The sequence below is a fragment of the Phlebotomus papatasi genome, chromosome 3 (assembly GCF_024763615.1).
Source record: "Phlebotomus papatasi isolate M1 chromosome 3, Ppap_2.1, whole genome shotgun sequence".
In the NCBI taxonomy this organism is placed as follows: domain Eukaryota; kingdom Metazoa; phylum Arthropoda; class Insecta; order Diptera; family Psychodidae; genus Phlebotomus; species Phlebotomus papatasi.
Genome location: NC_077224.1, coordinates 88,926,783 through 89,215,140, shown reverse-complemented (window position 1 = coordinate 89,215,140; position 288,358 = coordinate 88,926,783). Strand labels below are relative to the sequence as shown.

Below are 288,358 nucleotides of genomic sequence, written 5' to 3'. Positions count from 1 at the left end.
TCAAAGTGATTCAATTTGGTTGTAAAACCTCTAGAATGCATGAAATTTTCTTTTTGATTATGACCAGCCCAATTGAATGACCTTTCCCCCATGTATTATTCGTCAGAAAACAAAGGTATTTACACAAAAATATAGCTTATTTAGTGCTCTTCATGTGTGAACAACCAAAATTTCAGGAAAGGCTCTCATTTTTGAATCGCGATATGAAATAGTTGGGAGTGCAGAAACGTCTCATACCAAATAATGAGAGAGAGTGAGACAGCCTCTAAAAGCAAGTGAGACAAAGAAACGGGCTTCAATTTCGAAGCCCACTCGCCACCACCCTGTCTTCATGCGAAAAAGACTGGAATTGAAGTATCCAACACATTTTTGGAAAAAAAGTTAGACTTTAGTTAGGACCTTTTAAGGGTTTAAAAGTTACGCCATGGAAATTACTGAATAAAATTGATTTATTAGAGAGCAATATAGATTTTTTACTGAACTAAATTGATATTTGTGTTGACTATGTAAGCCCAGATGGGGCTCACCTAAATACAATACAAACTTATAGAGGGAAAATGGGGAACTGAGGTTTGCCACCCTTATTTCAACTTCCTGAGAGTGACTGTCCACGGCGACTGACCCAATCAACATTTTATTTCCAATTGGAAAGCTGCCCAAATTTCGTCGACATGCTGTCGACAGATTTTGGACAGATAATTTTCCAAAGCGATTGGAAAAATTTCTGTCCAATTTTTTTCCAATTGGACATAAAATGGACAAATTTTCGAAATTTTTCTTTCGAAATAATCTCGAAAGCATCTTTCGAAATTTTGTCGACAAAAATTGGACAAAATCCTTTTACCATCTTCATTGCATTCTTCTTCTTCTTCGCGTTTCTGTTCTCATTCCTCCGAGGAGTCTTCAGTACAGGCAGTTCGTTTGTAATTTTGCTTTACAAGAATAAAAAGGCGTTCAAACCCACCAGTATTTTCAAGTCATCTTAGAAAATATTTGAATACAAATGTGTTAAGTTTTCCGCATTCGAGTTTGGAGTAGATGGGCAAGTGAAAGATATCTTGCAAGCAGGTAAATTATATTTTTGTACTTCGTTTTTCTCTTTATTACTATAGTTTCTTTTCTATTATTCACATATTTTTTTTAGATTCTAAGCGTACAGAAGATAGCATATATTCAAAATGTTCTATCTTAGAATATGAGGAAGACCTCAGGGAGCCTGTCTCCGCGATATTCGAGCAATTGTGGGATTAGGAAAGTGATAAGTCCAATCCCAATAGTGCTGAGGGCTCCCTGTCTAGCCCTGTTGTTAATTCTGTGACAACACCTTGATATTCACAACCTTCTGAAGGATGCTCGGGCTCTATGTGAAAATCCCAAGGAAGTGAATGGGGTATAAATCTTGATCCACGGCAGTTCTAAAGTGATAAGATTGAGAGTATCTTGATTTCAATCTTGGAAGGCAATTCTCAGATCCAGAAAATCAGTCTCAGGGTCTTTCAAGACATTTCATTGGTGTAGTGGTCGGAAAATAAAAAAAAGTGAAAATAAAGAAATGTATTGCTAACAAAATCAAAAATTTTATTTACATTCTTGGACTATTGTGAGGTTAGGTATTAGTTTCTCAAATATGGTCCTACGTGTGGCAGTGGCCTAAACAGTAATTCTATACCTATTGCCAGTTATCAGAAACACCTCCGAAAAGACTACGGCCAGTTTTAACAACTCGCAATCATTTTTGAAGAAATTTAGTAGCTATTATTACAAATATCCTCACTGCACCGAGAAATTGACAAAAAGAAAAAGAGACAAATAGATACGCGTAATTAATTAATACGCTTAATAATATATTAGGGATTTATTACGCCTTGAGACTTATTAATAATATTTGAACAGTGCGATTGATGTATTATATCTCGCATTAATATTGCAATAATAAATGATTATGACATTACTAATAAATTACCAATGTTATTTTAATTTTTATTGGGGATAAAAAATTGTTAAATAGCTACGTTACATTTTTCTGTCATTGTTTTCGTTTAGACAGACAATCGCAATTACTACAATAATCATATGTTGTGAATTGGTACAGGATTTACCCTAGTCCCCGGCGAGTGGCCTTCAAAGTTGAAGCCAATGATTTACCTATTTACCTGTGAAAAGTAGAGTATTTACTAGAAACCCAATCTCAGTATTATCTCCAAATTCGTGGTACACACGTGGTAGAAATAACTACACTTTTTGGTTCTTCATAACTATTTTATTCAATTTTAAAAATTTATATTACTATAGATAAAAGTGGTCTTCGGAATATGGTCGAGTGGAAAGTAACTTAAGTGAAAAATTAGTTCCGTAGTGGTCATGCAGCACCCGGTAGTCTTCTTATTAATTGTGCGCTGACTATAAGGAAAATTCTTAGATGGCGCGAAATTCACATTCACCACCTAACATCATATTAATTCTATTACACGATAATTGTAGCAATATTTAACTAGTAATTATTAATTTATTATTATTTTAATAATTTATTGCACGTGACCGCCTTGACCCATTATAGAGAGTTGAGTGTTACATATTCTCGTAGGGTAAAAGGAACACCTATTGATACCCTACTCTGTACCACTTAAAACTCGAAATTTGGACGTTTATCCTTATCAAAAAACGTAGACTAGGTAAAAAAAAAAGTCATATTGTAGCACGGATGCTACAGGACCCACACCAGAACATGCTGGAGCACCCTTCATCGCAGCCTCCCGCAGATTGAGCCCCATTGCCCATTCCAAGAAGGCAACGAATCCAACGTCCTCCTCGCTTCACTGGTGAAGACCGACTGAGGAGCAGATTCGATTGTGCCTTCGGAATAACTCTCCGAGCACTCACAACTCCATCTAGCGGAATTATAGCGATGTCGTAACTTGAAGTTAGCCATTGTTATAGCACCCCTCAACGTCACAACCCAAACTGAACAGTGATTGGTACCGTTGGCTTAGAAGAGTCTTCAACAGGACGGGCTTTCTCCCTCCAACTCCTCCAGGCTCAACAGTCCTACTACAATATTATTTACATTTTATTAGAAACTTTAACTAACTTTCTATATTTTGACAAAAGTGTCAATAGGGGTTCCCTGTCGAAGAGATGTTCCTTCGACTTCTCACTTCATTCACTTCTTAATCAGCATTTTTCGTCCGCAAAATAAAAAAATGTGCAATTTTGCAATGATGCATTATGGGTTCACAGAGTTCACCTTAGTAATTAAGTGGGGTAAAAATGATTTTATATAAATAGGGTAAAATTTTGTTATATAAATCAGATTACGATAGAGATTTCTGAGTTTCACTTCTAGCAACACGAGAGTGCTTGTTCCAGAAAAATCGCATCATCCTTTTAGCCTAAGATTGGCGGCATCCTATTGTCTAACAATTACCATCGGTCGATTGGCTCCCTACGCTAGTGCCAGGAAACAAAGGCTTCTTTTCAAAAAGCTTTAAAACCTAGGGCAAGGTTTTGAGAATCTTTCTGTAGGAAAATTTCATTGAGAAATTTATCCCTAGAGACAATCATTTGTCGGACTGAAATGAAAATTTATTTCTAACCTTGGTTAACTCTCTCGAGGTACCCCGGGGATAGCCTACATAAGGGGGCATCACTGCCTTATGCTCGGTGGCGCGAAAGAACCGTTGCTAGAGGTCGTGAAAACAGACAAGAGTCAGTTCGAGGTTCGAACAGTGGAAAATTCCCTGGAAAGTTCTCACCAGAGCAAGTTCCTCTAGTGTCGGCTTTTCAGTTGTTTTAAAGCGCAATAATACGTTCATTTTTAACCGAAAGTTGAATTTTATAAATGATAATCGTTTGAAATTTCTGCTAATTGATTTAAATTGTAATAGATTATAGATAAAGCGAAACGAAGTTGTAAGTCCATAAACGTCCTGACATATACGTCCTCGGAATATTTGCGACATAGACAAAATGTGAACTTTTGTTCAGTTCGTAAATTCCATACTCGATAAAAAGGGTACCATCCATAAAAATTAAACGAAAACTCTAGGTCTGTAAACGTCCAGAACATTAGCGAGATTTAGCAAAATTTGGTTTGTTAGCCTGGAAATGTTTAGAAATCCAGAAAGATTATCCAAAACAGGAACTGCAAGTCCGTGAGCATTCAGAATACCAACGAAAAAGATCAAAACGGGGGCTGTGTAGTAGGGTGTTTCAACAAGGAAAAAACATTTTTGGCACTATTCTCAGGGTGTTGTATTTGATGAGACAAGAAAGTTTTTCTTCTACGACCATATGATCAGACGCTATTTAGAGGTGGCTGAACGACCCTCTCTGTAGTGTAAAATTCGGTAAAATCAGAAATTTGTTCTACAGAGAGGGTCGTTCAGCCACCTCTAAACAGCGTCTGATCATATGGTCGTAGAAGAAAAACTTTCTTGTCTCATCAAATACAGCACCGTGAGAATAGTGCCAAAAAAAATTTTTCCTAGTTGAAACGCCCTACTGTGTAGTCTGAACAATTCTTTAAAATGTCAGATAGATAGAGCCAAATGGAGTTTGTTGGCCGGAAAACAGCGAAAATACTCGCAAGTGAGAAAAAATCGTTGGTCTTTAAATTGTTTCGTAGCGATTTAACAAAACGTGATATGCTTAATTCTTCTTACGTGATCATCAGAACAAGAATGCTGTTTACATACTTAAATAAATTCAAAGAATTAAGTAGGACGAGTGGTAAAAATGGAAATAGTGCGAATAGTGGGAAAGGGGATCTTGCAAATGTAGTTTTGCAAAAAAATCTTTAGAATACTTACAAGATAAGGTAAAATGGTGAGTGACTGTAACTTTAAGTCCGTGAAAGTCAAAGACCTAGCCGTGTTAGGGCAAAATAGTGGTTATTAGTCGGAAAATGATCCATATCATTTTGTTTGCTTTGTATTGGGAATACGATAAGAAGAAGAATCTTCCCTAATTTTTTACCCTCTTATTCTTAAAGGGCGACTGAACTGGAAACAAATAGTGCATATTATCCCCGACTATGGCATGTTTTGTCTCATAAGCGCTTAGATTATGCATGATATAAGACAAAACGCGGAATTCTAATACGTAAATGTTCAGAATGCTTACAAGATAGGGCAAAATTTGGGCTCTTATCCTAAAATACACCTAAAATACTCCTTAGTGTAAAATATTAAAGAGACATCACGACGTCTTTTAAAAAATTTTGTTAAACGAAAATTTCAAATATACATTTTAGAATTATATTTTTGTGATTAAATAAATAATATAATAATTATAATAATATTTAATTAAAATATCTATGGTGAAAAATAGTTTTTTGTTGTTTTTCAAATACCACAATTAAAATTAATATTTTCTTATAATATAGTATTAAAAAAGGATTATGAACATGAACCTAAAAATATAAAATTATTAAATAATAACTTTTTCTTACATATTTTACACCAACCATACACGATTATTATACAGCGTAAAAAATACACATTTCGTATTTTTTCTATGAATGGCGTCATTTCATGTGAATAAAATTTAGAAGAAAATTCAAAATCTTTTTACCCGGTTTTTTCTTACTTGAAAATTCTATTTCACACTTTTTGTGACTCAACAAAAAATATAGAATTTTTTGAATATATTTGAAAAAATTTCAAAAATAATATGATTTTTTAAATTGATTTTCTTAGATAAATACTTTATTGTTCGTGAAAGGCGTGATGCTATATGATTCCTCACATAATTCTCTATCTGAAAAGCACTGCCGCACTTTCTATATAAATATAAAAATCATTGATTTCCTGCGTTAAGAAATCATAATTTCCATTCATTTTGGGAGATGGAATTATTCATCATTAGACGTGGTGCCAGAGATAAATATCCATTTTGTATGTGGAATATATTTTTCACAGCTGGCAACTCGCTGTGGAATTTATTTTGACTTTTGTGGACTGGACAACTATTGGAAAATATTTGGGGGAAAAATTTCGAAATATTGTCGACAGCGATGTCGACCGTATGTCGACAGATTATTCCCCATTCTCGACAATCTGCCCAGCGTGTGCCCAGTTTTCGCCCATTTCTTGACCTCGTTTTTCGACATTTTGTCCAATTTTTGACCAGAAATGTTTATTGGGGATGCTCACTCACTGAAGTACTGATGTTAATTGCCATAAGCAACAAGAGCACCATATAGCAACCTTCAGCACCCGCCTTGGGATGGTAGGGGTTGGGCGTGTTAAAGGAATAAGGAATTGGGATTGGTGGGTTGCAGCCGTCGACGAGGGTTGACATGTGTCGAATAGGCTGCACGCTCTACAACTATAATGAATTTCTTATAACTTCTCACTTCTTAGATCAAGGAAATTTAATAAAATCAAAAACTTAATCTCTTTTTTTCTCAAGATATTACGTATTTTGATACCAATCCTTAGTTTTCTAATCTAAATTCAATTTGTCATAAGGACTTTTAAGGAGTTTGTCTTTCACCACGTGATATTCAATCCAAAAAGAGCCGGACAGAAGTATGCAATTAATTTGAGAAAAGTTATAAAAAATTAAATAGAAAACTTAGATTATCTTTCATTTCAAAATGTTATGCAAGGGGTATTAATTTAAATAAATTAATTTTTTTAACAATCATGGACAATCTGTCCTCAGTACAATAAAAATACAAATGAAAAGCGAAATTCAAAAGAATAGTCCGTATGAAAGACAAGGAATACGTAACAGCCACAAATCTAAGGATTACCTCCCACTGAGCCAAATTGTATTTTTTTGCGCTCCCAGCACATTTTTTACATTAGAAAATTCCATTTAATCAAAATTCACATCCCCGTCATTCTCAAAAGTTTTGCGTAATGTCTTTTGCACTTAAAATTTAACTGGACTAAATTGAATTTGGAGTGACGTTAAGAAACGTCAGAAGACGTTTGAAAGCGAAAGAGATGAGAATTTTGATTTCTTCAATTTTTTTTAATGCAAAAGTGCCGGATACATTACCGATCAATACAGATTTTTATGTTTCTGGCATACCTTTTAGTTGGGTATATTTTCACGAAATCAAAATTTGCGTCTCATTCTTTCTTGAAAGATTTGCATAAGCCTATACCACTCTTTCGGCCTTAAAATTAGATGGAACATAGAAATTGTAATGATGTTTAAAACAATGTCCGACAGAGCGAATCTATGAATTTTTCCTGATCTAAAAGGTGTGCCAGAGCCAATACCGATATCCATTATCGATTTTTATCGCTTCGGCACACGTTTAGATCAGGAAAATTTCAGGAAGTCAAAATTTACTTCTCTTTCTTTCTTGAAACATGTGCATGAGTCTATCTGCCTTTTCCGGTTTAAAAATTGAATTGAACTAAATTTAATTTTGTGTGATGTTCAAAAGAAGAAGAAGAGTGAGAAGGAGTAGGATAGACAATGCAAAGCTTTTAAGAAAGAAAGGGATGTGAATTTTGATTTCATGATATTTTCCTGATCTAAAGGATGTGCCAAAGACATTACTGATCCATTGGAGCCTCTTTGTAAATGAAAATAATCAAAATGACTTTTTGACTAACTTAAAATAGATTCATAGTCAGCTGGGTTTCCTCTAGCGCGGTATTCCAGATTACACACAAAATCCATAGAGTGGTTGAAAATATTTCGTGCATTAGGGGAGTGGGTAGATGGGATTCGGGAGAATGGTAGCCACACAATCAAAAAGAGCCAAAAGCTTAAAGCATCACATGTCATTCGGGTTATATACATTGGTGAGTATGATGACCTACAGCCATTCATTAATCATGGTCAACGGAGCTTACCTCATTGTTTAATTGCATTTTAGAGGCCATGTGTATATGTACATATATGCAATGCAGCAATTCAACGCCACTGTAGTCATTATTTTGAGCACCACCTCAGTCTCTCTCTGCAATCCCTGTAATTTATTATTTTGCACATTAATTATTTTCCATATATAGATATTTTGATGGGAAAATATGATGTCTTTTGCACTGATGATACAGTGAAGATTTTACATTTGAACTCCCATTCCACCCTCACCAAATCTAATCAATTAATGGTGTGTTAAATTTCGCGTAATTGATTATTGCCAGTAGCCCATAGGTCGAGTGGTAGGTGAAATTATGTGATACCTGAGCTTTCGTACCAATAATTCCACCTCCTGCCCCCATCGCTCCGGGCCATAATTTTCGCTGGCTTATATGCAATTACACAAATTGATTTACACAGTGAAGAGAAAGGAAGAGAAAAAAACCGCTTGTCATATTGACAAAGTAGAATTTTTAGTACTGACAACAGGGAAAAATGACTAATGGTGCCCCATTACTGCCTTGTCGGTGATAAATTGTAGGCGCAATTTTGAAATTCCATTAATTTGATAACATTTTTCTCCAAATGGCATAATTTATTTTGGATATTTGACTCCCCCATTTCGTGCTTAAGAATTAACTGACTTCAATAAGACGGATATTCAACAATATTCTACACTGTTTGTTGTGATATTGATCTGAGCCATTTGCACGTTACATTTTAAGCAAAGAAAATTATAATTTAATTAGCAGATACACAAACCAGAGAATCAAGGAAAAAATAACAAGGAGTTCAAACAGTTTTCTGCCTATTTTCTTGTTATCTACGTATAAGTGAAATTAAACCTTTGCAGCTATTTCTTTTAAATCCTTAACAAAAATTGTGGTTTGCGCCTCCGCTGATAGTTTAAATTGTTTCCAAAGAAAAATGTTTCAAATTTTTAAAGAGCAGCGAAACATAGAAAAAACTCTTGGTAAATGTTAAAAAGAAATTCTAAAAGCTTTTAAAAGAAAATTGAGAAAACTTCGAATCATTTTACGATAGAAAATCTACCATATTTTCTGTTTTATCCAAGACACCCTCGGGAGATTATAACAGCTGAGAATGAGATTCTTTTAGAACAGGAATGTATAAGGTCTGCCTTGAGAGACACGATATGTTTCATCCTAGTGTGTTCTGTTACAGTGAATTCCGCTTTGACTAACATTTTCAAAGTGGCGCACTCTTCAGGCGCTTAAGAGCTTTTACAGGAATTTAAATAGAAAGTTCTCGGTGAGTTAAAAGACTCGTCAAAGCTTGTTTCTCTGAGGAAATAATTTTCTTTCCTTAGCAGTGCCCTAGCCTTGTCCAATTATGGCTATTGAGTCTCCATTTGGTATGTATCTCCGCTTATCATTTCCCCCTTGGGTGTCATGGGTCACAATCACAAATCTTCCATGTGGCAGCTTCCTATAGACGAAATCGCTAAGTTTAATGGCCCCATAAAATATCTTCTGAGATCAGAAGTTTATAGTGAATATTTCACGAATGTAGCAGCTCCATGTCCCATCCTGCCGTCAATTTTTCCACCCATCAAATTGCTGTTTTTATTCTTCCGAACTCCCAGAAGATTTTTCATCTCCAAACTCCCCCGTTCCTCCATGGAAGCAGCAACTGACAAACTTTAAAGCGTTCACTGGCAGTGTCTTGTGTGAAAGGTCCTAAAATTTTCCGTATGAATGTCACGTCAGAAACGTCTCCCTTTTGTACATTCTATGTGTGTTTTGTATTACACTCTGGCGTATGAGAATCTCAAAGTTGAGACAGACAGAAACAACAGGCAGGCAGTAGAGAAAAAAATTGAAGGGAAAAAATTGACTTGAGTATTTTTGCTTCCTGCTCTTTGGCGAGAGCTTTTCCCTCTCTCCTAATAAAGGTTTTCCAGTCTTCACTTTTCCTACCTCCCCTTTCCTCTTTCATTCCTTCTTTTTTTTCCCGTCTCCCCCGCACACCATTCCTACCCCTAGGTTAGGATTGAGAATTCAGGGTAGGATGAATGTGATGACATTCCCAATGCTGTGTCATTGTTGTTAATGTCTTTTCATCAGGACAACTTAAGAAAGGAGGAGTCAAAAGGAAAGAGCTTTCGGCGATTTCGTGATTAATATTTTTTTTCCTTTCTTCTCTCACGATTTCTCTCCATCCATATCTTCCGTTTTGCCCATCCTCATTTTCTCACACCAAAAGCTTTTGGGGATTTTTCTCACATTGCCATTTATCTCTCTCTCTCTCTCACACACGCTTTTCTTTGACCCCAAAAAACATCTTTCACCTAAATATTCTCTCTTTCCCCGAGTGTCACTGAGGTGGATGACACTTTTTGTGTTGTCCCCATAGCGCTACCTTCCAAGAAGTTCCGGCAACAAGGAACTTTCCGTGGACTATTTCTCATATTGTCGTAAAACTTTCCCGTGAAGTTTTCCAGTACAGCGAAGAGGTTGTGCACCTCTTCGCCAAATTTCTCTGTCGTTGCTTACCCTCATCGCCACAGTATACACCCATCCATGAGGTTTTAGATCTCGTCCACTACCTCCTACTATCTCCTTCGGGGACATCCATTTGAACGAACTATTTTCGCTCTCAATTCTTCCGGTGTTCGTCAGAAGAGTATTCCTCTTTCAAATTAAAAGAATCTGGTTTTTCTCCAAAGCTTTCAACGCTTGGTATGGGTCTTCTTCAGTGGGTCAATTTAGAAACTTTTAAGTATTTGAAAAACGTATAACGTCTTTATGCTATTTAAATACTTAAAAGTTTCTAAATTGACCCAGTGAAGAAGACCCATATCAAGGGTTGAAAGCTTTGGAGAAAACCAGATTCTTTTAATTTGAAAGAGGAATACCCTTCTGACGAACACCGGAAGAATTGAGAGCATAAAGTTCCCCGTCAGACTCCAAAAGAAAGAACTATTTTCGGTTTTGCAAATATCCGTTGGAGAATTGGTCTCTCAAAGGCCACTACATCCAGACAGGTAATGAAGGGCCTAGCTATGGTGGTCTGGTGTGTATTTTTATCTTGGAAGACTGCTCTCCATCAGAGGAACATGTGTTCCCTGCTGCTGGTCTCACATTAAACTCTACCCTGATGTCATTGTCCGTTGTCAATACCGTCCCGAAGTACCCGAAGTTCTTTACAACCTCAAAATACCATTGGTCAATAGTGGGATTTTACCGGACTCTTGGTGCTGTTTTGCTAGTTAAAGCAAGCCCAATCGTTCCTGCTGCTGCGGTTATTTCAACAACGTCTCCGGGACTGCAACATCTTGCTGCATATCCTGAGACTCTCATCGCATATTTGAGGTTGAGGTTGAACAGAGAACAAGGGACAGGCATTCCCCTGGCGTAAGCTTGAGTCAATACGGAATATTCCTGATCTCTTCCCAACCACATTCTTTGGCGGAACTTGCAACTCCTCCAAGGCTACCCACAGATCTCCCCGACCCCGCTTATTCGTGTCGTAACCCTGCCTCAAATGGATGAAGAGCTGTTCAACTGTTGATCTTCCAGGTCGGAAACAAGGATGGTACTCACCATTGACTTTCTCAGCGTTTGGTTGAAGTCTCTCCAAGATCACTCAAGACAGAACCTTGTACACGGTATCTAGAAGCGCGATACTTCTATATTTAGTGCAGTCCAACTGGTCCAACTGGTCACTTTTTATGTTAGGTTGAATAGAGCCCGACTGGTGCATTCCCTTCCCTGTTTGAGGGAAATTCAGCAAAGCCTTTTACTAGTAGTATAGTTCTGTTGCCCGCCGTGTGTGATATTGACTGACAGGAGACACTATCAGTCAGTCGATAACATGGCCTGAAAGCGTTTGGAAGGCGCCCAGAGCTAGGTCGCTTCCGGACAATTGGCCGCGATAAGCCTTGTTCTCCTTAAAGAATGTTTCAGGGCAGAAGCCCGGCTACAAAGGAAAGATTACTCTCAGTTATAGATGGCAAATTTCATGAAATTTCACTGCTCCATCTACAATAGGCGGAAAAAACGTGAAATTTCATGAAACTTGCCAGTACTTCTTTCCTTGTCGGAACCTCCTCCTCACGACTATCGGTTTCTTACTCCTGTCCTAATGTTTCACCGCCGGCGCAAGTCCTCTTTCCATCTCTTCACAATATCGTTTTTCTGCACTAAATGATTTTCTTGTTAGTCCTTGCATAGAGACACTTGTCGTAAGTAACCTTTACAGCAAATTCAATCCCACTTCTGAAATTGTAGTACATAATTTCAGAAGTGGGATCGCGAAGCACAGAACAACATTGTGTTCTGATCATTTAATTGCGTTTAATTATAACTTGGAACGATTGATCAAGTTTCCGTCCGAACAGTTGAGCCATCTTCTGTTTAGAGGCTTACTCCACTTTCTGAAGATTTTAAAATCCTGAATAACAATTAATTTAATTGGTTTTTCCAATTCCAATTAAAGAAGGCAAGCCATAATGCAAAAGCCCTAAGTCTGAAACCCATATTACGAGCACAAAGTTTTTCAGTGGAACGGATTTAATATAAAGGAGTAGAATTCCATGCTTTCGTTTTTACAAACATCCATCTATTTGACTTTCCATTTAGCCGAGACACACTTTGTAGGATTTCAACAGACGGAACATCATCAACTTTCCATGGGAATTCCTTCAGGCTTTCCCATGGAAATGACCTACGGGGGCATATCCACTAAGAACAGTGTTGGAGAACACAGGACAGGTAGAAAAAAAGCACAGGATGGAGAGATAAAAGTTTTTTAATTTGAAACAAGGTGAAACGCAAATGGTATAATAACGACGCGATTCCATAGCTTGACAAGGAACAAAAAAAAAAGCCGTGACGGGAGTTTGAGGGTAGAAATTCTTATATATAGTGTATCAAGAGGAAAAGACTCTGTTTTCTTTTCTTTTTTTTTATTCTCTCCTCCGAGCTCTAACCGCAGAGGAATTTTTCATATACATTTTTGTCATCCACAGAGAATGACGCTTTTCCTCCCTTTCTTTCCCCCAAAACGACCAAAGTATTATACTCAAAAAGTAGTTTTCTCGCAATTTGAATTAATTTTTCCCTGTTTTATTCTCAACCCCAACATTCTCTTTCAGCTCTTAACCCATGACACAATATAATGTTTTAAAGATTTTTTTTTGCTTGTGCTCCTTCTCCACCCCTAAAAGGACTTTCTGCTCTTTTCTTATCCCTTTTTGTGTGTCCTCTTGTTTTCCTTGGCTCGGTTTTTTCTGAGATAAGCTCATCCAACGCATCAGACGGATTTTAAAATGCAAAACAGGGAGAAATTCGATGCAAATCGGTGTACAAAAATTTTCTTCTCAACTCTCTTTATAGATACTACTTTTGAGATCCTCTTTCACATACAATATCTGTGATTCAACTTTTGATTTTTTCCCCAATAAAATAAGACATGGAACAGGGATGAAACTTTGTGTTTGCGGTGTAGATGAAATATTGTCTAAAATAAGGGCACAAAGTTTCTTCAGGTGAAATTTATTAACTTCTTTTAACCCTCGTATATTCTACCTGCTTCTGGAGAGATTACGCAAACTTCTAACCAAAGAAAATCTTTTTCTTAAATATTCTTCGAAAATACTTAATATTTTTCATGCTTAATTTTGTGTTACTCAACTTCATCTGAAATAATGGGTCACAAAAACAAAATAGATTGTTTTAGGGCGATCCCACTTCTGAAGTTTTGTACTAGAATTTCAGAAATAGTGTGGAACTTATTCAAAAGATGGCTCTGACTAACTAAGCTACTGAAGATACAAATGCCCTGATCATAATTGTTTCTTAAATAAATAACATAAACAAATAATGAAGCAATTTTTTAAGATCTTAAAGATTAATGGAAAGGATTGATTTAAAGAATCTAAACAATCATGCCATTAATCTAAATAGACTTTTCACCTTTAAGAACTCTTATAAAAAACGCATTAAAAATTACACATTGTTTAAAAATTGTATATGATTTATTAAAAAAAAAACTTTTAACACACTGAACTCAATGAAGAGGCTTTTTCTTACTCCCCATAAACCCCAATTATTCCCTAATTCTTGTTTCTCTTCTGAAAATTACAATATATTACAATTCTCGTAATTCATTCTGTTTCATTTATAAACTAATTTAAATACTCAGCGGGTTTTCTTATGTAATTAATTAAGAATTGTTCCTCAGCTCACATTGAAGGCGTCACATTTTGGAATTCAGAATGGCTCGAATGGCTTGTTTTAAGCACCGAATGTATAGCACAGATACTTTTTCAAAATGATCTAAAGGGGCTATTTAATTTAGCGATTTTTTTCCGAATCAGACTGTGATTGTATAATCTGTTTTTTTTTTCAACTTGTCTCCGTTCTAGCTGGAGCTTAAACGATAAAAGGTATCAAAAACGTGAGTTTTTGAGAAAGTAAAGGAGAAGAAACCAAAGTCATATCCGTGTTTCAATTATTGCGAAATCAATCTATTGCCCGAAAATCATCTGGTATCAACTTTCGATCTTCTGTTAATCAAATTCATGTTTTTTTTTGTAATAAATTTTTAATTTTCGGAAAAGTTTTTTGAGGTAGCCCAGTTGAAAATTTTATCTATACATCTATGCGAACTGCTCACAAATTACGTCAAAAATACTTTAGCATCATTTACCGTTTTTAGGTTCTCAACCGATTTGAACCGATTTGTATATCCCTCAAAAGATTGCCCAAAATACAGTGTCGGCCATAAGTTTGTTGACAAATCTATGTTCAAGAAACCAGGTGGAAGAAATTATAGAAAAAAAAACTTTTTAAAATTTTTGTTTTTGCTAATAAATTTCTTGTAATCCATAGATAATATTAATGTATTTAAAAAACAAACAGCTCATTTTCTTTCATATTAAAAATAATTGTTTTCCCAAAGTTGAGCATTTTTCATCGGCCAAAAGTTTCTTGACATATTTGGAAAACTTACTCAAACTGATTAAATACGTGTAACTATATTTTGAAAATCACTGTGAAAATCACAACAGTATGTGCATAAAACCGTCAAAATTTATGGCAATAAGTCACGATCACATTTGAAAAACGCTACTGGAAGACCCAGGATTTCGGCTCAAAGGGTTTATAATCACATTGTATCTTTCTCTGATAGTGACTTCATGATAGAAGCTCCAAAAGTTCAGAACAAGTCGGAATAACTCATCGTAACTTGAAGTTAGTCGCCGTTATAGCGCCTCTCAGAGTTACCACCCTAGCTGAACAGTGATTAGTACCGTTGGCTTAGAAGAGTTTTCGTCAGGACGGGCTGTCTCCCTCCAACTCCTACACAACAGTCCTACTACAATATCCAAAAATGTATATTCTATTTTCGTTTATGTTACGGAAAACAACGTTCAGGGTATGATACCTAAGTCATAAGTCCGATGATTCCGCAAAGTTGAGACATTTTCTGTAGACGGCAACTTCTCAATATGTCTCAAATTCATTTAGGAAAAACTCTTTACAATGTAGTGTACATAAGGTAAAGAAGACAATCTCCCTTAGCACTTGACATCAACTTTCCTCCCTGTCTTTGGAAATTGGTGTGGGAAAAAATAAAAGAGTAAAAAACACATAAATTCTTCCAGTGTAGAAGAAAAAGAACCTACCAAATACACACGTTTGATGACAAAATAAAACTCCCCAAAGGATCAGATAATACAAAAAAAAAGAACGTAGCAGAAAATGCCAAACGGTCTTTGGGAAATGCTGCAGAACATATAACAAGGCCCACGCTGTGGGGTGAAACTTTAAGCTGCCTCCCTCTTGAAAATTTTGTTTAGAGACAATTTTTCGCACATATACAATTTATAATAAAAAAAAAACGGAATATGATAAAATACGAGTGGAGAAAATTTTTGAACATCCTTGGGGGTTGATAGAGCGCTGCCTTACAGCATTCCTTTAGCGTTGTAAGAACTGTTTTTTTTTTCTTTCGAGGAGAATGTTGCTAACCCACGGAAAGAGCCATAAATTGCTCACTTTGGAAATTTAATTTACAAGTGTTAAAAAATTCAGCGAAATCCCACCCCGTGAGAAGAACAAATGTGGAAGAATTCAATTTCATTTGTTGACTTTGTATTATTCCACCGCGTTTATATTCCCTTTTTTCTCATCCCCATCCAGAAAAAACATCCCTTTCGTACACAATAACATTTTGGGGGGTGGTTGGTTGGGGCACTGACGAGGGGGTGGTTGGGTGAGAAATCCAATAAAGACGCTATATATGTCGAATAAGTAGGTAGAAATTTCACAAATGTAAATAAATGAATGTATTATATTCCAATTCCCCTTTCCCTTTAGTCCTCCTAAAATTTTGGCATATTGTAAAAGCAAAATGGAACAAAAGGATGAGGACAAATGCAAAAGTCGAAGTAGAAAGCATTCCATTATATATTTTGCTATGATTCCCTTTCTATTAAAACTTTTCTAATAAATGATAAGTTGGTAGCAAACATGTGCTTTCTGTTTGATTCATAGGAGACTTTTGCTTTTTGGAATATAGAGAAATATCTCCCTTGACTTGTTAGGAGCTTCTCAAACATCCATTGAATTCTCCCTATACTTGTTTCTATTTTGCAAAATAACAATACACGAATGTGCACCCCCCCTACTTCAACAAAAACTTTCTAAATCTCTCTTTGTCTCATATGTAATACATATTTTCATGATAAGGGGGCACGTAAAATACACATTTTGCAATACAAGCCATCAATTTATAACTTTGTCTCATCATACCTTGAGGATATTTCTCTAAATTTATAACATCTGGCTGATTATTTTTACTTTATATGAAATTATTTCGTTTTGGTTGGTTGGTTGCAGATTCATGCAAAACATTTAAACAATAAATAAACAAATTAGAACAAATTAAAACAAAAAACACTGCTCTGATAAAATTAAAAAAGTGTATTGCATTATTGCATTAAATATAAAATAAATAATTCATTAAAACACCACATTTCCCGTGCAATTGAGCCACTAAATTTAAAAATAATTGAATTTTATTAAAAAAATAAATTAAATTTTTTGTTTACTAAACTGACACAAAACTAAAAATAAAACAGACAAAAAACAAAGAAAATACAAAAATTTTTAATTAAATACTTTTCTCAGGTTCATTTGCGAAGGAAAAATATTCCTAGAAAATATGTGAGCAATTGAATGAGGTTCTATTTATTAAACACAGATGGTTTCTTTCAAAACATCTAATTAATTAAATTAATTAAATAATTTCTGTTTTTTGTCATTTAACTTCTGAAACTGTCAGATAGTTTATTCTAAAGTAGAATATTATATCCCTATCAAACATTTTTAATTCAAAAAGAAACAGACTCTTTTTGAACTATCCCACTTCTGAAATATTGTACTACAATTTCAGAAGTGGTATGGGACTTGCTCAAAATATCGTACTGTTTATCCTTTAACACTTTATTTGAACTCAAATAATACCCTGTTATAAGCAAAAACAGCTGTTTCTTCTTCGTTTGTTTGTTAAATCGTATCACCTAATGATAGCGCAGCTATATTTTTAGAAAAATTTTCAATCAATAAAGCACCCCATAGTTCTGTATTCATAAAGACGTCAGAATTTTATATTTAGGGACTCTGTATCCAAGAAATTGTTTGAACTAGATCAGATTGTATAATATACAGTGGCGGCCAAAATAATGGAATCACCTCCGCAAAGACCACTATTTTACCTTTAGCATTTTTGTTTATTCCAATTCGTTTAAATAATTTTGATATAGAAATGTTCGAATAATTACTTTACGTCAAATAAGTATTGTTTTGGCAGCTAGAGGTCTCTATTTTTCACAGAATAGATCAATAGTGAAATTAGGTTTTTAAAAAACACGATAGGACTACTTTTATTTAAACGAAAGAATGTGCTCTATAAATCGGATAAGTTTAAATAAAGCCATATTTAGAAGTTTTCCAATTTTATTGGCCGAACTGAATTTCACTATTGACGTATTTTGTGTAAAATAGAGACCTCCAGCGGCCAAAACAACCTTTAATCCACGATTTTAATAATTTGGACATTACTACTTCGGAATTATATCAACAAATTGCAAACTGATTCTATTATTTTGGCCGCTACTGTATATGTTCTAAAAAGGTCATGGTATCAGCTACAACATATTAAAATTTCAGATAAATCGGTTAAGTTTTAGGTTTTTACAGTTATTCAAAGTGACTGACAGAAATGTTAAATCAAGCTGGGGAATACGATGATTAGTGATAGATTTTTTATTAGGAATATTTATTTATTTTCAAACAGTTGACTATTTCTGTTTGTAATGGAATCTTAGTTATAATAAGCCGGTAGACTCAGACCTATATCAAGGGTAAGACGTGATCTAAAAATAAATAAATAACTGGTGTTTCGGGAACAATTACACGACGAAAATGAGAACAATCACACGGGGACAATAGGAACAGTTCCAGCAAGTTGTTGAAACAGAAATATAAAATTGTTAAGGAGATCAGGACTAATCTTTGCAGATTAGCAGAGAATAATAATTATTCTTCTTTGGTGTCCTGGTCATAATAATATTATTATAGGTTATGAAATAGTAGATAAACTCGCGGATATTGGTGCACATCAAGACTTTATCATATACTAGAGATTTAGACTAGTTTCCGACGGTTCTAAAACCCTAAATAGCAAGAAATTTTATTGGTTTTCAGAATCCAATAGGTCATTTAGTTTTGATCAGCTAATATTAAGTCAGAATTTTCCCAAATAACTTGACTGATAAGAAATTAGATAAGTTAAGCTACATAACAAGGCCTTAGATCTGAAGTCCGTATTACGGAAAGATTACTTCCAATATATTACAGGAGTAGAGCATACAGCACTTTGGAATAATGTAAAAGGCTGTAGTTTCGCGAACTCCAAAATAGATGGATTAGATTTAATTAGATCTGAATTCGTGTTAAATCTGTAGAGGAGAAACTTTAGGAAAATTATAGGAATTTACATAGGACACTGGGTAAATTCACATTTTTTAAAGTTGGGCGTGTTCATTACCTCAACTTGCATAGGTTATGGACAGCAATAGAACACGTTTCATGTTACTGTTCAGAATTCTCAAGGCAGAAAATTAAAATCTTTAAGAAAGAAGTGATGACAGATGACACTGGAGGAAGTAAAAAAAGAGCGAAAGCTCAGAATGTTTTGTAGTTCAGACAGTTTCTAAAAGAATTGGAGTAAGGTTTGTCGAGTAAACGCAAAGGGCTCAAATAGAGCCTAGAAGCCTGGATGTCCTGCAAGAATTTCATTTATTTCATTTCATTTATTTCAAATACTGCTTTTGAGCTAGAGCTCTTGAAAGCAAAAATTTAGACAGAATTATGCGTGTACAAAGACTTCAATGTTTGTGTGATAGCGGCCACCGCCGTCTTAGCGTTGGTAACCAACCTCCAGAGTAAAACGGTGGAAAACTCTTTCTCAGGTTCTATGACGGAATTACCGAAAAATTTGTTTTAATTGGGGTGCAAAATTTTAAAATATTTACAGGGTAAAGTGAAAAATAGCTTCACTTTCTATTAAACTCACTACCCCCTGTGCCAAACTCTTGGCGATTAAACGATTTAAAATTTTGTAAATTTGAAGTGTGAGGGAGATTTGTCCCAAAACCGTTAGATGGTGTAATCTCAGTCTATTCGCATCGGCTCTACTTTTTCTAAATTCAGCATGCAGCGCCATCATCAGGCTTAAAGTGACAAATTCCCTGTACACTACTCCGACCATTGCATCTCCCCCTTGAGCCATTCCTTTGCAGCGACATTAGAATTACCGTGTGACGCAAGAGGTACTTTAATAGCAATATTTTTCAAAAAAAGGAAAAAGAAAGAAAAATGCAAAAGGGTGACACTGAAATATCACCTAGCTGTTAGTGAATATCACATGAGATGTGAAAAACAGCTGGGGAAATGACTTTGAAACATTCTCTCATCTTCTGATGGATTACATCGTATTTAGAGAGGCTTTTTCTGCCACACTTTTGAGGATCTAGACATCATAAGTATAGGGGTGGTGGAATATAAAAGAAAGCATCAGTCAAGAACACACAATAAGGTACTAGAAAAGTGAATGAGGTGGTGAAAAAAAAGACGAGCTTTCGATCGCTTTCTCTTCAGTTGAGTAGCAATAATTTGGGGTTGGGTAGAAAATTCTTGGTGTATGGTATCTAACGATAAGACTTGCGTATGGAGGGCTGAAAATGGAATTATTTATCTCTCAACGGGGATGCTCTTTAATAATTTATAAGTTGTATGTATTCACTTGGTCGTCGCTCTAGGCCATCTCCACTCTTGGGTATTATGATTGTTTGATCTTTGGCCGCATGTAATTGTTTGATACAATTCCATATAACCATCTGTTGGAAGCAATTTCCACATTTATTGCCACATAGTGAAAGATGATGGGGGGAAAAATACTTCTTAAGTATGAAAAGATGAAAACGAGAGGACCTACAATATGAGCAGAAAAAATGAATGTGTTATTTTTGCTCATTTTTACTTTTTTACTCCTCGAACTCCATTGAGAACGCAATGTATATCGCTCATTTGGTATTACAGGGACGCATGTACATTTTCGTAATTTTACAGAAAGTTAATTAAAGGTAAATTTTAATAGTTCCTATCACTGAAAAGACCGCATCAAGAATTGTAGAAAATTAATGACCAAAAGCATTTTCTTCATAGTAAAATTTCTTTACCCCTAACTCGGAGATTGAATAAGATTTTCTCACTTACCTCGGGCCTGGTTGATCATCTGCCACTGCCACTGGAGTCTGCAAGAAAGAAAAGGAGCATTACCATTAAGTTTCCCGGAAAATCGATTCAAAATTATCAAAGGAATTCTCCAAGAGTTCACAATTATTTTTCAGGGATAAACAAAATCTTTTGGGACTTACCAGGCCTTCTCGCTCTGGTGGTTCTGGGGAATTCGCACCAACACCTCTTGATGATCCTGGATCTGCTCCTCCTTGATGGGGCTTAATTGAGATCTTCAAAAACACTTTTTATGCACTTTGTTCTACACTTTATTGAACCCCCTCCCGCCTACTTGACTTCCAGAGACCACAGAATACTACTCCCGGATTCTCTAAAAGACAAAGCGATGCGTGGAGGAAGTAACAGAGTTACACTCCAGGCCGCTCTTTGCCAGTTAGAGGCTCCACGAGTATTCTGTGGTCTCCGGGAGCGAAGCATCTTAAAGACAGAAAGGGGTTCAATAAAGTGTAGCATAAAGTGCATAAAAAGTGTCTAGGAGATCAGAGTTGAGCCCAATCAAAGGAGGAACAGAACCAGGAACACCGGGAGGTGTTGGTGAGAATTCTGGTTTGGTAAGAACTGTGGACTTTTGGAGAATTCTTTTGATAATTTTGGATCGATTTTCCAGGAAACTTAATGCTCTTCTCTCTTGCAGACTCCAGTGGCAGTAGCAGATGATCAACCATGCCCGAGGTAAGTGAGAAAAATCTTATTCAATCTTTCAGTCAGGGGAAAGTAGTATTTCTTATGAAGTAAATGCTTTTGGTCATTAATTTTCTTCATGTCCTGGTACGGTCTTTTCAAAACCATTTTCAGTTTTGTTTTCAAAATTGTTTGAAAATTGTTTTCTGACGGAGTTGAAGGAGTTGAACGATGTCCTTAAAGACAAACCAATTGAAATACCCTTATAAAAACTCTCATTGAGGCCCCAATTGCTTTTCAAAACTTCAGGTAGGGAGTTATACGTCGAAACAAAATATTTCGTACCGGTTTTGAGATTATGTGTCTCTGTATTTAGTTTTATTCCGTTTTCTAGAAAAAAAGACTAATTCACTGTTTAGCTAAATAATCTATTTAAACTTTCCTGGAATTAAAAGTTCAAGTATAATGCCTCCGGCACATCTTTTAGATCGCCAAATTTTCATGAAATCAAAATTCGCGTCCCTTTCTTTCTTAAGAGATTTGCATAAATCTATCCCACTCTTTCGGACTCAAAGTTGGACTGAACTAAATTTAACCCTTTAACGACGAAACACTTTTTACGGACCGAAAATCAATAATGAAAATTAAACCGATAAAAGAAACAATGAAACGTCTTACATCTGACTTTGGAAAATCCGACAGAGTCTGATTCGGTGCGTTTTTTACCTCTACGAGCGATGGGGACAAAAATAGCCCTAAAATTTAAATCAATTTTCTGACAATACCAATGAATAATAATTTTCAGTCTAATGAAAAATATTATGTAAAAATTTGGAAGTATAAAAAATAATCTTGATAATAATTAAAATAATTTTTGAAGATGGGAATTTAAAAATTCGTCATTTTTAAACTAAAATATTTACTATAGAGCAAATAGCTGGAGACATGCAAAAAATATCCTTCATTCCTTTAACCCTCTACTTTGCACTTACGTAGAAACATAAGAAGAAAATAACTTTAGGTAGTCAGGGAAAATTATTTTCTTTATGGGACACCGGTGTTCCAATCGTCCTTAAAGGGTTAATTTGGTATGATGTGCAAAAGAAGAAGAAGAAGAGTGCGAAAGAGTAGGATAGACATATGCAAAGCTTTTAAGAATGAAAGGGATGTGAATTTTGACTTTATGAAATTTTGCTCATCTAAAAAGTGTATCAGGTCCATTAGGCTTAATTACAATCAAACTCATTCGTACGAGCATTCTGCAAAATATGGGTCACCTTGCCATCCCTTTTTTTTTTTTAGGGAATTTGTGTTTGAAGCTCAAATAAATTTCTTCTGTGGGGAGTTTTGGAGATGATAGAAGTGTTCAATATTTTATGGGTATTTTATAGATTTTTAACGCGTCATCAAAATGCGTTTTCTCGCCCGTATATCCTCTGGGTGGTTGTTGTTGTTTTTTTGTCTCTTATAGGGGTAAAAGCATAGCAAGAGCATTTTTGCAGCAACTCTCGAGAATGGTGAAAATCATGAAACCATTTTTATATCGTCGCCTCGTAATGTGTGAAAAAACGATATATGAATTTGTGATGAGATTCACCATTGCCAGAGGGTTGCACAGGAAATATCTATGTAAACAGTCAATATATCGGTGGTGATAATAAAATTTCTCTCTTGTACGTAGAGAAACAATATCACATGGTTGGAGTGTTATACAGCCCAGGAAAAAAAATCCAATAATCGTGCGAATGACTTTCTCCCCCCGAGACATGATTAATCTCTTGAGGGGGGTGTTGGTGCAAATGGGATTTGTAGAAATTGTTGAAAAATGATGGGGAAATTTAAAGTGTGGAAGAGTATGAGGAAATTGTCATTTTCAAGATTTACCATTTATGATGTGGCATGTGAAAGTACATTTTCAACTTCAACACTCAACCACCATTCGCATCATTTTCTGTTGTAGGAGAATGTGGGGCTATTTCGAATACAAATTTCATTAATGGTTCCGACCACAATTTTTCGATCAGGAAAATTTCATTAAATCAAAAATTCACATCCTTCTCTTTCACGAAAGATTTGAATATGTCTGTCCCACTCTTTCATATTCTTCTTCTTTTTATTTTAAACATCATAACAATTTCGAATTTTGAGTGCGAAAGAACGGGATAGATATATGCAAAACGTTCCTGAAAGAAGGGGATGTGATATTTTGATTTAATAAAACTTTGCTGATCTAAAAGTTGTGTACACAAAAAAATCATAAAATTGTTTTTAATTCCTCTGGCATACCTTTTAGAACAGGAAAATTTCGTAAAATTAAAACTCACATCTTTTTCTATCTCAACCGTTTTCCATATGCCCATCTCATTCATTGCCACTCTAAATTAGATTGAACTAAATTAAATTTGATGTGATGATTAAAAGAAGAAGAAGAGTGCGAAAGAGTAGGATAGACTTATGCAAAACATTTGAGAAAGAAAACAATGTAATTTTCGATTTCATGAAATTTTTCCCACATAAAAAATTTACTGAAGCCATATTGGTTACGGCGCACCTTTTAATCAGGAAATTTGCACAAACTCAAGATTTACATACCTCTATTTCTTAAAAGCTTAGCAGTCGTCTATCCTACTCTTTCGCACTCTTCTTCTTCTTTTGAACATCACACCAAAGATACCAAATTAAATTTAGTTCAATCCAATTTTGAATCCACAAGAGTGGGATAGACTAATGCAAATCTTTTGGGAAAGAACACAGGTGAAATATTTTTCTCTGTGTAGAGTTTCAATTCATTTGATTTTCCCCTGAGCTGTATTTTAACACAAAAATGATTCAAATTTCTGTGCTTTACAATCGACTATTTTACCATGCAAAGTGATGGCATTGCAATAATAAAGTATTTTCAGCAAAATAATTGATAAATTCCTAGTGTCACAGCTTGTGATTCTTTGGTCATTTAATTATTGGAATATATTAAATTTTTATATGAATTAAAGGATATGTATTTTGTTAATTCTGCCATGTTATCCCGGAAATTGGATCGATTTTATAGCTATGGAATGTGATTGTCACAAGAATTCAATAGCGTTTGCACTAATGCAGAAATGCTTGTGAATTTCCATTTGGGTCTTACGAAAAGCTCGTAAGCCGTATAACCTACAAACAGGTTTGTAAAAGTTTGTACTTTTGTCACAAATATTGTTCGTAACATGATAAATTGAAGAGAAGGTTTTGTTCTTTTACAAAAAAATGTTCGTACATTTTTGTTTGATTGACAAAACTTTACAAACAAATGTCAAAATTTTGTAAAGATTTATCTGTGACTTTTCAAATATTTACTATCAAATGTTTGTAAAAGAAAAAACACTCTCGTCAAGTGATCATGATACGGACGAAGATTGTGATAAAATACAAACTTCTACAAACTTTGTGAGTTGTACGATATTACCAGCATTTCATTTCCCAGTGGGAATTCTCAAACATTTACAAACAATTTTTAAGAAATTTTTTTCTGTGCTTAGTAAATTTATATTCAATCTCTTTTTCACTTGATTGAAAAATACACATGACAAAGTAGCCTCAACATCCCCTAGCATTTTTCCTCCACATGAAAATGCTTCTTATCGCCTTTTTTTCGGTACAGTAGAGAGAGCACCCAGGAAAAATCTCTGGTGAATGTTTCACACATTTTTGCTGTCTTTTCCATCTCTTTACTTCTACAGTCACAAAGTTTTTTTTTTCATTTTTTTGTGTTCCTTTTGTTGTATTACCTCACTCAGGGCAAAACTGGTGTATTGAAAATTATGTGAAAATGTCTCACAAGTGTAACGAGGGCTAAATGACACTTTTCTGGCCTCAAAGATATAATTTTGAAATGGTTTCATGGAGATATGAAAGATCCAAGGATTATATAGGAAAAGCCACATCCGAGGCCAGGAGTTTCCGCATATTAGAAACTTCACGACTTTCTCATTGTGTGTCTTTTCATTAAATCATCTCACTGATTTAGTGGTTACTTTTTGTGTCTTATCTCTCGAGGACTTTTAATTAGCACACTCTCTTTGCAGCCACAAGGCACAGATGTGAATTACGAAAAACTGGAGAGCTTTCGTGGAGCTTTTCCGCTAATTTTGCTGACATTTTTGATTAATTGTGTGTCGTGGTTCTTAAGTTTTTCGCCACAACTGCACATAATCTAAATTACAGAGATAGAACTAATTTTGTCTACATGCAGTGAAACTTCAATAGGGTAAAGTGATACAAGTTGGACATAGTGTTACAAGTTGGACAATTCGCCGGTACAAGTTGGACATGGCTTTTTTCTTGATAAATACAGTACAAAATTTGTTTTTAAGCATAAGGAACCAAATTTTAAAACTAAAGCATTAAAAATATACAAATAAAAATGAAGTACTAAATTTATCAAGACGAAAAGCCCTGTCCAAAGTGTACCATTGTCCAACTTGTACCACTGTCCAACTTGTACCACTTTACCCTAATGTAAACTAATTAAAATTTTAAGAAAAGCAAGAAAAAACTTGCATTTTCATGGCTCAAGTACACCACCTTTTTTAGATCAGGAAAATTTTATGAAGTCGAAATGCCGAATCTCTTTCTTTCTCACACGCTTTGCGTATGTCTGTCTCATTCTTTTGCACTCTTCTTCTTCGTTTGAACATCACAACAAAGTCGTTTTAGTGCAATCTTTTCTTGCTCCTTGTATCCAAAGGTTAACATGTTTCCATCTCATTATCTATTCCAGTTTCCACTTTCTGCCACCATACGTCACTACTTTCGGCAAAATATGCCTTAAGTAATGACTTAATAAGTACTTTTTAAGGACTTATTTTATGCATTTTCACAAAGCTTTTTTAAGAGCATGGACAATGCCATTAATTAGGATAAGATGGGGTAATTTGGAATCATGTCTAATTTGGAACTTTGAGGTTTCCTAACTGTTTAAATCTGAGACAGTGAAAAAATCTAAAAATTCCAAATTAGACATGATCCCGAACTACCTCATCTTACCCTACAATACGTAAAGCCCAGTTTCTTTCAAAAATATCCGAAAAAATATCGTTTTCATTGTAGCTCCAGCTCAATATAGCCTGACCTACCCCCATGATTTTTTATAATCGATTCTTTACCGATTGAAACTGCTGCAGTTGGGTTGGAAAATTGAAGACCTTTCGAAAAAGTCCAAATTTAAACAAATCGGTTAGGAAAATTCCATAAAATATGTACAAAAATAAGAAAAAACCGTGCAGCTGTTTTCGATAAAACCCAGAAAACATTATTTTGTAGAGAAAGAAGATGGAAAAGAAAGGAAAAATGTCTGAAGATAATTATTAAAAGGGGTTTAAGGGGTCACCAGAGAAACCAGAAAGTTGATTTCTTTAACCGTTTAAGCACCAGGGTGACGAGTTTGAAAATAAATGGATTTTGCATTGTATTGCTCTTTCTTTAAGTTCGAGCTGTAAAGCATAAAATATTGCTTTATATGAACCATATTCAGCTGTAATTTGATAGATGCATGCTCCTTATGCCATTTGTTTGGAACAATGCATTGTTACGCGAAAATTCCTTTTTCAAGATGTTGAAAATGGTGCAAAAGACAAAGAACTGACGAGAAAATGCGCCCGTTTTGTTGCTCATGAAACAGAAGCTTAAAAAGAACTCAAAAGTCACTAAAAGGAACTACCGTCAATCACTTATCCTCGTGATATTTCATAAAAGAGCTCCTGAAGTAGCATATGTGCATCAATAGAGATAGAGGTGTATATCTATTCTTGTGCAGCTTTCAAATGTGTAAATATGATAAGAAATCCCCGTGAACTATCCATGGTAAGAGGCGTGTTATGTATATACACATGCATATAGCAATAATCCAGTGTGAAAGAGCAAAGAGCAACAACTGGGAGTTCGAGAGTCATATCCATATCATAGCAATTCCCCAAGCTTACGTTGGTACTAAGTTTGGTGAGTGATTTAATCAGTATTTCATAAATCACATCACGTTTTGAATGTATTAAGTTAAATAACCACTAATGCAATGGATTTTGAGACATTGCCAGACCCAACGTTCACTTACAAACTCGAGATGATTGCAAATGTTGAGAATTGTACTAAGAGCTTAAAGCTCTCTCTCAGAGGTGAGCACGTCACACTTTCAAACATATTCATGTGTTGCACTTCTATATGAATAATTGCCCCATTCTTCATCATCACCTCTAACCCCATACCTCCCCTAGGTTCCTGTACCCACAAATCCCCTTGAGGACGATAAGATGGTTACAGTATGTGAATGGCTAAGAAATCCTCAAGGATTTTCACTGCAACATGTTAATATGTGGACTTGGCAATCTTCTGGGAGAATCGTAAGAATAAATATCCAAACTCTTGGCTCAATGTGAACCGTGTAAAAGTACTAAAAGAAATCCCAACGTTTAATAGATAAAATCACAATGGGAGATTAATGGAATTACTCAAGGGGTTACATTCCATTTCTCATCTCTCTCAGCTTCTCACCAAGAATGTACCAAAGATCACCTCCTTCCTGGTCTACATCTAAGGTGATAATTTAATACGTATCAGCTAGGATACAAGAGGAAGGATAATCTGTTAGAAATTCAATCTCTTACAGTTTGTGCACAAAAGAGCAACAAATAAATTGCATTGAGTGGGACGAAAGGATGGATATTATTGCTCGACCTCGAAGAGACTAATTATGTGTACAGTGCCCAAGTAGCATTTGAGGGCACCATTACCGTCAGATGTCTATAGGTCCTGTAGGTACTCTGAGTGAGTGTCAAAAAATAATCTTCTGACGATTCTCCACTGAGAGAAATCCGAAGAAGTTAAAATAATATTCCGGAAATGTTTATTCTATCACTGAGAGAAAAAGGGGGTGCGATTAACTGTTGTTCCTCGTACCTTTAACACTTTTTAGGTATAAAAATATATCAACATTTTTTAATGTTAATTTTACACCTTTTTAAGTGTAAAATTAACATTAAAAAGGGTAACTTCAATCCATAATACACCTAAAAAGCATAATATTTACATCTATTTCGGATCAATAAGGGTAAAATTAACATTTCCGGAATGTTATTTTAACTTTTTGGGATTTTTCTCAGTGATCCTCTGCAGTATTGATCCGAAATCGGTGTAAATATTATGCTCTTTAGGTGTATTAGGTGTCAAAGTTACACTTTTTCATGTTAATTTTGCCCTTGAAAAGGTGTAAAATTAATATAAAAAATGTTGATATAGTTTTACACCTAAAAAGTGTTAAAGTTGTGAGGAAAAAAGTTTATCGCACCCTCGTTTTTTCTCAGTGTCAGGATGTCGGATAACTTACTTGCTTAGGTGGCTGCAACGTTCCTTTAAGAAACCGGACCTCTAGCACTGTGAAATTTCAGTTCCCTGAAAAAATACAGGGGTTCCTCATGAGTACTATGAAAAATGTATGAGTTCTCTGGGTTTCCTAGGAATTCCTTAAAAAATGTATGGATTTCTTAGAAATTTATAGGGAGGTTTTTAAGTAAATCATTTTACACACGAAAAACTCTAAAATTACCCATCGACGACTCAAAAATGACGACATAGCACTTTCCAGCGATTTCCGATGTTATTCAATATTATTAAACTTTTGACAAAAATGTCCTCTAAATATAAGTTATTTGTCGACTACTTACACTTATCATGCATCTTTTGAGTCAAAGTAATTCTTTGCTCATTGGGTACGGTTCTCCATTTCATGCCCTCAAATTATAAATTATAAATTATAGGTTAGAAGTTCAGCCTTTTGTGATCTCTTATAAATCGATTTTCTCTAAACATTTTCATGGCAAGCACCAATATAATTCAGAATTCCAATTCATGCATCTATAAGTTAAACAGTTTGAGGTCCCGACTTTGAATATTCGTGACCCATCCTACATTGAGCTTTCAAGTAACAAGAAAAGACACGAGCAGTCTGCGAATTTTCCATCGCCATTGTATTTTGCTTTTCCGTAAGAATTTTCTGTCATGATTTTCTCATTGAGCTCAACTCAAAATAACTAACAAATGGTCCACAATTCTTCGTCAATGTAGCAGACAACAGGAGCAAGAATGTGAGAAACAGATTGAAGTGAAACTTTCAATCCAACCCCAATTCCTTACACACCTCCCACATACAACACAATAACCAATTACTATATGACTTGGTTCTGTTGAGATAGAAGAGGATTACAGATTACATCATTGGCTCACTTCTCACCCAAAAGTCCCTCTCATCCCAAAATGCCCATCATCCTTGGGCATCCACTAGTGGATTATGATATGCTTGAGCTGAAAGAGTGAAGATTCCATTAATCCGAAAAGGCAAGAGTTGAGGATACACATTGTACATATATGTGGGCATGATTCAACGGGTAAGGTTCCTCAACTCGTCAAATACAGGAGGCACAAGGATTTTCAACATATATACATATAAAAGAATAAGGGTTAAGGATTTAATGATTCCATAAGCTTTTGTGCGGTTGTTTACTCAAGTAACATCCATTGGACTCTCCTCTCTAAAACTTTTATCTTAAGCTCTCCACCACCCTCCACATCAAACCATTAAGGACCACACCCTCTCATAACACCGCCATTTCGGCTCATCATGAATCGATTTGGTGTTTAAACTTTGCAAAGGAAAACAGAGGAAAAGGAGAATGAACATATAAATCGACTTTAAATTGATTGAATCAACCTCATGGAGTGATCAGTGAAAATTTTATGAGATGGGTGAATTTTCTCATTTACCACCACCCTTATATCGACAAGTGACTCCAAACAATCTTTCCCTTACACCAAGTTGTACACTCATAGAAATTAATTGGTAAATTTCACTTTACACCAAGTTTAATTGGAATTATCTTTAAGAAATGCTTAGTCCTTTACGTTAAGGATGAGGTACCATAGATGGAGGTGACTGCACTCTAGGGGTATATTTGTACCGTAGATGCGGGTGACTTTGTCCTCTGCGGGTGTTTTTGCCTCCTACTGTTCGTAAACCCTTCTTGAATTCTAAATTCTAAAGTTTAGAAACGGTTCTCACCGATCATACATGGTAGATCATATCGACTAAGACCGTGCTAGAATTCCGGAGAATAGTCACCCGCATCTACGGTGCCTCTGCTTTTCGTAATCTTTTCTTTGATTCTAGCATTCAAGGATTGTCTTCATCAATCTAATCTATTACGTCCGATCAGTGCTACAATCTAAGAAAAATTTAGAAAAAGCAGAGCTGCAAATACGAATGAATGAATGAATACGCCATACTTCCTCTAAATATTAGCAAGGCTACCAAGAGCATAAGCCACGCCTTTATAACTATTTCATTACATAAAAACAGATGCAGGATGTGAGTAGTAATTTGTGGCAAAAGTGGCACATATCTTATGGTTAAAGCATAGCCATAGGATATATGCCATTTTTGCTCTCCTGGGTTCCTAATTTTTCTGAGATCAAACACCTATTTTTGAACATAAGATTGACGTATTACTAGGTAACAGTTTAGAAACTTCAAGATATTGCTTTATATTTGAAGTAGGATAGGGCCTTTTACAAGCCTTTATAGACCTTACCTAAATAGAATTACAATATTATATAGGGAAGTGTCGACGCCACCCATTTTTTACTCCATGAGAGTGAACCGTCCACGGTGACTGGTGCTCAATCACTGAAGACAGAGGATAGTTACCTATCTAGGGGTTGTGCGTGTCAAAGGAATAAAGAATTGGGATTGCTGGGTTACAGCCGTCGTCTTGGGTTGACATATGTGTCTTATAAGCCATACGCCCTACAATATCCAAAATCATGAGAAACCTTAACACTCAACTAGTAGTAAAATGAAGTCATCATGACGTTATTTTTATCATAAGGGCATTGTCTCTATTTAGGTACTTGAACATCACACTTACTACCTAGGCAGAAACTTTAAAATTCTGAAACAAGTATTTTAATAAATCATATGCTAAGTTCACTAATAATAAAGAAAAATTATCAAAAAACGAAGTACTTGTGGTAGAAAAATAAAGAGTTAAACACAATTTCGAAAACTTACGGTTTGATGATCGTTTTATCTCGAGAGAATTTCGTAAGTCCTCTAAGTAGAACATTTGAAAAAACTGATGCTACCCAAGAAGCATTATCTTCTCTACATAGAAAAAAATATTTCGTAAAATTATTTATAAATGTTTGTACTTTTTCAGAAACATTGTCTTTTTACTAACACTTGTTCGTAAATGTTCGTAAGCACACAAAAAAAATTCGTGCAATTTTGTCATTTGTTCGTGTAAAGTTTTGTCAGACAAACAAAAATGTACGAACAAATGTTTGTAAAAGAACAAAATAGTATTCGCCAAGTTATCATGTTATAAACAATGTTTGTGAAAGAGTACAAACATTTACTAACCTTTTTGTAGGTTCTACGATTTATGAGCATTTCGTATGCCCCCAGTATAAATATACAAACATTTACGAACAATTTTGCAAAATATTTTCTTCGTGTATATTGTTTAGTACAAAGCACTAAGTAAGACATTACAGAACTAAAATTCTTTCGTAATTCTGGTTATAGTGCTCTTGGTTTCATCTCTGTGACTGTAAAAAATAAAATGACACACTTTTAATACTTTTAAATGTTTCTAGAGAAATTTTAATACTAAATTTCCCTTATAAGCCTTTCAAAGGTACATTAAAAGACTTATCAAAATGACTTGGTTCTATAAGGCATCTATTTGGCTTTTTGTGTATCTTGGTTAGTTCTGACGTAATTATATCAGGTAAAAATTACGTGAAAATTCAGTAAGGGACTGACTAGAGTTTAGAGCAACCCCAAGTAATTCTAATGACGTTACAAATATGTTTTCATTACCAATTTTGTACACAAGGATAAATTTTGCAATTCTGTCTTATTTTTATAATACCCCCATTTTCCTCAGTGCAATTCCTATACCCCACTCTTAGTACACAATTCCCGTGAAAATCATAAATTTCATCAATTTACAAATTTTTCCTCAAAGTAGAGCCTTATATAGACGACCAAAATGCGAAAGTTTCGTGCCTCATCGAAAAGCTCCAGAGGGAAAAGGGATGAAAATGCTGTATATATTGAAGTATTTTAAGGATGGTAAAGAAAAGCCGAGGATGGGGGTGGTGCCTCTGCAGAGAAGTGAACACACCCAACACTGAGGCATTCAATTCATATTTAAAGAGATTGTGGCCAGCAGGGGAAATGCGAAACATAATTTTGCACTTATAAATGAAACAAGAAAATACACTGTTATGGTGGTGCGTTCTAATTTTCATCACCTCACACCACCATCATCCACTCTATTTTCTCCCTAAAAATTTTCACCTACCGAGACATCTCTTCGCTCATTTGCAATTTTTCACGAGTGGGTGCGCTTCGTAAACCCAGACCATGGTATTTTTTATGTTTTGAAACTTTGCCTACAAAACCCTAATCCATTCTCCATATCCATGGAAAAGTCTCACAATTGGCAAATAAATTAATTAATTGAAAAGTATATGCGGACTACTCAAGATGAGCGTGATATTGTTTTCAATTTTGCATTTAACTAAGGAACAGTATGGGATTTTCTGAATAAAGTTCGTCGAAGAAGCAATTTAGGACCCGCCCTCTTCAAGATTGAAAAAGGAAATTTTTGTATTATTTTTAATGCATAATAAGACAATAATGTAGATCTTTTAGGACAAGTCATTTCTACAAATAGAATACTGGGTGGACCTACAAGTGATGTCATCCAAAATAAATAAGCCACGCCCATTTTATTAATTTATGTTAAATTATGGGATTATTCAAATCCATATTAATATTTTTCACTAAAACTTTAATTTTTATTACCTGTATTGCTTTACTCAATAGCGACAACACAAATTTTCAAAATGTTTAGATTACAATGTTCCATGTGAAAGCTTGTAAAATTACGCATCTTTTGGATGATTGCCATATACAACCTGTAAAGGAGTTTTCCACAATTTTGACTCCGGAGGTTGATCATCAATGCTAAGACGGCGGTGGCCGAAATTAAATAATAAAAATAATAAAAATTGCATGAAAGGACTAATAAATGAATTAAGCACTTGAAATATTTTAGACCACATTTTATTATTGCTAAATTCTATTTAAACCTTATTCTTTGAAAATAAAAAATTTAAATTAAATTAAGCCACGCCCATTCTGAAAAAACTCCCAATAAATTAAACTGCGTACCATTAAATGGTCTAATTTTTATCTGCTCGTAGAATTTTCAAAATATTAGCTAATGCAAAGCTTCTTGAAAAGATATCTATAAAATTTATTTTATTTCCTTTCTTAATACAATTCATTCTTCCTATTGGGGGCGTGGTCTATTTTTTACATAGTGAAATCTTTTGGAGCAATGCGAAGAATACATAGGCATTTTGTTGTTTCTATTAAATTATTCCGTCAAAATATTTTGATTTTAGGAAAAATTGAAAAACGTTCATTTGAAAAATAATAAATTCCGTAACCATAAAAAATTCATTATGCAAAAAGTATTTTATAAAAAAAACCCAAATTTTTCCTATGGGATAAAAAATCCTGAATTCATTTTCACAAAGTTCATCTCTGAAATGTAGCGTGAAAAAATTGATTCAGGATATTTGTATTAAATTTTACTGGATCCACGGAGCAGGGTGGACAAAGGATTTGTCAAAACACATGAATATTCTCGCTCACATCCCTGGCCCAGGAAGCGTGGGCATGTGAATTTTGAAATAAAATCCCTCTCTACACAAAAACTCATCAATAATGTTTCAACATAGTGTTCAAAAGATGAAAAGTGGAAGCGATTCTCTTTTCAATTGGTGTGAATGGATTTTCCATTGTGTGATGATGTTCTCGCATGCAGGAACACATCAAATGGAGGCAGGAGTATGAAATTCACAACTAATGGGCTGTTGCTGATTTGTGTTCAATTGTGAAAATTGCAAACCATCGTCACATCAAATCATTCATCATGGAAAAGTCTCGCCCCAGGGTAGGAGAGAATGATTTTGAGGTATACTTTTTCACAAGCATCACCCCAACTCTCCATCATCTGAATGAATGATGAAAATTTTCCACTCCTATTAACTGTGATTCCTTCATAATCACAGCTAGTGTGATCCCACTGGTCAGGAATTCATTTCTAAAATAATTAATATCCATAAAATAGGGCTTTTGAATACCCCTTTTTGCAACAACAGCGCCCCAAGCGGTATATTGCACCATTTCGAACTTTAAATGATCTAAACTAGGAAGACTATTTCTAATTCATTATACCTATTATTTAGAAAATTTTTACATGCAAACAATTGTAAAAAAAAACAAATACGAAGTTTCAGAAAATTAACTTATTTTCACTAGAAGTATTTTATACGAAAACCCAAGTAGCAAAATCGACTTTATTTTGACGGATATTCATGGTCATTTTAGTCACCCGTACGTCATGCTTTCAAAGCGTAAAATAACGTCAGCGTTATTAAGACGTTAACATTACAAAGCACTATATGACAAAACCAGGGAAAGAGTCATATGTGCAATTCTAAAGTTTTCATTACGATAATCTTACGTTAATTTTACTTTAATCACTGTCACAATCATCATTAGAAGCACACGTCTGTCGATCCTCCGCCACTTCAAAAAGATGTTCGGGTTCGATCCTAAGGCGCTCTAAACCAAGATCCGAATTTGACTCATCCACCTTGTTCTAGGTGTGCACCGAGGTCGAGGTCTCCTCACAGTGACTTTCATGGCTTTTCTAGGGAATATTTCTTGATGACCATACTAATGACCATACTATCTAAGTTGTGATCTGTCAACCCAATGAAGCAGCTCCTCGATTCTCTTAGCTCCTTACGAATGGCTACGTTCCTCACTCGATCCCGACGAGTGACTCTCTTAACTGCTTGGAGGTACCTGATCTCGGCAGCCTTTCTCATTGTTACACTTGAAATTTTTCACGTGATAGAATACACTGAGATAAATCCGAAAAAGTTAAAATAACATTCCGGAAATGTTAATTTTACCCTGCAGTATTGATCCGAAATCGATGTAGATATTATCCTTCTTAGGTGTATTGGGGGTTAAAGTTACCCTATTTTCATGTTGATTTTACCCTCAAAATGTGTAAAATTAACATTAAAAAATGTTGATATATTTTTACACCTAAAAAGTGTTAAAGATATGAGGAAAAAAGTTAATCGCACCCTCTTTTTTTCTCAGTGTAACTGTGCATTCGATTATCTGGATGCGCCATCTATCTCAATAGGAATGTATCTTCCATGTTCCCTGATAAGTAAGTACCTTTCATATGCCCGAAGATTGAGGTTCAATTTCCATTCAGTAGTGCTTTAAAATGTTCGACTGAAGAATATAATTGATTTAAGAAAAAGTTATCTAGGTTTCCGAAGATCGGAAGTGGACGGTCGACTCCTTTGAATAGCTAATTTGGGCTTTTCAAAGAGTTCAGGATTTTTTCAGCAAGCTGGATGGATACTTCCCAGTCTGGAAACAAATTGAGCATCGGCGTATCACTCAACCTACCACTATCAAAGTGAAAATGTATTTTTCTGACATTCAGTTGTTTGCACCGGGCGGGACTCGAACTCACAACTTTGAGAGTCGAGTCAGAGATCTCGTCCGCCCAAGACCAGCTGTCTTGCCTATTGCGCCACTGAAATCCCCACCGAATTTCCAGTGAAACAACCACAGCTTATCAGGAGCTTTTACTCCCAAACCCTGAACATGAAAAATCTTTGCCCATACTACAAATCATTTTCTACTTTATCGCAAAATTTTAATCGGACAACTTTCACCATGTTTATGTTTTTCTTCATCCTTTCTTGCCTCTTTACCCAGGAAAAGTCTCAGTCATTCGTGATCTTTCATTCTCTCACATTCTCCCTCTCTCTATCTTATTGTGCCAAAGTATCCATGAAGAAGGAAAAATCATCCCTGTGATTATCAGTACCTGGTATATTAATATTCTTCTTTTCTATTGAATTCAACAAACTGTAAGATGGGGTGCCCTGCCTTTTGATGATATAGCAAATTTATACTTCTCTGAATCAGCCCCCTATCACCCTCCTCTTTGGGGTATCTGTTTCACCCCCAAAAAAAGATAGAGACTGGGAATCCCCATCTTCAGACACTTCCACCCTCTCCTTTTATCTTCATTTGAATTTTACGATGGAGATGATTTTGAATGGAAGGAAATGCTTCTGCAAAAGACTTCACTGTCTTTTCCTTCAAAACAACCCCCCTCAGAAAAGACCACCCACACTTTAGCAGCCTACCCAAATGAAAATTGACAATTTATTGTGCTTGATCCTCTCGAAATTGCCGTGAGTGTGGGGTGGTTCTAAGGGAAAATTCCTTCCTGCCATGTTGATGAAAAGCTTTTAAATAATTAAAATAAACATGAATAAAATTGTTCACAATAGGAAAATATGACGGAGGAATTTTTGGTTGTGCGGAAGGCACAAGGACAAAGAGATAGGATGGTAAGAGACAAACACGGCGGAATAAAAAATTGTGGCATGAAGTTAAAAAAAAAAAAGAAAAGGCAGGGGGATGAAATATAAACTAATACACAATGGAGAACCTTCAGGTGCTTTTCATCCACCCCATGCTTTACGTCACCCACCCACCCCCGCCACCCTTCCTCCCCCCTTTTGTGTATCTCTTGTCATCAACATTTTTGCAATTACGTAAATGGAGAACTTAAAAATTTCACCCAGCACTTGCATTTTCATCAGAGAAAACTACACTCTGCAATAGAGAACTCCAAACTTGCCTTATATAAGAATATTTAAATATTTAAATTTGTCCACTACTAAAATTGATGACGTTACTTGACTCATATAGAAGCAGTTTAATTTTTTTTTAATATTCCTTCTTGGCATAATATTTCTCAAGTTCATTTTTTACCGTCAATGCCAATACTTGAATTCTAAATTAAAATTTTGGGGAATTCTGTAAGAATATGACAATGTCATATGACAAATTCAATTTTTTTATGTAGTAAGATCGGAAGAACTATTCAAAAATGCGATTAATTTCAATTAGTGAAAGCTTCATAAACCTAATTGCAAATGCCATTCGATGCTGAATGGCCTTTAATTGGCCGAATTATCACGAAAATTTGTCATATGACATTGTCATAGTATTATAGAATTCCCCTACAGAACTTTTGTAATTGTCTCAAAATAAAAATTGCAAGGGTACATCTCTCAGAGAGGTGAAAACACAAAAAAATTAAATTACATACTTAGTTTTATTCATTAAAGGTATTTAAACTTGAATTATTTATGGGCGTGACTTTTTTCTAAACATTATCAACAGCCCGAAAACCAAAATTGCAAAGATGCTCCACTTTAGAATAATTTACAATATCCCAAAACACCTAAAACTCTAAATTTGTAACTTTGATTTGTCATGAAAGAAGCATGACCTAAAATTAATGGGCGTGGTCAAGGGCGTGGCTTATTTAACATAACCAAAACTATAGCAACTGCCCAGTAATCAAGATTGTAAAGATAATTCACCCAAAGGTTCAGTATATAGCAAAACATTTAAAAATAAGTATTTTTACTTAAATTGCCCATAAAAACGACATGATCTAAAATTATTTATGGGCGTGGCCTATTTAATATTCCCTGTACTTTTGAAACCACCGGGACAAAAAAACAACAATGATGTCTCACTAAAGATTAGTTTAGTATGCTTTCAAATATTTTAATGTGAGTGTTTTTGAACAGACTTTTGTTCGCATGGTATGTATTTTCAAGTATATTTTGTGTTACCGCACAGAGAGGTGACAATAATACGGGCTTCAGACCTAAGGCTTAGCTATCTGGCTTAACTTCTCTAATTCCTTATCAGGTACGATTTTTTAGGAAATTGTTGTTTAGAATTGGATATTAAGGGCAAATGATCCATTAGATTTTGAAAAATCAATAAAACTTCTTGTTATTTAGATTTTTGAGACCTTCGGGAACTGGGCTAAACCTCCAGTCTGAAGCTGGCATAAGAAAATGTGATACCTAACTCTTGAACTTTACTTTATTGTCCCAGGCTTTGCGAAGCACAAGAACTCGTGACTTTGATTCATAAATTACTTAAACGATTCAAACGATTCACAAATTACTCAAAAGATCGCTCAAAACATTGATTTTCGGATAAAAAGTAATTATCGTTTATTTACCGGTTTAGTCGGTTCATTACTGATTCAGAACTGATTGAAACTGGTACAGACTTGTTAGAAAATCCAAGACTTTTCCAACAAGCTCAAATATGATACCAATCTGTTGAGAAATACGCTCTTTATAGCTTTTTAAACCTTTAAGTTTTCAAAACCGTAATTATAAGAATGATTCAATGGTATTTCCGATGCGTTTTCGAGCAATCCCAAAAAATATGGTTTTGAAGTGGAAGCGAAGGGTTAAGAGGAAAATTTGAAACATATTAATGATCCCAGGTTCGATATATGGAAGGTCCTCCGAAAGTCGCAAGTTGCTATCTCTAACCGTTTGGGCTTCAGACGTGTCAACGATAGTATCGACAAACAGCGTGACAGAGGGATTTTACATACTGCTCCCTCTGTGGAGTTCGAGCAATAAAAATGAAATTAATTCCGAAAATATTTATGTACAAAGTCGATAAATTGATGGTCAATCCCACTACTACGAAGTAACACCCACAAGGGAAGGGTTTCAGACTTCGCACACACTCTGACTTCGAACACTTTATAATTTTGATTATAAATGTTTATAAATATGTCACTTAAGACGAGCTATTATAATATATCGCCATAGATAGGACAAATTAATTAAGGGAATATGGAAAAATTTAGTGTTTGAAGCTAGAGTATGTGCGAACCCTGAAAGCCTGCCCCTGCTGGTTAAAACCGTTCCCTACTAAAGATATAAAATTCATTACATTCCCCCTCAGATTTCTTAAAAGTATCGGTAATTGCAAAAGATTTAGAAAATGTATTGATTTTCGCTCATTTCCATTCATTCTAATGGGGGCGTCCCTGCTGACACATTAAGAACTCATTAAGAACTTACTAAGTTCTTAGCACAATGACATAATTTTAAGTAGTTTTAAGTACATTCAACTACTTAAAAATATATGAAAATAAGACAAACGTCAGCAAAACTACTACTAAGTCCTTTGTAAAAGCCCTTAATTAAATAACTTGTAGTTTTTATAATATTTACATTATAAGTATTTTCACTAAGTACTTAATTAAGGACTTTTGACTAAGAACTTTTTAAATAGTTACGCTAATGCTCATAAAAAATATTTTTATGTTCTCATATTTAGAAAAATTCTGATATACTGATAGTCTGTCTATTTTTGGCAAGTCCAGAGACTGGATAGTTAAGGATATCAACGTATGGTTTTCGGTAACCCCAAGGGAATAAGTGACTCTCAGAGCAGACCATGAGCGACGATTGTCAAAGTATTGCCGTTTTGGAGTTAAAAATCGGTAGATCATCCCAATTTCCTCGAGATAGAGGCAGATTGTCATGGTATAGCAGGAAATCGACAGATCGGCACCCTTGGTAACCTCTTTGATTTAAACATACAACTACGGTACATGTATTTAATTGCAATCGAATTCAAAAGGCAACATTTCAGAAGAAAGTCACTAATTAAAGCAGTGTCTCAAACAAACTTTTCAGGACTGTTTTGTACAGAAACATTTACGCAGTGACTATGTATAAGTATATTACAGCAAGAAACCACAAAGTTGCTCACATATAATCTCCATCTTCGTGCATGTTTTAATTTTATTGCCGCACCCACTCCTCACATGGTGAGATGCAAATTTTCCCTTCTTGATTTACATTTGATTAAATATCCCCTCAAAAATTCAAACATTGTTCACAGGGGCACTCCTGCAGAAGGCAACAAGCATGAATTTTCTGGACGAGAGAAATTTTTGGAATGGGGGGTCATGGGGCAATTTTGCATTTTATCATGGAAAAGTGAGAAGAGAATCTACTGGTGGATGTTTGAGACATTTCCTACAAGGTAAATAGAATTATGTCAGGATGAAATCTACGAGAGGACACTCTCTTTTCTCTACCAAGTGTATTACGTGATGTTTGCCTCTGTTACACAAAATATGGATGAAAAACGTTGAAGATCGTCACGGAGAGAGGTCAAATATGGGGCTCATGACCATCCCAAGAGTGAGGTAAATTTCCAGAAAGGTCCACAACAAGATTCACCCACCCAATTCTGCTAATTTCATTTCACATTTCACACGCAATTGACTTTTCTTCTCTTCGTGCCCCTTCATTTTCCCACATAAAAGCCCTAACCCTATAAAAAATTTTCAGCATGAAATGAAATTATAAAGGATCTTCCATTTGAGGAACTGGAAATGGCTAAGGAAATTCGAGAGGAATTCTGTGGATAAAAACTGTCTAAGTGTTTTTATTGTGGGGACCCTATAATCATATTAAAGAGGAGAAGAAGAAAATAGATCAGGGAAAAATCCGATGGAATACCGAGGTAGATCTCTTCTCCATAAATGAAATCATAATCCAGAAAGGTTCAGTGTTTTCGTATATTTCCTGCTAACTTTGGGTTATGTGAATGTCAACCGATATTCTTCTTGAACTGCCATAAAAGAGCAGAATAAGTAGAAAAAAGAAACAAATAGGAAAGCTCCAACGGAATTCCTTGGAAATCTACAAGATTTTTTTTATCAATTTCTTGTTATTCATTTTTTTTCTTTAAAGTCCACCTACGCATTTTCATTAAATTTAAATCTGGGAAAATTTCATGGAAACCTCTTACATATTTTTATCAATCGGAGAATTATTTCCGCGGAATGATGCGGATTTTTTATAGATTTATTATTTCTAAGATAACTTCAAAAACCTTTGAAAAATAAACTTTATGAATTTAGTTTAAAAAAGCCAATTACAATGACATATCTAGGGGAAATTTCCTCAGACAATTCCATGGAATTGATAAGGATATTTCCGTCTCTGGAAATATCGCTTAGTCAAACGTCTCTATGCTTTTTCAAGCACAAAAGCTTCTTTAGGAACGAACTAAACTCGTGGAAATCCAGATGGACTTCCAAATATCTATACCGACTCGTTTCCGAAGAAGTTCCACTGAGACATTACGGATTTTAATTTTATAGGGAAATTTGAACTTTGAGGCAAATTGATTTTGGTCTAATTAACTGTCCAGGAAGGAAATGTCCAAACTTGATGCATCTGGCAGGGTGACAAACATTGTGATTATATGTTGATAACCTTTAAAAGAAAATTCCTATATCCACTCCATCACGACTTCCTTAATCAAACAGAAAGTTTTCAGGGAGATTGTAAAGTTTACGGAGGACTATTTCAAGCAGAGAACATTCCCCTATCAATATACAATGTGTCCTTTCACAAGAACGTGTCTATAGAAATAACTGTGATGACACTAAAAGTCCCTAACTTTATTTTACACTCCATGCCATTTCGCTCTAGTGTTTCGAACTAACGAATAAATTAAGAGAAACTTCATGCAACATTCACTCCTCCACCCTCATCACAGACTCTGCAATTTCCATCAGTGTCTCCAAAGAGCTTACCGAAGCTAAAATCCAATAACCCCAAACAATCTCCACAAGACACAACAATTTCCCAACAACTGCCAAATTTCCACCGACAAATCAATAGATAAATTTCAAACAACTGCACAGGATACTATCTGTACAAGTACATTTGGAAATTAATCTAATTTAGTGAATACAAAAAATTCCCGACACCATTTTACCAATTATCGTATCTGTCAACTACATTGGGCAACAAATTTAACGCATATTAACAGACTATGTTTGGGTCAAGCTCATTTTTATGCTAATTGAAATTCTGTCAATGGTTACAAACTGACCCGAGGCATCAAAGCTAATGATAAGGCTATAGATTGATCCTTTGTAGTTGGTAATTTAATGAAAGTTCGGCGTTAAAATAAATTTAAAAGCCAAAATTCAAGTTTAAAAAGCTTTAGAGTGAGAAAAAAATAAAAGAGAGTAAGGCAGTTTACGCATCCAAGACCTTCAGAAAATATAAAATTTTTGGATAATAAATATTATATAGATTATATTAAGAATATTTGATATTCTATCATATCAAATATTTTGAAATTACCCACTATCCCCTAAAAATATCGTTTACTAGGACTAAACATCGTTTACTCCTGAAGGCTAGAATCAACGCTAAGACGGCGATGGACGCATGGGAAGGGGAGTAAGAAGACAAAATGAAATGAAAACAAATTGAATTGAATTGAAATATCAACGAATAAATGTCTAAAATCTTCCCAAGATAAACTAAAGCAACTGTAAATAATCGATTTTATGAATCGAGATGATAATTTTAGGATTCATTTAACTATAACTATCGCCTGATAAAGTGTTCTATTTTCTGGTCATCTACGATTGAAACGTCCGATGCTTGATACGTCAAACAAATTTGTTAACCTATAAATCTATTATCTAGATAAATTATTAATAGCTATATAAGCATATTAATAAATAAATACATCCTCTTCAGCAAAGCTTTAAGAACGTATTTTATAATAATGAAAAATTAGGATTTATCGTCAAATACCATCTTAGCAAATTGACAACCGATTTCCAGAGCAAAACTATTAGCATGCTTCTTGACATGTTTTATGTCAAGTCTGTATGACCTGTACCGGACCCATAAGATCGATGGCAGATTATCTAGGAATATTTCTTGGATAAATTCCTGTTGAGGTATTTTATTTACCGGACAGCGAGATAAGAAAATTTATTTTCTGATCGTGATTTTAAACTTTCTCAGGGCACCCCCGGGGGCAGCCTACACCAGGGGGACATTACCGTGGCTAGACAGAGCCGTTACCAGAGGCCGTGATAACAGCTGAGAGTCAATCCGAACAGAAAACGAATTATCCAGAATTCCCAAAAATATTCTTATCAGAGCAAGGGAATAGTCTGGCAGCATTCGGACTAGTCTCCTCATCTTGTATTCGATTTTTCAACTAAACGAAGCCATAACAATTATGAAAAATAATTAGATAATTTCAATACCTTTCCATAATGTACAAATTTGTCCAAAACGAATAATTAGTACGGTCGATATAGAACATTGAGTGGGAAAAAACGAAAATGTCTACTAAAAAAGTAATTCGTATTACGGTTATTTCTAACCGAAAATTTTAAATAAAATTCAGACATCTTCTGTTTGAGAGCTGATAATGTTTATTGAACGAATTATGCGATTACTTTGACAGATGATATAGACGGGTAGCAAGATAAGCCATCTGGTGGGATTATTCTTCCCGAAAAAAATGTTATATCTTTTTAAAAGTCCAAAAATTAACTATGTACGTCGTTTTAAGAATTCCACGGGTTTTTTTTAATTTACTTAATATTTCATTTGGTTTATCTCATATCTTAGGGGAGACTGGGGCAGTAAATAAACATGGGGTAAGAGTAAGTACAGACTTTTATGTCTGCACTATTTCGGCTAATTCTTATCATCAGTATTATCATTATTTTATAAATTTTCTTTCATATTTTTGATAATTTCTTTTATATTTAGTTTCTTAATGAAACAGTGAATAATTCTACGGATTTGGAAGAAGTAAAAAAGAATTTCATCAGTCCAAAAACAAGCGTTTAAGTAGCACTCTTCGGAAAACGATCCAGTTACCGCACCTTAGAATATTATATCGTTATTTTTGCGAAAAAAAATCTCGTCTGATTTGGGCCATTTAAGGTAAGTTGTCTGAAACTATCAAAAAGTTTAAAATGCCATAACCGATTTTAACTGGTTTAGTTAGTAGAGTGTTCTATGAACCACAACTCAGACAAATCCAATTGAAATGGTAAGATATGCGTTCTATAGACTTGATCAGCCTTTGTAAATTTAATAAAACAAGTTTTCACAAAGGGTGCAATTGTGAAGCGTTGCTTAACTTTACTTCTAAAAAGTTTATTGCAAGAGGTGATGAAAAATAGACGCCTCGACAATAGCGATATATTCAACAAAGGTTCAACAGTGAGAAAAATGTTTATATCTCACACAGAATGGGAGACTCTACATAAAGTTCTTGCGAACATATTACTAGACCAAAAGCGGGGTAAAGGATGAAATAATGATTTGAGTAAGATTGTGACCGCCTTCTTTGGCATCTTCTTGTGGTCTTTGGCCTCTAGAGTTATTGATGCCAACTCCTCGAAAAACATTTCTGCTATATGCAATTTGCGGTTTATTCGTGGCTCTACCCACCAATTTTGGCTCAATCGGATTGGCGTCTCTCTGCCATGGCGGCAATTTTCCTTCCATCTCATATCGTCTGGGAAACCAAATTTATGTCGACAACTTCTTACTCTTGTTTCTCAAAATACAATAAATTGAGCTACATAGGGTAATTTTTATTGCTCGAACTTCACAGAAGGAGTAGGATATATAATCTTTCGATTTTGAGTGAATAACGAAATACTGACGGTTTGATATAGGACCTTGAGATCTTCTCGGAATGTCCATTGCTTCTTTAGGACTCTTATCTATCTCAAAACTGTATTCGCTTTGTTTTAAAGGATCTTCATTTCATACGTACTTTTCATTCTTATCTAAAAATGACCTTGTCATATTCGTCTTTACAGTTTTTCAAGGACAAAAATTAAAAAGATATTGGAAAGCTTATTTTTCAAACGATTGGTAAAACTGGAGATTCATTGTAAAGGTCTTTGAAAACTGAACCAATTGCAAAAACTCGCGTCAGCTTTAGAGGCCAAACGGTTAGTGATATAGACTTAGTATCTTAGGGGGACCCTCTGTAAGTCTACCGGAGGGCCATTCACATACTCCTCAGATTTCCCTTCACTGAGAGAAATCCGAAAAAGTTAAAATAACATTCCGGAAATGTTAATTTTATCCTGCATTATTGATCCGAAATCGGTGTAAATATTACCTTTTTTAGGTGTATTTGGGGAAAAAGTTACCCTTTCTCATGTTAATTTTACCCCTAAAAAGGCACAAAATTAACATTAAAAAACGTTGATATATTTTTACACCTAAAAATGTTAAAGTTACGAGGAAAAAAAGTTAATCGCACCCTCTTTTTTCTCACTGTTACACCTCCTCTATTCCTCCAAAACCATGTTTCATTGGCGGTATTTTTCATTTTTTGAATATGTTTTAAAGATTGTCCAAGAGAACATTTCGTCCTCAAACGAAAACATCATTGAATTATTCCTAATAACGATTTTTCAAGGTCACGGGTCAACCGAATGATATAATGTTTGGGATTTTTGGAAAGGTCTTGAAATTTATAACGATTCTGAACCGATTCAAATGGGCTATGATTCGGTTATAAACCAGCCATTAATCGGTAAACAATTTTTAATCCCAAAACCAAATCTGTTTCTTTTATGCTATTTTGCATGATCTTTTAAATGATTTTTGAGTCGATTCAAATCAGTTGAGAACCGGTAAACGCTAAATAATACGAAAGTACTTTTGAGGTGTATCATTCAAGTTAAGACACAAATTCAAGCATTTTGCAAAGCCTGAGACGCTTTTCCACCCCTTTTTCTCAAATGATCCATTCTCTCGAGCTTAAGGGTAGAAAAAGTGATGCAAAATGTATTTAAAATTCCTGGAATAGAGGGAAGCTTTATATATATACTAACATATACTTACGAAAATATTTATAAGTATTCTGAGCCAATGCATATATTTTTCAGTAGTTTATGGGGATGTTTTGTTTGTGGAAGGCAATATAAAATGCGAAGAAATGGATATGTAAGAGCAATATACGCTTTATCAGCTTCCAATTATCAGCATGAGAGTTTCTATGGTGTATTTACTTTTATCAGATGGGAAGTTATCACACATAGTATGGGTATATGCTATTTACAGTGGATGACATAAAAATAAGGCACCTACTTCAAGTGTTACAATGTTCCAATTAATTCATGATACACTTATCTTTCTTTCCATTTTTGTTTAAATATGAATATTAATTCTGCAGAAAATGTGGTAAATAACTAAAAAGCATAAAGAAAATTATTCAGTGTGACGTGAAGATGGCGTGACAATCTGCTGTCAAAGTCAATTGTTTATAAAATCGTTAGTCAAAACTTCATTAGCATTTTTTGAAAAATTCTAAACAAATAAATGACTACAAATCAAGACAAAGTAATGAAAGTTGTCAGAAATAATCACAATGCGACAATGTAGTTCTAGCAATGGGCGTCCTATTTTTCTAGCCTTAACTGTAGATACATTTGTATTTGTATATTATGTAATTCTTCGCTGGCTGCATAACAAATGGTTCAAAATTACATTTGTTACAATCCATCCTTACGTAAATCTCATTTTTCGTCCAGAGCATGTGTGAATAGCATGGATTTTTGGGGTAAATGCGGACCTTGCTATTATCTTGTTGTTTGCAACATAAAACAGCTAAAAGATGGTATCACATGAGTAATAGGATTTTTCTTCTCCTTGGCATTGCAAAATAAAATGGATGTTTTTGAGAAATAATTTGTTGGAATTAATTGCTGTGCTAAGTGTATGTTCGTTCAGTTCTGGCCTTGCCATGCAAGAGTTATTTATTTGACATATTTACACACAATAAAATGAAAGGAAATTTATTTATTTTATCAGCACTATTCCTGCGAAGATTATAAAAATTTGCTTCATGTAATTAGGTCATTTACTTTAAACTTGAGAAGAAGTTACGAGAGTAAGAGAATTAAGTGATAGAAAATTTGTTTTCAAAGTTTTTCTTGTGCTAGAAAATAAGTATTCTAAAGTACTACTTGATGATAACTAACTAAGTAACTAATATAAATACTGCTTCTTGACGAGATGAGTCATTCAGACAAACTTTTCCTTTTCACATTATAATTATTAAAATTTACCATATTAAATCTGAGATATACCGCAATAAAGAAGTGATCCTTGTGATAACACTAGGAATTTTTAATGTTAAGAGACGATGTGAATATTTCTAAAACCTTTCTAAAATATGTAAAATCGTGCCAATTGACATAAAAATGAAAAAACTGTCCTTTTTTTAAGGAAAAACTTAAATTCCAACATAAAATATAATAATTGACTGCATATTCTCGAAATGGACATAAAAGCATTTGTCTTTACAATACATAACATGCGAAGGAGGACGTAGAAAGATGATGGCTGAAAGTCAAAACTTTAAACCTTATATCTCAGAGATTTATCAACCGAACTTAATCAATGAACACTCAATCGAAAGGTCTCGAAAACTCCTACAAGATGACGATATAGAAAAGTTTAGAAGTCGACTGCAAGGGGCGCTGCAGGTCATCAAAGTTGTCAAATAATAAGAAAAGTGTTAAGTCTCGAAACTATTCAACTGATATTAATAATCTTATAATATGTATGTATGTTCTTTGAGATCTTATAAATTATTAGAATGGTTAGGTTAGAACGGTTAGACTGACGTAGAAAAGAATGGTCAATAAGCATTCCTTTGCATGCCAGATCATCTTTGATCGGCATCGCTAGATTCTACCAGACTGGATCAGGCCAAATTCGTTTCTATTTTTCCTTTCTTTCTTCTCTGTTATTATTTTCTGATTTTCTTTTTTTTTAAACCATGTAAGAGGAGCGTATCCTATTGGTATTGATTGAAATAAATAATAATAATAATAATAATAATAAGATGTAGATATAGAGCGCCCACATAGCTGGGGTAGGTGTAAAAAGCCGAGACAGCGACAACTGAGCGATAACCATTTTTTACACTTCGTGTCTCGGCTATGACCATTTTTTTGGTAATTATAGAGAAATTATGATTTTTCATTCCGAAAGCTCCTGACGCTCCGAACAATTTTATTCGCGTCAATTTGTATTAATGACCGTTTATTTTGAAATCATTAAACCGTCAAATTGAAGAGATAAGTACATCAAAAATCATTCATTGATGAAAATTCTTCTAGGAAGGGAATTATGTAACACTCTGGAAATGCCATATGATAAATTGGGTTCGAATCTCAGGAGAGCTTTTTTGAAAATGCGATTCTGTAGCCGTGACATTGCCATTTTAGCTCACGTGACATTGTCAGAAGTCATATATTTGAGATTTCTGGCAATTAAAATGACTATGAATGTTGTTAAACAAATCAACCAAGACATACTGTATTTGCATAATATCACTAAGTAAAGGCATTTCATTAACAAATCACGTGAATTGCATTTTCGAACTCACGTGTGACAATGCCACGAAAACTACAAAATTCCCGTACAGGAATGAAAAAATATCCGGAGTTTGCTATAAATTAAATCTTGGTAATGTCAAAATTGTGAAAGAATTTTTGTGATTCTAAAATTACCACTCTTATTGATTGTTATTATTTGGCAACAAATTAAACTAATATTTTCATAATTTATTAAACTATTTATATTTTTATTCCTTATTATCCCTAAATTAATATTTGCATTTTGACAGGTATTCATTAAAAAAAATATTCTTTTTTCTGTTAATGAGCTTTAAAATGTATTTTAAAACATTGAATGGTAATATGAAAATCTACAGGAGTCGAAAAAATGTCGCATAGAGATTTTTTAATAAATTGAGAAAATTTTTAAAATAAATAATAGTACTAATTTTCTATTTTATATATTTTTAAATAATTCACAATAGCTTTACTAATATTTATTAAATGATAATGCCCAGCGCACAACAAATTTTGTTAGTAAACATGTTTTCAAAATTTCCTATAAGAGTGAGGGAAATAACTAGATCTAGGTCTCACTCACACTCATTGTAATGTCAAAAACATGTTTACAAAACAAAAGTTATTGTGTGTTGGCCATAATATTAAAAGAAAGTAAATGAATAAGAACAAAAAATATATATATAAATTTGATGTTATATCCGGATTATTGTTTAAATTTCAAGGAAGCAGTCTGACATTTTACCTCAATTTTATATATGAAACTTCAATTTTAATTAATGCCGTAGGTTTATATCGACGTTAAGAGATACCATAAGATACTTTTTTGAAATTTACTTCACTAAAATTAAATTATTTAATTCACTCTCTTTTTTCTATATACACTGTTATAATACCCTTAAGTGTGTCCTGGCTAAAAAATGAAGGCTTCCTCTTTATTTCAAAACCTCTGGAAATTTCAGTTACATTTTAGACACTGAATATTCTCAGATAAAGTGAAAAAAAATCTCAAATATACCTATATTAAAAGGTTACCTCAAGAAGAATTTTAGAAATGAAAGTGTACAAGAGGAATTATGCTTTTTACCTGGACCTAAAACTTTATGTGGTTTTCTCTTAGATGACAAGTCCATTGAGAGTGGTTGCGATGGGTTGAAAAGTTCTATACCTTAACCACAGAATTGTGAAACATCCCCAATCTCCTCTACAATTGAATATAATTTCAATTTTCATTTGAATTGCAAACTGAAATCCCACGATTTTATTTTGCAAATCCGCTGCAGGAAGTAAAAAATCGTAAAATTTACTATTTTCAGCGGCTGGCAATTAGTGTTCCAATAACGCTTTTCCAGATTATCACACTTTTTGCTCATCTGGTCAGATATTATTAATTCTTCGTTCCACCCATATAACTTTGAAATTTAATCTAACGAGACTTTCGAACTTTTGGAAAAGCATAAAAAAAACTCATTTTGCTCTACCTCTTGTTATTTGCAAGATAGAAGAAATAATTCGCAATTCACGACTTTCAAACAATTTGCTTCGAAAAGCAATTTTGTAGATTTCCATCTACTAAAATATTCATATAGTCTCATGCCTTTGTCGTCTCAAAACCCTTTTGTCACTATTCTCTTCTTTTCTTCAATATCTTATCGAACTACAAATGTGATTTCGCTTTGTTTTATCAGAAATTCTCTAAAAGAAAGAACTATGTAATGTAAGAACATTTCACCCAACCCAACAAACATTACATTCCGTGCATTATGTACAAGAAAAAAATATACATATGTTTTTCCTTTGTATGAATATAATCAGTGACTTTTGCTAGAGAACTGTCTCTGAGATAGACAAAAGTCTCATTTATTAGATTTGTTCAGTATTTTATTGGACTGATTTAGTGGACAGCAATTTACTTTCTTCACTCCTATCCTCAAAATTCTCCTTTCATGCTACATTCTGACAGGAAAATTCTCTCTTCTCGAATACCAACTTCAAATAAGAAATACTTTCCGTATTCCAGATATTTAATTCCTAGAGATTTTTATAAGAGCGAAAAATAGCAATTTATAGCAAAAGCAACACAATTTATCTTTGAATTTCGGCAATATTACATAGTTTTCTATCCTCAGCAATTTCCAATTGTATACGCTTAAAAATATTTCACATTGATATTGAGTATGTGAGAGAAAAATTCCTGATTACTCAACATATTTCCCCTTTATCATCCCCATGTAATAATAGCAAATGCTGCTGGATTGTGGATCGCGTGTAATAATAAAAATTTTATAAATTTCTCTTGCTGTTAAACATTCATGCAACGAATTGAACACATTTTTGTGAGAGGCGGCAATGGTAAAAATTTTTGCAATAAAAATGATGATCCAGTCGGTTGAGGCCATTGAAATGGAGGGTTGGCGTTTTCAATGGCTATATATATTGTACATAAACGCAGCATACACCACATATCTCTATAGGGTGAGATATATGTAGTACAACCATACTAAATTTTAAAACATAGCACAATGCACCAGATTTCGAAATAAACGCTCAACCATAATATGAGCGCAATAATCAAACACTTTTGCATATGGATTGGGTTTAAAACGTTTCTGTGGTTTCAGTAAAATATTTTTATTAATATCTTGTTCATGTACTGAATTTTCATTAAGGGAGTTGTATTATCCTTCAGGGAGTTTACCTTTTTTCTTTTCAAACGAAGGTGTTCATGTTTAAGATATTTTTATAGATTTTTAACCGATTTTCAAATAATATAACTCATTAATTGATCTCGGAAAGAACTATCGTGCGTTCGCTGAACCTGGCATTGGAGAAAGCGATCCCTGACTCCAGTATATGCATGAGGGGTTCATTCTCAATAATTCCACGCAGTTCCTAGCCCATGCTAATGATACAGATATCATATGATGGAATCCCAGAGCTGTACGAGAGTCATTCATAGACAAAACAAAGTAAAAGTTTTCCTCGTCAGTAGCAACTCCGACTACATCTACGGAGAGTATCGGTCAAACAAGATTCCCGATAGTAGACTACAACTTTGAAGTTGTTAACTTCTTTGTCAACATTGCGTCAGCAATCATATCCGACAACAACATCTCAACAGAAGTTCGCAAATGGTTGCTAAAACCAACCGAGACTGTTTCGGTTTACCATGAGTTTCCCGGTCCAGAAGGTCAAACAAAGTTCCCGATGGGCGACTACAACTTTAAAGTTGTCAACTCCTTTATCTTCCCTGGGTCAACAATCACGGCCGACAACAACATCTCAACAGAAATCTGCGCACGGCTGCTGAAATCCAACAGAGCCTATTTTAGTCTTTCAAGAGTATCCCGGTCTGGAACCTTTCAAAAAAGAGATGGTATAAAGACTAGGCGACTACCGTGTAGGACTATGATCCTGCCAATCCTCATGTATTCGTCTGAAACGTGGGTCCTCAGCAAACAGAATTGCGAACTCGTAGCTGCGTTTGAGAGAAGATTCTACGATGGATTTTTGGTCCCGTATGTGAGTAGGGACGATTCCGGAGCCTAAACAACCACGAGGTGTACTACGCCTCAATAGGCTCTGGTGGGCTAGTCATCTGGTTCGTAAGGATGAGGACAACCCAGCCTGGAAAGTCTTCGAGGGAGGACTCTATTTGTCATATTTGTCGTCGGTTCATCCTCTGATGAACCGACGGCGTAAAACAGTACTCCAGCTCATTAGGGATGCGAAATTGGAGAACAGGGGCTCTTGATGGGCTTGAATGGCGACAGGTCCTGAGTCAGGGCAAGACCAGCTATTGGTTTTAGCGCCGGTTATGTTTGTATTTACTATCCGATTATTATTATTAATTGTATCGAGACACTTTATTTGGTATTACAATGTAATCAGTACAAGGTGCCTCGTGTTGGAAGAATCTGCTGATCGTAGATCGTCCAGGAACACCTTCCCCATAGTGAATGCTTCATCTGTGCTCGTGAAGGTTTTTGGGCAAAAGTGGTGCCTTTTACTACGTTTTATCACTGTGAAATTTGTCTCCAATCTTACAACGTTTGTTTTATAAATACGCATTTGATATAAAGTACGGATCTCATGATCGAAAATCGTCCTAGTTTTGTGAAATACTCGAACTAACGAGATATAACCTGGGTGCTGAGTCAGGCCAAGACTAATTTTCCTGTAGTTTTTAAAATAAGAGTGCGAAGAGTCACATTAATTGAAAAACATAGAGAAAAATAATCATTATTAAGCTTGGGATCCTACGAAGCATGGGCACATTCTCCAAAATTGATTAATTTGACCCATTTTAACATTGTATTTTTATAGCCAGTCCAATGCTTCAGTTTTTCGAAAAGATCCACGCGTGAAATCTATTAATAACATAGAAAAAATGAATAGTCCGAAGTATGAGTCATCCGAAGGTAGCGGATTTTTCCTTAGTTATTGCATAATTAATTTATTTCAGGAATTGCTCAAAAAATGGCACAAGATCGATGATTTTCAGGAGATTTAGCGACGCATATTCTCTGGATTTGAACTCCGGCTTTGCTAGTTAGGGCAGTCAGTGACCTACTATCTTCCAAAAAAAAAAATACAATTTTTTTAAAGTTAATCCTACAACTTATCAATACTGTTAGTAGAATACGTATAAGGATACCTCTCACGTTAATAAAGAATGTATAATTTTTCCATGATTTTGCATTAAATATTTTATGCATTTTTGAGATCGTTATTATGCTGAAGTCAAGTGATAGCGTATTCGCTCTATGATGCAAAAGAGTATCTTGTTAGAATCCCTTTTAAGTCATCAGGAATTTTTCTAGCGTTAAAGGTCTTCGGATTGCATCCAATGAACTTTCACTACACTTGATTCCACGGGAATGGGATTGACAGCCTCTCCCCCCTATAAGAAAGTTTAATAATTATGTCTAGAAATTCCCTTGTGTGAAGGCATAGTTCCTCTATGGAATGTTGTGCCAGCATTATTATTTCTCTTAAGTACGCATCGACGACACAGGGTAATGGGGGCTTAGCGTTAAGGCTTTAATAAAGACCCGACTGAGATGGAGAAATACATTGAATATGATTGAAAAATTGATATTACCGTAGGTGTGGTTGACCGGGGCCTCTGGGAGTAACTTTTCCTCTCTGGTCTTTGAAAGCTTTTCTTTAATTGTAGCACTTAAATATAGTCTTCACAGATCGGACATGGTAGATCGGATTGGTAAAGGCCATCCTTAAGTCGTGGAATTAAAGAAAAGCCTCCGAATAGCACGGGCGGTGTTGACCCTCATCTGCGATACGTTATTAATAATATATTCAGTGTTATCAAGTCCTATGACGCCAAAATTGTATTAGCGAAGTATAGTCCTATCCTCATGCATTAAAACGGCAACCAAAACATTCCATTTCCGATACGAGTGATTTACGCTTTACTAAGAAAATACAAATCTGCAAATGTGGAACAATTGTATCGTTTTTGTTGTTGCAATAATAGGGTTAATGGTGTATGATTTATCCACTTAATAGATTATGTCATGCATACCATGTATATTTAGTCTTTTAAATTTTAAACCTTTGTACGGTGGTTACAGTGCGGGTACTGTAGAACACATTTTCTTCCGATTGAAACTGCTAAAAGTCCTCCGTGTAACCATTGTGTGTACATGCATTTTATGACAATTGCCAAACTGCACATCCAAGTAGCAATAGTCAGAAAAGGACAGAGTTCCAAAACAAGGCGGAAGACACTCTCATAAGGGAACTTTTTGCTATATAGTCGAAAACCATCATGAGCCACAACAAACTCTTTTAACATTATAATGATATTCACTTCACAGAAAACTTTCAAATGAAATGCATACTCACTTTTGTATGCATGTTATGTTGATACACACAAGTTGTATTGTTTTATACAAACCAGACATACGAAACATCCAAATTGTTGCAATTAGTTTGGTCAGCATTACCATGATAATAATACTGAATGTTCTATAATATTTTGTCGCGTGGTACATCAATATAAGTTAACGTACCTGGAATACTATCAATGGTTTTCACTTTTCCTATTTCACCCAGAATGTTTTGTGGTGCTAGGAGTGGGTGGGGTTGTTTCATACGGATATTTTTTTAAAGCACATTTCCCTAACTTTGATGTTGGCTATTTGAATTCTGCATATTTTTCATAAAGATTCCCCAGAAAAGCTATGCAAGCCATTGTGAGGGGACCTCGACCTCGAGGCAGGCCTAGGACAAGGTGGCTGAATCAAATTCAGGATCTTTCATGAGAGCGCCTTGGGATCGAACTCGAACATCTTCCTGAAGTGGCGGAGGACCGACAGGCGTGGGCTGTTAATCTTGGTGTCATGGGCCCGCGACCCCAATAGGGAAAAGCGGTTGAAAATGAATGAATGAATATTTTTCATAAGACAATTTACAAGGTAGGGAGAAATGGGACAGCTTTGAGATTGGGCTTTTTTCTCTTATTCTGCAATGGAACTGGACTCCACAAACCAATTGCAAAGCCAAATTACATTACAATAAGACTCAATTCCATTTAAAAATTTGAGAAAAGAGACTAGCTTCAAAGCTGACCCAATTCAAAGGTACCTTACTTGCCCCTATTATATCAAGTATCAAACGTGCACAAAATTGTCCCACCCCTTACACATTTTTGTTCAAATAGAACCAAAAGGACTTTTCGGACAATAATTTTCACAGCAGCAAAATGATTTTTCTTTTATTTATTATATTTCTTTTATTTTATTATTTAACTTTATTGTTTGCAAAACTAATAGTAAGTGGGGGTCTTAGTGGCGCAATAGGCAAGACCGTTCGGTCTTGGGCGGATGAGATCTATGTCTCTACTCTCAAAGTTATGAGTTCTAGTCTCGCCCGGTGCAAGCAACTGAATATCTAGAAAAAAACATTTTCACTGTGATATAATAAAATTAAAATTCACCGCTTCTGCCCAAAAAACTCCAGTAACATGGAAGAAGTATTCACATTACGAGGAAGGCGTTCCTGAACGATCTACGTACGATCAGCAGATTCTTCCAATACGGAATATACGGCATTGCAACATTAATGAATTGTAACTATTACATCCCGATACGATTAATTGTTAAAATAATAGTAAGTTTTATCAACTGCCCAAATAACTTAAAATCAATCAAAATCGGATGAAATGAAACTTATGGATTTTTTTCAATTAGAGTCTACGTCTACAGCATATTTGGTTTTAGAACATTACTTTTGAATTAATATTTTTAAACTTAAACACAGTTTCTTCCAAGAAAATCTAATAAGACATACGAAAACGTTTTTGTACCTTCAATCAAATCCTTTAAAATCATCAAAATCTGTTCAGAAAAATATTTAGGAAGTACAGTGGGACCTCGATAGAGTCAACTAATTATTTCCATGCTTTTTGACTCCATTGGATTCGGTGACCCTATCGGAGTCCGCAAAAATCAATTAAAATGATAAATTTTAATGTAAAGAGATATCATATTATGTTTGTACTAAAAAATTGATAAATTTAACACGATAGTAGAATATTTTATTTAATTAACCCCTAAATTCTACAGCATCTGGTTCAAATGAGTCGTATATGCTTGTGCAAAATTTGGAGATTTAGAAATCATTTTACAGAATGTTTTTATTATTAGTATCTTAAGTCAAAATTACTATCCATGTGATAATATTGAGGTCCATTCACGATGTTAAGATAAGGAAATTGTAACTTACTTTATTTAAATTATAAGAAATTGATTTAAATATTGAATAAGAAGATTTATTATTTAGAAATTTGGAAACTTTAATTTTAACCTCCGAGCATGAATTTTTAATTTATTAGAATTAATTAGAATTTGAGTCTACGTTAAATGGGTTCGAAACATGAAACATTGAATAACAAAGCTCACTGTGCCTTGGAGATAAATTCCTCTACATATCCCGAGATTAGGTAGCTAAAACTCCGGAGTCCGTCTCTTGAAGCCTCTTTCCTGGAGATCACTTCCTTCCGATTATCTCGCCTTCCTTTTATTCCTCATAGGAAAACAAGTGAACGGTGTTTCCCCGAAGTATCCCCCTTAGGGGCTGCAGTCCTCCCACGAGGGCGATGACTCGTTCCCTCGGTGGATAACACAGTGGGGCCCGTCGGTGAAAGGGATAATTCGATGCCACGTTGAATTGATGTAACTTCTTGTAGTGAAGCTCTTGTCGTAGCTTGTGATATTCAACAGCCTTGAGTACACCATCTTGAAGAACTCCGGTCAAAACTTCCCTGACATCCTTCTCGAAGATGCCCCGATTCGTGAGCCCCCACAGGGGCCAACTCCTTCAGCACTTTTCACAGAAGCGCAATACTACACACGTGCGCACGGTTACTAGACTTATCACAAAAAGCCCCTCAGCAGAGGAAGAGTGGGCATTTATCCACTTTCCCCTCCCGAGATTTGCACAAATACCAACACACAAATACGGGACAATTCCCAAATTCCCCATCCCACAGAGTGACAATTTCGGGCGAATTTTACACTCAAAAAAACGCATGTTATAAAATGGTGTCTTAAAGATTTCTTTTTTTTTCACTTCTTTTAGAAGAGCTCCGGTAGATATTTAGCTCTTGAAAATTCTTATGCTATTAGAATTTATTTTAAACTTTTATTGTATGAAAGAAGAGATTGATAGTTGTTCTTTTCGTTATGGCATAACTATGGCTTTAAACTTCACAAAAAGAGCAATAAAAACAATTTTTCTCATTTTCTTCTTGTTCTGAAAAATGGGCGCTAAATGGTTATAGATATCTACTTGGAGTCTTGAGATGACCCCCTAATAAGTCAACCTGGGGATTATTATTATGACCCCCATGTCCTGCCTACTCCTCCCGTTTCAGCGCCAAAATCTTTATTTTTGTGATTACAGGAAAACACGTCATACGGGATCATAGGACTTAATCAAAAAATCTTAAGACAAAAGAGAATAGACAAGAGAACTTTCAATCAGTCAAAATGCTTAAAATCACGAAAAAAAATATTTTGTCGAAATTTGATTACACGGTTAATATAAGAATTTTTCATAATATTGGTTTTCTTGTGTTAAAAACGTTACATTGATACACCAAAACATTGATTTTAATTTTGAAAAGTCATACAATATTATTAGTTCAATAATAATGGAAAAGTTGACTCTATCAGAGTCCGTAGAGTAAAAAAAAACAGGTGTTGACTCTATTGGAGATTGACTATATCTGGGGTTGACTCTATCGAGGTCCCACTGTATTTCTAAAGTGTATTGTTTTCCTAAATTATTTATAATCAAGATACTGATAAAACTATTTGTCGTTTTTAGTAAATATTGCATTAAAATGAATTGTAATTTTTCGAAAAACGTTTCTTTGGGCCATAATCTTTCTAAATGGGTAGTAAATCGACTGCTCGAACTTGTAAATTTGTTGCAGCATGAAGTAGCACAACATATGGTTTAGCTCATGGTCTGCTCATGGACTGCTTATTTACAATCTTTACAATGAATCTCTTATTCGTAGCTAACTTTGGCAGATCTTACACGAATCTTGCCCAGGTCGTTCAGTGATCCGCCAATTACTGACCCTTAGTAGTATGAGCAAAGCCCCGGGAACCTCTAAAAATATCCAAAAAAATAAAAAGCGGAAAAACTGGGGCATCTTATCGGTCGCAAGGCTCCCAGGGTCGACTTATGGGGCGGGGTCTCGCTAAGATCCCAAATCTCTATCTCTCACCGCTTGGTCTGAAGAGGTTGAAATACAGTTTTCGAGTTCTGTAAAGGGGAGAATTTCCTTTTTTTATTTTAAGCAATCAAAAACAGAAGAGTATTACACTGATTATACAAAATACTTGATTGCCGAGTAATGAAAAGTTTAACAAGTCAAGGAAAAGCCATGGAACAATTCCAGTGAATATAATATGGCCAACGGCTTTAATAAATCATCATTCTTGTACGTTATTCATTTGAGTAAAATTCTTGAGCTTATCACAGCTTGTTCAACTGTCTTTAAATTACAATATTCCTTGATATCTTAATTAATTAATTTTTTTCAAAATCTCCTAAATGAGCGATTGAAAGTAGAAGTGCGTAAAAAGTTTTGTAAATTTTCCTTCTAGACATCTAGTCACTTTTCAATTTTATAAAAAAAACAGTAATCTCTTGAGAATAAAGTTTGACTGAGTTAGCAATCTCTTCTGTCAAGACTGCTTTACTCTCAATTTCTGGTTTGAGGTGTAAATGTATATCACACAGAAGAATGAAATTCAAATATTGCCTTCAATATTCTTATCAAATACGATCAATCTCGGTGTGGCGCCAAAAGAAAAGTCGCTTTTGGGGTTTGGGGGATGGAAAAGCGTGTAACAAAGTGCGAAGTGTAGAAGAAAGCAGAAAAAAAAAGGAATTCTACTTGTTGCTAAATCACTCACATAGCACACAGTTCAAACTTTCTGAATATTTTATCCGCGTGAAGGGACAAGAAAAGTGTCAGGTTGGTAAGTGAAGAAGACATGAGTTATATTTTAAAGAAGTAGCTAGAAGAAAACACAAATTTCTTTAAAAATGTCATGAGGACTGTGTTTTTTTCCTGAGAAAATAACCGTTTTCATTATAAGTTGATGGTATGTTGCTCCAAGGCATTCAGGATTGGGTTAACCTATCACTTTATGCGTGAATTAATTTGGCAAATAGAAAAACGTCACATAACTTCTGTGTCTTCACAGTCTTCGCACATCTTACTTCCCATATCAACCTTTGAATTGTACACTATAGGGGGAAACAAACTAAGAACACGACAAAATTGTAACACAATTGAAACTTTTGGAAAATTGCATTGCAACTTCTGTAATAAAATTATCTATTTGTGCAGTGTTGCTTATTGCAGGAGCATAGCGGGTAGAACAACTGCTAATTCAAGCGACGTAAAGCCGTTGAATGGTTTCTGGAAATTGTATTGCCTGGCTAAATGATCAAATCTCTGGCTATGAAACGCAGAGTTTCCGAGCTCGATTCCTAAGTAAATAAATAAATCTCTCAGTAGGATTAATATAAAATAATAATGAGCTTAGCGAGTTTCTCTAATACTTCTAGTAAATTCAATGAAAATATAAAAAAAGTAATGGAATTAAACATTTATAGAATATAATTTATCTGTAGAAAATGAAAAATAAATATTTATTTCAGAGAAAAATTTAAATGAAATGGAGTTTCATATAATCGAGAATAGTACAATACTATCATACATGTTAGAATAGTCTTTTCAGTTTGTTCGGCTCCATCTGACTACAATTATTATAGGACTGAAAAAAACTAGAAATCTTTCCAATTATATTGTAATTCAGAAATCCTTATTTATGTAATTTTTTAAATTCATATTTTCTTTTAATTAAAAAAATCATATAATTCTCCCTGATTATTGACTATTTCATAGAGCATTCTCACTTTTCCCGGTGAAATTCTCATAGAATACCTTCAGAAACCTCTTTGTGGCATGTATTACAAATTGATAGGATTCTAATATTGTTTTCCAGCGACATGAGATTAAATTCCCTTTCAATCAATTGTTCCTGGAACCTACTCGTAGTTTCCCTTAAACCATAATAACTTAGCTGCATACTGCCCTGTTCCATATCACTTATGACCATGTCACATATAAGATTAATATTAAGAACTTTCTGAGCTGCGAGAATAGCAAAAAAGGATAGCAATTATTTTATCTTGCCTTTCTGTTGCATTTCTCTACTACGTATAAATTTGGTAGCAATACAATCGCTCGAAAACTGACCGAATAATAGTTGACATGCATGGAAAATTGCTCGAATTACCTGTTATACGATTCACCGCGGTGTTACATATAAGATTAAGAGTAAGAAAAAACGGAAATAGAGGTGTATAGTATGCAAAATTTCAAATGGAAAAATACGTGTGTTAGAAAGAGTGCACTCTGATAAATATGTGATTCGTAAGATAAGGTGCCCTCAGTCGACCGGTTCCTCGACTCGATCGGTAGAGTTATTTATTCAGTTTCAAATTTTTTTGAATGCATTTATTCAATTTCATGCAAATTGGCCATCAAACATTCAAAAATTGACCTACCACCGGTCGAGTTGAGGAACCGGTCGGGTGAGGGCAATTTACCGTATATGTTTTCAGAATAACTCGTAAAACACTCACAACTCCATCTAGCGGAACTATTGCGATATCGTAACTTGAGGTTAGCCGTCATTATAGCACCCCTAAAAGTGACCACGCCAGCTGAACAGTGAGTGATATCGTTGGATTGGAAGAGTCTTTGTGTAAGGACGGTCTTTATCCTACAACTCCTCTAGGCTCAAAAGTTCTACTACACAGTAGCCATTTTGAAGTGTCGTCTTTCTAGATATGCCAAACCTGATGTCACTTCAGTACAGAGTCTTACATAAAAAAATGTGGGGTTAGAAACCGCCCTTGTGAATATCTACCTCAGTTTCTCCTAGGGATAAGCCTATAATTTTAAGACCGTTTAATTAGACGAAACATGATTAATAGTCACTCAGTTCCCTATTCAATTCAGCAATAGTATCGGGATATTTGTTATTTGAAAATGGTTCTTTTCTTAAATATTCAAATTATAAAAATCTCGAATTTTTATACAAGTTATGTAACGGATTATACGACCAATGATTCCGGATTTTCTTCTTTATTACTCGATGAGGTCGGTTGTGAATTCGGCGGCATCCGCAGATGAAAAAAAAGTAAATTTCTTCTTATTATTCTTATTATTATTAATGTGCTAAGTCCAGTGTAGAGCACCTAGTATCCATCACCTATATGCGGATAATTCTTTCGTGATACCTGAATTTTTAGAATATTATAATTCAGCAATATGGTTTTAATCACAAATTAACCTGTAATACCAACTATATCGTGCAATACACGATTTTCCATCCCAAACACTTCCCACTTTTCGAATGAGAATTTTATCTTATTTATACTCCTCAAGTTGAATTATGGTTTATGCCCTGAGTGTCGGCCATTAGATTCCCTAGTCTGAAGCTGAAGACCGCTTTAAACCTTTAAGAACGAGTGCGACATCGGTGTCCTAAAAACAAAAAAATCTTTTTCTGACTATAGAACGTTATTTTTTCCTCCAAATAGTCAGAAAAAATTATTTTCGTTTTTGGGATACCGGTGTTCCATTCGTACTTAAAGGGTTAATAAAAATTAAAACTTAAAGAACAACTTCAAGTACAAAAATTCCTTTTGGTGAGTGTCGATATTCGTTAATTCAATCCTAGAAATCAAACATACAACTTCCTAGAGCTTTCAATTTTGACAGCTATCGGGTCTTCTCAGTTGGTTTTTGTTAATTTTTTTATTTTAAATTAAAAAGTAAAACTGATTATTTAATAGGCTTGATACTTATCTGGTTTTACTGAAACTGTAGGACTAGGCTATTGGAAGATTAGTGGTGATTCTTTTGAATCGCACCTAATCATACCTACTTTAATCTTTTAGTAGATAATTAATTATAAAACGCTCTAAGCTATGTCTCGGTTAATGCATATATATAGGCCCTTATAGTGTTTGCAGTGCAGTATAACTATATCAGTTTATCTATGCTGCAGTCTTTTAACATCATTCTGTTGTAAAATACTATTCTGAAACGCTGTCTGTTTCGCTTATGTGATACTGTTGACTCACTGTTGGCCCATCATCCCTTGCGCATATGGTGCAGCAAGATTGAAGAGTTTTGATGTAACGTCCATTTTTGGTTAATTTGAAGGAGGATACAGCATTATTTTGAGGAAAATATTTTTTTTTATCAAATGACTTTTTCTACGAGTATCTTATTCGATATAATGTGCGTATAATTATGGGGGTGGGAGGTGACTGGGTGAAATTTGCTGTGTACTGATGATACTTATTGAGTGGATTTTCTCATTGATAACATGCACCCTCCTAATTTTCACCTCAATAGGCTTTCTCCCTTGGCGTGTAATTAAAAATGAGAGTATGAGGACGATGGGAAGCGTCTTGGGCTGTTGTTAATTTCCTCTGACAGTGCTCTATGTTGAAGGGGTGAGGGCGAAGGTTGATGCTCCATCGTTGGGCTGCTGGTGTGCGGTTGCACTTGGAAGATGGGAATGGGTCCTCAGAATAGTTAAAAAGGATGGTGCGCAGCCTCCCATTAGGAGCAGGCGCACTAATACCCACGACAAGTAGATCGAAGGGATATCGGTAGAAGTTCGGACGTGAATCCTATCATATAAATTTGCGCGACAATTGAGTGCGCGAGTTAGTTTATCGCATGTCCTTCGCCTGGAAGGATATCATAGGCGCGTTCTCGGGTGTGTTGGTCACTATTACACTATTTATCCCTCAATGATATTACCAATCTTCACAGAAGTTTTCCGAAAGTTTTCCCAATAATGAAATCCATTTTGTTTTCTCACAACATTGTTCCAACGCGAGTTGATGTGCTTGATAACCGTCTGAGAAGAAATTCACTAAATTCCGAGCATCAACATTGTTGCGTATACTGTGAAAATCACGGCATCTTTTCAAAACTGAATGGTCTCATATAATTTGAACTATTCGCAATGAGATCTTTCTGATTGCTCCATTGCAGGAGATAAAAATTCAAGGAACTTTGTGATTGTATTTGGTAAATGTGCTGAAAGAGGTGATTTCTTGAATTTCAATCAAAAAAATAAAACTTTAAATCCAAAAGTGTTTCCCACAAATTGAAAATAAACTTCCAAAAATATTCAGTAAATTTTTAAATTATTTGGAAAAAAAATATTGTTACATTTCATGAGCTATGGAGCTATGCTCAGAAAGACGTAACAGATTGTCGTAGAACCCGCAATTGTGGGGTAGTCACGTGAAAACGTTTGACGAAAGCCAGCTTCTTGAGAAAGGCAAAAATTAATAAAGAAAACTTACACATTTAAAGGACTTTAAGCGTGAAATTTAGTTTGTGCTTCATAAACTAAAGTGGTTTGTGAAAAGCAGTGAAATCCTTAAAAGTAATCTGAAGATTAATGTTTGGAGTGTATTATGTGGATGGTTAATTCAACGGAAACTAGAATTATCTAGCCATGGCGCACCGCAACAAGTCAAGGTACATCTCTAAATATTCCAACAATATTTTCCAACAAATGTGGTTGATACACACACCAGATTAACATCTAACTTATTCAAATTAAACCCAAATTATTGACTAGGCAATTAGAAACAGAAACAGAATGGGATTTCATAAATTTTTAATGGATTAATAAAGAAAAGTTTTATAATAATAAATAACGATGTGTCATCTTATCACACCGCTTTAATTCAAGTAGGGAATATTACACTCTTGGACTGATCAGAACTTTTGTGTAATTTTTCTTATTATTGCTTGCATGTTAATTAAGCGAAAATTCCGAAGCTTAATTTGTTTACATGATAAGCATATTAGAAGAATGACAGTGCTGTCTCATTAGAATTCAGAACTGTCAAAATCAAATTCTAAACATTTAGATAAAATTGACAGCAAATCAACGCGTCATTCATGCAGTAAATAAATAAAATTCCGAGAACTTCAACACGATCTCTAAGATTAAGGACGTTTTCTTTATAACTTATTTTGACATTTATTTGACAGAAACGAAGTTGACAAAATCCGCGAATTTCGGAATTCTAAACTAAGAAATATCTGAACTACAGTCGATTAAACTCACAGTGATACTCAGAAAATGTTAAAGTATTTGTCATTTTCAGTGTCAATTATCCGGACATCGGATCGTTGTGTATACATTTAATCGTAAAATCAAAGGGACAGATAATCCTAACCGGCTTATGTAGGTGAGATTCTTAACGTGAGCTAACTCGGAGTGCATGCAAATTCGATTTGATGCTGAAGTAGGGAGACGCCATTCAGTTATCTTGAACCAAATTCGTGAAATTATACAAGTTTTGTATTTGAACCAAAATGTCAAGGATTTGGATGAACTGACAGAAAAGTGTTATATGGGTGAAATGTAGACCAGAATGTTCTCTATAATTTTGCCGTAGAACTTGAACTCATCGATTACTCAGAAGCCAAGATAAGCGAGGTTTTTTGTTTCTTAACTCGTTTTTTCATATAGAGTGCCCCAAGTAGTCATTTGTTGAGCTTCAACTATTTCAAAGAATTGTTGTATTTTGTGGGACTTTCCATTTAAACCCCTATTTTAAGTGTCTTGGTGGAGCAGAGGCAGTCAAATTGGCATCTGAGTGATTTCAAAGCGTTATTATGGGAAAAATCAATTTTTTCACACTTAAACGGCAAAATCGGAGTGATAGCGTAGTCTGATCGGAAAATGATGTATGGACGAAATGTAGAGACAAATGTCCTCTACAATTATGTTGAAGTAATCATCAAAATCGGTTCAGCGACAGTCGAGATAATTGAGGTTATGTGATATTGAAATTGGTTTTTCGACTGTGGCGCCCCTGGTGTTGGTCCCACGAAGTTCAAACATTCTAGAAAGTTGTAGCATTTGGTGAGATCTTTCGTTTAAGCCCTCATTCATCAAAATCGGTCAAATAGAACCGGAGATATGATTTTTTGAATTTCGTGAACTTTGACCCCTCATATCTCCGGTTCTATTGAAACCACAGCGCGCATACGCACCATTTTGGAAACGTCCTAGACTGGACTACAACATACTACAATTTCATTAACTTGCACAATGCCGTTTTTGAGAAAAGTGACTTTGAATTTCGATGAATTTTGACGCTATCACAGCGCCACCTGTGGTGACTTTTTGAACTTCCATCTGAAAGTGCTCATCGAGACGAAACCAAAAAGGTAAAATTTAGGTCGCTATGTTAATTAGAACCGGAGATAGAGGCCGGTCAATGTTCGAACTTTGACCCCTTATAGCTCGGGTCAGGGGTTATGGATCGACTTAAGGTTTTTTTTGTTTGATAGGTATAATCAACGGCTACAACATACTAAATTTTCAGCCCGATGCACAATGGAATTTTTGAGTTATTTAACTTTTAAGATTTAAAAATTTTCTTTTTAAAAAAAGCGCCCCTAGCGGTGGTTTTATGAACTTGCGATGTTAGAAGGGGAAGTGGCATTTCACGAGAGCTTTCCAAAAAGCCCTCACTTTTTAAATTCTGACAATTAGAACCGGAGTTATGGCCATTTTAAGAAATTTTTTTTGGACCCTTATAGCTCGGGTCAGGGGGGTCGGGGGACCTTAAGTTTGGTATTGATGGAAAGCTCTAAGGCCCAGCTATAACATACTAAAATTTGAGTCCGCTGAATGCCATAGGGGCGGAGCTATTGAGAAAACAAAAAAAGGGGGGTCTTCAAAATGGCGGAAGGAGGGGTGGGGGGTGGGGGGTCTATGCACCAAGTTGCAATTTTCACCCGATATATAACCTTTGCCGAAAACCGCAAGTCGATATCTTTTTTAGTTTAGGAGCTATTAAGCTCCAAAGAGCGGCCGGCCGGCCGGCCGGCCGGCCGGGAACGTAAATTAGCCACATATATATTCGTGATCAGGAAGTGCTGAAACACATTTTGGCCAAATTTGAGGTCGATCGGACGACATGAAATTTTGTTAGGATTATAGTAGGTGAGATTGTTAAGAATCTCACCTAATAAAGTCTTCAAACTTCAACAAAATTTTAAAAATTTCAAAAACAAAGATAGATAGATTGAATAAAAATCTCCAATATTTTTCACTTTAATTTTACATATATTAGGGGAGTCTGAGGCAAATTAGTCAGCAAATTATTTTTTTTTCATTACGTATAGTTCAGAAAAAAGAATTTAGTGTCGGGTTTATAAATATTTTGAAGAATACGAAGGGAGGTATTTACCTCGATAAAATTTTGATTTCCTCAATATTACTTGTAAGGCAAACTAAATACAACATCCCAATATCTAATACCATGCGTGACTAATTTTGCCCCAGTCTCCCTTACAGAATCCCTTGCAGAATCATCGAAAAGAACAATAGCCCACCAAAGATTTCTTAATCGGGCAATTTTTCAAGAATTTATAACAAGGAATGTTAAAAAAATAATAATAAAAAATATTTAAATATTAATCTTATTTTACAAAATAATAATTCCCCTTGAAAGAAGCAAGCCTTTTAACAAGCCTTTTGATGACAAGCCTTTTTATGCACCTTTAAAAGGTGCAACACGAATTTCGCGTTGAAATCCCTGTCGAAGCTGTCAAGCCTCTTAAGGGGTTACGTAGGTCTGATAGACTTAAAAAAAAACATATTTCCTTGACATCTTTTTTCAAAACAATGAAAAACAAATTAATTCAGGCTCTTAAGCATATAAAAAAGGTTCAAAATGTTAATGTTTTAAAATTTTAAAAACTCAGCTCTTGGTACCTCATTTTTGAAGACAGTTTTTTTTTAATAAAAAAAATACTTTTTTATGGGCAATATTTCTCAGAGTATATTCATCTGACGTCGAAAACCTAATTATTTCCTGTTAGTTGGTTGGTTAAAATCGTACTTAAACGGTAGATTCGTTTTTAAATTTTGATCACAACTTTACAAGACAAAAACGTGGTGCAAAATACTCCAAAAAATGTTTTTTTTTTGTATAAAATTTTGCCAAAAATCCAGATTTTATTTTTTCTAAATATACCGTTCAAGTGCGAATTTAACTCATCAACTAACAGGAAATTATTTAGCTTTTCGATATCTGAAATGACTAAGAAATCCAGTCCACCGAAAAGTAAGATTTTTCAAAAATAGAAAATCAGGCTCCAACGGCTGAATTTTTAAGATTTTTAAATGAAAAATTCATAAAATACAGTTTAAATGCTGTAGTTTTATATGCTTAGAAAATTGAGTTATAATAAAAATTTATTACGATAAAAACATTAGAGAAAATAGAGTGTTTTACAATCTTTTTGATCTACGTAACCCCTTAAGAATTGCACCATATTAGTTTTAGTAGTCTTAGTTACGGAACCAAGAGCACTATAAACCTGTTATAGGAATGCCGGTTCTATAACGTCTGCCTTAGAGAATTCTACAAGAAAATTTTTTAGAAAAAAATTGCTCATTGGATAATTTCCAAAATTTCTGTATTATAGTGCAGAATATTGTTCAGAACAGCTGAACAAAAAATTCCATGTCCATTTCCCGACGTACTTTTCCTCTGAAAAATACTCTTATCAGAAAATATCAATCGGAAGAAACAAAAATGACGGGAAATGGGATTAATATTGCCAAAAAAATCTCTGCTATGTAGGGGAAAGTACTCTCCCTTCGAATAATGCGAATTTTCTTTGATTTCTCTTAAGTGACGTGAACATTTCTTTCAAATATTTGTTAATTTACAATCAATTATTGATAATTATGTGTAAGTCACTTAGAAAAAATTAAAAAAAAATCACATTATTCGAAAGCATGAACGTTCGAAGGGACAGTACCTTCCCCTACTTGGGGCATTACGTCTTCAGAAGAGACTTTTCCTCCTAAAAGTACATTTAAAAATTAGACAGTAAAAAGATTACAAATATAATTGTTGATTTGCTTTTGTATAGCAATTATATTGTTGCAAAGTTACGCACATGTGTAATTTATGGAAATGTGTATTCTAAAAATGTGTAAAAAAATTTAGAATGTAATGCTAAACTATGTAATCAGAATGCAAAATTTAACATGTATTTAGACTTTGTGTCGAAATTACACAAAACGTGTTGTAGTACACAGATATTACACATTGTGCAAATTTACTACGAAAATCATGGCAAAAGAGTCAACATTTTTTGACTGTGTTAGAAAAATTTTAAAATTGTTTTCTAATTGATCATTTTAATGCACATTTTTTTATTTTACTTTTCCAAAATTTGTCTGTTTTTATTTTATCAACAAAATAATTCCAATTTTTAATTTTTTTTACATTAAATAAAATTTTCAAGCATTTCAAATAAAATGTTGAATACCCCTTGTGATAAATATATATAATTTTAAATGATTGTCCAACTTTTCTTTTTTTTATCGCACGTTACAAAAATATCACGATGTAGCCCTACTTCCATATAGCATATTGGTAGGTCTTTTTTGTTTTTACTTTTTCTTCTTGTCCTTTTTTCTGATGATGTAGAACATTTTCTGGATGGCAAATTGTGTGCGAACTGTGAACGTTAAGTTGTGTGTACCCTACCGTTGCGAGTGTAATTAATCAAAATTAGGAATTCAGTCAGTGCGCGCCTATGTCTGCCAGCGACATTTTTCCACCATTTTTCTTAATGAAAAATAGCAAGGGGAAATTAATTTAGTAAAATGGAAACTTCTCACCCATCCCAAAAACCTTCACAAATTTCTAATTTCTCTTGTTTTTCTTGGCCTTTCCATCCATTATTATTACAAATTTTTGGTTTCATGTGTGAACAAAAACACGAAATGAGATTTATTCATCAACTGATTTTCAGTCATTATTGTTTTCTGTAGTGTAGACTACATGTCAATGTACAACATGTCTGTCAATTAGTGTCTATATTTAGAGTTGTAGTTAAATTTTGGTACATTATTCATTTGGTACATTTGCTACCATTAAATTAGTACATTATTCATGTTGAATAATGCTCAATAATTTAATTTAATTTAATTCACAAATTAAAAACATGTGTGCAGAAAGTTTCAAAAAAAAACTATAAATACAGGATTAATAAAAGAGAAAAGTAAAAAAAAATATAAATTTATTGAAGTCCAATTAAATGCTGATAAAATTTACAAAGTATAAGCACAAAATATCAATTGCAAACGCTTTGTTAATAAACAGTTTTAAAATTGGCTAGCAACCTTTCAAGCCTATTTGATCCTGCTTATGATTTAACTAGAATTGATCATCCCTACCTTTCTCCTACGCGGTAAAAAAATGATTTCCATTGAATATGTAAATTAATGCGTAATTAAATTAGCGATGCACATTTATGTAATGATTTTTCTACTGAAACTCAAAAATATTATTATTATTCATTAACATAAACATAACTTTATAAATGTTTAGGGGAAACTGGGGTACTACCAAACACGGGGTAGCACCAAACACTAATTTTTATTTCTTAACTACTTGGACTATCTCAACCATTTCTTCAGTAGACAAGCATCCCTATAGTGCCAATAAATTCCTATAGGTCTTGTCCTTAGAAGTCGAATATCTGATTAAAAAATCGCAATGTTTGATACTACCCTCTGTTTGGTGGTGCCCCAGTGTCCCCTATGCAAATATTCCAAAAACTTCCAGTTTTTCTACGAAACGTTAGAAGGGACTATTCTTATAAATAGTCTCAAGTAAAACAAATTGCACATTATGAATCGTTAGGAGCCTGATTCTGGTTCTTTCGGGACTTGATCACATGACTTTGTCATATAAATAAATCATTTACTCTCAAGATATTTTTGTGTATTAATTTGAATATTTTCACATTGAAATATCACAAAATTCTTGCAATTTTGTGAAAAAATACATCTCTTATAATTTTTCTAAAATTGTATGTAGGATAAGTCTGCCAAATTTCGGCATAGTTGCATATAAGCACCGAAGTCCTAAGTTCGAAATGCAATATTTTTAATACATACTGAAATTTCTTGTTACTTCGTTTTCGGGAGTGTTGTATGGAACCTTAAAAACTAGTTTAACATTTTTATTTTCTTTAAATCGGTTCCTAAAATATTGGAAAATTATAAAAATATGGACATTACTTTGGGTATTATTCCGGCCACTTTGAGTGTAATACCGGCCACCTTGATTGTGACCACCTTTTGTGAAGCAACCGATAGAAAATTTCAAAACGTCATACGGAACGAGTATAAATATATTTACTTTAATACATTTATATGAACCACAAGACCTGCGATCTTCCGTGTAATTTGTCCTAAAGACCTGAAGAGTTTACATTGGCATCCCAAATTTACACGCAGGTCCCCGTAGTAGTTTGCCCTTCATGAACTCTTTCAAGACCTATTCCAGATCGTTTTTTTTTTTCATAGAAGCGATGCTTTTTTCCATGGGCATTGTAAAACTCAGACATTGAAAAAAATGAATAAGAAATTTAGGAAAGTAAAAGATGTTGCCGGAATATGCACTATTATATTACCGGAGAGACGCTCGCGAACTATCCACTTTTTTACGCGGAATGATTCACTATTAACTTAAACAGAAAGAACTTAAACAGAAAGAAACCCTTTGCAATTCACCACAAATCACAAGACTGCTAGAAACAAAAGCAAGCTGTCGCATTTTTCGAAAGACTCTTTACAAACTGAGTTTCTACAACACAATTTAAATTCAAATTATACCTAAAATTTAACGATTTTTGTGTTAATACATCCTAAAATGAATAAATATTTAAAAGCAAAATAAATTAATTGACTATTCAAAGATTAAATCCATAATTGTAATTCATTTAATTGCTTGGTCGAAATTACACTCAAAGTGGTCGAAATTTGGCACACTTACCCTAGGTGTAGAAATAGAATTACAAGAGCACATTTAGAAATTAAATAAGTAGGATTAGCGAGTGAACTGTAAGTGAAAGACACGTTGATCAGCGCCAATCTACCACTACGATTGGTTTATCGGCGCCGATCAGTCATCATCCTGATCGGCTCATTGGCGTCGGTCATTTACAATTTCAGTTTAAAAACAATTTACCCAATTTACACTGAAAATTTTATAAGTCACAAAACCAATAAAAATAACTTTCTCAGTGCTTGCATTTTTCTGTCAAAACATCAAATGACTTTCTCAATTTGTCACAATCGGTGTTTTCAGCAAAACCCTTTTGCTTTCAACTCCGCTGAATTTGTCATATGACATTGTAATTTTACAAAGTCACGCAAACCAAAATCCACCCGTTCACAGGTAGAGCTTACACTTTATCTTGCAGGAAACAATTTACTTTTTAGCTGTGATTCTTTTATAAACATTACAACTTTATTATTTATTTTACTATTCCGAGTAACAGTGATAAGATTTCTTATATGATATGTATTCATAATTTGACATTGAATTTCCCTTACCGAAAAGTTTTCGTAATGCTCGTGAAACTGACTGTTGAGAGGTACATAGGGTACATACATCGTCGCTTATATCACCCGCTGCTGTATTTGCATTTTAACAGCTTTTCCGGGGATTATTCTCAAAGGTGAGCCCTGAATAATTTATGAATATCAAGAGGAGCACTAATAATTTGACGGTTTGTGGATGTGAAACACCCAAAATGTTTCCTTTTATGGGGAAGGTTCAATTAACACGATATTTGCTGATGAAAGCGACAATATATATTGAATTACATAATCCTCCGCCAGTCAATGAAATATCCGTATAATAAAAAAGCATAAAATCATCATTAATAGCACAGTGAATGACGAAGGAGATAGAAAATGATTTAAATCCTGTGAATGAGTCATCAACAAGTGGAATAAGATGATTTTGTTGTTGCCTTAATAATGAAGAATGGTTCGTGATTGAATTTATTCCAGTGGCCTCATATCATGAGAAAACACAAACTGGCATAATGATAGATTTGCATTGCAAAATAATACAAATTTCCCAATTTTCTTAGGAGCCAGAAGGATAGGTGTTTTGATAATAATTCAAAGGGTGCTCCTGAAGTTAGAACATGGTAAGAGTGATAACACATTTGTCGGTCGAATGGCCAATGAGATCGTGAGCTTTTGCTCTGTCTCACACTTTTCGTCAACCTCTGTCATAGGGTTGTGTCCTCTCCCGATATTATTCATGGGAAATGAGCCTCGAGAGGCTATGAGAAAATGCTATATATGTAATTTATGGAATAAGTAATCACCACCCTCTTCTATGCTGTGTACACCCGCTGTTTGAGCTTTTGGGTTCAGTTATATACAGTTTGATTTAAAATTTAATGGACACGGAAAATTGCTTACAATTATGTAAATATCCTTTGAGAGAGAGAGACTCTGTCATGAAGTAATGTGAGGTGGCGAAAGCTTCGTGGGAAATTAGGACATAGCTGATTGTGTTAGCAATCGTCAGAGATGCATCTTAGCATATACCCTACATGGTGCATAAATTTTCGTATACACAGTAAAAAAACTGCAGCTATTATAATGTGTAATTTTTGTGTAAGTTGCATTGTGACTTGTATACTTGCTCATGCAGTTAATGTTGTTGATAATATAAAGGGAATGAATCTTCAATTGTGAATATTTGGATAGTAATTACAAAGTGGACGCTCGACAAGTTATTGTACAAATACTATTTTGACAACATTGCAAGTATAATATAAATGTTTATGTACACAATACCCTTCTTTTAACATTCATGTTCACTTATTTGAACTTTTCTGCAAGAATTACTTCGTGGAAATAAAATAATTGTGGGCCTTACAATACTTACAATTATTTTATAAAGTTTAACAATTGTTTTGTAGATCAAAATTGCAACAGATTTATTGAACCAATTGAATCACTTATAATATTACCCTAAATAGGTTAGGAGTAATGCAATTGATTTTCTCATTGAAATTAATTATCGGTTATGAATCGGTTGATTACCTGTTCATAACCGATGGGAACCGGTTCAGGCTTATCAGGAATTCCAAAACCTTTCCAACGATCCAAAACAAAATACCATTCCGATGAAACATATGGTCTTTAGAACCTTTTTTAACTTTGACTTTGAAAAACCTTCTCTAAAATCTAATCTAAAGGTAATCTCTAAAATTGATAACAATTTTTGGTAAACAGTTTTGTGAGAAGAGCGACCTTAATGCCCATAGACGAAATTCAACTATGTAAAAAAATTGTCGTATTTTGTGAGACCTTTATTTTAAACCTTAAAATCACTTTTCTGATTAAGACAAAAATTAGTTTACATTTGAGTACAAAATGATGTATGAATGTAATATATAATATTAATGTTTTCTGCAATTATGGCCAAGTAATCATCAAAATCGGTTAAGCGAGAGAGGTATGTGATATGGGACTTAGCTTTTCGGATGTAGCGTCTCTTTTAGAAGTCCTAGGGAGTTCAAATGTGTAATATAATCTTTTATTAAACCTTTCACTTTATCGTTCAGTCATCAAATTCGGTTAAAGAACCGATCGTACCGTATCTCCAGTTCTCTGAAAACCACAGAGAACACCCACTACTTTTTTGAAAAAATAAACCTAGTCTACAACACTTTCAAATTTGATATTATTGCTCAACACGGATTTTGACAAAAATAAGTTTGAATTTTAACGTTTAATTTTTAGTAACGTTAAAAAACAACAATTTTTAAGAATATTATCTTAGTACCGTAGGTGCAGGTGACTTTGTCCTCCCCGGCTGACTATGCCCCAGAATGTTTGTAAGCTTTTGTTTAATTTTAGAACTTAAGAATGGTCTTTACCGATCCAATCTACCATGTCTGATCAGTGAGGACTGTTCTTAAACATAAGAATTAAAGACAAGTTTACGAACACTATGGGGCAAAGTCACTCGCATCTACAGTATCAGACTAATGTGAACTAATCATCGCTGCGATCACAAGTTTTGCTAGAAATTTAGCAAAATTAAGCTAAAATTTAAACTTCTTCAGTTGAATTTATATCGCCCCTTAGAAATCACAAGGGGCTAAATAATTATTTTTTCGATTTTGATATTTAGATGCATTTTTCATATATGAGACTAGATTTAGATATCTTTTTGAAAATTTTACTCGTTTTTGATTGCTTGTGTAGTTTGTTTGAACGTTTGAAGTAAAAGGCGTCTAACCACTAGGATCAAGTTAAAAAATATGATTTTTAAAGAAAATCTCTCCTATTATTGTAGGAAGAAACCTAATTTTAAAAAAGCATATTTTTACAAATATTACCTTTAGTAGTGTGTTGACGTCATAAAGGATCATAAAATTAATTTATCGTTTATATTTTTGGGGAGCAGGAAACTAACTTAACTAGGTTGATCCTTTGTCATTCTTATTCCAGAACGATTTGCCCGTCACTTAGAATTAAAACTTATTTTGAAAGATAAAAATATGAAAGATTCGAAGCTTATAGGACTCAGATGAATGGAAAATATTGTTACAAAATTGAATCTTTCATGCTGTCCCTAGGTAAATGTCTAAAAATTAGTTGAGTAGAAGCAATATGATTTAGATTTTAGTGATCTCTAAAGTTTATTGTGTGAAAATGGATCAGGAAAAATTCAGAAAGTCAAAATTCACATCCCTTTCTTTCCTAAAAACATTGAATATGTCTATCCTACTCTTTCACACTCTTCTTCTCCTTGTTCTCTTGAACGTCACCCCAAATTAAATTTAGTTCAGTTCAATTTCGAGAGCGAATTTTGCAAGATCTAAAAGGTGTGTCTGAGCGAAAAGATTACAATATGCCCTTGATTGTACAATTTTTGATGTATTACAAATTTTAAAATATAAGTCAATTAGAATACTCTGCGTGTGGGAGATATAAAACAGTCGCACTTATTATTCAATAGCATATCTCCCTTAATTCTCTGGGATTACACATTTGAATAATTATTTAAAGATTATTTATTTATTTTTTATTTTAATTGTTTTCTTCATAAAATAAAAATTCACATCCCTTTCTTTCACACACGTTTTGCACATATCTATCTCATTCCTTCGCACTCTAAATTCGATTAAGCTAAATTTAATTTGGTGTGATGTTCAAAAGAAGAAGAAGAAGAATGCGAAAGAATGAGATAGACAGACATTTGCAAAGATTGCTAGAAAGAAAGGGATTCGAATTTCGACATCATGAAATTTTCCTGATCTAAAAGGTGTGCCGGAACCATTAGACCTGAAAATCAACCCATTATTTTTACTGTGATCCTTTGCCAAGGGTAAAGATGAAATAAATATGTATTTACTTCGTTTACTTCATAGAAATTGATTTAATCACAAGTTTCTTTTTGCTTCTCTAAAATAAATAGCAATAGCGAAAAAGTATCAGCTGTCATGTACAAACATTTCACTACTTTTTCACTCTTTCTGTGCTTCATCATCGTTTCTGGGGGAGGAGAAAAAGCTTCCCTTATGAGATGCCCTTTCGAATATATTTTTCATCGTACCACAAAAATTTAAGGTGTCGCACTGCATAAAATGTACATATAATATACTTTTGAAGAAATCGAGTGTGTCTTCTGTGGCACCTTTTTTCACTCTATATACCATTTCACCTTTTTTTTATGAACATTTCCTGGATGGTGTAAAAAAAAAAACGAAGAAAAACAGAAGTGTATATTTTATCAATAAAATATGAAGGTATCGATTTTGACTCTTATTCTACTTTTCTTTTCGCTTTTTTCCAGCATGGATTACGTCGGCTTGGGTTGCTGTGCGCTGGCTGTGACACTTTACCTCAACACTTTGGATGCCGGATTCGTCTATGATGACAGGTAATACAAGTCATACAATTCTCTTAGATATACATAATCTATTTCTAAAATCTCTAGACTTTAGGTTAACTTAGGAAAATCTACTTTTTAAACATTGAATTTAGGGGACTTTTCTTCAGCAAAATGTGACCATTTTTGAAACTTTTTAATAATATTTGAAACAAATTCTTTTCTAAACGTGAAATCATTTTGACAGCTGTCTTTCGATTTTAAGTTTCGAAAGTAATGTTTTTGACGGGTATTTGAAAACCCATAAAAACACTAAAATATCAAATTATGAAAATAAAAAAAAATAGATTTAAAATATTTATATTTGAAATAAACAAATATTTAACAAAGAAAATATTTTATTATGTGACTATTTAAAACCACTAACCCTAGTATAATAATAATTGCATAACAGGTTAGAAGAGTGTTTACTTTGAATAAAGTAGTATACGTTATTTTGGGAAATGTAAATGCGGTTAATGTAAAATTGGCGTTGGCAGAGCTAATATGAAAGAGAAAATGCTTTTTAGTGACATTTTCATTTAAAATTTATTCGTCGAGAGATAATATGGAATTAATGAAATGTGCACCGAGAGCACCATATAAAATATTGTCATTTCTCCCCCGTGTGTACTACCACATTGTACATTTATTGTTATTTTCCCATTTCCTACCACATACACCTCCAAGCGAACACCCTCATGTTTGTTTTTCCTTTTTTTCTGAAATTCAATGATAAAAATTTATCCATAACTCCGATTTTACCCAAAAAAAGCATTACAGTAATATCCGAAAAGCCACATTTCAATCATAAGGGTCAGAAATTATGATTCCGTCATTCGATAACATAGGGGTTTAACTGTAGCCATAAAGATAGCATTAAAATGTCTCACGTTGTTTATTTTAAAGGGAAAATGATAAAAAAAGAAAAAGAAAAATAACGATAGTATGGGAGGGTAGGAAAGTTCATGAATGTTTTTTGAAAAGCGACATTCTTACCGATCTTAAAAGAGTTTGAAAAATTCGAAGATCCATTTGAAAAGCTAAAAAAAAGACACATTGGTGGTTGCGTTCAGTAATAACCTTTCGAAGAAAAAAAGCCACTCCAAAGCCAGGCCAAACCTGTTCAAAAAACTATCGGAAACCTAAAGTGCAAGTTATTATTATTTTTTTATTTATTTATTATCATCTCTCTATTTCTTTTTTGTTCATTTACCCGCCGCTTTAGAGTTGATTGCGAGCTTATTAGTGTGATATTTTATAAATTTTACCCACCTAGTTCGAAAATTGAGTATGATAATTCGAAATTGAATTTGAATTTTTCGACCATCAACGACATTTTGTGCAAATAGAGTTGTATTTACCTTTTATCCAAGACACTATTGGAGAATCAAACTATACTTGTGTTTGCACCCATTAGAGGGAACGATTTTGTTTAAGCCGAAAGACGGCGCAACGTAATTACAATAAAAATAATGCCAATAGAATAACTGTCGAAGAATAAGTATTACGCAATAGGGAGATGACCTCCTTTCGGGTACGTCAGGGATGCTGATCCTTTAAGAGATCAAACAACAATGTTTTTTCGCCAAAGCTTTCGACGCTACAGTGCGCCTTCTTCAGTGGCTAAAAAATAATTATCATATTATATTTCCATCAGTTTCTGACTAATCCGTCTCTAAACTTAAGTCTGATTACTCCGGATTACTAACGGATTACTCCGCGGAAAACTGATGGGAAATTACTCAAATCATTATTTTGATTATAATTACGTTAAGCCGTATCTGCTTAAATCGTAAGTGTGTCTAGGGTTTTAACGTTCATTGAATTTAAATTCTTTACAGTAATACATTACAAACTTTCTTGGCTTAGACAGAGTAACTATCCAAGACAACTACTTGGCAACCAGAATGCAAATCAAGAAAGAAAATAAATCCAATTTTAACAATTTCAGCGGGATGTCAGATTTTCCGTCCGCTATTTTGAGTAAAAACTTTGCTTGAGAGTCATGCACAATAAGTTGTATTATTTGCTGAGGTTCTTAACAAAGTCATTTACTTCAATCCTAACTAAATTTCATGTCCTCAGATCGGGCCCAAACTTTTCCAAAATGTGTTTCGCCACTTCCTGATCACGAATACACAGTGGCGACCAAAATAATAGAATCAGCTCTGCAATGACCCCTATTTTACCTTTAGCATTTTTGTTTATTCCAATTAGTTGAAATAATTTTGATATAGAAATTTTCAAAAAATTACCTTACGTCAAATAAGTACACACGGCTCTTCTTTATCCGGCACTTCATTATCCGGGTGACAGCTGCCAAACGCTGGCGGTTGATGTATTCAAAACGATTTTTTACGAAGCATGCAGTTTGTCCAGAGTGAATTAATGTGTTATATTCATTTTATCAAAGTTTTTGACACACAATCGTGCTACAAAATGAAACATAAACATACCACAAAGAAAATTCTGTTGTTTTTCGACAGAAAACAAATTCCTACAACAGAAAATATAAAAAAACGTTGACCAGATTCAAAAAAACCAAAATGTCATTTTGTCCCCACGTCAGCCGGATAACGAAGAGTCGAGTGTATTGTTTTGGCCGCTAGAGGTCTCTATTTTTCACAGAATACATCAATAGTGAAATTTGGTTTGAACAACACGATAGGACCACTTTCATTTAAATTAAAGAATCCAGTCAATAAATCGAATAAGTTTAAGTAAGCCATTTTTAGAAACCATAAGTGACAGTTTTCCAATTTTTTCAGCCGAACTGAATTTCACCATTGACGTATTCTGTGTAAAATAGAAGAATCTAGCGGCGAAAACAACCCTTATTCTACGATTTTAATAATTTGAAGATATCTGCTTCAGAATTATATCAACAAATTGGGAAAAAATATAAAAGTTAAAAAAATATAAGCTTTGCAAAGTGATTCTATTATGTTGGCCGCCAGTGTATAACTGGCTAAGTAACGTTCCCGGCTGGCTGGGCGATCTTTGGAGCCTAGCTTTCGAACTGAGGAAAATATAGAAGAAAAGGCTATCGGGAGAAAATTGGTAATTTGACCCCACCTCTCCTTTAACCATTTCGGGTACCCCCTTTTTCGTTCTGTTATTAACTTCACTCCTGTGGCATGGATCGGGATTAAATTTTGTTATGTTATAGCTCGGCCTTAGAGCTTTCGATCAATATCGAACTTAAGGTCTCCTCATCCGAGTTAGAATAATCCGACCTAAAATTTTCTTAAAATGGCCCTAATCAAAATTTTAAATAGACCCTCAAATATTAATTATTTTCTGACTACAAAAAACAGCACTTTCAAGAGTTGTAGTTCAATTGACTCACCCTGTATATTCACAGGATCTGCGTGTCATTAAAGACATGTGGTGAATCTATTCTTTCAACCCTCTAACTTTCGTGCAATATCCACCGTCGGTATGCCATGTTGCGTCTAAAAATTTTAAACATATTGAACAGAATTTAAATTGTAGGGTGAAGTTGTCTGAGCTGAAAATTCGTCACACCCGGCGTTCCTTTCACATAAATTTCATCCATTTAATGTCTCCATTCATGCAAATATATTTTATTGTATGAAAAAGAGAAATATACAAATTTTAATAGCACTACATTAAGCTCTAATCTATTGCACTTAGTTTTGTATGAACACCCTCTGAATACTATGTCACCCCGAGGATCAACTTGAATGTCATAAAAGGATTTTACAATTTTTTAAAATGAAATATTTTAGAAGTTAAATCTTTTTTTACCAATTGTTGTAGATTACTTTAGCGTTGACTAAATAAATTGAATATTGAATGTAATTTTTGCTCGAAATATTGTAAATTCTTTAAGTTATTGAACAATATAAAATTCTTTTATATATGCTCATTTAAAAAATTTATATGTATTCTATGGAAATTTTTAAGCTTGCACGGTAAAATAGATATTGACTCTTTGGGGAGGGTGGGGCAGTTTGAGGGATGCATGATTTTGGAATATGAAATTTTGGGATAATAAATTATTCTTCATAAAATGTATGCAGTCCATAAATATGTTGCTAAAAACTTTAGCAGCCCTAAACTGCCCACAGTACAAAAATCTTTCACAAAATTACATATAATAATAATTGCATTTATGATAAAAATGTATCGCTAAAATTTAGTGATTTAAAAAAAAGTTAAATATGCTTTGAAAGTCTCTCAACATCAAGTATTGTACATAATGAGGGTTGATATGTGCCACGAATAACTAGCCTTATCACGTATTTTAATAATAACATTTATTTCATTTTTACTATATACATTGTACGTGTTCTAACATTAACATGTGCCTGAAATTGAAGTTGTGATAAAGATATAGCAGAGAACTTCTGTTTCTTTTCATAATTATCATAGAGTAATAAACACCTCGGTTACGTGAAAAAAATGTATAAGTCACTTTTTCACAATGGTAGTCGCATGTTAAGTCTAAAAACTTATTTTAAATAATGTATATTGCTTCAAAATAAAAAAAAAATTCATATTTAGAGGATTATTATCCTTAATAAAGTCTTTAGAATTCCTCTATGTATCCTTCAATAAAGTACAGTCAGATTAAAATTCACTGGTATTTGCAAGAGTTCTTTAAATTAGGATATGACCAAACAAACCCAATCGTTGCCTGATAACTTTTATGCGAGTGAATATAAATATTAGGATTACCAAGTATTGTTATCTAACTGAACTACCAAGAGTACATTTTATAGATATTGCATAATATATTTACATATATATATAATATATGTTTCCAATTTAATTACCATTTTCTGTTTAATAATTTTCAAGAACACCTGCTACCTATTCGATCAATATTAATTTATGTCTCATTTCCTCGCGTTTAAATAACTTCATCTTATTTTCTTATTGGCTGATTAAATGTCCCACCCTGTAATGCTATGATTTAAATTTCATATTTTATGGCTGCAATTTGGAATTACCTCCTGTCAAGTAGGAAGTGGAAGTACCTCCTGTGGGGTTTTCCCAAGAGGAAAGACATTCAAAGGTTTGCTTTGAAAGCCAAAGAAGAGGCATCCCTACTTATCGTTTCAACCGCATAGTGGCTAAATTATTCCTAATTCGAATTTCGAAGTTTTTCAAATGTCAGAATGTGTCAAATGGTGTCAAACTTCGCTTTTTTGTTGTAAAAAACAAAGCACAATTAAACTATTTACATCGCTGCATTAGATTCAATCTAATGCTGCGATGTAAATGGCCTCAATGGGTGCAAAACACAAGTAAAGTTTGATTCTTCAATAGTGTCTTGGCTAAAAGGTAAATGGAACCCTATTTGCACAAAAAGTCGTTGATGTTCGAAGGATTCAAACTTAGTTTCGAATTTTCATACTAAATTTTCGCACAAGGTGTAGAAAATTTATTAAGCATTACACTAAAAAGCTTATAAAAAAGACACTCAGTGATTATGGAGTAATTAAATAATACGACATAAAGTAGTATGCGTAGCAAGGGCCAGATATTAGTCGAAAATTCGTATACACCATTTCTAGCACCTCCGAAATTTGTATGGAAAACGTAAAAGCATTCCAAACTTTTGAAAGTGCTGTAGGTGATTTCCAGCACTTCCTGCACTTCCAAGAACTTCCAAGCACGTCCAATTTAGTCCTGCAGGACATTCCGCTACATGATTATCAGCACTTTTCCTAGTATTAAATGCAAAGCGAAATCATTTAATTTTTGAGACTTCCACTTCCGCAGTACTTCAATATTAGTGTATAGAAATTCCAAGGTAATACCTCCCTAAGCGTCGTTGTTTTATGTTTTTCCGGATAACAAAGTGAAGACTTACACGTTTTAACACTTGAGCGCTTCGAAATTCGAACGGGATGTACTTCTGTGATCTTGCAGAATTGTCAAGAAGTAAGATTTCTTTGGATTTTCGAATAGATCTTCGAATTTTTCAAACTCTACTTGTGAATGGTAAAAATGACTCTCATAATAATCCTTCCTCAGTATAACACCCTTCATTTGACAGCTTCTTTAGTGTAACATTTCGCAAGATCTCTCAACTTAATCCGAAAATTTAGTTCGAAAGTTTAAAATTTAATTTGAATTTTTCGAATATCAATGACATTTTGATTCAGTCCACAAATACTGACTTTTTTAAATTGAAATAACGCCAAGGACGGTTGAACTCAAAGTGTTTCTTGTAGGGGTTAGGTGAAGAAAATGAAGTTCTTCAAATCGGTCTGTGATTATAAACTATTCCTTTTTTGTTGCTTTTAGAATATTACCGTATAAAATGAAAAATAAATATGAAAGAGAATGGAGATTTATGAGAAAATCGAGCACTAGGTTCAGTGTGGGAAGGTAAACAGTTGTAGATTGAAAAAAAAAACCAAAAGAAAATACAGCAGAAACACGAAACGAGAAAAAGGATGTACTCCTATTTGTATACTCGAAAGACCTACGGCTAAAGTCGAGAAAGGTTTTAACGTAAGTGATCAAAATATAATTAGCCTAAATTACTCTCAGTTTCCCACTAAGGCGTCTCTTGGCTTAAGCCGTAAGTCTGTCTAGGGCATTACGGCTTAAGCCGAGATACGCTTAGCGTAATTACAATCAAAACAGTATTATTAATCGTATCGAGACACTTTATTTACTATTACAATTTAATCATTCCAATGTGCCCCGTGTTGAAAGAATCTGCTGATCGTAGATCGCCCAGAAACACCTTCCCCGTACTGAATGCTTTTTCTGTGCCCCTGAAGATTTTTGGGCAGAGGCGGTGCGTTTTATTACGTTTTATCACGGTGAAAAATCTCTTTTCTCGACATTCAGTTTCTTACACTGGGCGGGACTCGAACTCACAGCTGTGAGAGTCGAGTCACAGATCTCGCCGCCCAAGAGCGAACAGTCTTGCCTATTGCGCCATTGAGATCCCCCATCAAAATAGTGATTAAATTACATTCCTATAAATTTCCCACTAAATCGTCTCTCGACTTGAACCGTAATGCCCTAGATACGGCTTAGTGGGAAACTGATGGAAATTTAATCTAATAATTATTTGCATTATAATTACGTTAAGCCGTCTCTCGGCTTAGGCTATTACGGGTTTCAGACCTAAGGCTTAGCCATAAGGCTTAACTTTTCTAGATTATTATCAGTCGAAAATTTTTGGGAAATTTTGACTTTGAAATTGAACTATTAAAGGGAATTAATTTATTTGAATTAGAAGAACAAATTAAACTGATTGCTATTTAGGTTTTTGAGACCTTCGGAAACTAGGCTAAACCTCTAGTCTGAAGACGGTCTATACGTCTGTCCAGCACAATGCATAATCTTACGTGAATGTCGCTAATTGTTTTGAAAATGACGTTGGAATACATATAAGGATTTGGAAATACAACCCAACCGTTCGAATTTCAGGAACTAGACTATCTTTGCATTTTAGCAGAGACACTTTAAGAGAACCAAACTTTGAATTAAGCCCAATCTATGAAAGCACTTATTGAAAGCAAATTTAAAATATTTAAACAATGAAATCTGAAATATAAAAATACTTTCGAACTCTAATTTTCACTTTTGCGCTGTTGTTTTTTAAACCCAATCCGAATTAAAACTAAATTAAATGACTATATACTTACTGATATATCTTTGAGTTGGAGCAGCAAATATTATTTCAGCATGAAACAAAAAAGAATTTTTGTAGCCATTGAACCGATAAATGGTTTATGTCTCTGATAAGTGTTTAGCAGTTTCTCTGGTCAATAATATTTAGCGACTAATCGTTGAAATTTCATTCGAGACGAACTTTGCAGACATTATTACTTATTAAAAACCCAACTTTCCTCTAATTCTGATTTAAAATTCATTACAATGGGGTGACATTACTAAATAATTGAACAGAAAAAATTAACTCACATTTGACCCTTGCCGTATAAAGCTTCAGCTTTGAAGAAATTAGTATTTCTTGTCACAAAGCTCTCTTTCTGTTGGGACTTCTTTTTTTCTTCGAGTTGAGATCTTTGTAAAAAATATTGAGCTTTCAATATTCAATCCACGTTTCATGTTTCTGTTATCCTCTTGGTTCAAATTCTCATGGGCTTTTGCAAGAGAAATTCTCTTTAACAATGTTTTTTGCAGGAAACATTCAAGCAAAGCTACACTATGCTTATGAAAAACTTATCCTGAAAAATAAATTATAAACCAAAATATTGAGTTTTATGCTTTATTTGCGAAATATTAATTTTTCATAGTGTGAAATATTTGTCAGATTCCTATCATATTCTCTGATTGAGATTTTTTGGTTTCCACATTGGACATTTTGGAATTAAAAAATCTTTTTTTATTCCTCAATAAGAAATAATTTTAAATTTTTATAATGCAAACAAATTTCAGGGTAAATTTTGGGTGAAAACTTATCGTATAATAATAATATTGCAAATTGTACGTACAGTTAAAGAATCTTGATAGACAGGTGGATTAATGGTCGAATGATTTTCTACAACTTTTTGTTGAGGAACTTCTTTTGCACATCCAAAGTTCTTTTTTTTCTTATCGATTATACGGATATTTCTTCATTTACCTTGTTATAAATATTTTAAGTTTTACCGCAATTCAACTCTCTTCTTCAAAGTTTTGGAATTATTAGTTAAAAACACGCTTGAGAAGTCTTTCTGTATAACTTTTGATTTTGATCGGATGATATCAAGGCCTTGAAAATGATTGAAATATAATTTAATTTACTATTTACAGAGAGTTAGTCAGGTGTAATTCACATTTCACAAAGAATAAACTTTAAATGCGACCTTTCTATATCAGTTTACAATGGATTCTTTTCATTCTTCCTGTGAGTGTCCATGATATTAATACTAATTTTAAAAGATTTTAACTGAAAGAAACAGAAACTTTTGAAAAATACCAGTAATATGCTAAAAATTCTGTTGAAACTTAATCACTTTTTTTTGCAAGAGAAGACTTTTTTCAAACTACATACACTACATTATGTTAATGACCATATCAATCAATTATTATGAATGTGATACGATGAGAAAATGCATTTCGCTGAAGGATATTATATTCTGAAGTGAATGCAGTGAAAAAGGGACTTGGAAAAACATGATTGATGTTCTCTCCCACATTTCTATTCCAATGGAAAATTCTTTCGAAAATTTTCACTGAGTTTTCCTTTCTATATAATATCGATAATAGCAATTATGATTGAATAATTTTGTCGATGACTGCAATTTTAACTCAACACAGAAAGAAATTTATTAAACTTTTCATAAAATTTTGCTTTAAGCTCTCTGTATATGATGTGAATTTCGTCCTTATTTAAAGGAAAACCAGACAATGGGAATAATGTGACTACAGACCAGAGGCAATATGAGAATACTGCATAGTAAAAGGTTCATTGAGGGTATTAATGATGATAAATGGATATATGTAAGACTTTTCTTTCTCTCTAAATCTGTGTCCATCTCCTGGCGTCTTTTGCTTTCAATGGGTGTCCGAGGATATTGAATAGAGCAATTACATCAACTCACTCTCTTCCGTATTGTAATGGATTTAGAGGAATTGAATCTTCGTCACAAGATCGACAATCCCATTAAAATTTCCAATACCTAACGATCTCGTTGCGAATACAAGGGAATGCCGCAGAGCTATAGTGAATAGGAGAGAGTCAGGAATGAGAGAAGGTATAGGATTTATATATTGGGATAGAAACTCAATTGCAGTTCATCTTGAAGGGTGAACAATCTTCTATCTCGTACACCCTCTCTATTCTCATTTTCTGTCACATCGACCCATGCTCAACTTAGGCATCTGCTCCTGACATTTTCGCTGCAAGCTTCCCCTTAAATAATCTTCTTAATGGTATATTGTACCATAATACAAAAACGCCCTGACCTCAATCTTCTCAGTGCATTTGACACTGCAACAGATAATTTACAGCAATATTTCTTGATATTTCATATAGATTATCCTTCTTACAATTACATATCGACAGCTAATTCATAAAAAAATATATATTTGAGCGACTTTGAAGGGCTTTACTCCAAGAGACTTAATACGTTACTTCTGGCACTGAGAACCATATAAACTTCCGTAATATTTATGAGGATTCATTTAAATAATGAAGCAGTATTTTTTGAAAATACCAACTGAGGAAATACAAGAATTTTCTAAGCTCTGAAATGCTGTTATAAGAATCTATAATACTTTATACCTTATAATCTCAAAATCATATAATTCTCATCATAACTCTGTGTCAATGCTTAAAGGCACCCCATTTGAAAGGTATCCTACTTACCCCTATCATGCGTACAATTGAACCAGTAGTTCAATATATAGAACTTATTAAATAAAACCGATTCAGTATTTCAAGATCAAGAAAAGCTTTGAGGGAAAGGGAAACTTTTTGCAGCTTAAAGGCGTCTACACATTGGGAGCACTTTTCGTCAAAAATTGCGTTTTTGACAGAAATTTGACGTTTCCCCCTACACCGCTGCAGAGAATTTCCTTCAAAAAAGCAATTTTTGACAAAAAATTCTGCCAATGTGTAGAGGCTATAATACAGAAAATCAAGTCCAAGTTTCATGTTCTTAAACTGAATTCCACACAAGCCAAATCAATTAAACCACTATGTCAAAAAAGTCTTTTATTAGGGTCTTTATCCCATTCGACAAAATTCTTGGGAATCCTTGGATTTTCCTCTGCATGAAAATGAAAATTTAGTGGCAATATTTATAAAGCTGCCCCGGTTTGCTTAGCTAGGTAGAAAGTTTGTCCACCTACGTACGACTCATTCTCAAAATTAATTAAATTAAGCTAATTCAAAACCTGCTCCAAATGGAAATTTTTCGCTATTCCAATTGGAAACGTCACTGTTTTCATGATAAATTCAGTACTAAATTACTATTATTCATATATTTTCTATACCACAGTTTCATTATTTAGTTAATTTTGCTCCAAATAAAGCGAAAATTCATTCCATCCATTCGTCGCGGTTTCACTTACATTGTTTGTCTTCAATTAGAAACATTCCTTTGTCTCCATTTGGATTAATTTGTTTCCAATAGAAGCATTTTGCACTTATGTGTTTTTCTTGTATTTAAGAAGTTTTCCAATTATATTTAAAGAATTTTCACTAAACTGCAACATTCTAGAAGAGTCAAGGAGAAAATTTATGTAATTCTCTTTAGAAAAAATGTGAACTTAATGTGTTGAATCTTCTGTCAAAGTTAAAGCGTCTTGAATTAGGACATTTACCCTAAACCTAAACACAACACCCGGATACAACAATTTTAACATCAGTATTCATATTCAGATGTAATATTTATCTAATTGTTTTTGTTTGTAGGGGGTATCATTCGTTTAAAAACACATTTTATGCAGTTTTTTGAGTGATATTTTTTGTGACAATTGGAAAACCATTTTTTGTGGACGATGCAGACGATCAATTAGGTGTGAGTATAAGAGAATCATACCTATTATATTCATCGGATTTTCTTAACTACCTGCAATCAGTCTTACAGAATCTGCTCATTCAGTAATAACCCTCCTGTAAACGTGACCCAAAACAGTCTAAAATCTTCATAGTCTGTGGTCAATAATTTTGACTAACACTTTTCCAAAGCTGCAAAAGTTCGTCTCTCCCGAACTGCCAAGGTAGTAGACTTTTTGAATTTTGAACGAAAACACAATACAGCCCTATTCGAGCAAAAAATTTTTACGATAACTATTAACCCTGATAAACCCTCTATAATTTTTACTAGTTACTTTTTCCAAAAGACACTTTGAAGTGTGAAAAAAATACCATAAAATATTGCGCAAAAAAATTACATAGTAAGGTCTATTTTTTAATTTCTCTTCTTTAAGGAAAAAGGTCTAGGCTCTCAATTGTTTTAGGAAATATCAAGCAATTAGAATATATGGATATTGATTGAACTTCGAAAGCTTAAATTTGTCTAAAAAACGTTCTTCCATAAAAAAATATGACAGTTTTGGTAAAGCTTTCATTCAGAACTTTGGAAAAAATCTTAACTAACTGCAATGCAAAGCTTTTTAATAACAATAAGAAATGCTAGAGTAGCAATTTTAAAAATGGCCTTATGAGATCGTTAGGGGGAAGTGGGGCACCTTTGAAATTAGGATTTTTCACCTATTTTTAAATAAAATTGAGCCTTATTGTGATATAATTTAGCTGCACAAACAGATTGAGAATCTAAAATATATCCCGCTTGATCTCAATTTTATTTAAAAATAGGTGAAAAATCCCAATTTCAAAGGTGCTCCACTTCCCCCTATAAGAAATTTTTAGCTTAACGATATACTTCAGGGGAGACAAATTATAATTTAGAACGAATTGAGAGAAACAAGGACGCGGCGTCTCCACAAGTGTGATAGATAGCACTCCTGATAAGAGAAAACAATTGTTTGGCTAATTCGTGTTATACAAGAAATAAATTAAACAAATAACGAACGAACAAATACTCGATAAGTTTTTTTTTAATAACCATTCCCGTTTCGCTACTCTCTGAAAGCGCAAGAAATAAATTCAGTCCGCCACCCTCAACAGACTTGATCTGAAGTGTTTCAGGTTGTGAAGTGTTGCGAGGAGCTTTTTCAATGGTTGAAAGATAAAAAGTGTCAGCCGCGTGTGACTCTGACCAGGTGCTTTGGCTTATCACGGCAAACAGCGAAATCTCTCCAGCGAAGTTTTCCATTCACCATCTGTATACAAGAGAAGCAGTTAAAACGTATGTAAGCACATTCATTGGGTGGATATCTTCAATAAATTCCCACACTTTTGCCATCCTCGCCGACACCCTTACACAGGAATTTCCTTCCGATTGAACTCCTCTCAACGGTGAAACAGTCTCCCTGGCGCAAAATCGTTCTTTAAATCAGCAATTATACCATTTGCAATGATTTTAACACTGTAGAGAGAAACATTTGCTGATTCAAGCGACGAAATCCCATCGATTTCGTGGCTCGTATCTCCCATAGTTATATATAACATGTATTCGAATTTTCGGGGGAATGTGTTGCATGAAATAAGAGTACCTATTCTCCTCTGAAAATCTCACTCTTCTGCAATTTCCCGCAGAGTTCAAGTTTTCCAATTATATTGTACGATGAGAAACGCGCGCGCGGAAACATGAAATTCGAAACGTGAGCCAGGGATGGAGGACACCACATGGACTTTCTCAGATAATTCTACAATTGGTGTAATATGAGAAAAGCATTCTCTCATCTTATGAAGTCAAATTACTGTTCTCATAGCAATATTTCACCATATTTTACATATAACGCAATATTTTAGATTAAATTGACATGTCTTGCTGATATAATTATAATATATCCTGTAGAGGAATTCTGTAACATTATGATAATGTCATATGACAAATTCTCGTAGTAAATTCAGGAACAGGACATCATTAAAGTCTAGTGAGAATTGAGAATCGAATGACTATTGGAAAAGCTCTATAGAGCTCATTGTAATTAATATGAATCGAATTTTCAATTAGTTCCATTAGTTCCTTCGCATTTACCACATAAAATAATTTTGAATTTGTCATATGACATTGTCATACTGTTACAGAATTTCTCTACCTGGTAATATAAGGGCGGTTGCACATCCCAATCTAGCGTTTTGATGTTGTCCTAGTACTAGGCCATAATGTGCAATAGCATGGATTGTTACCGTATTACAATATCACTCATAATATGTTTTTGTCTCATTTCGCTCATTTTTAAAATAATTCAGGGTCCAAATTGATCAATTGTGGTTCTTAACGATGGCCATTGACAGTTTCACTTGATCATACCAAACGCTGAACGCTTTCTTCTTCCCGAAGCGATTTAGCCATTCTACCGATTGTGATACTTCCGTTGAATGAGAGTTGCGACACCGACGTTTCCTGTTTGTAATACTCGGACTATATCCATTTCTCATCATCTGTGCCAATTCGAAGCTGGAAACTCTAAATGCAAAACACTTTTGCATTTTTGTCCTTCATTCAGTCAATTCCTGTAGTAGCACCCATTTTACTTCCTTTCGGTTTTTCTATTCTTCGTAAATGCTTAGAAATACATTTCTGAGTCACGTTTATTGCTTCAGAATAATAATTTGATCATCTTTATCTAGCGATGCATCTAGATCGGCGCCATCAATTGTTTTTTGGTCCTTTTGCCCTTTTGTGTCAAAATCGCAAATTCTGAAGCATTTAGACCAATTTTCACAGATGATTCTCTATGGTTTATGTTCCTTAGAGAATCTTAAGCAAAAGAAGTGCCCTATTTGAATTTTTTTATCTTAAAGATGGCCTTTACCGATGCAATCTACCATGTCTGATCTACCATGTCACGAACAGGATGGGGTAAGTCACCCTTATTTGCGGTATTTGGAAAACGAGTCACATCTGTTTACAACTATACATCACCACTATTAACACTAAACCTACCAAGACCCGGTCAAATTGACCGGTTTAAAATTAACACGTATTTAAATGGTACCTTTTCACTATCAAACTTTATCAATTTCTTAAAATATGCATGTATTATATTTTTCAGTGTTTAAATTTTAATTTTTTGCTCTTTTCCAACACAAATTTGTTGAGTATCCTACCCTACTATGGTTTGTCATTTGACCGAAAAACGACCAAAAACAGTCGGTAGGTTTAGTGTTAAGAGCCTTTTTATTGGAGGTTAATCGTATCGGAATACTTTATTACAATGTGATAACGTTATATTGCTGTTGTATTCCGTGATGGAAGAATTTGCTAAGTCCATGTGTTGACTGCCCAGGAACAACTTCCTCGTAGTAGGGATGCTTCTTCCATGATCCCGAGTTTTTTTTAGCAGAGGCGGTGCATTATACAGTGAAAATGCCATTTCCTGACATTCGGTTGCTTGCACCGGGCGGGACTCGAACTCACAACTTTCCGAGTTGAGTCAGAGATCTCGTCCGCCCAAGGCTCAACGGTCTTACCTTTTGCACCACTGAGATCCTCTTTTATTGGAGGTGAATTGGTAATTAATAAAACGATTGCTGATACAAACAACCATAAGTTTAAAATCCAAAACTCTAAAAATTATATACAGATAGGGGAAGGTACTCTCCGTTTGAACGTTCATGCCTTCGAATATTGTGAATTTTCTTTAAGTTTTCCTAAGAGACTTAAACATTTCTATTAAATATTAGTTAGCTTATTGTCAATTATTGATAATTATGTGACAATCATGTGGAAATCTCTTAGGAAAAGTAATAGAAATTCACATTATTCGAAGGCATGAAGGTTCGAAAGGAGAGTACTTTCCCCTAGATAGTTCTTTATTTTAGAGTTTGAGCGCTATAATTGGATCATTGCATTGGTGAAATTCAAATGATATGACATGGGGGAAAATGCCAATATCAAAATTAATGTCCTTCAATCGAACATTACATACAATTTTCTTTTCATCACGTACACTTTTACTGTTCCACCAAAACGCAATTAGAGTTACGCCCCAGAGGCATCCTATAATATATCCATATACGGCCCATGTCTAGACTCATACTCCATTTGCAGTATAGGAGAGAAGCTCAGAAAATAAGCCGAAGAAAAGATCCACAATTTGTGGCAACCCTCAATTTGCGCGACTACCAGATAGGGAAAGCTTTACTCAATATTCTGGTGAGGAGGAGGAAGTAGATAGGGCACCAGTTGGTGAGCATAAGGCTCCACTTCCGGACAGTTTCTCTCTCTCCATTGCTGTACGATATTGTGTTGTTTGGCACACATTTGAAATTTATTTGATGGACGTGACCGTGAAGCATCTTCAAGAAAGACTACTTTTCTTGACTTGTGCAGAGAATCAAAGATTTACGTGAAAAATATTTTCTTTTTCTCAATTTCTCCATTCACCAGACAAAAAGGAGCTTTTTCCCCCATGTAACATTTTCTTCTTATCTCAATAGATGAAGTAACTTCAACCTTTCAATAAAACATAAACGAAGAAAAAGGGGGATATTAGTTACAAATTTCTCTATTTATTATTGACTCATTTCTATAAATTTTCTCTTGCTTTTATTGGTTCTTAATATGAGCTTATATACTTGCATTTTTCCACAATTACTGGGAAAGAGGATAGAACTTGATACACGTTCTCTTTATTTTTTTTTATTTTGAACATTTTCAAATAGACTCTGAGTAGACTTTTACTTTAAAAGCTTTTTGATAACTGAAAAAACTGATATGAAAGCAAGAAACGACGATGTACTTCTGAGAGGAGACCGAATACCAGAAGTCGATATCTCTGACCGTTTGGCCTAATTGAGTTTGAGTAACACAGATAATTAAATACTTCAATTTTTCTGTTTTCTTTTGCACATTCCAAGATTTAAACGAAATTAAATTTCGAAAGGTCTCTTGTATTTCGCGTTCGCGAAAGTTTATAAAGTTTATACACTTTCCTTGCCATCCCTCCGTAAACCTTCGGTGACACTCAACTGCAAACTTCCAACCGTTTTTTTTCACAGTCGATAATCTCAATGGAATGAAGACGGAAAAGATGACGGGTGAAATTGATATTTTCTTTATTATGGATTAAATGAAAATCTCTTTTAATCCCCCTTCTAAAAGTTTATGTTATGTCCTTCTTCCTCCTTAGCTTCTTTTCCAATAAATATGGCTATATCATGTATTTGCCAATGAATGGTAATATATCAATAAGAAAACAATTGAAACATGACATAAAGATTTTTTTTTCCATAAAACTCATAACAAACTGAAGGTAAAACTTTTTATAATGATATTAGCACGATTGGTACAATGACTATTCTTCCTACAACAAAATATTGAAATACAGGTTGCGTGAAAATTTTCCCATGGAGTTTTGAAAGTTTAGTGAGATGAATTGGTTGTAAATTTATGTTTCAATTTATTTCATCTGTTGGTGTTGAAACCATACGCGATCAACTTTCTGCTACGGAATACAGAATAAATAGCTTAGTCAAACTCAATTTCAACTTTCCCCTCTTGAGCCTCCATCCTCATTTGGCATTCATCTAAAATTGCTATATTGATTAATTATAGCGTAGAAAATTCACCATGCTGTATTGTATAATATAACATTCAGTAACTTCCTGCATGTCAATCCCTTTCGCGAAATTCCCCACGAATACATATATATATATTATATTATCCATATAAGTATAAGTTTCGTGGATAATACCGCAAAGGGAAAAGGGTATAATTGTATCTAATATACTCGTATTTTGTGTTGTAATAATCAAATTGTCTGATGCTAATTAGCACAAAGGTAATTTGCTTATTAATTTAATTAAACATGATTGGGAGATGTTGAACTTTTAGAAGGTTATCAGACAATATTTGGATAGAGGAGTATTTGTTCCCATATACGATATCATTAAATACAATTGAATGATAAATTTAAATATTGGAAGGAGCAATAAATTATGTTGGATATATACATGAATGCTTTCCTCAGCCGATGTCATATGACCGCAACGAAATAATATATCACTATTTAATCACCTTTCAATGTTTGTTTTAGAAGTCATACTTTAAAGATTTTAAAGCAACCAAAATATTAACTTACAAGATAAATAAATTAGAAGATTTTCAATTAAATTCGTACTTTATACAAAAAAAAATAAATATAGGTTTTACTTAAAGAAAACCGTTAAATATCTTTGAAATCGGTGGCGGCCAAAATCCCGAAAGCCAAAATCCCGAAAGCCAAAATCCCGAACGCCAAAATCCCGAAAAGGCCAAAATCCCGAAAGCCAAAATCCCGAAAGCCAAAATCCCGAATTTTCAAAATCTTAAAAGGGATGAAATTATATGGAGGAAAATGTTTAGAATAATTTCCTAAGACACAGAAGATTTCCCTTTGCCTCCAGCAAGCGCGGATACAATCGTGGGAGTAGCTGTGACATTTTTAAGAATTCGGGATTTTGGCCAATTCGGGATTTTGGCTTTCGGGATTTTGGCGTTCGGGATTTTGGCTTTCGGGATTTTGGCTTTCGGGATTTTGACCGGGACCCCTTTGAAATACTGATAACAGTTCACTTTTGCGAACCAGTGAAACATTTTCTTCTCTCAGTAAGGCCTTATACGGCCTTCAGACCTAAGGCCTAGCTTCACTTCACTAATTTCTTATCAATCAATAACTTTTGGAAAATTATCACTTAAGATTGGACAACATAGGAAGGTGATCCATTAAATTTTGAAAAACCAATAAAATTGTTTGTTATTTTGAATTTTGAGACCATCGGAAACTGGACTAAACCTAAACTAAAACTGAACCAAAATTCATATAACTTGTTAACAGCGTTTTTGGTTACATCACTGAGATTACTACGACTACTAAACGTACTCTTAAAGGGCTTAATATCTTGTACACAAATTTTTACACAAAATTCTTATTAAATTCTTATTCAAACTAGTGAATTAGTGGCTCTCAAAATGAACCGTGAGCGGCGATCGGCAAAATTGTGCCGATCTGATGCTAAAGATCGACAAATCGGCACATTATTTTGTTAAGAAATCGAGAGATTGGCACAGTTTGGCCAATAATCGATAGATCGGCATGATAATTAGCAAAAATCGGTAGCAATACGATTTTAGCGAAGAATCGGCAGATTTAAATGTCAGTCGGTGTTACGAAGAATGGCGTTCGTTTAAACTCGTGCACTGAGAAAAAAAGAGGGTGCGATTAACTTTTTTCCTTAGAACTTTAACAATTTTAGGTGTAAAAATATATCAACATTTTTTAATGTTAAATTTATACTTTTTTAAAGGTAAAATTAACATGAAAAAGGGTAACTTTAACCCCTAATACACCTAAAAAGGGTAATATTTACACATATTTTGGATCAATACTGCAGGGTAAAATATACATTTCCGGAATGTTATTTTAACTTTTTCGGATTTCTCTCAGTGTGCAACAGTTTTCGAAATTCTACAAAATTTTGTGGAAATTCTGCAGAAATTCTTCCGAATCGGCACATGTGAGTGGCACAATTGTCTATCTAAGGGGTGAATAAGTGGCTCTTAGTATGAACCGTGTGCGGTTATCGGCAAAATTGTGCCAATTTGGAGGTAAAAATCAAAAGATTGGCACTATTATGCTCAGAAATCGTCATATAAGCACAATTTGGCCAGAAATCGACAGATCCGCATATTGAACATGCCATGTTCATTCACAAAAATCAGCAGATCTGCACGATTTAGCAAAGAATTCGTTTAAGTTTGTGTAACATTATAAAATTCCTACAGGTAATACCAATGAGTGAGGTAAATATTAACATACTGTATTGGAAACATTAATTTTGTAAACTTATTTGCGGCAGACCAGGATGAGATCGACAGATCGGCACTCGAGTGAACCGAGCGGCACAGTTATCTATTCCTTGGTTTTGACCATTGACAAACAATTGTCATTTGACGTTTGTTCGTTTGCAATCGTTGATTGCTCATTTCTGCTCTACTTGGTATATAACATACACACTGAGAAAAAAAGAGAGTGTGATTAACTTTTTAAAAATATATCAATATTTTTAATGTTAATTTTACACCTTTAAATGTGTAAAATTAACATGAAAAAGGGTAACTTTAACCTATAAATCTCCTGAAAAGCATAATATTAACAACGATTTCGGATGAATAATGCAGGGTAAAATTAACATTTCCGGAATGTTATTTTAACTTTTTCGGATTTCTCTCAGTGTACCAATGTACTGGGATATGGTAAACCAGATCGGCGAAAATGGCGAAAATCTATTAATAAGTCCTAGAATTAAAGGAAAGCTTACGAAGAGCAGAGTGCGAAGTCACGCGCAGCGATAATATCTGAAATATGTAGGACAATTCCTAAATAATTATTTCTCGTCCTAAAAATCTTTTTTTTCGAAAGTAATTCCTGTGTGAAACTATCCTACATTCCCCTAAATTTGATGATTCAAAGAATTTTTTTTTGAAGATGTGGAAAGATGGTAAAGAAAACTACAGATGTTATTGAAGATTACAAGAAAGACTTACGGTCCTCGAAGTTCCAATGTCAAAATCTTTTACTCTTTATTGGTAGATCAATCATTTCGTTTAGAAATTAAATAATTATTTTCTCTAGTGTTCAGATCTATTAAATATATAGCCCTCTACACAAAAAAAAGACTTGGGGAAATCCTACACAACTCTTGAGGTAATCCCCCAGCTCCTTATAAAATCTCGTGCCGGTAGCTCTTATCGTTTAGCCGGAAATGAGTATTTCTTGATTATGGGGAAAATGTCATGAAGGACTTCAAAAGATATGGACAATGAAAAGGAAATCTTATGAGTGAGTGTATCAATTAATTAGCAATGTCTTGTAGCTTTGAGTCCCAGGAGGTTTTCATGTTTACCTGTCGTCACCTGTCATGAGTACCTGTTGGGGTGCACTTGATGCAATATGCGTGAAATAATTGATGTGTCACACACCCATGCTACCTTTCCAACTTCTTTGAACGCCTGTCTCGTGTTATGTGGATGCGTCAGGTAGCAAGAAGATGTTGCATGATGTTGGGGAGTTAATTATGGGCTTGACGATGTGACGATGACATGTGTTTGTGACACATTATACCAGATATCCTCTATCTTCAGGGATTTTTCTCACACCGTTTTAATAAGCATAAAAAGAGGGAAAATAGTGAAGAAGTTGGGGACAATTTGATAAGTTCTGATGGGGCATGCATAGAATTATATACCGGTGATGTTATGTATTTCCTGAGCATAAAAAAAAATCTTAATATAACGAAGGAACATCCCTGTTTGGAATCATAATTTTATTTATAGAAAACAATGCTGCTATAGTGAGCTTTCAATCGATTCTAAGGGATGGTGTTTTGTCTTTGCAGGCGTGCCGTGCTGGGGAATCCAGACGTACTGACGTCGACTCCCTGGCGACAGATGCTGGACAATGATTTCTGGGGCACGCCACTAACGGACTCTGGCTCACACGGTTCCTTCAGGCCGCTGTGTGTCCTGAGTTTTCGCTTGAATCACCTGCTGGGAGGATTCAGGCCCTTTGGCTACCATCTGACTAACGTACTCTTGCACGCCGTAGCCACGGGCCTGGTTCTCAAATTGGCACGCCAGCTTTTGGCACCGGGATGGGGACCAGCAGTAACTGGTGCTCTCTTTGCTGCCCATCCCATTCACACTGAGGCTGTGGCGAGTGTAGTAGGTCGAGCAGATGTAGGTGCCTGCATCTTCTACCTTCTGAGCTTTCTCGCCTACATGCAGCATGTGGAATGGCGGGAAAAGAGTGATCACAGGCACTGGGCTGCCCTTGTTGGATCCTTCGCAGCAGCCAGCTTAGCAGTTCTTTGCAAAGAAACTGCGATAACAGCACTTGTTATCTGCGCTCTCTATGACATCCTCAAGGCACTATCAGGATTCCATGATAAGGTAAGATTTTCAATCTTTGTGATTGTTCAATCTTTAAATTATTGAAAGATTTCTGGGAATTAAACAATTTTTCGGAACACTAAAACTCTGTGCGGCCACCGCTAAATGCGCTAAAGTTGACAAGATAGTTTTTACAATTTCAAAAATTAATAGAATTACTTATGTCCTAGTTGTATTTATGAAATACGCTTTAATGCTTCAATTTGATGTTCCCCATGATTTTTCTCAAGTGAAAAACATCTCGATTGAAGTATACGTTTAAATTTAAATTCAAATTAAATTTAAAAAAAAATAGAAATATTTAAATAACAGAAAATAGAGGGAAACACTGACACCTCTATTGGTTTTCACATTTTTATTCTCTCCTTAAATTCCTTAAGTATTGAAGGAACTTTGATAAAGTATGAACATACTTGGTCATACTTGTTCCTACTTCCATAATTGTTTCCCAAATACTCATTGCAATGCCACAGACTGAGGATTCTGACTCTGACAATTGTGTATTCTGCAAAACTCTGCCAGGACTGTCTTTTTTTTGTTGTTGCTGAAAACGTATCATCGGGCTGAACTGAACTATTGACCTCTGTACCACGTACAGAAACTAATTTGCTTCATTTCCCATGACAAAATCCGCCATGGCGAAATGGGTGAGAGAGATGGTGCTGTGCAGAACACAAGCGAGCTACGTGCTTCCAATTTGTCTAGAAACTTACCCACTTCCATCCGAGCCCTGTTGAGTCCATTTAAGTGAGTCTCGGGAGGACAGGGGAGATACCATGATCTACTCCCACGTGTTTATTTCACTTCCCTCTGAAGTTTCACTTGTCTCCGAAATTGATCTCAAAATTGTATTCTCACTCTGCATTTTGGCTTTTTGCTTAATAATTTATTGCAAAATGTGTGTCATTCTCCTGAAAGTCATATCAATTTAGTTTTAACTGCAATAAGTTTGCAATTTAACTTTCCTCTATACCAAATTGCTTCATGTAACTTGCACATGAAATTGTGTAAAGGTGAAGACTCGAAAAAGGATGGAAAAGCATCCCAGCTTCGCAAAATGCTCGACTTTGAAACGGTCACAATAAGGTTAATGTATTAAATACAATTTTTCCTTCAATTCAGAAAAGTAGACAGGGTAAGCCTAGTGATAAGTCTCCTTTCGCTTATGATTTGTGTGATTATTAATTTATGCATAAGAATCCCCTAAAATTTCCTAAATGTTGAATCAGTCCATAAATGATGGCGCGGAATTTCTGAACCGTTTTGTATTGTCAAAATCCTTCAAATGTTTAGAAAAGGTTATCACATCCGTGTTCATAATACTTCCAAAATCTTCGAAATGTATAGAATTAGTTATCACAGCCTTTAAAAAGTTTAAGACAGTCTTCCAAAATTATCAAAACGTTTAGAATTCCTTTCTAAAATCTTGGAAGCGTTTCGAATTGGTTGTCTAAGCTTTGAAGTCTTCAAAACAGGCTATAACAATTTTCAGAACGTTTGAACTAATTTCCAAAGCCTTTAAAATGTTTAGAACAGACCTCAAAAATTTTCAAAGCGTTTAGAATTTGTTTTTAAATTCTTTGAAGCATTTCAAATTGGTTGCCCAGGCCTTAAAGTCTTTAATACAGGCTGCTACAATTTTCAGGACGTTTAAAACCTATTTTCAAAATCTTTGAAGTGTTTAGATCAGACTATCAAAATCTGCGAAGTGTTTAGAATCTGCCGTAAAAATTTTTAAGATATATAGAGCAAGCTGTCATAAGCTTTAAGCTTTTCGAAACTTTTATCAAAATATTAGAAAACCCTGGTATTGACTTCCAAAGCCCTCACAAGGTTTGGAACTGGTTGTTAAAATCTTTAAAATATTTAGAACATGCCTGAAAAGATTTCAAAGCGTTTAGAATTGGTTGTTAATATCTTAATTATTTTAATTAAGTTAATTATTTCGAATTGGTTTCTTAGGCTTTCAAGTATTTAAAACAAGCTGTAATAATTTTTGGGGCGTTTAGAAATGATTGTCAAAATATTTAAAGGGTTTATTATAGATTATCATAATCTACGAGGAGTTTAGAATATGTCGTTAAAATGTTTAAAAAATATAGAGTAAGCTGTCATATTTTAATATTAGAAGACCCTGGCATTAACTTCTAAAATTTTAGAAAAGTTTAGAACTGTTTGTCAAAATCCTTTGAGAGTATATAATCGGTTGTCAAAACCTTTGAACTGTTTAGAACAAACCCTAAAAAAATCCAAAACGTTTAGAATTGACTGTCAAAATCTTTGATGTATTTTAAATTGGTCGTCATGAAATCGAAGTCTTATGAACAGACTGTTATAAACTTCGGAACATTTAGAATTTATTTTTGCTATGTTTGAATAGTTTAAAATGGTAGTTAAAATTATTAAACTATGTTAAATAAACTGTAACTACATTCAAAGCGTCAAAACCTGCTGTCAAAACCTTTTATAATCTTTTATCAAAGTATTTGAAGGCGATAACATGGACTTTCAAAATCTAAATCTAAATTTAAATTTAAAAATCTAAATCTTTTGTGTTTAAGCAGGCTATGAAAATTTTCTAAACATTTAGTTGTTATTCTTAAAGTCTTTGAAATATATTAAATGTTGTTGAACCGTTTAAATCGTTAAGAATATGAATTTGATAGTTTGAAATTTCAAAGCTTGACAGCAATCTCTCCAGCCTGACACTATGTTCTCTTCTTCTTCTTCTTTCTTTTTATGTTTTTGGTTGTCGGACTCAATCAGGTCCATATAACCACTCACTGACACTATATCTTATAGGGATTGTTAAAACTGTCAAATTCTGAGCATTGTCCTGTCAACGTAGATTTCCAGGGAGTACCGAATTCGTACTCCTTAATGAATCTAAGCTCCCTCTGTTGATATAATTTTGCAGTAACTAACATTTGTTGCTTAAGAATTTCACGTAAAAACGACAAGATGTGCTCAAAGCAGTCTTTTCTATTCAATCCACTCGAAATGTCCATTATAAATTCACAAAAGAAAGCAAACAAATACTCCAACCCTCCCTTTCAAGTTGTTGTCTTGTTCTTTTTCAGGAGCTTTTTTTTTCAATATTTCCTAGTTTTTTTTAAAGGAATAAGATGAGAGAGGAGAAAAGGATCATCATTGGTGGATTTGATCAATTTAAAAGTTTTTGTTCAAAAGAAGGCATGGGGCGAAAGAGAGATCAAATAAAATTAGGCACAGAGACAGAAAGGCTCAAGCGGGATGGCAGACATTTCCCGGGGGCACAAAAGAAGAGGAATAGGCAAAGAGCTCCGACATGGGGCATTGTTAGAACTTTATTGGTATCCACGTGGAATGAGAATCATCAATGAGATGCCTTGAGCATCAATGAATATTTTCTTCTTTCTATCCTGGTTCACCCTCCTCTTTTGCTTTTCATTCGCGCTCATGGGCTTGTAAAAGGTGGATGAACGAAAAAGGAAAGATAATAATGACGAAAAAAAGGACGGAAGAACACAATATTGGATGTGCTCTCGATTCAATTTGTTTAAGGATAGAACACATTATCAAAGACGATAATGCTGTTGAAAACCAATAAACACGTTATCTGTTGCTAATTCCACAGAAAACAACTCCAATTCCATTTGTTAGGGTTGGAATTTAAGAATATGAGGGCGCCCTACATTTTCGCCTTTCGCATTACTAATTACATTATCCAAGTTCCATAGTAATAAAAACAGGTGCAAAAGTTGGAAACAGAAAATCCCATTTAGTTGTTTTTTCAAAATTATTAAATACGTCTTAAGGGTAGTTTAAGTAAAATTCTTGTAACACCTTGAATCTTTACTTTTCATTTGGATATTTTGCAGGCGTAGGTTATCTTATTGAAAAAATTGTAAGATTTGTAACTCCATTACTAAAATGAGATAGTGTAGAGAAATTGATTTACAAATTTGAAAGTTTCAAATTGAGAACAGTTCCCAGCGCCACCCACGGAGAAACACTAAAATACAGAAAGATTGAATAACTAAATAATGCAGAAGAAAAATTTAAAATTAATAGAACTTCGATACGAGGAATGAATATTATGATATTTTGAAGAGAATTTTCAATAATTTTTCTATGATATCTTAAACTTAAAAAATTAGTAGGAGAAACCTTTGCAGCTTCGTACAGAAAATGAAGTCAATATTTCAAGACTTCCTATCGAATGGTACACAAACCGAATCAATTCAAATATAAAAAATTACATAAAATATTATACATAAAAATTATAGTTTTGGGCCCGTTTTAGTTTTCTCTTCTAGAACGTAAGGAAATAGGTCTAGGCTCTCCAAGTTTTGCTCGTAGGGGTCTGTTTTTGTGGATAGTGGAAAATTTAAGATTAGAATCTTGAGAGCTCGGGAAAGTCGAACTTCTGCAGCTTTGAAAAAGTATTAGACAAAACTATTGATCATCGGCTTTTGGGAAATCACATTATTTTGGGTCACAATAACGCTGTGCAAACCGTTTTTTTTTTGTTTTCTCTTCTTGGATCTAGGAAAATAAATCTAGGCTCTCAATTTTTTCAGGTAATGTGAGCAGTTGGGAAAGCTATTAGAATATATGGCGATGGATCAGATTCATTTAGTAAAATGGGAAAAAAATCGACCTTTACTACTTTTACGAAGGTGCCAAATTACGAAGCTGCAAAACTTTCCCCTAGTACTTACTCAAATCGATGTGAAAATAGCGCTCTTTTTTAGTTTTTTGCTTCTATTTCTGTTGTGTTAACTCTTCTGAATTTTCTGAATTTCTAAATGTATTTTTTCAAAACTACAGACAAAATAAAACCACTTCCAATCGATTAAATTATTTTCAATTTGAAATTTAATTGGATTTATCCTAAGCCATTTTGGGCAATGTTTCCAGTGATTTATAAATCGGTTCATATCGTCTGGGAATCGGTAAATATTGAAAAGTAGAAACTGCTCTCTCTTGGAGTTCGAGCAGTTAAAAATGGCTCATTTACAACAAAAGAACTTTATGGTGTTAGACCAATAAAAATGAACTTGTTTTAGCATCTTACTGTTCGCAAGTATTTCTCTATGATCTAATTTTCCTTACGATGGTTCCTGTGACGACTATTTTGTAGCTTTAGAAGACGGTGTGGGTTGGGAAAAACAGATGAGACACCAACCAACAGAAAGAAAAGTCGATTGTACAGAAGAATTTGAACATTTTTTTAGTACATGGCTGTTCTCATGTGATTCTGCTTAATTGACATTTCTTGTGTTGGTTTCTGTCACGCCCGTTTCTCCCAATATATTCGTCGTATTCTGAAACTAAAAAAACGATCGTGAACCAACCTAAAGAAAAGTCGATTAAGCAGAATATATGAGCAGAGCCATGTACCCAAAAATGTTCAAAAGCTTTTGCTCAATCGACTTTTCTTTGTGTTGGTTCATGTCACGACTGTTTTCTCCTATACGTCGTATTCTGAAACCAAGAAACAGTCGTGACAGAAACCAACCCAAAGATAAGTCGATAATGCAGAAGTACATGAGAACAGTCATGTACTAAAGCATGTTCAGAAGAAAGAAGCTTTTCTTAGCTTCTTACCCGACGCTCAACGATTTCCCCTTTCATTTTTAATTGGAATGCCATCAATATTATTTTACACAAATAGGGTGAAAGAAACGTCTATTGACACTTTTAGAACTCGTGTCAGCACCTATTGACACCCTACTCTGTACCATTTGGGATATGAAATTTGAACATCTCTGTTTATAGTAAAATGTATATTACAGAAAAAACGTTATATTACTTATATTTTACTAGATACATTAAATAATTTTCAACATTTTGACAAAAGTGTCAATAAGGGGTTCCCTGTCGAACAGACGTTCCTCCGACCCTAATAAGAAATTTATTGTCATCCAATTTAATGTCATCCAATGCGAATCCAATTTGCGGGTTCGAGCATTTAGCGAAGTCTAGAGTTGCTTTTCCACCTCTTCTTTTATATTTAGCATACACTTTTTTTGGAAGTATGCATTATCTTTCATTTTTTATTCCTCTCCAAATGATACTTGATGTTTTATAAATGGGCCTTGAAAGAATATCAGAGAAAAATCATAACATGTAAAAGTGGTTCTCGATATGCATGAATAAAATTTCATTAAAAATCGAAATTCCATTAACAAAGCATTGGTTTGAGGAAGATGTCAAAAATATCCAAAATGTATACTATATAGGTTAGAATATGTTCGCAATACAGGTGAAGAGGGAAAATCAAATCATGAAGCTCCTTTATATATATAAAAAAAACCCTCCATGTACTTTTTCAATGAATGGTTGAGTGGGTTTTAAAAATTTACTCCCACTTTGTTCCCCCAGCGTGCCTGTGTCCCTGAGTAATAAACTTTGATGGTAGAATGTGGCATCGAGAGCTTAACTGGAACACATTTATGGAGCACCACAGAGTTATATATATATATGAATATATATGTAGGTATATTGGAATGAGGAGCATCATCATGATTATAATGGTTCCTCTTCGTGGTCGTGACTGACTCACAAAGTGCTTCTTCTCATGATGTTGTATTTGCTATAAAATTTGCCCTTTGATCTCTTGTTCACCCCATCTCTCAGTGCTATCCTTTTTTTTGCCCAACGCCCAACAAGTCTTAGAGAAGAAGAGGTGAATTCTAGCGAAATGGGAGTCATGTTTTGTTGCAAAGAGCAAAAACAGAAACATCAAATATAATTGGTTTCCCTGAACAACGTTCAACACATGTTGAATTGTGTGAGCCCTCACCTAGTTGCATCTCACAACCCAACCATTATTGCCCCTTTTGGGTTGGGGTGCAATAATGTGGCTTATCCTGAAAATCGTAATATCGCTCTAATGCACATGTAGGACTACTTTACTAATTGACAATTTTCAATTGCTTCTTATTAGTGGTTAAAACGATATGAAAGAGTGCAGAGCACAAAGGGCTTTTAGGTTAAGCCTCTTAATTTTTTGTCTGATGACTGGATCACAGGGAATCCTCTCCAAAGTTCCATTGCCAAAGCATCCTTTCAACTTTTAATTGGACCAAAAGGACGAAATGAAGACAACTTTTAGTATATGACCCATAATTTAGCACTTTATTTCTGTCGAATAAACAAATAAAATCAGTGAGGCACTGAGCACACTAAAAAAGGGACGGCAAAGCGTTCCAAGCTTTGCAGAGTGCTCGAATTCGAGACTTAGATGCTATACCTCAAAAGTACTTTCTCGTAATTATACCGTTCACTAGTTTACAATCGATTTTAACCGATTTATAAATCACTCAAAATATTTTTCAAAATACACTTCTGCAGTAATTTATTTGTAGTTCGTGTTAAAAATAAGTTATTGGTTATAAATCGGTTCATTACCTGTTTAAAATCTATTAAAACCGATTCAGTTTTGTCAAAATTTCTAAGACCTTTCGAATGAGTCCAAACATGACCGCATTCGCTTAATATATGCGCCCTCTAGGGACTTTTTAACCTTTGATCTTGAAAAACTGTTGCTAGGAAGAGTTAACGGCATTTTAGCTAATGGCCAAATGTGTGCTTGGGTAATCTCTGAAACATATCCAAATATGAATAAAAATACACGACGCGTTTTCGAGCAATCACGGAAGGTCCCAAGTCGCTATCTCTTACCGTTTGGCCTCTAGCGGTGGCGACAACCGAATTTATGGATGGACGAACACTGGGAAAAAAAGAGGGTGCGATCAACTTTTTTTCCTCATAACTTTAACACTGTTTAAGTGTAAAAATATATCAATATTTTTTAATGTTAATTTTACACCTTTTTAAGGGTAAAATTAACATGAAAAAGTGTAACTTTAATACCCAATACACCTAAAAAGGGTAATATGTACACCGATTTTGGATCAATACTGCAGGGTAAAATGAACATTTCCGGAATGTTATTTTAACTTTTTCGTATTTCTCTCAGTAGATGGACAAATAGCGTGATGACATTTCTCAGCAATCGTCTGAAACGCGAAGATTTGTTGAAAAATATTCGAAAAATGTTCTCCGGGGTGTAGAAGGTGGGAATTTTGGGGGCCGAAAAATCAAGGGATTATATAATTCTGCTCTTATCGTGGAGTTCGAGAAGTAAAAAAGCTATAGAGCTAGTAATTCTCTGGCTGAGATGATTTAATTCATTGAATATCAATGAAATTGATACACTTTTTCTACACAGAAAGCAGTGTTCCGTAAAATTGTTCGTAAATGTTTGTTAATTCCTACTGAAGACTTACGAAATGCTAGTAAATCGTATAATCCACAAAAAAGTTTGTAAAAGTTTGTACATTTTTTACAAACATTGTAAGTTGAGCACCTAACGAACATTTTTCGTTCCTTAACAAACATTTGCTCGTACATTTTGGTTTGTCTAACAAAACTGTACAAACAAATGACAAAATCTTACAAACACGTATCTGTATGTTTACGAATAACCTTTACGACAAGTGTTTCTAAAACGTGCTCAACTTACGAACAATATTTGTGGAAAAAGTATAAACTTTTTAGTGGGTTATACGATTTACTTTGAAATTAGTTTTGCATATTTTTTTAAACTTACTTTTATTTTTTATTTTATTTAATTTAAATTTAAATGTAATTAATTAATTTCAATTTTGATCCTTCACAAAGACCCAGACAAAACGTGTTCTTTTCGAACCTCGTCTGGGGCTCTAAACTCCCCTCCACTGTTCTCAATGTACAGTTCAAAATGAAATTGATAAAAAAACCTTCAATCATTTGTAATGATGGGGGTTTTATCATGAGGGTTCCATAAATTTTCAGATCGAAGATCTTTCTGCAATAGCTTATACAACCTATGAAAGAGGATTTCCACCGTTTGCCTCTGGAGGTTGGTCACCAACACTAAGACGGGGGTGGACGCAATACTGTACATTGTAGATATTTCTGGAGAGTGAATTAATAAATAATAATAATAATAATAATATTTTATCTGTATTAATAAAATTCTTTCATAATTTACGTTTGAAGCTTGAGAGAGTTTCATAATGTTTTTTCTTCATTGAGAAATTTCTTTTCACATTTTCGGGTTTTTAAGTGATTAATCGATTAACAAATTTCTGATAATGGGTGCATTATTGGTTCTCAACCGATTGCATTGATTAAACTTTCGTAAAGACTTTCAAGACTTTTCCAATGAACCCAAAAGTGCCTCAAGCGGTTAAGAAATGACTTTTCTAGATCCTTTTTAACTTTTAACCTTGAGAAGTTATTAGAAAGAGTGATTCAAGGTCATTGTAACATCATTGCCTTCATCAGAAAATACACAATAATTTTCCATATAAAATACCAACTTGGGAAATTCCTATATCTGAGATTCTTTTCATACTTCAGACCTTTGAAAGTTTTAATGAGTCTTTCACAGCCACACAACAGGTCAAATCACTTTACAATGTGTCTCACGGGAACTTGGTAATTTCTAGAGTCATTGAGGCTATGATATGAGTTTTGGCAAGGAAAATTTCTCTACTAAATGTTAAGTTGTTTGAGAGGAGTATAAGGAACAAGACCCCATCCGTAACTTAGTGGTTTTGCTGCTCCCCAAAGATGAAATTTCTAGTAAATCCTGGCCCAAAAGTAATGAGGGTGAGAATCCTTTTCCAAGGCAAATAAATCAAAAGGGTGTTTCTTAGTTGCCACGGCAATGACCTCCATTGAAAATCTTAAGAGACTTTTACCATCATTTCACCCGGAATGTCTTTTCTCCCCCTTCAACCATTCCTCCTCCCGTGTGTCGTGTATCACCTCGTACAGCAAATAATAATAAACAAAAGCCACACCACCTAATTGCTCATCCCTTATCGCATTTGAGCCACACACCACGACTTTGAGACTCTATTATCCTCACTTTTGGTCCCAATGCAACTTTCTCTCGCAACCTCACGTGACATTCCCTCGAGAAAGATACTTGGAATACGCCTGATCCCCATTTCAGTTCCTCACAAAATGTAGTCTTCAGAAAGTTCCTGTATAGAAAAATATCATGAGAATTGTATGTAGGGTGTAGTCATTACCAATGGTCCCTTTGAGCATGTTTTTATTTAGCAGAGACCATTTTTAAACTTTTAGATGTGTTGCTTCAATGCAATAGAAATGTATCTACTTGAGTAACTTAAAAAAGCTGTATTTGGCAGTGTGGTAGGTGTTGAACTTCCTGTCTAAGTTCCATGATAAAAGAGACCACAACTATAGTTAAATTTGTAGATATGGCTTATTCAGAGAATGCCATAGAATTCTGATTAAATTTCTCTGAATAAATATTTCGGAAAAATCAAATTGCAATGACTTTAAATCTTCAGGTGGGCGTGGCCTAATATACTGGATACTCCTACTACTTAAGCTGAGAGTCGGCTTAACGTAATTACAGTCAAAATCGTCAAAATAATGATTAAACTACATTTCCATCAGTTCCCTACTAAACCATCTCTTGACTTAAGCTGTAAGACCCTATAAACTCTTCTGACTTAAGCCGAGAGACAGCTAAACGTAATTATAATCAAAATAATGATTTGATTAAGGTCCCATCAGTTTCCCACTAACTAAACCGTGCTTTAGCTTAAACTGAGATACGGGTAGGTTTGAAACTAATGGAAGTGTACTCTGATCATTATTTTGATCATAATTACTTTAAGCCGTCTCTCAGCTTAAGTCGTAAGTGTGTCTAGAACATAAGTCTGTCTAGAGCATAACGATTTTGGGAGTAATTTACAAACTTCTATCCGCTCCTGGAGTTCCTAGGTTCAGAAAAATACCAGAATTCTTTTTGAAGGCTTTTATTTAGCTTTACTAGGGGAAAGCGCGCTACCTTCGGATGATTCATACTTCGCACGAATCAGTTTTTTCAATCTGTTTTAAAATAATTTGGCCCATTATAATATTATATTTTAATAGCTAGTGTAATGCCTCAAATTTTCAGAAAAAAAGCCTGGGGTGAAATCCTTAATGAACATAGAGAAAAAATTGGATTATCAGAAGCTTGGGTCGTCCGAAGATAGCGCGCTTTCCCCTATTACTTCAATTTTCGGAGACTGGATGGGACTCTTTAGGTATCTTGAATAAAGGGATTCACTCCCACAAGAAAACTATCGGACAAACCGGGACAGATCTCCAGCCAGTGTTGGCTTATAATTGCAATTGCATGTTTTGCTCGCAAGAATTATAACCAAAAAGCGAAAAATTGTTTTTTGAAGAAAATGGCATGTAAATTAGCAACAATATAATGGGTGGAGCTTAGCGTATATCACCTGGTGATAGGTATGCTGTCTCTTTTATTTTGCTGTGATTTTCAGTTCGATTTTCAAGGAATGACGATTGCATACCACCAAGAGAAAAATGGAGCGGTATTCGTAATTCTAAAAACTTACGTTTTACCGACGTAAATCTTACCTTAGGAAAATTTTGTATATCCTTTAATGAAAGCTTTCGAAAGACTGACGTTATCACACGTACTCCTTGATCAGTTCTTAGGTAATTATTTCAGGTAAAAATTGAGTAACATTGTGGTAAAATAGTGTCTATTTAGGCTGATTTTGCTACTTGGGATGTATATTCACGTAAACCCTGTTGCGAATATATTTATATGTCTAACAATACTAAAAATCCTTATTGATGTTGTGCTACATGACTTCTGCATTCACTCCCCTAATGGTTGATGAATTTTCCCTTTGAGGCTCAAGAGAAACTATGAGAGTTGGATGAAGTAGAAAATGATGTTTTAAGGACATTCATCACATGCTGAAAAATTTCCCCTTGCTGTTTTTAGGGTATTTAACTCACTTTTTTTTCCTTTTTGATGCGTATTCTTCCATTCTATCCTCTCTTTTTTTTACATTTTTCCACCTCGTTTGACGTGTGGTGAGCTTTTCACTCATAACTTCATAGCAAAAAGCACTCTCGTGACTTTTTTTTCTGCCCAACTCCTTCAACCAGGGGCCTTAGAACTTGCACAAGGGAAACATTCACAGCTCCCTAGATGGGCTGATAAATTAGCATTGTGGAGAAATGAGGGGGGATCAACAGAGTCGTGAATTTATTCACCTCGAGGTTACGAATCGCAAATGCGTACAAATAATGTGTGACCGCCGCGAGGGTAGATGGAATAAGTGGTGGAAGTAATTTGCATTGAATTGTGAATCATCTGGAAAATAGGGGATCGGAATTTTCAAAGGCAGACTATAAATTGTCATGATAGGGGAAAACGGGGAGTGTTGCAGACACAGTCAGTAAGCAGGGACCTTTAGGGCTCATTTATATACTTTTTTCTACTAACGAAATGGTTAGATTTTAAATCATTCGTATGGCTTTTCGAAATTCGGAGATAGGGTAACATAATCGATCTAAGTCTGACTGAGCCTTGTCTTTTTTCATTTTTTGCAGAATCGTATGCGTTCGCTTGTGATTCTTTTTGTCGTACTGGCCAGTATTTTTCATCTACGCCTTCGTCTTCCTACGCCCATGACGCAATTTTCAACGGCAGATAACCCCACGGCGAAAGTGGGATCATTCTGGACGCGCTTCCTCACTTTTAGCTACCTGCCTGTATTTAACTTTCATCTCCTTCTGCTGCCCACAACACTGAGTTTTGACTGGGGCATGGATGCAATTCCGCGTGTCACGAGTCTCCTGGATCCACGAGCCATTGTGACTGGAGGCTTCTACGTGATACTCAGTCATACAGTTTGGACCTGCACGAAGAGCCTTGTCAATCACGCTACCACGGCTGTTGCCCTTGCGACCTACAGACGGAAAGGTCGTACCCTGAGGAAGAAGGTTCTGCACACGAGCCTTGCAAAGACTGATTGCTTGTGTGCTGTTTGCAAACAGACTCTCAATGTGCGACATTCAAGTTCCTGTCGCGCCATCAACAACAACAACATTCCCGCCGTGCCATGTGCCTGTCGCCTGGACATTCATCCGGCACCTCAGGCCAATATTTCAGCTGCACCACCACGTCACAGCCTGGTGATCCTTTTGGCTGTGGCACTGCTGGTGCTGCCTTTCCTGCCCGCCACCAACATCCTCTTCTACGTTGGTTTTGTCGTGGCTGAACGAATACTCTACCTGCCCAGTGTTGGCATCTGCCTCCTGGCTGGGCTCTCTGCAGGCCACATCCTCGATGCTCCTGCACCTGTCGCAGCACCTACGACTGTTCCGCGAAAAAGGAGTGCGGCATCGCGTCTTCGTGGACAACAGAGACAACGAATGACTGTGACTGTGTTTATTTGTGTGGTCCTCAGTGTCTTTTGCTTAAGGACAGTAATCAGAAATTTTGACTGGCACGACGAAGAGAGTCTCTATCGGAGTGCAATTGATGTGATTCCACCAAAAGGTGAGTCTGCATTTTTTTCTCTTGAAAATTTTTCCACACTTTTTTTTGTATAAATGCGACAAATGGGGCTGTCAGTTGCAGAACTGAAATTTCCCAAGTTTTTTTCCGTGTTGAATGGGAAAAAGAAAAGGAAAGGATGATGACGTGTTAGCTAGGAAGCGAAAGTCTGAAATTCTTTCATTCGAATACTTATTTATTACGTCAGTTACGTGAACAATTTCACCTGTTATAACTAGAACAAACCCCTCAATTCTGAGAAAAGATTAAATACTTTTAACTAATTCAGATGAAGGATGTTTTACAGTGCAAAATATCAAGTTCGTGAAATTAGTGAAAAATTAAATTTTATTTAAAATTGATCAAAGTAACTGAAACTTTAGAATTACAATTTGAGAACAGTTGACAACGCCACTCGCGGAAGAAATTAGTGCCCTCATGCGAAGAAAAAGATTGTCATGTTCTTAGGTATTCGTCTGCTTTCGTTTTATTCGTAATAGTATCTGTTAAAAAAACGAGATGGAAAATGGATCACGAAAAGCATATCCACAGCAGCAAAAGCACGAAATTCTGTGTGAAAAATGTGATTTTCAAGTCGTTTTCCGAAAGTGTTCCAAGTTATTAATAAACCATTAACTAATCCAGAGGTGTTCTAAAACCATTTGAAACCGAACAAACGTCAAATGAAACTTGTACATCAATGGTCAAAACGCTACCTGAATAAACATATTTTGACGTTTATTCGGTTTAAACGGTTTTTGCACACCTCTGAACTAATACATTAATTTGAAAAATGAATTATTCAAAATTAATATTGTTGTTACGATAAATTCTCGCAGAATCTTCCCAAAGATGTCACATAAAACTCCCTAACGATAGTCAAAGGAAAAGGTAGCAAAAGAAAACGTTTGCACGTAAGATTAAAATTCATGCAAGTAACACTTACGATGACGATAACCATTCAAGCTCTAATGAGGCGAAGATAAACTTGGAAAGATGTTTGACATATAGGCTGTCCATAGAGGGCGTAGCCGGGATTTTAGTTAGGGAGTATACACTTGAAATTTTCTCAGTTTATATTCGATGAGCGTATTTTTGAAGTATTATTATCTCAATAATACGTTTTTTTAACGCAAATAACAAGAATGATCTCGAAAAATTGCAGAAAAACTAATTTTAATTCAATTTTTATATTTGATGTTATCGAAAGATTATAAAAATCCTATTTTGCAATTTTAAACTTTAAGAAAATCACTTAGGAAATGTTCTTGACAATAGTGAATACATTGTGTTCCTTAATTTATTTCTTCACCGATTTTAATGGTTTTAGCGAGCTTACACAAACCTTCAAAAACGTTCTCAGTGATTTAAAGAGCTTTTCTTGGATAAAATTACATTTCTAGTTTGAGAATAATATCCGAACGAAACGTTTCTCGATTAAAAATTCTTTGGATTTAATTTAAATAATCGACATAAATTCTATAGTCCGATTTTGATAATTTAAAGTGTTTTTCATTGACATTTAAACTTTTTAATTAGTTTTCCAAAAAGTTAAATATTAGTTTTTTCCTGGTTTAAGGAAAAAGAGATATCAAAAGTAGGTTGAATTTTAATTTGAAAACAATTTGTTTATAAAGACGAGAAAACTTCCGCCTAAAATTCCCTAAACATTTCTTAATGATGAGGTTTTTTTTTTTAGTAAAAATACCGATAGAGAAGAATAATATTTTGTGCGTTTTAAAGGATATTTGTTCTTCATTTATTTATTTAATTATTTATTTATATATTTCATTTATTTTTTTTATTTATAAATTCATGTCCCTATACGACTTCTTAAGTACAATAATGGACTGTGTAGTGTATCTTCGCGGTGTAGGTAAAAATGACAATAATGAAAAATTGGTATGCTGAGCTCTGATGACGCGAATACAGAAAAGTCTGTTTTAAAGATTTTGAAAATAATCTATCAATTAAAACCTAATCTTGACTAACCTTGCGGTTTTCGTAAGCTGAAAGCCTTCTAAAGACATCAAGAAGACTTGTCCTTTGAGAAAATGGTAGAAAATTAACCGATTTTAAATATATTGGGGCCAGATGAGGAAAGCTTAAGAGATTCCTTAAGAGCTCTACTAAAACATCATTGCAAACTTTATGATTCTATAAAAAAACACCATAAATCCTTTTGATCCAAATTGAATGATTCTGAGATTTTTGGAAGGGTCATAGGATTCAACAAAAGACCTTGGAAGCCAGTAAAGGTGTTTTTCTTCGGTAAAAAATGCCTTTAGGTGAGATAAACCTGAGAAAGAGTTTTCCTCCGTTTTCTCCCTGGAGGTTGGTCACTAACGCTAAGACGGCGGTGGCCGCTTTTACTCAAATATGAAATTCTTTAGGCTGTATATCTCTGCAATATGCTTTCCAGTTTCGTTTTTCTTTTCTTGATGAAGAAATTTTGAAACGCACCCCCTCTGTATTGTGTTACCGGTGGTGGTGAGATGAGATAAAATCTCCCACAGTTTTGGAACATCCCCCAAGATGGTCTCGACTATAATTGTACATCCGAGACACTTTCCAAGAAGGGAGATTTTGACTTTAAATGTCCTCGTTTAAATAGGCCTTTAATAGATATTTGTCCCAATTCGTAAATTCTAAAACTGTAGCAATGCAAAGACCTATAAATTACGACTAGCTTAAAGTATATTTCCCCAGAATGTGTTCATTTTCTTATTCACCGCACACTCCTACAATTCTCATTCAATGTGCATCAAAAGTGGCGCATAAATGTACATGTTTAATGATATTTTGAAGGGGTTGGTGCACGTGATTTTCATATATTGTAACCACAAAACATTGTAATGCTATATTTTTTGGATTACACGGTGTGGGAGACTTTTCCCACTATGGTTTTTAGATGTTGTGGTTTTCGGGGCGAACGAATCATTTGTAATGGGTTTTTTTTTGTGAAGGAGGATGGGCGTATACCTTTGGTACGAAAAATGAGTAGGGGGAAGATATAAAAACGTTTTGATGGGGAATAAAATGTGTTTTCTGTGTATCCTTTCTGCACAATTATTACATAAACTTAATGCCTCTCCCAGTTTATTTATGTTTCATACATTTTCAACGACAACGCGTAGAGCTTTTCGCATTTTACACTTTAATATGGGTAATATTTTTAAAATTACTTTAATTATGGACTAGTATTGATTTTCTAAGCTTCAAGTTTAATTGAAATTCTACAAAGGCTGGGGGTCGTTGCAAAACTTATAAATATGACGCAAAATCGATGGCCTATATTAAAAGCTTTGATCAATTAAAATGTCTACCTTTAATTCACCTTGATTGCCTCTTGGATTAAATTTCTTCAATAGTTCATTCGAAGACTAAATGCGATGCAATAAAAGCTTATTGAGATGCTTTCTGAGCACAGTATGGGGTAAATTCTATTGCGGACGTAAAAGAGAAAAGGGCACAGGGAAAAAAATGGTAAAGTCATTAGTGGAAGATTTCCTTCTATCGCGTGCATCTTATGGAGTTTCTTGTAACACTAATTTCCCTATTAAATACAATTAGGGTCGTCTCACGGTTTCCAAATCATCCACTCACTTTCCACCCGCTTTTCTTCATCACTTGTTTTGTGACCTTAATTTTCCCAAAAAAAAACCTTGACTTCCTTTATACACTAAAAAGACTAAAAATAAACAGGATTTATTACAAAATAACGAACTACTTGAAGAAGCTTTTCCCTTAAAAATCAAACAAGGATTTTTTCTTGATTGCTCTTTGTACACTGTGAAGGTGATTTTGTTTAGAAGAGGGGAAATGTGTCTCGGATGAAGTGAAAATATGGTGTATTGTACGAGATAAGTTGGTATCGTTTATGGCTGAATTCTTGATCGTAACTAATCGTCGAACTGGTTAAATAGTAACCAGTATCTGATTTTATCTAGGTATTTTCAATTTTTTGGGTACTATTCCTGCCACTTTGAATGGAATTTCGGCCGCCTTGTTTGTGATCACCTTGTGCAAAACAACGAAGAGAAAATTGCTAAACATCATACGGAATAAGTGCAATATTTAATTTAACACATTTATGAGACTTTCAAGCCCTGAGATCTTTCCTCTAATTTATCCTGAAGACCTGAATTGTTGACTTTAGCACCTGAAATTAACGAGCAGATTCCCAAATAACAAAATATATCGCTTCGATGAGCAAAATGCTCTGAAAAAGGCATTGGAAGAATTCCGGAAGGGCAAGGAACTATGAGAATGATGGTGGCTGGAATAAAAAAAATAATTATTTTAGTTGTTTGGCCGAAATTACACTCAAATTGGCCGAAATTGAAAGCTGGCCAAAATTTGCCACACTTATCCTATTTATTTAATCAATCTGACGTCATTTCTTCAGAAATTTTGTGATTCAATATATTGCGATAGACAGGCCAGACTCATTAAAGGAAGTTGAGAAAAAATCTAAAGTGTTCGAACGAAGAGTCTGTGCGAAGTCTGAAAGCCTTACGTTAAATTTTAATACCATGAATTTTAATGAATTTATAATGGTTTATAGTTAAACCCAAGACCTTTCCAACAAGCCTCACAAAAGTACAATACATCCCTAAAAATCCCTTAGTCAACTCTTCTGCATGCAAATGCCGAAGAAATGCAAAATAAGATAAGCAAGAAATGGTCTGGAATCTCGATAAGGAAAAAAGGGAAGTGGTAAGAAAAAAAATTCTTGATGATGTTTAATGACTTCTAATTACTTCACTTTCACCACAAATTTACCACCTTCATCCCTCAATGAGTGTTGAGAGGTGTATTCTTTTCTTAACGAACCAGGATGAGAAAAAAAAGCCTGATGAAATATTCAAATTTTCCACAAGTGACCGTTTTTGTTTGACTTCAGGCACCATCAAAAGTATTACATTTTTCATCTACTTTTTGTGTTATGTTTGTTAATTAGGACAAAGTAGAGGTGAGAGATTTTGTTTATTTTATAGATTTCACTCCAGTTCTTTGAAAAGTTCCCCATTGGAAATTTATAAGGGCAAATCCCCTTTTTTCTTGGTTAAAGATAAAGTTTGCTGTATTAGCAAATATTATTTGAAATAAAAAATAATATTAAGACTTTACTAAAATTCCAAGAAAAGAGCAATATATCGTTTATTAAATACTAGATGAATTTCGGTTTGAGAAAGTAAAGGAGAAGAAACCAAAGGTCATTTCTGTGTTTCAATTATCGCTTATTAAATATTGCAGAGGCACATCTCAGACCGTAGGATTACATTGACAGCTTTACAGAAAGAGCTTAGTGTTCTGTTCCCCTACATTATTCTTATCAATGTCCAGCTTTTTAAGCTTCTTCTTACAAAAGAAATTACTGAAGTTAGAATTACACCCCTGTAATAGTCAATGAGTGATAAATAATCCGTTTTTTTTATTGCCTTTAAAATTCAATTACATTAAGCCATAATGTGATCTAGAGCTTAAACGGTTTGAGATAGTGATTTTGGGTCTTTAAGGAACCCTCACATAAATTCACCCTGATGTCAGTGAAGGATACTATTGCATGAGCATAGAATTGCTACGTAACTTCATTACTTTAAATAATTAATGAGGAATTCGAGCAGTTCGAGAAGTATCTCACCAAAATATTTAGCAATTCTATCACTTTCCTTTTGTTTAGCAGAAATACTTAATATCTTTTATTTAAACGGAAAGGATGGATCTATCTGTTTGAAAATAAATATCAATTACATTGCCGCATCATATCACGCGGTTTTTTTTTTGTTACTTTATCCACATGGTACATATATTCACGTAATGAAACATGTGTGCATATTCCTGCAGTGTATTTTCTAGGAAAAAAAGAACAAAAAATGGAACGTCTGGTGACACGTGAAATTGGTGAAAATATATTGATTCTGATTCTGACATGTTACTGTAGAAAAAAGCTTTTTCTAGTTTCACTGATGGTGGTTTCCTCTGGATTTGTTTATTTTTAATTGAAAGTAACTAATTCAATTGTTCACTAAAATAACGTAACCGTCATATTGAATTTGTCCACAATGAATGTACCAAAATAAAGTTTTAATTAACACAGTGATATATTATTAATATTCCTGTGAAATTTTCATTGAGATTACATGTTGGGAGACTAAAGCTCATTTCAATTTTAACAATCACTCAATTCTCTTCAATATGTACAATATTTTTTGCTTTTGTTGTTTGTCGAAATCGATTTTAGGGGGAAGCGGGGCACCTCTTCAGTGGGGCAGCTTTGAAATTAGGCTTTTTTGTCATATTTTAAAATGGAATTAAGCCTTATCATGATGTAATTAAGCTTCGAAATTTTTTTGCTAAACTAAATTATATTATAATAAGGCCCAGTTTCATTGACAAATATGAGATAATTGCCCCATTTCAAAGCTGTTCCAATTCAAAAATGCCCCATTTCCCCCTACTCGCATTGTACTTTGTATGATTCGTATTATCATACAACGAAAGAATTGTTTATAATCTCATTAAAATATTTTGTCTTATATATAATATAGGCCAAACGATATGAGATATCTACATCGGGTCTCGAAGTAACACTGCATAAGTCTTTTCCAAAAGATGGTCAGAAATTATGAAAAGCAAAAGGGACGCTTAAAAAATGAAAATAAAACACATTTCTCAATTTTCAAAGAAAGAAAGCGTAATTTTAAGTTAATTATTTAGTGTTAAATTAAAAATTTCCCATTCTAAGTTTTGCTAAGGTTTATACAAGGATTATACGATTCACGAACATTTCGTAAGTCCCGAGTAGGAATTTTTACAAACATTTACGAACAATTTTACAAAACATTTTGTTTGTGTGTAGAAGAATCTCCTTTTGACGAACTTTTTTTTTTATTTGACAAAACTTTCCCTTTTTCAGAGTAGCTTAAACTCGTATTTTTGTCATAAAATAAATTGATTTTTAAATAATTATTCGCTGCTTTTTATCAATTAACTATAGCTAGCTGATATTTAATCTATAAAACGAATTATCCGCGACACGTTTGATTAAACCTGATTAATTGCTTGACTATCAAAGGAAAGGAGAGTGCATATTTGCAAAAACACCTATTTTATAAATTAATTCCTGTAAATAGTAAGAATTTAAATGTACCAGAAAAAACTTAATGGATCACTAATATACTAATTGGCATTTACAAAAGCACCAGTATTTTGGAATTGCAATGGAAGCATTGAAGAATTGGAGATTGAAAAATTAAACTACGACACTAGCTAATGGAAGCGACAAAGTGTCTTTATAGTTAACACAGTATCTTACGTGCATGGTAGTTTATTTAATTACTGACCAATATATCCATAAAGCAAGAGACATTTTTCGAAGATATGAGCTTTCAATGTGAAACTTGGGAAATACTAAAAGTATCCTTAACTCACACGATACGCATTTTGCTCTTGGGAAAAGGAGATGAGAAAAAGATGCCAGGACGATAAGTCGTATAAATACTACATATGTGAGTAAAACAAACAGACAGACCAGAGAAATGTTACCCTTTCCACCTTTTTTGCACTTTTACCATCCTATTCCACATTTAGTGAGTGTTGAAATGAGCTGAGATCTTGTGGGCTAGTAAGAGATATTGTATAGAGCATAAGTAGAGCCTGGAAATGGTGAATGTGCTTCTTGTTTATCGTATGAACACAAAAGGGGTGAATGTGCGGTCATAAGCGCGAAATCCGATTGGAGATCACCACATAGAATAGGACACAGAAGAGTTAGTTTAATGTATATGGGATTAGGAATAGCAAGATAAGAACTTCAAATGAGCTGCTTATTTGCAGCAATTTATCGCTGAATTTATTTATGTACGTATACTTTCATATCTATTTCAAAAACATTATATACGTAAGTACTGTAGACACCGTGCAAGAGAATGTCTGAAAACACTTGAAGAGGGATTAAATACAAGAATTTTGCCTGCTCATGTCATATAAAATTCACCCCCAATAGCAAAAAAGGACTCACCATATTTTATTTAAAGATAGATAAAATTCTGTAGGTGACATTTGGTCAGTCAGCTTTTGTTTTTTTTTTCTCTTAACCCCAAATAAAATGAATTTACTACAAGATGATTCGGTATTTTGTGCAGCTTTTGGACTTTTACGCTATCGTAAGACACATAAAGATTTATCAAAATAAATTTCACACAATAAAAGATGTCTTAAGCAGAGATGTCAGAAGCACTGTGAAAAAAGAAGAAATTTATTGTTCAACAATTTCCTACTAAACATATTACATGTTCCACGAGTTATAGGGTTAATTAACCTCTTAGCGACACTTATAAGAACAATATGCTTGATAATTAAAACACTGCTTTAGCTTTTCATTTTGAAAGTACCGTAGATGCATCTACTGGTATCTTGGGGTGTTTTTGCCCCTGTGCAGAAGCTTTTCTTTAATTCTTGCCCTTAAACATGGTCTTCACTGCTTGAACATGGTATATCGTATCGGTTAAGACCGAAATTTAGTAGGGGAAGGCTTTCAGGCTACGTGCACAATCCGCTTTCGAACATTTCGAATCTCACTTATTAAGAAATTATGTGACTTAGGGCTCGCGATTAAAGTAAAGTATGCCATTATTTAATTAGGGTCCGCCCCTCTTACATCGTTTGAAAAAGAAACATAGAAAAGAAAAGAAAATGCAAAATCAGAAAATTAGAAGAATCAAGAAAACAAAAACGAATTTAACCTGATCCAGACTGGTAGAATCTAGCGATGTCGATCAGAGATGATCTGACATGCGAAGGAAGTTGAACGAGATAACCCCGTCGACAATGATAGTTCGCGACAGCTGGCTCTCAGCATCAAGAGTCCTTGTACCCTAACCAAGGCTCAAGGAACAAGAAGTGAGGTCAAGAAACGCGTCCCTCTTGATAAAATCAGACGAAACAGTAAAGAAGCCGCTTTCTGACGGAGGAGTAGTGGTAGATCACAACCCACTAGAATATTGGGATTGTCAAGTGACATCCTAATTAGAGCCCTAGTAGTGCTGTGATTATTACGAAAACCTGATTGAATGTGAACAAGCAGTTCGTCAGAGCTCAAGTACTTAACAAAACCTCAAGTACTTTAGATAAAACGGAAAAGAGACTAGCAAAAAATCAAAGGAACCAAATGGGTTACCGCAAGTGGGCGTGACTTTGACACCCTCCTGTGCGTAAGCTTTTCATTATTTCTAGAACTTAAGAATGGTCTTCACCGATCCGATCTACCATGTCTGATCCGAAAAAACCATCCTTATACGGGCTTCAGACCTAAGGTTTAGCCATATGGCTTAAGGTAAAGTACCCTCTAGTCGGCCGGTTTCTCAATTAGGCCAGTTGAATTATTTAACCAATTTATTAACGTTTTATAGTCAACTTCTATGAAATTTTCACTGATTTACGTTATATATAATATAATACACCTTATAATGTTAAATCGGTAAGACCATATTATAACAAATCTAAGTAAATTGAATAAATAGTCGCACTGGCCGAGTTGAGAAACCGGCCAACTACAGAGTATTTTACCTTACCTGATATAATTTCTTATAAGTCAAGATATTTTGGAAAATTTAACTTAGAATTCAATTATTAAAGATAAATGACCTAATAGATTCTGAAAAAGCAATAAATTTGTTTACTTTTTCGGATTCTTCTGAGACCTTCAGGAACTGGACTAAACCTCTAAACTGAAGACCACTTTAAGTTCTAGAAATAAAGAACGGATTACAAACAAATCCTTTCCCTAGATCTGAAAGGCATACCGGAGTCGTTGGAATTTGAAAATTTTTTTCCAAATAAAGGTTAAATCCTAAACTTTCGGAATTTCTTCCAAAATTTGGTCTAGGTGAACTCCATTTAATTTTGAACAAGCCCCAAGATGTGGGAGAAAGCGCGCTACCCTCGTACGACTCAAGCTTCGCGCAATCCAATCTTATCTCTATGTTTCCAATGGATTTAAGCCATGATTGTTTCAGGACATTTGAAGCTTCGAACTAAAAAGATATTGAAAAGAAAGAATTGTTCGAAGCTTGAGTGGTCCGAAGGTAAAGCGCTGTCCCCTACTGATCAAGCCCTTAAAAATATGTTGCCATTACAAAATCAATTGCAAATTATGCCACTACAGAAGCATCCAGTTGTAAATTTATGCATACATGAAGGACAAAATGAGAACATTGTTAATCATTTCTACAAGGCATTATAAATGAAAAACAATAAATTCAGTCACGTCATTATAATTAACTAGTTGTGAAGGTGAGACGATAAATTAAAAAAAAAAATAAAGTTTGTGGAAAATTATCACGCGATTTTCATTTCCTTCACCACTTCTACACACTACTCCTACTATCTTCCGTATCCCAACCCTCCAGACATTCTAACCATACCTTCACGTCAGCTATGGAAAATACCTTTGTTGTAACTTCAATAGTAATATCTTTGAAAAACATAAACTTGCATATAATTTAGCACATTCCATCTTGAAAACTCTTGAAAAGTCGTTAAATGCGCCCATTGGCTCTCAACTTGAAGCCCAATTGAGTTGTTGAACTATTAAAAATTACCATTAAATGTACATAATTGCTTAATAAAATCGTGAGTGCAGAAATGTCTAATTTTGTTGAGGAGTAAAAAAAATTATGTTAGCAGCCAATTCATACACGTGACAGCAATAATGGAACAGGTGTGATAGTGATAAAAAGCACGTGAGAAAAGATGGAACATGAGAACATTCACTTGCCGGTTATTACAATTTGTTTATCACTCCCACAAATTATCCATGTACGGTCATCCATACCAAATTAAGTACATCATGTGGTATTATATATTAATCCTCTAACGACCATAAAGTCTCGTACGTTTTCCTTTTTTTGGGAAAAAGGTTTTTTTTCTTTTTTTCTAATTTTTCTTCTTGATGTACGTTTTCTTTTAAATCAATAAACGATATTTGAGGATATTCAATATCAAACAGAAATTAAACTCTCATTGTAGTACCTCAGTGAATATTAAATGACTTCGCATTTGGTGAACTGAATAAAACTATATTTTACTTTAAAAAAAAATGTAGAATATTTGTAATTTTTAGTGACTTATACTGTCCTGATCTAAATTCGATTCTCTACCTACGAAATCTTATCTATTTACTAAATTAACACAAAGCAAAGAAAAATATCAAAAACGTAAAGAAATCATCTTGTCCTTAGACCTCTTAATTAAATAGATATCTACCTTATGAAAATAAGATTTGCCGGTATTCATGTGAAAATTCTGAAGAAATTTTAATTTAAATAACTACACAAAAAAATTATTTTGTAAAATTGTTCATAAATGCTTGTAAATTCCTATTGGAGTCTTACGAAATGCTCGTAAATCGTATAACCTACGTCGTAAAAGTTTATATTTTTTCACAAATTTTGTTCATAACTTGAGCACTTGACAAACATTTTGTGTTCTCTCACAAACATTTGACCACACATTTTTGTTTATTTTGCAAAACATTACGAACAAAAGACGAAATTTTACGAACATTTTTTTTTAAATGTTTACAAACATTTACGAAAAAGTGTTTGTAAAAGTAGATGTGTTGTAAAAGTGATAATATTACGAATAATATTTGTGAAAAAGCACAAACTTTTACGAACTTGTTGGTGAGTTGTACGATTTACGAGCCTTTGTATGTCCCTATTAGGAAATCACAAACATTTACAACAATTTCACGAAATATTTTTTTGTGTATTGAAATAAATTTGTTATTTCGGCATTTTATAACAAAATAAGGTATAGATTGTTAATTTGGGGCCAGTTATTGTGAAAATAAGAACAAACATCAAAATTTTGTCAAAAATGCATTTTTTGACGAAAATTGCTCCCAATGTGTAGAGGCCTTTAAGCTACCTCATCCTCCCCTACATGAACCTATATAATATGGAAGTTTTCAATGAAATTTGTGTTAATTTCCCAGTTGTTTTGACACAACTCCATAATGACATTCGACAATAAGTGAGCGTTAGTGATGTAGTAATGCAAATGATAGTGACAACCTGTGGTGTGTATCAATTGAAATTAAATTGCCATAGACGTGTGTAAAATTACACCATTTAAATGCAAATTGCATTTTGCATGCTCCTCATAGATGGTGGCGACATTTCAATTAACATTTAAGCTTTGCCCCGATCTATTGTAGTACAAGCACAAATACCTTGAATGCCAAATGAAAAAATCTCGAAGGAATGAAAATTGGAATAAATTTAGGAAGTAGAATAAATGATTTTTCCAATATTTTTACACCATCTGCATCTTAAATATTTTGATTAAAACACCATTGTAGAGTTATTTGAGTTTATTTATTTCCGGTCTATAAGTGATATCTGTCAAGGACCTAAACTATTTGAGATAACAATTTGGAATAACTCTATATACGTAGAGCAAGAATATTTCTTTTTATTTACTAAATAATTGTACAAAATTGACCGCCATGGGAATGAGAAATAAAAGAGCTTTTCCATTATTTTACTTCGAGAGTAGGTAACCAGTGCTAAGATGGCGGTGGACACAAAATATATTTGCAATGTAAATTGTATTTTTATGCAACACGCGTCCCTTTCAAAGCAAGAATGACTCTCAATCTTAATAACGCTACAGCAGGAATTCGGATTAAACAAATTTAAGCTACTTTAAATATTCCAACTGTAAATTAAAATCGATTTTATAAACCAATTCACACTTCGATGTGACGCTTCTAATAAATTAACCCATCTATCATTTCTAATACATTCAGTTGATAAATTGAGAAAGAATAAATTGCTTTATTTTGATTAAATTTGTATTTAGATTAGTGGAATAAATTTAGCTTCATTCACCAATGGCAGATTCGTGCTACTGAGGGTGAGAAACGTGAGTTGCAATCTAAAAGTGTGCTTAATATCAATTTAAAATGAATTCACCTTCACGCCCTTTGCACAGCTGAAGAAAATGATTATTGAAGTGTGAGAGACACTCAGTTTTTCACTTGGTTGATTTTTTTCTTCAATCTTGAAAAAAAAATTGAAGAGAATTTTTAATAATTTGTCACAGAAGAATTCTTGAGTAAATCTCTTGAATTAATTGATTAATCAGCAACCTTCCTTAAATAATGTTTCTTCTTGAATTTCGCACCATTTTTCTCTTTCACCCGGATAAAACATTCAATAACGACTATGTGGGACGACAAAGAAATAAATTTTCACTAAGAGTTTTCTCCTTGAAGATATAAAAAAAAGAATTGGAAAACCTGCCATTTTCAACCAACTTAGTTGTATTTTTCTATTATAGAACACATTTGTTTATATTCCTTTTTAATAGCTTGTCCCAGTTCTCTTCTTCTTCGAACATCCTTTCTATGTGACGTTGAATACGTTTAAGGAATTTTTATTTAATCAATTTGTATACCCATCTCATATAAATTTATTCAATGAAATGCGGAAAAAAACTGGAAAGGATACCGAAGTGTATCAATGGGTAGATAAAATGAAAAGCTCAATAACTGAAAGGTATTTCTGTGATGATTCTTTGCTGTTCCAACATAGGAGAAGATGATAATAATAGACTCTAAATTTTTGGATAACTCACCACCAACCGGATATTAAATTTTGACATTTTGAAAAGAAATGTAACTTGTTCGATTTTTCCTCGAGACAAGCTTACGGCTTAAGCCCAGAGACGGCTTGGTGAGAAACTAATGGAAATGTAGTCTAATCATTGCCATCATCATTTTAAACCACTTGTCCCTATTTGGGCCGTAGGCCTAGGATAACCAGGTTAACAGCCCACGCCCGTCGATCTTCGGCCACTTCAGGATGATATTCGGGATCGATCCCAAGACGCTCCAAGGCAAGATCCTGAATTTGATTCAGCCACCTTGTCCTAGATCTGCCCCGAAGTCGAAGCCTCCTCACAATGGCTTGCGCCTAATCATTATTTTGATTATAATTTCGTTAAACCTTCTCTTGTATTAAGCCGTATGTGTGCGTAGCACAATAGACCGACTTCAGACTAGAGGTTTAGCCGAGTTTCCGGAGGTCTCAAAATCCTAAATAACAACCAATTTAATTTGTTCTTCAGATTTAAATAGATGAATTCCCCCGAATAGTCCATTTCTAAGGTAAAATTTTCCAAAAATGTTCGACTGATAAGAAATTAGAGAAGTTAAGCCTTAGGTCTGAACCCAAGCGCTTACAGATATTAACTTAAGGTGTTCGATGACCCCCCTCTTTTAAACATTCACTGGAAGTTTGTGTAATTTTGTATATCTTACTTGTGGGTCAAATCGGAATTAAATTGTAATTAAAAATACATAAAAAATATATAAACTATTAAAACTCCAAAAATGTTGTCATTTTTGGAGTTTCAGAGGAGTAGGGGAGACCGGGGTTGAATTAGCCAGCAAATTAAATTTTTCATTGCATATAATTCATAAAAAAATGTTTGAATCAGGCTGATAAATATTTCATTGAATAGAAACGAATGTATTTTCTTCAAATGAATAATGGTTTCCTCAATATTCCTTCTAATGCAAACTATAACATGCCACTGTATAATTTTATTCGTGCCTAATTCTGCCCTAATTTCCCCTAATGGTGCCTATACACTTGAAGAAATTTTCATCAAAAATTTACTTTTTAAAAGAAAATGACGTTTCTGCTAGCTTCTTTAAAGAAAATTGGACCTGTTGTGGACGCCTTAATACTTTAAACCAACTGTTCACAAAATGTAATTCTCAAACTTTTATGCGGAAAAGTTCAACCAAATTTAATAAGAATTCACGAAAATGTTCAGGAGTTTCATGTTTTTTTTTACATGGAATTCAACATTTTCGTAACAAAATTACCAACGAAGTTCTCCGGTAATTTTCACGATATCGGCCAAAATCTCGAACGTCAAAATCCTGAAAAGACAATATCCCGTACGACTCGAAATTTCTAAAAGCTAAAATCCTGAAAACCAAACCCAAAACCGAAATCTCGGAAAACCAGAATCTCGAATGGTAAAAATCCTGAAAGAAATGTAATCCTACGGAGGGTAATGAGTAGAATAATTTCACAAAACACTGAAAATTTCCCTTTGCCTCTAGAAAGCAGGGGCGCAATAGTGGGAGTATCTGCGACACTTTTGCGAATTCGGAATTTCCACCCATTTGGGATTCTGACATTCTGAATTTTGGCTTTCGGGATTTTGGGTTTTCGGGATTTCGTCAGGGATCTGAATACTACAAAAACCTTTAAAAAATCAATTTATTTATACATAATAAACCTATCGTAGAAAACATAATTGTTACCCATAATTCAAAACAGAAATAGAACTAAGGAAAATCTTATCTAAATCAACATGAAATCAAACGAGTAAAAATTTTGCATAATTTTCCACGAACCGAGAAAAGTGCAACAAAATGCATTTTTTACCCTCATTCGACCTATTTTTCTCACGTCGTTCAAGGACAAATGCAAATTAAATCTTTTCAAGGCAACAATTTAAATATTAATTGTGCTGAAATAAATGTCACAATCACTAATGGGTTAATAAAATATTTTTATTTACGAATTTCTGGGAAAAACACTAATAAATTATTTCAGTGAAAGTGTTTGAAGAACATGTTGTTATTATGTTTTTTTAGATTTTCATGGTCCTTCTATGATATCGTAATGTGAGGATCTCAATACCATTTTGAGGATTTTACAATTTATTGATTATTTCATAAATTAAATAGAGAATTTTATATACTTTTCGCATTTCTTTAAGCTGAAGGAGTTTGAACTTTTTTTAATTTTTGATTTCCTTTTTAATATAAATTATAAAAAAATAAGTAAAATTGCTTTATATTAATTTCAATTTAACTTTTAAACAGCTGGAGTTTAAAAATTCGTGTGACACCCGTGTAACTTTTTCGTGAGACCAGTCTTAGACAAATAGATCCAAACTATTTTCTAGATAATCCTCAGTTTGTAAGCATCAATAGAATATGCGCTTCTGTGTCGATCGAACTCAACGATTTCCACGATTTTATTGACATTTTTGATTACTGACTTACCAAAGCGTACCACATTTTTGTCGACTATTTAACCAGAACGGAATCGTTGACATCACCGATTTGCTGATCCGTAAACAGCGCAATTTTTTGACCTATTAATACCGAAGTACATATCAATTTTCTTTGCTTCTTTTCGATTTTGGGAAGTAGTAGCATGCAACTGACTTCATAAAACGCAAAACTGTCAACGAACTTTTTGAAGAGTGTTGTGACCTTCCAAACTCCCCAGTAGCGAAAAGATGTCTTACATAAGCCTTACATGATAGTGCATGTAAGCCTTACAAATCACTATCGCTTATGGAGGTTTAACATGGTATAACCACACTTTTGTCACTTACGTAAGCCTTACTTGTAAAGCATAGGAAAGCTATTGGATGTATTTTTATGGTTTTTAAGGATACCTTACATAAATACACAAGTAAAGCATTCGTAAGCAAATTCTGTAAAACTATAGTAATAAATACTTGTAAGCCATAAGAATTGCATTCATGTAAAGCATTTCAGAAGGCAAAAAATACTTAAGGTAAGCCCTAAAAAGGACCAACTTGTAAGCCATACGTTAAACTATCTTTTATGGATGTTTAACATTGTATAACTACTGTTTTGTCACCTAAGTAAGCCTTAAATTTAAGGCCGACGAATGCTTTTCATGAAAAGCATTCGTAGAAAAAGTTGAAGTGACTCTCATTAGAGAACTCACTTCAGAATATGATCACAAGTATCATATATTCATAATCATTCATCTTAATAGCAGGTTTTAGTTAAAAACAAAACCCCACTGATGAATAGAAATAAAATATTTCACCTGAACCTTTTGTATCAGAACTCCGGTGTAGCTCGCATGAATTATATCTTTAAAGTGAAAATTTCCAGTAAGCCATTCGTAAGGCATACTTATGTCTTACATGATAACGTATCCTTCATAGAACTTACATGATGATTAATATGCATACAATACATAATAAAAAGTAAAACTTTCATAATGATTTATTTGTAGAAGAAGAGAAAAACTTACACCATGTTGTATTTATGTCTTATATGACAGTATAAACCTTCATATACCTTATTTCTAAGTTTTATGATAGCAAAACATGGTAAAGTTTTAGAATAGTTTACGTGTTGATTAAAAGAAAGCTTTACATCTTACGTTACTTAAGCCTTACATGATGGTGTACCCTTTCAATTACCTTACTTGTTAATATTACGAAAGCAATACATAGTAAAGCTTTAATATGTATTGCATGTTAATTAAAAGAAAGCCTTACACTGTGACTTATTTATTCCTTACATGACAGTGTATACTTTCATATACCATACATGTTAGTTATTTTGAAAGTAATACATTTGTAAAGCTTTCACATGACTTAAATGTCGTTTAAAAGTAAGGCTTACACGGATCCTTACAAATCACTATCACTTACATGTAAGCTTTACTCTCGCTGCTGGGTCCGTTTAGTATGACCCGATGCGATCTATATATCGTGATATATGTATTGCTCACTAAAAAAATCTTGAGAAAAAGGATCAATACTTTTTATTTTACCTATGCCATAGATAGGTCAGATTCATTAAAAGAATATGAAAAGATATGAAGTGTTTGAAAACCCAGAGTGTGTGCAAAACCTGAAAGCTTTCCCCTATATTAATGGAAAAGTACACGTGGCTTTTTTATAAAAATGAAAGGAAGTTTTTAAATATGTTTCTCATTAGTAATTACACTCAACATAAATGATTTCTCCATTGTATGGCATAGCGAAATATTACATTCTTCTTCTTCTGTATACGTTCGAATGCATAATTAATGCTATAAAATGTATATATTCATATGTAGTATATGAAAGATGAAATTCAGTGTCATAACCAACTTCCTAGTCTCATCAATATTCAGTTATGACATTTCTCGATAATGATGATAATTTATACGGCATTAATTTCATGTGAGACTTTGGCACTATCAGTTGCAACTTTGTGCCATGCTCATGGGGGCAAAGAACACACAAGACCAAAGCAATGATTTTCCTCTCATAGTTATAGAATATAATTTTCGCATACCATTCAAAATTTCTCGTCTTTCTCTCCATTTTCCAGCTCTCGGTAATTTGGGAAGTGTCCTTAGTGCACAGGGAAGATATACGGAGGCCAAAGCTGCTCTTCAGGAAGCGCTCAAACATCGACCCAACATGGCTGATGTTCATTATAATTTGTAAGTACCTTTTGAAATTGACTTTTCATCTCTTCACCTCGTCTATCTTAATCTTTTGTCTCTAAATCATTCTGTCATTTCTGACCTCATCATTTCTCCATCTGTTATTGCTGGAATTCAAAGAGAGCAATAATCGATTATCTCACTTCATCGAATGCTATACCTCAATATCTCTTATAATGTACATTGAAAAGTTCAAGAGACATAAGGTGTACTATGCACAAGTACAGGCCTGACAGTTTATTAATTTACTAATTTTATAATTCACTTGACGTTTTATTAAATATTGAGTTTTGCGATTTGTTGACATATTTTATAAAAGGAGATTGATTTTTATTAATTATTAAAAAAAAATACAATTTCATAACGTCTATTGCAAACTAGCGAATATAGATCGAAATTCTGGAATTTTATTAACCAAGTACGTTTTTAGAATAGGGTTTAAATTTCAGATAAAGTAACGAAGTAGAAATAAAATGCTATCAGACTTTCCATATATTGTAATTGACAGAGAAATGATTGCGGTAACTAAGAGATTTTCATTAATCTGATATTTTAACAGCTCTAAATTTAATCATTTCCATGTCACATCACACTGAAAGAATTTAAATATAAATAGCATAGAATAATTTAATCTCAAAAACATAAAGTTTCTCTTCGTCTGCACTGGAAAAATGTTCACATAAAAAGGTGAATGATAATTAAATTTTTTCCTGAATTAAAAATAAAAGCTAGAATTGAAAAATAGCATATACTGTGCCATTCATTGTGGTACAAAAAAAAATTGTAAAACGAATGTGCATCTAAAATTAACTTTGATGCATTTCAAATTTGCAAGGCAATGAGAAGTTTTTTTTTAACAATACCCCATACACCTTAAAAATAGCATTTGGAAATAATTTTTTTGTGCACCATAGACCACGAAATATACATTGAAGAAATCAATGAAAATTTGTGACCACGAAATAATCCGGACTTATGCAGGCAAGTTGATTACGATTGGGCGCTTTACAGCTTCCCAGACTTGGTCCAAAAACAGAGATTTTCAGCGCGAGATAGGACGAATGAAATGTGCATTGATAATTCGAAAATGCATTTCGCTGAGCTTTCGGGTTGGCTATCATGGTCAGAATGCAAAAGGGATTAAAATGCAGCATCGAACATTTTTTTTAAACCTATTTCCTCCCTCTTCTCTGAATTTGTATGCGAAGCTCGCAAAATAAATTTTAAAACTTGGACAATTTATGTTTGTATTGAACGCCAAACTGAAAGAAAACCATAGAGGACCGTTTGAATTTTTAAAACTTTTTACCAATATTCGTATTGAAGGTTTGTTCAGTCCTTTAAAGTACATTTTTTCTGTTTCAAAAGCTCACCTTAAATTTAATTTTAGCTGTTCGGGGTGTTCATTTGGCTGTGATTTTTTTCAAGGGGTAACTCATTTCGGGAAACTCGTGCCACTGTGGTCAGGGAACCCAGAGAACTCATGCGGAACCCGAGGAACTCCGGGGAACCCACAGAGAACTCGGGGAACTAATACATTTTTTTCAAGGGCCTCACGGGAAACCCAGAGAGCCAATTCATTTTTGAGGAAACTCTCTGAAAATTCGGGAATCCCATACATTTTTCAAGGAACTCATGGGGAATCCATATATTTTTTCAAGGAACCGAGGAAACCCAAGAATTTTTTAACAAACCCTCAGAGCAGTCGAGAATTCCATACATATTCAGTGAACTCTCAGAGAACCCGGGGAACCCATGAACTTTTCAGGGAACTCTCCGGGAACCGGGGTAGCTATGAATTTTTCACGGAACTCTAAGGGACCCGGGAAAGCCGTACATTTTTGAAGGAACCCTCGAGGAAACCAGGGAAGGGAACCCATTTATTTTTCAGGGAACTCTCAAGGGATCCAGGAAACCCTTATATTCTTCAAGGAACTCCCGGGGGACTAAAGAAACACATGTATTTTTCAAGGAACTCACGATGTTCCCGTATATTATTTTTTTCCGGGAACCCGGGAATTCATACATTTTTCATGGAACTCTCTGGGAACCCGGGGAACTTAAATAATTTTTAGAGAATTCTCAGGGGAACCCGTGCATTTTTCAAGAAGTTCTCAGGGGACCCGGAGAATCCGTATATTTTTCAAGGAACTTCCGAAGGACCAGGGAAACCCTTGCATTTTTCAGGGAACTCACGTGGTACACGGGAAACCCATTCATTTTTCAAAGAACTCTCGGGGTACCCAAGGAGCTTATACAATTTTCAGGGAGTTCACAGGCAACTCATTCATTTTTCCGGGTACTCTTAGAAGACCCGGGGAACCCATATATTTTTCAGGGATCCCTCAGAGAATCCGGGGAACCTAGATATTTTTCAGGGACCTCACGTGAAACCCATATGTATTTTCAGGGAACCCGGGGAACTAATTTATTTTTTCACGGAACTTAAAGGGAAGTTAGGGAACTCACAGCGAACTAAGAGCACCCATATATTTTTCGGGAAATTAGAAACGCGAGCCACTCTAAGTGCTAATGAATAATCCCTTGGAATTTCTTGAAAACAAATTGCAGCCATCGCCGTCTTAATTCTTGTATGTGAATTCCGCGGAAATCATCAGAACATAAGTTTCCAGGAACAAAAAGAAAAAAATTTCATTTAAAAGAACAATAAAAACAGCAAAGTATCGAACCACAAGAAATGATTACATTACTAATTCCCTTGGCTCCAATTTGTTAAAAGATTAGCCATAAAGTGTGTATGTTAATGAAAATCATAAATATGCGGTCTTACTGATCTGACTTGTATTGTTTTCTAACATTCTACTAAACAAGCTTGAATATGTGGTAATATTAACATGTTTTATTCATGAATATTGCTAAATAAAACTCCTACAGGTGGAAACTATTAATATACATTCTCATTAAGAGAAATATTCTAATATCCTAACTTCTTGATTTATTAAATTTTGTTAGAGTTTCGCAGAAATTTAAGATGCATTTATTAAATGGGGAATGAATCAGAGAAGATTTTGAATAGAAAAGCATAAATTAATTTAATTTAATACATTCAGTTTCAATAAGTTTGCATCAGTGAAAGAAGTTTAACAAATTGCAGAGAAAAAGCTCATCAATTTCAAGTATACTAATTAATATCAGATCATACAAAATGTGATACTTTCAATACAACTTAACCTTTCAACCCACCTCTCACGTGCCGTGCTCTTAGCTTTTTATTGTGCTTAGTAGCTTTAAGAGTATTTGAGATTGTTAAGAGGCTGCGTGGATAAAAGTTTAAGGAAAAAGTCAGCAACTGAATTCAATTAGCATAACAGAGAAATATAACAAGTCCGATGACTGTCGATGTTTTCAGGGTGAATGAGTAAATTGCGTGATGTATTGAAAGCGAATAACTTCAGAATAATAAATACTTAGTATATATAGAATTTCTACTTTTCTCTCGAGTTTTTCGCATTTGTGATGCTTTAGCAAATCATGCGCGAATTTGATTTGGAAAAGTCATTTAAAATACGAGCAGAAGGTGTAAAAGCCATAATTTGGTAAAGATTTTCCGAAAAGCACTGGATGAAAATCCTAAGATGGGATGACTGGATGGAAAAGTTGATGAAAATTAAGAAAGTTACAGTGATTCGGTGTAATTATTATAAAAAAAAAGGTGAAAAACTCAATTAATGCTAAAAATGATTCAATTTTATTCTTATTTCATCCTTAAAACTTTTTCTCAGGACTTTCCAAGACATTTTACCTGTCAATCTCAAATGGAACAGGTGCTACATAATCCACCCACATTTTTTTCTGTCTAGATGTATTTTTCCAGAATTACGAACAAGGGGCAACCCAATGCGGCAAATACAGAATATTAATTTTGCAAATTTTCTCTCACAAAAAGTACTCTAAAATCGATACTTTTGGTTTCGAAAAAAATCCAAATGCCCATTGAATATTGAAACCATAGGGAATTACGGGAATTATTTAATTAATTCTCTGTCATTGCTTTAATGCCACTTATTCATTAATTTATCAATCACATTCAATGCTGATTTTGAAGGGATTGTGGTGTTTATTTTGTCCTCTTTGAAGTATTAACTGCAGGGTATTCTGGTATTTATTTGATACTATTAGTGGTATTGAACTCAGGGGACTGTGGTATTGCTTTTATCCCATAGTGGTATTGATGTTATCCATTCATGGCTTTGATTTTAGGAATATTTTGTATTTATTTTATACCATTAGTGGCATTGAACTCAGAAAAATACTGCGATATTGCTTCTTTCCCAATATGGTGTTAATTATACCCCATTACGACTTTGATTTTAGGGTATTCTGGTATTTATTTTATGCCATTAGTACACTGAGAAAAAACGGGGGTGCGATTAACTTCTTTTCCTCAGAACTTTAATACTTTTTAGGTGTAAAAATATATCAACATTTTTAATTTTAATTTTACACCTTTTTAAGGGTAAAATTAACATGAAAAAGGGTAACTTTAACCCCCAATACACCTGAAAAGGGTAATATTTACACCAATTTCGGATTAATATTGCAGGGTAAAATTAACATTTCCGAATACAGATACTTCAAATATGTGTAAATATTTTGAATACTTTTTTTGCAAAAACTCAATAGAACATCAATTTTTCTCAATGAGAAGCCCCTAGATATATATACCAAATATCAGCAAAATGTATATAATAAATAAATAAAAATAGGATAAGTTATCCACTATATATAAGATCAATAAAAATATATCTTCTCATTTTCGGCAAAAGTGTTTATTTATAAGATCCTTTCCCTAATTTTTCCATCAAAATATGTGAGTGGGTGAATGAACTCAATATTTTACTGGGCATTCTACTTATTTTTCACGCTATTTTCTCAATAAAATTTACGATAGACATATTATTTATGTCACGGATAATACGCAAAAAGAGAAAAATTTGCGTCAAACATAATTTCTGTTTTTGTCTTGCTTCCAAAACAAAAAAAAATCACATAGTTTCTTGTCTTTTCATTTATTAATTTGACACTTCAATGTGAGTATTTAGATAGATATCAAAAATGAAACCACTTGATAAATGCACAATTTTTAAATAAACTACATGACTATATGAAAATTGTCTAAGTGGAAATGGGTAAGAAACTCTTTAAAAAAAATTTAGAAATTATTATTTCTTTTAGGGAACATATATGTAGGGGAAAGCGCGCTACTTTCGGACGAGTTTAGCTGTGAGCAAGTCATTTTTTCAATATGTTTTTTATTGAATTTTACCCATTATAATATAATATTTTAATAGCTAATCTAATGCCTTAATTTTTTCTAATAGCCGTGTGTAAAATCAATTAGGAATGTAGAAAAAAATGAGTTGTCCGAAGCTACAGTCATCCGAAGGAAGCACACTTTCTTCTAATTAATTCCAGGATTGACTTCTCGGAAGATCTCTCGAGAACGTAAATCGCAATCTCTCACTGTTTATACGAGCTGCAGACCTAAAAGGCTTAGCCATATGGCTTTAATACTCCACTTCCTTATCAATTACAGTTTTTTGAAAAATTTAATTCAGGAAATTATTAAAGATAAATTACGTATTAAGTTCTCAAAACGAAATGAAATTATACGCTATTTAAAATTTTGAGACCTTCGGAAACTGGGCTAAACCTCTAGTCTCACGACCGCTTTAGGTTCTAAATTAAACAATTGATTGCAAGATAAACTTTGAGCAATTTTTAATTAAGTTTCCGTAGGTGAAATGGTATAGGAAAACTGGGGCAGTCGAAAAAATAGGGTAATAATATACACTGACACAGAGAAGAATCCTTATAGGGGAAAACACGTTACTTTCGGACGACTTAATCTTTGGACAACTTACTTTTACAATACGTTTTCAATGATTAATTCATCGAATTTTGGGAATATGGCTAATATTTGACGAAAAGCTGTACAAAAGTGAAAACAGAACACCAATTTCCCTGAATGGTCGCTTATATTGCTATATACATGCACACATAATAATGGCAAACGTACACATGAGTGGATGAAAGTGATTACTAACTTTTCACATTCAAGTAAACTCGTAAAAGTTGCAGAGAAGAAATTTGAGTGCAAAATTGTTTTGAACCCCAACATATTAATTAATTGAGTGATACATAAAAAGACAGAAGAAGATTGTTTGTGCCACAATTGCATGCAATATTTTCCATATGTTGCAAGTTTAGGTATTTGTAACTATGAGTGAGGAAAATTTTATTAACTTTGCCGCACATTTTCCATAACATCAACAGAGTCAGTCACATATATATACATAAAATTGTGAAAAGCATCTAACCACTAAACTGTCATATTCGCTTCCCTTCGCTTGTGAAATAAATTCGTGTGGCTTTTCCACGTGATTAGACCTCAAAAGAGTTGAATAGCAACATATGCTCTTTTCTTTTGATAGAGAATACTCGAGGAAATCTTCAGTCGAGAGTCTTCCACAGAATAAATATGCTGGATTTACTATTTTATATACCTATATTTTTTCTGCAAACATATTATATGCCAAAGTCTTCATGACTCATTGAAGATTCTCGGAAAATAGACAGAAGAAAAATTGAAAGATATCGTCCTATTTTATTCTACAAATTCTTTTTCCACTGAAATATTATGTTCCATTGAAAGATGCTCTATTCACGTCTGATATATCACGAAAGACTATAGCGGAAAGCTTTCAGGCATCGCACACACTCTGGCTTTGATCACTTAATATTTCGTCCATGTTCTTTTAATTAATCTAACCAATCTATGGCGATTTTAATAGCAACTAATAAGTTACATATGAATATGAAAAAATATGAAGTGTTCGAAGACAGAAAGTGTGCGAAGCCTTCAAGCATTTCCCTACGTTTTCCTAACAGTATACCCCAGTAGGGAAATTCTATAAAGAATGACAATGTCATGTGACAAATTTTCGTAGTAAATTTGAAAACAAGATATCGTTTAAGCTCAATGAGCTTCCAATAGCCATTGCTAGGAGCTCTATGGAGCTCTCGATAAGAGATATTCAATTTTAAAATTTGTCATATGACATTGTCATACTGTTACAAAATACCTCTACAGGTATTCAATAAGGGAATTCTTTAACAATCTGACAATGCCATATGACAAATTGTGTGCGAGTCTCAGAACGGCTTTTTCGAACATGTGATTCTGTAGTCATGACATTGTCATTTCTGCTCATGTGGCAGATGTCACATATTTGAGATCTCGGGGAATTCAAATTACAATATAATTTATTAACCAAAATGTCCCGTAAAGAAAAGTAATTTCGTTAAAAAAAAAAATAAATCGCATTTTCTAACTCATGTAATATGACAAAAAAGCTCGATTGACATTGTAAGGTTTTGAACCCAATCGAGACAATGCCACGAAAATTACAAAATTCCCCTATAGCTGTGACATATCACTGACTGGGAGAAATCCGAAAAAGTTAAAATAACATTCCCGAAATGTTTATTTTACCCTGCAGTATTGATCCAAAATAGGTGTAAATATTACCCTTTTTAGGTATATTAGGAGCTAAAGTTACCCATTTTCATGTTAATTTTACTCTTAGAAAGATCTAAAATTAACATAAAAATGCTGATATATTTTTACACCTAAAAAGTATTAAAGTTATGAGGAAAAAATGTTAATCGCACCCCCGTTTTTTCTCAATATAGAGCAAGCTTTATGTCATTTTATCGTTTTATCATGGTAACATAATCTGGTGCTCTTGTACCTCAAACTTTTGAAATAGAACCTGTTCTGCCCTTTAAAATGAAATAATGAATTACAATAGAAATTACCACAAAGTACAATGCAAAATAGTGTAGTAAAACTTACGATTTCCTTACGTAAATTTTCCCTTGGTTTACGTACGTCTTTCAAAACGAAATGTCGGAAGTATAGGTATTATTTACGTCAGAATGTAGGTAAAATTTAGAACCATTTTAAATCACTTTAGTCAAGCACGAATTGTGCCTTATTGACCTAATTTCTGTACCATATTAAATTGTTTTCTATTTGGGGAATTAAACATTCGAGATTATCATTTAATTTGTCTGAAATCTAAATATCGAAGAAAATGTTTCTGAGAAATTCAAACTCTCTAAAAGTTTAAATTGCTGACTATTGAACTTTATTAAAGTTTTCGTTTAAATCATATAAATGTTTCATATTAAAGATTTAGGATGTCATAATAAATCTTTTGAATAAATAAATTCTTCTTGAATTTTAATGAATAGGCAATTTTATATCAATAAATTATCACTGTCTTTAGTGAATGGAAATTATATTGCTCAATAAATAAAGCGAAATTGATCTTACAATATCAATTTTGAGTTATCAGTTGCAAACGCCAAAATACCGGAAGGGACAAAATCCAGAGTGCGCTAGTCGAAATCCGGATTTTTTGTCCATCCGAGAATTTTGCTATTTGAAATTTTGATCTATTCAAGATTCCGACCCTTTCAAGATTTTGGCTTTTGGAATTTTAATCAATTCGCCGACCTATTCGGGTTTGTAACATGCAGCATGAAGTTAGTTACGAGCGAAAGAGATCTCTGAAAATATGAATATCCGGTGTGTTGGCTGAGTATGAGTGTATTTGTCCCACCGCTCCAGGGGATATCTGAACCGATAGCAGAGGGATGAGTGGGGACAATCGGGGTAAAACTTGACTAGGTTAAGAAGTTTAGTGAATAATTTATGAGTGGACTGCTATCCCAACGGGACAAGAGGACAAGGGATTTTTAACAAAAAGAAGGCAAAGGTCTTGTAAACCGTTTACCGGACCATCCTATTACCCACGGAGGGAGATTGACCAAGACCGAGATCGGCGGAGAGAAACGATATCAACAACCAAGGATACCCTATTTCTGGAAATTACGATGGAACCCTTATCGATGGAAATAGTCAAGGAGACCATTTCGACATGAAATATCCCGGCTTTGCGACACGGAGAGAAACCAAAAACGTTCACGGAATTCCATATTTCCCGACACCCACTGTTTAGAATAAAGAAAGCCTCACCGGATAATCCTAGAACCTTAAGTACCCTATAAATGTTATAGGAAACTTGTCAATTGATTGAAGAATTCTTTTCTGGGAAGTTTCTTGGTCTTATTCAGGACGAATGGACAAAGTTTTTAAAGAAGATCCTTTGTAAGAATCGAGAGGTTGAGCTTGATAAAAAAGAAACTGGGTAAACCAATAAAGGTTTTGACTTTCCGGACTTTGACTCATTTGAGTTTTTACGTTTTTGTGATTTTCGTTTCTTGGAAATTTGGCGTTCGGGATTTTAACTGGCACTGGTATCTCCAATATAACCAGTTTTCAAAAGAGAACCGTGAGATCAAACACTTTACTAAGCTTTAACGCTTTGTTTCGCCGTATTTAATTATTCTTGTAGTTAAGGAAGCTTAGGAAGTGCCAGAAGTGCTGGAAGTGTCGTTCTGTATTTTGCGATATCATTTCCCCTCATTTTAAATAGTACCTAAGCAATATAGAAAATCATTTATAACTTATTGCGCCCTAAATAGGAATAAATTGGATTTTCCTTAATGGCAAATTTTACATTTAATTTTCTCTTCTACATTGAAACTTAGTGGTTTTACAAGGACATAACAAAACTTTGACGATAGTTCATCAATTTTAATCCTCTTTCAAACAGCTTTGAAAAGGATCTGAAGTATTGAATTGGAAATATAAGATCAATATCAGTATATTTCAAAGAGAATTCATTAATATTATTTAAAGTGGTTGATTTTGCCTGTGTGTGTATGTGCCTTGAATTATTAAATAGAGATAAAATTACCACATGAGGTTACCGTGATAAAAAGCAAACACATAATATTGCTGTGAGTTGGGAAAATTTTGAAACCATCAAGAGCAATTTAGTACATGAAATTTAATCCAGAATCTAAAACGATCTTCACCCCCCCTAAGCCCCCCCTTCAGTCTCTCTATTGCTGTTTCTCCTCGGAAAAGTCTGGCATAACTTTAATTCCACTTGATGGCCACAAAATAAATTCCGCCTCTGAGATATTTTGCTGAAGAAGTGAGTTGAGGGATTAGATTGTGGCTTTTTTGTAATATTCTGTCTCTCGTGTTCTTGCTATTCAGATTTTTGCGCGCCAAAATAATATTTATGTACAGAGAAATGTATGTGGTGAAATTCTCTGTAAGCCTTATGGCAAAAACGGACGACCCAATGTTGATACCAAAACGGAAACCACAAACATCAGAGATGTGCCTCCCCTTTAGTACAGGAAGGAGCGAGATGGAAGGTGTGACTGTGAATGAAGGGGATGAAGAGCTGAGGAAAATCTTTTGGGGATGGATGAGGATATATGTTGGAGAAGGGTAGAATTTTAGCTCTTCATAAAGTCATATTGTGTAGTAGGGTATCCCCCATATTGTATATATGTTATGTGTGTGTGCTTTTTTTTCTGTCAACCGAGGTATTATCCTATGAGAAGGATTTGCGATATTGCAGAAATTTTTATCAATCCTTTTGTCATTTCCTGCTACTCTCACAAACACTGCCATCGTCCACGACTGAGCTTTCATTATATATGTACATGGCCACCACCATCCTGAGGTTGATTTATTACAGAATTGGATTTCATTATGTTTTCTTCATATATTTTGTCACAAAATGGCTTACAATGTTAAGGTTATCTTTCATTTAGTTGGTTGGAGATTTGAGATTTGGATCCCAAGACTTATTCATTTCTCAAACAAAGCTCTGTAACACTGTTAAAAAAGACTTGCAAAAGTGGGCGTGGCTATTCTGATTTTCAACAGAATCTTAAAACTTATAAATTAATATACAAAATTAGAAAGTTAATATACTTAAAAGTAGCTTCAAAATATAATGATTTACTGCAATTATAAATTTTGTAACATTTCCAAAAAAATACAAAGTTATCGATCTTATGGAAGGCGTGGCTTATTTTTATAAAACATTACGGCCTTGTACACCTATCCCAATTAATATTGCAGCTAAGGATATGACATTAAATTTAATTTAATTTAAAATTCAAGACTAATAAAGCTTCCGAAAATGCTGTCAAAGTTTTCTTTATTAAAATTTCACAGAGGGCGTGGGTTATTTTTATAAAAGATCACGGCCTTCTACTCCTATCCCAATTAATTTGATATTGAGTTTCATTTAATTAAAAATGCAAAAATACTCAAACTTTCGAAAATGGTGTCAATGTTTTCTTTAATAAAATTCTACAGAGGGCGTAGCTTATTTATCTACAAAGCCATCTTATTATTGGATTCGAATAAATAATTTTGTGACAGTGACTATAATGTCTAGCGCACAATAACTTTTGTTTTGTAAATATGTTTTTTAACATTTCAATGAAAATGAATGAGATCGACTTTTAGTCATCTCTGTCACTCTCATAGGTAACTTTGAAAACATGTTTAGAAACAAAAGTTATTGTGCGTTGTGCATAACTTGCAGAATAATATTTTTCAATTCCAATAATTACTGGGAATATGAAGGTAGTTAAGGTGAATATTTCGTCCTTAGACATCTATGTTTGAAAAACATTTCGATATCGAATTTTTTAAGGTCAAAATGTATCCACTTTGGAGGGCTTATTGTTCAACCGATTTACTTAATTTGGATTTTTTTGAAAGATCTTGAAATTTCCAACCCGACTGTATAGGATTTAATCGGTCATGAGTCATTATAGTACCCGTAAATGATTCATCTTTCTTGGATTTATTTTTTTATTTGTTCGAAAGCTTGTTACTTATGCTAAAATATTATAAAATTTGCTTCTTGTATTATTTTAATATCTTATTATATAATAAAATATAATATGTATAAAATATAAATAAAATAATATAATATAAATATAATAATAAAATAAAATATATTTTATTTTAATATAATAAAATCTACTTTTACTCTTCTTAGTAGGGTGATATGAACCCAAAAACAATGCGAAAAGATAATACAGCGATAGCTCTTTCTCATGAGTTCGAGCACTTCGTAAAGTTGAGACGCTTTGTCATTTATTTTTTCATTGTTACAAGTATTTTTCAAAATTTATCTCTTTTATGATTGCTTGCCCAATTTATTTGAAGTAGAGGGATTCGAAATAGATTTATCATTCATATATCTGTGATACAAAGGACTAACTCAAGTAAGTTGATCCTTTGTTATTTTTAAGTAAGAACTTGGTGCGACCGATTTTGTGATTTATATCTTTATACTTTTGTGTCTTTATCATGGCTTTTTAAGCCACGTCCAGGGGGTAGAGAAATTTTAATTATGCTAATTGCTTATTGTCGAAGAGGCAACGCATCTTCTCAGTATAGTAAGGTGGGGTAACTGAATCGTTTTCAGAAGAGTACTACTTAAACGCTTGTTTTTGGACTGATGAAATTCTTTTTTATTTCTTCTAAATCCATAGCATTATTCACTGTTTCATTCAGAAACATAATATAAAAAAAATTATTAAAAATATTAAAGAAAATTTATAAAATACTGATAATACTGAAATAAGTCAGCATGCACTAACTGGGTCGCCTTTTCGCTAATTCACTTTTAATTAAATCTTTGGATTTAAAATACCTTTTCACAAGGAAAAAACAATAAATGTTTTCAATAAACCAGCTGTCATTAGCGAAAATATTACTGCTGAAAATTTTTAGTGAAGAATCCAGCTGGCACAAGGTTGAAATAAGTCGATTACACTCACTTATTTAATGGGTAAAAATATTATTTTTGCTTTTTCTCAAACTTGAATAGTTATATTATGTTACTGTAGTGCCTATATTATGAAAATAAAAATAAAAATATTATTTTAAGTGAATTAGTCATAAACGATCCAGATAGCGAAGCGCCCGGATTAGCACACTTGACTATAGTGCAAAAAATATCAATTAAAGTGTTTACTTTTTATTGGTCTTGTACGAGATGGAACTTAAAATTCTAATTTATGGACACAACTATTTCGTGGGTTCTAAATTTATTAAATTTCTCTGTAGCATGTACCCATAATAATATTATGAAATTAAAAAAAAAAAAACATTAATTCGATTTCTTTTAAAACCAGTTGCATGCAACTCATTAGGCACTAAATGAATATTCATTGAGGAAATCCTAATTATATAATATATTGTTTTCCTTTTATTATAAAGGGAATGAGTAAATAAAAATTAATCCTTACTGTGAAAGGACCATAATTGTGCTATTATATAAACAATTCTGTACAAAATAAAAGGAGAGACAGAAAAAGAATATAACAAAAAGGTGAGGCGTTTTTCCTTCAATCGTACAATAATCGTTACATATTTCAACGTAATATGGTCACGAATATTGACCCTTCCATCATTGTCAGTAATCGACTTCAACATATTTGTTGATTTCCTCACAATTTGCTCCTTTGCTTGAGCTCTTTCCAGTCACATAAAATCACATTTGCACTTCACGTAAATCCGCTCTAGATTTAGTGACATGAAGCATCAAAATGTACACCAAATGGCAAAAGAAAAACTTTGAATTTGCACATTGTTGTGACTTTAAGGAAATGTCACATTCACTTTCCTTCAACCAAATATTTTAGTGTAACTGGGTTATATACAAAACATATATTTCTCCTTTTTCTCTGTTAGTGTTCTAATAGAGATAAAACAAATTGCTTGGAAAATGTGCAAGTTCGAATCGCGTGACAAAATATATATGTTTTTTTTCTCTCTTCACAAAGAAATAAAATAAAATACATCAAATGTAAGGGATTTGAGCAGCAAAATGCTTCGATAGTGCTGCCACAGGGAGAATTTTCCTTGATATTATAAGAGTGTTTCTGATACTATAATAATTTTCAATCTCAAGTGTTAGACTATCACGCAAATATTCATTTATTGCCAATAGTTTTGTTCACACAAGCTGAACGCAATCTGATACCTAATATTCTTCAATGTTATTTTCTTATTAGAGTTCAAAAACAAAAGGTAAAGTTTCCAATTATAGTTCTTGTTGTAAATTTTCATCATATCACAAATTTCCGCTAAAGAATTTAAATTATAAATTTACTACATTATTAGTCCAAAAAAATTAAGGAAGTTTTTTGTGAAAAACTTACTTAGGGTAGACGGGGATATTATCGATCAGTTAAGGAAATGATAAACTTTAACAGACAAAAAATCATATTCGAATTTTTGAACTGAAAACTTGTTATAGTCAATCTTGCAGATGTCCTCTACAAGATTGACCACAATCTTGATATATTTACTTTGGAGTGGTATAGGAAAAACTTTCTCGAAGTGCATTTGCATGTAATATCGATCAGTCGATGCTTGTAATATCGATCAAGGAAAAAATGGGGTTTACACGTACCATCAGGGAATGTGAATATGTATTTTATATTTTCCGATAAAATAAAAAATAGATAATTGAAATACTTAGCTTTAATTTCTAAAGGGCACATTTTCGAATTCGATATTACAAGCATCGCTTGATCGATATTAGGAGCGTTTTGGTAATACCGCAGCGTCTACCTTAATTGATATACTGGGGATACGGTTGGCTTTGAACTTCTGGGGTGACGCTTCAGCTTTTTAAGCTTTTCTTTAATTGTGGCACTTAAGGATGATCTTCACTGATCGGATATAATTAAATAAATCGCATTTTACGGGTTAACATTGAAATCAGAACTAATGTTTTCTAACATGATTTCTTTGGAATATTTTAGCATAAGAGGAATTTAATGTGGAGTGTGAAAAGCTTATAAGTTTACTGCAAGAATATGTGCTTCTTCGACATTTCCACTTTGGAAAACTGAAAGTCGGTGTGTTAGTGAATTTTCATAGCAAGGGAAATTAGGTATGATGGAAGCTGCTTTTCTAAAATGCACGAGCAAACAAACGCATTCGAGTGCATTGTAGCGCAATAGTTAGGAGAATTTAGTTTTCACTGTTACATATTTTGCATAAATACACAAAATGTCGAATAATTTTGATTATGTATGGGCTTACTACTGCATATATAAATTTATTTATCGATTTACCATGCAGACGTATATTTTACGAATTTAGACTTGGTATTTTATAAATTTCAATCACTATCGTGCTAAATAATAATAAAATTGTACTACTTCTTTAAAAAAAATTACTAATGTAAAAGCAACAGTTGCGAAAATTTTAATAAATAATAAATAAAATAAATAAATATTTATCTCTGACGATTGATCATGGTCATCAAGTGGGAACGTCTTTACACTGAGAAAAAAAAACAGGGATGCGATTAACTTTTTCCCTCACAACTTTGACACTTTTTAAGTGTAAAAATATATCAACATTTTTAATGTTAATTTTACACCTTTTTAAGGGTAAAATTGACATGAAAAAGGGTGACTTTAACCCCTAATACACATAAAAAGCATAATATTTTAACCGAATTCGGATCAGTACTGCAGGATAAAATTAACATTTCCGGAATGTTATTTTAACTTTTTCGGATTTCTCTCACTCAGTGTAATACTCTGTCAGTGAAATGACTCAAATTTAACTAGAGTAACCGTGAGTCAAACGGTGTAAGTGTAGTGTCGAAATGCCGACTTCATTGTGACAATTTATTATGATTTTCGATTTATTTTATGTATGTCGATTTCGTCGAAAGACCGTCATTTAGAGTCGCTTTCGTTACTGCATGGTAGAGTAAATCTTTGTCCCGTAAAATAACGAATATATTACTAACTCAATCTTGAGTAATGCTGTGACTAAAATTCGACGTGAATACGACTAATTCTTAAGGTTTCAATTAGGAGTGTTTTTTAAACAATTTCATGTACACCAAAAACCAGTAATTTTTGTTAAGTCAGAGTAATTTTTTGCTTCTTAGGTATGAATAAGTATGAACATTTGGAAAAATATCACAATGTTAAACGTTTATCAAGTTATTTGTATAATCATTTCAATCAATATTCGTTTTATGACAAATTCACAGACATTCACTAATCCCACCCATTATAACTTTTCATTGCAAATTAATTCTCAAGTTTTGTGTGGGTGGGTGTGGCATAAAATATAATTCGCAACATACTAACTATTCAGATTTGGGATGAGAATTAATTCTGAAGTAATTAAACTACGTTTCTTAGTGAAAAGTCTTTTAATATCCATCTAATGAGTAAAAGTTTTGAATTTTCACATGAGCTTATATGTATCATCATCTTAACATGAGAAATTGTGTGTGAAAGGGTTTTTGAAGGGAAGAAAATGAGGAATCTCTCGTAGTATATATTCTCTTTGATTACCGGCGAAACTTCTTCCTAAACCACTTCTATTAGAAATTACATTATTTATTCATGAAAGACTTTTTTTTCATACTTTTCTTGTAATACACAAAGAAAATTGATTTCTCAAGAGATTTTTCCTATTTGCCTCACTTCCCCAGCTGCAAGAAAAATTTCCTTCCATATGCTTATATGAATAAAATCCATTGGGGAAATAGTTTAAATTTTCACATAATTTCTAATGTAAAAATTTTCATGTTGGAGAAATTGTTTCATAAGCTACATACATTTTAATTTATTTGCTCAAAGGAATGGATTTGAAACATTATGTAGGCAGGATTTTTTTCAAACACATTTGAAACTATCTCTGCATCCCTTAAACTTTTTTTTCGTACCAATGTGCAATGTTTTTGCTCTCAACTGGAGTTTTTATAGACCATTATATTATTGTCATGAAACTTTTGAACCATCACTTTTCATTTATCTATACTCTGCCGTTCGTTTTTTTTTCTACCAAATTTTGCGCCTCTTGGTGTTTTCCCTCACAGAAATTTTATGATGCATAAGCATAAATGAGAAAGGCTATTAAAAAAGAAATTTGAGTATGAAAGATTCTCATACGAATTTTATGGGTGTTTGCTCTCTTCCGGACTGAAATACAAATGTAATGTATACTTTAGAATTTTTTGCACATTGATATAAAAAAGGTTTATTGTTTTTTTAATGCAAAAAGTAAATCTATTGAGGTGTAAATTTCCCTAAAATCAGAACCATGTAATGCAAAATTATACAACATTGATGAGAAAATAGTAAAAAGGTTTTTGGATTAACGTAAATTTTATTAAATTATTAATTATTTTTTATTAAATCATTTTCTAGAATGTTTTTACGTATTGAATTAATAAAAAATACCGTGGGGCACCTTTGAATTGGTGCAACTTTGAAATTTTGTTTATTCTCCTATTTTTAAATTGAAATTAAAAGAAAAAGCCTAATTTCAAAGCTGCCTTAATTCAAAGGTGCCCACTTTCCCCTAAAATAGAGAAAGTTTAAGAAGTCAAAACAACGGAACTTTGATACCACTAGACCTTTTCCTATGCTAATTTCCTGAAAAGGGTCATGGGTCAAATTAGTTCAATTAGTCTCACTTTAGTTTATTCTTTATACCCTGGATGCAATATAATCTAATTTTGCGATACCCTCCCGAAGTATAAGCTTAATTGTTAAAACTGAACTCTCAATCGATCACTCAGAAAAAAAAGTTGAAAAAATGACAAGGAAGTTATTGCAAGATAGCCTTTACTAGACGTTTTATTGATACATACCTTTTCAAGATTTTTATAGGCTCCCAGAAAACTGAAATAAATCCATCTGAAGAGTACGAAATATGATTCTCTACTTATCTTCTCCAAATTTTGCAGTGATTTTCTGTGAGTTTATAAAGCATTTTAATGTTCGAAATGAATTTTTCTAATTCAAAAATAACTCGACTGAAGTATAGCCCTTAAGAGTAAAATGGTGTAATTTGGAATCATTTTCAACTTAGAATTTTAAGATTTCTTCAATGTTATAGAAGTTCAATAGGAAGAAAAGACCTAAAGCTCTGCCATAATGGCTTAATATCTCTAATTTTTTATTAGTCAATATTTGTATTAGTCACCTCTGATATCTAACCTAGACTGCCCTTCTCAGAGCTGGAAGAGACAATTATACCGCCGCTGGCGATACATAATCCTCTCGTTCTGTAATAACCTTCCCGATTTGAGAGCTCTCTCCGGTTGAGGTTTTTCCTTTACCGATTCGAAGGTATATCAGAGAGAACTTACCTTAAACCCATAGTAAGTTCGGACGTTTAAACCGGCGAGTTACACAAAAGTGAGCAAGTTCATGAAATGTAGGGGAGACTTGGGCAAAATTCGTCAAAACAAATAATTCAATATTCACTATTTTCTAAAATTAAAGAAACTGATCCTTGAAATTTTTAATATAGATAGCCTTCATGAACTTTCTTAAACTTACAAAGTTTCAAGGGATTCGAGGATGGATTTTGTAAAATAAAAAATAACGAAATTTTGAACCCTATTTTTGGAATATTTGGCTTACAGAAAATATCAATACTGGTTAGTTCAATTTAAGCACATTTCTCGTTAAGATAGAGAAAAATTATCTTCGACAAAGTTATAGAGGAATAAATTTCTTATAAAAATATGTCTATTTGATATTTTTAACGTTTGCGAGAGTAAAACGTCACAAATTATCCGAAGACTGGCAAAATTTGCCCCAGAAATTTTGAGAATATCCACAAAATCGACTTTTAGAAAATGATTCGAAAATTACATTTCTTTCGAGATAGAGGAAAATAGTCTTATACAAAAAAATGTTTAAAGTTCTGTTATAAAACGTTTAAGTTTTCTCAGAGCTGGTGAAAGAATTAAATATACGTTTTGACAAGTTTTGCCCCAGTCTCCCCTACATTTATTTTAATGAAATTGCAATTCAAACGTTCTGACATTCTGAAATTCCACAACACACAAAAATTCACTTTTCACAGCAAACGTTAGCACACTGTTGTTGACATTGTTCACGATTGAAGTGTCAAGAGTATCGAAATTTGAAATGACAGAACAATGAGCGCTAAAGCGGTGTGTATAGGAACTTGTACTTTAGGCTCTCGGTAGATTTTCGAATAAGTTTGGCTTGGCTCGTCTGGAGTGGATTTGTCTCTTTGAAAGGTTATTACTGAACGGAGCCAATAACGCTCATTTACAGTTCCACAAAACATCGAATTTTGATATCGGATCGCAAACTGATATAAAAATTCGCCTAGATTCATATTTTAAATTTAGTAACCGAAAACGACCATAATAAAATGTTTAGACTAAATTCTAATCACTTTACCACTAACAATTATTAAGCTGTCCCTTGGCTTAAGTCGTAATGCTTTAGACAGACTTACGGCTGTCTAGGCCATAACGGCTTAAGCCAAGAGACGGCTTAGTGGGAAACTGATGGGAATGTAGTCTAACCACTATTTTGATTACAGTAACGTTAAGCTGTCTCGCGACTTAAGCCGTAGGTCTGTCCAGGATATTAGTCTCAAAATACTCTCTTCATCTTAAATCACAAGAATTTAAACTGGTAATGAAGTGGTTTAAATTATTCATCTTAAAGGATTATAAAACCTATTTTAACCTGTTTGCCGTCTATATGAAACTTTTATTCATATTTTTAGATGAAGCTTAAATAAAGCTTTATTCCTAATGCTATTTTAATCCCGAGCAATAAGCCTTACAAGAAAAATCTTTACTGTGACAAACTGAATAAGGTTAAAGCCCCTGAAAAAAATATAAACGTTTCCTGATTTTTCAACGAAAAACCAATCTTATTCTGTTGGAGAAATTGCTTATGCTGGCTGTTCTTAGAGATGTAAAAGATGATACTGCCATGCCTTGCAATAAATCACGAATATTTCGCAAATTTTATTGTTGAATCTTTAATAATATCTTTTTATGGTGGACATTGAGTACCGGGGTATTGAGGCATTATTTTGTGAGTACAAAAACGAAGAATAACCAACAATATATTCTTTGTAATATCTTTTATTTGATTTTTGGTTGTTCACTTTCTCCAACTTTATTCTTCGTTTTCTCTGTTGTTATATTTGGGGGGTGAAAGACGATAGTGTTTTTGGGGATTTTCTATTCACTTTATCGTCATTATTGTTCTTAGATAGGATGAGTCACAATCCATAGGAAAAAGGAAAAAAAAAAGCTCAGTGATGACATCTTTATCGTGTCCGACAAATAAACAATAGTCTCTTAGTCAACCGAACATTTGGGAGAAAGTTGGCAGATAGTGCAAACTCCCTGGAAAATCCTCACTATCACCTCATACGGAATTGAAAGAAAATTCTGCCGCATTTCCTGACAATCTCTCTCCCTATCCCAAGGAATTTTCTTCCATTTTTTTTTTGTGTCCTCTATACCACACAATGCTGATAGCATTTCACACATTCATTTATGTAGTTCACAAAAGGAATGAAATGTGCTACTTTGAGATGGTGAAAGGGTGTGGAAAAATGTGAAAGCTGGATGAATGATTGGAACACATGTTCTTATGGAAGATAGAACGATGATGTGTCTGCGTGCTTTTGATTCCGGGAGCAATTTCCCAGGGAACTTGTGAAGAATGGTGGTGGTGAAAATAACTGCACGACAGCGAAGAGGGAAACTCAATTGAAAAATTTATTGAATTTCCACGGAAAATTCTTGGTGAATTGTGTCGATCGAATGTTATATGTTCTCGTTTTTTTTTTATCAAACGTAACTCCAGAAGAGCACTTCCATTGAGGAAATATCCTTTCCCATGGAAGCACAAAAATTCACTTCATGCAAATTCACCCACTCTTTCACCAAGTAATGCATGTAGAAAAATATAATATGTGCAGAAGCATAAAGTCTGCATGGATAAATGCAATTGCTTGGAACGATTTGAGAGTTGATTTCTTAATACCGAATAATAAACGAATTTTATTGCAATCTGAATGCTGAAAATTCATTGGAATGTTCTTTAAAAGATAACGTACAAGTATTGGGTTTATTTCACTAAATGCATATTTGTTTTGTCTGCTTAGAAAAGTAAAAAGAATTTATGTAAGTAATATCCATCTTGGAGAACAAAAATAAAATGAAAGACATTACAGAGTTTTTTGAATTTCTTTTACCACATCAATTGAAACTAAAAGTAACTTAGACACTGAGAAGGGGCGACAGGTCGACAAAAATTCTGACAGAATTTCGCCGATATTGCGATAAAAAAAAATATTTTGCAAAATTTTTCGCGAAATGTTTGTGAATTTCTAGTGGTGACTTACAAAAATGCTTGTAAATTGTGTAAAACACAAAAAGTCCGTAAGCATGCTTTTAAAAGATGGTATTTTAAAAATGCACCCGACTGTGCTATTTTGTGCTCCAGAAAGTAGGCAATTGTCACTGAGAGAAAGCTCAGGGCGATATTTTATGCACCTAAGAGTAGGCAAAATGACACGGTGAGAAAACTCAGTGAGATATTTTTATTTCGAAAAAACAGTTTTGAATCAAAAGTACCCCCTATAAATGCCGCTTAAAAGTCCGTAATTGCTTCACAAAGACTGTTCGTAGCACGATCATTTCGCGAGCATTTTTCGCTCTTACAAATATTTGTTCATACATTTTTGTATGTCTGGCGAAACTTTACGAACAAATGACAAAATTTTACGAACTCTTTTTTTTTGTATGTTTACGAACATTTACGAAAAATCGTCGTGAAAAAACATGACATGCATGTAAAAATTCATGTACGAGCAATTTTACAAAATATTTTGTTCATTTGACATGCGTTACAGGGCAGATGACAGTTCAAATTTACCTCGACTGTCATTAACATTTTATAAAAAAAAATACCTCATTCTCAGTTAAAATTAATTAATTTTAAGAAATTAGTAAATAAAAGCAAGCAGAAGCTGAAAGATCAATTTGTGATCTATTTAGAGAGTAATTAAATTTTTGTTTAATAATGTTTGACTTCTCCATAAACGGAAAATTTAAAATTTTATCTATAAAATCTATCTATCTTTATCTATAAATTTTTTCATGTATCTATGAAAATTTTCTGTGTCACTCAAGTGTATTCGTGGGTTTTTTCGGTCCCGAAAATTTCTTTGAAAGCGAAACTCTTTATAATATCGAAAGAAATTTGTGTGTTCTTAATTGAATAAAATGGTGTTCTTAGAATTAAAAAGGAAAAAAGGGAAATCTTTGCCCTGAGCTCTGATTTTTTTTAGTACTCGGCTGTATTCATGTGCTTCTGCTTTATTAACTATGTTTTATGTTGGTTTCTCTCTCGACTATTTGATGGTTTTCGAACAGGATGAGCACTGAGGAAAACAGTCGTGTCAAAAATTAACACAAAGAATGGTCGATAATGTAGAAGCACATGAGAACGACCATGTACTAAAAAAATGTTCAATGCTTTGCTGCTTTCATTTTTCATTGGAATTGCACCATTGTATTCTTCTTTCTGTGGTCCTTAAAGGTGTAATGATGCCATTCCACATGTGTGCCTCATTTGCTTCTGCTTAATCGACTTTTTTATATGTTGTTCCTATCTCAACTATTCGATGTTCGATATTATGTACGACAATCAATCGATATTGCCGAACGATGCCTTGATTTGATGGACGACTACATCAAATGTCGATAAATCAAACAGAACTTAAGGGGGTTTCCCTAATTACAGGGTCAGAAAATCATCAATCAGGAAATTGTAAGCAGTTGAAAGGACATAACTTTTGGCGCCAATAGCAAATAGTAATGAAAGTGTTTTAGCTGTGTCTCCCGCCATCTTAACAAGAACCCCCAAAAACAACCCCGATAACCTTTTTTATGATAGATTTTCGTGCAATAAAAACATCTTCCCAACTGCAGATCTATAATTTTCAAATCAAAACAATCATATAATGACTTGTGGGAACTTTTGCTTTGATTTATGAATTTTCCAATACTTGAAATATAACAAAATTTATGAAGGTAAATAATTGAAGAACATTTGAACATTTGAAGCATTTATGCTTTGTGACTCTACCAGCCTATGAAATCCATCTAAATACATGCCTAAATATTATTTCACTGAATATTTGCTTTTTATAGTTTAGTGTCTGCAACTCACTGTGTTGATTAATGGAGTGGAAAGTTCCAAAGTGGTTAGGGAAAAGCTCACACAGATGAAAGTGTGAGCGATGAGCTTTTTGCTTTTGCATATACAACACAGCACTTGGATGAATAAATTTACCAATTCGTTACTATTACAGCACTTGTGATGACAAATAAATTAATTTGATATTGTTCTGTGTGATGTGTTATGTTGGCATTTCGTGTTTTCTCTACCGTATAATTTATGCGCAAATAGTATAACATTAGAATAAATTAAATGCTACATGAATTTTACGTTGTAACAATTGGATAATTTACACTCAAATATAGGTGATTTTGCACGCTTTCACTTTTTCCCTATTTCCATTTTTCATCTATTAATTGGCTGTATTATTGATGAAATTAGTTTCATTTCTGATATCAATTGATACATAGTACAATGTGATAAATGCAGTGAATGATCTATTCAAAACGTTTAATTAAGTAATAAAATCTAATTCTAATGGTTCTCTAACAAATTTAGGTTCGACAATCGTTTCGCTTTTCCTATTGTTGCTGCCTAACTAAAATACTTTGTGAAGAAACGAAATCCCAAAAAATTCTCAAACTCCATAGAGGTGTAACAAAAAAAATTATGCAATATGTGTTTCTTTTCACTATTCCATTTGACTTTCCTAGCAAAGTTCTATTTGCATTTTCACGCTGTTGTGCAAAATGTTCCTACTTTTCCATTCATAAATAAATAATGCCATTTTGCAAGTTTTCCTAATGGGACTTACTGTAGAGGATGTCTCAATTTGAAATATGAGCAATGTACAATTACTTTTGTTTTTTCAGCATGTTTTTCAAACTGCAAATCAGAGGAAAAAGGCCTCTACACACTAGAGAAAATTATGTCCATATTTGGCAATATTGAAAAAATACAAATTTTGACAATTTTTCCTACACAGACAAAAAAATATTTCAATATTTCAAATTAAAATATTGACAAAAGCTTTGTATAGTACGAAAAAAATAAGAAGTCTATTATTGCGAAAAGTTTGCATCAGCACAACATTTTGAGGTTATTTTTTTGAATAAGTGTACGTAATTATCATCATCATCATTATTTTTAACCGCTTATCCCTATTGGGGTCGAGGGCTGAGGACATCTAGGTTAGCAGAGCCCACGTTTGTCGATCCTCTGCCACTTCAGGAAGACGTTCAAGTTCGATCCCAAGTCGTAGTTTACAGTAGGAAAGAATGGGTCACCGGTGACCCAATACCAATAGTCCTTTCGACTAAGGACTTTCAGAAGATTGGTATTATCTTTTTGTCCAGTTTTCACATACGAAATGGGGCACCACCACCGCATTGATTTTTATTTGTAAACCATTTGAACTATGATGATCAGTTTTTCAATGGATAAGCATCCTTAGAGTGTCTATGAATTCATAAAATCACGTCCTCTAAAGTTTAATATCTAATTAGAAAATTGCAGTGTTCAGTGCTACTCCGCACGCCCCTGGCAAGTTGCCTGAAATTTGAAGCCACTTTCTCATATTTCGATTTAAATTTATATGGGATTTTTTTTTGCACTCGCGACCGTTACGCTAAATATCTAAAAAGTGTGAAGTTTTTCCGTATTATAAGATATCTTTCCGTATGGAGGGATAAATATACAAAATTTTTGTTTAAATACATTTTTTCCACGGAGCACTGTGAGCTGCGTCCGAGATCAGTTTAGGAAATTGGCTTCAAATAGCTCCATATAAAAAAATTAACTAGCCACATGCTTGCTACTCCGTGTTCACTGTCGCCTCAGGGATCTCCAAAGTCATTTTAATAACGTGCGAATAACGTATTTATTGCCTTATTTATGTAGAGGAAACTGAGGTACCGTCAAACACGGGGTGGCACCGAACACTTCGTTGTTTAATTAAATATTAGACTTCTGAAGACGAGACCAGTATGAAATCATAGATACTGTAAGGATGCTTATCCACTCAAGAAATGGCCGTCATAGTCCAAGTAGTTTAGTATTAAAGATCGCTGTTCGGTGATTCCCCAGTTTCCCCTATTACACTATAAAATTCTCCTATAAAGACTTTAAGACTTGTAGTGCTTTATAAGCTGATCAACATTCATCTGATAGAACTAGAAATTGTATCTCTTCAAATTTACGTACTTTGCCCTGCTATATCGTCAGTTCTATTGACGATGGAGCATAATAAATTTTGCCAATTACTCCAGTAGTCTAATGTTGTCCTTCACACCATTGAAGGTGTAATGAAGTGTAAGTAAAAAACTATGTTAATGAAGTTAAAATTCAAGAAGATGACTGTTGAAAGAGATAATGAAGAATTTATTCAAATCAAATAGTAGAAATTAAAATGCAAAAATCGCTTTGACTAAAGAGATTTTTCATTTTGGTTTCATGTCCTGGTGGAAAACTCCAGTATTGGGGACAAATTTTATTCACCATGGTTCGTTAAATGTCGCCTATTAGAGAGTGATGGGATGAAAAACGAAGAAAAAGCTAAGGGGATGAACAAGAAAAATGAGATGATGAAAAAAAAAACTGTTTTCAGTTGGGGGTGTGGGGGTATGAGAAAAATCACTTTCCGGTCTAAGGGAGAGAATTTATTGAGTAGAAATTGTCAAATTCGTCCTCCTTATTGCACAATTTTTTTCTAGTTCTTCCCCCTTACACCCCCTCAGTCGGTCTTTCAGGACGATTTGGAAAGCTTGTGTCGCAATTTTATCCTCTGGTCTTGATGAAAAATCGGTGGAAAAATCAAAATATTTTGCCGCATTTTCCACCCCGACTCACACTTTTGGTTCTCCACTGAAAAATTGGTTCTCTTTAGGAACGATAAAATTTCAATACACATTCAATACAATTTCAGTTTCGACAATATTTCTTATAGACTTTCTATATAGTCATATCTGATTTTGCTTTCAAACGCCTTCCCCTGTATTTTATTGTGTCAGACTTGAATATGAGCTTCTTAAATACCTTTCAAAAAGAAAGAACTACATTTGTCATCGCTGTTTTCATTCTTATCTTTTTTATAGGCAGAATTGCTTTTGTTATTGAATAAAAGTCTTTAACAGAAAGAAATAATAAAATAATTTTTTTAAAGGACACTTTTGGATATATACATTGTGCTTTTGTAATATCAAATACGTGGGGGATCCCACTTCTGAATTTGTAGGCCCTGTGGGGGTATTCTGTAACATTATGACAATGTCATATGACAAATTTAAAATGGTTTATGTGGTAGATTCGAAAAAACAATCGAAAACCAAATTCATATCAGTTACAAAGAGCTTTATAGAGCTCCTAACAATATTTTTTCGACCCTCATTGGACTTCAATATTGTCCTGCTCCCGAATTTATCCCGAAAATCAACTGAGATTTATCATATGACATTGACATAGCGTTACAGAATTTCCCTATTGAACAGGTTAACTAAAATATTCCTCAAAATTCTAAAGTTAAAATGGAATTATCTAGTTGCTACACATCTTGTAATGATCTTGACAAATTTTGATCAATGGAACCGTTTCTTGACTGGGTTAACATTTGTAGGATAGACCCCATGCACTGCACTTTATATTTTTATTCTTTTGCATGTGCAAAAACCACATAAATTTATACATAAATGATAATAAAAAAGCAATAAAAACGGGATTTTTTTTAGAATAAAAATATCGGGCTGAATTTATTTCGAAAAAATAATCTAATAAAACATCAACGCCGTCTATTTTCCGTTCGGATTAAAATAATAAAAGCTTTTTTTGTGAAAATGAAAAGTATGCTATTGTTTTATTATATATCTTTATATTGTGGCCGGATGTGGTTCTTCAAAGCCAATTTATTGAAACGTTGATGTATGCCATAAAATATTTGACACTGTTTTTTTCACTTTTATTGAAATTCTATAAATAGTTATATTTTCCATTTGGTTGAGATTCATTGAAGGATAATTAAAAAAAAATATATGTGTCTTTTATTATGGAAAAGTTTCGGACGTAAAAATTATGGGAAAGCAAATTAAAGAGAAAATATGAGTGGAATCAATTATTTTTCAATTTAATTTTCTTTTTTTAGTAATATATTTATATACCAAATGAAAAATATAGAATTAATTAGACCAAGCACGTAAAGAGTGCACCTGGGGCAAAAAGTAACAAATTGAAAATTTCAAAATTCAGTATTGTTGTAATGAGAAGTTCTTGCTGAACTTCTCCAAAGATGTCACCTAAAATGCCCTGGCTGGATGACAAAGACAGGGTTGGAAAATAAGCAATTTGCGCTTAAAAATAAAATTCAGGCGAGCAATCGTTATAACACTGAGTGATAAGGCAAACTTATAAATTATAATAATAAATTGAACGGGTACCGTTCGTACCTAGGGTAAGATGGGGTAATTTGGAATCATGTCTAATTTGGATCTTTAAGATTTCCTAACACTTATAAATGGCAAAAGGCAAAAACAACGAGAAAGTACTCTCGAATGTACAGTCCTGTACTTTCTCGTGGCTTTCTTTTCTCTTTGACCATCTGAAAGAGTGAGGAAATTTAAAAATTCCAAAATAGACATTATTCGAAATTATCCTATCTTACCCTAATCTCGCCTCATCAAACTCTATGAGGATGAGCTTATTGCCTTCGGCAATGCTACTACTGTCGACCTCATTTCCCAATTTTCCCTTCCCTAAATCTGTGGTTATTAGAGTATTTAGAAACGAAGCAATGGCTGATACTCCCAATCGCTCCAGGTATTACTTTCTCTGGCTTTGCAATGGGAAGATTGTGGTGCCCATTGATGACCAACCGGCTTCATCAATCTCGCCTCTTCATAGCCATGTTGGTCCAGCAATTGCAAACAGAATACCTCTTGGATTGCACTGGAACTTGGTCGGTGGATTTAGATTCTCTTCCCACAGAAACTGGTCATGTACAATTCGTTTACGTGGTTACGTACCTAGCGCTCCAATAACTCCCAGTCTGCCCTCTTGTCGTACTACCTCCCCCTCTTGCACAGGCCCCGATACAAGATTCAAACTTTATTTTATTTATTTCATTTAGTAGAGCCTATAATTAGACGAATAAAATGTCACAAATTGCCCCATGGCCCCATAGGAATGACTCAAAAAGCACGTTTCCCTTCAAGATAGAGGTAAATAGTCTTCCAAAAGTTTATTGAGCGGTAAATTTCCAATAAGAGTGTGCAAAATAAAAATTTTTCAAATCTATTCGGAGTTCTAAAGAAAAGGGTATTCGTTTTGTCACATTTTTCCCCAAAATACCCTTAAAATTTTAATTTTTTAATTCTTACTGCATAATGCAACAGAATTAATTTTGTTTAAAAACATGTTGATTGCAATTATTTATATTTGTACGAAAATGTATTAGAGGTATATTACTTTGAATCAATTGAACTGAAGACGTAATAGACTAAAGCCGAATTGTTGAAAACGAAAATTCCACAAACCGCTGGAAACATTGTAATTACTATTAATAAATGCTGTAACGTAAGACTTCTGTGTTCATTAGCATAACTTATGCTGTGGCGTCAGAGATTTATGGTATTTACAGGAAATTTGATTTCTGCAAATTACCACTTTAAAGCTCCCAGTGTACGTTTGTACATACAACGTAAGGTCTTTTATCAGTGAACTTGTATTACTGGAAGTTTTGAAACATTTTTTTAATAAAAAATATTGGGTCTAATTGGACTTATATTTCGAAGCAACGCGAATCATGCGACAAAAAAAAGGAAATTTCCAATAGATAGAAACCACACGCGTTCTTCCAATTCATTTTCACATCCTCGTGGCTAACTATCAAATTTCCAACACATTTTGACCTCCCATTCCCCCGGTGAAAATTTTCCAGGGAGTTTAGGGGGGTCGGCAGGATGGTAAAGAGCGTTCCGGGAAATTGTGCTTGGGTTGAAATAGCACATTTTCAAATACCACAACCCACCCACTTTTCGTGGAAAACACACCATCAATTCCCACATTGAACGACGATGTGTCGGTTTTCGGTCGATCGAGTGTGGGTGTGAGATGGAAATTCTGAATTTTCCCACTGGCAAACACCCTCAACTGAATCTTCCATCTATATCCCCTTGTGGAGAGGATGATATGAAGGAGGAAGGGAATCAACAGTGAAATAATTCACTAGATTCACTGCGGGAACATTGAATCTGGACACGGGCCAAATTACCATCATCCGTCATTTTATATATGCTGTAAAATAAAGACAAAATGATCCTAATAACATGCACCAGGGGATGAAGCACACTTCCGTACCATTATTTAACTGTGGATGATGATGCTTCTGATCCATCAAAATCCCTCTTCTATTTTTTTTTCCACCTATTCATCCTTCTTCACTTTCTGGCATGAAAAGTGAAAAATCGCTCATCTCATATAACTTGCTTGATAGTTTTAAAATGAGCCAAAAATATCCCTCTCTGAAGAGAACAGAAATTAATAGGGTCAATGCACCCATCACAGTTCCCTTATTGCCCCACAAAAATTCCTTAAAATAAAGCAATTTTTTTTAGAGAGCAAAACTGTTTGATACCATTCAAACATATTCAGGATTCCAAGGCCTTTCCAAAACACTTTAATTTGCCCAAATTGCTTAAGAAATATGCTCTGCAGAGCATTTTTAACATTTAGTTTTCACGTGATTTAATTCGAGCAGAAACTAATGAGGTCAATGCACTAATAACAGCTTCCTTAACTTCCCTTGGTACTTCATAAAAGAACGCTTTGAAGACTTTGAACACTTGGTGATTATGAGAAGTTAGGAAATTAGGTTAAAATTAAATTGTCATACAGCTGATTAGATTAGCTTGGCAATCTTGCTCTCTCTTTTTGACTGGCCTAGCCCCAATGAAATGTAAAACATATTGTAAAAGCGAAACATACAACTAGAGAAAGGACATTTCCACCGTTTAGTCCTGGACGTTGGAATCAACGCTAAGACTGCGGTGGACGCATGAGGAGTGAGAAAGGTCAAGAATGAGATGAAATAAATTCAAATTCAAAAATTCAATTATTTGAAATAAATTTGTACGTTTTAAAGCAAAACAGTTTGATGTTAATTCAAACTAGTCGGCGATTTCAAGACCATTTCAATGCACTCAAATTTGCCCAAATTGGTTCAGAAGTATTCTCTCCAGAGTCTTTTGAAGATTTAAAATTGAAAAAAAATTATTAGGAATGATTCAAATGCATCTTCGTATATCCTATCGGACACTTAAACCTAAAAAATGCACTTTTAACGTAATTTTGCAAAATTTTAGCTAAATTTGACTAATTTTTAGCCTTTGCTACAATAATATCAAAATCATTAATAAAAAAAAAACAAAAAAATATAATTTAGAAGTTTTAGGACTATTTTGAAAGAAAGAAAGTTTGTAATGGGGTTTTTGGAAAGTTATTCAAAGGATTGTTCTTCTATAAAAAAAATATATATAAATATAAAAAGAAAATTTGTTTCCTAAATTTAATAGGAAAAGGAAAAAACTGTTCATTTAATACTGTATTCTTACTATCCTGAAAAAAAAGATTTGTTAAACGAACAGATGAATCTAGTCAAAATTTTGTCAAAATGTTGTTATTTACTTAGTTGCAAAACTTTAAGCAATAGAAAAAAAACAATTAAATAAATTCAAGACTGTTGCATAGGGGGAAGTGAATTTGAATTGGGACGGTTTTGAAGTTGTGCATTTTTTAAATTGACCCTATTTGTAAATGTAATTGAGCCTTAGCACGGTGTAATTTAGCTTCACAATTGGTTTTTAACCTAAATTATACCACAATGAGGTCCACTTTCTTTTAAAAATTAATAAAAAAAACCCAATTTCAAATTTGCCCGAATTTAAAGGTGCCCCACTTCCCCTACAGAGAAATATATTTCGTAAAATTGTTCGACAATAATTTTGAGTACCCTTTGGACACTTACGAAATGTTCGTAAATGTTCATAACAAAATTTGTAAACGTTTGTACTTATTTCACAAACATTGACCGTAATATGATCTTTTGACAAGCATTTTTAAATACATTTTTACAGACATTTGCTCGTAAATGTTCGTAAATATTCAGAAACTTGTTTGTACAATTTTGTTACTTGTTCGTAAAGTTTTGCTAGACAAACAAAAATGCACGAACAAATGTTTGTAATAGAAAAGAAACGTCAAGTTTTCATGTCACAAACAATGCTTGTGAAAAAATACAAAATTTTACGAACTTTTCAGTGGGTTATGCGATTTAGGAACATTTCCTAAGTGTTCAAATATAAATCAAAAATATTTACGAAAAACTTTACGAAATATTTTTTCACTGCTCGAACTTGAAAAGAGTTCCGACTTGTTACTGATCTGGAGTTTAAACGGTAAAATATATGAACTACTGGTCTTGGGTGACCCCGAATAAAAAAAACTTAGTCTCCAAATGTTTTACTTCCTTTTTTTCCTCTTACATCCATCCATTCCTTCTAAAATCATGTTTTTCGGTTTTTCTCAAAGTCATCCCAAGTTTTTTCGAATATTTTCGGATATGTTTTAAATATAGTTCAGACCTACATTTCGTCCATACATACCTATGACCAGGGGAGTGACATTAGGTCTGAAAAATACGACTGATTTTAGTGCAAATTTTTCCCTGTTTTTGTACACACTTCACGAGATATCTCCAAAACTACGTAGGTTGCCAATTTGGGGTTTTCGGTTGCCAATTCAATATTAAATTGGCTATTATTTTGCATTTATATTTTTTGCTAATTCTTTCTACACTGACAGAAAACAGCTAATAAACCCAAAAGTTTTCTAAGCGCGTTAGATATATGGGAAACATAGGAAATGTCATGTCCCTGCCTATGACCGGAAAATTCGCCAGTGAAAGTCAAAGGCTTGGACTTTGGAAGGCAACACTTTTTAACCAATTTATTTAAGTTTGGTTGATTTTGTGAAGGAATTTAATCGTAAATAAACCGATATACACCCTAAAAAGCATGCAAAACCATAATTCCCAGATAGCTATATGTGCACTATCTCATATATTCGAGCATTCCCCAAAGCTGGGACGCTTTGCCATCTTTTTTTTTTTATTTGAAATCCAGGTAAATTGCTTATAAGACGTATTTTAATTATTAATGATGATAATTATTTGAGTGAATAATAAATCGGTTCCAATCGGTTGTGAAACCGGTAATGTACCGGGTATGAAACGATAACTGATTTTCCTCAGAAAATCTATTCCAGGAGTGTGCAAGAACCGTTGAAACCGAATAAACGTCAACATAAGTTTGTTCAGGTAGCGTTTTGACCATTGACGTACAAGGTTCATTTGACGTATGTTTGGTTTTAAACGGTTCTTGCACATCTCCGACATATTCTATTACTCTTAAGGCTATTTTGTGGGATCTTTTGAGTGATTTATGAATCAGCCCAAATCGGTTGAGAACCAGTAAACGGTAAATGATGCGAAAGAGTAGGGGAGACTGGGGCAAATTTGTCAAAACGAAAATTTCAATATTCACTATTTTCTAAAAACTAAAAGGGACTGAGGCTTAAAATTTTTATTATGGACAGTCTTCATGAACCTTCTTAAACTTACAGAGTTTCAAGGGATTCGAGGAAGAATTACGTGAAATAAAAAATAATGAAAATTTGAGCCCTATTTTTGGAATATTTGGCTTACAGAAAATATCAATACTGATTAGCTCAATTTAAGTACATTTCTCGTTAAAATAGAGAAAAATTATCTTCGACTAAATTGTAGAGGAATAAATTTCCTATAATAATATGCTCACTATAAAACGTTTAAGTTTTCTCAGAGCTCGTGAAATAATTGCGTTTTGACAAGTTTTACCCCAGTCTCCCCTACTTTTGAAGTATTGCATCTAAATTATGAGTTCGAGCACTTCGCAAAACCTGGGACGGTTTGCCATCCCTTTTTACTGACTGTAAATTTTATGTAATAGATATTTTAAAGCAATTTATAATGCCTAAATACATCTGGCACAGTTGGACGTTCTTAATCGCATTAAACTACTAAACTAAAACATAATCTTGGAACACCTTTGATTTCAGATCATTGTTGATTACTCTCATTCTGGCTTAGTTAATCTTCTTTAGTTATTCTTGAGAGATTAACCTGATTTTTTAAGTCAATTTTTAAACCATTTTCTCATTTTAAAATAATGGCAAACGGAATATTAATAGTGTGTTTGAACTCTAGCATCCAGTGAATATTTGTAAATTGCAAAGAAGAAAAAAATAATATAATAAATGAGAATGAAAATAAAATGTACAAAGGGAGTGAAACAGCAAAGTGGAAAAGGAAAGTAATAATAAAGAAACTAAGTATAAAATTTATTAGAAAGATACCAAACACAATTTCCATGTTTGAATGTTATTTAATTGAAAAAGTTTCTGCTTTGGTATAAGTAGTAAGAAAACTTAAATGCATCCCTTTGCATTTTCCCTCAGAAAAGTATATATATATAGCATTGGAAGAAAATCCCACAAGGAGATGTGTATGTGAGGTAATTTTGGAAGAAAGTATATATGTATATATAGTTAGTTGGGCAGAGAAGAGAGATAGATGAGAATGGACCAAAGAATTGCCATTAGTTTTGCTCCAGTTACATTTAATTAGTTTGTTCCTTCTTTGACTCCGAATTTTACATCAGTCCTCTATACCACTTTTCGATAATATCACACAAAATGGACTTGCGAGGGTGGGTAAAGTTAACAAATTTTCACATAAATTTGTTGGAAAGTTTGACCGGGGATATTCATTCTATGGTGTGTTTGAGGGTTGTTCTCTTTTTTTTTGTGTTTTTTTTTATCCTACTTCTTCCCCAAAACAGTGTGTGAAATTCATCCACAAATTGGACATTTGAGTGTCAAGCTCATCCCTTGGGGAGGACAACTGTCATGTATTTCATTCTTTTCCCATTCACTCACATGCCCATGAGCTTTTTCCCCGCATCAAATTGCGAAGGGAGGAAACTTTAATCCTCGAGCAGAAAAGCTTAAAGGACGTGGTATGTTGTGAGACTCAAAAATAATTTTGTTACTTGTGCCAAGAGTAAATGTCTCGCGTTATGTTTCATATTTTGTCGTGCTGTGAAGGAATAAGAGGGTATTTTCTCCCCACTTGGTAAGCTTCTTAACATGGTGGCAAAAGTTGACTGTACATAGCCATCAGGTTGAAGACCAATCAAGTCAGATTGAAGAAACTCTTCATGGATATATGTACGCATGTCCATGTAACATACTTTCTTATGTACAATTTTTTTTTATTATACTTTTCTTTACAGATCGGTTTAATATAAATCATCAAAAACGGAAAATATTAGTAATTTATACTCATATAGATGAGTGTTCTACAGTTCCTGTTTTACCCCACAATTTTCTTTTAAGGCTTCATTCATAGCGGTGCAATTTGTGGGGTAACCAAAATGAAAATGTGCACTACTTTCAAGCACTATGTTGGGGTTACGTAAAAGAGTATTATTCTCAAAAGTTTTATTTCTCGCAGAATAAATAATATTGTCCCATTTAATATTTTTATTTTATTTTAAAAAAGCTCCGGTGAAAAAATATCGTTATTCGATGTGTTCACAGCTAGAGTTTAATTTACAAAAAATCGTTAATGTTCGAAAAATTAAAACACAATTTCGAACTTCAATAAGAATCTTCAAAAAAGTTGCTCAATTTTACCATTAACAAACAGAGTTTGAGAAATTCCAAGATATATTTGAAAAGCCAAAAAGAGGCGTTTTTACTTCTTGATAATTCCGCAATGTGGCTGAGATACAACCTGTTCGAATTTCGAAATGCTCAAGTGTCAAAATGTGCAAATCTGCACTTCGTTGGAAGGAAAAACACAAAGAATCGACGTTTACTGCATAACATTATTTAACCACTTTATTTTTAGTGGGATGCTTCATAAATTTTACCCACCTTGTGTGAAAATTTGGTGTGAATATTCGAAACTAAGTTTGAATTCTTCGAACATCAACGACTTTTTGTGCAAATAGAGTTCAATTTGCCTTTTATCCAAGACACTACTACTTGTATTTATAAAAAAATGCTTATAAGGTCAAAGGAACACCTCTTCGACAGGGAACCCCTATTGACACTTTTGTCAAAATCTTGAAATTTATTTAATGTATCTAATAAAATGTAAGTAATATAACGTTTTCTCATTATTCTACGTTTTCTGATAAAGATAAATGTTAAAATTTTGTATTCCAAATTGTACAGAGTAAGGTGTCAATAGGTCCTGACACGAGTTCTTAAAGTCTCAATATGTGTTCCTTCCACCCTAAAGGGAATAAATAATTAGATAGGAACATTACGAACGTTGTTGTTTTGTTCTTTTTCCATAAAAAAGTGAAGACTGACGTGGACACTTCGAAATTCGAACACGAAACACTTCAACCACCACGCGGGCGAAACGGGAAGTACAAATGCCTTTTTTTGCTTCCGCAACAGATCTTTGAATGTCTTTTCTCTTGGGGAAACTCAATCACTAGGATACACGGTTATGTAAAAGACTAAAATGGTGTGCGTCTTGGCTTTACAGCAAAATTTTAGAATGTATTTGAGGTTGTGTGGGCTTGTTACCTGTCTTATCAAATAAGAAACCTTTTAGAAATCTCCCTGTCTTTTCCCTGACTGTGATATTAAGTACCTGGAATAGTATACGAAACGCCTTTGGAATTCTCCTGTTCAACAATGCCCACCTTCTCTGTGATATGCTGTATATCTGAGAGGAAGAATAAGGTTATGATCCGGTTTGAATCTATTTTCCCTATTCTCCTTTTATCCCTTCGAGAAACTTTAATCTCCAATGAATAAAACACTTGAGTTTTTTAACAATTATTTTATTATTACTTCGATAGCGGTTGAGATTAATTTAATATAAAAAGACTAATTTAAGAGCTAAGAAAAGGGACGCGTAAAACGCCTAAATCGATGACTTCAGGAGATCGGCAATTTGGGTGTTATTTGCATTTTTCCACAGAGAAAAGAGCGGCACATCTTTGAAAGTGGGGCACCTTTGAAATTGGGATTTTTCACCTTATTTTTAAATAAAATTGAGCCTTATCGTGATATAATTTAGCTACACAAACAGATTGAGAAGCTAAATTACATTATGATATGGCTCAATTCCACTTAAACATACGAGAAAAATCACAATTTCAAAGGTGACTTTCAAAGGTGTCCTACTTCCCCGTAAGGCTCATTTTTGTGGTGGGATATTGGTCATAAAAATATCAAGCATGATCTGAGGTCATTGCGAAGGGGGTTGGATCTCCTTCACATGATCCTGCGTGACAAAAACAGTATTATACGTTTCATCCCTAACTCAGTTGTCGGTTTGCCTAATTGTGTAATTTGCCATTCCAGCACTTGTTCCGGAGGGGAATTCTGTAACGCTCTGGCAATGCCACATGACAAATTTGGGTTCGAATCTTAGGAGAACTTTTTCGAAAATGCGATTCTGTAGCCATGACATTGCCATTTTAGCTCCGTGGCATTGTCAGAAGTCACATATTTGAGATTTCTGGCAATTCAATTCTGGCAATGAATTTTGTTAAATAAATAAACCAAGATGTACTGTATTTTCATAAAATCATCAAGTAAAGGTATTTCATTAAAAATACAATGAATTGCATTTTCGAAATCATATGATATGAGAAGAAAAGCTTGAATGGCATTGTCAAGTTTCGAACTCACGCGTGACAATGCCACGAAAATTACAGAATTCCCCTACTGGTCAGTCCTGCGATACAGCCAGATAAATTGTGATTTCATCACAGACACAAACCACCCGATGGAATTTTCAAAGACTCACTGTCGCTCAGTACATTTGGAATGCATTTTGAAACTACTCAAGTATGAATGAGGCCTTAATTTACCAAGTGAATGGACAAAAGACAATAATAGCTTGAGAAGTAAAAGCTCCGAATGGAAAATACTATCGTCTCTCAGCACACCATTCATTTATTCTTATATGTTATCAAGATGGAAGAAGGTAGAATGGTTGTGGAAGAATTCAAGTAGATGAACAAACCCCAAGAATATTTCCATTCTATTCTCACACCAATCCTCGCTCTCTATATCTCTTATTTCCCTTTTCCCACACATATATAAATAAACTATTTTCATTTAATTCTCGTTTCATGCTTCCGTTTGCTATTCATTTGCCACATTTCCATATTCACGCGGAATATCTTCCCTGCTCTATCTTGCCCAGAGTTCGGGCGCCTTTCTCCAAAACTGTGGGTGGGTTTGGTGTGAAAATATATATATATGAACATATATATAAATATATATATAGATGTATATATATATTTATATATATATATATATATATATATATATATATATATATATATATATATAGGGTTGTTGCTAGCAGAAGTGGGAAGACAACGTTCACCAACAGACAGACACTTAAATAAATTCCAAGACCAGTGTTTGTACTCTGTATTTTGATCTAATTAGAGATTAGAATAATTCCGGAAACTCAGAAATTTGTTGAAATTAGACACCACCACAGACAGGAAATTTCTAAGAAGGGTGTGTGCGTTTTGTTTTTCAGGCTTCAATGTAAAATAGGAAAACAAATCGTCCTATTAAATAGAGTTTCACAGTGGCATTTTGCTGGATAAATGGGATGAATGATAATGTTGGAATGAATAAAAAAAGAGTGTGAGATTTTCCAGAAGATAATTTTGGACACAGACACTGAACGTGAGCATGAAAGTGAATTTAATAGAATTAAGGGGAGATTTTGAAGAAGAAAACCTCCTTCCTCCCTCCCTCCCTCCCCCCATAAGAAGCAATATAAATGTTGTAATTTTCACTTTGGTCCCAGACAAATTTATTTACGATGACAATTTTCAATTATAAATTGGAATTTACTCAATTTGATGGTGAAATGTTTTCCTTCTTAATGGATTTCCACTTTCTGGTGTGTGTACGTACATATTATTATTTGGGAGCTTTCATCCAATAAAATCTGCATTGAAGGGAATTGTTACGAGTGCGACAAAAGCTATATCAATTATACAATTATTCTTAATCTCATTCCATTTCACTTTATCCTTATTAAATAAGTTCTTTTCCCTTCTATTGCGAAGAAGATATCAAATGCAGTGACACTTGCTTCCCCCAATTTATATTTACGACATTAATTTATTTTTTCCGAGGATTCACGTATATGAATCCTCCATCCATATCCATACAGTTTGCCTTCGAATAATTAATTCACATTGTAACTAGTTCTCATAGGGGAAAGTAAGGCACCTTTGAATTGAGGCACCTTTGAAATACAGCTCTTTTCGCTTATTTTTAAATAATAATAATAATAATAATAATAATATTTTATTACACTTAAGCATACACGACTGATACAAAGTTCATTAAGCAATAAGGCATTCATTATCTTGCGTCCGCCGCCGTCTTAGCGTTGATGACCAGCCTCCAAAACCAAACGGCGGAAATGAAACTGAGCCTTATCATGGTGCAATTAAACCTCAAATTTATTATTAAAATTTAGCTCAATTTACAAATACGACAAAAAGTGCTATTACGAAGGTGCCTCAATTCAAAGGTCCTCCTCGGAAAGCTTTTTCGTATTGTGTACTGAATTAGTTAAGATAGTAATAAACCTCAATCAGCTTATGGTTAAATTTTAGATCAAAAGATAAGATTAGATTCTGTAGAGAAGAAGACTGGACTGTAGGGAAAGTGACCTAAGGCCTGTCTTTGAATTCGACAAACTTTGAAGCATAAATTCTATTTTAGTAATCGAAATTAATAGAAAATAGTTTGTAGTAATAATTATAATTTGTAGCGATACCGGCCAAAATCCCGAAAAGACAAATGACTAAAGGGACAGAATCTAGAATGGGTCGAAGCCAAAATCCCAAACAGACAAGATACCGAAATCCATAATCTCGCATAAGCCAAAATCCCGAAAACCAAAATTCTGAAAAGCCAAATTCCAGAAAAGCCAGAATCCTAAAATCCAGAATCTCAAAAGCCAAAATACCGAAAACCGGAATCCCGTAAAGCCAATATCGCGAATGGTAAAAATCCGAAAAATCAGATAAAGATAACCAAAAACCCGAACATACAACATCCTGAAAGCCAAAATCCCGGAAGCTATAATCTCGAACGGGTCGAAATTCCAAAAACCAAAATTTCAAAAAGCCAAAATCACGAAACCCGAGATCCCAAAAAGCCAAAATCCCGAACGGATTGAAATCCCGAAAATCATAATTCTGAAAAATCAAAATCCAGAAGAATTAGAACTGAAAACACTAAAATCCCAAAAGCCAAAATCCTGTAAACCAAAATCCCGAAAATACAAGATTCCTGATGGGTCAAAATGCTGACCACGAAAACCCCGAATGGATCGAAACGAAATCCCGAAAAGTCTAGATCCTGAAACCCATAATCCGAAAAATCTAAATCCCATAAAGCCAAAATCCCGAATAGTCTAAATCTTGAAGGGGATGAAATTACATAAAGGATAATATGTAGAATGATATCTCCCAAAATACATAAAATTTTCTTCTGCATTAACATGCGTAGGTACAATCATAGGAGTGGCTATATCAATTTTAGTAATTTCGAATTTTGGCTTTCGGGATTTTGATCCGTACCCAGTTCATAGAACAAATTTCTTGTTTTAAAAATTCAAAGAAAAATTGAAGTTCTGAAAGATTGGCGCATTCCAGGCAGTACATTGCCCCTATAACTTATTTTCCAAACCTATTTGCCAAATGATTATGAATAAATATTAGAGATAACATAGTTTAGCTGGGTTTCTTTTAGTTATTGGTTATTTAAAAATAAGTATAAGAATTTCGAAATAGTCTTCTACATGTAGGGGGAAGTGTGACTACTTTGAGCTGCGGGGCTACATTGATATACGATTTTTTCGCATATTTCTAAAGAAACTGAAACTTACCATAAATTAATATATATTAACAATTTCATAATCTATCTAAATTACATTACGTTAAAGCCCAGTCGAATTGTTATAGGCATTATTCGATAATTTTTTGGTATGTTTTCGATTAAAAAGTTATACTGTTAATTATTAATGTCATGCCTAATGTTGAAATAAATCGAAACCACTGATACACAGGTAGGAAAAATTAATTTTAACGTAATAGATATACTTCGGTCGAGGTAAAATTTATTGCCTAGGAATGAAAATACGTAACAGAGAATTGTGAAATAGTATAATGCTGCTCTAAATTGTACCTTCTCGTACACTATATACAAAATATGAACGTTTTCGAACAAAATGTTTAAAATGAAATTTGTCAGTTGGCCTATTGATAAAAATATCAGTATTTTTTAATTCTGACGTAAAAAAAATTATATAAAGTCATAGTGGGATAAGCTTTATATATAAATCCAATGTAAAGATTTTATATGACTTTATAATTTAATCAATTCATAGGAAAGCACTCTAATTACAATCCTTGTTATCTTTCTATATTATTTTTGGATCAATTTAAAATTCACTGAAAATAATGAATTCACTTATAAATAATTAATGTGTGTTACATAAATGAAGAAAAATACAAAGTTCATGAAGAGGCTTGACAACGTAATATATTCATATCCGTATTAGTAACAGAAAAAAAATATAAATAGACGTTTTTAAAAAATTTTGAATAGTAATTTGTTTATGAACAAGCCCCCTGGGGTATTTAAAAAGAAATCACTTAAATAATAGGAATTGCTTAGGATTTAATGAAATTTATCGGTATCAAAAAAAAGTTAGCAGGACTTAATTGCCTATTAGCATTAAGAACAATTTCTAATTGCTTTCATTTTACATACTAAATTCTTCCTACAATTATATTGAACTGTTTTGAACACTTTATTGAGCAATATAAGTGGTTTATGAGCTATTAAATTTAAGGTTATTTTTTGAGAATTTATGCAATAATTAACAACTTCATATAGAAAAGAGTAATACGAAAGTTTTTTGTGAAACTTTATTCAATATGATGGGACTGTACGATAGAAAGCTTCAAGTTGGGAACAGTTGTCAGCGCCATTCGCGGGAGAAATCAGTGCCCTCTTGCGGAGTAAATATTAAGGATTTTTTACACACTTCGAAATATTCAAAGTTTTAGCTCACAAATTTTATAGGATTAAATATGCAATTAAATGTAAATTTATGTTCTAACTGCTCGAACTCCAAAAAAGAGGGCAGTTTCCACAAATTTTTAAAGGTACTTTTATTTATTTATTTATGTTTAATAACCAAACCCTTTTGTTGAACCTACAAAAAAAACATTAGCCCGGGTGAATTGATTTTTAATTTCTTCATTCTCTCACAGTCCTTCCTAACTTTTTGGAATACAATAATTACACTGACAAAAGAAATAGAGGAAAAAAGTGAAATCAAATTGTGGTTAAACTGCCAAAGGGAATGTGCATGAAATGGGTTGAAAAGAAGGGGTTTGATGGAAATAAGAGTACAGAACCCTTATGGTTAGGGAGCTTTCATCAATGTAAATATGTTGAGGCGAGTGAGATTTACGTACACATGCATATATAGCTCTAGAGTACTTTGGATGAGGGTTTTTAATTACATCAAAGCTTAATTATAAGGGTTGATGTGTGCTATATAGTTGCCGTAGAATACTGAAAAGAGATCAAGACATGGGAACCAAAGAGAAAAAAAGGGTGTAAAATTCTAGGAGGGGAAAAAAAGGCCGGAAAAGGACATTATACTGATTCCTAATGATAAATTATAATGACTACAAGTCTCACAGTCAAATTTGCATTAATTTTCTCCAATTTAATTTTAATGCAAAGTGCCAAATTGTAAGCCCAAAAAATTGACACCGACCTCGTGATGTTGAAAATAGAAAAAAAGAGGACAGTAAAAAAATTAGATTAGAGAACCGACATAATTTTCATGAGGAGCCTGTGAACAACACAACGTGATAGGAATGTTAAATTTTCATGTAAGAAAAAAAATATATATGCTAGCGGAAAAATGAGTAGAAACCTCTCTCCATTAAATATTCAGATATTCAATGAAGCAAAATTTCTTAGATGGATTTTCTCGAAAACTCTATTATTTTAACTAAATTATGATTAAAATTGATCAAGAGATTTTTTTTCTAACAAATTTCATAGGGATTCCGGAATATTCAGTGAACAAAAAATTTATTTCTTAAAAGTTCTTCAAAAAAATAGGAACGCGTATGTATTTAATTATTAGAAAATTCAGAGAAAGTCGATTTTTTCTCATTAATATTCTCAACAGATATCAGCCAACCCTCAATATTTTCAGCTTCCGTTATTGGAAATTTTATTCCCCATTCTTTTCATTTTGTCCTGAATGTACAGATATCTTATACTTAAAAATTGTTTTCATGCCTTTCTCTGTTTTTATGTTAATTTTGAATAAAAGTTTACAGATGTTTCACCTTTCTAACACTGAGAAAAAAACGGGGGTGCGATTAACTTTTTTTCCTCATAAATTTAACACTTTTTAGGTGTAAAAATATATCAAAATTTTTTAATGTTAATTTTACACCTTTTTTAAGGGCAAAATTAACATGAAAAAGGGTAACTTTAACCTCTAATACACCTAAAAAGCATAATATTTACACCGATTTCGGATCAATTCTGCAGGATAAAATTAACATTTCCGGAATGTTATTTTAACTTTTTCGGACTTCTCTCACCCTCAGTGAATGGACTCCGCACAGAGATCTTACATTTGACACATTGGGCAGCGCCTCTAGTGTCGGTTTTACAAATCAAAATAGTTCTTAGGAATTCTAGGTTATTTCAAGACAAAAAAAAAACTTTTACACAAAGTGATGTCAAATTGCTTTGGTATAATCTGAGCTAAGAGCACCTAAAATCCAAAAAAAAACATTTCCTAGATTAAGGGAATGCAGGGCAGTTCACATCGTGTTAACCTTCAAACGATACAAATTTTCTCTTTGATTGCAAAAAGCTAGTTCGCCATTTCTTAGCGATAAATAGAAGTAAAATCAACTCTAAAATATAGTTAATCGAAAATCACAACGAAAAAGAGTTAATTCAACATCGATTCGAGTAAATTTTACTCGATTATTTTTCTGAGTGTAGCAATGATTAATAAGCGCCAGTTTTTAAGACGTGAAGTTACATTTATTCAGAAACATAGGAAAGATTTAATCCAATTTAGTCATTACGAAGTTTAGGATCGTGCGAAGCATGAGCACATTCCCATAAGTGTATTTCACGGAAATTGTGTTAAATTTTTGAAAATATTGTCCACATTTACGTATTAACAAATGTTATCTGCCATATGACATATTTTCATAGGAAATTTATTCCTCTGTACCTTTGTAGAACAGTGTTTTCTCTATCTGAACGAGAAAATAACTTTTCGAGTTATTTTCCAAATGCTATTTTTGGCAAGAGAAAGCCATTTAACCATTATGAAAAGACGAAGAAGGCGAATTTGGTGAGAGAATTTGACGAAATCTACCGAAGAGTTACCGAGCAAATGTCTCTTAACCCTTTAAAGACGAGTAAGACACCGATATCCCAAAAACAAAAACATTTTTTTTTGACTATAGAAAATTATTTTGTTTTCTAAACAGTCTGAAAAATTAGTTTTTATTTTTGGGACACCAGTGTTTTATTCGTCCTTAAAAGGTTAAGTGCAGAATAAAAACAAAAATATAAAAATAATAGTAAGAAGTGTTTTGTGTTCCTTTTAATCCAGTAAAACACGACATAATTCTTATCATCATTTTTATTAGTGAGGCACCAGAATTTTTTTCATTTACTGTTACTTTTTGCCCCATTCCTTTTATTACTTTTTACCCCAAGCGATTATTTTTAATATAAGAATTTCTGGAGAAAAGAATCTTTAGAGAATACTAAAACGGATAGTGGCTTCGTATTCCAAGTATCCAAATAATTTAGGAACTATTTATCAGTGCATCAATTTTGGAAAATAAATAGATCAAAATTGATATCTGCAGTAATTAAATATTTCCAAAATAGGGTCAGAAATTTCAATATTTTTTTTTTTTAATTTTTTGGGAATTTAATTCCTTGTTCTTATTGAAATTTAGATGGTCTATGGAGGCTATCTATGGAAGAAAATGAAGCCGCTATCTTTTTTTATTTTGGAAGATATTTTGACATTTTCAATTTGTTGCTTTTTGCCCCTGTGTCCCCTATTAAATTGTTCCTCGTCGTATAATAATTTTAAGCTTAGTGTTAAAGATAAATCAAGCGACAACAAATTTTATTTGTTCTGTGAAAGAAGGCAACTATTTTGCTTTTTTAGTACCTGAAATTTAGTACAAATTAATCTCTATGTTCTCGATTTAACATTTAAACAACTCAGTCGAAAGAAAAACATGAAATGTTGATTTTCCACAAACCCTAAAACGTTTTACAATTTTCGTTTTAGTGATTGTGCAGAATTTACAGACAAAATGTGGTGCACTAAATTAATCCCTGTTTGTGCTAAAATTTATTTTCCCTTTAATATATTTGACTGTACTAAAATTTCGATATATCTCTCAATGTAATTGCTCCATTATGGCATTACCTTGATGAAAGGGTGAAAAATATGGCAAAATTATTGGTTTCTTTTTGGTGAAATAAAGTTTTTTTTGTGGAAAAGAAGACGAATAAAATGGTCTTTAGTTTACGATCGTGTCATAAAATAATTAATGTCAATTGCACGAATGTGTGGAAGGTTTTTGTAAATTGAATAGAAAGGCTTTTTATGACTCGATCGCTATTACAGATAAACACCATCATTTTGCTTTGTGTTCTATTGGGGTAGACACACAATAATAATTTAATATTATCGACTATATATTCCACCCTTTAAACTTAACTGAAGAAAAGATTTTCTAGATTTTCCTGTTTTTCTTTCTGATTTTAATTACTTTAAGTTGTTATTGTTGAAATTGTGATGACAATGGCTAAAAGTTTGAAGATTTGGATATTGAGAGTTACATGATATTGAATTTCAATTTGAAAATTAACTGTATGGATAATATAGATTTAACAGAAAATATGAAGATTCACAAGAAGGCAGGCATTCAAGAAACTTCAACACATAAATCTTCCATTGCATTCTGTTGAAGCATTGACTTTCATTAGCGCCATTAACTTTTCCCATCAAAAACTCAATGTGATTCACATTTTATTGCATTAAGAGCACTTATAGTATCTTCCCGCATTAAAGTTCTTATACTGGAGGTTTGGGTGTTGGAAATAGTGTAGGATTAAATTGCTGATAGAGTATGAGGAGAGCTCTATATCTCATGTACCCCGAAAATGTTTGGCTGTAATCCGAGTAAAAGACAGAAAAAGGCATGTGAGCAATTAAAGTTTCATTCATTCGTGCAAGATGTGCAACATCATGTGAATTTTCCATCATATATTCCTTCCATCAACTTAATAAGTATAAACTTTGATAAGATGATTAAAACGAAAAGCTTCTTCCATCTTTCAAATGTTTTCTACCTTTTCTACCCATTTTACGTGAACATTTAATGTGTTTGGGAAACTTTTGAGCGGCTTTTGCTGGATTTTGTAACTTTTTTTTCTCTTGAGTTGTAGTTGTCTCTTCCATCAGCAATTCTTCTATATGCAGATGGGGATAGCGATATATAGAAGCTGTCTGTTTTGCAGTTAAAGCCCATGGAGAGAGTAAATTTATCACTATCTTTTACTGCACAGAAAAAATATCTTGTTAAATTGTTTGTAAATGATTGTGAATTCCTACTGGAGACTTATTGAATGCTTATAAATTGCCTAACCTACAAAAAAGTTCGCAAAATTTTGTACATTTTTACAAATATTATTCGTAACATCGTCACTTGACGTTCATTTTCTATCCTTTTACAAACACTTGTTCGTAAAGTTTCGTAAACACACAAAAAATGTTCGTAAGATTTTATCATTTGTTCGTAAAGTTTGGTCAGACAAACAAAAATATTCGAATAAATGTTTGTAAGGTTTTGGTGTCTGAAAAAACTTCACGAACAAATGACAAAGTTTTACGAACTTCTTTTTGTGTGTTTACAAACATTTACGAACAAAGGTTTAGAAAAGGACAATAAATGCTCGTCAAATGATCATTTTACGAACAATGTTTGCGAAAAAGTAAAAACATTTACGAACTTTTTCGGGGTATATACGATTTACGAGTATTTTGTTACTCAGTAGAAACAAACATTTACGAAAAAAAAAATTTATAAAAGAACAACAAATGCTCGTTAATTGATCATTTTACAAACGAAGTTTACAAAAAGGTAAAAACATTTACGAACTTTTTGGTGGTTTATACGAATTACGAACATCTTGCAAGTCCCCGGTAGAAATTCACAAACATTTATAAGCAATTTAATAGATTTCTTTTGCTGTGTAGAAAATTAAAGTAGTACAATAAAATTGATAAAGTTTAGAGTCATGCCCCTGTAATATCGAATAATAAATTTTTACGATTTTAAGTCAAATATATTTTTGAATCCTATCCGTTTATTTATTATAGGCGATTAGACGTTGAAAAGACGCCAAACAGTTTCAGATACTGGCGTGCGGTCACCAGAAGACCCCCATTCCTTCCATAAGTCAACATTGGGTCCTTATACATTACTCTTATCGTTTTTCTACCTCTATCCTTCCTTGAGTGACCTTGAGTCATTCCTTTTTACAGTTGCTCAAGGTCAAAGACTGAACATTTCCTGTAGGGGAATTCTGTAACGATATGACAATGTCATATGACAAATTTTCGTGAGAAAATTTGGGAGTAGGACAACACTGAAGCCCAATGAGCATCGAATAGCCATTGCAAGAAGCTCTATGAAGCTATTAGTAAGTGATGTAAATCTGATTTTCAATTATTTTTCCGAATTTACGCACATAAAAATTCTTAAATTTGTCATGTGACATTGTCATATTGTTACAGAATTCCCCTTCTGGAGACGCATTTCTTAACCGATTTTAATACGTATAAAGTAACTTCAGAGGTGATTTACGAGCATAACTCCGTAGTCCATAAACGTTAAACCAATAAACAACATTACTAATTCAAAAGCTTGTTAGGAAACCAATTTTGTAGACCTAGACAGTCATGACATCTTTATTTATATATTATCCGATAAAAACCATGTGTGGAAACACAAATGATGTATAAATTTAATTGTTTGGATGAAAATGAAATATTAAAATGGACCACAGTGCAGTATTGAACAAAATAGGAATGTTTTGGAAGCTTCCTCTCGATTGAATGCTCACAAGATAATAGTCGTAAAAGTTAATGTGAAATTCTCATCCTGATTTCCATCTATTTACGTTCAATCTCCATCAGATTCCTTATTATAGTGTCCACACTGTGACGCATTTACGATTTATTGAATTACCCACAACCCCCACAACTATCTTCAATTATTGATTAATCCCATTGATGCGTATGTGATAATATTGTCTAGCTTATCCAAAACAATATTCTATTCAAAGTTTTTTTTATATGATATTCTCTATTTTGTTCTCTGAACTGATATTAAAGTATTTCTATAAGAATGAAAAAATACTTGAATGGAGTTCCAATGTATTTAAAAGTAAAAAAAGAAGAATCAGAAGTTCCTCTATTGTCTGCAGATCTTCATGTTTATCCATTATTTCTCAATAATATGATGTACACAATTAATTTTGTTTTGTAAATATTTTTACATCCTAACTACAATTTTTACTGCTCAGACTCCAAAAGAGAGGAGGTTTATAATCCACTTTTTTCAATTTATGACACGGCTAGAAGCCAAACGGTAAGAGATATCGACTTCTGATCTTCGACGACCCCCCCCCATAAGTCAACATTGTCTAGATCAGTCTTTTTTCTTCAACCTTTTCTACCTCTCCAAAACCATGTTTTTTTGTTTATTTAGAAAACAGCTCCTACGATTCTTTTCATTTTCAAATTATGTTTACAAAACAAAGTCATTGTGCGTTGGGCATAAGTCTTTTAGACACAAAACTTTTATCACACAACACTCCTGAGACAGGAATAAACACCTGAATAACAAAATTTAATTTTTCAAAAAAATACTCCGAGTATTTATCAAGCAAAACACTGCATAATTTTTGTTTAATTTTTGTCAGTATTGTTTTTTTTTCTAAATCACAGCATATTTCTCTACCGGAGGAGCTTTTCCTCCCAATGTTGACTACAAGATTATTGAGAAAACACGCGAAAATATCAACTAAGGGAAGTGCCCATGCTTTACACGGTCCCAAGCTTTACAATGACTAATTTTTTCCTATGTTTCTGAATAAATACGACTCTGCAATATATTTTAAAAACAAGTCACCTTCCTGTAGTTTTTAAAATATAGAAGAGCTTAGTCACATTTATTAAAAAGCATACGAACACTTTAGTCATTGTAAAGCTTGGGATTTGCGACTCAGGTATACCCAATGAGGTGAAGATTTTTATAGGGACACTGGAAGTCACTAAAAGAGCCCATTTTGGCGCGTCATATTTTAGTCATAGGATAGTAATCTCAGAGTTATTATGACGCCAAATGACCTTCGTAATAACCGTCATATTATTCCCCATTTTCCATCATTTGACGCTCTGATGACCGTCACAGGACCCGTTTTTTGAATCCAGAATACATACATCCAACGGTAATCTTATTCAAAATTGCTGTTTGCGTATAGAGATATGAAAGTGTACAGATCTCAGGGTCAGGTGTAAGACATTTAAATGCGAATAACGTTTTCATGACTTCAATGTCACGTTAGTAAAATTTAGGTTCTTAGATTCTAAAAAAAAAATTGGAGTCACTACACTAAGAAAAAAACGGGGGTGCGATTAACTTTTTTTCATAACTTTAACAATTTTTAGGTGTAAAAATATATCAACATTTTTTAATGTTAATTTTACACTTCTTTAGGGGTAAACTTAACATGAAAAAAGGGCAAATTTAACCCCTAATACACCTAAAACGCATAATATTTACACCGATTTCGGATCAATACTGCAAGGTAAAATAAACATTTCCGGAATGTTATTTTAACTTTTTCGGATTTCTCTCACTCAGTGTAGAAATAGATCCTTTAACATTTTATACAGTGACCAACAAGACGAACATATTATTCCGAACTTACCACTATATTACGCTATAATGACCACTAGAAGACTCGTATTGAGATTCAGGGTCAGAAAATATTTCTCTAAAAAGTTTCTTCTGCAATAAATGCAAAATGAGTCATAATCTACCCCATTTTCATGGTACAAGTGGCTGTAGTAATATTCAATTTCAATTTGTAAAATTGCGCAGCCCGTAACGATTATCTGTACATGCTAATTGGGTTTGATTTACGTTTATTTTTTTTTTAAGTGCTTCTGCAATAAAATGTATAATCAATCAGCGAGAAATAATTCATCGGAGAGTTTTACGGGTGAAGCAAAGTTTTCAGATAATCAAGTTGAACTTTATTGAGGTGGTTGAAAGTTTGAGTGAGTCACTTTGACTCTTTGGAAAATTTATATAGATTTTCAGTATGTGGTGGTTGTGGAAAAATCCTCCAGTCAATTAGACTTTTTTCCCACTGATCCCCCAACGATATTACGAAGGTGGATGACTGTCGCATGGAGTTGAACCTTTATATGTTTGTGATTGTGATATATAGAAGGATATATATTAAATTAGAGTGAGGTCATAAAGTTGAATTTTCTCTCTTTTATTTCACTCTCAGAATGACATTGAGTGTATTTTCTGGAAGAGAAAACTTGAGGTTTTCCCTTCTTTTTGGCCACTTTTGACGCAAAGGAAGCAAAAGTTGGAATTGATTTTCTACGGAAAACTGAGAGAGGCATAGGAGAAATTGTGAAGATGAAAAAGAATTTTTCTGCCAGTTGCAGTTTTCCACAAGTGCTCTCTTTTCCACTTGACTTGATACGACCGGCAAGGAAAAATTGAGACAATCAAGACAAGGAGATCGTTAAATTTTTACGACCAACCAATTATATGTAATTTGTAAGGAGGTTGATTGAATTTATACTTTCAGCGCATTATGAGAAATATATCTGGACAAAGTTGATTGCTAGTAAATTTTTCCAGACAACCCCTAAAAATAACATTGTTGGACGATGACCTCCTCCAGCTTTCGTACTACAACCAATTGAGAATTCTTTCGAAGGACAAATATTTATTTAACACACTGAAACTAATATTAAACGCTAAAACTTTCTCACCCAATTAATGTTGTTGCTCACTTTTCTGGGGTGTTACAGTATAAAGCATTTGAAGGAGAATGTGAGACGACAGAAAAACTTCTCTGGATATTTTATAGAAAACTTTTCCAACATTTATCGCAATTCATTTTATTACATTTAAGGGGCAATCCATTGCTGAGTTTTCTAACTCAATTTCAATCATGTCAAATCTTAGCAAGAATTACTTATTTCGGTAGAATAGAAAATCAAAGTTAAATGATAGATTTTAGTATCACTCATTCCCTTTAGGATCCATTGTGAAAATCCTATTTATCAAATTGAAGTACCTCATCATCTATTTTACATCAAAAGACCTCTCCCCAAAGCATCGGAGGGATATCGATTTTGGGAGACCTACAAAACCCTATTTAAGTTCTCTAAGCTTCTAAGGTTTTAAAATATCTACTACATATGAATTTCATCATAAGAATAAAACAAAAAATCTGATGACAAAATCAATATTTCTATACGAATCTCATAAGTATTAAAGTTCCTCAGAAAAAAGAGTAACAAAAAAGCTCTCAATAAATGTAAGATGAAAAATATCTTGTGATTTATCTTCTCGAGCATACATAGTGAAAACAGGAAAACCTGCTATGACGGGCGATGATTAAGATAAAATAGTAGCAATGGAAAATTCGCAGAGTGCTCGAAGTTATAATTGCCTTCTTTTCAAAATTCGATTCAGTATAGTATCCTGGAATTTTGTTAAATTGAGATGTTGTATTATTTTTTAAGTGATTTTAACAAAGATCTCAGTCGTTGAGCAATATTTTTTCATTTAAAAATCCTTATCGATTATAAAACGCTAAGACGGCGGTGGACGCTTGTTACTTCTCTTTTCTTTCGTATGCAACCACACTATGCTTTCAAGAGATTTCTGTCTCAAAAGTCAAAAATGAATAAATAAATAAAATAAATAAAACGAAATTTTAAGCCTGATTGTTTAAAAAACAAAATTAGGGAGTAGGGAGAGGTGGGGCTACTTTTATATACGGTTTTCTCATATATTATTAAAGGAAACTTGCCTTCAACGTAATGTAATTTAGTTCCACAAAACAATTGTGGAACTCAATAAAATAATTGTAAGGCCCAGATTCCTTTAGAAATATGCGAAAAAGTCGTATAATATTCTAGCCCCATAGCTCAAAATAGCCTCAACTTTCCCTATTTTAAATTTTGGAAGCGGATGGTGCGGTAATACAGAATAGACGTCATCGTTTTATAAATAATGCTCCTGATATTATTATAACCTTGCCGAAAACTCAAAGTCGGTATCATAAAAATATTTTTTTTATGTCAATAATACTATGTTGGTACACAAAAAGACCCACTTTAAAGCCGGAAAGATCATAATGGAACTATGCAATACACTTAGTTTAAGAGTAATTGATTCTATCGGAGTTTATGCAAGTTCAGGTTAACTTTCTTGGAGATTGACTTTATCGGGGTTTGACTCTATCGAGGTCCCACTGTACGTAACTTTAACACGAAACTTACCAAGACCGATCAAATTGACCAGTTTAAAACCGTTTAAAAATTAATACATATTTAAACGGTACAATATTGCTACCAAACTTTATGAATTTCTTAAAATACACATGTAATATATTTTTCAGTGTTTACATTTTAATTTTTTCCTCTTTTCCAAGAAAAACTTCTTGAGTATCTTACCTAATGCGGTCTATCATTTGACCAAACGGTCGGCAGGTTTAATGTTACTGAGGTTAAAGAGTTGTACAATATCTAACATCTTGATAAACAAATAAAATGTGACAAATTTCAGTGCTTTGTGGTGAATAGCCAATCTATTCTGACATGACTCAGCCTTAATGCTAAGTACTTAATTAAGGACTTTGTAAAGTTCTTAATTAAGGACTTTTAACTAATCATTTGTCAAGTCTAATTACCCTAATGGTTACACTACTTTTTATTACTTTCTAATAATTATTTTATTTTTATCAATACGTTATTTTAAGCACTGTTGAACCGGGCGCACGTAGACTCTGTTAGACCTGTTTGAGGAAGCTTTAATTGCTAGACAAACTTCAGAAATCTCTTTATAAAAATTCCAGATTTGTCTTGAACAAGAAAATAAATAAGATTTTGCATAGAACAAGCTTTTTGGGATAACGGACATCGTACGAACCCTTTTTGTGCAAAATTATCTGTTATAGTTATTATATTTAATCATAGAAATAATTCTTCAACATAATTCTGTTAACTTCGACACCTTTGAGACCAGAAAATCTCTAATTCTACATAACAACTAAATACCCAAACATCTTGGTATTGAATTATAGAGAAGTGGAATTGGATTTAATTGAATTTATATATATATATATATATATATATATATATATATAGTAGCCTTTCTATCAAACGTCCGTTGGTATTTTATACAGCGACAAGGTTAAATGCGTTTTCAAGCTAATTAAAATGAAGGTCTGTTTCAATCTTATAAATAATTTGGGATTGGTCTTTCTCATTGTGGGATTGGTTTTCCCAATGTGATATTGATTATTTGATCTAAAATCAGATAAATTCCACCAAAGAAAAACCAATTCCACAATGTATTGGATCAATCCCATAACGATTCTCTGAAGTCCAAGTCAAATAAGTCACTTGAAATTTTCTAATGTTCAAAATTTTTTAAAATTAACATAATGTGAATTGAAATAACTTATTTTATAACTCAATATTGCAAAATTTACTTGATTTTTCTAACAAAGAATCAATACCACAGTGGGAAAACCAATCCCACAAAGAATAAAACCAATACCAAACTGTGTTTAAAATTATACCACAATGTAATAAGTAGTAAAATAAATGGGACACTGTAAATACAAAATTAAATTCGATTAAATATTTCGCAGACCAAAATAACAATTTTACTAGCTTAATAAATAAATACCGCAACGAATATTCTCCAAAAAGTTTCTATATTAGCAATATTTTGTCGAAACATTACTGCCTCAGTGGGGGAGCCGAAATATGTATGTAATCCGAAAACAAAGGATTATTACATAGTTTTCTCTCTTTGAGTTGGAGCATTATAAATGTCCACTCGAGGAGAGGTTATTTTGGGGTGAATAAAACATTTACTCACCCATGTTTCACTAGTGATGATCATAACTTGACTCCATTTGTTGGCCCTTTCTCACTATTTTTTGCCTCAGTTTTTTTTCATGGAAGAATTATGATATGAAACAGCAATATTGTGACCATCTGGTAGAGTCAGGATGTCACTCTAGTTTCTTGTCTGGATCGGTGTTACATTGATAAATGTTATGAAATCAGAAAAAAACGTATATCCTGTATTTTGGCCATTTTTCTTCAGAATATTTACACAATTTCTTGTCTTCAATTTCTCTTAAATTGAAGTTTAGAATTTCTTTTTTCAGTAAGCTTGCAACTTTCACTTCGTCTCAACTGACACAAAAGCTTGCACACTCTTGAGTTGAAAAGCTTTTTCAACACCAAACCCTCCCTATAATGCAAAGGGTGGATGTGTTGTAAATGTTTTGCTTTGGATGTAAATTCAACACAAAAGGTTGGCGTGTCGAGTGGCAATATCCAATAATTCGTCGTTAAAATACACAAACTGAGGACGTTGGATGTATGGAATGGGTTAGAATTGATAAGGGGTGATGAGAGGGCTTGAAATGGGGTGAATGGGCGGAGGAATAAAGTCTAAATTGAAACTTATAATGCACCAAAGAGATAACAAACAGTTGACGGGCTTTCATTATATCTATCTCAGTGAACGTGTGTTTTATTGCTTCTCTTCTCCACCCATTTCTGTTGCATAAACTTTAACATTTAACCCTTCAAAAGCGGAGCTTTGTTGGTTGCAATGGTGAGAATTTAATGCAATATACACACACATAAACCATGTGATGAATGGTAAAATTTAATGAAATCAGTTACCTCATTGCTCAACTTATTCATGAGATTCTCCACAAAGTTAACTCTAAAGCGCTACGCACATAACTTTCATGCTTTAAATATTTATGGCAAATATCTTGAAAGAAAACCAATCCCACTGAAGGAAAACCAATACCACAATGGGTAAGATCAATCCCAAAACACCTTACAAAATCATGGTGACTATTGAAGAATTTATCTCGTCACCTCATTGCTTAAATAATTCATGTAAAGGGAACCCCTCTTCTGTGATTTGAAGATTTCTCTAGAATTATCAACAAATAATCGATGCCACTAAAGAAAAACCAATCCCACAATGTGTAAAATCAATCCCAAAACATCTTACAAAATTATGGACTACTAAAGCATTTGTCTCGCTACCTCATTGCTTACATAATATAAGCATAATATAAGCTATGCATAATAATTTGATACAAAATTCCCAACAAATAATAAATCCCATTACGAAAAACCAATCCCACTGTGTGTAAAATCAATCCCAAAACGTCTTTTGCAAAACTGTTTTAATGAAATAAAAATCAAAATTCATTTCGCCTTTAAAGTGTTTTTTTTTAATAGTTTTCTAATTTTTTTACTCATTCATAAAATTTTCCATTATGTTACCTCTGATGCCGTTCTACACAGAATCTTTATTAATGCGAATTTCGATGATACTTCACATGATTCATGATAATACTTGAGCAAAGAATCAATACTACAGTGGGAAAATCAATCCCACTGTGTGAAAATCAATCCTATTATTATTATTTATTACTTATATATTGAGGTGGTCCAAAAAACAGGCCCGGGAACTGCGACTAGTCAGTCTATGGTACCCACAGATCAATCCTAAAATAAGTAATGAAACTGCGCCTGAATGACATATATGTCAATAGAAATTTTCTAGCATCTAAATTATTTGTGTATCATTCTTTCAGTGGATTGAACCAGTTATCTCGTTACATAATTGCTTAAATAATTCATAAGAAAGTGCTATTCTCTTGCGATTTTAAAATTTATGTGAAATTCCCAATAAAAAATCAATCCCACTTAGGAAAAACCAATCCCAATATGAGAAAGATCAATCTTAAAATATTCTACAAGAGCCACGAATTTATAGTATAAGTCACTAGAAATGTTTTAACATCTAAAGTGTTTTTATATTAATTGTCAATGGATTGAATCAGTTGCCTCGTTCCCTCAGTGCTTAAGGAATCAATCCCACTAAGGAAAAACCAATCCCACTATGAGCAAGATAAATCCCCAAATATCTTTCACACATTTATCTTTATTTAATAAGAATCTAAGAGTTTTCTCGTATTTTTCTCATTGCTTCTTTTATTTATAAGATTTTCCGATAATATTCAATACCAACAATGAAAGAACCAATCCCACAATGAGTAAGATCAGTTTTAAAATATCATAAGAAAAACCACGCATTAATAGTATATGTCATTAGAAACGTTCCAGTTCCAACATCTAAAATGCTTTTATTTTGACTATTAATAGATGGAATCAGTTGCCTCGTTACCTCAGTGCTTAAAGAATCAATCCTACTAAGGAAAACTGATCCCACAATGTGTAAAAAAAAACAATCCAAAAACATTTTTCACATAGGAAAGATCCTGCATGTTTGAGAAACTTTTTTATGTATTGACTTTAAGCATTATTTCCTAAATTCGGCGCGAATGTGAAACGAGGGTATTGAATAAGGTAGTCTGGGATTTGGAAAGTGCAAAATTATGTTTTCTCAGGCCCGAGGAGAACAAATTTTAGTTAAATTTATATCAAAGAATCAATACCACATTGGGAAAACCAATCCCACAATGAGAAAACCAATCCCATATTATTTTTAAGACTAGAACAGACTTTAATTTTAATTAGTTTCAAAAGGCATTTAAGTGAAGGGCTAGTACGTATATCAATTCAATCCCACAATGTCTTTAAAGCCAATCCCAATACCAACATGTTTTGGTATTCAATTATCCTACAGGAATAGAGCTTTTTCTGTCCCAAAAATATTCGAATTAATAAAATTATGCTAAATTTCTATGACAAAATATACAAAAAGAAATAATTTTGCACAAAAAAAAGCTTCGTGCGATGTCCCTTATCCCCAAAAGCAAACTTAAATCCGAACACAATGAGGCATGGTTGTAAAATACTTATGCTAGCTTCGAATGCATATTTGGGAGGATGCGAAAAGCTCAGAAATGTGGACTTTCATTCAACAGAAGGGAGCTTGTGAAAGAGAAGAGAAAGCGGAATTTGAAGCGTTATAAAGTGCCTTTGAGCTTTGCCACATACATTTTACTCTATTCAAATGTGCATAATTTCAAACATTTTCCAAATTTTACATTATTCTCTATATTGTTACAGTGCAAATACATTATTGTTATTGATAAATTCTTTAACAATATCACAGGTGGAATAACATTGAGATTCTATGCTACATAAACTTTATAAACTGTTCCAAATTCTACCATTGAGCCTTTTGTTCATTTGAAAATTTATTTAAATTCTATATTTTCTTTTCTTTCAGAGGGGTTTTGCTTCAAAACCAGCAGGATTTTGAGGCTGCTGTAGAAAGTTACCAACGTGCAATTCACTTTCGACCATCTTTGGCTGGTGAGTTTTATTTGAAATTTTATCCATTATTTTACAAATAGGGGAGAGCCGGGGGTAATGTGGAAAGGAAGTCTTCTAGAAAAAAATTAAGCCATATTGAAAATGATCAATTTTGTAAATTTGGTGAAGTCTTAAGGCGTCTACACATTGACAGACAGTATTTGGCAAAAAAATTTCATTTTATTTTGAAGAATTAGATTGTAGGTCAAAACGTCAAAATTCGGTCAAAAAAGAATTTTTGACGAAAATTTGCTCCAAGTATATAACAACTCGATACTCTTCCATTCCTGATTACCGTGCTATATATAATGATTTAAGGCCTAAAGATGGCGCTGTATGATTAAGTTAGAAGTAGTATTGCCCGATGCAAATAAGTTTAAATATCGTCATCCAACGGTCAACCAGAGGAACTTACTCAAGCATCTAATTTAAAAATCCAGCAAATTGCACAGGATTGGAAAAAAATCAAATGTCTATATTAGCAAGCTGAGAAAAAAAACAATTGTGAAAGCTCCGAGGACATAGCTGTAATGTTCTTCCAAAAACAGCGATATAGGAAAGTTTTGCCATTAAAATGTTGGAGTAATTGGGTATGTTTTCATGTTAAACACCCTTCCATTCATAGCTATATAGCAATAGAAGAGTGAAAATGCAAATTGATTTTCCACCACATTTGTCACGACGAACAAATGAACAATGCGCCAACAAAGTGACTCTCTCATTCACTTTAACGATTGTCACAACCCGCACATGATTTTACAAAAAGACATCAATAGAGGAAAGAGAGGAGTCATTTCACATTATATAGATTGAAGCAATTAAATTTACGTTTATTTATTTTAAACGTCATTCAAACCCGCTTGCAGAGTTTTTCTAACCAACCCCGCCCTCTTGCCTTTGGCTTTTTGTTTAGATTCCGTACCAAAATGTTGAATTTGTCGTATTTTGATGGTTGGTTGTGTTGTGGGTGGTGTTTTCGAGGGTACGCTGCTGGGGTATTGTGGCGCGAGAGGGATGCCAGAACAACAACTAATTAACTTCTTTTCGGCAGCAACAACATCAACTATAAAATCAACGTCAAACCGCACATACACAGCTCTTTAATTGCATTTATTTAGTTGTGGCGTATGTTTCTCAATAATAATTGCCAGTATGCAATTATTTTCAAACATTTGCATGGAAAAATGATATTCATTTCACATAATTCATTGTTCTCCTTTTTAACAATAGGCCATTATTAATAACTCTCTCGATGGCATAATTAATTCGACGTAACCTCAATTTTTACACGAATAACAGGATTGAAAATGAATTAAAGAGATTGAACATTCTATTTAAATCCATATTACTATGGATTATTTTGCCTTTCATATAGCACAGGAAGTCAAGTATCACCGTTTTTGATAGGTTGGACTTCCGTGATGGCTTATGGTTGCTTATGGTTATTATGAACGAAAACATTTTGGATAGAGGGAGTGGATGTTCCAACAAGACCTAAGAGGTTCACAAAAATCGTGCGAAAAATAAAACCGAATGCCAATCCGTTCGATTCCGTTCGAAAAACAGTAGAATATTGATAAGCTCAAAACAGTCCTTCTTCGTGAATAGGTTCATAGTTCGTAAGCTCACATTCAAAAAGCGTATGGGAGACTAGGGCAGTAGCAAACATGAGGCAGTATGAAACACTGAGTCTATGCTACTTAGACTTGTCGACTAGTCAGACGAACACCCTGGCCCAAAGTGAAAACGCTCTCTTCTCCCTATACTATAATAAGCCCTATACTATACTATAATATACCCTATACTAAGTATATTAATTATACTAGACCCTATGCAAAATTTCAAGACAATTTTCTGAGTTTCGGAAATAATGCCTTAAAGTCAAAACGTAAAAATGTGTCTCAATCCTACCGGCTCTCCCCTATATCAAATCAAATTTACCTAAAAACCCGTTGGTAGTTCGAAAATTTAAACCGATGAGTTGCACATATATTATATAAGACAATAAACCATCTTGAAATTCCACAAAACTACACAATGTCCTTTTTCGCTAAACGTTTAGGCCCTTGTCGACATTGTTGACGATTAAAGTGTCAAGAATACCGAAAATTAGAAATGGAAAACAGACAGTGCTGAAGCGGCGAATATGTGAACTTGCATTTTGGATTTTCGATCGATTTTCGAATAGATTTGATTTTGCTTTGGAATGGATTTGTCTCTTTGAGAGATTATTACTAAATAGTCATATTAGTATTGATATGAGAACGGATTAGGAACGCTTTCAATCGTATGATAAATGCACTCTGTCAAACCGATAACCCTAACGGGTAAAGAATTTTATCCGTGGCCTTCATGGAATTAAAATATCGTACCTTTTCTTATTGATCTTTTGTTTCCTAATTGATGTCTTAATTCGGCAAAATACATCAGAATCCAATATCTGAATCCCTCTGGACGTAGTTAGGGGATGATATAGATTCGGGGTGGGTTATTAAAAGTTCCAAGGGTGGTTCGCAGAAGAAATCTCACAAATTCCAACGGTTTCAATCCTATGTAGAGTATTTTTTCCCTGTAGCAACAATTATGCACCTCGAAACCCTCAGGGTTGCAGGGGTAATTTACATGTCTCATCCGTGAGAAGAATCCGTTCTTCTTGACAAATCCCAAGAAGCCCAGGGTGGGGTGCCAAAAGGTAATGGTTAACACGGCTATTAAAATCTCCTGGAGCTTCCCTTTCCCTACTCACAGACTAGACGAACTCTACCTGAACCGTAGATGAACAATATCAACTCCTCTCCTGTATCTCAATTCCACAATCATGAAGTTCCTTTCTAGGCAAACACATACGCTTTGACCGCCTGAAGTATAGGCTTTAGTGTAAAAATTACACTCTGAGGAAGACCCAGAGGCATTTTCTGAAATTATAGATACTGAAGGAATCCGTGTCCATTGAAGTAATGGTACACAAAAGTCCGAGTGGTAGACATAAAAATCTGTGTATACAACCACTGCCCCAATTTCCCCTACAACGTTTTAAAGAGTTGGAGTTCAATTTGGTTCAATTCATGTGAAAATGATAAAGGAAATTGGAAAAATAAGACAAAATTGTAATAAACTATGAAAGAAGAATGTACATCGGATACACTGCACAATTTATTATTATGTAGGGGAAAGTGGGGCAGTATTGCTTATGCAGCTTGGATTTTAAAATCGATTTACACAAGTTAATGAGTGTCGTCGTCCTGCTTCTGAAAAAAAACTATAAATAGATGGGAAGTAGGGTAAGATGGGGTAATTTGGAATGTCTGTTTTGGAATTTAGATATTTTCTCACTGTTCCATATGGTCAGAGTGAAAAAGAAAACAACGAAGAAGTACAAGACATTACATTGGAGAGAACTTCTTCGTTGTTTCTTGCTTTTGCCATCTAAAACTATTAGGAAATCTCAAAGTTCAAAATTAGACATGATTACAAATTACCCCATCTTACCCTAACCTAAAATATCCCTGTTTTCGATCAATCATTTTGAATTAAATTTAACGTCCAATTTAACCACAGTCTCCCCTATATTTTATTTTATAAGAAAAACAACCACAAAGAAAAAGTTCATGGTGTCAGAGAAATTGTCTGGGATTGCGTTAGGACATGAACAGTATCTCAATGATGGGAATTGTTCAGGGTTGATATTTTAGGTATGGAATAACCATGGAAACCGTTGAGCAATACGCAGTAAATCATCACATTCATAATGCCATTTGAGCCCCATTTATTTTCTCCATTATGTCTTGATTACACTGCCACTACCATTGAGCCCATCTCCCCTTTCCGGACTTCCCTTCACTCCAAACCCTCAATCGTTCTCGCCCACTTCACTACCCTCTGCAGTGATTCTCTTGTTTCTCTCACAAATGCGAATGGGAGGTTAGTTGTGAAATTTATAATTGGACTTGAAATGAAATTCATACACAGAGAAAATTTTTCAAGTATCCAGATTCAATACCCATGGTATTAATTTTAATCCCACCATTTCAATACCAAAATTATCCCAAATTTTCTTGAAAATAGGTGCATATTGGGATTGATTTTAATTTCTAGAACAAAGTTAAGAAATATTGGGATTACTTTTAGGACATAATGGTATTAAATTTATGAAATTAATATTTTGAGGAGGAAATGGTATTGTTTCTATCTCAATTTAAGATTGAATTTTAGAATTCGTGGGATTAATTTAATCCCATTGCAGCATTGATTTTTGAAAGTCATTATTTATTAGGAAACAGTATTCATTCTATCCCATTCTGGTATTGATTCTATCCTATTTTAGTATTGATTCTATCCCATTTTGGTATTGATTCTATCCCACTCTGGGATTGATTCTATCCCATTTTGGGATTGATTCTATCCCACTCTGGGATTAATTCTATCCCATTTTGGGATTGATTCTATCCCACTCTGGGATTGATTCTATCCCATTCTGGGATTGATTCTATCCCATTCTGGGATTGAATCTATCCCATTTTGGGATTGATTCTATCCCACTCTGGGATTGATTCTATCCCATTCTGGGATTGATTCTATCCCATTCTGGGATTAATTCTATCCCATTCTGGGATTGATTCTATCCCATTTTGGGATTGATTCTATCCCATTCTGGGATTGATTCTATCCCACTCTGGGATTGATTCTATACCATTTTGGGATTGATTCTATTCCACTCTGGGATTGATTCTATCCCACTGTGGGATTAATTCTATCCCACTTTGGGATTGATTCTATCCCATTTTGGTATTGACTACCCCATTTTTGTATTTTGGTATGTACACTGTATCCACTCCATTCCTTTTGCACTAATAACCAGGCAAAAGACAGCATACACTCAGATTTCACTTTAAATACAGAACACTCGCACAAGACACGTCATTACCATCCTCCTTCCCAAACCGATTCCAAAAGGACTATAGGGTATTGATTTTATCCCACTGAGGTATATATTCTACGATACTATGGTATCAGTTTTATATTATTAAGGTATCATTCTCATTCCCGATGGGATAGAATCAATCCCAAAATGGGATAGAATCAATCCCAGAGTGGGATAGAATCAATCCCAGAATGGGATAGAATCAATCCCAAAATGGGATAGATTCAATCCCAGAGTGGGATAGAATTAATCCCAGGGTGGGATAGAATCAATCCCAGAGTGGGATAGAATCAATACCAAAATGGGATAGAATCAATCCCAAAGTAGGATAGATTTAATCCCAGAGTGGGATAGAATCAATCCCAGAGTGGGATAAAATCAATCCCAGAGTGGGATAGAATCAATCCCAGAGTGGGATAGATTCAATTCCAGAGTGGGATAGAATTAATCCCAGGGTGGGATAGAATCAATCCCAGAGTGGGATAGAATCAATCCCAGAGTGGGATAGAATCAATCCCAAAATGGGATAGAATCAATCCCAGAGTGGGATAGAATCAATCCCAAAATGGGATAGAATCAATCCCAGAGTGGGATAGAATCAATCCCAAAATGGGATAGAATCAATCCCAAAGTAGGATAGATTTAATCCCAGAGTGGGATAGAATCAATCCCAGAGTGGGATAAAATCAATCCCAGAGTGGGATAGAATCAATCCCAGAGTGGGATAGATTTAATCCCAGAGTGGGATAGAATTAATCCCAGGGTGGGATAGAATCAATACCAAAATGGGATAGAATCAATCCCAAAGTAGGATAGATTTAATCCCAGAGTGGGATAGAATCAATCCCAGAGTGGGATAAAATCAATTCCAGAGTGGGATAGAATCAATCCCAGAGTGGGATAGAATCAATCCCAGAGTGGGATAGAATTAATCCCAGAGTGGGATAGAATCAATCCCAAAATGGGATAGAATCAATCCCAGAGTGGGATAGAATTGATCCCAGAATGGGATAGAATCAATACCAAAATGGGATAGAATCAATCCCAGAGTGGGATAGAATCAATCCCAGAGTGGGATAGAATCAATCCCAGAGTGGGATAGAATCAATCCCAAAATGGGATAGAATCAATCCCAGAGTGGGATAGAATCAATCCCAAAATGGGATAGAATCAATCCCAGAGTGGGATAGAATCAATACCAAAATGGGATAGAATCAATCCCAAAATGGTATAGAATCAATCCCAAAATGGGATAGAATCAATCCCAGAGTGGTATAGAATCAATCCCACAGTGGGATAGAATCAATCCCACAGTGGGATAGAATCAATCCCAGAGTGGGATAGAATCAATCCCAGAGTGGGATAAAATCAATCCCAGAGTGGGATAGAATCAATCCCAAAATGGGATAGAATCAATCCCAGAGTGGGATAAAATCAATCCCAGAGTGGGATAGAATCAATCCCAAAATGGGATAGAATCAATCCCAGAGTGGGATAGAATCAATACTGGAGTACCCTAAAGTCAATACTGAAATTAAATGAAATTAATCCCACAATGGGATGAAATTAGAAACTCATTGTGCTGTAATAAAGGAAACTCAAGCAGTCCCGTGGCGCAACTGGCTAAGGCGTCGACTCTCAAGTGAAGATTTGCTGCAAAGTTGTGAGATCGAATCTCGGCCGATGCAAAAAAATGGATTCTTGGTTGGACTTTGCGAAAATCAATACTACATTGGAATGAAATTAATACCAAAATGGGATAAAATAATCAATACCGGAGTACTCTAAAATCAATACCAAAGGGGGATGAAAATCAATACGAAAAATAGGATGAAAATACCCTAAAATCAATACGAAAATTGGGATAAAAATATCCTGAAATCAATACGGAAAATGGGATAAAAACACCCTAAAATCAATACCAAGATGGGATAAAATTAATACCACAATACCCTAAAATCAATACTAACGAGGTATTGATTCCAAGGAATATTTTTTTTAATCAATACCTAAATACCCTAAAATCAATCCCAGAATGGGATAGAATCAATCCCAAAATGGGATAGAATCAATCCCAGAGTGGAATAGAATCAATCCCAGAGTGGGATAGAATCAATCCCAAAATGGGATAGAATCAATCCCAAAATGGGATAGAATCAATCCCAAAATGGGATAGAATCAATCCCAAAATGGGATAGAATCAATCCCAGAGTGGGATAGAATCAATACCAGAATGGGATAGAATCAATACCAAAATGGAATTAAAATCAATACCAGAATGGGATAGAATCAATCCCAGAGTAGGATAAAAATCAATACCAGAGTGGGATAGAATCAATACCAAAATGGGATAGAATCAATACCAGAATGGGATAGAATCAATACCAAAATGGGATAGAATCAATACTCATTGCGATTGAAATTTAATGATTTTATGGTATTAAATCAATGACAGAGATTTTCTTGAATTTAATCCCAAAATACCCTAGAATTTAATACCACGAGGTATTGGAGCCCTTTTAATACCAAAAGTATCCCAAAAAAGTATTGATTCTAGGGTATTTTTTTTCTCTGTGTAGTGATGCATTCTTTGGCTTCTCATTTGCTTCTGTTGTTGGCCTTAACTCCAATGCACATCACTGACGGGGGTTGGGTACCAAGGGGGTGAGATCAAAAGGGAAGTGCAAGATTGCAGATTTCTGCAGTTGGAATTTATTCTGACCATTTTCATTGGAAAGTTATTGTATCGTCGATTACAGTGGCAACACAAACAACACGGAAAATAGAGCACACCTCACTTGCATTTTGGGATTCATTGGTGTGTGGCATGATGTGTGGAAATTCTGAAGTTTTTATGCATATATGTCTGATACTTCAAACGATGTTTCGTAGAAAAGTCAAATATAAGCCTAGACTGACTTATTTCTAGAGAGATTTTAGATGATAGCCAACGGAAGAGCTCATGCAAAGTCCATTTTCATGCATTGTGGAATGTATTGATAAATTTGTGGAAAATGCAATTTCCTCATTGAAACAAAAAGATATTGAATTTGAATTAAAAAGGTGACATATTGATAAAATGTGAGTTCACTTCCTCATATAGAAAATCTTTTTAAAAAAACCTACCATTGGGGGTTACAGCGGTTAAATGAGTTCCACAGCCGCAGTGCTCTCACTGAAGTTAAACTAAGGTGTGGAACTTAATAAGCAAACGACAAGTTGACTCGCTCTCGCCCATCAAGTAGTTTAAGGGGATGGGTTGGACGGGTTGGGCAGTGTCTGTACCCAAATTTTTTTCTTGAAGTTGTTCCACATACTCTAAATTAATGCATTACATTAAATTGTAGAAGCCGGCTAGTCTATGAGCCACATCCTCCCTGAAGAAGGGAACTCCAGGAAGGGTGTGGTAGAGGAAAGTCAATCGGTATTTGATTGTCCTGGGCTCTTAGGAGTGAAATCACTTATTCCACAGCCGTGAGCAACGAAATTAAGTGATTTGTGGAGCTAAATTATATCATAATAGGGTCGAGTTTCATTTAAAAGCAGGAGAAAAGCCCAAATTGAAAGCTGCCCCAATTTAAAGGGACCCTATATCCCCCTGCCTAATTCTACCCCAGGCTAACTTTGCCCCGGTGTCCCCTATAGAGCATCCGCTGATCAGGGAAGTCACAGAGAACTACATCATTTTCTATATTCCACATTAGAATTCAAGTTCTAATAAAAATTTCAAGTTCTAAAAAAAAACTTATTAACTGTGGAACTTATTCAAGTACATAGTTCTTAGTTTTACAACTAGCATAAAGTGGGGTAATTTGAAACTATTTCCAATCTGGAATTCTGAGATTTCAACTTAAGCCGAGAGATGACTTAGTGGTAAATTATGCAAATGTAATTTAACCATTATTTCTAATATAAATACTAATCGGCTAATCCTCAGGTCTGTCAAGGCCCTTAGGATATCTAGGTTAGTAGCCCACGTCTGCCGATCTTCCGCCACTTCAGGAATGTGTTCAAGGTCAATCCCAAGGTGCTCTCAGGCAAGATCCTGAATTTGATTCAGCCATCTTATCCTAGCTCAAATGTTATAAATTACCCCATTTTGCCTTAGACCGTTCGTAATGGGTTCATAACCCTATAAACATAACCTATAAAGAAACTGATGCTCAATTATTGAACAAGTTCCACAGTCGAGACACACTGTCGCTAGAAAATAGTGTAGGTTTTTGATAATAAAGAAATCCAGTCACTATGGCAAGTGAGACGGTAGATCACTGATTGTTCCAGAATAAATTGACTCTCAAATCTCGTTTGATGACATATAAAGTGGACACATTTTGGCAAAGTTTTAGCCCAATCGGATGGCATTAAACTTCGTAAGGGTAACAGCTGATGAAGTGACTGAAAATCTCACCGATATATGCAGAGATCTAGCAGAGTAGGAGGATGCGTTCAATTGAAGAAGCGGAAAATGCCATCCAACTCGCCTCGAAAATGTCCATCCGCAATTCAGGACACGGGCAAAGTAGCAAAACCGCACAAAACAAATCCAAACGGCTTCGACCAATATACAATTCAGTCATTTGCATACCAAACATTAGCTTCGGTTGAGATCCTCACACGAGAGTGAGATGACAATGCTTTTGGTGGCTTTTTCACCGCTTGGAACAACGAAGGAGTGAGAAACAATTTCCATCCCTGACACATCACGTCACAAACTACACACCGTCCATCCTTTCTGACCATAGACAAGAGGGTTGACGTTGTGCTTTTGCCTTCATGAATGGCTACACATTATATTCATTTTCCACCACAAACTACCTGCAATTATCACGGATCTATGGTTGAAAATCGATTTCAATTGTATCCTAACCACAGACCCATCCTCAATTCCGCTGCATGAGTTTCATTTTTACTTCACTGCCGGAGGGTTATGCATAGGATCCTTATAAAAGTTTACAAACCAGGGATGAGCTAACATACAATCCGATGTAAATTTGATGTTGCCCCAGGAAAAAAATTAAAAGCAAACTGATTTAAAGGGAAATTTCATAATTAATGGAATGTATAATTTTTTTCTAAAAAAAAATAAATTTAACTGAGGTGGTTCAATTAACACATGAAACATACATCCAGTAAAAAATAGCTAATCATTCAATGGTTATTGAAATCACGCCAAATAGGGTAAGTGTGGCAAATTCCGGCCAGCTTGCAATTTCGACCACTTTTTTTGTTCCTCGAATTTCCATGAAATTTTAGATTTTACGTACTCTAGAGATTATACAATGCAAAGGAATAACAAAAAAAGTAGCTTCGACAAACGAGATGACGTGAAAAAGATATTGGAAGAATTCCCGAAAGGGAAGGAGCTATGAGAATGAAGGTGGCCGAAATAGGGCACCAAAGCTATGTCTATATTTTTATTCATTTTAAAATGTATTAAGAATGATTTTAGAGTAAATAAAGACGGTAAACTCTTTACAAGGTTCCAAGCAACACCCTTTCAGAAGAAAGAATAAAAAAAATCAATTTATATTCAAAAAAATTCATTTCAAACTTGAGACTTTGGCGCTTGCATGCAAATATGCCGAAATTTGGCACACTTACCCTAATTATTCTATAATGAAAACTTTGTAGGAAAACACAAAAGGGATATCTGTCTATTAGGGTAAATTAAGCTAATTCAAAACCTGCTCCAAATGGAAATTTTTCGCTACTCCAAATGGTAACGTCACTGTTTTCATGATAAATACAGTACTAAATTACTATATTTATATATTTTCTATACCACAGTTTCACTATTTAGTTCATTTTGCTCCAAATAAAGCGAAAATCCATTCATATTCACAAATTTTAATTTGTTAATTTCTCAGAAAAATTAGAAGTGTACTTTTTCACCATCGAATTTTTCATCGATCGACCATGTTTTCCAATAAAAAACGCAATAAGGTGCCTGATGTTTATTCGTTTTGTGTAACATTTATGTCATATTTCTGGATAATTTTAGTTAAATTCAGTACTAATCTCTATTTTTAACGGTATGTGAAGTTTTCAAATGAAATAATTACCTATTTAGTGAAAAAAATCGGTTTTTCTGAAGTATCTGCAAATGCTCCAATAGGAAACCCCGTAAATATGATTTTTTTTTGGAGAGATTTTCTTATTGTTTTAAATAGGAAAGGAGAAAAGATCAAGAATAAGAACAAAATCTGCACTCAAGAGCAACTTAGCAAGGTTTTGGAAGCCTGTCGTCGCGGTATCACTTACACTGTTTGTCTCCAATTAGAAACATTCCCTTGACTCCATTTGGCTTAATATGTTTCCAATAGAAGCATTTTACACTCGCGTATTTTTCTTGTATTTAAGAAGTTTTCAAATTATATTTAAAGAATTTTCACTAAACAGTAACATTCTAGAAGAGTCAAGGAGACAATTTATGTAATTCCCTTCAGAAAAAATATGAACCTAATGTGTTGAACCTTCTGTCAAAGTTAAAGCATCTGGAAATTATTTTGAATTAGGACATTTACTCTATATATGGCTACTATATGACCGCATACTTCTTATTAAAAACAAAATTTTGTGAAAAAGAAAAAAGATACAATAAAAATATGGAGTTTTGTGCCAAAAAGCAGCATTTTCGGGAAATGTTACGTTACCACTTTAACCTGAGAGAAAAAATAAAGTAAAGCACGTCATTTGGTCAAAAAGGTTACATAGATCGTCGGTTGTCTCAGCAACGATGCTAACTGCACCTGCTTTGTGTCTGCATTCGTTGCAAACGCTGCGCAGCAATGCGTTGCTTAGAACGAATGCTGACACAAAGCAAATGCAGTTAGCACAGTTGCTGAGCCAACCGACGAGATGTACAGCTAATATGTGCGATCGCAAATCACCCCCGACAATTCATTAAATGCTCCGAAAATGGTGATTTTGTCAAGAACCGAAAGACCAAAAACAATTAATGGTGGCGATCTGTAAGCGTTTTTGGATGAAGAATATAAAATTATCTTTTTGGAGAAGTGAACATAACTCGGTAAAAGATTTTCAAGCATTTGCATGGCATTGAAAAAACTAAAATGAAGGAGAATTAGTGACGCATAGGGGGAAGTGGGGCACCTTTAAAAGATGGGCACCTTTGAAATTGGGATTTTTCACCTATTTTAAAAAAAAATTGAGCCTTATTGTTATATAATTTAGTTGCACAAACAGATTGAGAATCTAAAATATATCCCGCTTGGTCTCAATTTTATTTAAAAATAGGTAAAAAATCCTCATTTCAAAGGTGCCCCATTTTCAAAGGTGCCCCACTTCCTCCTAAGTTGACTAAAAACAGACAAAAATACAAAAGTCCAGATTCCAACTTTTGTCTTTACGGTATGAAAGAAGGATTTTTCAGCATCGAAGTGGTACAGGCGATATGAAATGGGTATTGTTCAAGTATTCCAAATTCAAAACGTAGTTTTTTTTCACTTGGTTAAGGATTTAAATCAACAATCGCTATAATGTCTCAAGGGAGAAGGCAAAGCTCATCACTTAGGGGATCTACCAAGGAATTATGCTTTATGACTTGCTAAATATGAATAAAGCTGCCAGGAAATCTAACATTTTCAAATAAGGAATGGTTCCAAATTACCCCATTTTACCCTATTTCTTTAAGGAGTACTCATAAAATATTTCAAAATGATTTTCAGTTAAATAAAAAATGAATATTCCGCCAAGAATGTACTCTAAATACGTTTCTTATACTTTGCGCAAACCCGAAGCTTAAGAAAGCTCAACCATGTACCTTAACTTACCAACGAAGAGAGAAAATGAAACAGGAAAATATTTCACGCCACACTGAAGAGGATGAGAATAAAGTGTGTAAAAGTCTCATAAAGTAAATGTGAAAAGGGTTAATTTTCCTCCAAGTAAACACAATTAAAAAATTTAATCTATCCTTTCTTTGCTGTATGTGTGTGTGTATGTGGAAAAAAACACTAACACAGAAAATGAATAATTCTGTTTACATTCCAACAAATAAATTACTAAGCATTTTCCACCCACATTCATTTTCTCTCCTCACACTATTCTCTTTTTTTCTTCTTCCTTTACTATATACCCTCCTTCAGCAATAATTTTTCTGCTGACTCTCTTTCATTATCTCTTTTGTTCTCAAACTCCAATGAACATTCTTTCCTTTTTTATACACGTACCAAAAGTACCAAAAATGGACAAATACTGCTTAATTATCACTGCATGAGATCACGTGCGAGTGAATTTTTATTGAATCAGATGAGATCATGTGAGAAATCCGCAAACAGAATTGTATCATCCGCAAAATAATCCTACCAATTTATTTTGCATAAACGGGAGAATTGCGAAAAATAGGAAATAATAAAGGAAAAAAGAGGCACCAACAATGGACTAGGATTTATACCAAAAACAAAAAATAAATAAATAAAAATATCCGAATTATCCAAGAAATTTTCCACTGCAAATAGGGTGGAAAACTAACTGGAAGGAAATCTTCCAATTTGAGCGGGTGAAACTTTTTGCTATTGTTGGAATTATAAATTCAAAACAGATGAATTTACCATGTGAATTAAACATGGCGAGTGAAAATAGAGAGAAATTGAAGGAAGGGCAGAAATGACGCAAGAAAAAGAGAGAAAATCCAGGGGAAAAAACTCAAAAATATGTTGTGAATTTTCACGGGATTCACCATTCCAATTGCACTATATCTACCATTTGAATTTATGTACGTTGAGTGAGGAAAATCTTCAGAAAATACCCCCAAAAACTTTTTGTTCGTCTAGATTGCAATTTTTGCTTTTAATTGCTGAATTAAACATAAATAAAGTAAATAAAGTGAGAATACACCGTAGTATGCAAATGCTCACAGACTGAATAATTTTAAATTATAATAATTTTCTTCTTCGACTCCATTTCTATCCTTTGTTCAGTTAAAAAAAACACCACAGTCTAGAGGCGCCTTCAGACAATCTTTTCTTTCATAAATATTGTTCTGTTCAGTACACTCAGTAAAAAGAAATGTTGAAAAAAATTCAAAGTTTAGGGAAACCTAGGGCGGAATATTACAAAATGGATATTTTATTTTTTCATGGTTTCTTGGAAAACTTGAGAGATTTTAAATCAGTACATAGACGATTTATAGCTCTACAACTTTCCCGAAGGCCCTTTCCCCTATCTCGGAGAAAAATATGCTCCTTGCAATTTTTTAAAAATTGATTTTATAGAAATTATTGCATAATTATAGGATAATTATTAAAATTGTTAAGGGGGGAGTCTGAATTAGAACACTGGTAAAAATAAAAGGGTCAAATTGACCCTTTTAAAAAGGATGGATCGTATTTGACCCTTTGAAAGGTTCACTTTTGTATCTCTTGAAATTTAGTATGCACATTTATCACGAATAATCATGTTTTATTGTAAACTTATTACTGATATCATATTTCTCTCATCTAAGCGAACACCAAAGATCACTTTTTCATTGTTTTTTTATTCGTTTATTCCGGAATTAAATAGATGTCAAAACCGTGACCCTTTCGAAGGGTACCTGGTGACCCTTTCAAAGAGTCAAATATGATCCATCCTTTGGAAAAGGGTCAATTTGACCCTTTTATTTTTACCAGTGAATGCAAAAAATCGATAACTGTGATTCTTACGTAATTGCGCCCTTTTTTAATAGATAAACTAGTCAAAAGATATAGGGGAGATTGGGGAAGACTTCGCACAGTTTATATATTACCCATATTCCTGTAATGAATCTAACCTATCAATGGCAATGTAATTTAATATTAGTTAGTCCTATGTCACAGATTTACTGAGAAAATAGGGCAGATTCATTAAAGAAATTTGGAAAAGATATAAAGTGTTCGAAGACAGAGTGCATGCGAAGCCTGAAAGTCTTGCCCTATTAAAAAAATTCAAAAGACAATTTAAAATTTCTTCAAAAATACGGAGTACATTTGTCCCTGTCATTTTTAACTGCTCGAACTCCAAGAGAGAGCAGTTTTAACAATTTTATTATTTATTTTATTTTAATGTCCTGCGCTATTTCTGCCATTTTGTACATTTTTCAGTTTACAAATTTATTATTCGGTTTACAATGTTGCGTGAAAAATATCCATTCATATGCTTGAATCATTTGCACCGGATGGGACTCGAACTCACCATTGTGTTAGTCGAGCTAGGGATCATACCGCCCAAAAGCCGAACGCTCTTACCAATTGCACCACTGAACGGACCGCTCTGCCACTGTCATTAATTTAAATTGATAAAAACAAGCTACGCGACACACAAAATTTATTCAATAAAACTTATGAAATAAAAGCTTTAAGGGATAGGGATAACAGTTTAATTGCTTAATTTAGTCAAACAAAGGTGCTTATTATCACTGGCATAATTAAAATTGATATAATGCATTTTAGAAAAATGCAGTAACTTCCAAAACTTTCGCAAAACTAATTTTCTGACATGTATATCAAATTCTCAGCTTTTAAATCACTTTATAAAGAATATATAGTTTAATGGTGATACTTTTATTAATTTGATTCAAAAGTATCGCACGCGGAGCTCAATTTTAAGGAAAATCTAGCTGTATTGAAAATTACGTCTTCTGAAATATTATCAAAATGAAGTTACGTCAAACGCTGATTTAACTGACGATATGTATCAAGATTTTCCAAAAATTTCATTAATCTTGACCGTTTAATTCTTTTAAAAATAGCGAAAAGTATCTCATTTTTAACGTTCTAATTCAGGCTCCTCCCTTAATGTGAACGATAATACTTAACAATTAAAGGAGACCGGGACGGAATTAGCCTGCAAAGCGAATTTTCTTTATAGTTTACTCAATGTCAAACTAATGTCTAACGCACAATATCTTTTGTTTTGTGAACATGTTTTCGGAACCGTCTATGAGACTGAGTGAGATGACTACATTTAGATCGTACTCACTCTCACTGAGATGTCAAAAATATGTTTACAAAATAAAAGTTTTTGTGGACTGGGAATAATTTTCCTCTGTTTCCCCATGGGATTATTTTTATGAACTGCTTCGTACCCCTGCTAATAACGAATTTTTAATTATATCAACACTGTTTCCTTATTTTTCGGACTGATGCTTAAGACGATACTCTGGTCTATTGGGGCTTTGGGTCACCATCTATATTGCGCTGATCCAAAGGATAAAATCTGTTGCATTTTCTTGAAAATGCTGCAATGTGATTGTCATGCTTACAATGTCGTTTGAACAAGATAACAGAGACATCTAGGAAATTCAGTTTCAGCATTTATCCGTATACCGTTTCTTGTACTCTTCAGTTATCCTGGTGATTGAGGTTCAAGACTACAGCCAAGACATGATAATACCTCCTAAAAAAAACAGAATATTTTAGTGTAGAGCAGTGCGCTACCTTTGGACGAATCAAGTCCAATGCTTGACTAGCATGACTAGTCCAATGCTTCAAGCTTCAAATTTCCTAAAGAGTCATGTGTCAAATCTACTAAAAACATAAAAAAAAAATTATGATGTCCGAAGCTTGAGTCGTTCGAAGGTAGCGCGTCTTTCCCCTACCTTTCTCTTCTTTCAGAGTTTTTCGTGTAATGCTTACACAACAACATTGGTAGCAAAATAAATATTTAAAAAAAAACTCCTGAAACTGCCCTACTCTTCCCTATTTCTGCTAACAATTTTTCTCTGTGAAATATTCTAGAAAATTTGTTACTTCTAATCATTTAGATATAAGAAAAGGTATTTAATTTCTTTGAAAACAATTCTACACAGGTAATATATGAATTTTCCAATTTTTGAAATGATATCGCTGTTTTCTAAAGATTTATTGTTAAATACAAAAAACTATTTTTAAGCGTGAAGAACTCATAATACTCTGTTCACAAATTTTCTTAAATAAATAATCAAATAGCATTTATCTTACTTAAGCAAGTTAAGTTACTTTAACAGGTAACTTAAAATTAAAATAAGTACAGAATATTTAATTATCTGTGAAATTTCTCATTAAATTTATCGTGCTATTGCAATGAAAAATTTAAAGAACATTTTTATTAGTTAATGCCTGTTCTTATATGTTGGTTCCTGTAACGATTGTGTTCCCTTGTTCTCGTCGTGTTCTAAAACCCCCATACAGTCGTTACAGGAACTTGCAGAAACAGCCATGTATTACACAAACTTATGAAAACAGCCATGTACTAAAAAACATGTTTAGGAAAAAGATTTTTCTATACGTTTTTCATTGAAATTGCATCATTTGTTCTTTTTTCTGTGGTCTTTAAATGTATAATGGTGCCATTTCAATGAAAAATGATGAGGGGCAATCTTTCTTCTAAACATATTTTTTAGTACATAGCTGTTCTCATGTGCTTTAAACGACATTTCTTTATGTTGTTTCTTGTCTCGATTTCGTGGTTTTGGAACACGATGAATACTGAGGAAAACAGCCATGACAGGAACCAAAACAAAGAAAAGTGGATAACGCAAAAACAAATAAGAACAGTCATGTACTAAAAAAAATGTCCATAAGAAAGAATTCTAATTTTGATTTTCTTACTCAAAATTTTTCCCCAGAATAACTTTTATATCCGTATTTTGACAGGAAAATATTCATCATACGATTTTCTTGCGAAAAATCTACGTGCGATGCCTGTAATGAAAATTTCTCAAGGTTCAAAGTTTAAAAACTCAGGGTAGTCTTAATATTACAACATAAGAACATGCTCTGGAGTATTTTGAAAATAATATTCATAAATTCAATTTTGAAATAATAATAGAATACACAGTGAGAGAGAGTATATATAAGCAATATTCTTCTTCACAATAAAGTTATGTAATAATAAACTTTTCCATGCATACAAAAGTCAACAATGAATTTAGTAAAACTTTTCAGACAAGTAGGTAAATATTATTTAATCTAGTCTCACCATATAAAATTGGAAAACTGGTCGTTTGGAGAAAATTATATGCTATTCTTTGTTATGTACTTTATGAGGTGTATATAAATTCATTAAAAGAGAAAAAAGACTGATTAAATATCTCGTTTTTGTCATAAGTTCTCGAATAGCAACTGAAAATAATTTTTTGTGCATTATTTTGAAATGAATGTTGTCGTACAAATAATATATACAGAACAATTGAATTTCTCTATTAAATCTTAAAATATAAAACTCTCTTAGTTATTTAAATGAGACAAAGTCCTACAAATGGAAGAAGTGAGTGTTTATAGTTTTTTTTTTTTCTTTTTTAATTTTCATTTCCGTATTTTTTTTTTTAATTTGAAGTAATAATATTTTAACAGAGATTTTTTGTAACATTTTTTGAACTCTACGATTTAAAGATGAACACTAATAACATTTTTCAGGTCATCAAGTTTTATCAAAAGCTGAAAAGTATTTATTGATCCTATTTGTTTAATAAGGGGAATCTTAAAGGTAGAATTGCACCGTAAATTCCATAAAAAGAATTTTTCTTTGTGTTTTTTCCAGTCGTATCTTCTATTTTTCATCATTATTTTTTCCATCTTTCTATCATACAGTCACGAAATTAACCCAATTTTTTTACCCGCCCAAAAAGCTTCTCAACATCAAAATAACTCATTATACTTCTCAGCTACGTAGGAAATTCGTAGATTTTCTCCTCAATCATTTTCGTTTTTTTTTTTCTTACTTTCAACTTCGCCTCCTTTCGCGCCCTGGTCTTGGGGAAAATGTCTTTTGAGTGTTTGTCTGGGGCTGTGTCTGTCTCCATGCCAAAAAACATTAAAAGAACTAAAACATCACACCGTACAAACGACAAGAAAAATTACGTAAAAACATTTTAGCGTCACGGACAATAAAATTGCTCTATGATTCTGGGTGTTTTCTCCCTCGCTCAACATTATGAGGTGCGGCTTTATTTTCCTCGGTTTTTTTTCTTACATTTTTAGTTTAATTCAAAGATTATGAAGATTGGATCTTTTGTGGAAAGTTCCACGATTTTTTCATACCTTTCTACAATTCAATTCATTTTTTTTTCAATTTATTCAAGAGAGAATTTTAATTGGAGTACACGTAGTCACTTGCATCAATAATCACCGTAACTCTTTCTTGACGATTTGGCTATAAAACATGTGTGAGCAAGAACCGTTTGGAACCGAATAAACGTCAAAATAAGTTTGCCCAGGTAGCGTTTTGATTTAGATTAGGTTGCGTAGAAAGCTAGATAGAGAGATTGCAAATAGACTTAGGGCCTAAATAGACTCAGGCTGATCCACGAGAATATTTAGCCTGTAGAATTCGGCAATAACGGATTAAGTAAAGGAAATTTATGTACAGGACTTCTAATCGATATTCCTAAGCCCTCAGTATATGACAGTTTGGGATAAATCTTTACTGTCAAATTTTACAGGCTAAATATTCTCGAGGATCAGCCTGAGTCTAACTGGGCCCTTACGTGAGTTAGCGGGTGATTAAACATACAGTGTCGGACAAAACTGTACCAATGTTTCAAAATTCTTTATAAAGGATTCAATATCTCAAGATTTAATTTATATTTGGACTGAAACTTTTTTTTTCTTATAGAGCATTATTATAAAGCTACAAATTGTGCCTTATTAGATTTTTTTAGGACGAATAATACTTTTGTAGAGCCTTTTAAAAAACGATGCATTGGTACAATTTTTCCACTTGTACCCAAACGCTACTTTTTGTTCTAAAATTTTATTTTATGAACTATTTACGTAAAAAGGAATTTAATATAATGACTTTCAGCTGTTGTTAATGCATTTTGCATGAACATTTCCGGATTTTTTTCATTTACATCCTAAGTAATGGTATATTTGAGTAAAATACGCTCTTATATGAAAAAGTGTATCAATAACGGATTTTGGTCCAACAAAATGGCTGCAAAACATGACGTAGGCCATATCACAGAAATCAGACTACGTATCTAGATGTGATCCAGTGGTAGAACTATCAAATCCGGACTCCACTCACACTTCATTAACATTTATTGCTGTATTTAGGCGAAAAAATCGCTTTCGGCTAGATCTAAACTATTGGCTAGCCTTTTAAACTAATCAAAATTGATGTCCTAAGTAACATCAGCTATCATCTTCAGAACATGATAACTGAATCATAAAATACTTGTCTGAATGATCGGTAAAGCAGAGAAAGAGAACGAAATGTAAAAGAAACTAAAACATTTTCAGCTAATTTTACAATTCGTCAATTAAACCGACTTTTCTTAAGATTCTTCAATATCTTTTCGATCTCAGATGGTTATTTTACATATTTTCGCACTATATTAAATATTTCCATGGTCTGACAGTCCTATCGGTCGATTTTGGTATCAAACTTTATGATACTACATCAGTTCGTAAAATCTTTTTTATCTATACAGCGTATATAGGCTATTCAACCGGGTAATTCATGGCTAAGTTATCATATCCTGAAGCAGATGGTGCTTAGGATATCGACAAATGATCAGCAATGATACGAGCAATTAGGTATCCTATATGAATCCAACATGATACCTAAAATTTTAAAATAAGTAAGAAATTGAAGAACACGAACCGATAGACAAAATGAAATTATGATACTTGCTGATACTAACGACCAAATATTAAATTTCCCAAGCACTAATTTTTTCTGTGGTGAAATACAGAAATAGGGATGAACACAATTTATACTTGAAGACATTGAGGACAAAAGTTTCACATTTCATGCAAACAGAATGCGATACTCTTGTTTAGCTTTCCATTTTCTCGTGGTCTCAAGGCATTTGACACAGAGTAAAGAGGGGTACAAGGAAATTGTGTGAATGAAGAGGAATATGTGTTTTGCTTCTTGACAAGTTTTCCTCATGCTTTGATATTTTGTGTGGCATAAATGAGAAATGAAGCATCAAAATACCACAATTATATATTCTATATCAAACATTTTCCATATTTGGTTATTCTATATTAATACATCTTGCATAAGATATTCTACGAAAATACCATTTAGTATAAACATTGTGGCAAATTGTATATAATTCAGTAATAATTAGCTGAGATTCTTTGCAATCTCAACTTCTGTGGTCCAAGGTAAAGCTGAACTTTCTCTGATAAGTCCCAAACTTTGTAGGAAGAAGTTTTATCGCAGATAATCATATGAGTTTATTCATATCTTCATTACAACAAATCGTTTTTGGAGCAAAAAAACTTGCAGATTTTTCTTGTGATCAGTTTTCCGCCATCTTGCAAATTTTGATTTTTCAAAAATAAATTTTTAACTGGCCGTGGTTTGTATCCTAATTGTCAGAACTCGATCATCGATTAGGTAACTGAAAGGTCTTATAAAAGACTATCATTTTGGGTGCCTACACCTTTCCGCTCTATAATTCAAAAATCGATTTTTGAAAATCGATAACTCGTCGAAGACAGTCAGACCGGAAAATTTATTTTTTCTTATCCAATTGAGACGAGCTGTTTATCACTTATAGCTACGGTATTTTAAATCAATTTTAAAGTTGAATATTTAAGATAGAGGTTAAGATAATTGAAAATTCGTATGGCTAAGTTTGATGGAATATATTGTTATGAATCCAGGAGGAGGGTGGATTCTCCCAACCCCCTAGAATCATCCTCAATTGACTGCCAATTAAAGTGAGCCACACGTACACCCTTATTGATCATTTTCTCGGGGAAATAGGATTGGGGAGATTCCCCAAAAGGCCCGGGGAATAGATGCACCACTTATGAGACCTGGTTCATGTTAAGGGGACTCCTATGGGATCCTTAACAATGCCGGTGTTCCCAGCAACACCTCAAGTTTTCCATGGAGATTCTAGCTGACTTTCTGAAACTCCTTCACTGCTTTGGGAGCATCTCTAAACTATTTCCACAAGCATTTTGTTATCATATTTCAAACTTTACTACGAAACTGGTAATTTTAACTTTTTAATTATAATGACGGAAAAATTACTAAATATTTACAGAGTTTGTTTCCTGTCTTCTTTGCCCTCGGATTGGTTGAGAGGATCTCTAGTTTTAAAATTGCCGAGTGGAGTACTCCACTTGCATATATGTTTCTCACAAGAATTATATCCTTAAGGTGAAAAATCGTTTCTCAATCGCAAAACGTGGGAGTTAAGCCCTGTGGATGCTTCCAACGAATCTTATGCCCTAAATACACTTATGACTTAAGCCGATAGACGGCTAATGAACAGATTACATTTCCATCAGTTTCAGACTAATCCGTCTCTCGGCTTAAGCTGAGAAACAGCTTAGTTAGTGGGAAACTGATGGGAATTTAGTCAAATTATTATTTTGATTATAATTGCGTTAAGCTGTCTCTCGCCTTAAGTCGTAAATGTGTCTAGCACATTAGCTAACACAATTCTATCTAAAATTATTGTTTATCCTTAGAAAAAATATGTATTTTTTTATAAATTTTTCGTACTTGGTTCTTCCCCACTCTCCCATATGCCCGATATATTGATTTTTAGCACGCTTTTATTTCATTATCCCAGCCCTGCTACCTTTTTCACATAACTTCCTGATGTCTATTCATCCTCATTTGATACAGTGTTATTTCCCATGTTCTATCTAATATCTATATAATATGTGTATGGATTTTCCAAGGTGATTTGTGTGGGAATTGAAGGGAAAGGTGATACTTTCGAAAACATCCAAGCAAGTAGAGAAAAAGACGGTAAATTTCTCGAGAGATGTGATTGTAAATTTGATATCCTTTTAGATAGGAAGACATAGTTATGGAAGAAGAATATGTAGCAGGAAGAAAGCTTCACAATGATTTACAGTTCATCCCTTTCGAATTATTTTTATTAACACTCTCGGCTGTCTGATAGCTTTCTTTCTTTCACCATCCATTTGGAGACATAGTTCTCCCCTTCTGGGACACAAGTGTTGGGCAAAAGAGTTGAATTGCACTATGGACTCATTGTTGCACACGATGGCGACGACAACATGCAGAGATGAGAACAAATGTGCAGGAGGTGGATAGTACGGTAGAGAAAAAAAAAAAGTAGAAGAAAGCTCGAAAGCTCTACCAACTTCCTACGGGAGATGTGCGATAGAGGAATGTAATTTGAGAACAACACACTGTACATAAATGTTGGTACGCCTGAAAATGGAGACACATTATTTATGGGATGGGATTTTTTTGTCCTCTTGTCTTATTCACAAAACATCCCTGGAATCTTTTATGTGAAAATATTATATATGTTGGATGTGTATGTGTTTCATGGAGAAGAACATTTCGCGCAGAATGTAAATCTACTTTCAAAACAATGGTTATTCTAAGCAAACACTTCAGGTTGTTGTATAAAAGTCCACGTTGAAGGAAAAAGCTTCAGCAATAAGCTCTGCAAAAAAAAAAAAGCTGAATAAAGGCTTCTTACATAAGATAAACAGCATCGTCCTCTTTCCATTGGCTATTTGAACAGTCCAAGATAAATTGTACAAATCGAATTTTTATTATCGTTCTATTTTTGGATTAAGGGATGAAACACATTGACCGTCAAATCTTTACTGTCACTGACAAAACCTTATTATTTATCGGAAATTTCTGTATTTCCAATGCAATTCTAACACTTACGACTTAAGCCGAGAGATGGCTTAACGTTATTATAATCAAAATAATGATCAGATTACACTTCCATCAGTTTCTGACTAATCGGTCTCTCGGCTTAATCCCAGAAACCGCTTAGTTACTGGGAAACCGATGGGAATTTAGAAAAATCATTATTTTGATCATAATCACATTAAACCGTCTCTCGGCTCAAGTTGTAGTCTAGGGCATAAGACAGGTTTTAAGGCAGGTTATAATTGTTGACAGTTAGCCAAGACACATACACTGAGAAAAAAAGAGGGTGCGATTACCATTTTTTCCTCATAACTTTAACACTTTTAAGGTGTAAAAATATATCAACATTTTTTAATGTTAATTTTACACCTTTTTAAGGGTAAAATTAACATGAAAAAAGGTAACTTTAACCCCTAATAACCTAAAAAGGGTAATATTTATACCAATTTTGGATCAATACTGCAGGGTAAAATAAACATTTCCGGAATGTTATTTTAACTTTTTCGGATTTCTCTCAGTGTACCATTAAAGCTAGCCATTTATTTTATGATGAGTAGTCCTATAAAATATTCGAACATATCACGCATTCTGATTAGCTAGACTTTGAAAGCCTTCAAAGGTACAACTGATCAAATAATATGATGCAACTAAAGCATGATCTGATCTCATGTCGGCTCATGGGCGGCCAGGACCTCTCTTCACGAGTCCTCACAAATTGGCACAAAAAGAAAACCGGAGAAAGTCAGAAAATCGGAAATATAATAGTTTTAAGGTGTTTTTAAGGTATTTTTTGAATAAGCCTTTTTTATATCAATCAGTCCAAAAGTTTTTCTGCGGACTATTCTGCAAATTTGACAAAATCGTTAAAATGATAAATCTGAAAAACGCTCTTCAAAGTTTTGGGTGTTCGACCCAACGCATGAAAATCTGCTCAATTAGTATATATCTACCTATTTAATCAATAAAAAATATAGACCTCTTTTGACCTTGTTAATTAGGGAAACTCCCTTAAGACCCTTAAGACAGAATTCTAACTGATTACAGTATTACGTTTTTGTGAAGTTTTTTCTATCTTTATCTATGAAGGAAAAAATGTAGTGTTATAGAAAATGACGAACCAATGACCAAGCCCGGCTTTTTGTATAACTAAATTAATTAAATATTGACTAATTATCGTATATTTTTCTATATATATAGAGAAGTACTCCCTTTTTTTTTTTTTTTTTTTTTTTGCCCACCCTACCTTAGGTCTTATTGGCGAATGCCTATATATGACCGCAGACAGAAGTACTCCCTCAAATTGGTAAATATTTCAGTGTATACAGAGACGAGTGTCTACTAGGTGTGTGTCTCCGCTAATTGATTTTAATTTTCTACCCATTAAAAAATTTAATATCGAAAAATTCAGTAAGCTTTCATAGCTTAAATGTTAATTACTCTGCTATGTGGGACATGTTTAGGCTCACATTTCTTTCACACCTTTAGGTTTTTTTTGTGTAAAAATATTATCCGAGACACATTCTTAATAATTCTAAAAATCAAAAATACGTTAGAGCAAAATATTTGACTTATATTACCTTTTTTTTTGCACAAGAAAACCGTGTAAATGGTAGTTGAATACTCTCTCAAACTGAAAAATATTTCAGTGAATATGAAGATGACTGCCGACTTAGTGTGTGCCTCCACTAGTTGTTTCCTATTGACCACCTATTAAAAATTATACATTCAAAAATTACAATTACCTTTTCTTGCCAATTGGTAATTAGTGTGCTATCTAGGCTCATATTTTTTACAGCCCTAAAGATTTTTTATAAGAAAACATCAGCCAAGACACACTCATACTAGTTTTAAAGATTGTAAATAGCTTAGAGTACGATACTTGCCTCAAGTCACCTTTTTATGCATAAGAAAACTGTATAAATGCTAGTGGAATACTTCCTCAAACTGATAAATATTTTATTAAATACAGGCATGAGTACCTACTTGGTGTGTGTCTCCACTGCTTATTCCTAATGACTACTCATTAAAAAATTGAACATTCAAAAATTCTAATGAACATTTCTAGCTAAAATGCCAATTGGTTCTTCCATTATCTCTAAAAATTACAAATAAATAGTTTAGAGCACAAAAACTTTCACTAAATAAACTTAAAATCCCTATACCAGTTGCGAAGACAACAACTTTTTGCGGTGTGTGTCTCGGCTTATTATAAAAAAAGTTGCAGATATTCGAAAAAACTCACTGTAGAACACTTAAGTAGGATTCGAATCCTAAGAGCTGACACTGTACAACAAAAATTCTGTAAGGGGAAGTGGGGCACCTTTGAATTGGGGTGCCTTTGAAAATGAACTTTTCTCTCTTATTTTTAAAATGTATAATTGAATCTCATAATTAGTTTGTAAAGGTTAATAATATCACAGTAAGGTCCAGTTTTGTCTAAAAATAGGAGAAAAAAGTCTATTTTGAAAACCGCCCCAGTTCAAAGGTGCCCCACTTTCCCCTAATTCAATTCTAGCAGTATCACTTTGATATTTTACTTTCCCGGTAACTAAATAAATTAGAGTAGTAAAACAAATGATCCCTATGTTAAAATCAACCATTTAAGTCAAACAAAAAGAAATTAAAATTGGTGTTGGTAGCTTTTATGGTAGTGTCAATGAGATTTCTGGGCATTATCGCAACTCGTCTGTCTTTGCTTTTAGGGTTTGAGAGAGAGAGAGAGAATAAAAGTTTTTAGGGGTGAAAAAGGTTCATTTTATTTTATGCTTTCTAATATTATGAACAAACACTGGCCACACAAAAGCTTCCATACTCCCAATTTAAATTTAGCTGGAAGGTTGGAGAAAAAAGCATATATCCTGAGATAACTATGTACTTTGTTTGATGAAAATTGTGCTACAACGTACAATTAGAATGAAGAAAATGTTTTTTTTTTCGTAAATTTACTGTCCAGCAAAACACCCAATTGTTACCATGATTTTCCATTTTTCCCCAGCAAAGAGGAAGATATCCAGTGAAGAGGTTGTGTATAAATTAAGAAGTTAATTTTCAGTGGATAGCCACCTTTTTTCCCTCAATGCAATCCTCAATTAAACACGAAAATTGTTCATATACGGTCGAGAGGATGAAATTGAGTTTTTTGCGTGCCTCAAAACCACACTCAATTAAAAATTAACACTGTGAAATTAGCATATTTTCACCTCTCACTTTCTCCACACCCTTCGACCCTTGGGTGTAATGTACATAGCACTATATATAGCAAAGAGAGGTTGTACGACCTTTCTGTATAGGATGACTATAACCTCGGGTGAAGTGTTGTCGATTAAAATATTTCATTTTTTTTGTAGAAAAATTTAAGAGAAGTATGAAATTTTATTGCTTATTTTCACGAAATCACAGTTCGTATCATAATTACCAACACCCTCAGTGTTCCATACTTCAGAAAAAAGTTATTGAGAAAGTACGAAAAATTAATTTGAGAAGAAGCATTGACCGAAGACCTATTCCACCGTTGAATATTAACAACTTTATTAATTTTCTCCTTGAAATAAACAACACTGAAAGAAGAGGACAAGGACTGGTGTTTATTGCTGCTAGCAATTAACGAGAAAATCTTGTACTAAAATTCAGGAATATATTACTGATCCTATTACTAACTTAAAGAGAGATGGCAAAGCGCCTCAGCTTTACGGAACGCTCGAACTCATGAGATAGAGCTTCCTCTGAAGTAACTTTTTGCCTGATTTTGGGTGTTAGAATGTTTTCAGCAATAGTCAATAACAATCAATAACAATTACTTAAGCAATTCACTACAGATTAGGACACTGAGAGAAAAACAGGGGTGCGATTAACAATTTTTCCTCATAACTTTAACACTTTTAAGGTGTAAAAATATATCAACATTTTTTAATGTTAATTTTACATCTTTTTAAGGATAAAATTTATATGAAAAAGGGTAACTTTAACCCCTAATACACCTAAAAAGCATAATATTTACACCGATTTCGGGTCAATACTGCAGGGTAAAATAAACATTTGAGGAATGTTATTTTAACTTTTTCAGATTTCTCTCAGTGGAGTAAACACAACCGGGTTCGAACTTTAAATACCTTTCCAACAAATCCAAACTCAACCATATCGGTTTAAAAATGAGCCTTCCAATAAATAATAAAAAATAAATAATTTAAAAAATAAAAAATTGACCTTCAATAATTCAAAAGGGAGATTTTTCCGGTATATGTTTGGACGAAATGATTATCTAGGTTACCTCTATAACATATCCGAAAATCATTGAAAAAGCTTGGGCCAAGTTTGAGAAAACCTGAAAAAAAACTGTCCGCGAAATACTTCCACTTAGTCATCGAAGACCGAAAGTCGATATCACTTACAATTTGACCTCTAGATCGGTAATAATTAAAGTCAAATAAAAAATAATAATTTCCCAAAAAATTATTCAATTCATCCCATACTTAACCGATTCAAGACCAATAAAGATCGATGAAACCGGATTTGAAATTCCAATACCTTTCAAAACGAAAATCAAAATTCAACCAAATCAGTTAAAAAATGAGCCCTACAAAGTGAAATTGATCTTTGACCTTTATTCAATTAGGCTTTAAATTAGGTTTTAAAACACATTTAACAAACTTGTTTTTCTGAATTTTAAGTGTCTCTGCACTGCAAATAATTTGAATTTTTCAATCCACAAATTTTTAAAAGAAAATACAATTCCATTTGATAATACACTGAGAAAAAAAACAGGGGTGCGATTAACTTTTTTTACTCCATAACTTTAACACTTTTTAGGTGTAAAAATATATTAACATTTTTTAATGTTAATTTTACACCTTTTTAAGGGTAAAATTAATATGAAAAAGGGTAACTTTAACCCCTAATACACCTAAAAAGCATAATATTTACACCGATTTCGGATCAATACTGCAGGGTAAAACAAACATTTCCGGAATGTTATTTTAACTTTTTCGGATTTCTCTCAGTGTAGTTTTCGTTAAACCAGAAAAAAACTAATAATCACTCCTTGAAAAACCAATGAAAAAGTTTAGTGGCTATCTGAACCACATTAAATAATTAAAATCGGATTTTAGGATTAATGGCAATCTTTTAGGTTAAGTCTGAAGACTTTTTAATCTTAGAACACTTCTTTTGGGATATTACTTTCAAACCAAAATCGCAGTTTCCTTGAAGAAAAGCTATTAGGCTCAATTAGAACATTTTTGGACCCCTGTGTAAATTATCCAAAATAGTCAAAATCGGTGTAGAAATGGTTCAAAAGAACAGAATTTCGTCAAAATGTTCCATCAAGGAGACTTGGAGAAAATGCGAATAGATCCAGCGAAAATGAGAACAGTCATGACTCACAACAAATTGAGAAGGCACGCTTTCTCAAAATTTTCAGTTCCTGAATAAATTTGGTACCTTATTTAACGTATAAACATTGTTAAAAATCATAGATCAACATTAGATTTTTGTAGAAGTTTAAATAGCAAGTTAATTTAAAAGCAAGTTTATTTAAAAACAAGTTTAAATTAACGGAAAATTCAATTTTTGTATTTTTTTCTTCATTTAAAAAACAACTTCCAATTCCATTCACCCCTATTAGCTATAGGGTAGGTGTGCCAAACTTCGGCATAGTTGCAAATAAGCACAAAAGTCCTAAATTTTAAGTGTAATATTTTTAATACAAAATGAAATTTCGTGTTTCCTCGTTTTCAAAAGAGTTCTTCTAAACTCTGTAGTATTTATAATCTTTATTTTCTTTAAATCAATTCTTAATATATTGAAAAATGGGTAAAAATATAGATATTTGTTTGATCAATATTCCGGACACTTTGAATGGAATTTCGGACGATTTGTTTGTGAACACCTTGTGTGAAACAATGCAAAATGGACAGAAAATTGCAAAATGTCATACGGAACGAGTTTAATATTTAATTTACTACACTTATATGACTCGTAAGCCTAAAATTCCGTGTAATTCATCCTGAAGGTTTGAAGAGTTTACCTTAGCGCCAGACTTTCTTTACGTGGATTCCTGTAGCGATTTTCCCTTTCCTAACTCTTCCAAGGATTTTTCCACTTTATCTTTTCTATAAAAGTGATGCTTTTTTCTTTCTTTTGAGAATTTTACAACCGATAAATTAGAATTAAAACTAAAATAAATAAGACATTTAAGGAAGCAAAGGATGTGGCCGAAATAAGAAACATTACCTCAGAAGAAGGACTCTCCAAAATGCTTATTTTTCTACACGATCTACATGATCTAGCTGGGAAATTTCACCTGGCATCTAAAGAATGATTTCCTATTAACATGAACTAAAATAATCCTTAATGAAGACTAATAAATTTCAATGAAAAACCTCGAAGGAAAATCATTTGCACTTCAACACGAACCAGTAGACTTCTAGCAACACAAGCGATCTGTCACATTTTTTGTAAGACTCTTTCCACACCAAAGTTTCTATTTATACAATTTTAATTCAAATTTTACCCAATTTTGAACGATTTTTTGTGTTAATTTATTTTAAAAAGAATAAATACTTAAAAGAAAGTACAATTTCATTGAGTATTCGAAGATTAAATCCATCATTTTAATTAATTTACTTGTTTGGCCGAAGTTACACTCAAAGTGGCCGAAATTTTAAGCTGACCGAAATTTGGCAAATTTACCAAATATAAATTCATCATATATTTTCTCTATAAGGTTATTTGTTTGCAATTTGTAAAACGATTCAAAAGACTCAGTTGTTAGCTAAGGCAACATATATTTTTATATTTATTACACGTAAAAAAATAGTTAATGCCACCGCTAAAGATTTATGGCAAAAGAGCAGATTTTCGTGACCAATTTTTTTAATTATACATCATACATTACTAATTTCGCAGTAAATATAGTTCAATTATAATGTTTGTATTTATTTATAAAAATATTTGTTAAACTTGACACTTTCATTTTTATTTAACATCGATATGAAGAATTAATTGGAAAAGGTTATTTTCCATAAACATTCAATTTATGCTGTCATAGTCGTTTCTGTCTCATTCATCAATTTATTATTCATACTTTAAATAATTATATCTGTTTTAAAATATTTTCCATAAGTTTCTATTAAGAGGTTTATTTACTGATAGTAAACCTTAAGGCAGTATGAGGATTAAGACATTATTCAAATGAATTCCTGACCAATTAAATACTAAATGTCTTGAAAATTCATTATATATTAACAGGCTTTCCATTATTGGTCATTATATCAATTGATTGTAAATCAAGCAATAGTCCGATAAGCATAATATCAGCACAACACATAGGAGGAGTATCAATAGGTTTAAGATGGGTACGAACGTTGTTAAGATGGTTTTTTTGTCCAAAGTGTGATAAATCTATTGAATTTTATGAATATCAATTAGAAAAACTTGCTTATTTCAACGTTTTTTTGCGATTTTGAAAAACAAAAGATTTTAAAAGTGAAAAAATTCACTCTGGTAAGTTTTACGTGAGATATTTTCAGTGAATAATGGAATCGATCAATTTTACTAAATTGATCTTCTGACTGGGAAGCACTCAAGCGAAATCGAGCAATAAAATGCTAGAAAGGAATCTCTCTGAAAGCTTCAAAAAAAAGATAAGAACGTAAATAGTCACAATAAAAATGTGATAAACTTTTTAATCTCCATCGTAAATTCAAGTCAATTGACGATGAGAATAATCAGGAAAGAGAATAAATAAAAAATTCACGGTAAAAATAGCACAAGGAAAAGTGGAAACAGAAACATCAACTTTCAACTTTTCACCATCCACCCCCTCAATCTCCCCCTTGTCCCCAACCACTTTCGAGTGGAGAGATTATTCTAAAATTGGAAATGGGAGAAATTTTATGAGGAAAAAACGAGTGAAATGGAACTAATCGGAAATGATGCGTATAATGGAAATAAATATATTAAATTGGGCCTAAGGGTGCGCTTTTTTTTCTCTCTTATCACGACTTTCTTCTTTTTTTACATAGATTCCGACATGTTTATACAAGAGATATAAAGTGATTTTCCAGAAATGATTCTTCATCTTTGACAGATCTGCTCTCACTGCAAAAATATTTCTCGATAAAATTGATGGGGCTGCGAAGAGTTTTTTATCGGTACTTCTCTGGATTTTACTTACACTGAGATAAAAAATCTAAATGCAAAAATAATATTTTTGCAATTCAATTTTATCCATTGTGAGATAATCCCAAAATGTTATTCTGAAACAGATCAAAATTGGAAGTATTGTCCTGAATATGAATCCATTGGAATTATTGGAATAGTAAAAGTTTGTCCAACAATTCGATAAATGATAATTTTGCTCATAAATTTAGTTTACTGCATCGTATTTTTTAAATTCAATTTTTCAAAGTATTAGAAATAGATAATCACATGACTAAAGGAACGAGATTGTATCACCAAGTCAAAATTTCACCGTTTTTAATGCCACATTAGCAGAATTACTAATATTTTACCAGTTTAATGGCAATTAAAAAGGATGTAAGTTAAGTGACCATATGACGACGTCATGGTGACCATTAATTATGACGTGCTTTAATTTTTTTTATTTTTGCGGCTAATAAGAGGTAGTCTGACTTTAAAAAAAAACTTATAGATTTCTGCAAAATAATATATTATAAAATCCATTTAAATTCGATAAAAGCGTAGGTATTTCTTCGTCATAAACATGAATTTTCTCTTTAAAAGACAATTTTACTTAAAAAGTATTATCCGAAAAAGGTTAAAAATTGAACAATTACTTTTCGAGTTCGTCCGAAAAATTGCTTGACCAACCATCTTACCCTTGACAGGGGTTATTTTAATTAGGGATGCATAATAGCCTAAAAGGAGGCCTGGGTCCAGTGTTTCCGCAAAGAACCATCCCCATTGAAATTTAATCTAGTCTACGTATCAGTATTTACAGCTCGAACTCAAAGAGAGAGTAATATAGAATCAGCTTCTTCCGATTTGTTACTCTCCTGGAACTTAAACGGTACGAGATATCAACTTCTGGTCTTCAGTGACCCTAAAAAAAACATTATGTACAGACGTTTCCCTCTTCACTTCCCTTCCTGCCCAACAAAATCATATTCTTTTGGTCTTTCTCAAAATTGGCACAAGGTTTTTCAATGATTTTCTGATATGTTTTAGAGGTAACCTAGATGAATATTTAGTAAAAGTTTAGTCAATCTGGTGGGCTGATTTTTCAATGCAATAACTTAAATTTTGATTTTTTGGAAATGTTTTAAAATTCCTTACCCGACTATATCGACCACAAACACAGATAAATTGGTCAAGTAACAGTAACTAATTAATTCAAAACCATTCTACTATGCACACTCCGTAATTAATTTTATATTTCAGAATATTCAGAATAATTTTCTGCATTATGAATAAATTTAATCGGTAGTAAACTGGGATACACCCAAAAAATTTGGAAAGAGCTATTTCGCGGAGGGCTCTCTTTAATAAGTTCGAGCGTTCTGCAAAGATAGGACGCATTGCCACTTATTTTAAATTAGGTCTGAAATATCCTTAAGGGTTCCATCTTGGACCGGGTATTTATTTAGTATATTTATTTTTTATAGTATATTTACGTACATAGACCGTATATGGTTCATTGATACTGATTTAGTGTTCTAATTATTTTTAGAAATATCACTTACGTTATTGAAATTAATTAATTGAAGGTTAATTTTACCCCTAAAATAAACAGGTATAGGTTAGCCCTTCACAGCTTTGTAAAATAAATAAAAGTCTATTGCTAATAGGATAATTCTCTTGTCATACTACTTAAATTTTAGATTAATCCATGTAATTCATCATTCCAGTATAGTGTTTACCCTCTTTCTCACCTGATTTAAAAATATCAGTAGCTGAATTAGCCTTGTTAAAGATAGCCTACCCTCCCTAATCCTAAATCAAGCACCTGGCAAGTTGGCCTTTTTATATGAAGCTATTTGAAGCCAATTCCTAAATTGATCTCGGACTCAGCTCACAGTGCTCCAAGGAAAAAAATGATTTAAACAAAAATTTAGTATATTATCCCTCCATACGGAAAGGTATTTTATAATACGGAAAAACTTGTCACTTTTTAAATATTTAGCATAACGCTCACGAGTGCAGAAAAATTCCCATACGCATTTCTATGTGAAAGTAAGAAATTGGCTTCAACTTTGAAGGCCACTCGCCGGGGACTAGTCCTAAATGGGATAAGTTTAACATTTTAAAAAATTAAATTGAATAGAAGTTAATCCGAAAAACGTTAAATCCTTTTAGCTCATAAATACGACTAACTGGGGATGCAGAAAAATATAAATTTTGCATCCTTTTTCTCAGTGTACATGCAATTTGCATTTACGTAGAGTGCTACATGGAGTATTAAAAAAAATACAGAGAAACTGTTTTTTCCCCTAACAACATTCCTAAAAGTTGTGGATAGTTCTGTTAATTCCAGAGCTTTAGTTTTTCCCTCCGAACTCTTCTAAAACTGAGGATTTTTATCTCATTCCAACGTTTTTTTTTTGTCTCAACTCTTGGGAAATGCTTCAAAAAAAAAATGTCACAGTATATAAATTCTTGTGAAAGTGAAGTGCTGAAACCACATACACTCAAAATTTGCCACGGTTATTCTAAAAGACAAAAAGTCTCCACACTTGTCCATATATCATGAAATCCGGACAGTTGGTCCCAAAAGCTACTTTTACCCTTTTTTTTTCCTCCCCAAATGGTCAGCATGAGACGGTGTTTTGGTGAATTATGATGTGCTATTCTCCACAGTGAGAATCATCAGGCTACTTCCATATACCCTCCCCCCCCATACCTATTAAGAAATATCCCTAGAAATGATGCAATCCCTTTTCAACTTTGTACGGATACAGAGAGTGTACAGAGTTTTCTTGGTAATTGATTGGACAACCTTTCAGATTTATTAAATTTCATAGTAGAACGACACACATTTCCCACATGATTTATCCCTCTTCCTCTCAATTTCATGAGGATTGGATAGAAATCACAACTGTGAAAAGAAGCGAAAGTTTATCCTAAAGTTATCGATGGATGGGAAAAAGTTCTTATGCTTCTGAAAAATCTTATACGGCTGTTGCGTAAGTGAAGAGTCTGAATGGAAAAAAAAGTTGAGTGTATCTAAAGTTGTGGAATACATATTATCTAGCACCGGTATATATAACATAAGGAAAAGCGGGGAGTTTAAGACACTTTTCACTAGTTTTGACATTAAGACAGTATTCCGACCCGTGGTATTCCTTTGGGTATTTACTTTTTAAAAGGGTGATGAAACGTTCTCGTTTTGTGAAACACTCAAACTTGGAGTTCTGAAGACATCCCAAGTAGCAAAAATAGATTTCAATTGTGGTAATGCACTAGCAAACTTACGGATTAAGTCGAGAGACGGCTTAGTGGGAAACTGATTCGAATATGAATACTTTGAGGACGATTGGAATACCGGTCGGTGTCCCAAAAAATTCCTATAGTCTTCTAGGAATATCTTTTCCTCCAACGAGTCAGAAAAAGTAATTTGTTTTACCCCCAATTTTTGGCCCTCTCGTCCTTAATATTGTAGGTGTGTCCAGTATATAAAATACATCACCATTAATAGTCACTATGACGTCATCACGTGGTCGTTAAACCTATATCTACTTAATTGGTCTGAAACAAGTAGAATATTGGTCATTCTGCTAACGTAATATCAAAGATATTTTAAAGACGTCTTTATAACGTAAATAGATTATTAGATTACATTATGGTAAATCGGGATAGTGATACCTAGGTTAGCTGAGCCTTTTGTGTCTCCCGTGCATCTTCTTTATTCAAAACCTATCCAACTTATGAATATAATTCAGAATCTTTTCGGATGTATGATCCTGCCCCTCCTTGGAGGGTACAAGAATGAAGTGTTCAACTGTCTCTAGGGTAGCCCTATAGCCTCTACTCTCCTGACGTAACACCAAAGACATTTTAACGTCTTTATAAAATAAGCTATACCTCTTTTTTTACTTCAATACAATTTGCGGTGTCTTTAAAATTAGATGCGCATAGGGGGGAGCTTGGCACCTTTGAATTGGGACAGATTTAAAATCGGACTTTTTCTCCAATTTTTAAACGGAACCGAACTTAACCGTAGTATAGTTTAGATTTACAAACCCATTATAAAGATAAACTGTATTATGATAAACCTTAACTGCTTTTAAAAATAGGTGAAAAAGTCCATTTTCAAATATATCCCAATTCAAAGGTGCTCCATTTTCCCTTGTTATTTTTTAGATAAAGAAAAGAATTTCTAATTACTTTAGTTCTTCAATTACGTGAGAAAAATAACTCGAGGTGTAGAATGCTTTTTTTCTCGCTTCACGGAAACATAAGCATATTTTGCGTACAAAGTTACGCGCGAGGAGTTTAACAATGTCTCGATTTTTATAATAATTTCTCTCAATCACTCTCCAAATTTGAATTCTAGTTGCCAATTTGTTTTCCTAGATAGTTACTCAATATAAATAATGGGAATTTATTGTGAAGTATTCTAAAGAATTTAAATTTTGTGACTATTAAACGCGTTTTTGATGGCGTTTTCTTGCCTTCACTTTATACACAGTTTTTTTCTTTTTACAATTTCGCAATACAATAGCACAATTATTTGTTATGGTGCCATCGCAGAGTTCGAGCTGAGAGTTACTTTATTAACTGAAAATTCATTAACTAGCAATTGTTTTTTTTATTACACAAAATTCCATATAAAAATAAAACATTTAAAGGTATAATTTTGTCAGGAAAATAAATATTTTCTACACAACATTGGTCTACAGAAACGAGACAGCTAATGTTCTAAAAAAAAGCCTAATTTAAAATATTAATTAGAGGAAAGTGCTCATATTTCGTACGATCCCAAGTTTCGTACCAATTTTTTTCTATGTTTCTCAATTTGTTCGATAGATCACAATTATTGAGAAACATAGGAAAATTTCAGTCATTACGAAGCTTGGGATCGTACAAAGCATAAGCACATTCCCCTGCTATATATATTTTATCTGCCTTACTTGTGCGCTATACTCCCCTACTTTGAAAATCGAAGAAAAATTCTCTCGTTTCAAACTATTCCTGTTTTCAACATCCATGCTCCTCTCCTGTACGTGATATGTGTAATATCTTGTCTGTGATAAGATATTTTTTATCTCAGAGGTAAGAAAAACGGTAGAAAATGATCTTCCTCATGTTACCAATGGACTATACAGATAAACATGCAAGAACTCCTGTGAAATGTGATCATTTTCAACATTAAAGTTTTCATGGATGGAATTTCCATAAAATTCAATGTTCTAAAATCCCTTGTGCTTTTAAGACTAATTTTCTATTGACCAACCCATTGTGGGTGGCTTTTCAGCAGAGATGAAGAGCTAATGACGTGTAAAGCTTTTGAATGAGCTTTGCTAAAGAGGTGAACCAAGATATTGGATTGAATGGTCCTGTAATTAGAACAGGAGGAAATGCATTTAAGTACATATTGTAATAAATAGAAGAATAATGTCGTCGATTTGGTGAAAATTTCCACTCTGAACTTTTCTTTCTGCATCGATGTATCGGGGAAGCATTACAATATATATTGTGTAAAAGTTCTATATCCTGTGATTCGTATACGTAGTGTATACAAGGGAATATCAGTGTTGGGAAAAATTGTAACCAGTACACAAGATGACTTTTCTCAAAAACAGGGAAAATTTCAGGGATATTGTGTCTTATAGTAAGGGCGGAAAGAAATATTGGGAAATGAGGGTTGAGAAGAGGGAAATTTAATGAAAGTAAGTGAAACAATTGTCTCTGACACGTCGCACATTTTACGACCATCGAAGTTTATTGCTCTTCGGAAATTGCTTTTCCCCTCCAATAAAGAAATTAATGATCCGTATCTGTCGTATAAGTTGGAAAAATGTCCCACTAAGTAACTTTGTGCCTCTCTCCGTTCCTCTCATTCATTTTTCTTGGCAATTGTTGCTCACTCAATCGTTCAGAACTTTTGCCTTTTCTTTTTTTTTTGGAAAATTCTATTGGTATGAAATGAATCAATGACAACATAATTAAAATATTACTTTCTTTTCAATAACTGTCATAAAAATCCTGGAGAGTCTGGTACACTTCCAGTTAGTAGACTTTTCTCGTGAATTTTATCTAAATTGTAACTCTAGCTAGAGCGTGAAAACTCTAGCTAGACAATGAAATGGAGGCTGTAAAAAAGCACTTTGCTAAATTACCAATTGTGCAGCAATCTCAATCAAGGACCCACAAGGGGAGCCTGTGGAGTGGATAAATTGATGGTATATGTATGTATAAACTTAGAGAGATATGTAATGTATAAAAAAGCTGGCAAAGTATTTAGGCTTTACAGAATACTCGAACTACTTCAATGCTATATTCATATAATAGGTTTCGCATCAATTATTTGTCATAAATAATGGTACTATTCCAATGAAAAATGTAAAGGGGCAATACTTCTCCTGAACATTTTTTAGTACATGACTGTTCTCATGCGATGCTGCGTAATCGACTTAACTTTGTGATGTTTCAAAATAAAATGAAACTTGTGAATTAAATAAAATTTGCAATTCAACGATGTTGTACTAAATTCAGTTAAACTAAGAAAATATCAGGCCTGTTGTTTTAGTACAAGTTAGATAAGATTTCAGAGCACAAATGAATGAATGGAGGGGAATGATGGTGCGATCCCAATGCAAAATATTTTTTAGTACATTTTTTAGTACACGATTGTTGTCATGTGCTTCTACATAGTCAATTCTTTTTTGTGTTGGATCATGTCATGGGGAAAACTTCCATGACAGGAATCAACAATCATAAGAAAACATAAAGAAGAGTCGATAGCGCAGCAGCACTTGAGTACAATCATGTACTAAAAAATACATCTAGGAGAAAGATTTTCCATGGAATAGCACCCCAAAACAACATCTCTTAGAAAGACTAAGCCTCCCTGCAGGCGGAATTTCCAGATATGCATTATGGTGATATTTCAGTGAAAAAATATAACAGGAAAACATTTTTTAGTACATGACTGCTCTCATATCTGCTTCTACATAATCTACTTTGATTTATGTTGGTTCGTTGGTTACTGTCATGAGTGCTTTCCGTAGTTCTCGTGTTCCGAAATCACCAAACTACCGTGACAAGAACCAATATAAAAGAAAACCGACTTAAAAAATACTTGGGATACAATCATGTTCTAAAAAATATTTTTTTAGAAAGATTGTCAGTCCTGTCCTATGTCTCGTGGAATGAAATGCAGTGAAACTCACTGACTGCAATTCTAATACCTTTTACGCCAGAAATATTCCTGTTGACCTAGACACGATTCGAACGGATAACCAGAATTCCAAAACCTTTCCAACAAATCCAGGCTTATTCAAATCGGTTAATAAATACGCTCTCTAGAGCTCTTAAAAATATTTTTTTTGAAGAGACATTGGGAGGAAGGGTTAAGCGCTCACTTGCTTTTACACACTGTCGTTGACATTGTTGACGATTGAAGTGTCAAGAATACGGGAATTTGAAATGACAGAATAATCAGCGCTAAAGTGGCGAATACGTCAACTTGCACTTTAGGTTTTCGGTAGATTTTCGAATAGGTTTGACTTGGCTTTATCTCTTCTCGGGGTCACAAAGTTTAATTAGGAGCTGTGGCAAGAAGACCTCAAGTTGGTATCTCTACTCGTTTGGCTTCTAACTTTGATCATTCTAACTTTGATAATGTTCAAAGAGTTAGGCAAAAGCGTTACATAATTTTTCGTAAAAGAAAATTCTGTAAAGATGGAAACTTGGGCTATCAAAAAATAACCAAAAGTTTATATAAATTGCTCTTTCCCTAAAGTTCGAGCAATAGGTACAATATATATATATATATATATATATAGACTTTATGTAATATACGTTACGTATCTCGTATTGTTCTACTCATATGTGTAAGAGTATTTCTTTTTATCCAGTGAATTCCAGCCGGCCCTACAAAAAAATATTTCAAATAATTTCTTCTCATTTATTTACTGAAAATCCACTGAAATCCCCACTCAACAATTGCTAAAAGCGAGAAGTATCAGTTAAACATAAGAGAAAAACTTTCAATAAAACTTGAATGAGTGAAAATAGTTTCAATAGAATGCTTTTGCTGCTTTTCTCCCTCATCCCTCACATCATTTGAAAATGCATTAAAATTATTGAAGCATATTTCCGTGTGCTCATGCTACAATTTCAAAATTAAATTTCATAATAATTCCGAAGAGGGTAGAAATATGAGAGAAGAGAGATAGAGCAAAATTTGTGGTGTTGGTATCCATCTGTTGCAATATCACTAGGCAGGAATACTCATCGTGCCCATTGAAGCTCTTGCCAGATAAATTTTGTGACAATTTTCAAATCTCACTCAAACCACCCATTCTATCATCAAATTATTCTGAATATATATCCTTCAAGTATATTATGTATACGAACTTATATACAATCAGAAAATTGAAACATAGGAATTATAGGGAAGAGATGGGCTACATAGCATTGAGCACTCAAAATATGTTAATTTCTTTGTAAGATATAAAATCTAGAGTCACTGTATTTGGCCACTGATATGTCCCTTATGCTTATTATTAGGGGCAATTGGGGCAGCTTTGAAATGGGACAGGTTTGAAATGGGGCGCCTTAGAAATCGAGCATTATACTCCTGTTTTTAAATGAAACTGAGCCTTACCATAGTGTAATTTAGTTTTATAATTGATTTGTGTAGTAAAACTAGGGGAAACTGGGATAGCAGTCAACACGGGGTAGTTGTAAACATTGCAATTTTTTAATTATATGTTATACTTCAAAGAACAATACCTATATGAAATGGTCTACATAAGTCAGAGTCGTCCGAGTAGTACAAGCATAGGAGCATGTAGGCCATGGTTCGCACATAGTAAACCTACAAACCATGCGGATTTTCTATTTGGTCTCAAAGAGCTAGTTCGTCATTTGTTAGCAATAAGATAGATAATTATTAACCTCAGAGACGAGATGAAATTATAATGAACCATACCTTTTTGCAAAGAGAAAATTCGCATCGTTTGAAGATTAACTGTGTGCGAACCATGCCTATATTCCCCTAAATAACAGTGTTTCGTACTACCCCATGCTTACTACTGCCTCAGTCTCCCCTATATCATGGTAAGATCCAATTTCATTTAAAAGTAGGAGAGAAAATTCCTATTCCAAAGTTGTCCCACTTTCCCCCGCCGTGATAAAATTTTAAAACTAACACTTATACTTCGGCCGAAATAGTTCTCATTCGGCAAATACTTCCATATTACCCTACTATCGCAATGTGCATTAAAATTAATTAACTATTCACATTAATTATCGTCAAAATGCATTCATATGCGTTATTTTTATATCTCATTCTCAATTATTATAAACTCTTTAAAATTGTTTTATTCAGGAAGAATAAAACCAGACACTGCCAATAAAAATTGGGTTAAATACGCTTAAATGGCTCATCGTGACTCATTGCATGAATTGTCATTAGTTTGATGAAAAAATTTGAAATAATATTCAAAATATCTAAGTTTATTTTATAATTCAAAAACTTTCCAGCCGAAGTGCCGACTATTTAACTGAAGTTAAACTTTAAATTTAATTTTTATGCAAAATTAAATGAATTTTAGACCAAATCCGATTTTTCTTCTCTAAATGAATCAAAGTTCAAGCGCATGCATAAATAGAAAGTCCAAAATAATATATTCGAATGCACATCAACAAACAACATTAAATTTTAATGTCCGGTATGGTAGCATGGTCACACTCAATGAATAGTGCAATAAAATTAGGTTTTTATTTTATTTAATTATTCAATAATTTTTATATTGGAAAAATTAATTAAATAAATTTTTAATGCATATTTCCAAATATTTATTATTTGATAAATAGGGCGGAGTAAGTACTTTAGGCCACTTTAAGCTTTTAGCGTGAAAATTTTGCAATTTTTTATTATAGGGTAAGATGGGGTAATTCGGAATCATGCCTATTTTGGAATTTTAAGATTTTCTCACTGTTTCAAATGGTAAAAGAGAAAAAGAAAACCATTAAGAAGTGCAAGTGTTTAATAACACATTCAAAGATCGATTCCGAAAGCCAAAGAAATGACATTTTTACTTTTTTTGTCCGCTTGGTGTCTGAAATATGTCATGATCGAATTTCGAAGTGTCATCGTCATTATTGATATTTTTGTGGGAAATATTATATTAAAGAAATTATGCTCATAATATTCTTGTTCTATAAATAAAATTCTTTTATAACCCCTGATTAGGGGCTTTAAGGGTTCAAACGACGGAATAGGGGACCTTGTCTTCCCGATCTGAACTATATTTCTTAGACTTCGGCGGATCAGGATTTCTGACGATAGTTAGGTTGTCAAAACAGGGTGGTGTGCGCAAGAATGAGCATTTTATTTGCCAACGGACAACCCCAAAGCCATTCAGATATGGTTAATAACTTGTTTTCAGTTGGAAACCGGCCGTATTTTTTAAAGTTAAATATTTTCATATTTTGTACATTATGCCTGGCAACGATTTGCAAGGATTGCCAACCCATCTAGTGAGAAAATGGCAAGGTGTGTGTTTATAACTCCTGACTAACTATTTTGACTAAATTACAAGGAGTTCCGGCTTAAGTGAAAACGGATTGAAAGAATTTGACATAAACTGCCTACTATTGGGAGCTCATTTTGAATTTCCCTAAATGTATGCATTTTTTCACACTGTAAATTTCAAATACATTTCTTATGAACCGTTGGCGTGGTAAATAGTTTGAAAAATTGGCGCCAAAAATGTTTTGCATGCATCACGGCGTTTCCGTAACTTATTCCAAAGACTTCTCCTGTATATATGCAATTTTTCTGTGTCACTGGAGTGAATTCGTGGGCTTTTTTCGGTCCCCAGGAATTTCTTTGAAAGCGGAACTCTCTGTACTTTATAAATATTTATTACGTCAATTTTTAGAATGAAAACTCAAAATTTGGTTTTAAGTTTTTTGAACATCAACGACATTTTTTTTACAAAGAGAATGCTATTCACTTTTTAGCCGAAACATTTTTCGAGAATCAAACTTCGGAAGTGGCTACGTTATTTTGACTCTTTTTGCAACAACTTTTCCCAAACTTGTTTTCCAGAAATCGTATTTCGAAGTGTCAACGTCAGATTTTACTTTGTTGTTTCGAATATCGCGAATATCAACGAAATATTGTGCAAATAGATAGCTTGCTTTTAAGGTGAGACACTTTCGGAGAATCAAACAGCGGCTGTGAGCACACCTTGTGGGTACTTTAAAAAGCGTGCGACTTGTTCCACAATTGTTAACCCAGCCTACTTTTCAATTAGTATTTCAGAATTGTAAAATTGAAATTCACGCCCAAAACCGACACTCGCTTTCCTATTGCAAATTGTTTGAAATTATAGAGTTATTAATTATATCATCGATATGGCATAAATACACACAATCTTTCACCTCATTAATCATGAAAATTATTTGATACTCCAACCCAAAATGTAACTTTCCAATACATTAATATTTCAATGATTACCTTCAAAAACTAATTTCAGGTATAATTTATTTTCAATTTAGCCAAATTATGTGCAAAATATCGATAGGACTGAAGGTTTGTGAAAAAAAATATCTGAGAAAATTAATAAATGACTTTTTGATGTAAATTTAATTGAATTTTTATGATGGAATGCATCAGGAGAGAGTGGAAAAACCAATTTCACAACCCATTCGTTTTTGATATATTGAAAAGTTGCCAATAAAAAAAAAGAAGTGGAATTTATCAATGGTGTTTGATACATTTTCCTGCATTTGGTTTTGGGATACAGAATTCTATAGTGTTTCGTTGGGGAAATGTGTGTGTCATCTTGAGTGGATTTCAAAGCTCCCGCAGAGATGGGGATGATGGTGAGTGCGAGAAATATTTCATACAGTGTTGAGAGTTTATCTCACACCATATATTATTAAATGGGAAGAGATCCCCATGCGGCTGGGAAAGCTTCCAAAGCTCAGAGTATGGGGGCTTGAACGGGTTTTGCTCTGTCTTGTGGGATTTTTGTGGTTATAAACTATGGCCACATCGAACGTGACTGTCGGCACCAACATATGTACATACATAAATGAATATCTAAATATTTTCTCAAAACCAAACCTGACATTCTCTTCTTGTATCGTCAGATGGAGCCAGACTTCGATTACATAGCACTGAGAGAAAACATTCCATCAAGTAAATTTTCAACGATTGAGAGTCTATCGCTCGTCTTGTATTACAGAGGTGTATGCCCATTTCTGACACATTTTGCGATGCCACATGTATGATTAAATTTCATTTTATGAGTTGTATTTTTCTCCACTGAGCATACATATTTGTTGCTAAGTGCTGGAAATTTTTAGCATAAAAAAATTCTAAAGGCCTCTACACACTAGGAGCATTTTCTTTTAAACTTTTTTAAAGAAAATTTCCCCTATCTTTGTGGATAAAAACGTCAAAATTCATTTAATTTTTTTTGACGAAAAATGCTTCTAATGTGTAGACACTATAAAACAGACGTGAGCTCGTTAAACGTCGTATCGCTTCGGAGAAGGCGATATACAGTTCCCGCTTTCTTACTCGAATAATTCGAGGATAAAATGACAGATTCGGTATTCGGATAGATTTTTTAAATTTATTTAACGACTCGAAGATACATTTTATATTAGGGAAACTGTATCACATTTCGGCCAGTTTGCAATATCGGCCATCTTGCAATTTCGGCCAGTTCTCGCCGCTTCGACGAACAATATGACGTGAAAAAAAAACTCAACCGATTTTTAAAATCCAATGATGTTAAAGTTTTTGGATCGAAAACGAAAAATTTTGTTAATTTCTTAAAGGACTATTTCTGCTGATTCACAATTCTACTAATGATTTTTTACTAATTAAAATATTTCAATTTAATCAGTAAATGCCGAAAAATTTGGATTTTTTTTAAAATAATTTTACAATTGAAAAATTGAGCTTTAGGATTTGAAATATTTGTATTTTATGTAGGACTCACATGAAAATAAAATGTAATATCTTGTAAATCTAAAGCTTTTAAAAAACCATAAAAAGCTTTTATTAGCTTATTGTGCTAATGAAAGCAGCGTAGAGGATATTAAAGATATTACAGAAGTGTTATTATTGTTTTGAATTCAAAACATCAAAACCTCTGAAGGTAGATTTCCACAGTTTTCCTCTGGAGGTTGGTCACCAACGCTAAGACGGCGAAGGACGTAATGAAGGAAAGGCAATGTGTTTCTGTAAATTGTTGCGCTTTTGAAGCATTTATCGATGAATCTATCTAGCTATATAATTTTTTTTCTAAACGCTTTTGACAATTTTATTCGCCTTTACCCTGATTGGAGTTCTAGACAAATTATATCTGAGGCATAGGGTTGTTTGTCACTACACGAACTATTTCTTTTCTCCCAAAAACCCGCAATCACATTAATTTTGTTTAAAAAAAACCTTCGCTCCAAAATGAAACAAGAAATTGGATGAGAATTCATTTAAGTAGCTAGCTCACTTGCATACCATTAAAAAACGCGATAGATGGCGTTGTCGACTGTTCCTAAACGTAATTATCAAGCTTTCATGGGCCAGTTCCATTGCGAAAAATATTCACATTTTTCTATAATTCTCAGTTCATAAGCTCGCAAAAAGACAGCTTTTCTATCCGAATATCTTGTTGATATTTAGTTATTTTGAAAGAATTTCTTGGTAAAAGGATTAAAAACAGTTGAAACCTCCGTGAAATCGCTACTAAAAGTTATCTTTAACAGATCGATACGCAAATTGAAGCGATAAAAGAGAATGAGTAAAAATTTTAACCATTACCACATTAAAAGAGCGACAATACTTTTTCAGACGAATTTCTGACCTTTAGCCCATCTTTACAGAAAATTATAGTTCTGGGCATATCGTGTCCCACAAACAAGGAACTTTTCTCACTGCATGCACTATTTTTCACGTCCAAGAAAACTAAAAATTGCTTGATTTTCCTTGAAGAGCCCTTTTATTGAAAAATGAAAACAATTTTTTATGAAAATTTGCTCAGCTTACAACACACTGGCATGCAATTGTCAGAAGAAAACTTCACAGATGGCGCTATCAAACTGTTCACAAATTTATTTTTAAGCTTTTATTCGAAAAGGCTTAACCAAATTGAACTTTTTCTCATAAAAGCACTGTTTTTACTCGGAATCGATATTTTTTTAATGAATTTCTAAAGAAATGTCTTAATGAAAATGGCGCTTTAGTCGACAACGGTCAACCAAATTCACTCAGTTTTGTCAATAAATTTATGTAGGGAAAGCTGGAGCACCACCGAACAGTGATTTTTATTTCGAAAGCACTTGGACTATGACGACCATTTCTTCAGTGAACAAGTATCCCGATGAATTAATATAAGTCTTGTCCATTGAAGTCTAGTATCTGATTAAAACTCGCAGTGTTTGGTTCTACTCTGTGTTCAGTGCTGCCCCAGTTTCCTCTATGTGAAATTATATATATTTTCTACAGAAATGCTGTGCATAATCTGTATCTAAAGAAGCAACATACGCCCCTGTAATACAACTTGAGCTTTTTGCATTTTGAATGTTTTTCTCCGATATTTCTTTAATATCAGTAGCATGAAATATTTAGAGACCAAATCGCCAGGTCAAGAAGCAAAAATAAACTAGACAAGCGCAGAAAAAGAACATAAATTGACTGAGACAGCAAATAAATAAAATCATGAGGATATACACAAAAGTGGCAGCTGTTGCTGAATGAGCGCGATTTACGACTTCTCGTTACATAAATTTTGATGATTTTCTGATTTGATTTTGCATTTACGTATAAAATTTCGCTCTAACTACCCTGGTGAATTGCAATTCCTCCCAAATAGGTACTCAACATAACAACAACATTTGCCAACGACGGTCACAATTAGGAGCTCCCTCCTGGAGCTTTTCACGCAAAAAGTCCTCTATATTGCATCCATTTTTCTGCCATGTACAATGCAATCAACATAATGGGAAGCTTCTGCTGTGAAAATTTTAAAAGTTTTGCAAGAAATTTTACATCAATTTTTTATGCTCCCTCTTTATAGGTTGCTTTTATGCGAAGAAATATTGTGCAAACTATCTACCATAAGTCAATGGAGAATTATATTATGTTTTTCATCAAATGAATTGTAAAAATTTTAGCTATGACAATTTTACTTAAAAAAAACAATAGAAAAACAATTCTATTTATAGAATCTTTATTGTTCTTCTGGAGAAATGAAGACGGGCTGGGGCACTGCAAATACGGAGAATCTGTAAAGGAATTATTAGGAAGGGTTATATTTTAGCTCTGTCCGCCGCTGGCTTACCGGTGAGGACGAGCCCCTTAGGGAAAACGGCGGAAAAAGCTTCTTAATAATTTACATATTTTTCTGCTCGAACTCCACGGACTGAGCAGTATATGTAATTCCTCGATGTTTTCAACCCCGAAAATTTCATCCTACCACCCCCGGAGACCACTTTTCTCAACAAATCTTCGCAGTTCAGACGGTTTCTGAGTAATGTCACGCTGCCTGTCTGTCCATTTATCCGTTTGTCCGTTCAGCTCTCGCCAGCTCTAAAGGCCAAACGGTAAGAGATGGCGACTTGCGACCACATTTCTCAAGATATCTTCGCGTTTCAGACGATTTCTGAGTAATGTCGTCACACTATTTGTCCGTCTATCCGTTTGTCCGTTCGGTTGTCGACAGCTCTAGAGGCAAAACGGTAAGAAATAGCGACTTGGGATCTTCCGGGACCCCCCCCCCCATAAGTCAACCCAAGGATCTCTAACATGCCCCTCATTTCCTCCCCATCCCAGCCCTTCCTCACCAACACCATGTTTTTTTTTAAGATACCTCGAAAATGCGTCGTGCGATTTTTTTCGTTTTTGGACATGTTTTAGAGATTATCTAGGCGGGCATTTGACGGTTTTTGCAAGATCAAAGGTTAAAAATACTCTTGCGAGCGCATTTTTCAACCAAATGAGGTCATGTTTGGGATTCGTTGGAAAGGTCTTGGAATTTCCGACAAAACTGAACGTGTTCCAATCGGTTTTGAACCGGTAATGAACCGATTCATAACCGATAACTAAATTTTACACAAAATTTATTTAAATTGTCCCTGAGATGTATTTTGGAAAATATTTTGAAAGATTTATAAATCGGTTAAAATCGGTTGTGAACCGGTAATGAACCGATTATGAACCGATAAGTAATTATTGTCCGAAAATCAATTTAATTACTCTTAACACTATTTTGTGGGATCTTTTCAGTGATTTATGAATCGGTTAAAATCGGGTGAGAACCGGTAAACAGTAAATGATGAGAAAGTACTTCTGAGGTATAGCATCTAAGTCAGAGTTCGAGCACTTCGCAAAGCCTGGTACGCTCTGCCACCCCTTTTTTCTATTTACTGCAAAGAATTAGGTCAAATTCATTAAAGGGGTATGGGAAAAATATGAAGTATTCCAAGCCAGACTATGTACGAATCCTGAAAGCCTTCGTTCTGCCCTGTCGTTAGTTTTTTAAAAACTTTTTCACTTTTCAATATTATAAAAAAAATATCTTTTAGAGCAACTTTCATAGAAAAAGCATAGCAAAAGCTTTCCTTTCAGAGCAGCTAATTGAAAATCAGTAGAAATCTTTCAATTGATTTTCTTTTATTAGAGTTGTAAAAGAAAAGCTCATGTTATGTGAATAACTTCAAGTTCCTTTTTTTCTCTGTTCTTCTGATTTGTACGAAACATATCTGTACATAACAACACAGCTACTTCACTTTCATCTTCGTTTGAGCTTTTCTGTAGCCTTTTCCGGGGATGCTGAAGGAAATGAGACAAGATACCTTCAGGATTTACAATTTACTCGATGGAAGGCAATGTCTCTCCTTTGACCCTCATTCTCATAAATAAATCCCAATCCATATGATATTTTATTTATGGGTTGGGGTGATTTTCTTTCTCCTTTGGCATGTTGAGGGTAAATAGAACAATGAGGATATAGATGTTTGGATTATTGCTCATTTTGCACAGATCATTGAACGAGAGACTTTCCTTGCCTTCATTTGTTTTCCGTCCTTGGATGCTTTTCACCCCTTTTACTTAACCCATATACCACCAAAAATACACTAACTGGGAGCTTTTTTTTCTTGCTACTTCTTGTGTATTTGCCCCCAAAAAATTTGCTACCCTCAGTGAATCCCAAATGGTATGGAGAAAAATATGAGACTTTCTAATTCCACATACATATGTATAGCAAAGTGAATGGTAAGGAAGGAGCTGGAAAATATTTTCTCGAAGGAGCACCCTTGGTTGAACAGATTGTTTGTACAGACTCTCAAGACCTTTCGTGTGTGTTCAATGGTGAGAACATTATTGGCCTGTGTTTTGTGGGAGGGTGTGAAAGAAGACTCCTAATCCCATCTGAGGGTATAATTTAGTGGTCTTGCTGCTCCAACATGGAGCTGAAGAAAGGGGTTGGCTGCTGAGAGAGGTTGTTGCACATTTCGACAGAGGCATATCTTTCTTAGGGGAAATTGGGGCGATTTCAAGCAGGAATTGCATATTCAACTTTCCACTCATTTTTCTAGCAACCATAAGGTCATGTGGAAGTCCTGTAGCCTTATAGCAAAGCGCTACTATGATTCTACTAGCTTTCAATTGAATTTTTTCGCAATAGGGGAAGGCTTTCAGGCTTCGCACCGACTATGGTTTCGAACATTTCATATTTTTCCCGAATTGGTCAGATCCTCAGTGGTCCCCAATCAATGGTCAGATTCATTAAGGTAATATGGAGAAAATATGAAGTGTTTGAAGCCAGAGTCTGTGCGAAGCCTAAAAGCCTTCCCCTATATCGTAAGGGCCTTGACAGACCTGAGGGATATCCGAGAGACGGCTCAGCATAATTATATTACAAATAATGGTCAAACAACATTTCCAGTTCGGCTTAAGTCGTAAGTGTGTCTCGTGCATAAGATGGGGTAATTTGGAATCATGTCTAATTTAGAACTTTGAGATTTCCCAACAGTAAGAAAATCTCAAAATTCCAAAATGGACATGATTCCGAATTACCCCATCTTACCCTACCAATGAAATATTACCAATAAGATTCTCCACAAAATACAAAACATAAAATATTAAAATCTCCTTTGGTTCTAGAGACATCTCAGTTTGAAGGTCGAAAAAGTACAAATTATTCAAAATTTTTGACATATACGAGACTGCAGCGCCTCTAGTGTAGTACAAACTTAACTAATTCTGACAGATGTCAGTTACACGGAGACCTTTAACTTTTTTTTACGAAAATTAAATCGGTTCAGTAGAATTAGTCTAGTCACTTAACTACAAAAAATAGAAAAAATGAAATTGCCTATTTTACGAAAGTAATGGAAAATCTATATCAAAATTACATTTTTTTTGTCAAGGATTGAATAGATTAAATATAACCATTGGAAAACCTGTCGAGCAAGGGCAATGTCTCAATCTCAATGGCTTGAAGGGGATAACGGGCCAGATCTTGCCTAGTTGTTCATACCTGACCAACGCTTACTGATTCTCCTGATACTTTTCACTGACCATTTCCCGTCTTGAAGAGTTTGTTTACAAAAGAAAAAATAATATGCAGAATGCTATTGTTCAAATGACAATTTTTATAGCAAGAGGATTCCAAGTCTGTCGAAAATCGTTCCCTTCAAAAGAAATTTTCATGAATTGTCTACATGTGGTGCTCATTTCACTTTTGCTTATAAAATTTATAGGAAAGAAAAACAAAAGCATAACACTGGCACTTTTGAGCTTTTGCCATAAAGTTTATGGCACGGTAAAACATAAACCCAACACCTTTGAGCTTCTGCCATAAAATTTACAGCACGAAAAAACAAAATCTCAACACAGTATAGTTTTTTTCATAAAATTTAAGGCCTGGAAAAGCGAAAGCTCAACATTTTTAAGTTTTGTCGCTAAATTTATAGCACGGAAATACAATAGCTCAACAATAGCACTTTTGAGCTTTTGTCATAAAATTTCTAGCACGAAACAAACAAAGGCTCAACAATGGCACTGTTGGGCTTCTCAATAAAATTTATAGCACGTAAAAACAAAAGCTCAATACTGACACTGTTGGACTTCTGTTATAAAATTTATAGCACGGAAAAACAAAGGCTTAACATTGGCACTGTTAGGCTTTTCAATAAAATTTACAGTACGTAAAAGCAAAAGCCCAATACTGGCACTCTTGGACTTTTGTTATAAAATTTATAGCACGGAAAAATAAAAGATGAACACTGGCACTGTTGAGCTTTTGTCACAAAGTTTATACCATGGAAAAACAAAAGCTCAACATTGGCATTGTTGAGCTATTTTCTTAAAGTTTATGCCATGAAAAAATAAAAGCTCAACACTTTTGAGCTTCTGTCGCAAAATTTATAGCACGGAAAATGAAAAGCTCAATACTGGCACTTTTGAGCTTTTGCCATAAAATTTATAGCACGGAAAAACAAAAACTCAATTCCGTTGAATATTTTCCATAAAGTTTATAGCACAGAAAAACAAAAGCTCAACTCTCTTGCGCTTTTCTTGTTAGAAAGGTCCTTGTTTTCTTCTCTGGCAAAACGTGAAACTGTATATGGTCGGTCAAACCTTTTAAGTGGTCATCTAAACAGATTGGTCATTTGATTAGGTCTCTAGTGAATAATTTTAGTGTTTTTTTCTTCAGTAAATAATTCTAATGAAAAATAAATATATAAATATCTAAAATAATGGCAGAAACGTTAATTTTGTTGCATATAGTACATAAATGGCGATAACTCATTATTTTAGTAAGACAAACTTCCCCGCTCTCCCCTACAGACATACCTACGTAATATGATAATGCTTTGACCAGCAATTAAATCGAAATGTCTACTTCTCATTTGCAGTGGCATACCTAAACCTGGGAACATCCCTGATTGCCCTAGGACGATGCCAAGAAGCAGCATCTGTTCTACGCGAAGGATCTCGTCTCGATGGTACTGGATTGCGAGATCGAATTGCTCATGAGAATGCCCGAATTGCATCCCTTTTGCAGCTTGGTGGATTGTACGCTGATCAGGGAAAGCTTCAGAGAGCTTTAGCTGTATATCGTGAAGCACTGCATACTCTACCAGATACTTATCCACCTCAGGTAGGTGAAACTTTTTATCTCACGTCATTTCCGCAGTATTTCACCCACGAAAGCATAGAAGCAATAAAGAAGGCAAATTCATATACCGATAATCTCCTTCCGGTCACAAATTATCACCGGAAAATGATTCGGATATCACAGGGCAAAAAAATAAATAAATAAATATATACAGAAAATTTCTCAATCTCCTCTTTTACCACACAGTTTTCCCAATTCTATTCTACTCATTCGCATTCTCTGGGGAAAACTGAATGCGCTCATCTGGCCATAGCAAATGAAAGCACAAGAGAGTTTATGTATAGGGAGACAGGGAGGATTTATAGACAAATGAATCATTAGTTTATTCCCGTATATGAGAAAGAAAAGCCCCAAAATGTGAGAACTGGAGTTCATTGAAGGGTGAAAATGGTTGTGGGAAGTATCAAAAATTATTATCTGTCGTCGTTTATTGTGAAAGTGCGGAAAAATAGAAGAAATTGACTGAATAATTCTTCATTGAATGAATTTAAGAAAGGAAAAACGTTTATATTGCTTAGAATTTAAAAGAATAACAGAAACCTCTGTCCATTGTAATTATTGAGTAATTTTTCCATGAGTTTCCGCATTTTCACAGAGTTTTAGCTAAGGTTCTCTACAGTATCTTTAATGTTTCATTTAATAAATTTAAGGTTAATATAGGGGAAGCTTTGAAGCTTTGTACACTTTCTGGCTTCGAACACTTTGTATTTTTCCCATATTCCTTTAATGATATTCCTATTTCCCTCAAGGAAATATCGCTTGATATGTTTATTTCAAATATTTCAATTATGTGATACACCTAATCAAAGTTGTTTCGCGGTTTTGCCACACTGGCTCATTAAAATTTTAATGGAATTCATATTAATTATCGCTAATGTGCATTCAAAGTATGATTTGTGACTTTGAATTACTTAATATTTAGAGTTTAATTAATTCTATGATAAAAAGTTTGTTATACTTACGATTCTCATTAATGTTTAAATATGAAAATATATTATTATGCTTAAAGTCATTTTGGAATATCATCAATTTTTTATCAAAAAGTATATAAAACTCTCAAACTCTAAATTTACAAAATATTCAAAGTCACAAATCATACATTCAAAATACATTAGCGATAATTAATATGAATTCCATTAAAATTTTAATGAGTAAGTGTGATACCATTGTTAGATTTTATTCAAATTTATTAGTCTCTGTATATTTTAGCTCTTCATTTAACACAAAACTGAAAAATAAACATAAATTAAAAATTAATAGAATTACCATAATTACAGATATTATTCAATTAAAATAGATAATTTATTATTTCTTTATTAATAAAAAGAAAATTTAAAAAAAAATCTTGTTAGTAATTATTGAATTATGTTAAAAATATAAGGGAAATTCGTATTCAAAATGGATTTCTTTATATAAAAATTATACAACGAGAAACTTTTTAGACTTTTCTCAAACTAAGTAGAAAAAAGCTCAAAGTTTTTGAGCTTGAAGCTAAGAAGAACTCGAGTAGAAAATTATGTAAATTAAGATTTAAATATTTAAGTGTAATCTTCAGGATTTTCAGTAGAAACTTTTCAATGCATAAATTTATCTAAGGAAATATTAAATACTTTAATTTAGTGTATAAAATTCTAATCTTCCGTATTTAATAAATAAGTTTTTCATATGGTTATTGTGGATTTAAGTTGTTGTTATCCTTACTTCATTTGAGACTTCAATTTAGTATTATACTTTTTTTTTAATTTAGTATTATATAAATTATACCACTATCATCTTGAAAGCCGTAAACGTGGCTATAAGATCCTTTTTCAACTGTAAACGTCCGTCGAAATCATTTTTACAAAGCTGCAAAGTTTAATATTCCTGAGCTGTCAAGGTGGTAATCTTAGTGAATTTTCCTCCATCCACAAAAACGACTACGTTCGAGTAAAAGGTTTTCTCGGTAAATATTAAGGCTGATCAACCCTCTATATAGGAATGTTATTTTTCTTCGCAAAGACACTTGAAATGTGAAGAAATACATAAAATATTACACATCAAAATTGCTATTTTAGGTTCATGTTCTATTATTGCTTCTTCATCCTAAGAAAAAAGGCCTAGGTACCCAAGTTTTTCAGGGAATGTGAGTTGTTTGATTAGCTATTAGAAGGTATTAGGCCATGGATTAGATTCATTTGGCAACTTAGAAAAAAATTAACTTTTACTCAGCCGCAACATTACGAACCTGTAAAATCTTCCCCTATCAAATTTACTAAGGCTTTAGCACTTGAAACTGAAATGAAAATTCAAGTAAGTAAGTTCTTTTTTTTATTATTTTAAAACTGGTCAGGAAGAGCTTTAAAACACTTAAATAATTCTTGGTAGACTACAAAGCAATGTATGTGCTATGTGATAGCCCTCTGTACACAGAAATTCATCATTTTCACTCAAAGAAATTGCACTTCATCCTTTTAACACTAAACCTACTGACCGCTTTTGGTCGTTTTTCTTAGCGCGCTCGGTCAAATGACAGACCGTGATAAGGTAGGATACTCAACAAATTTTTCTTGAAAAAGAGGAAAAAATTAAACTAAAAACACTGGATTTAATTTTAAAACGTTTTTAAACCGGTCAATTTGGATGCGTAATAGGCCCAAAAAAGGCCTAGATGTAGAGGTTCCGCAAGGAACCGCCCCACTGTAATCTATCTATATATATATCTATCTAAGCGGGTCAATGTGACCAGATCTTGCTAGGTTTAGTGTTAATAAATGGAAAGCTCTAATTTATTTCCATTTTTTTTGTCATTTGCTTTTTTAGTCACTGTTCATTTACGATTTGTCTTGTGTTCAATAAGTAATGGGAGATTAGACAAAATTATCTCCATTTATAGCATTTTTATTATTTGTTGGTTTTCTTTCTAGAGCTTTAGGTAAGTAGGAGTTCTTAGAAATGTCCAAAAACTTCAAAGATAAAATATATAAAAACCGGTACTACCGACGATTTTTAGTGTTACCAGATTTGAGTGTCAAAAAGACTCTTTCTTATATGTGGGTACCCCTGGACTTCCTTTCGAATGATATTATCAAAAATTAACGGAATTTATGTCAGATTATATTGTGCTTTAAATCAACTGCATGTACTTTCTGTCAAAACTTTGTAGAAGCGCATATATAAACAGCAACAGAAAAATGTTCGCATATTTTCAATGATCAACAACACACATTTTTTAACGTAACCTCAAATTTCACATTTTGATTTCAACCGTCTGTCGCGTTTTTCGAATTTGAGAGACTGCTCTGTAATGTAATGGCCTCTACACACTGTATATTCATATTGAAGCAATATACTTATGATTGTATAGAAAAAACCGTCAAATATGGACTTAACTTTCTCTCAGTGTGTAGAGGCCATTAGGGTTAGAATAACACCTAAATGGTGTTGGAGCTAACACCATCATTTCTCCTAAGTGTACAAACTCTCAAAAAATCTCTAGTCATCGAAAGCGATGTAAATTTTTGTTGAATAAAAATAGTCAAATGCAGCACAGATATGTACATATAGGAACCCTTCGGTTTTAGAAATCGTCCCGCTGATAATATTGCAGACTCTGCGCCCAGACATCTTCGTATGATGAAATTCCTTAAACGTCTTCACCCCTCAACCACCTCAGTTTAATGCGTTACTTTAAATGCATGAGATAGAAAAGATGATGAAGAAATCTTTCACATGGGAGTTTACAATGTATGCTTTTCTACCTTCCACCTATTCTATCTTATCGGTTTTCCTCTGCTTTGGTACAAGAAAAATCCAGGGATGAGATCAAAATTTCAAATGGCGACACTGGAGTATCAAAAAAAAATTCTATGCAAGGCATGTGTGCAATTTGAATGATGTTATCTTAAATTATAATGAAACACTTGAGCACTCGTGCAAAAATCTAAATGAGTTTAATCCTCGTTATTAAATTTCACATCTTTTTATCTTTCATGTTTTTTTTTCTCCCTTCGCATCAGTGACGAAATAAATTTGCTTGAGGCTTTCGGTTTTTTTTTGTGCTTTCAAAAGCTCCATAATACTTGTGGGAAAATATTTCATACATCCATATTGGAGATTTTTCCGACACCTCGATGGAAAAAAAATAGTTACAAGATAATGAAGAAAAAATGTACCCAAGCACAAATGTGGGAGTTATTTAGAAACCTTTTAGTGCTTCTACTACCCTCGGTTTTTTACTATAGTTCCCCATATTAAATAACCAAAGGAATAATTATTTAAAAAAATCACCACAGTAAACTTTTATGTGATGAATCTCTATAATTACGATGTCGAGATTCTTCTCATATTTCCGAGGATTATTCTTTGGGCGTATGTACAACGTTATAACCACAAACGTCGTTTTATACTTGGTATGTCGTGAAAAAAGTAATTGAAATGAAAGTAAAGCTCTAATCTTTTTCGATTACTTTTTTTCTCTCACTCACAACATCATACAAAAAACAGAAATATGCTATAAACCGTGAATGAAAATGATGAATGAGGATAAAGTCTAAAAATGTTCCGGCTTTTCCCACACTCGTGCCTAATGAAAATGGCAAATCGAAAGAAAATAGGTCGCCACTTGAACAATCGCAGATGGTAAAATTGTGACACAAGCATCGTTGTTTGGGGTAAATCTTGAGGGTTGGCGGAAGAAAAAGAGAAGCCACTAACGTGATCCACATCCTGTAGTTTTCTGCTTCAAGTAGATTTTCACGAACGTGACATAATCACAATGTTTTGGGTTTTGTTGTTGACGATGGATGGTAAACTCAAGAAACTAACCTCTCCAAGAATGTTACATTGTAGCACTCGAAAGGAAAAACACCCGAGCATCAAGACGAATTAGTAAGACGTAGAGTTTCTCATATGGTGCAGAGAACAAGAACAGAAAGAAATTCATTAGAAAATCTTTGTTCGTTTAATTAAAGGAAAAAACGGGTGGCAAAGCTTCTCAGCTTTGCAGAAAGCACAACTTTATAACTTCAACCCTTAAAACAGGTTGCGAATTAATTGTTTCGATGAAGAAAGTTTGAAAGAAATTGCACATATCTCACAATTGAACCTGTTCACAAGGAACCCAAGTAGCAAAATCTGGTACATATGTAGGAAATTTTAGTAAGTCTGACGTCTTGTCATATTCTATGTAACTAAATTAAACTAACTAAATTAAACTAAATTCCAATTAACTAAAAATGAACAATCCCCATGAAAAAAATCACATCAACTTTTAAAACTTAAATGACAGCTATTGTCAAATCCAGCGATTTATGCTAGGTACGCCAAATGTCACTTTTGTCAAAAGATTATGTCAAAATAGCGTCTATTACAGAATATTTACTCAAATAATAATAATAAAATAATAATGCTGGCACATCATTCCATGAAGGAACAAGGCCTTCCCGAAAGGGGATTTCTAGACATGCATTATTATTTTTTCTTGTACGGGATGAGGTTGTCAGTCCCGTGCCCGTAAAATAAAGTGCAGTGAAGCTCACTGGATGCAATCAACTCCTTTTAACGCCAGAAAAATTCCTGGTGACCTAAAGGGGATTCGAGCCCGTGACACTTGCATCATAGAGCGAGTGCTCTACCACTTGACCCACTGAGTGAGTGCCTAATAATATCACAAGTAATTTTTTTGAGCCTATCAGTATTTTGTTTACATTTTTTTAATGTTCCAATCAAAGCCGCACAGAGTTTAAACGACTCGCACGAATTTAAACGAACGCTATATTTCATAAGAGCGAGCTGACATATGAATCTGCCAATTCCTCGCTAAAATCTTGCTGATCTGCCGATTTTTAGCTTCAGATAGGCACAATTATGCCAATCGCCGCTCACAGTCCACTCTGAAAGCCACTTAGTCACGCCTTGGTTCCAATTTTTCTCTTGGAAGTAGAATTTAAAAGTGAAAATAAATGCAGTTAAATTTCTGTCTTGGTTGGAATATTAATATTCAATAGCCACTTTCTTGACGTTTGATTATCATAGTCTTAAAGAACAGAGTTATTAATAGTCACAGTGGCGTCGTCATTTCGACAACAAACTTACATTCATTTTTGCAGCTGTCAAACTTACGACGTTTTAGTCATTCTACTGGCACAGCAATAAAGACGTTCAGATGACATGTTCACAACCTGGTGCCCCTAGTCAGCCGGTGTTACTTGGGAAATAATCTTAATCCAAGGGTTAACTCATTTCGGGAAATTCGAACTAATCTAGCCAAGCAATCGAGAACCCAGGGATTTCACGAGGAATCCAGGGAATCCAAGAGGAACTCGCGGAACCTATACGTTTTTTCAGAGAATTCATGGGAAATCCGAGGAACCCATTCAATTTTTAGGGATCTCTCCGAAAACCTGGAAAGCCCATACAATTCTCAGAGACCTCACGGGTAACCCATATTTTTTCATACATTTTTCCATACATTTTTCAAGGAACTCCTTACAAACTCGTATACATTTTTCAGGGAACTCACGGGGAACCCAAATAATCTTTCAGATCCTAGGAAACTCGGGGAACCATATATTTTTTGGGAAACCACAAAGTAGAGCCAGTCTGTTTGTTTATAAATAACCCCTTGTCTTAATCGATTCTCTTTAAAAGTTGCCCAAAATTGCTCAAAAGCAATAAACACAATACAAATGTTCAACTTAAACTAAATTTACTCTCAGTAAAATCTGAAATTTGATCAGTATTCAATTTAGAACTTCAAAAGCAGTAAAATCATCGGTCTAGATTTTTCTGTAAAAAGAAATACAGAGGTTTTTCATTTTATCTGAAACCAATTTAAATTTTTATTTAATTAAATAATTATATTACACAAATTAAACAATTTTTGTAAGGACTTAGGCCTTTTACTGGCCCAAAATAATTTATGGAATTATAATAAAATATTACTGACTACATTTTATCTGCTTAAGCAATATTATTTTAGATTTTAAGAAATAATGTTAATTAGCAATATATAGTTTAATGAGACCGACTTAGGGATTCCAATTCCTTTAAAATAAATGCACACTTGCCATAATCGGTTCAGAAATTAGCTCTTTATAGCTGTGTACAAATAAACGAACTATTACCTTATATAGCTTCTGAAATATATTTCAAAATGAAAAAATAATACTCTGAATACTCCAAATCTCTAAATAATAAATAAAGTTCCACCCGTATTGTCGAAAAAAAAGACCTATTTTATTGTTTTTATTTTCTCTTCTCATCTTTTTCAAATAAATAAAATTAATGCAAAAAGTAATCAAATACTGTTGAACAAAAATTGATGATAAAATTATAATAAAAATCTATCATGACCTCGATATAGTATGAACACATTCACAATTTATAAACTTAAATCCCAACAGTTTTATTAGGATTCTTATCCAAAAAAAATATATATTAGCGCTTTTTCTGGACATTTTATTGGTATCTCTTTTAATGCGACTTTCAAATGCGGATGTTCAGCACTATCTAAATTCCTCTCGATCCAAGCGACGACGCAAGAAAAAGTGGAACAAAATGAGAGGATTTTTCCGGGTTCAGAATTCACCATCATTTCCTCGTGCCCCATCTCCCCAGCCTCTTTAGAACAAATATGTAGTTATTCCCCATAGTAATATGGGGGAGGACTCTAAATCAACTGTGAGCCTGGAAATGCTCATGGTAATGGGGATTCTCTGCAGGGAATCTGAATGTGCTTGTAACTTTTCTTGTGAATTAAATTAAGAACTGGGCTTTGAGAATGAGGGAATTAAATCGAGTTAAGCGGAAGAATATCAATGGATTAAACTTGCTTTAATTGATTTTACCATTAAAACAAACTCTGATTAAATTTAGAAAAGGATTTAATAATAGAAATATGCAAAAATAGGCAGTGAGAGAGCGTATTCATCAATTAATTAATTACATCAACTAATGTGCAATCAAGTATAAAATTCATTTAAACCTTTAAGGACGAATGGGACACCGGTGTCCCAAAAATAAAAACTATTTTTTCGATCTACTTAGAAGACAAAATAACTTTCGACAATTACAAAAATCGATTTTGTTTTGAGTCACCGAGTGGGATCGTCCTTAAAATGTCAAATTAAATTTTGAATTCAATTTATGTTCGGTAAAGGTTTGTAAAAAGAGATACTCTTTCACACAAATGTGAAAAGTTCTGTCAAATCGGTTTTGACAGTTTGATAAAACGAACAAATTCGAATCAAAATGATCTATTTTGACGAAAATTTTCCACAATTTGTAGAGTCCAAAACGGTTTTTGTCAAAAATATCATACAAATATGAATGCTCAATTATTTTACCGCGTACCCTTTACACATAATGTGATGCTACTAGCCTATATTACAACCTGCACAAAAAGCTTTCCCGCCATTTTGCTCTAGAGGTTAGTCACCAACGGTAAGACAGCGGTGGACTCTTGTTACTTCTCTCCTCTTTCCTAAGCTACCACACAATGTTTTCAAGAGATTTGTGTCTCAAAAGACAAATGAATAATAAATAATAAATAAATGTATATCAAATCGATATCAATTTTATAGCCAAATGTTCATTAACTACAGGTTTGGCAAAATCATTTCAGATTCTAAATAGTTTTATAATTTAAAATTAGTTTTTTACATCTCAAAAGAAAAACAGCCTGCGTAGAGAACGCAGAGAACCCTTATCAAACATGCCGCTAACAGTCACTGAATTTAATTTTTTTACATTAACTCATTACAAACGTAATTTATTTTAAAAGTGTAATTGCTTAAGAAAGTAATTAGTCACTCAGAATTCCAATTATGAAAAAGAATGAAGAAAAATATCATCAAAAACGAGGCGATGTCAAACTTTCCGCATGTCGTATCGCGCAAAAACGTTGCGTAACTTGACTATAGGGAAAAAACATTATAACGTATCTAACTCTATAGGGCTAATTTCAATAAGATCCTGTTCATTTTATACATTATGAGTGTGTATATTATGTGTAATGCTATAGTTGCTAATGGGTTCAATATCGTAAAGCACAATCCGACGTAACATACTTACCTAGGTTGGGTTTCCGTAAATCGTCAGAGGACACAATTCACTAAGGGAAAACTTATCAACTGTTTCCAGAACTTTCGGCTCGGTCTCCAAACCCTCGTTAGTGGCTCGAACAGTTTTCCTTGAATGAATTGTATTCCCAGACCATTCCCGGAATCTCCACTGCCTTAAATATCATCTATAGTAGATTCGTGCTATTCTGGTTACTCTTCGTCCAGGTGACGTAAAGTAACGCAGGCATCAGTTGAATTTTAAAAAGCTTTTTGACATATTGTTCGCGTTTTTAGGATTTTTTAAGGAGGTACCTTTAATTAGGAAGCTCAAAAGAAGCCGTTTTTCGTGATTTTTCTTGAAAAACAAAGAAACGTTCAAGTTTTACGAAATTTTTAGTACATGTTTATACATATTTAAACTGATTAAATATTCTTTTCGAAAAAAATATTACAAAATGGCGGGAAATCTGTATCACGTGATTCTTGTCCTGCAAAACTCTAAGAAAATTTGTGAGAAAATATGTTTACAACAATTCTTTTAGTTCAAATAGAAGAGAATTTAATACCGAAGTGAATAGGCCATTGTACGTTTTATTCGGTCAATAAGATTTTTCTTAATCTTTCCGCCAATTTGAAGGAATTATCAAAATGAGAAGTGGTGAAAACACGCTTCAAAGTTTTGGATGTTCACCCGAATGTTTGGATGTTGTTCTGCGTTCCTTTCCTCCGTCCGGGTATCTTCGAAAATATTTCGAATTAATAACAATAATGGTAACACAACGTTTCACGGGGGAACTTAGGCCGTCCCGCAGTGGGAGTTAGGATCAATAGTTTTTTTCTTGTACAGGGATGGGGTTGTCAACAAGTTTGTGAATCCCATCCCCGTGGAATCAAGTTCAGTGAAGCTCAACGGATGCAATTCGGTTTAAATCCAGAAAAATTTCTAGTAGCCTAAAGAGGATTCGAACCGGAACACTTGCATCATAGATCGAGTGCTCTACCACTAGACCCACTGAGTTCCCAAATATTTCGAATTGGTTTCTAAAATTTTTGTGGTACATTCTTAGATAGTTTTGACCTTATAATTAGGGGAACCTCCTTAAGGCAATTGTGATCTAATTCTTTTTAATTCTTTTTCACCAGTGACTTTCTCAGGATTCACTCGATAAACGGTTTCATTTTTTCATTAATAATTTAGTAAAGATTGCTTATGTTCGAACAGTACCAACAAGATTATCTACCCGATCTATCCAATGCGTCTGAGCTCAATCCTAATATTTCAAAGAACTTCATGATTACAGAAGCTGTGATTGTGAAGGAATAATATTTTAAAGGGTGGAGAAAAGCGAGGAAATAGAGTGAATTCCATCAGCACATGCAAATGGAATTTGTGTTTATCAGTTTGGAATCTTTCGTTTTTGTATAGCTACGAATAGGGCTTGTTTTTTGGTTACACGGGTAGAGCAAAGGGGGTCCATTTAGTCCATTTTCTGGAGGTTCTTTAGCTCCCTGCCATCCAAAATTGTTCTGAAAAACACATTCAATGTTTGTGCGACAAAAAGGCTTTTTCGGAAATGATCATCCCATCCACCACAAAACTATTTAAGGGTATCTTCGAAGGAGAAAAAAAAGTGTAAAGTACACTTTACTTTATTAATTTTCATGATGTTCATTCACTGAAAGTGCTAAGAATGTTATTATTAGTTCATTTCTCACAAATTAAATTATTTGCTACTCAGTGTCTTTTTGCTTTTTTTAAGAATTTAGTTCAGTCGATTCCTTGTCGTAGGGATGGCCTATCCTAACCGTAAAGGGTTGATCAATAAGATTTGTTTCTATATTTTATGATTGAAATATTAGAGTTCTATGTTCAATATCTTTCAAACAAGACAGATTACCTTTGTTTTTGAAGAAAAGCATTATTGGGGATTAATTTGGTGAATGGTCAAAGAAACCTAATAACACTGTAAATTGCCTCAAATTCCTTGGTTATCCATTGTTCAAGTTATTTGGAGGTATAAATGAGGAAGTGGCTGGGAAGAAACTTGAGAATTTTCACTATACTGTCTGACTTTTCACGAGTTTCCACCTCAGAAACCACAGAGAAGCATTCTTATTGACTGCAGGATGATGGGGATGTGAGAAGGGGTAGAAAACGAAATCAAGACGAGGGTGATTTTGAGCTCTTCTTAGTAAAATGACACCCTTAATACCGTCATGGGTCGCTTATTTATATAATAATTGATCGTTAATTTTAATTGGTTGTGAATTTTGAATGGCATCCACATCCGTTGAGTCACGGCTTGGAAGATTCAACACTTTTCACAGCCTGACACAACGCACCGGGGGAGGAAAAGCCCACAAAATTTCATTGCTTCCATTTTGCGTCCGTAAAACAGCGCGTAGTTAGAGAGAAAATAAATAGAGGGTGGATTTTTCAACGGTATAGGGAGCTATATAATGTCTAAGGATTCAATAATTAAGTGGATGGTAGTAAATGTTGAAGCCTTTTTGCCATTCCTTATAAGTCTTTTGGATGCGCAGCATCAAAATGAAACCATGAAGAAAGAGATGAGAAATTAAATTTTAAATGACTTCTGTCACATCTGCGGTCCATTGCCGCAAAATCTCATCATTTACCGCCTATATTTTCCAGGTGACTTTCCTCACACCAATTGCCTAGCCCACAAAAGATATGGAGCTTCTTCACTGAAATCACAGCTTTTCACTGGGAAATTGTGTCCCAACCCATTTTGCTTACAATGTTGCCTTTTGTTGATGCAAGCAATACCAATTTTGGTCTTTGTCGTATAATTATACCCACTCAGCAAAATACAGTACGTAACTTGACACGTAACTCAGTAGAGGAAAGTGCGTTACCTTCGGACGACTCAAGCTACGATCAATTCATTTTTTCAATATGTTTGTAATGAATTTGACACGTTATAATATTCATTTCAATAGAGAGAAAAGAATAGTGGGTCAAATCAATTAAGAGAATAAAGCGTGTCCACGATAAAATTGTTCCAAATGATTTGATATTTTTACACTGAGAATGAGAGAAATCCGAAAAAGTTAACATAACATTCCGGAAATGTTAAATTTACCCTGCAGTATTGATTCAAAATCGGTGTAAATATTATCCTTTTTAGGTGTATTAGGGGTTAAAGGTACCTTTTTCATGTTAATTTTACTCCTAATAAGGTGTAAAATTAACATTAAAAAATGTTGATATATTTTTATACCTAAATAGTGTTAAAATTCTGAGGAAAAAATTTTAATCTCACCCTCTTTTTTTCTCAGTATGACAGATGTCATAAAAATATGTTCATTTGGTGAAACACTCATCAAATTTCTATTCATTTTTCACTGAGATACGAAATAATAATGGAAAAGAGAAGGGAACTGATCGTATACACGTATCTAAAAAATCCTGGAAACAATTACGCGGACCTTGGAAAACTCACAAATACCTCACGCCAGATCGTCCGGAAGGCGATTCTTCGATTCCTCGACAGTAAAATCACTGCCCAGAAACCTGGATGTGGAAAAAATCAGGGTATTGGAGATTGAGATTTGGAGAAAAAGGTTATCATGCGCTACAAGAACAATCCTTCGACATCTGTGAGGGATAGGGCTAAAAAACTTCAATGTTCTCCCAGTCTTGTGCACCAATTCAAACAGAGGAATGGACTGAAGACTTTTAAGGCCCAAGCAGCCCCTCATCAGAAGGATGCACAAAGTCAGTCAGCTAAAACATGAGCTCGAAGGCTGCACGATAAGCTTATGTCTGGCTTTAGTGGGTGCATCTTGATGGATGATGAAACATACGTAAAGGAGACTTCTAACAATTACCAGGACAGCAATATTACACCGCAAAGTCTCGCACAGGATGTAAGTAAAAATACAGGTACAAAAATTATGAAAAGTTTCAAAAAAATATACGGTTTTGATGGCGATCTGCTCATTTGGACGTCAGAGCAAGGCGTTCTTCATGCAGGGCAACATGAACTCGTCAATTTACATCACGGAGTGCCTCCAAAAACGCTTGTTGCCTCTGTACAGATGCCATGACATACCCCAGATTTTCTGGCCAGATTTGTCATCGTGTCATTACTTAAAAGCAACAAAAGAATGGTACGAGGAGAACGACGTTTTTATGTACCCAAGGAGATGTATCCGGCAAACACTCAAAATCTCCGTCCAATTTAAACATATTGGGCTATTGTCAAATACAATCTGAAGAAGAAGGTTAAACGCGTCGAGAACATCGAGAACTTCAAGAAAAAATGGAATGAAACAACCAAGAATCGCGGTAATGATCTTGTACAGACCTTGATGGGAAGACTCAAGAAGAAGATTCGAGTACTTGAATAAAAAAGCTAATATATCTAATAAATCTACAATGAATTAAAGTTTCAAAAAATATTTTTCCTTTTTTTTAGTATTATGTAGACTTCATTTTTAAAGCATTATTCTTAGGATCAATTTTATCGTGGACACGCTTTATTCACACAACTGGAGTTTTGTTTTTAATTTGACTAGGGTTTTTGTATAAGATTATCACACACGATAAAATAGAGACTTCCCAAGAAGCAAAATAGCTGTCTTATAGAACCAAGTATTAGACAAATCTTTTAGTGCACTTTTAAAAGACTTAAAGTGAAAATTTTCTGTGGAAATTCCTATAGCAGCTCTTGAGATCCTTAAGAGTGCGCCACTTGACTTATAGTAATCTCAGTGATGGAAGCAAGAGCGTTATAAGTAAATAAAAAGGTTTTTGGTTGTATAGTGTCTTACTTAGGGAATTCTACAAGACTATTTTAAGAAAAAATGCTGCTTGGGTTCTTCCGAACTCTAAAAATGTAAAATATTAAAATGTACCATACTTAAATCCCTTAAATCATATAATTAGTACTTCAATTCAAGGTAATTTTAATTGCGTAAAATTTACCTTCTCCTTACTTAAAATTTCCTAATTTGACAAAAAATGCTACTCGGGTATAGTAAAAGAGTGACGGAATTTGAATTTAATTTAACCGCTGAGAAAATGCCTTGAGAGATTTTCATTGCTCATATCGTTATTTTGTATTTTACCCCACCATCATTGTCATTTTCCAACTCTACTTACTTGAGCCACGTACTCGGGGTGGTAGTATAGCGATTTCATCCTCAGTATACTATATTTCACATAATACCATGCCATTATTTTACATTCCCTTGCCCCCACCGCAACTCCCTACAGCCCCCTGAGCCATACTGGAACGCGACTAGATGGAGGATATGAAAATTATTATGATATTGTATGCTTCATTATTATTAAGTACAATCTATATGGCAAGAAATAAAAATAATACGACCAGAGGAGACAATGATGAATCCCAAAATAGGGATCTGTGTACTTAACAACAAGAGCTCCATTCAAGCTTCCCTCGGCTTATTTCCCAACCATGCTAAATGAAGGACTTATTCATTGCATGGAACTTACCAAAAGAGAAAAAAAAATTCATTGAGCTTTTTTCTACACAGCGCAATGTTTTGAAAGTTGAGTGGAAAGAATTTCATCTATTGAGAGAATTTCAGAGAAGGATTTCAAATACACCCAAAATAGAGTCTCTCTTCAGTGGACTTGTGGACCAAATTCTCCAATGTTCAAACTCCAAAAGAATTTTATTCAAGACTGAATAAAAAAGTACCATCAATCCGTGAATTTTTCTATAGCATTGAATGTAACTCCTCAATGCTTAGTTGAAAGAATTTTTGATGTTTTGATTTGAGGCTGAATCACATTGATCGTTAAGTCTTTACCATCAGTGCCAGACGTAGGTTCATTGTTCTAAATCTTAAAGTCATTTTGATGGAATTTTGAAAATTTAAAGCTGAAAAAAATCTATCGGTTACCAGTGATGTCTTTCAAATGCGCTCTGCCCCCTACAAAATCATGATTTTAGGTTATTTGCAATAACGGTTTCGGGGAATTTTTCATTTTTGAATATGTAAACTAGTGTAAAAGGTTTAATTCTCAACCGATGCAATCAAAATTGGATTGATTTGAAGGGTCTTGAAATTGCAATGCGACTGCAGCTGTTTCAACCGGGATATTAACAGATAAAGTTCTGATGTGATTATTTTTTTACTTAGAGACCAAACGGTAAGAGATACCGGCTTCTAGTCCTCCATGACCTCTTCATAACTACACAATCCTTAGAATCTCTTTATGCGAAGTTGAATAAAATTATAATTAATTATTGTTATTAATCGTTGTTTCTCCATTCCTCTCCATTTTGAATTTTTCCAATAATGATTTCAAGGAATTTTTCATTTTTTAATATGCAGATCAGTGTAAAAGGTTTATTTCTAAACCGTTGTAATCAAAATTGGATTTACTTAAAATGTCTTGACATTATAAACTTGATTGCATCGGTATTAACCTGAATATTAACAGATAAAGTTCCGATATAATAGTTTTTTTTTACCTAGAGACGAAACGGTAAGAGATATCGACAGCTAGTCTGCGATGACCCCTTCATAAACAGGCATTCTCTATAGCCCTTCTTTGTACTATTCCTTCCATCCCTCTCTATTCCTTCCAAAAATATCCTTTTTTATATTTAAAATATGAACAACAATTTTTTTTATTTTTTGATTTATTAATCACTCTTTAGAGTTCATTTATGAACCGATTTTTTCTATAATGGATTTATTTGAAAGGTCTTGAAATTTTAGACACCATTACATAATTTCCAACTTTCAACGAGTTATTATTAAGTAAAGTATTCAAGAAGCATTTTTTAAGAGGCTTTAAAAGAGTTTCTACAGGAATTTCATCACAAAATTCTCATTTTATGAACCTTTTAAAGGTGTATTAAAAGACTTGTCAAACTTGATTCTATAACGCAGATATTTTGCTACTTGGGTACCGGTTAATTGATTTATTGCGTAAAATTTACCTCTTTATAAATTAGAGACCAAACGGTATGAGATATTGACTTTCAGTCTTGAGCAGCACCCCCAAAAGTAAATATTCTCAGTAGAAGATATTTTCCATCTAAGTCAATGATTAACTGGTTTACGCACAAAGTTGACGAGTTTCGAGCACTATGCGAATTTTCCTTAGTCATTGTTGTTGGTTTTTTTTTGTTAGTTGTTGCGTCGCAATATAAATTTTTCCATCGGCATTCCTGATATTGTGTTGATTTTTTTTATTTAATTCCACTATCAATCTTTCCATTTTGACAGCAATATTTACAGCAACATTTCAAAAAAGCAGTCACACGTTTTTTTTGGCCTTTGTAGAGGGTTCCGGGGAAAAAAAAAGAAAATTCGATTATTAAGATCGATTGGAAACTTCTCCAGACACGATTTCCACTCAATCAATCATTTTATTTCATGGGTGGTAGACAACATGGAAAAATCATTTGACTTTGAAATATATCACTGTGATGATACAGGTTATAAAAGACGGCCTGTCAGGTCACTCATAGTAGATAATTTGCTAATCAATCTGTTTGGGGTTTAGTTTTCAATTTTCTCCCTTTCGAGCCTCCGAGGACATTAATAATTAATCAAACCACTATGTATCCAATTTGTTAAATTGCAAAGGTTGTGTGCAATTTCATGATTACAATGGAGACGTAAAGACTAGATAGGGTTTTTGGGGGAGTATTCACTAAATTAAAATCAAAACTGGAAACAGCGATGATCTTTTTGGGGCTGCATTTGAATTTTTCTTTTTTTTTTAGTTCTGGAGAAAAGCTCTGTGGAAGTCTATCCTTAGGGTAAATTCTGACGTGAAACAACTTTCGATGAAAGCTTTCAATAATAAACGGATTGACAAAAAAAAACACATTCTTCTAGAAAATTCCTTGTAGTCAATAAAAATTCCTTGTATGAAACAATGTGTTTTTTGAAGAAAGCTACATAAATTCCAAACAACAGCTGAATTTTATATCGATAGCTGAGACAAACACCATCAAAGCTCGTAGTTTACGTAAAATAAAGAGTTATAAGATTCATTTTATCATATTTCTGTGATCGTTTGGTATGTGTCTCGGCTTATTGTTTCTATTTTTAGTCATCAGTATTAAAGGACTTTTAAACTGTAAGAAAGTAGACTACTTTTATTCACAATACACTAAAGACTTAGTATAAGTCATCGTATTTTCCGTAATTTCACTCGCGTACCTTTTCTTTAATCCCATTTTTCTTTTACCCAAGACACTCTTTCTTAATAAAACTTTAGCTGTAACTAGTTCCACAATGCAATGGTAAATACAGCAATATTTTGATGATAAAAATATTGTCATCGCAAACACATAATATAAAAACTCGAAATATTTTTTATCGAAAAAACCACGTTCACATTTTCACAGTAAGCTAAGACACACACCAATGAAACCAATTAATTATTCTCTTACAAATAAAACGACAAGCCTGCTCGCAATGGAAGACAGATAATTTGAGAGCAAAGTGCTCATAAAACCAAATTGATTTGAAAGACAAATAAAAAAATCACAGAAATAATGAAAATTAGAGAAAATCGTTTATTTTCGTATTTTGTAGGTTTGTGTCTCGGCTAACTTAGATTCCAAAAATTGTTGAAAATTGTGGTTTATGAGTTTTATGACCTTTTTGAGCGGTCCATATCCGGACCGAAAGCTCTGGGCAAGGCAGAAAATTTGTTTTTCTTCCTGAGGTGAAACAAAATTTCAATTTGCGATTACCGGAGGTGTTCTCATAGAGTCCTATCGTGCCAGCTCATCATCCAACATAAACCGATTCATAACCGATAAGTATTTTTCAACAGAAAGTCAATTGAATGACTCCTAAAGTATTTTGGGAAATGTTTTGAGTGATTTATTAATCGATTCAAATCGGTTGTGAACCGGTAATGTACCGATTATGAACCAATAAGCAACTTTTGTCCGATTTTGTGGGATCTTTTGAGTGATTTGTGAATGAGTTCAAATCGATTGAGAACTTGTAAACGGTAAATGATGCAAATGTACTTTTGAGGTTTAGCATTTAAGTTGCATCTAAGTTCGAGCGTTTCACAAAGCTTTAAACGCCTTGCCACCCCTTTATGCTGTTGTCGTTTTAACTTTTTTTTATAAAACTAGGCGACAGTAACCATACGAAGGATTCTAATGACACTAAAGTAATTTTAAATAAAGAAAAATTTTATTATCACTGTAAATATGATATTTGGTCTTTATGCCTTGAAGCACTCTTAACTGTCAGAGACTTTAATCATTTAATTAATTAGTATAAAGGAAGAGCTAATTATAATCGTTATTTAAGTATTAGACTTTGTGAGATAATATTCATTATAGTCTTGACATTATATTTCTATTATCCAATGAATTATAATTCTGTCGCTCAAGGAAGAATACAACATATAATTAGGAAAATACATATACGACAGGATTCCTTTGCCATGAGCGTCTCAATTATATTTATAAAAAATTATTTATCTTACTCACAAAGCTAACAGTTGGCAAAAAAAAGGGGAAGTATGGAATAGAATCAAACCTACGATATGGTAATTTTTATTGCAATAATTACCCCAGGATGACGTTGTAGATTACTCCCCACTTCGAAAGTACGACGTAATAACGCCTAAATATTACACTGGTAAAATAAAAGGGTCAAATTGACCCTTTTCAAAAGGACGGATCGTATTTGACCCTTTGAAAGGTTCACTTTTGTATCTCTTGAAATTTAGTATGCACATTTATCACGAATAATCATGTTTTATTGTAAACTTATTACTGATATCATATTTCTCTCATCTGAGCGAACACCAAAGATCACTTTTTCATTGTTTTTTTATTCGTTTATTCCGGAATTAAATAGATGTCAAAACCGTGACCCTTTCGAAGGTTACCTGGTGACCCTTTCAAAGAGTCAAATATGATCCATCCTTTGGAAAAGGGTCAATTTGACCCTTTTATTTTTACCAGTGTACTATGACAAAACGGTAGAAATAACATCACGCAAACCTCAATTTGCTGCTTGGGCGTAAATGAAGTAATTCGAGGTTTGTGTCTCGGATTTCTTAATTTTTAAATAAAATTTCAATGTATGCGTATCACGCTTCCCTTTTGTCCCCATATCGATGTGCAGCAGGTTATAAGACCAAAATTAATACACAAAAATGTATAGGATATTAGCTGAGCCAAAAAAAATCCAGAACTTATCCAAGATTTCTAATTGAGCTGAGACACTACCCAAGAAGCAATTTCTTCTTAATATAGTCTTGTAGGATTCCTTAAGTAAGACACTATAGAACCAAAATCTTTTTATTTGTTTATAATGCTCTTGCTTCCATCACTGAGATTACTATAAGTCAAGTGGCGTACTCTTAAGGATCTTAAGAGCTTCTATAGGAATTTCAAAAGAAAATTCTCACTTTAAGTCTTTTAAAAGTGCACTAAAAGACTTGTTTAATACTTGGTTGTATAAGGCAGCTATTTTGCTTCTTGGGTAACCATTACAGCTAAACGTTTTCATGAATAATAATGTTTTTTTTTAAGACTGTGAAGACGCTTGATTTTCTCACTTAATTAACTTTTCAGACTAAAAGGTATTTGAATTTTAAAACGTTTATGTATGGAATTTTTCTTTACTGCTTAGGTTTGTGTCTCGGCTTATCGTTTCCTTCTCGCAACGGTTCATGTATTTTGCCCCAAGTCTTAAAGAATCAATGTTCTTTTTATGTGAAGATATACGACTTTGTGTCAGGATTAGTTAGCTCTTGTTACACTCCTTTCAATAATTCACGAGTACCAGCAAATCTCATTACGTGTAAAACGGCAGAAAGAAGAATTTTCTTGGGATTGAACTTATTCAACTGTAATCTTCAAAATCAGCTTAATTTCTGATGAAACATGTTTGATGTTCCTGGAGCTTAAGAGGAAAACACCTCATAAAAAATTCTCTTTGCATTTTCCCAAACGACTCTGCAGTATGTGGAGAGTCCCGATGGGAGTCCTGATGGGGATATCCTGGGTGTGGGTGACGGTAAAAAAAAACAGAGGCTGTGTCGAAAGTGCAAAACTGTGCGTATATAGCGTCTGTTGCTATTTTTATGGACACCGGGAGCTTTTGCAGATTTTCTGGGACATTTCACCTGTTTGAGGGGCTTTGAAGCCTCATGCAAAATGTATAGTAGGGATCGTTTCCACTAGGGATTTCCACCCAATATCGGAGCCCAGGGAAAATAATCAACTAATCGGAAAATGTGTTTGGTCTTAATTCCAGAGCATTTATCATCGGCTGGGTGACACTCTTGGGCGACTCCATCAGTGGACTGAGGCAGAACGTTTCCATCGTGCTGCCCTCGAAGCTCAACCAGACCATGTGGCTGCTCACTTATCGTATGGCACAATGTTGGCTCGCAATGTAAGGGGGAAAAAAAGCTCCTCTCAAATTATGTGTTATTATTTGATTCAGTGCCAGAAACACCTCATAAATTCCACATGCTTCTCACAAAAGTCTGGCAGTCATTCAAGCCAAAAGCAAGAGAAATGTGGAAGGAATCGTGAGTTTTCCTTTTATTGCTAATTTTCTTTTCTCTTCCTCTCTCCCTCTCTCTTTTTATAACGTCGTCCTACCCATATTCAGACAAGTAGAGCTTCTGAGGCAGAACAGTGGTTCAAAAGAGCACTCAAACTTGCACCAACAGATTCTAGTGTCTATCATCATTATGGTGAGTATCTCAAAATCAATGCCAAATATCTCAATTATCTCGGGCTTCAGCATAGAAATCTCCCTATATCCTTCTTTGAGCGATTAGTTTACCAAGAAAGTTTAATTTGAAGAGACGAAACTACAAAGCATATCCCCATAGCCAAACGATCCGCAAGGTTGGACTTCAGCGGAAAATTCCATGGAGATTCCAATCCAAAACCAGTGATAAGTCTGATGAGGTTCTTATTTTTTACAAATTGGTAAAAAAGCGTAAAATAAGGACATAAATGGACTCTAAACAGACCCTACAGACATGCTAAAGTACTCATCAAAATCGGTTAATAATAATCAAGATATTTGAGGTTATGTATTGCTGCGATTTCATGTGCAATTTTCAGTAGGAAAGCGATTCTTCGCTTTAAGGTTATAATTCTTGCGAGTAACACTTACACAATTACAAGTATAAGAGAATGTAATATTACACTCTTGAGTTTTGGAGTTAGTAAGGAGTTTCAGTAGAGTTCGGAGATCTGCCCTGCTTTGTCCCTTTGGGCGATTTCTGAAAAATCGGTTTATCCAGAGGTGATCCTGTGTATCATCCTTGGACCTTATTCCCGGGATACTTATTTTTGGCATCTAAACACCTGTTCCTTATTCCAGGTATCTGAATTGTTCCTTATTCCCGGAGTCCTTATTCCCGGTATCTAAAGCGTTCCTTATTAGTGAAATCCTTATTCCCAGCATATAAACCCCTCGGGTTCCTTATTTCCGGTATCTAAAGTGCTCCTTATTAGCAGGCTCCTTATTCCCGGCATCTAAATCCTTCGGGTCCCTTATCCCTGATATCTAAAGCGTTCCTTATTCCCGAATTCTTTATTACTGGTATCTAAAGTGTTCCTTATTAGCGGGATCCTTATTCCCAGCACCTAAACCCGTCGGGTTTGTTATTCCCGGTATCTAAAGCGTTCCTTATTCCCAGAATCCTTATTCTCGGTATCTAAAGTGTTCCTTACTCCCAGGATCCTTATTTCTGGAATCCTTATTCCCGGGTTCCTTATTGCTAGTATCTCAATCGTTCCTTGTTCCCGGTTTCCTTATTCCCGATATCTAAAGTGGCACAGCCTAGAAACTAGTAATTAGTTTTTTCAGCTTAAATATTGGTTTCGCGAAGATAAATATTTTAAAGCCGTAACATTTTAAAGTATCTTTCGTTTGCATTCCAAATCATCAAATTCAGTCAGAGATTTTCAGTTAAAATGAAAATTTGTAAGTTGTGATATTATTTGAACGAGAAAATAAAGAAGTTATGGGAAAGTAGGGCAGCTTTGGAATGGGACATATTTTCTCTAACTTTTTTAATTGGAATTAAACCTTATCATGATGTATTTTAACTTCACAAAATGACTTATGGAGCTAAATACTGTCATCGTAAGGATCAGTTTCAATTAAAAATAAGGGAAAAACATACAATTTCAAAGCTGCCCCAATTCAAAAATGTCTCACTTTCCCCTCTGTATCATTTTAATTTTTTACTGATCGAACACTTACCAAAATCTGATTTTCTTCTGATTGTATTGAATTATTTGTTGATCAATTTTATTTTTTTTTTTTCCTTACTAAATTTGCTAATCTTCTAACTAATATGTACAGCCCCACTATTGTACTAATATTTGTACAGGGACATGAATCAGAAATATATTATTATTATTATTATTATTAAAAATGTTTTTCTCCGTTTTTGAACTGCTAAAATTAAAAAAGTCTCAAAGGATGGTTGGCATAGGGGTAACTGGGGCAGTAGTAAACATGGGGAAATTATATGAATTTATAGATACTTGTCCTCGTAGATACAAGAATCCATGTCCACGAAGAAGTGGCCGAAATGAGTCCAAATAGCGTTAAAAAAAACATCAGCGTCTACAACTACCCCAGTGTTTACTACTGTCCCAGGTTACTCTAAGCTTTTAATTAATTTTTAGAAAAACATCTTGTGAATCGTATACACCAAATGACATTCCAATATTGCTGTCATCTATCGATTAGCACCAAATAAACATGATACCTTGTAAGAATTTGCTGAAGGGGTGAGGTCAATAATATTTTGCAAATTGCAAAATGGAATCAACGACTTTCTTTTAAGCAGCCAAAGTACTTATACGGACAAAAAGGCTTACTTTACCGTACTTTAAGACAAGTCCATGGAATTCGTGCAAAATTCCCCTGGAATGCTAATGGAATTTTGCGCACCATTTGGCTATGGGGCTTATGGGATTAAAGGGAGAAGATCTGTTTATTAAAATCCTCATATATATGCCCTATCAAAGTCATAGCAACGTCCTCCACTTTCACAAGTTGCATGCCACATCCCATCTCGGCTTTCTATGCTACTTTCCATGCAAATGAGTTACACAAAGTGAGAATTTTCTTTTGCATCAATATCATTCTCTTGCCTTGCAGCTGAATTCCTCAATGCGATGTCGCGTCATGAGGAAGCCTGCGAGATGAGAATACGAGCAGCTGAATTATCACCCAATGACTACACCCTGGTAGTGACGGCGGCAACAGCCCTTCGTCTCCTTGATCGAAAGGTTGAAGCCGAAAAGTGGTATCGACAGGTGAGTTTTGAAACAATTCCATTTCAAAATCATCATCCTTTCACTTGACTTTGATTTTGGATTTACTGTTGGACTAAAATGAATGGAAGTTGAGATGAATTGCTCATGACTGGCTCTGACATTACTACTTTACCCGACTGACTGAAATGAAGCTTGATATATCACAAAATGGAAACACTCAAATTCATTCAGGAGAACTTGTTAGCTAATTACTTTGTCTTTTTTTATTTTGCGAAAACTGGAAAACACTGTTTTGGAAGCTTGCCAAATTACCTAAAAGTGAATAGTAATCAGCCAATTTTTTCTGAATTGCTTCACCAATTTGTAAGCAAATCAAATAGTAATAGGCGAGATTCTCTTATTGCCGTATTAGTTCTTAATTAAAAGCTTTTCCCACTCGAAAATAATACCCGAATTGCAAAAACTTTCCAAAACAGATCGATAGCGCTATAGAACCCATGAATATAGGGTAAGATGGGGTAATTTGGAATCATGTCTAATTTGGAACTTTGAAATTTTCTAACAATTTCAGCTGGCAAAAGGAAAAAAAAAAATAACCAAGAAGTTCTCTTGAACGCAAAGTCTTCTTCGTGGTTTTCTTTTTCTCTTTGACCATCTCAAACTGTTAGAAAATCTCAAAATTCCAAAATAGACCTGATTCCGAATTACTCCATCTCACCCTATGCGTTTTTATATTAAATTATTTATGACAAATATTTATTGGTATTTATATAAAAAAAATATTTCTTTTCAATGCACATGACAAAACATTAATTTTCGCATTAAATCAATTCATTTAAAATCTTTAAACTTTAGGGTAAGGGACGGATGTGGAAATTCCCAAAACATTATTTCGGTGATCATCTGATGAGAAAATTCAGCCTTTAATAAAAAAAACTTTTAATACTAAAGGTATCAGTGCGAAGGTTATACAGGGCACTAAAAGTTCCGGGATTAAGAGATTCGAAGATTGGTTTCGAAAGCCAGAGAAAAAAACACTAATGGCTCCGTTCAGGAATAACTTTTCGAAGTGACAAAGCCAATCGAAAGCCAAGCCAAACCTATTTGAAAATCTATCGGAAGCCTAAAGTGCAAGTTCACGTACTCGCCGCTTTAGCGGTGATTATTCGGACATTTCGAATTTCGGATTCTTTACACTAACTGTTGAAAATGTCAACGACAATGTGTAAACGTTTGCAGCAAAAGGTGAATTTTTGTATAGTTTTGTGGAATTTCAGGATGACAGAAAGTTTGAATTGCAATTTAATTAAAATAAATATTCTATTCATGAACTTGCTCATTTTTGTGTAACTAGTTGGTTTAAACCGTTAATTTCGAACCTTTAACTCCGAATTCCGAACCATAAATAGATAATTAATTTTATTTAAATTTCTTATTTGATGTTACAAGTGTATGACTTCTGTCAAAAGTTTTGAGGAAGGTTTTCAGGCTTTGCACACAGTCTGGCTTCGAACACACTCTGGCTTCGAACACTTTGTATTTTTTCATATTCCTTTAATGAATCTAACTTAATAAATTAAGGAAATGAATGACATATTCATAAAAGGAATAGGGAAAATATGATGTGTACGAAGCCAGAGTCCTCTCATTCAGTAATAATCTTCCCGATTTGAGAGCTGTTATATACTTTACAAAACGTCCTTTAGATCTCTTACAAAAACTTGTAACGTTATGAGCCTCGGTGTATTTATTTTTCCCGCATTAAATTTAAATTGACAGAGGATGACACTCGACTCGAAAAACTTCGAGGACACATAAACCCGAGTGAGTTCGACAACCTAACAAAAATTAGAAGAATAAGAAGAAGAAGAACTTCGAAATTCGAACAGAAAACATTACAGCCACCTCGCAAGAAAAATGGGAAATATACCTCTCGTTCAGTATAACCTTCCCGATTTGAGAGCTCTTTCCGGTTGATTTTTTTTGCATCGATTCGAAAATACATCGGACAGAACGTACCTAAAAAGCCGTTGGAAGTTCGAACGTTTAAAGTTTCATCCGGGTCCAGAAAGTCGAACTGGAAGATCGAACTGTCATCCTGAAATAGTACAAAAACTTACTTTTAGCAGAAAAAGTTTAGGTACAAACATGTTGACATTATCGACGATTGAAGTGTCCAGAATACGAAAATTCGAAATAACAGAACAGTCAGCGCTAAAGCGGCGAATACGTGAACCTGCACTTTAAGGTTCCGATAGATTTTCGAATAGGCTTGCGACTTGGCTTTCGTGTGGCTTTATATCTTCGAAAGGTTATTACTGAACAGAGCCAGTGAGTGCGAAGCCTGAAAGCCTTCCCCTACTTCGTATGCAACAGTTGAATTTTTTATCTTCAACTATTTAGTTTTTCCTCAAAGAAAATGAAAAGAAGATAATTTTTAAAGCGGTTCTCCGTAAAATAAACTTGTGGCAAAATTCATAACCCTGATACTTTGAATGAGGTTTTTTTACAGCCATTGCGCTAAAGTACTTCATCTCATTACCCCTATCTTAATATTTATTTTCAATTATGCTTTAATTGAAAATATAATATCGCAAGCTACTTAAGAGACTGTGGAAAAGTAGTAGTAAAGCCGCATGACGACTTCAAGATGATGCATTGTGAAACTGAACAACTGCATTTGTGCAATCTTGTGCTTAAATCATCCGTGGCTCCTCTTTAAATCATGAGCACAAAATTGGTACGGAAACTGCAGAGAAATGTTTCATATTGCAGGCTGTGGCTCTTAGACCCGATGACGCACGTTCCCATACAAATTTGGGTGCGATTCTCCATCTCCTGGGGCGTCCTCAGCAGGCAACTGCCAGCTACAGAGAAGCTTTGCGTCTTCAACCAGGAGATCCCACAACTTTGGGCAACTTGGCGAAGTTGGGTGTTGTTGAGGTAGCGTGAAATTTCACCCCACGGAAAGCGTCATTTTTCTTCCATGGAAAACACATCCCCCTTCCTTACCCCTAATACAAACTTCCCCTTCTGAGTACCTTCCGTTTTTCCTCAAAATTCCGAGACTGTGCAGATATTATTCCACAAAAGTCTTTCAACTATCCCTCAAAAAGAGTCTCCCAAACATTTTGGGTTCGTGTTCTTCCTGAATAATTATTAAATTGTAAATAAGTCGAGACAAGACGGTATGCTATAAAAGGAAATGATATCAAAAAAAAAAATGAAATTGACCACATTGAACAATAATTCAATATTACAACAATCACGTGTAAAAAAGATATTAATTTATTCAAATGAAGTGTAAAAAAAAAGAAATCTTCCAAAACAATGAAGAAAAATTCAACAAAGATTATTATTCAATCAGAAAAGAAATTGTGTAAAAAGAGGTGAAATGTATAGAGAATCATTTACTCTTGCAAATAAGACATATATTTGTGTATTTTTATATCATTAGTGAGCAACAGAAAACACTATATATTAGTGAACAAATTATATAGGAATGATAGAGAGATTCAGATTAAAGTGAATTTAAAAAGAAAAGATCAATTTATAGGTTAAATACAATATTTTGGGAATAACTACAGAAGAGCATAACCCGAAAACGTTTTGTAAAAACCAACTTAAAGAATAGGTAATTTTTACGCCATTGAAATTAACAAGAGGAAAAATTACCCTGTACTTTTTTTGTTAGGAAGTTATATTATAGTCACTGAATAAGCCCCGCCCATAAATAAAAATACCACGCCCATTTCAATTTATGGATACCTGTAAATAATTTTATTGTTCATCTGCAAAATTACAAGAACTACCATCAATGCAATCGTAGGTGTTCTTGGAGAAATTGTATTTCCAACTATAAAATAGGCCACGCCCACTAAAAAAAAACATAGAGAGTGAGAATAGTGCAATTTTTCCTAGGTTTTTCTCAAAAAGTTTTGCAATATTCACTACTTTAAACAAACTTACGGGATAAGAAATTAAAATCAAGAGTCTTTATGAAGCAAAAATATGCACCAATTGGGCGTGACTTCCAAGAGGGTGTGTCAGAGCCACTTCAATAATCTTCAGCTAGCTTTACTTCTGGATCTCGTACAGAATATAGAACTTCTCCGTTAAAAACCCTCATTCGAAATAGTCAATGTGAACATAAACACTTTTTCTTAAGAGTGTTACCACTTTAAGCCCCTCCCATTCGATACTACATCCAACAAAATTCAAATAAGAGGGCAGCATGAAGTAAATAATATATAAGGTTTCCTTAAGGTCCTAATTCAAAATTATACAAAGTCTTCAAGACATTTCGCAGTGCTTTGCTGGATTTATGAATTCATGTTATCTTCCCTGTGGTCGTAAGTTCAATGATAATGGTTACGAAAAATTAGTAGGGACCATCCTGCCCCAAAATCGTACCAATATAAAAAGGATTAAGCCTATATGTTTTTATTTAAAATAAGTTAAAAAAAAATAATAGAAAATTTATAATACTTTAAGTGTTTCTCTAAAAGACACACTAAAGACGTGGCTGAAATCCTTATTTTTAGGAATTTTAAGCCCCGCCCACAGCAAGATCTTTTATTGCATTGCGAGATATTCTATAAAGAGAAACGTAATTGTAAAAATTTAACTAATACTTTAAGTTGCACTGTGAAATTCATACAAAGTGCATAACTAAGTGCTTTAGCGTTACGGCTCTTTAAGCTCCATCCACAGCTGAATTTTTATTTATGTCTGTTTCTGTTTCTGATTGTTATTTATCATAGATAAAAGAAAAAAATAAACAACAGATGTTTTTGGGTTTCTCTTGGAAGTTTTACAAGGGGCGTGGCTTAATTCCTTGGGCCTGCGGATCTTTAAACTCCACCCACAGCTTAATTTTTAAGCATGTCTTCTCCTATTTGCGTCATATTCTAGTATTAAACAATGGCAATTAATTCCTATTTGTCAAAATTTCCAGAAAGAGGCGTGGCGTAAATTTATTTATGGGCGGAACCTATTCAGAATCTACTATATCACCTCCTTGCAAAATTAGTGTACTTTTTTAATAAAAAATTATGCTTTTCTGTGGTAGTTCTATATTTTCCTCTGTAAAATTATAAAAAAATATTACATAGGAATTTAAAAGGTACATAAAGTTTATTGAGTTGTGTAAATATACTTGAATTGCAGAGAAATTGAATAAAAAAAAGAAAAAAATATTTAGTAGATAGGATACTAATAACAAGAAAAGCTCTATTAAGAGATATTCTTAAAGAAAACAGAACACAGATTACACAGAGACACAAATCAACATTCTTCCTTAAGAATTATTAAAGAGGAGAAAACTATAGAGAGGTGGATTGAAGACTAAAAGAATCAATTTTAAAGATCGAGATAAAGAGATGTATTATAAAAAAAAATAAAACTATGAGACAAAGGATTAAAATTCTTGTTTTAATTGAGACAATAAATTAGAAAATTACTTGGAATCAAGGGGAGGATAATAAGGTAAGACGAGATGTACATCACGCCTAATTGGAAGTCCTGATGATTTCTTGGGAAATAATAAGCTTATCTCTATTTTTAAATAAATATTAAAAGCATTTGCATTCAAAAAGTACTAGAATTGCGGGAATTGTGGAAGGTACATCTAAGTTATGGAAGTTCTGTGAATGGTGTACAGGTTTTCAAAGATAATCCTGGCTTTGTGTGCTATCCTGTTTGGAAGATTCACCGACTTCTTGCAAAGTTTGGATGGAAACTCAACAAATTTTCCCTTATTGAACTTCTTCCATTCATCCCAATGTACTTTTGGTTCACATTACCAAGAGCAAGATGGAGAGAGAGACCAGAGTTGATGATAAAGAGTGAGAGAATCAGAAAAGTGATTAAATCACATTTTAATTATTTCCGGAGTTGAAGGAACTTGCTCATCTTGAGAAACTCCACACACATTCAATTAGGTTTTGGCCTCCTTGTCGATTGCTCGAGGAATTATTAAAGAGTCATCGTGACTTTTTCTCCTCCATCCTCTTCTGCCATCCTTGCTCATTTCGTGTTTGCAAATCCACGCAGGGACAGTGGGAAAATCTCATTCTCTCACTTTACTTAAGGATTTTTAATTAAAACCCTCAGCAGGAAGTGACTCGAGATAGAGAAAGGTCAGGATGAAATTGACGATAGACTTGGGAGGATGGAATTTGATCTACGACAAGGAGGAAATTCTTGAAGAAAATCCACTGAAAATTACAAATTTCTCCACAATGCCAAGACTACCTATGTATATGTATACATTTATTTGTGTACCAGAAAAAAAATAGTTTCAGGTTATTTTTGATGTGTCAAAAAAAAATCAAAGCTTTAATTTCCATTATTTCAAGCTGAAATCAATTCCAATTATTGCTTTAAATGAAATTCAATAAAAAAGAGCAAATGAAATTAATAGATCGTCAGTAAAATTTGCTGTTGATAATTTGTGAGGAAGGGAAGTATGGGGCAGGTTCAACAAAAAGGGAAATATTATTTTCTCGATTTTTTTCCATGCAACCTGGTTTTGTTCAGTAAAAATTAAATTTGGTCGCTTATTTACGTCACTTTAAAACTAGTGAAACGTTCTTGGCAAAACGAAAAAGGAGAAGTTATGAACAATCTAGGCGTTTTCGTTTTGATTTAAAAGAACCTCTGATCATTTTTAAGTGTTTTACTGACTATTTTTTTATCTACTGACCATTCCCTGAGATTATCCTGTAGCCTGCTGAACGAAAACCAACCTTCCAAGTTCCAGATGAGCGTAACCACCGGACTGCCATATTCTTTTCCGATTTTATGAAAGGCGGTAGTGGCGGCAAGCTTAACATAACCTACAAGGCCATGGTTGGCCTAGTGTCCTTGGCCACTATATCACTACTCTGTAAAAGATATTATCGGTCTAACGGTGGCTTTGTATACCCATAACGATTTTCGGCGTAAGTTCACATGTCTTTCAAGGCATGATTGATTAAATTGAATGATTTTTTTTGTTTGACATGGCTGCAGAAGTGATTAGAGTAAGTGTGCCAAATTCCGGCCAGTTCGTAATTCCGTCCACCTTTTTTGTTCCTCGAATATCCATGAATTTTTAGTTTTTACATACTGTAGAGATTATACAATGCAAAAGAATAACTAAAAATGTAGCTTCAGCAAACGAGATGATGTGAAAAAGGCATTGGAAGAATTCCCGAAGGGCAAGGAACTATTAGAATGAAGGTGGCCGAAATAGGGCACCAAAGCTATGTCTACATTTTTATTCATTTTAAAATGTATAAAGAATGATTTTAAAGTAAATAAAGACGATAAACTGTCTACGAGGTTCTAAGGAACACTCCTTAACTAGAAGGAATGAAAAAAATCAATTTCTATTAAAGATATTACATTTCAAACTTGAGACTTTGGGGCTTGCATGCAACTATTCCGAAATTTGGCACATTTACCCTAAGACAAGAGAATTACAAAGTAAACGTACACCAATTGTTACGGACCCCAAAGATGTTTTTTACATGCTCAAAAATGAAATTTTCTGCATTAAACTCTAAAGAGAATGTTGATATAGGTTCGAAGAAAGGGGGTAAGGGAAACTGGGGCAAAAAGTCACAAAACGGATATTTTATTTTTTACAAGCTATCCGAGCACTCCAGATATTTCTAATTAGCGTAGTTTTCTGGAAATTTACCCCTCTACAATTTTGTGAAAGTCATTTTCATCTGTTTTGTAATGAAATACATTTATCAAGCCGTTTTCTAAAAGGTGATTTTATGACCATTATCAAAAATGCTGGGACAAATAGTATCAGGTACGAGGTAAAATTATCAACTTTTGATTCGATTTACTACGGGCTATCGTGAAATATACCTAGATGACATATTTTCGTAGGAAATTTATTCCTCTACTTTCTAGAACAGTTTTCTCTATCTGAATGAGAAAAGCGCTTTTCAAATTATTTTAAAAAGGCATTTTTTGGCAAGAAAATTCTATTCAACCATTCGGAAAAGGCGAAAATGGCGAATTGAGCGAAAGAATTTGACAAAGTCTGCCAAAGAGTTCCCGAGTAAATATCACTTAAGTGCAGAATAAAAACAAATTAAAAAATAATCAAAATAAGAGTAATGTGATATTTTTAAATTAAATACTATCTTTTAGATTCAGTAAAACTCGTCAGAAATTTGCCGGTTGACCTCACCGGAACACGCAACATCTCTCTTCTCTGTAATTTTTTTTACAAACCTTAAAGTTTTCTCATATGCTCAATAAAAATAGAATTCCAACTTTTCATATTTATAGAAATTTGAATAAATGAAAAAACACTTAATTGATTGCAAAGGGTTGACCGATACAAAATAAACAACAAGCGGCGACACAGTAATGACGCTTCTTTTCGCCGTGAGACATCAGAAATTGCTGAGGTTTTTGTTACTTTTTGCCCCATACCTTTTATTACTTTTTACCCCAAGTAGTCATTTTTATTAAAATGATTTCTGGAGAAAAGACTCTTTGAAAAATACTAAAACGAATAGCGACTTCGTGTTCAAAGAATCCAAATCATTAAGGAAATACTTGAATATGAGGGAATATGTTTGAAACTGGGCTCTTTTCTCCTATTTTTAAATAGAATTGAGCTCTATCACGATATATTTTATCTTCGTAAATGACTTATGGAGCTAAATTGTATCATGATAAGATCCAGTTTTATTTAAAAATGGGAGGAAAAAAGCTATATTTTAAAGCTTCCCCAAATCAAAGGTGCAACTCCTCCAAAACCATGTGAAAACTATGTGAAAGCCGCTTCAGGAGCCATTTCCTCAACCACAACTTCCTTTCCTGGGTTAAGAGATTCCTCTACATGAGACATAAGTCTTTTATAAGAGACGTAGGGTAAGTGTGCCAAATTCCGGCCAGCTTGCCATTTCGGCCACCTTTTTTGTTCCTCGAATTTCTATGAATTTTTAGTTTTTACATACTATAAAGATTATAAAATGCAAAAGAATAACAAAAAATGTAGCTTCGACATACGAGATGACGTGAAAAGGGAATTGGAAGAATTCCCTAAGGGCAAGGAACTATGAGAATGAAGGTGGCCGAAATAGGGCACCAAAGCTATGTCTACATTTTTATTCATTTAAAAATGTATTAAGAATGATTTTAGAGTAAATAAAGACGATAAACTGTCTACAAGGTTCTAAGCAACACTCCTTAAGTAGAAGGAATAAAAAAATCAATTTCTATTAAAGATATTACATTTCAAACTTGAGACTTTGGCGCTTGCATGCAACTATGCCAAAATTTGGCACACTTACCCTATTATTTTTTTTTTTTGTAATATTACGCAGTTTATTGGAGTCTCTACATCAATAAAACCCGTAAGGCACTTTTAATTGGACAAATTCTTGCAAGCTTTTCCTGAAAAATTGAACAATTTCAAATACTTTTGGAACTTTTAATAAGCAATAATTACCGTGCCACTGTACAGCGTGATACGAGAGTTATATGTAAATACTTAATGTTGGAACTTAAAAACCTTAAATGTATTCTGATATTTCAAGTATCCATGCTTTTTCCTTTTTTCTAAATTGAAAAACTTGCCCTCCCGTACGAAACTTTGCATTTTGAAAGAAAGTGTTACTTCATCCTGCACATTTTCATTTGGCTATTTTATTTGGTTAAATGGACTCAAATCATTTTTCAGAGTCAAAAAGAAAAGAGACACTAGAAAACGTTTTTCATAACCGATTTTGATAAGTTTGAATTTGCTGGAAAGGCCTTTGAATCCCTGAGAAGTCTACATGGATTCTGAGTGATTATGGTTCGGTAAATACCAACAAGACCTTTACTCTAAATTCAATTATATATCACGATAAACTACGACATTTTTTATTTCGATTTTCCTATTTTACTTCACCACTCTGACTAAATTAAATGAAATTCTGACATGGCCATCAATTACGAATAAATTTTCATTCCTGTCCATTCTTCTATAGAAAAGCTTTGGGAAACATCGTAAATGATGCGTATGATATAGGGCAAGATTGACACGATATTTGACGAATATATTGAAAATTAACCAACCCTTAAGCAATTCAGATGAGGAGCATTGATGTTGAATCGACGACCTCGGAAATCAACCCCACAACTTTCCTCAATCAATCAATTAGCACGTCGAAAGCATGAATTGATCTTAGCTCCGACCTCAGTCACTTTCTCTCCAAAGTGAATAGCTCACCATTTCCTGCTCCAATTCCATTGCCACTGAAGTTCCCACAAAGTGGCTTTTCCCAAAGCTTTGGATGGCAAGAAAAAAAAACCCACAATATTATCGACGGAACTTGAAAAAAAAGTCGAGAAAAAAAAACTTGTGAGTATTGTTGAATCTTTTTGAGTTTCGACTACTGCAAATGATGTCACTGATTGCCACTTTAGCCAACACCCTCCTGACCCTCCTCCCTCCAGAACTCCAGATCCATTCGCAGTGAGTACTATTTAATCATCACAGGACCACCCCCACATCAACCTCCTTGGAGTGTAACCAGAGGTTGGGAATGGGATGTGTGCAATTATGTTGATTGAGGACGTGCACTCGAAGCTTGGGGTTTGTGCGGTGCAGCGCATTCCGACCTCTTCTCCATTCCCTGTCTCATGTCAAAAAACACTCCAAACGGCGCCAACCTCAACAATTGGAGACTTAATTGGCTGACGCCTGCTCCTGACAGCCTTCATGACACGTTCCTCCCCATCTCGAAATGCCGTGGCCTCTCATACACATGTTTATTAAATTATCATTGGACATGAATGAAAGTGGAAAGCGGAAAACAAGGCTTGGTCCATTGAGAGGATCCCAATGGTCATCATCCGTAATTGACAATGCACACCATTTTTCAACTACGCCAAGTCAGAATGGAAGTTTTCATGTGAAAATTTTATTACATTACAAGTTATACACGAAAAAAATACGTATCTGTTACCCATCTACGTTTGTAGGATGGAGGCTTGACTTATGGTAACATCACACATGAATTTGCCAACATCAATAGATTTTTTTGCTCAATTTAAATAAAATACTGTATAGGATTCTAATTAATATTTTATTGAATTTGAAATTTTTGATATATTCAAGCCAAGAGGGCGGACAACTATTTTTTACTAAATTCTCAGTAAAGTACTTCAAATACGGCTGCTGCCGTCTTATCATGAACGGTGTCCCAATTCAGGTAAGACAAATTTAGGTTTATATCTACACACCATATTTGTTTAAATTAATATAAAAAAAATTGCAAAAGCCGTAATCATATTTTCTAGATTAAATTGAATATTATTTTCTTAAAAAGAAGTACTCTTTCGATACAAATCATTCTGGACGACCACAATAAACTAGGCCCTGATGGCTTATAAACCAAGCTTTTCAGTCTTCAATAGAAGCAAATGTACGCCACTCTAGTACGGTCTTCAGATCTAAGGCTTAAACAGTCTTCAGACTGGAGGTTTAACCCAGTTTCCGAAGGTCTCAAAAACCCAAATAGCAACCAATTTCATTGATTTCTTAGAATCGAATAGATCATTTGCTTTTAAAAGTTGAATCCTAAGTTAAATTTTTCCAAAAAATCTTGACTGATGAGAAATTAGAGCAGTTAAGCCATATAACTAAGCCTTAGATCTAAAGCCCCTATTAGCCATATGGCTCAGCTTCTCTAATTTATTTTTTATTGTATTGTATTGCATTGTATGTCTCATTAATCAATTCGAATTGGATTATTATGAGCAAATGATCGATTAGATTCTGAAGAACAAATTTAATTCATTGATATTTTAGATTGAAAAATATTTGGGAACTGGGCTAAACCTCTAGTCTAAAGACCGCTTAAGCTTGGAGTAATAAAACGGAAACAAGTAGGATGGAAAGTGTGTCAGGAAAATTTCATAAAGTCGAAATTCACATCCTCTTTTTAAGTTTTGCATCTGTCTATCCTGCTCTATCGCACTCTTCTTTAGTCTAATCAATTTAGTCTAATTTTAAGTCCGAGAGAGTGGGATAGACTTATGCAAATTTTAAATTCATTAAACTTTACCGTTCTGAAAGGAAGAATAAAAAATAAAACTGGTAAATTTCAAATTCAAAACGAGCACTAGAAATTCAATCAAAAGTCGTTTATGGTCAGTAAAAAATATCAATTTTGGTAAGTAAATAAATCAATTTTGGTGAGGAACCAAATCGATTTTAACCAACAAAAAATTATTTTTTATAATTAGACTAATATTTTTTTGGATTTAAATTAAATTACAATTAATTAATTAATTAATTAATTACTGACAAAATAGATATTTTTCATTCAGTAAAATCATTTTTGTTTTACTGACCAAAAATTTATTTTTAGGCTATAAAATTAATAAAAAATAAACACATTAAACTTCTTACAAATTTCAATAACAATTTTTATTCACCATTCCAACATAGTGACCACAAGTGTTTCTGCCAATAAATGATAATTAAAGAATTATAAAAACTGTTTAATAAGCATCAGTGTTGTAAATCTGAAACATAATATTTTTAATACAAATGAATTAAGAAACAAAACCAATGTACGATATTTTAAAGATAATTTCACTGGCTTTACTGGGTGACTTTTTCACACGAATGCCGTGCATATGAAAACACTTAACATGAAACATATTCTTGACATTTCAGTAAGAGTCAATTTCGTCCATACATGTTTATAAAATCTAAAAAAAAAACCGGCATGTTAAATTTTTGAAGGACAATGTTAATCGAGTCACGAAGGCTTATTTTTCAACCGATTTAGTTGAATTTAAATTCTTTGGAAAGGTCTTGAAATCGGCAATGAATCGATAATGTATCCGTAACCGAATTTTCGTTCTTGAATTTACTTTTCTTTGTCCATTGTTACTCATGCTAAATCGGTCTGAAATGCGCACTTCTTTACAAATTTTCGATTTTAGAATGCTTTTATGATATAAATCAATTTAGCCAAGTGGTAAGCGAGTATGCACCAAAAAGCCATGTCGTGAATTCAAGCACTCTGCAAAGCAGGGGTGCTTTGCCATCACAAAAAAAAGGCGAAGTAATTTGTCACATTTTTCGTAAATCGAAATTTTAGTGTAATGCATGCAAAAAATAATAAATTGTATTTCAAAGAGAAAAAACACTATTATTTAAGTATTCTAAGATAATTCCATAATTTTATTGAATTTTGTTGAAGTGTCCGAAGTTTCCCTCAAACTGTCCGATATTGCTAGTTATCCAAAGTTTGGTACGGCCTCCTAGAAAGGAATATAAACATGGTTCGCACGCAGTAAACTTTCAAACGATGCAAATTTTTGGTTGCAAAGACCTAGTTCGTCATTTCTTAATTATAAAATACATAATTTTTAACCTGACGAGGCAAGATGAGAAATGGTAAGTCAGCTATTTGCAAGAAAATTCGCATCGTTTGGAGGTTTACTATGTGCGAACCATGTCTTCTCCTATCGATTTAGAATGCAGTTTCCCCTTAAAAACAGCCAAAATCGCCTGGCCTGAAAGTAGGGTATGGCCAATTGATGAATATATTCAATCCTATTACTTTCTCTTTAAGCTCTAACAGTAGAGGAGAGCTTGGCAGAATTAGTCAGGGGTAGAATTAGACGCTGGGATGGGAAGTTATATTCTTTCTTTTAAAAAAAATTAACAAACTAGGTGAAAGTGGGGCATCTCTGAATTGGAGCAGGTTTAAAATTGAGCTTTTTTAATCGTTTTTTTTTAATTGGTATTTTTAATTAAACTTTTATGTGTAATAAACTCCATCTCTATTCATTGAAATACTCATCACTCCAATTTTAACGAGCAATGAAAAATTCCATTGCTACCCGATTCTGCCCCGGTTTTCTCTAATTACACAAAAATAGCACTTGTCATATTGTCAATAAGCAAATGCCCATTTTGTAGGACGACGAATCACTTTTGTGCATTAAAATTATTGCAAGTTCAACCCAAGAGAGATTGCAATCAAGTAGTGAAGATTTTATCGGTTCAAAGTGCTTCACCACTGACTTTTTGCCTCACCTCCTGACTTGTAAATCATTCACTTCAATAAACACACGAATAGAAAAGCTCTTTCCTTCTGCTGCGATCAAAGAGGGGTATTTCGTGGTGAAGAATGGCATGAGATGGCAATAATTCTGAATTATTTTCACATTATGTGTTTGTCTATTTCTCATAGTGGTGCTATTACAGGAAGATGAAAGTCCTTTTAGTGCTTTCTCATTTTCTCCTGAAGATGCACATTTTGTGGGTGGAGAAGGATGTAGCACGTTGATTTTTTTTTGTTGCTGCTACTACTCTCCTTGTTGCCTCCATTGGTCTGACCCCCTTTGGGCAGCCACCCACTCCCCAAGGCGCCCTCTTTCAGCTTTTATTGCTAATGGTGGAATTAAAGTTGGGTGTTCGCGTGAGAGGGTGGCCAGAAGGGGAGACAAATGGCGCCAAGCCATTGCATTGATTAATTGGTGGCGTTTTGTTCCAGATGGGCATCAAATTACACACCATTAACATAAATTATAGCCTTGTGCCTTGGTGTACATGCATGGGAATGGTGGAAAATATCACACGGTGGGTGAATTCTTTCTTCCAAGGCGCACCATCATCTTCACTTGGACGCCATCCGTCTTTAATTTCACATCAGTTGGAATTATTTGTAAATTGGCAAGGAAAACAAGAATGGAGCACAAGAATCAACTTTGGGGATTGGGGTGAAAATTCACATTAAATTTAATTTCACTGTTTTATACATACTTCAGCCCCCCCTTTCACTCTCAAGAGTAAATCTCCAACTCTGTGGACGGTAATCCACCCTCTTTTCGCGTGTATGTTGGGATGAAAGTCTAACACATCACATTTGCCATATAAATCACACCAGGGCCAAATCCTATTTAACCTTCGTGCCAGGTTCCTGTTTTTTTTTTTGCCTTTACATCGAAATCATGTTTTACGAATTTTATCCTCATTCTATATAGAAGAGGTTTCCTCTCCTTGACTTTTACCGCGTGAATCTCACTCGAGAGATTCAGATTCATTCTGACGAGAGATTCTATCTAGGAGGGATAAAAATTCGCCGATTTTTTTTTCTCCGGCTTCACATAAATGGAGTGAGAATGATGAAAATGTGCTATTGGGTATCCTACAGTGGCAACAATAATTATAGAGTCACAGTGAAATACTGCATTTGACAAGAAGATCCTTTATCCAGGAAGGAGAACTCATACTTCAAGATCACGTTAAATTTGATCAGTACAGGAAGGTGAGGCATTTTCAGACAGCTAAAGATATCTATTATTTGCAAAAATGTTTCATAGAAAAAAAATATGTAAAATTATTTGTAGATGTTTGTAAATAAATTCCTACAGGGGACTTAAGAAATGCTCGTAAATCGCACAACTCACAAAAAGTTCGTAAAAGTTTGTACTTATCACAAACATTGTTCGAAACGTTGTACATTTTTGTAAATCTGACAAAACTTTACGAACAAATGACAAAGTTTGCAAACATCTACAAACAAATGTTTGTAAAAGAACGAAAAAATAACCGATCAAGTAATCATGCTACGAATTATATTTGTGAAGAATTATAAACTTTTACGAACTTTTTTAAGGGTTATACGATTTACGGATATTTCGTAAGATCCCAATAGGAATTTACAAACATTTACGAACATTGGAATTTCTGGTGCCTCAATAGCTCATAGCTCAGTAAGACCTAGCCATTTCTTCTGACATTGCCTGTTGGGACACGAAATAGGTAATACAAAGCAGTGCAAGCTGCAATTTTTCATGATACACTATGTTATAGAACGAATACGAATATATTGATGATGAACATTTGTTGCACAAAAAAACTAAAAATACACATGCTACGGATAATTGGCATAAGGGGGAGCTGATGCAGCTTCGTACTGAAAATCATGGCTAAGATTTAAGATTTAAGAAAAAGTAAGAGATGACCAACAAATCCCTTATTTATTAGGTTGATAATTCCAACTTACAAGATCCATGAAACTCCTTAGATTTTCCTGTAAAGAAAAATTAAAATTTACTGGAGATTTTTACACATTTATTCGGTTTGTTCAGCTACGTACAAAATTCTTCCACCTATATACGCCTTATTTGCTCCGGAAAAATTAGACCGAATACATCAATTTGCACAACACTATTTAAAAGGAACTTTCATCTACTGTGTCATTTTCTGGAATGCCTTTCCAATGGGTTTATCTTGATTCATGTGGCTTCTATTGAAACTTGATCCTAACTTATTGTATAGGGCCAACCCTTGTTCAAAAGACAGTCTATCCTAAGTATTTCTAAATAAATTAAATTGAATTGAAACAATGTCATTTGATTGAAGATATCTACAGCGAATGTGTACCATCGAGAAACTCCAAAATAAATTGGTTAAATGTTTCAGAGAAAATGTGAATTCGACATAAAGAACCAAAAGACCAAAAACAATTAAGTGCGCCGATCTGTAAGCAGTTCTGGGTGAAGATTGTAAAATTAGCTATTGAGGGCATTAAACGAGCCTCGATTAAATATTTTTATGTGTTTGCCATTGAAATGCCATTGAAATCAAATTGAAGGAAAAAGAACGCCACATAAGTTGACAAAAAAACACACAAAAATTCAAAAATCAATTTGCAAAATTTTGTCTTTGCGATCTGAAAGATAGATTTTTCAGAATTCAAGTACTACAGGCGATAAGAAGTGGAAATTATTCAAATATCCTAAACCCAAAACGCTGTATCTTTTAGCTGATTAAGGATCAAAATCGGTAAAATGGTCAAATATCTCCAGGAAAAAAGACAATGCTCATCATTTAGAAGGAATCTAACTGGGAATTATTGATCATAAGCTGATTAAACTGTGCGAAACTTTTGATTAACTTGGACAATGTATCATCATTAACTTGGACACAGGTCATCATCAAAATGCTGAATTCGCATATCTTACCACCTTGCTGCATTCTCTAGCCTTGACCATTTCCATTGATCAGTTGTTCTGGTAGATTGCACATGGCTTGGCTAAGCAGGACTTTACCAATTTCAAAAAGTGAAAATTGGGTGTATGAAAAATATCTAATTTTATTTTTATGGCATTCATGTAGTGCCAAAGGGATGGCTAAACTGTGCAGCTAGCAAGAACCGACATTTTAAATATATTATTTTTGAATTTTCTTCTGAAATTTTCATGTTTATTTAATTACAGAATGAGGACCAAGAAAAATCTAAGATGATAGAATAATTAACATTAAAGTCCCTTCATTCTATGTTTCTTTAAAGCTTAATGAGATTTTAATAGTGTTTTGGATAAATTAATTAAACACAAATTTGATTTTTAGCTGATCAAAATTGATTTTTTTTATATTGTATTTATGATTCGGACTCAAGGAACGACCTTATAGGATTAACCCCTCTGAGATAAATCTTTAACCGTTAAATATTTAAATAATTCTTTAAAGGCTGATTCATATTTTTCGATAAAGATTTTTAACTTTAAAGTGTAAACTACCGGTCGGATTTTTAAGTTTGAAAGACTGGGAGGGCTCTCTTAAAGTAACTAGCCGCCACATCTTCTAGCACCCAGCCGGATTCCTCCGAGAGACCCAAGTCCACACGTTCTTCTTCTCTGACGTTTTAGACCGGACTGATACTCTCACCTCTTCAAATACAGTGACAAAGACCCAGAAGGCAATAACACCGCACCGGCTTAAAACTGGCCTAACGGATTTGAATAGTAACCTTTATAAAAGCCAGGATTTTTGCAAAACGTATACAATTCATTGGAAGTTGATTTACAAAAGTGTTCAATTTCTTTAAGCTTTTGAAATAAGATGTAAAAATCTTCTCAATAGGGAAGATGAAATGGAAAAGTTAAACTCGATCAAGATATCTTTAATTTTAAAGCTCGTTGAGTGGCCTTTCAAATGTTTTGTTAGAGGGCGCCACCACTGACACCACTGGCACCCCTAAAAGAATTCTCTTGCCAGTGGCCGCCAATATTACTCATTCTTTCTTTGTTCTTCAATCAGTTAAGACGCTCTGTACATTATTTCATAATAGTCATTTATTCTAATAAAAGTTGAAGTTCGCTATCAAATAAGTAATCTCTGTGTTTGGTTTTACTGGATACGGCCACCTACTACAATTATATACTTCGGCGACAACGTGGGATAGAATAATCTTATTCCTCTTCTTTCCCAAAGGTAAAACCACAACAAGTTTACCGATAGAAAAAAATTAGGCAAAGTTGGATCCGACGAAGCATCATCCGCCTGTAACTCAGAATAAGAAATCTTTAAATTTACCACTAAATCTTTAAGTTTTACTTATCTCAGAATTGGGTACCTATTGGGTTCCTCAGGGTTTCAGAGGATTCACTGATACAAAGAACGTTATTCTCTGCAGCACTAGCGCCACTGACGGACAAAAATGGCCCCTTATGGCGCTGTGAACTGTTCTCAATCTGTTCCCAATCTATTCTCAAGCTGTCGTTATTTCAAAATCACAGCTATTGCAATGCCGTAGATCTGCTTTATTATATTCCGAATTATTTTGTTGAATCTTAGAGATTCACATTACAGATTATTTTCTTCATGAAATCTACGGTGATACTATAAATCTCCTAACCACTGTATACCAGTAATATCTTTTTCCTATCAATAAAAGAAAGCTGAAATGTGAATAATTGATTTTTAGTGAATGAAGCTGAATAAAGGAGAATAAAAGTATAGAATTCAGTCTATTGGCAGAGGATTTGTTTAAAACTTTAGATGTGCTCATTAATAAGTAAAAATTTGTAAAATCTACCCACAATTTGTCAGTTTTTCCACCTTTGAGGAATTTTCTTGGGATAGAGAAAAAAAAGGAGGAAGAAATCCCCTGATAGAACAGAAAGGTGCTTGAAGGAAAGTTGTTTCATAACCATTTCTACATATTTTATCACTTCATACCCACACAAGAATATAAATCAGTGTGTGAAAAGATTGAATTATGAAAGAGAGGAGAGAAATTGAAATACTTATTGGATTTATTCAGTGTAATTTTTCCTATAGTCACCTCAGTCTTTTTTTTCCCTAGAATAAGAAAATCATGTGGGAATTTGAAGGGTTTGTTGGAGCTTCATAAAAGTTTTTGGGGGGAAAATCTGGATAGAAAAAAAATCATCGGTGAATATTGCCATGAAATATTAAATGAAGAGATGTTTATCGAAAGAAATTGATGTCCCCTAAATTGGATTTATTTCCGCTATCTAGGGATATTAATCTGAGAATTATTGAGATATTTTCCCATCAACGCACACATTTTATTACCATCTTATTGCATGGAAAAAAATTGTCATCGACTTTTGATCCTAACTTTAGAGGCTTTTTCTCTCTGCCATCTCCCCACTTCCAATTAAACCAAAAGCAATTCACATGATTAAATTGCCATCCAACGATATGAGAATTGAGGAAAATATAGATAGAATGCCGTTTGCGTATAAAAGTTTCACTTATATGGCTCTAGGGAGATGAGTTAGAAAATATTTTCAAGTGTAGAAACGTGTCTGAGTGTTAGATGAAAAACGCAGCAAAAAAAAGGGGTTAGGGTTACTCCAGAATATCCCATTTGCTAGGATTCTGTGTGAAACTATTTTCATGTTTTTGTGGTTGGGAATAAAAGTTAGAATTGCGAGTTCAGAGGAAAAACGAGAGAATCATTGACACTGCAAAACAATTTATTTTTATGGTATCTCTCATTTTTTCCCACAGCTCCACTCTCAATCTTTCTTGACTATCAACACGAGTGCTGTGAAAAGAATGAAGGATTGTGCGAAAGATAAAAACAAACATATAGGGCAAAAATATAATTGCAATTTGTTCATCCCCATCCTCAGAACTCATTCACAACCTTCAGAACATTCATTGTTTTGCGAAAAGAAAAGAATTGTCACAAAGTAGAGAAAGTTGTGAATTGCTTCCCCTTTTTTTGGCTTTAAAAGATGTATAAACAGGGATATTTGAAAAAATCTTCCAAATATCCCCGTGTGTGGTTCCTGTCTGAGATAAAATCCCCCGCTTTCTGTTATAATCCCCCTGAGTGTGTCTCGGCTAAAATAGAAAGTCTTTCTATCTGTTTTCTGGGGATCTCAGTGGTGAAATAGGCAAGAACGTTGAATCTTAGGCGAATAAGATCTCTGACTCGACCCTCACAGGTTGTGAGTTTGAGTCTCGCCCGGTTATACTAAAGTTACTAAATAAATCTAACCCATTCCCAGATATTCTAATATAGCTAATCCAATACCTCACATTTGTTTACAAACTTAGGAGCCCAGGCCTTTTTCCTACTCTGATAAAAATTGCCCGTAAAAGTTTTGTAAAATCTCGTTACCCTACATAGAAAAGTAACGAGATGTTTGGCTACCCCTGTCGCCATAGGGATTTTTGTAAAATCTTTTCATTTTCAACAAGATATCTTGTTGATACCGGATACTGCACATTTTTCACTAATAATATACAAAATCTTGTAAACGTTTTGTCAGTATTCTTTTTTTTTATTCAACAAAAACTGACGATTTTGTAGTCGGAAATGGTCTCTAAAGTCCTATTTAACCATTTTCTATAGAGAGCATACCGGCGTATAATTGCTATATATAACAAAAAGCATGAAAATCGTGATTATTATATCCACCAAATTGATAAATAATTTGACAGAAAATATTCCAAGACCATTTTGAGAGAAAGGGATAAAAATGAAAGAGAAAACGATATATTTTGCAACGACATCTATTGAGAAATTCCCATGAAAACCAGATTTTGTGAAAACTTTTACAAGAATTTTGTTAATTAATTTTGGTGGATTCGGTTTTAACAAGAAATCTTGTTGAAAATGAAAAGATTTTACGAGAATCCCTTTGGCGACAGGGGTAGCCAAACATTTTGTTACTTTTCCATATAAATTGACTTATTTTACAAATTTTTTACGAGATTATTTAAGAGATATTTTTTTCAGAGTAGGTTTCTGAAGAAAAAATGGAAAATGGGCCTAAAATTGCTATTTTGGTGTGTAATAATTGATGTATTTTTACACATTTTTAATGTCTTTTCGAAAAAACAACTATTAAGAGTTATAGAAGGTTTATCAGGGTTAATATTTACCGTGAAAATCTCTTGCTCGAAAAGGGTCATTTTTGTGGATGGAGGAAAATTCACAAACATTACCTCCTCGACACCTCAGGAAAATTGAACTTTGCAGCTTCGTAAAACATTTATAAAAACTTTTGACCACTGACTTCGCGAATTCCTCACTGTTTTGGGTCACACTGTGCACGTCAGACTGGAATACTTGACCCATCTAGAGATTGCATTGAATAAGTTCACAAGTAAATTGGGAAAACACTCGCACTTTCTCAGCGAAATGAAAATCTATCAGATGCCTTTTTATACTTCTGTCAAATCAAACATTGATCCTAAATCGGCTTATGGTAGGCTTAGACGAAAATCTAAGGATTTCCAAGGATTTTGTGAAGTGGAATTACGAACCTAATAAGAGATTTTACGACATTGTGGTATAATTAATTCAGTTTGTGATGCATTCAGTGAAAATTCTTAAATCTTGGATATCATTCAGGCCCCGCCTAGATGCCTAAAAATTGCTATAATCATACGGTAAAAATAACGTGATTGTGACTTTGTTAGTTGGGTATTTGTTTCTATATGCAACTTGTACAAAAATTATTTCTGCTTTTACATTTAGGATTTTGTTAGGAATTTCAGAGATTTTGTGAGGTGGAATTATGAACCTAATAAGTAAAAGAATTCTTTGACATAGTGGCATAATTGAATGGGTTTGTGTCATGGCCAGAACTGAAAAAAACAGTCGAGACAGGAACCAACAAAGAAAAGTCGATAATGTAGAAGCACTTGAGAACAGTAAAGTGCTGAAAAAACTTGTTCAGTTTACACAGATATTTTAAAATTTGTTTTCCCAAAATAATAATAATATTAATAAACTCAAGAACCTTCCCTTAAAAAAACAAGTGCTTTAGAATTAGAATAGTTCTACTGTTCTAAACATATGACCTGGATTTAAGTAAAATAAAATGTAAAATAAAAATAATAATTTTAAAAATGCGCCAAAAGATAGGCGAAATTATACCGGAGTCAGTGAATGACTTATGTGTTGAAATGGAGAATTCGAAATTCGAACCGAAATTCCATCGTTGGGTTTGTTTCTGATATTTTGAAATATGTATCTTGGCTAAAATAGATATTCAATCACATTCTGTATTCTATTCGAACAAACTGCACTTGGAGCATCGAGTACTAACTGATTCCATATATTAGGTTAGCACTTTTTTTTCGAGAACTGCTGACCGGTCAGCAAATTTTTGCTGACCGATTTAGCAAAACTGTGCTGAAAACACTGCTATTTTCAGTTAACTGTGCTCGCTGGAAAGTATGGCTAATAATGAAAGGAAGACAACTACTTATTCTTCATATTAAATCTATTTATGAACTTATGAACTTATAATTTTTGTTTCAAAAAGGAAGTTTGGATAAAAAAAAACCCAAGGGTAGATTGCAGATAGAGCATTATTCTGTGAAATTTTCTGTAGAAGTTAAATTGGTCAATTCTGTGATATCTTTGCTAAGGAATTCCAGAACATTGTCTTCTATGTAGGATACACAATCCTGACATTGCCGCAGCCAATTAGGGGACATAATAATGTTGATAAATTTCAGTTGCATATTTTGCAGAGGCAGACACCCAATTTTCTCAGTGGAAAAGCAATTTGTAAGGGATTTTTTTTTCTTAATACAGCACAAGATTAAGGAATACTTCATCCTTGTGCAAATTGGGAGAAATCAATTTGGATCAGCAATTGTGCTATACGCATTTCCTTTGTATATTGCACAAAGTGCCCATGCTTCGTACAATCCCAGGTTGCTGTACGATAGCCCAATTGCTGATCCAAAACTCATTCTCTTGACCTTTCCTTTAAAATAAAACATCAATTTATTCGGATTAATAACTAGATAATTGGTAATAAAACATTGGAGTGAATATTGTCAAAAGACTTGAGAGAGAAAAAAGGGAGTAATTCTAGTCTTGTAATCTAATAAATCACTTTATAAAGCCCTGCCTTTATTCTTAGCAAAACATATAGCAACATGCACTTGAGGGTGTTTAATAGAATCATCAATCATAAGCTTTAGAAGACACTATTTAGAGAAGAAACTGTTTGTCCTACGAAATGAGATCCTTAGGATGTTTCTCATGTGCTTCTAGTGTATCCCAAAATACATTATGTATGTCCTCTGGATGTGTTGTAACGGTGGCACATACAAAAACCAATTCACACAATTACTATGCATAAGAAGAGAAAATTGAGAAGATTGTTGGGTGACTTTGGGTGACACTTGACAAGAAATGACCCATTCACCAAAAGACATTCTAATATTGCCAAGATAGCTCAGTGATCCATTAAGTGATTTAAATATATTTTTTCATGATATCATTTTCAAATTTATTTTATCAATTTTGTTTTGTTCTGATTTTCATCGGATTTCAAATATAAAGAGCAAACTAATTAAAATCGTAAACAAGGGTATGCAAAATTATTGATGTTTTTGGCATATTTCGGATACTACGTCATTTAATTGAAGAGCAATTGTACTGCAAAATACATTAACAACTCATTTCAACAACAGTTCATATGATGATATTATTATTCGGTTTTTTTTTAACACATTTCACACTTACATAATAATATAATATTCAGCGTGGGAACACAATTTTAACTGGCATGTGTTTAATAATTGAGTGGAAAAGTAATTATTTTTTCGTGAGACCAAAATAATGAATAAAAAGCTTTTCATGTGACAGATTGATATTTGGTTAAAATCGTAATTAAAAATCATAAAATCCGGACTGATAGAAAAAATTATTTACAAAACCATATAAAAACCATACATTCAATGAATAGCATTCAAAAAAATATAAGGCGCGAAAGACCATTTGTTTTTTTTTTTTGTCGATATTAAATTAACCCTTCCAGTCTTGCATACCTGAAATTGCCCCACTCATCCCTATATGACATTTCGCCATTATATAAACAACATTGTTTTTTACTATGTTTAATATCTCGTATTTTGTACGAAAAAAAAACAGTATTTCCAGGAAATTTGGCTTTGCAGCATTAATTTGAAAACAACAGCTGAAGCGTAGAGCTTTATTGTAATAAGAGGCTTACGACGCAGAGTACAGAAGGACCAAAAACAATCACATACGCCGATCTGCAAATTAAACTGGATGAGGATGATACGAAAATATTTAAATAAACTTTCAAAAGCATGATTCGTTTACTACTTCACAATATTCCTAAGAATTAGACAACGTCAAGTAATATCCCGGAGAATGTTGGAAGTAATCATCGATGAAGATCGAGAAGTATAAGCGCACCTATATCACGTCATATGCGTACATAAGAAAAATTGCTCAAAAATTGAAAATCAGTGAAAACAATTTCCTGAAAGAACCTTCCCAATTGATAATCTGAAAGTGATGATATTGTTTAATCCCACACAAAATAACGATCCTCATAAAGTACAAAAAACATAGTTTAGTCGATCACTGAAGAAGGTCCACATCCAGAACTGAAAGCTCTGGGAAAGATTGAAGAAGTGTTTTTCTTTGTGAAGTGACTTCAAATCCACTGGCCATCACCGGAGAGTCCCCTATCTATAAGCGCACCTGGAAATGTTTCCTGGAATAAGCGATGCTATCCTCAGTCAGGCATAGGTAGCAACAACCTCAACACTACCTAGAAAGAAGTTACTGACTCCATCGACCAAGGGAAGGAGTAACAACATTGGCACTTCCCAGAAGATAGCACAGAACCCTCAGCTTCAGTACAGTTGACGATGACAATATCTGCTTTTCAATGTTCAGGGAGAAGAGCTACGTAGGCCTCTACGGTAATCAAGGAAAGAGCAACGGTTCCGTCACTTACCAGAAGGTTGTGCAATATCCGCGATGCAAACCCAAATTCGAAGCATTTCCAAATGCAACAGCTGTCATTTATGCAGTGGATGATCCAATACTGGGTACCAACTCTACCTGCCAAATGGGCTACTCATTCAGTCCAGTCATTTTAGCATGAGTCGCTTTATACTCCCGACTGAGTGCCGTAATGTCTCTTGCTGGCATATGGGTAGCTCGCATGAATTTTAGCCTTTGATGTAAATATGCTCTTTCACTGATTTTTCCTCGCATTTCGATGAGTGTCCTTACGGATCGACTCAGGGGTTATTTACTTTGCAAATATTCTGCGTAATAACAGTAATTATTTAGGCAATGGAACGTCATACTTTCGAAATACGAAAAGATTTCACGTTATAATGAAGTAATTGTTGCAAGTTAATACATGATAAGTTTCACTTTAAACTATTTACATTTTCTACCTATTGGCTAAAAATGGAGTGATAATGCAATTGCTAAAGAAGGTCAGAAACTTACGTCTTACTGACGTAAACATTACCTTCACAAAATTATGTAAGTGCTACAAGAAAGACAATCAAAAGGCTCACATTAACTTTTTGGCCAGTTCTGACCATTCTGACCGTTCTGACATAACTCAAAAATGGTAGATAAGTGATTTCTCTAGGTAGACTGGAACGGTAAACAGAACCTTCGTGAAACAAACAATCTGATTGAGCGAATAGGAGCACGAATATCATGTCCTAGGTCATTAGAAATGGATAAAATCGGTTATCCCATGGGCCAGGGCTTCAATTAATTCAAACAAAAATACGTATTATTGACGTAAGCAAGGATATAAAGCTCAGGGTTACCCAAAGTCATTTAAAAATAACCTTTTCAAGACTAAATTTCGACTTGTCAAAATATAAATTGCACTCTCTACCGTTCCTGTGAATATTATACCGGAAAGTTAATTATTCCCAAAGTTATAGAGGTTTCAAATCTTAAAAATCCTATAAGGTAAAGTACCCTGTAGTCGGCCGGTTTCTCAACTCGGCCAGTGCGACTATTTATTCAATTTACTTAGATTTGTTATAATATGGTCTTACCGATTTAACATTATAAGGTGTATTATATTATATATAACGTAAATCAGTGAAAATTTCATACAAGTTGACTATAAAACGTTAATAAATTGGTTAAATAATTCAACTGGCCGAGTTGAGAAACCGGCCGATTAGAGGGTACTTTACCTTACTCATCATGTAAAATTTCAACTTGAAATTGCTCTCCTGTAAAGTTGGCTATTCGGGACATAATCGTTTTATATTCTGAGCCGTCGATTTGTTTACTTTATTAAAATTTTGCTACTGTGGATATTGTTATAAAATTGTGAAATATATTCTTTAACGACTTTACTACTACAACTATTCTTTAGCGACGTATGTGAATGAACGGTAGGAAATTACGATCCACTGTTTTTAATTTCGGAATAATGGTGCTATTCTAATGAAAAATGAAAAGGCTTTTTAGCATTTTACTGTTCTTAAATTTTTTTATAAAATCAACGTTTCTTTGTATTGGTTCTTGTCACGACTGTTTGCAGGTTTTAGACCAGAGGCGTGCAAGAACCGTTGAAACCGAATAAACGTCAAATGAAACATGTACGTCAATGGTCAAAACGCTACTATAACAAACTTATTTTGACGTTAATTCGTTTTCAACGGTTTTTGCACACCTCTGTTTTAGACGGTCAGAACTGGGGAAAATAGTCTAGACAGTAACCAAAACAAAGAAAAGTCGATAATGCAGAAGCCGCCGACTTACCATAAAGCAATCTCTGAAGGAAAAAAGTGACACGGAATTTGTGTAATGGATTGTGTAGGTCATATCTAAAGTTCTAAAAACTATCATGACACTAACATTTAAAAATTATCTACAAATTGAAAGTTTATAGCCCTCAGGACAGTTGGTACAATAGGACTGAGGGTGACTTCCGAGGCTGATACTCTTCCACAAATTTGTAAACTCTTTAAACCGCTATAGTAAATGGAAATTATGTTGTACAACTGAAATCTTTTCCATTGTGAGAAATATTGAGTTGTTAAATAGTTTTCAACAACATGTACAAATTTTTTTGTTTATTACATTTTCACC

At 33.7% G+C, this 288,358-nt stretch overlaps 1 protein-coding gene across 1 annotated transcript; it reads left to right on the top strand.

Moving 5' to 3' along the window:
• Nucleotides 1-62,906: 62,906 nt before the first annotated feature.
• On the top strand, nt 62,907-266,616 carry LOC129806301 (protein O-mannosyl-transferase TMTC2). The gene is made up of 11 exons (XM_055854773.1): nt 62,907-63,737; nt 75,935-76,021; nt 96,915-97,467; nt 109,906-110,857; nt 129,048-129,162; nt 185,955-186,040; nt 237,621-237,865; nt 258,187-258,327; nt 258,550-258,634; nt 261,073-261,230; nt 263,967-266,616. Exons 1-11 carry the CDS (start codon nt 63,715-63,717, stop codon nt 264,141-264,143), a joined length of 2,622 nt encoding a protein of 873 aa, XP_055710748.1. The 5' UTR covers nt 62,907-63,714; the 3' UTR covers nt 264,144-266,616.
• The last annotated feature ends 21,742 nt before the right edge of the window (nt 266,617-288,358 follow it).

Excerpts from the sequence above, each read along its gene's own strand:
- LOC129806301 (XM_055854773.1), top strand. The coding sequence starts at position 63,715 with ATGGCGCACCGCAACAAGTCAAG. Across the intron at positions 97,468-109,905 it reads TATCAGGATTCCATGATAAG|AATCGTATGCGTTCGCTTGT; the intron begins GTAAGATTTTCA and ends CATTTTTTGCAG. Across the intron at positions 186,041-237,620 it reads CTTTCGACCATCTTTGGCTG|TGGCATACCTAAACCTGGGA; the intron begins GTGAGTTTTATT and ends TCTCATTTGCAG.